Genomic DNA, 252,278 nt, shown 5'->3' with positions numbered 1-252,278 from the left:
ATCCAGAGAGGGCCTAAAGAACATGTAGGATTTGGATGCCAGAAAGGAACAGGAATGTTCTAGGAAGAAGAAATTTACATGTGCGGCAAGAGAGTGAAAGAAATAATAGTCCATTTGAAGAAAGGAAGCATTTTCCTTGGCCTGAGTGATGGTTTATGAAAAGGAGGGGGTGGCGAGAGATGAGACAGGACGTACGCAGGGACTCTTATGCTTTCTCAAATATGAAAATACTTGAAGGCCTAGGAGAGTTTGATGAGGTACTGGGATCCCTCCACACTTCCTACTTTCCACAGCTCTCTGCCTCTTTGTGCCCATAGCACATGGTATGGCTATTGTACAGAGCAGGCTATTGTAATTTCCTTTCCTTGGCCATAAGTGAGAATCAGATTTCAGAGTCTAGAAATATAGCGGATAGAGTTAATGCAGATAACTTTCCTTTTAGATACAGTTATCTGTGTTGGATCAAATATTTAAAACAAAATTATAATACTGTAGAAAGCCAGCCTTAGGAAAAAAGGAAACCCTCAAGTGGGATTTCAAAATCAAAGCAGTGAGTGTCTCCGCCAATGCCAAGGGATACCTAACCCAGATAAAAGCTCTAAAGACAAACAAATGAAATTTTAATGCCCTCACAGGAAATACCGAGCCAGGATTGTCTGTTTCCTAGGGTGTCATGACAAAGCGCCACAAACTAGGTATCTTAAAACAATAGCAATTTATTCTGCCACAGTGCTGGAGGCCAAAAGTCTGAAACCAAAGTGTTGGTAGGGTTTGTTCCTTCTACAGGCCCCGAGGGAGACTCTGTCCTGTGCCTCTCTCCTGGCTTCTGGTGGTGGCTGGCAATCCTTGGTGATCCTTGTCTTGGAGCGGCATCACTCCAATTCCTACCTCCATTGTCACATGGCCTTCTTCACTGTCTCTCTCTCTCCCTCTGTTTTAACAGCTCCCTTCCCTTGTCTTATAAAGACACCAGTCACTGGGTTTAGGGCTCACCCTAATCCAATATGACCTTATCTTAACTTGATTACATCTGCAAAGACTCTGTTTCCAAATAAGGTCACATCCATTAGCTCTAGGGGTTATGAATTGAACACATCATTTTAGAGGACACAATTTAACCCACAACAAGGAGGTGAATATGAAATTTGGTCCCAGAGTAGTAAAATGCCTAAAGTACCACATAAAAGCAAATATAAAACCTCTCACTAGAAAAATCTCCAGCAACCAAGTCACATGGGACTCCAATTAAAACATACACAGAAACACACACACCCTCCTGAAGAGAAGCTCACAATAAAAAAAATACAAAGTGTACTGGAAAATGACCTATCTTGAAAAGGAAGAGCAAGTACAGCAATAAAGAACAAACATTTGAAATAATAAAAAATATCCCAAGGGTTTGCAATGATAAAAATAGCTCTGTAAAATAGTAATCGAAGTGTTTAAGACGTATAAGAAGAAACAGAAAATAAAATTAAAGATGCGGCCACAGTAATGTGGACTTGGAAAAGAGAAAGTAGATATTCTGGAAATAAAAAACATACTTATTAAAATTAACACACTTAATAAATTGGTTAAGCAATAGATTAGACATAGCTAAAGGGAAAAATCAGTATGTTGGAAGATGAATCTGGTCTAAGTGCCCAAAAAAGCAGCACAAATAAAGAGAATAAAAAACATATTAAAGACAGTATAAGTGGCATGGAAGACTATGGAGAAAAATTCAATATACATCCAAAATAATTGCAGAGAACAAGAAGAGAATTAGTGTAGATGAGACAATATTTTTAAAAATAATGCCTGATAATTTTCTAGAATTAAGAAAGGTCATAATCCTCAGATTGGTTCTTGAGTATCCCAGATGCATTATAAGGAGATTGCAGAACACCAAAGACAAAAAATGAATCTTAAAAAACAACAACTTGAGCAAAGGAACAGATTGCCTGTAAATGAATAGCAATTAGACTTGCAGCAAAGTTTCTCATAAGTGAAAGTAAAGGCCAGAAGGCAAGGGTACTTTAAAATGTTATGGTAGTCCTAGAGAAGATAATACCAACTAAAAGTCTACATAGGTGATCCAGTATTGAAGAATGGGGGTAAAAAAAGACAAAAGGCAAGAGAATGGGTCACTAGCAATAGAAAAGCCATAATTTAAGAAGTAAAAGGAAACTCAGAAAAAAAAGTAAGCATGCAAAACAATAAAAATTATAGTAAAGAAAACTCATTAACAATCTCACATGATGAACATAGATATAAAAACAATGCATTAAACATTAGTGCATCAAATCTATCAATGTACCTTGAAAACACATATGACAAAGGGGATTTATTTTGGAACTACAAGGTGACTTAATATTAGAAAAGGTAGTAATTTAACACATTTGCAAACTAAAAGGGAAAGACAAAACACTGTACTTGAATACATCAGCTGGTATAGATAGAAAAAATGTTGGATTAAATTCAACATCTAGAGGTGATTAAACACCTCCTCCTACACACACATTTATCCAACAATGAATAAGACAGAAACTCCTTAAATGGCTGAAGAATACCTACCTAAGACCAAGAGCAAACAACATATGCTATGAGTGAAATGTTGAAGTCCCAACTAACACAACGATGTCAATTTACAAACATGTTTTTTAACTTTTTATGTTGAACTAATTTTAAACTTATAGAAAAGTTGAAAAATAGTATGGAGAGTTTCTTTATATTCCTTACCTAGCTTCCCCAAATGTTAACCTCTTATATGATCAGAGTATGATTATTAAAATCTGGACATTAGCATTGGTACGATACTATCAGCTAAAGATCTTAGAGCTTCACAAGTTTTCTCCTAATGTCCTTTTCCTGTTCTAGTTTCCTATAGAAGATTTTACGTGACATTTCATTGTTAGACATAACTGTCTCCCAAAGTTTGGAGTCATTCCCCAGTGTTACCTTGCTTTCCACGATCATGACACTTTTGCCAGGGTTGATCAGTTATTCTGTTGAATCTTCCTCAGTTTGGACTTTTTCTGATGTTTTCTTATGAGTGGATTGAAGTTATGCATTTTTGTTAAGACTAACAGAAATAAGGTTGTATTTTTCTCAGTGCTTCATACCACAGCATTCAGTATGTCAATATGTACAAGCTGTATTATTAAGATTTTTAATGAACGTTAAATACATAAGGAGATACACTACATCCATGGATTCAAAGAATAAATGGTTAAAATATGACAATTCTCTTTAAAGTGATCTATAAATTCGTGTAATTCCAATCAAATTCTCAGTGTACTTTTTCATGGAATTAGACAAGCTGATTCTAAGAAACTTGAGAAAAATAAGTCATCAAGATAAGCCTATGCAATTCTATAGGAGATTTTTAAAATAAAGCTTTAGTAAATAACACTGTGATGCTTATGCAGGGATAAGCCCTGCAACTGAAAAAAAAAAAAAAAAAAAAAAAGGAATTCCAAGAAACAAACTGACATATTTTGAGTGCTTGATACAGGACAATAATGGTATTAAAACTCTAATGTGGATGGAGATGATGGTGGACAGGAGGTGGAACTAGATTGCAGCTCTGACTCTGACAACATGCAGCATGTGGAGGCTTGCCTCATGAACTTTTGCTCCAGAACGACTGTAGGAATATATTAGGAAAACTGAGGGAACCACAGATCCTCTGAAGGAAGTGGATTGCTCCTGTAGGACCCTGAAGACACCCCAAATACTATGAGTACCCAAACTGCAGAAGTGGGAAAGGGAGATCATCTGCCCGGAACACACACCCCCACTGGGGAACCTGCAGGTCTAGATTAAGGGAGAAGATTCTGACCTTACCTGGAGCTCAGTCAATTTAGAGAGCAGAGTGAAATACAGGGTAGAGAAGGCAGCAGGAAAAGACCTGTTGGCTCTCAGGGTCCCTTAGCAAGCCATTTCTGCCTTGCCTCACAGGAATCCCTGGGGACGGTGGATAGAGGCACTGGGAAAAGGCCAGAGGGAGAAGGCAACCTCCAGCTGAACTTTGTAATAACTTAAACCGAAGTCTCCTGGCCAGAACTCGGGAGAGGATGTGAATCCAGTGTGCAAACTCTACAGGTGGGGGGAAGAATAAAAGCCCTACTTGGTTTTGCAGCTGAAAGTCAGGTAGCCTGTGGCACATTCTCAGCCCTGCTCACCCACTGCTTGGAAACAGTCTTGGTGCTGTTGGTCGGGGCATGGTGGGAGTGAGACCAGCTTTTTAGATTGTGTGGGAACTGGGCTGTGACGGCTGGCTTTCCCCCACTTCCCTGACTACCTGCATTACATGGTAGAGGCAGCCATAATCCTTCTAGGAACATAACTGTTGACCTGGGAACCTCACCCCCATCCCCCACAGCAGCCACAACAAGACCCGTCCAAGGAGAGTCTGAGCTCAGACATGCCTATCCCTGCCCCCACCCAGTGGTCCTTCCCTACCTACCCTGGTAACTGAAGACAAATGACATATACTCTTGGGAGTTCCAGGGCCCCCACACCCACTGTTCCTCCCTATACTACCAGAGCTGATGCTGTCTGGGAAGTGTCGGCAGGAGGCCAACCGGCACAAAAATAGTGCATTAAACCACCTAAGCTAGGGTCAATCAGAGAGTCCATTTCATCCTGCTTCCACTTTCGCCAGAGCAGGTGCTGGTATCCATGGCTGCAGGACCCACAGACGGTTCATATCACAGGACTCTGTGCAGACAGTCCCCAGTACCAGCCCAGAGCCTGTTAGACTTGCTGGGTGGCTAGATCCAGAAGAGAGATAACAATCACTACAGCCCAGCTCTCCAGAATCCACATCCATAGGAAAAAGGGGAGAGTACTAAATCAAGGGAAGACTCCATAGACAAAAGAATCTGATCAACAGCCTTCAGCCCTAGACATTCCCTTTGACGGAAGCTACCCAAATGAGAAGGAACCAGGAAATCAACTCTGCTAATATGACAAAACAAGGTTCTTTAACACCCCCCAAAAATTACACTAGCTCACCAGCAATGGCTCCAAACCAAGAAGAAATTTCTAATTTACCTGAAAAAGAATTCAGGAGGCTAGTTATTATGCTAATCAGGGAGGTACCAGAGAAAGGTGAAGCCCAATTTAAGGAAATCAAAAAATAATAATAATACAATAAGTGAAGGGAGAAATATTCAATGAAATAGATAGCATAAATTTAAAAAAAAATCAAAACTTCAGGAAACAATGGACACATTTATAGAAATGCAAAATGCTCCAGAAAGTCTCAGCAATAGAATTGAATAAGCAGAAGAAAGAACTTCAGAGCTCAAAGACAAGGTCTTTGAATTAACCCAATCCAACAAAGACAAAGAAAAAAGAATAAGAAAATATGAACAAAGGCCAGGCATGGTGGCTCACCCCTGTAATCCCAGCACTTTGGGAGGCCAAGACTGGTGGATCATGAGGTCAGGAGTCCAAGACCAGCCTGGCCAATATGGTGAAAACCCTGTCTCTATTAAAAATACAAAAATTAGCTGGGCATGGTGGTGCATGGCTGTAGTCCCAGCTACTCAGGAGGCTGAGGCAGAAGAATCACTTGAACCCAGAAGGCGGAGGTTGCAGTGAGCCAAGATCACACCCTGCACTCCAGCCTGGGTGACAGAGCGAGACTCTGTCTCAAAAAAAAAAAAAAGAAAAGAAAATATGAACAAAGCCTCCAAGAAGTCTGGGATTATGCTTAATGACCAAACCTAAGAATAATTGTTGTTCCTGAGGAAGAAGAGAAATCTAAAAATTTGGAAAACGTTTGGGGAAACAATCAAGGAAAACTTCCCCGGCCTTGCTAGACATCTAGACATTCAAATATAAGAAGCTCAAAGAACACTTGGGAAATGCATCACAAAAAGATCATCCCCTATGCACATTGTCATCAGGTTATCTAAAGTTAAGACGAAAGAAAGAATCTTAAGAGCTGTGAGGCAAAAGCACCAGGTAACCTATAAAGGAAAACCTATAGGATTAGCAGCAGATTTCTCAGTGGAAACACTACAAGCTAGAAAGGATTGGGCCCTATCTCCAGCATCATCAAACAAAACAATTATCAACCAAGGATTTTGTATCCAGTGAAACTAAGCTTCATATATGAAGGAAAGTTACAGTCTTTTTCAGACAAACAAACACTGAGAGAATTCACCACTACCAAGCCACCACTACAAGATCGGCTAAGAGGAGCTCTAAATCTTGAAACAAATCCTGGAAACACATTAAAACAGAACCCCTTTAAAGCATAACTCTCACAGGACCTATAAAACAAAAATACATTAAAACAAAAACAAAAAACCAAGGTATGCAGGCAACAAATAGCACGGTGAATGGAATGGTACCCCACATCTCAATGCTAATATTGAATGTAAATGGCCTAAATGCACCACTTAAAAGATACAGAATTGCAGAATGGATAAGAATTCACCAACCAACTATCTGCTGCCTTCAAGAGACTCACCTAAAACATAAGGACTCACTTAAGGTAAAGGGGTGGAAAAAGACAATTCATGCAAATGGACACCAAAAGTGAGCAGGAGTCACTATTCTTATATCAGACAAAACAAACTTTAAAGAAATAGCAATTTAAAAAGACAAAGAGGGACACTATACAATGATAAAAGTCCTTCTCCAACAGGAAAATATTACAATCCTAAACATATGTGCACCTAACACTGGAGCTCCCACATTTATAAAAGGATTACTAATAGATCTAAAAAATAAGATAGCAACACAATAATAGTGGAGGACTTGAATACTCCACTAACAGCACTAGACAAGTCATTAAGACAGAAAGTCAACAAAAAACCAATGGATTTAAACTATACCCTGGAACAAATGGACTTAACAGATATACGCAGAACATTCCACCCAACAACCACAGAATATACATTCTATCCAACAGTGCATGAAACTTTCTCCAAGATAGACCATATGATAGGCCACAAAACAAGTCTCAATAAATTTAAGAAAATTGAAATTATATCAAGCACTCTCTCAGACCACAGTGGAATAAAACTGGAAATTAACTCCAAAAGGAACTTTGAAACCATGCAAACACATGGAAATTGAATAACCTACTCCTGAATGATCATTGGGTCAAAAATGAAATCAAGATGGAAATTAAAAAATTCTTCTAACTGAATGACAATAGTAACACAACCTATCAAAACCTCTGTGATACAGCAAAGGCAGTGCTAAGAGGAAAGTTCATAGCCCTAAATACCTACATTAAAAAGTCTGAAAGAGCACAGACAATATAAGGTCACACCTCAAGGAAGTAAAAAAACAAGAACAAACCAAACCCAAACCCAGCAGAAGAAAGGAAACAACCAAGATCTGAGCAGAATTAAATGAAATTGAAACAAAAAAATACAAAAGGTAAATGAAACAAGAAGCTGGTTCTTTGGAAAGATATATAAAATTGATAAACCATTAGCAAGATTAACCAGGAAAAGATGAGAGAAAATCCAAATATGCTCAATTAGAAATGAAACAGGAGATATTACAACTGACACCACAGAAATACAAAAGATCATTCAAGGATACTATGAACACCTTTATGTGCATAAACTAGAAAACCTAGAGGAGCTGGATAAATTCCTGGAAAGATACAACTCTCCAGCTTAAATCAAGAAGAATTAGGTACCCTGAACAGACCAACAACAAGCGACAAGATTGAAATGATAATTTAAAAATTACCAACAAAAAGAAGTCCAGACAGATGGATTCACAGTAGAATTCTACCAGACATACAAAGAAGAATTGGTAGTAATCCTATTGACACTATTCCACAAGATAGAGAAAGAGGGAACCCTCCCTAAATCATTCTTTGAAGCCAGTATCATCCTAATACCAAAACCAGGAAAGGACATGCTAAAAAAGAAAACTACAGACCAATATCCCTGATGAATATAGATGCTAAAATCCTTAACAAAATACTAGCTAACCAAATTCAACAACATATCAAAAAGATAATCCACCATGATGAAATGGGTTTCATAAAAGGGATGCAGGGATGGTTTAACATATGCAACTCAATAAATGTGATATGCCACATGAACAGAACTAAAAACAAAAAAACAAAAATAAGCCAACATGAACAGAAATCTAAAAATACAATGATCCAGTACTCAATAGAATGTAGAAAAAATCATTCCAACAACCAAAAATCCAGCATCCCTTTATAATTAAAACTCTCAGCAAAATTGGCATACAAGGGACATACCTCAATGTAATAAAAGCCATTTATGACAAACCCACAGACAACATAATACTGAATGAGGAAAAGTTGAAAGCACTCCTTCTGAGGACTGGAACAAGACAAGGATGCCCCCTCTTACCACTCCTCTTCAACATAGTACTGGAAGTTCTAGCCAGAGCAATCAGACACGAGAAAGAAATAAAAGGCATCCAAATCGGCAAAGAGAAAGTCAAACTGTTGTTGTTTGCTGATGATATGATTGTTTGTCTAGAAAACCCTAAAGACTCCTCCAGAAAACTCTTAGAACTGATAAAAGAATTCAGCAAAGTTTCCGGGTACAAAATTAATGTACACAAATCAGTGGCTCGTCTATATACCAACAGTGACCAAGTTGAGAATCAAATCAAGAACTCAACACGTTTTACAATAGCTGCAAAAACAAAACAAACAAACAAAATACCCCCAAAAAACAAAACTTCAGAATATACCCAACCAAGGAGGTGAAAGACCTCAACAAGGAAAACTACAAAACACTGCTGAAAGAAATCATAGACAACACAAACAAGTGGAAACACATCCCATGCTCTTGGATGAGTAGAATCAATATTGTGAAAAAGACCATATTGCCAAAAGCAATCTACAAATTCAGTGCTATTCTCATCAAAATACCAGCATAATTCATCACAGAATTAGTAAAAACAATCCTAAAATTCGTATGGAACCAAAAAAGAGCCCACATAGCCAAAACAAGACTAAGCAAAAAGAACAAATCTAGAGGCATCACATTACTTGATTTCAAACTGTATTATAAGGCCATAGTCACCAAAACAGCATGGTACTGGTATAAAAATAGGCACATAGACCAATGGAATAGAATAGAGAACCCAGAAATAAACCCAAATACTTAATACTTAATAGCTAACTGATCTTCAACAAAGCAAACAAAAACATAAAGTGAGGAAAGGATATCCTATTCAACAAATGGTGCTGGGATAATTGGCAAGCCACATGTAGGAGAATGAAACTGGATTCTCATCACTCATCTTATACAAAAATCAACTCAAGATGGATTAAGGACTTAAATTTAAGACCTGAAACTATAAAAATTCTAGAAGATAACATTGGAAAAACCCTTATAGACATTGGCTTAGGCAAGGATTTCATGATCAACAACCCAAAAGCAAATGCAATAAAAACAAAGATAAATAGCTGGGACTTAATTAAACTAAAGAGATTTTGCAGAACAAAAGGAATAGTCAGCAGGGTAAACAGACAACCCACAGAGTGGGAGAAAATCTTCACAATCTATACATCTAACATAGGACTAATATCTAGAATCTATAATGAACTCAAACATATTAGCAAGAAAAAAACAAACAATCCCATCAAAAAGTGGGCCAAATACATGCATAGACAATTCTCAAAAGAAGATATACACAGGGCCAACAAACAAATTAAAAAATGCTCAATATCACTAATGATCAGGGAAATGCAAATCAAAACCACAATGCAATACTACCTCACTCCTGCAAGAATGGCCATAATCAAAAAATCAAAAAATAGTAGATATTGTCATGGATACGGTGAACAGGGAACACTTCTACACTGCTGGTGGGCATGTAAACTAGTACAACCACTATGAAAAACAGCATGGAGATTCTTTAAAGAACTAAGAGTAGAAGTACCATTTGATTTAGCAATCTCACTACCAGGTATCTACCCACAGGAAAAGAAGCCATTATAGGAAAAAGACACTTGCACATGCATGTTTATAGCAGCATGATTCACAATTGCAAAAATGTGAAACCAACCCGAATGTCCATCAGTCAACGAGTGGATAAAGAAACTGTGATATATATATATATATATATACATATATATATATATACACATATATATATACACACACACATACATACATATATATATATATGTATTATATATGATGGAATACTACTCAGCCATAAAAAGGAATGAATTTATGGCATTCACAGCAACCTTGATGAGATTGGAGACTATTATTCTAAGTGAAGTAACTCAGGAATGGAAAACCAAACATTGTATGTTCTCCCTCATAAGTGGGAGCTAAGCTATGAGGATGCAAGAGCATAAGAATGACACGATGGACTTTGGGGACTCAGGGGGAAAGAATGGGAAGTGCATGAGGGATAAAAGACTACAAATTGGGTGCAGTGTATACTCCTCGTGTGATGATGGGTGTACCAAAAATCTCACAAATCACCACTAAATAACTTACTCATGTAACCAAACACCACTGATTCCCCAATAACCTATGGAAATAAAAAATTTTAAAACAAACAAAGAACTCCAATGTGGAAAGAATGGGTCACTCAAAAAAAATTTGGATACTTGAGGGTATCCATTAATACCTATCTCACACAATAACAAAATACCAACCCCAGATAGATTAAGTCTGCGGCCAAAAGTCAAAACTGCAGAATTTTCAGAAAGAGATGTAGGAGACTATCTTTATGACATCAAGTAGGAATATCTTAAAGGCTAAATTAGCTATATGAAACATCTTTACACATTTGACTACTCCAAAATTAAAAACATCCACATGATAAAATATACATAAAGAAAGTTAAAGGACAAATTTTAAAAATGGAAATTCATACAATGAATGAAAAATTTGTATCCAGAATATTGCATAACTTAGATTATAAAATGCACATATTTTATATTTTAATATCTCTAAAATGTGTACATCATGCTATGAAGAGAGCAGCTTGGCAATATACAATGAAGTTGAAATGCTCATACTCTTAGACACAGCAATTCTGCTCCTGGATATATACATTAAGTTAGTGTTTTTCGAACCCTGGATCCTGACTCATTGTTCAGTTGTGGAATCAACTCAGTATGTCAGTCCCTGAATTTAACAAGGAGTAGAAGAGAGTAGAATATAACAAGAAATAGCATACAGAATAGAACAGAAAAGGAACAGAATAGAATAATATGAGAATATATCTTGGGTTTTTTTCAGTTAAATGACTATGTATGTGTTTATACGTGTTTGCATGTGGACTTGTGATGATGATATAAAATGTCGTCTACATGTGGATCCTTGTCAAAATAAAGTTGCAAAACATTGTCCTAGAGAAATTCTCACACACATAAGCAAGGGAACACATACATGAATGCTCACTGCAGAACTATAATAACAAAAACCCTGAAATTAGTGTGCATAATCATCGAAATAAAAAAAGATAAATTATGATAAACTCACAAAACAAAATAACATTCAACTGATAGAATACATTGAATTGGTTCTACATGTATTGACTTGGATAAATGTCAAAAACATTATTTTGAATGGAAAATGTAACATCCAAGAGGACATATAAAGTATGATACCATTTTAGTGTATTTTTTTTTAAATAAAAATCCTACTTTTTATGAATACATGGCCACTAGGTAACTAGGCTAGTAATTACCTTTGGGGAAAAAAATGGAGGGAGGAAAGAAGGAAGAAAGGAAAGAGGGAGACAGGGAAATTTAGAGGTTGGCAAGAGACGTCCTCAACTCTGTTGATAACATTTTCTTTTTTACCAATGTAAAGTCTTCAAAACCTTGACAAATGTTGATGTTTATATCTCCTTAGTGTTATAATTGCTGTGCTTTTTGACTATTTGAATTATTTTATAATAAAAAATTTAAAAATGAGCTTCTTGAGAGCAAAAGAAAGTAACCCAAGTATCAAATCTGTTCCATATTCTCAGTATCTAGGACATGTTTGGGTATACTAGTTGCTTAATTAATTGGTTAGTCAACCAAGGACTTTGGGACATTGATGCCATTAGAGAACAGGCTGGAATCAGATCTCATGCACGACATGACCTGGCAGAGAGTTCAGGCTTGGGAGTAAGGGGGTAGCGGGGAGGTGAACAGGGTTAGCATGTGACAGTCTTACTGCCAGTGGCTTGCTTCATTCCAAGGCACCCTACAAGAAAGCAATAAGAGGGCTCAGACATCCTGGACAATGTATTCCCAGCAGAGATGACAGGTATGGAGAAAAATAATGCCACTCTTCCTTCTTCAAGAATGAGAGGTCAGAACTAGAAAGGGATGTTCAGTTGTTGGATGTTTTTTGTCATTGTCAAGAATTCCCAAAAAGATATCTTTGACCCCAAGAGTCTGGGGAAAAAGAAAACGCTTAGAGTAGCAGAGGCACCACCCAATGTGCCTCAGACTGCTGTGGAGCTGAAGAATCAGAGAAACAGGGTTGTGGGGTGAAAAGAGGGAGACAAAAAGGGTCTCCTGGGCTCAAGGGAATGACTAAATCTCTGCCCTGACCAAGTGTAGCTCTATAAATTCCTCTGCTTTTCTCCTGGTGCTAGCAGGGAAGGCAGCTGTTTGTACTCAGGACACTTCCCCTTCTAGGCTGCAGCTGTGATGGATTCTGTTGCTCTTGGGGATAGGACAGAAATAGGTTCATGAAGGCATACAATTCCCTGATTTAGAGTGAAATGGAGATGACAGGGAGAAGAAAGATTGTTCACTCCCATTCTTCCCTGTCTGAGCTGCTGGAAGAGGGAATATGCAGTTCCAAGCAGTTCGAGGTTGACTAGAAGTGAAAATCCCTGTAGCAGCTGATAGCAGCTATGGAATCAATCCGCTCCAAATTTTTTAGTGCCTGTTGCGGACTGGCCATTGTGACCCATTAGGAGAAGTAGGGGATAGAAGGCAGTTTACTAGATATAATTTAATAATCTTCCTGAGTTGTCATCTTGTAAGAGAGACATCTAATTTCATTTGACAAGGAAGAAGAAAAATTTTCTGTTCTCTTTTCCCTAGCAATGGATTTGTGGGGTGGTGGGTGGAGAAAGGGGCTATTCTCCTTGGAGGAGTGAATGCACTGGCGGATCAGAATAAAATGCAGGCTGGACGGAGCAAGTCCAGGGCTGAAAGAGGGGTACTGGAGGAGAAGACAGTTAAAGACAAGGGATAGAAAAACACAGTAATGCTTAGGGTTTACTTTAGATCAATCACTCTTTGTAGCATCTTGTATACATTAGTTTAACTCTAACAATCCTAAGAGCTAAGTGCCAAAGAATGATTACAAATGAAGAAAGTGAGGTACAGGAGGTTAATTTGCCTGTGATATGCTCGCTATGACTACACTCCCCCTCCTGAGCACAAGGTAAGGCAGCATGTCCCTGCTTCCTGCAATTAGGTATTGCCATTTGGACGGAAGTTTTAGGAAACAGAAGCTTCCTCTTTGTTCCCTTCCCCTTGCAATGTCTGGCAAACCAGAGACATTCCAGATGACGGAGTTGCAATCAGCCTGGGTCCTCATGTGAAGAGACATGGGGCACTTCTGCATTGATCAGGAAGCCCGGCTTAGAATCTACCACTTCAGCCCTAACAATTTTATAAGCAGCTCAATCTCTGTGAATTCAATCCTTCTTGCTTAAAACACCTGCAGTGTTTTCTGTTTCCTTTTCCAACTGATACACTAAAGTAAGGACTCATGCAAAATCTGACAGTGAACCACTCCCTCCTTCTTGGCCCTCCCCCATTGTCTTTGATGGCACTCTTCTTTTCTGAGATTTATTACTCCTTCCCAGTGCCATTTACAGGTTCAGCACTCCCTGGCCATCACTAAAATATTAGTGCGGTTCAGATTTGATCTTTAGGAGTCTTTTCATATTGCACATTTTACCTGTAAAGTTATATCCACAAATTTCATTCATTTAGTGTCTATATTGATTCCTACCCATATATTAATGGTTATCTTCACATTGAACTCCTCTTTGAGCTCCAGATCTATATTTCCAGTTATCCGCCAGACATCTCCATCTAAGCATTACACGGGTACTTAAAACTCAAAACAGAACCCATCCTCCTCACCACCACCTCATCCACCTCACTGTCCAAACCTGCTCCTCTCTGATGTTTCATGTCTCAGTTAATGGCATCACAATTCACTTTATCGCTTCTACTAGAAACCAGTCTTTTAACTTCTTCCTCTAACTAATCCTGACCATTTACCTCCCAAATGCCAACTCTACTTCTTAATTTGTCCTCCTCTCAGTCATATTTCCATTCATTCAGAAAATATTTATTAAACACCTAAATGTGTCAGGCACATCATGCCAGATCATGGTTAAAAAGATATGGTTCTTGCTCTCAAAGAGTTTGGCTTAAGTTTACACTGTCATTATTTCTCATCCAGCCTGTTGTAATTGCCTCCTAACTGACGCTTTTCTCTAACCTACCATGTTGTTGACAAACTGATCCTTCGGGATTCAATATTGAGTTTAGAATATGTCTTCTGTACTCAGAGAGATTCGGTTTTGAATGTGTATTCTACTATTTATTAGTTATAAAACCTGGGCAAATAATTTTTTTTTTTTTTTTTTTGAGATGGAGTCTCGCTCTGTCGCCCAGACTAGAGTGCAGTGGTGTGGTCTCGGCTCACTGCAAGCTCCGCCTCCTACGTTCACACCATTCTCCTGCCTCAGCCTCCAGAGTAGCTGGGACTACAGGCACCCGCCACCACCCCTGGCTAACCTTTTTTGTATTTTTTTTAGTAGAGACGAGGATTCACCGTGTTAGCCAGGATGGTCTCCATCTCCTGACCTCGTGATCCTGTCGCCTCGTCTTCCCAAAGTGCTGGGATTACAGGCATGAGCCACTGCACCTAGTCAAATTTTTTTAAAGTGTGTATTAATGACAGAGGGTAGCACAACAAATATTAGTAAGCATTATTATAATGAAAATTTGACCAGTTATTATCCAGCTTATATTTATTTATTTTATTTTAAGTTCTGCGATACATGTGCAGGATGTGTAGGTTTGTTGCATAGGCAAACACGTGCCATGGTGGTTTGTTGCACCTATCAACCCATCACCTAGGTATTAAGCCCAGCATGCATTAGCTATTTATCCTGAAGCTCTCCTTCCCCCTGCACACTGGCCCCACCGGCGTCAGGCCCCAGTGTGTGTTGTAGCCCTCCTTGCATCCATGTGTTCTCATTGTTCAACTCTCACTTATAAGTGAGAACATGTGATGTTTGGTTTTCTGTTCCTGCATTGGTTTGTCCAGCTTATATTTGTTCTGTGAATCCTTATTGTGAGTAAGATACAGTCTAATTTTTCTGACATATGGTATAAGACTCTTAACAACTTAGGACTAAATTTTGCTATATTTTCCTTTATCCTTGCACACACACACCCTGTGCTCCTACTATACTAAATGACTTAGGAATGTGCCTGTTACATTCTTTCTAGACTCCATGTTCTTGCACATTCTGTTCCTTATACCTGGAGCACTCTTCTCTTGGCTCCTACTATATTCTTGCTCATCTTTTAGGATTCAAGCAATATTTATCATTCATTTATTATTTTCCAGACATTATTTTAGGCACTGAGGATTCAGTATTTTAAGATATTGTGTCTGTTCAGGAGATCTTTATAGTTGAAGGAGGGGAGCAGCCAGTAAGCTGGCCATCACAATAGAAAGTAGTAAGAGCCATGATGCATAGAATATAGGAGTTAGAGTAAGACAAAAGAAGATGGCCAATCTTAGACTCTCAGAGTCCTAGAGGATTTCTGGGTTAGGGTGATGCCTGAGTTGACTTTTAAAAGATGACACGAGGAGACAAATTATAGAGTATAGTCAATAATTTTAAGAAATTATACTGTGAGGTGGAACAGAAAAATATAAGCTCTTGGAGGAATTGAGTCAAGAGAAAGTGTCTCTTTTAAGATGGGAAGTACAAAAACTATGTTTATATGCCAATGTATATGACCCAATAGAGAAGTAGTCATGATGGTGAAGTAAGAAGGGAGAGGTACTAAAGTGGTGGTTTTGAGCAGACAAGAGTAGACAGGACCCAGTGTCAAAGTAGAGGGCTCAGCCAGAGAGTGGAGCATGGGGTTGGGGGTGCTCATCTAACAGTAATCTCATGTCTCCCTTCCCCTTTGGTATATTCCTTTTCATCTTTCTAGAAGACTTTACTACCATTTACTCAGCAGAGACAGCACTAGATAGAATGCTCTCAAAAATATATGTGTGGAATGAGTAGTCAATGATGAATGACCTAGACTGTATAACCATGTGCAAACCTAAAACACAAAACACATTGTCCAAAGAAGAGAAAAAATATAAATTACCTATAAAAAAATTATAAATTATAAAAAACACATTTTGTTTATAAGTTGAAAACCACTTTTATGTTCAAGATTTCTTTGGATATTTAGTGTCTTTTGTGATTCCATATGAAATTTTGTATTGTTTTTCTATATCTGTGAAAAAATGTTATTGAAATTTTGATAGGGATTCACTTAATTTGCAGAATGCTTGGGCAGTTGGACATTTTGACATTAATTCTTCCAATCCATGAACATGATCTACCTTTCCATTTATTCATGTTTTCTTCCATTTCTTTCATCAGTGTCCTAGTTTTTGGTGTATAGCTCTTTCACTTCCTTGGATAAATGTATTTTCAAGTGTTGTATTTTATTTTATTTTTTGTAGCTAACAAAGCTGGAGACATCACAATAGATTATTTCAAAATATATTACAAAGCTATAGTAATCAAAACAGCATAGTACTAGCATAAGAGCAGATACATAGACCAGTGAAACAGATAGACTGCCAAGAAATAAATCCATGCATTTATGGTCAATTAATTTTTGACAAAAAGGCCAAGAGCACATGGGAGAAGGACACTCTTTTCAGAAAATCATGCTGAAAAAACTGTACATCCACATGCAGAATAAAATTAGACCTTTATCTCACACCATACACAAAAATCAAAATGGATTAAGAAATCAAAATGGATTAAAAACTTAAATGTAAGACTTGAAAGTGTAAATCTACTAGGCGAAAACATGGGGGAAAGCTCCATGGCATTGCTTTGGGCAATGATTTTTTGGAAATGACTCCAACAGCACAGGCAATAAAAGCAAAAATAGACAAGCTGGATTACAAACTAAAAAGTTTCTGCACAGCAAACAATTAACAGAGTGAAGAGACAACCTACAAAATGAGAGAAAATGCTTGCAAACCAAGTATCTAATAAGGGATTGTAATCTAAAATATTTAATGAACTCAAACAACTCAATAGCAAGAAAACAAATAACCCAATTAAAAAATGGACAGAGGACTTGAGCAGATATTTCTCAAAATAAGACATTCAAATGGCTAACAGGTATATGAAAAAAATCATCAACATCACTAATCATCATGGAAATGCAAATTAAAACCACAATGAAATATCACCTCACACTGTTTAGAATGGCTATGATAAAAAAAAAAAGATAACAAGTATTGGAGAGAATATTTAAAAAGTGAACTCTTGTACACTTTTGATGGGAATGTAAATTATTAAAGCCATTATAAAAAACAACATTGAGCTTCCTCAAAAATAAAAAATAGAGCTACCATATAATCTAGCAATCCTATGACTGGGGACATATCCAAAGGAAACAAAATCAGTTTGTTGAAGAGATATCTACATTCTCATGTTTATTGCAGCACTAGTCACAATAGCCAAGATATGAAATCAACTTAAGTGCCCATCATTAAGGAAATATGATATATATACATACAGCATTTACAGTCTCTCCACTTCAGTGTCCACTTCAAACAAATAATTTCATGTTATATAAAGTAGCCCTGAAATTTTGTTTTGAATATTTGCTATAAACAATTCCACTAAAAATATTTTTTAAACAGAAAGATTAAATTATTTTATTCTTCATCATAGCACTGTTAATAATGAACTGAAAACAAAGTAACCTGCAAGAAGAAATTAGAGGGAGGCTGGCCAAGATGGCTGAGTAGAAGCAGCTAATGTGCGCCACTTTCATGGAATTAGAAAGGGGTGAATAAATACAGCACCTTCAACTGAAACATCCAGGTACATGTATTAGGATTCATCAAGGAAACAACTTGACCCAGGGAGAATGGAGAAAAGCAAGGTAGGACAACCACCCACTCAGGAGCAACACTGAGCCAGGGAGCCTCCTGCAACCAGGGAAGTGGTCTGGGTCCTCACTTCTCCTCACTGGGCAGGCGGTCAGACCTTGGACTCCAGCACAATCATCCTGCCTCCACCACTTCAATCAGAGGCAGCTCAGTATTTATCTCAAGAGGAAATCCCAGAGTCAGCCCATAACCCCTCTGCTACTGCAGTCGCAGTGGTATGCCCTAATAGCCCTCAGGCTGGGAAAGGAACAAAGGGCCTAGTCAGGATGCTGGCACCTCTAGCACACTGCAGCCACATAGGAGGAGTCCAGCCTCTCTTCCCTTGGAATCCTCACCCCCTACTCCTCACCAGGCAGGCCCCCCAGCTCATGACCACAGAACAGTTAACCCCACCCACAGCTGAGCATACCCTTGGTAGTAGCCTGGAGTCTCCCTGGGGAGAGGCTCCCAGAGACATCTGACAGCCCCATTGCCACTGTCACAGCAGTGGTTCTATTCCTGCTGCCCTCAGATGGGGAAGAAACAAAGAACCTGAGGGCTACCCCCGAGCTTACAGGATGCCACAGTCAACATATGAAGAGAACAGTCTCTCCTCCCATTGAGCCTGCAACCTCCTGCTTCCCTACAAGCAGAGTTCAAAGCTCACATCAGCAGTGCAGCTACCCTATCCCACTGGCTGAACACTCCCAGTAACAGTGGCTCCACATTTCTCAGAAATGGAGGCCCCAGGAGCAACTGAAAGCCAATCTGGCACTGCCTCTGCAGTGGTACTATCTGCTACCCTCAGACTAATGAAGAAGCAAAGACTCTAAGGGCCTTATCCACCCTCCAACAACCTGCAGCAGACCCAAGGAGAGGAGGCCAGTCTGTCTTACATGAGTCTCACCCACTCCTCTGCTCATCACCAGACAAGGAACCCTTGGCTTGGGCCTAGAGCACAGACCCCACATCCTGGGATGATCACACTGAGCAATTGCTGACCTGCATCTCTCTGGGGTAGAGCTCCAGTAAAAGATGCTTGGCCACAATGACTGCTAAGGTTCCTTCCTCCGCTACCTCCAAAGTAAGAAGGAAATATAAACCCTGAGATTGCTCCAGAGTGCAGTGGGCAGCCCAAGAATGCCAAGCCATGATCTACAGCCAACACTCAAGAAGGAGAGAAGGCCACACTTTCAGAGGATTGAGAGGCACCCTGGCTGCAAATGTGAGGAAATACAGGGAGGCCACATGACCAAGAAAGAGCTGATCAACTGAACAGTACACCTAAGTGCCACCTACTGGATCACACCCCAAAGCTTCAACACCAAAAATACCTCACTAACATACTGCCCTGTGAAACAGAAGACAAGAATTCAGCTACAAATAAAGACTATGAACAAAGCTTCACCCCTGTGAAAACATCCAGAAAAGAAGTCTACTGACTATACTCAATCTATACTGCAGTTAAAGGAACACACCCACATTCTGAGATGAGAAAGCACCAATACAAGAACTCAGGCAACTCAAATGGCCAGAGTCTATGTCCTCCAGACAAACACACTAGTTCTCCAACCAGGATTCTTAACCAGGCTGAGCTGGCTGAAATGGCAAAAATACAATTCAGACTACGGATAGGAATGAAGATCACTGAGATTCAGTAGAATGGCAAAACCCATTCTAAGGAAACTAATAATCACAATAAAATGATACAGGCACTGACAGACAAAATAGCCAGTATAAAACAGAACCTAACTGACATGACAGAGCTGAAAAACACACTACAATAATTTCACAACGCAATTGCAAGTATTAACAGCAGAATAGACCAAGCTGAGGAAAGAATCTTGGCACTTGAAGACTGGTTCTCTGAAACGAAACAGTCGGACAAAAATAAAGAAAAAAAATAAAAAGGAATGAATAAAGCCTCTGAAAAATATGGGATTATGTAAAGAGGCCAAATCTTCAAATCACTGGCATCCCTGAAAGAAAGAGAGAGAAAGCAAACAACTTGGAAAACATATTTCAGGATATCATCCATGAAAATTTCCCAACATCTTGCTAGATGAGACCAACAGTCAAATTCAGGAAATACAGGGAACCCCTGCAAGATTCTACACTAGAAGATCACCCCAAGACACATGATAGTCAGATTCTCCAAGGTCAAAATGAAAGAAAAAAATGTTCAGCCAGGTTATTATTTTAGGTAAGTAATGAAATTAAGGCAGAAATCAAGTTCTTTGAAACTAATGAAAACAAAAATACAATGTACCAGAATCTCTAGGACACAGATAAGGCAGTGTTAATTTATAACACTAAATGCCACATGAGAAAGTTAAGAAGATCTCAATTTACCAACCTAACATTACAACTAAAAGAACTAGAGAAACCAAGAGCAAACCAATTCCAAAGCTGGCAGAAGACAAAAAATATCCCAAATCAGAGCTGAACTGAAGGTGACTGAGACAAAAAAAAAAAAACACTCAAAAGATCAACAAATCCAGGAGTTGGTTTTTTGAAAAAAAAAAAAAAAAAAAAAAAAAAAAATATATATATATATATATATATATATATATATAGACTGCTATCAAATGGGATCTAATAAAAAAAGAAGGCCATGTGCGGTGGCTCAAGTCTGTAATCCCAGCACTTTGGGAGGCCGACACGGGCGGATCACAAGGTCAGGAGATTGAGACCATCCTGGCTAATACGGTGAAACCCCGTCTCTACTAAAAATGCAAAAAATTAGCCAGGCGTGGTGGCTGACGCCTGTAGTCCCAGCTACTCTGGAGGCTGAGGCAGGAGAATGGCATGAACCCAGGAGGCGGAGCTTGCAGTGAGCAGAGATCATGCCACTGCACTGCAGCATGGGCGACAGAGCAAGACTTCATCTCAAAAAAATAAAAAAATAAATAAATAAAGTAAAATAAAAAAAGAAAAAAGAGAAGATCTAAATAAACACAGTTATAAATGACAAAAAGAATATTACCACTGAGCCCACAGAAATACAAATAACCATCAGGGAATATTATGAACAACTCTGTGTACACAAACTGGAAAATCTAGAAGAAATGGATAAATTCCTGGACACATATACAATCCCAAGACTGAACCAGGAAGAAAGGGTATCCCTGAACAGACCAATAAGGAGCTCCAAAATTGAATCACTAATCAATAGCCTACCAACCAAAAAAAGCCCATGACCAGATAGATTCACAGCTGAATTCCACCAGATATACAAAAAGAGTGGGTTCCATTCCTACTGAAACTATTCCAAAAAATTAAAAAGGAGAGATTCTTTCCTGACTCATTCTGTGGCCAGCATCATCCTGCTACTGAAACCTGGCGGAGACACAAAAAAGAAAACTTCAGGACAATATCTTTGCTGAACATCAATGCAAAAATCCTCAACAAAATACTGACAAACTGAATACAGCAGCACATCATAAAGCTTATCCACCACAATCAAGTAGAGATGCAAGGTCAGTCTAACATATACAAATCAATACATGTGATTTGTCACATAAAAAGAACAAGAGAAAAAAACATGATTATCTCAATAGATGCAGAAAATGCTTTCAATAAAATTCAATACCTCTTGCATTAAAAACTCTCAATAAACTAAGTATTAAAGAAACATACCTCAAAATAGTAAGAACTACCTATGACAAACCCGCAGCCAGCATTGTACAGAGTGGGCAAAATCTGGAAGCATTCCTCTTGAAAACGAGCACAAGACAAGGATGCCCTCTGTCACCACTCCTATTCAACATACGTATTATTGAAAGTCCTGGCCAGAGCAATCAGACAAGAGAAAGAAATAAATAGCATCCAAATAGGAAGAGAAGAAGTCAAACTATCCCTGTTTGCAGATGGCATAATCCTACATCTAGAAAACTCCATAGTCTTAGCCCAAAAGCTCCTGAAGCTGATAACTAACTTCGGCAGCATCTCAGCATACAAAATCAATGTGCAAAAATCATTAGCATTTCTATACACCAACAACAGTCAAGCTGACAGCCACCTCAGGAACGCAATCCCATTCACAATTGCCACAAAAAGAGTAAAATACCTAGGAATACTGCTAACCAGAGAGGTGAAGAAGTGTGAAATGAGAACTATAATCAGAACTATGAAACATTGCTCAAAGAAATCAGAGATGACACAAACAAATGGAAAAATATTCCATGCTCATGGATAGGGAGAATAAATATCATTAAAATATCCATACTCCCAAAGCAATGTACAGGCTCAATGCTATTCCTATCGAACTACCAATGACATTCTTCACCTAACTAGAAAAAATGATTTTAAAACTCGTATGAAACCAAAAAAGAGCCCAAATTAGCCAAAGCAATCCTAATCAAAAAGAACAAACCTGAAGGCATCTTGCTATGTGACTTCAAACTATACTTCAGAGCTACACGAACCAACACAGCAAGGTACTGGTACAAAAACAGATGCATAAACCAATGGAACAGAATAGCGAGCTCAGAAATAAGGCTGCATGTTTACAAACATCTGATCTTCAACAAAGCTGACAAAAGCCAACAATGAGGAAAGAACTCCCTATTCAACAAATGGTGCTGGGATAACTGACTAGCCATATGCAGAAGATTGAAACTGGACCCCTTCCTTACACCATATACAAAAATCAACTCAAGATGGATGAAAGACTTAAATGTAAAACCCAAAACTATAAAAACCCTGGAAGATAACCTAGGCAATACCATTCTGGACATAGAAACTGGCAAAGATTTCATGATGAAAACATTCAAAAGCAATTGCAACAAAAGCAAAAATTGACAAGTGGGATCTAGTTAAAGAGCTTATGTACAGCAAAAGAAACTATCAACAGAGTAAACAGATAACCTACAGAATAGGAGAAAATTTTTGCAAACTATGCATCTGTCAAATGTCTAATATCCAGCATCTCTAAGGAACTTATATTTACCAAACAAAACAAAACAAAACAACAAGCTCCATTAGAAAGTGGGCAAAAGACATGAACAGACACTTTTCAAAAAAAGACATACATGCAGTCAACAAGCATATGAAAAAAAAAGCTCAACATCACTGATTATTAGTGAAATGCCAATCAAAATCACAGTGAGATACCATCTCACACCAGTCAGAATAGCTACTATCAAAAAGTCAAAAAATAACAGATGCTGGAGAGGTTGTGAAGAAAAGGGAATGCTTATACTCTGTTAATGGTTGGTGGGGGTGTAAATGGGTTCAACCATTGTGGAAAGCAGTGTGGCAGTTCCTCAAAGAACTGAAAACAGAACTACCATTCAACACACCAATTTCATTAGTGGGTATATACCCAAAGGAATATAAATGGTTCTATCATAAAGACACATACACATGTATGTTCATTGCAGCACTATTCACAATAGCAAAGACACGCAATCAACCTAAATGCCCATCAGTGGTAGATTGGATAAGAAACTGTGGTACATATACACCATGGAATACTATGCAGCCATAAAAAAGAACAAGATCATGTCCTTTGCACGAAGATGGATGGAGGTAGAGGCCATAATTCTTAGCAAACTAATGCAGAAACAGAAAACCCAGTACTGCATGTTCTTACTTATAAATGGGAGCTAAGTGATGAGAACACATTGACACATAGAAGGGAACAACAAACATGGGGGCCTACACAAGGGTGGAGGGTGAGAGGAAAGAGAACAGTAGAAAACATAGCTATTGGGTACTAGGCTTAGTACTGGGGTGATGAAATAATCTGTATAACAAACTCCCATGACACAAGTTTACCTATATAACAAACCTGCACATGTACCCTGATCTTAAAATTTTTAAAAAGAAGAAATTATATTAAAATATTTATTAAATACTATACATACATTGAAATTAATGAATAAAATAATATGCATATTTAATTATGTGATGTATACTCATGATACACATTTACATTAAAATACTGTTTACCAATCATATGTTTAGTATTTATTTGGGGAAAAATATAGATTTGTGCATAGAAAAATTTCCTGGAAGGTTATATATCAAAGTGTCGTGTAATTTCCTCTATGTGTTGGAATTGTAGGTGGATTTAGGTCTTATTTTTTTCTTTTCTTTTTTCACTTGTCTAAATTTTCTAGCTTTCTGCAATGAAAATATATCACTTTTGATTTCAGAAATGTTATTATTAACTGAGGAAAAGGACCTACTGCATATTTCAAAAACTCTTACCATCACCATTGTACCTGCATGGCCCATAGTTCTCCATCAATAAAGTCCTGAACAGAAAACACTCGCTTCCACCTCTCACAGACAAAAAACAGTCAACCTCAGTGTTAAATCTGTTCCGAAGTAAAGTGCTGTTCATACAGTGTTAGCATTCATCTGGAAGAAGTGTAATGGTGTGGCAAACATTTTTTATTTTCCAGTCCAGACCAGGAAATTTACAGGTGGTCTGGGTATGTCAGGAGTAAATATGCATGATCAATGGATGTTCCGCCTCTCCTGAAAAATGCTCTGGCTGCGGTGTGGCTTGTTTCTTCAGGTGGTAAATTGTTGTTCATTTATCATCTCAGGATATTTCATTTTCTCCAAAGCAAGCATGATATTTAGAAAGTAGACTTCAGTTTTCCAAATGAGGGAAGGGAATGTTTAAACTGGTGAATGCCTTGTGTCTTTAATATAGAATCTATGGGATCTTCAAAAGGCCATTGAAAGAGTGTGCCATAGCTGGTGTTAGTGTTTCCTGGTGTGTCTGTTGATAGGTGAAAGTAACATTTTACATTTTATGTCCTTAATGCCCTCCATCTTAGTTATCCTTAAATTCCACTGTAATCTTCTCCAAAATTAGCCTCCAATAGAACGCAAGCTTCCTCTCCAAATATAGACTTCACCAGCACTAAAATAGCAAGCTTTTCTTCCCCTCTATTTTTTCTTGGTCACAGCCAGAGAGGAGAGAATTCAGTAAAATTCTTCCCTGTGTGATGCATGTTAAGCATAATTTGAATCCCTTTGGGAAAATAACAACTCATTCTAGCCGTGTGGTTGCCAGGGGTTTGAATTATTAAGAGGTTATGTGGCCAGTGTTCCTTCAGCCCTAGAATGGATTTTGCTTAAGCTGTGTGGACTCCTCTCTAGGCCAGGTGATGGGAAGGAGGCTGTCAATGTGTTTCATGCTGTATGTTTTCATCAGTATTAGTGCTGAGGAGAATGCCAATATTTGTGAAATAAAGATATGCAATCAGGAAAGAATCAGCAGAAAAAATGAGTTTTAAAAATAGAACAAGAGAAAGACAAGTAGCTGCACATTCATGGGGGAACACAGAATTATAAATATTTGGGATATGTGTCAGAGAGAAAAAGATAGAGTAGAACAATATTACTAGATTAACTCAGGTGTTAGATGCCCAGGTAATTCAGAAATGTCAGCCCTAGTCATAGGGAAGTAGGTGCAAACAAAAGATTTACTGAGCTGCTTCAACATAGCAAGTTGAGAGCACAGGAGAGCTATGAGACTTCATATGTAATAAATGTAATAAATGTTCAGATATGGCATCTTTTACCACCTTTTAAAGGGAGGAATTTAGATGGAAGGTAGCAGAGAACATATGAATGAGGAAATGTAGTTTAATGGAAGGAACAAGGCTTTGGAGGAAGAACGATTTGAGAGTTGCTTCCTAACTGCTATGTGGGGCAAGAAACCTACCATCCTTTATCCTGGATCTTTGCTTTCTTTTATTTAAAATGGGCATTGTTAACCCCTGTCTCTTTGGAGTCTAATTATGTCTGAAACTAGATAGTACAATGCCTGACATATGATTGATGCTCAACAAATGATACTTATAATTATTTCCAAAAATATTTGAACTTTACATAGAAATTCCCTTGAAATGCTCAAGTACTGTGGCACTGCGGTACAACATAATGTCTCTCCATGATTAACTAGTTTAGCCAAAATTCTTCACTGTTTATATGAATAAACCAAGGTAATGCATAGCTTAATTAATAAATAATATATTCTCTTAACAAGCATTATGGTCTATTGTTAAATCTTTTAAATATGTAAATATATTGTAAATGTATTTTGCTTTTGTTATATAAATGTAGGAACTTAACAGAGACCAGAATGGAGAACTAGACAAGAATCCACAATGGAGGGCGGATGGAATACAGTTAATATCTTACTCTCTTGGGTCAAACAGATCTGGTCTGAAAGATTGGCTCCTTCTATTTAAAGTTGTGTGACTCTGAGCAACTTGTTTAAATTCTACAAGCATCAGTTTCCTCAACTATATAAATGAACATAGTAAATATTAACTAGTTGTTTGTAATTAAGGCCTAAAACAATGAGTGATGTGGAAGGTAGTGGGTTCAAGTCCTTGCCTTAGGTGGTACAGAGTCGTGGCCCTATGATAAGAACTTGGAGGGTCAAAAATGAGAACTAAAAGCAGGTACTATATTTGTAGGTATGAATTGCCTCTCTTTGAGTCTTGAGAAGGTGTTTAGAGCTCATTTAATATTACATAGCTATCTTTGAGACTTGTCTTAAGGTACTATTCAGCAGAGATGATGAATGAAGCCATATGTTGCCTCTGTAAAGCATGGATCATCACAGAGTTCTCTTCAGGGATGTGTGTATATTGATACCAGTGGGAAAGTGATATGTACTATAGGAGAGTTATACATAAAGTGTCATGAGAGTTTAAAAGAAGATTGTTTCCATTTGGAGGGAATAGAAATGTGACTTTAAAAACAATTCCCTTATTCAGTTTTTTAAAACTTAATAACTACATCTTTAGCTGAGGCCTCTAAGCCACAAACAAGCTCTTGTGTTCCAGTTCTATCAGGGTACTTTTGGATACACATTGGAACTGTGTCATGGTGTCACGCACAGTGGCATAAACCAAATCTGGTTTCTTTATAATGTTTGGTGAAAGATTAGTTAGTACCTTTGAGCGGAAGTTTCAATATGTAATTAAATGCACTGATAGAATGGATCATTCAGAAATTTTGGTTCTAATTGAGTTATCTCTTGTATGATTGGTCTTAGAGAAGAATGAGATAACTGAATTAGAACATCCACAACTGTGACAAGGGCTGTCAACTAAAGATTAAGCCATATTAACAATTATTGCAGATAACTGTTCATTGGGCATCACTCTTGTCTATACTCATCTACCTGGAGAGCAAGTTGTCCTCAAAGACTCAAAAACCACTTTCCTGCATCATATGGCATATAGTCTGTAGAAAAAAGAAGTATAACCTTAACTGCAAATGGATTCACTACTCTCAGAGAAAATATTCTTTATTTTGAGTGAGGATCCAAATAGCAAATTTTCCTCTCCTTAGCAAAACTGAACAATGAAAGTAAGTATTTTTCATAGATTCTATATTGTCTATGACTAATGGATTCTCCAATGCAACCGGCCGTATTAACATATCTGTCATCTCTGTGACATATTAGCTTTTCATAGAATACATAAAATTTTAGTTTGACCATTTGAAGTCTCCATTTTTTAGATTGCTTGTTTTTAAACTTTAGTAATAAAAAGACTCAGCTTATTACAGTTTCCCTGTCTCCTTTTCTAGATATTCTGCTTCAGTGAGCCTTGGGTGGGACCCAGGAGTCAGTTTACGTTATAATCTCCCTAAGTCATTCTGATGCAAGTGGTCCACAGATCACACTTGAGAAATCCTGATCTAGATTTACTAAGTTTGATATAATGTCCTCCTTTAATCAAAGGTCTAGGAAGCATTTTCTTCCTTCAGTTTCTAGAACACACTTTGCTCCCATTTTCATCCTTTCTTAAAAGTGCCACTCATTTCTGGAACAAATCTAGGCCATGCTGTGAACAGGAGAAAAATATTCTTTTTGTGAATACCTTGCGAAATGCTCACAACTAGTCATTTTTTATGCAGGTGTGTGCACCCTAAGAATTACACAAGGTGATCCAGTAAGGTATGGAAAAAGTATTAGGTTTTCTATTTATACTTATTTTTACCTACAAGGAAAAATTAATCTTTACTGATTTTAATGTATCTAGACAATAATATATATGCATTGTTTCCAAGGAAATAAATACACATATAGAGGCATGCATACTCAAACACTTTTTACAAGTAGAAATGAGTAATGAAGAGGTTGGAAGCCAACTGGTCTAATCAATAAAGTCCTCATTTTCCTCAACACTGCACTATGTATTATTGCCTTGTACCATTGCTTGCATGTAAAGTATTTATGTCTTCTATCAGCAATTAGAATACAGACCAGAAGACAAGAACTGTTTAGGCAAGACCTTCTCCCCATGCCCAGCACTTAGCCCAGAGTTATTCAACTAGTAGGTATTAATCTTTGTTCGGAGATTTACTGACTTGTCTCTTGTCTATCAGCCTATTAATTCTCGGTATTTAACATGATTGGTAGAACTACTGACTTTCCTTTCTCACCTCTTTGTCTTCCCAAGTTCTGTCAGTCAGAACTACTCGTCACTCACATTTTCTTCTAATGAGTATATGAACCTTCTCTGTGCCTCAGCTTCAACATTACCTGTTCTATGGTGGTGCTTTTCTGCTTTCCCAGCCTCATTCAGTCCCATCTGTTTGCTAGCTTTCCAGAGTAACTTGTATATGGTTCTATTGTGGCATTTCCCATGCTATGAAAAAACTTTCTTCTGGAATCTGAGCTTAACAAGGGCAAGATGTATGTCTTATGTCTACAACATGCAAGACATTTAAATTGGTTGAATGATTGAATAAGTAGCAAAGGAACAACAAGAAAGTGCCATCATCCTTATTTCTGTCTATAGAGGTATAAAAAAACCTTAGAAATATGTTGACAATCCTAAAGAGCATTTAGCATCATCTAATCACCTTTTAAAGAGATTTTTTACGGCATCTTTCATTTCAATGTGAGAATATGAAATTGCTGTGCTAGGAGCTTAAAAATGTTAAGCAATGCTTTAGCTCAGTTTCCCTTCAAAGGTAGCAATTTGTAAACCAGGACAACTGAGAAATGCTTTGAAGAATCCACAGGTACCCTAGGCATCTTACCTGATGGTTCAAACATAAGATGCCTATATCTAAATCAGTACGCTTCAGTTACAATGTCCATCCTCACTTCATATTTGAAATTAAAACGAGAACATAGTGCAAAAGAAGGAGAAATATGAAGTCACAACTATTTTTTTCTCCAACTTAGATGTTAGAAATTCAAATGTTAATAAGACAGAAAGTTATCTATCCCCGAGGAGTTTCTTATCTGGAGAGATAGTAAATCAAGAAGTAAACAGATGAATAAACATGATCATTTCAAACATGAAAAATGCCATGAAAGAAATCGGGTGATTTGAGAGACAGCAACTGTTGGGCATTGGAGTGGGGAAAGAGCAGGAGAAAACAGGAACAGGAGAAAAATATTCTTTCTGTGAATATCTTTCTAAATGCTCGAAGCTAGTCATCTTACAAAATTGGCCTGGCCAACATGGTGAAATCTCGTCTCTACTAAAAATACAAAAATTAGTCGGGCATGATGGCAAAAGCCTGTAATTCCAGCTACTCGGGAGGCTGAGGCATGACAATCACTTGAACCCGGGAGGCAGAGGTTGCAGTGAGCCAAGATCGAGCCACTGCTCTCTGGCCTGGGTGACAGTGAGACCCTGTCAAAACAACAACAATATAGTATTCTATCTATACGAATTTCAACAATAAGCAAAACTAACCTGTATTGACAGGAAGCAGAATAGTATTTTCTTCCAATGGGAGTGGGGCTGGAAAGTTTTCATTGGGAAGGAACACAAGGATGTTTTCTGAGATTATGCAAATGTTCTGTACATTGATCTAGTATATAAAAATGTAAATATCTTTTAGCTTGTTTAATACTTAAACATCTTATTATATGCAAGTTATGTCTCAATTTAAAAGAGAGGAAGGAGGGAGGGAGAGAGAACAAGAGCGAGAGAGAGAGATGCTGTTTAACTTTCCCATGGTAAAAACAAAAAACTAGTAAGTGATGGAATTGGTTTTCAAACACTCTTTGCCTGACACTAAAGCATGCGCTTGTCACCAATCTAGTGTTGGTATGCTTTGGCTGTGCCACACAAATCTCATCTTGAATTGTAGTTCCCATAATCCCCACGTATAGTGGGAGGGACCTTGTGGGAGGTAATTGAATCATGGGGGTGGTTATTTCCATGCTGTTCTCGTGAGAGTGAGTGAGTTCTTAGGAGATCTGATGGTTTTATAAGGAGATTTTCCCAGTTTTGCTTGGTACTTCTCCTTGCTGCCGCCATGTGAAGAAGGACATGTTTGCTTCCCCTTCCACCATGATTGTAAATTTCCCAAGGCTTCCCCAGCCATGCTGAACTGTGAGTCAGTTAAACCTCTTTCCTTTATAAATTACCCAGTCTTGGGTATGTCTTTATTAGCAGCGTGAGAACAGACTAATACAAGTGTACTGGTTTCCACAAATGCCAACCAATGTGCATGACAAATAGTAGGTACTCATAGTAGGTGCTCAATAAGTATTTCTAGAATTGAATAGAATTGCAGTTTGTAGTAAGAAGAGGGGATAGTTGCATTCCAGTACTTTTGTGTGTGAATAACATGATCTTGAATGTTGCTTCCTTAGAAAAGAACAATGCAGCCTGATTTTTCTGCAGTTCCCTGAATAATTTCTCACTGTATTTGATTGTGCATCCTCCCATTACCAAAAAGCTAGATGCTCTTTCTTTGATTTATGTTTGTCAAATAGTTGTATTGTGCATGTTATTAATTAGTCAATTGAAACTCATATTATTAATATTTATTCCTTCATGACCCAAATGATACTAATTCTGCTGGGGGGGACAGAGAGCAGTTGTTGATATATTTTGGCCTGAAGGCATTATTCTGTAAAACATCAGCCTGTGTTTACATTTGCCCTATAAAAACATTAGAAGTCCAAATCCTTATCTCTTTTCCTCATTTGCTTTGCATTCCACCAATCTACCCCTATTCCAGAGAAACCATAAAAAAATTTCAGAGAGTGAGTAAACATTTTCATATTTTACATATATCTTTGTGCATGATAAATGTGTGTGTGTGTGTGTGCAATTTGTGCTTGTTATAAAAGTGTTCTTTAGTGAATATAAAGGTGTATTAATTTTTAAAAGACCCAATTCTCAAAAATATTTTTGAAGGAAAGATGCAACATATAGTGAGTGCCTATTTTTTGAGGTCCTAGATTAGAGTTTTTAAAATATAACATAAAAAATTTGTAATTATGCTGAACTGGGAATAAGGGGTGACATGTTCTGGTAACATTTATTCAAACTTTCAGGAATGTAAGTCCCATTGGATGTTTCATTTTTGTTTTCTTTTTTCTTTTTAACTTTTATTTTAAGTTCAGGGGTACATACGCAGGTTTGTTGTACAGGTAAACTCATGTCACAAGGGCTTTCTGTACAGATTATTTCATCACCCAGGTAATAAGCCTAGTACCCAATAGTTATGTTTTCTGCTTTTCTCTCTCCTTCCACCCTCCTCCCTCAGGGAGGCCCCAGTGTCTGTTGTTCCCCTCCTTGTGTCCATATGTTCTCATCATTTAGTTCTCACTTATAAATAAGAACATGGTATTTGGTTTTCTGTTCCTGCATTAGTTTGCTGAGGATAATGGCCTCCAGTTCCATCCATGTTCCTGCAAAGGACATTATCTCATTCTTTTTATGGCTGCATAGTATTCCATGGTGTACATGTACCACATTTTCTTATCCAGTCTATCACTGGTGGGCATTTAGGTTGATTCCATGTCTTCATTGTTGTGAATAGTGCTGGAATGAACATAGGCATGCATGTGTCTTTATGATAGAATAATTCTTTTTTTTTTTTTTTTTTTTTTGAGACAGAGTCTCGCCCTTTCACCCAGGCTGGAGTGCAGTGGCATGATCTCGGCTCTCTGAAGCCTTCGCCTTCCAGATTCAGGTGATTCTTATGCCTCAGCCTCCAAAGTAGCTGGGACTACAGGTACATGCCACTAGGCCTGGCCAATTTTTTTGTATTTTTAGTAGAAATGGGGTTTTGGCATGTTGGCCATGCTGGTCTCAAACTCCTGACCTCAAGCGATCCATCTGCCTTGGCCTCCCAAAGTGCTGGGATGACAGGCCTGAGACACCGAGCCCAGTTAATTTATATTCTTTTGGGGATATACCTAGTAATGGGATTGCTGGATGAAATGAACATTCTGTTTTCAGCTCTTTGTAGAATCACCATACTGCTTTCCATAATGGTTGAACTAATGTACACTCCCAGCAACAGCATGTAAGCATTCCCTTTTCTCCACAACCTTGCCAACATCTGTTTTTGTTTGTTTTTTACTTTTTGATAGTAGCCACTCTGACTGGTATGAGATGGTATTACATAGTGGTTTTGATTTGCATTTCTCTAATAGTGATGTTGAGCTTTCTTTTTTTTCATATGCATCTCGGCCTTGGCCACATGTATGTCTTCTTCTGAAAGATGTTCATGTCCTTTGTCTGCTTTCTAATAGAATTTTTTTTTCTTGTAAATTTGTTTAAGTTCCTTATAGATGCTGGATATTAGATATTTGTCAGATACATAGTTTGCAAAAATTTTCTCTCATTCTATAGGTTGTCTGTTCACCCTGTTGATAGTTTCTTTTGCTGTGCAGAAGCTCTTTAGTTTAATTAAATCCCACTTGTCAATTTTGGCTTTTGTTGCAATTGCTTTTGGTATCTTCATCATAAAATCCTTGTCAGTTCCTATGTTCAGAACGGCATTGCTTAGGTTATCTTCCAGGGTTTTTATAGTTTTGAGTTTTACATTTAAGTCTTTAATCCATCTTGGGTTGATTTTTGTATATGGTGTAAGGAAGGAGTCCAGTTTCAATCTTCTGCATATGGCTAGCTGGTTATCCCAGCAACCTTTATTGACTAGAGATTCCTTTTCCCATTGCTTCTTTTTGACAACTTTATTGAAGATCAGAGGGTTGTAGGTGTGTGACCTTATTTCTGAGCTCTCCATTCTGTGCTATTGGTCTATGTGTCAGCTTTTGTACCAGTACCATGCTGTCTTGGTTAGTGTAGCCCTGCAGTACAATACTTTGAAGTCAGATAACATGTTGCCTCCAGGTTTGTTCTTTTTGCTTAGAATTGCCTTGGCTATTTGGGCTCTTTTTGGTTCCAGATGAATTTTTACATAGTTTTTTTTCTTTCTTTTATTTTCTTTCTCATTTTATTTTATTCTAATTATTATTATTATTATTATTATTTAAGATAAAGTCTCATTCTTTTGCCCAGGCTGGAGTGCAGTGGCATGATCTTGGCTCACTGCAACCTCCGCCCCCGGGTTCAAGTGATTCTCCCACTTCAGCCTCCTGAGTAGCTAGGACTACAGATGAGCATCACCATGCCTGGCTAATTTGTGTGTGTGTGTATTTTTTGGTAGAGACAGGGTTTCACCATGTTGGCCAGGCTGGTCTTGAACTCCTGACCTCAAGTGATCTTGGCCTCCCAAACTGCTGGGATTATAGGCATTGGTCACTGTGCCCAGCCTAAGATAGTTTTTTTATCTGATTCTATGAAGAATATTATTGGTAGTTTGATAGGAATAGCATTGAATTTATAAATTGCTCTGAGCAGTATGAGCATTATGGCCATTTTAATGGTATTGATTCTTCCTATCCATGAGCATGGAATATTTTTCCATTTGTTTGTGCAATCTCTGATTTCTTTGAGCAGTGTTTTACGTAGTATGAGGAATGGTGATACACTAAAGAGAAAAGAAAGGGCCAGGCATGGTGGCTCATGCCTGGAATCCCAGTGCTTCGGGAGGCTGAGGTGAGTGGGCTGAGGCAGGAGAATCACTTGAACCCAGGAAGTGGAGGTTGCAGTGAGTTGAGATTGCACCAGTGCACTCCAGACAGAGGGAGACTCCATTTCATAAATAAATAAATAAATAAATAAATAAATAAATGGAAAGGAAGGGAAGTGAAGGGGAAGGGAAGAAAGAGAGAGGGAGAGAAAGAAAGCAAAAGAAAGAAAAGAGAAAGAGACAGTCAAGAAATAACATCTTGAGAGAAAGAAGAAAGAAAGGAAGAAAGAAATGAAAGAAAGTCAAGAAATAACATCTTGAAAGAAAGAAAGAAAGAAGAAAGAAAGAAAAAAGGAAGAAAGAAATGAAAGAGAGAAAGAAAGAAAGAGAGGGAAAGAAGAAAGAAGAAAGAAAAAGAAAGAGAAAGAAAGGAATAGAAAGAAAGGAAGGAAGAAAGAAAGGAAGGAAGGGAGGGAGAGAGAGAAAGGAAGAAAGGAAGGAAGGAAATAAAAAGAGAAATACTATAAAGGGAGAGTGGTGGAGGAAGGAAAGAAAAAAGGAAGGAGGAAATAAATTTTACAGTTGTCTTTAGGTGGTAAACATTCATGAATGAGATGCCAGCAACACCACTTGGATCCTCACCTAGATTTCTCATGTCAACTACAGAGTTCTCTCAATGTTTAAGAATTAAACGCTTTGAAGGAGCAACTAAGGGTCCACAGATGTCTTTGCTGCTTGGAAAGAATTTCTCCACTGATAGTTCTGTGTCTGTCTTATCAGGGTCCCATTGGAAAGGGGGAAAATATATTTTTTTCCTATTCAGGTCATTTAAATGAGCAATCACCTTTTGAATTAAACTTCCTGACCTATAATGCTTCTTTAGGCACTCAAAAAATGTACTGATTAGAATAGCTTTCAATTTTGAATTGACAGAAATTGGTGTGAGCAGGCTGCCCTAGGGTCTGGCAAAGTCACATTGCCCAATGGAAATATTGAGAGAGGCCCTGATACCTTGAGCAAGAGATTCTTTTTTTTTCTCTAAATTGCTCATTTATTGAATTTTGAAACTACAAAGGTGTGTTCATTATTCCAGCTTTTCTTCTGTCTCCAAGAGAAGAGATGATATTTTCATCATTGTAGAATATGATTTAACAATCTCTTAGATTCAGGTAACTTTTTCTTATTGGCCTTTTCAAACTTAGATGAAATGTTTCTCTAGTGATTGATTTAGTAACCTGACCCAGTTACTCGGGCTGAAGTACAACAGCTTGTCAAGGCCCGGAGAGGGATGTGCATGAAGTGGTTTGCATTCAGTCACTGAAGGCAGACGGAGTTGGATTTGGTTTTTATCTCTGCCACGTACTTGCTTGTGCACACTGGACAGCTATGTCATTCTTCCAGGCACATTTCCTAATCAGTAAAATTGGTATAGTTACAGGAAATAGTCCATATTTATTTTTCCTTAAGAATATATGATATAATAACTGAAAGTACCTAGCAAATGGTACACTCACTGTAAGTGTTAGCTATTATTACTTGTGGTGGTTAATACTGAGTGTCAACTTGATTGGATTGAAGGATGAAAGTATTGACCCCAGGTGTGTCTGTGAGGGTGTTGCCAAAGGAGTTTAGTATTTGAGTCAGTGGGCTGGAGAAGGCAGATCCACCCTTAATCTGGGTGGGCACCATCTAATCAGCTGCCAGGGAATATAAAGCAGGAAGAAAAATCGTGAAAAGGCTAGACTTGCTTAGCCTCCCAGGCCACATCTTTCCCCTGTGCTGGATGCTTCCTGCCCTTGAACATCAGACTCCAAGTTCTTCAGCCTTGGGACTTGGACTGGCTTCCTTGCTCCTCAGCTTGCAGATGGCCTATTGTGGGACCTTGTGATCATGTAAGTTAATACTATTTAATAAACTCATAAATATATCCTATTAGTTCTGTCCCTCTAGAGAACCCTGACTAATATGTTACTGCTACTCACGTTGAAAGAATTGATAAGGTTCCCAGCCAGTCTTCTAAGTCTTCTAATGGAAAAATCATTCAACTGTAAAGGGTCATAACATGTCTTGACAAATGAAATTGGAAATGGATTGAATGAAGGTAAAAGAAAGGTCAAAGAAATAACTGGAAGGGATTTGAGGCTAAACTGGTCAAACCAGGAGATGGATATATGAACTGGTCAGGTTATCCATAGCAAGTACCAGAAAAGACTCTGACTGGTGTAGCCCATGGAGTTGACGGAGATTCAGGCTTGAGAATAGGCAGAGACACAAGGATTCTAAGTTGGAGGGTCTAAAATCATGGCCTAGAATTCACCTGGTGATGCCACTGAGCACTGGCACCAGACACACAACCTGGGAACCCCTGCCTTTGCCAACTCTAGAAAGTGTCTGATGGTGTTGCTGCTGTTCCAGGATTGGATAAATTCTCATTCTGCCTGCTTTGTTGCATCATTGTTTCCAAATTCAGGAGTCTGGATAGGTGGGTCTGATTGGTAAAAGGGCCCAGCAGTGCAAGCACAATTCTTCACTTTCTAAATGGAAGTCAGTTTCACCTACCATAATGCAATGGGTGGAAGATCACTAAGTACAGGAAGGATAAGGAGATTCTGACCAGAGAAAAGTTTTGATTAGTGTGTGCCCCCTATAAGAGAATAGAATCAATGTTAGATATATGAGGTACCAAAGGCAGCAGTATGGGTCATTCTGCTATATAATCCATGTTCAGAACATAGATTGGGATGGTCAATCATTAGACCCAATGAGTAATCTAGGGCTTGGAGCCCCTTATAGGTCGTTTTGCTCTGGAAGGCTCCTGGCCTCTCCCCTGGAAGTCCCTTAGCTAGTTCTGTGTGCTCTCAGAACTGAAATTTCATCTGTTTGAGAATTAAAGCCCTTTCCCTGATCTTGACATTCTCTAAAATGTTTCCCAGGCTTGAACAGGAGAAGACAATATAGAGTTTTTGATTTGGGAAAAAAAAAGGGTCACTTATAAGAGTAAGAGTAAGTATTGTTTCCTCTGTGCTTTTACCTCCAGTCACAGCCAAGACTTGAGTTTTCATGTTTGAGGGAAGTATTTGAATCTCTTCCTTAAACATGAAACAGTGTACACAGACTTAGATCAAATATAAAACATAAAAATACTTCTGCCAATTAATGATGATTTAACGAATAATCGTGATTTTATATAGAGTTAATATAATTTTATAAAGGAGAATTTTGAAAAACAGAGAAATGGAAAAAAAATTAATAATCCCACCATTCTAACAAAACCACTTCGGGCCTTTTGACCTGCTTTCTGTCATGGATACTTTGTTGTTTCAAAATAATCTGGTTACTCTCCCAGAAACTTCCCTATAAGACAGAATTTGAGGATCAAGTCCAGGTGTATGTGTGTATCTATGGGGGCTGGGAAAAGTGCAGATAGCATGAGTCTTGGATGTTGGTGATAAGGATGTAAATTCCAACTCTAAGTCCAAAGTGTTGTGACCTGAGCCACCGAGTGACCTCTGTGAACCTCCTCTGTCAACTGATAACAATATGGCCATGCATGGTTGATAAGAAGATTAATAAAGAGCTGTAAAGCAACTGTCAAAATGGTGGATACATAAAAATACACACATGCACACACATGTGTACACACAGATAAGGAAGAGGAATAATAAAGAACCTCACTTATTTCCATTATCCTCCATGGCACAGGCAACTTATGAGACATAGCCGCCCTCTAATGGGGTTATGTGTATTACAGTGCATGGCTTTTGCCTACCCAATATTTAAATATAGAACATTTATATGCTAGATACTGTTCTCAATGTTTTACAAATGTCAACGCATCCATCCTCTTAACAACACATTGGGCAGGATAATTTCAAAGATGAGGACTTCTTGATTACAGAGAGTTTGTATCTCACATACATACCTCAGATTGCACAGCTGGTAAGTGGCAGGGCTGGGACTATTGTATTTTATTTTATTTTATATTTTATTTTTTAAAGGGAGTCTTGCTCTGTTGCCCAGGCTGGAGTGCAATGGCGTGATCTCGGCTCACTGCAAACCTCCGCCTCCCATGTAGCTGGGATTACAGGTACCTGCCACCATGCCCAGCTAATTTTTGTATTTTTAGTGCAGACGGGGTCTCGCTGTGTTGGCCAAGCTGGTCTCGAACTCTTGATCTTGTGATCCATCTGTCTCAGCCTCCCAAAGTGCTGGGATTACAAGCATAAGCCATCATGCCCAGCCAGGGCTGGGATTTAAATATAGCAGCCTGGCCCCAGGATCCATACTTTAAACCTTCCTGCTATGCTACCATTTGGAGTGCAGTGGCTTGATCTTGGCTCACTGCATACTCTGCCTCCCAGGTTCAAGCGATTCATCTGCCTCAGCCACCTGAGTAGCTGGGATTACACCATGCCCGGCTAATTTTTGTAATTTTAGCAGAGACGGGGTTTCACCACGTTGACCAGGCTGGTCTCGAACTCCTGACATCAAGTGATCCACCCTCCTTGGCCTCTCAAAGTGCTGGGATTACAGGTGTGAGCCACCGTGCCCAGCCATTCGCTAAGTTTTTGAATACTGGAAACATAAAACAATTGTCCTTTTCTCCAGTGCTCTTTGTAGTTGGCATAGTCATTCTTCTTAGGAGGCAGTGTGGGCTATTGTTTTGCTGAAACTACCTAAAAACCAATTCTAAACTTGGCATCTTTCCTAAGGGCAAACAGCGGCAGGTGTCACAGTGCTTCTTCGAGCTCTGAGGGCTGTGCAGGGCAGACTAGAAGGAAGAAGTATCTAGCCTGAAGCATAGAGTGTCCTCAAGATTGTTCCCTCCCTATAGCCATTTCCTAGACCCCAGTTAAAAATAAATATGCAATGAAGTAATCTAAACATTTCCCAATAAGGAAGATGAAATAAATGAGTCAAGTTTCAACAGCCAAAGCAAAATTCCAACAGCACCAAACCACAAGTTGCCTTGAATACAATTGTAAAACATCTAAAAGCAAAGAGATAATGTTGAGTTGAATCAGGCTCAATGCATGAGGTGCCTCTTATGAGGAGGTTGCAGGTGAGGGCTTCTGGAACATACAGTTCTCAGTTGGAATCTCTCTGTGTGTGATGGTTAATTTTAGAGGTCAACTTGACTGGGCTAAGGGATGCCCAGATAGCTGGTAAAACATTATTTCTGGGTGTGTTTGTAAGGGTTTCCAGAAGAGATGAGAAATTGAATTGGTAGACTGAGTAAAAAAGACTGCCTTTACCAATTCATGTGGGCATTATCCAATCAGTAGAGGATCTGAATAGAACAAAATCCAAAGGAAAGGTGAATTTATTCTTTCTGCTTGAGCTGGGACTTTCTTCTCTTGCCTTTGGAGATCAGCACTTCTGGTTTTGGGGCTTTCAGACTGAGATGAGGATTTGCATTATTGGCTTCTCTGGTTCTCAGTCTTTGGGGTTTGGACTGGAACTACACCACTGGCTTTCCTTGGCCTTCAGCTTATAGATGGCAAGTCATGGGACTCCTCAGCTGCCAAAATTGTATGAGCCACTCCATCATAATACATCTCTGTCTATATATCTATTGTATTAGTCCATTTTCATACTGCTATGAAGAAATACCCAAGAGCGGGTACTTTATAAAGAAAAAGAGGTTTAATAAACTCACAGTTCCACATAGCTAGGGAGGCCTCACAATCATGGCTGAAGGCAAAGGAGAAGCAAAGTCACATCTTAACATGGCAGCGGACAAGAGAGCATGAGCAGGGGAACTGCCCTTCATAAAACCATCAGCTCTTGTGAGACTTATTCACTAGCATGAGAGCAGCACCGGAAAAACCCATGATTCAATTAACTCCTACCTGGTCCCTCCTGCAACACACAGGAATTATGGGAGCTACAATTCAAAATGAGATTTGGGTGGGGACACAGCCAAACCATGTCATCTTATATAGATGTCATCTTATATCCTATTGGTTCTTTTTCTCTGCAGAGCCCTGACTAATACACTGTAGCAGAAATGTCAACCTGAGAAATATGTGCCTTCAGGTGAAATGTGCACAGTTTCCACTGGGAGTGGGGAGAGGAGAGGAGTGCTGACCATTTAGCCCATAGAACCAACATCCTCTTTTCCTCAAGCCAGGAATGGCTGCTTCCCAAAACTCATCCTTAGACAATACCCTCAATTTGTAGCTAAGGAAATTGATAACTTAAGGGTTTATGTCTAAATTTTCACTGGAAACACACCTCATGTCTCCAAAATCTTAATAGGCTATTCCATAAATGCTTTTCCTTCCTTCCATCCTTCCTTCCTTCCTTTTTCTTTTGCTTTCATGTATTCATTCATTCATTCATTGTATTTTGTTATTTCTTTCTCTTTCTGTCTTCCTTTCTTTCTTCCTTATTTTTATCTCTCAACATTCCTTCTCTTTTAGTCAGTTGGAGAATTTTTAAATTTTTCTTTTCAGAATTGTCAAAGGGTAAGCCACATTTTCATGTAATCATAGTTATAATAACTACTCTTGCAAGCACTTCGTTGGTACAAGATACTTTACGTGCACTGTTTCTAATATTAATACAAATAGTCCAACAAGTATTTGGTATTAGTCCCATTTCACAGATAATGAGAGTGAGAATCTCAGAGATGGGGAACTTGATCAGGATCAAACACTGACCTTGTATTAGAGCTGGGATTGGAAGCGAGGTGCACAAGGAGGCAAAAACATGTTCCTTCCTCTCCACCATGTAGCCTGACCTGGAGACTCAGAAGTCATTCAGGCTTGGTATAGATTTGGTGTTTAAAACAGAGTGCGTGTAGATAGGGCTACTTAACTCAAGATAAAATGGTTATTTCCCCTAAAGCATTTGGCTTAACAACCTAAGGAGGTATTGCATGCCTATTTATTTGTCTTTCTGAGCTATCATGGGAAGAATAATCTTTATATGTCTACAATGTATTTGCTCCTGAAGCCATGGCCCCAAATGGCCAAAGAACGAATTAGTAAAATGCAGTTTGAAGGGAAGTAGAAACAGAAAGCAGCATGACCCCACGATGTAATGCCCACCCCACACTCTCTCTATAAACATATTCAGAACAGGTGTCTTACACGATGGCAAGCCTTGGAAAGCTCAGCACTTAATGAGTCCAGACGTTTCGCAGCCATGCATCATGAAGATCCCTTTACACCAGAGTACTGTACTTTGAGTTATTACCCCCACTAAGTAATTAAATTGTGTGACATTCCCTCTCCCACATTTACTCCCACCCTCACACATGGTTTTGTTAATGGGAACATGAGGCACTGTAATGTGCTTAGCAGCACCAGGTGTGGGGCGTAAATCTATCTACAGGAGTTGGAGACAAGGCATGGAGGAAGAAACCTCTTTATGTGCATTTGAGTAACTCTTTCAGGAAAAGAGAAGTGAAATAGCTAATAGATAAAGGGCTGTATTTTAGCTTGTCATTGATGCCATTTAATAGAGAAAATGTTCCCAGAAAAGGAAATTGTAAACTTTGTGGTATTTGGTACTCTTCCAGATTTTAACACTGGTCAGGTATCCACTAATTAAATAGCATAATCATTACAGAAGCTTGCACAAATTTGTCTGTCACTTGTCCAGCATTGTGCCAGTATTAATTCTGCACACATGCTTCACTGTATTGTGCTCCAGGTGGCAGTGGCATCATTCTGTCTTGGTGTGTTGGTCTTACCACTTCATGCCTTTGGAGGTGAGGTTCTGTCTTTGTGGTGGTATGAACAGAACTAGGGTTTAGCCACCAGGCAAGATCCAATGATCCCCAAGTTAGCAAGCCTGGAGTATTGAACAGCTGTATTCCCTTAGAGACAGCCACGTCATGATTGACTTTGAAGTAACAGTTTGTAAGCATCAGCTGATATTATGCAACCTCAAGAACTTCCCCATTCAGGTGCATTCAATGGCTCACAGACAGCCATGAACTCTATTAGGGTTCATCTCTCTCTCTCTCAACTCCATTAGGGTTCATCTCTCTCTCTCTCTTCTTTTTCCCCTTTCCTTCTTTCTTTTCTGAAACTGTAGAAAAGAAGAAAGCCAGGAATTCAATAATAAAAATATTAAGCTCTCATTATAAAAGCTTAGAAAGATGACAAAGTTTAAAGAAGAAAATGAATAACACCGGAAAATATGCAGCTTATAGATAAACACGGTTAACATGTTCCTACAGAGACTTGCAGCTCTTTTTTACGATGTGTATATGGGTGTGGGGTACAAAACTATTATGCGTTTCTATGAATTTACTGTGCTTTATCCTGCAAAGGTAAATATAATTTGCCACGAAATAATATTGATGCGTGAGCACTGAATCATAATACTTTCCATTGTCCACTCTCAAACCTATGTTCTACATATTATAGCATGATATTTTACAACAATTTTAGTCTTGTAGACAAGTTGCAAAAATAGTATAAAGTCTTTTTGTATACTTTCAACCCAAATTCAGAACTATCAACATCTTACCACATTTGTTTTATCATTTAATCTGTCTTACTTTCTTCTGTATAGATAATAGCTTGGTAGATAAAAATAGAGATTAAAAAGGAAAACTTGTTTTCCTGCATATGCACAACACCTCTGACACCAAATGTGTGAATTTTCTACAATCAGCACTTCTTCAGTTCTCTATGGACACCAGCTGAGTAGTGACTTACAGGTCATTTCAACTCTGATACTATCCAACTGGAATTAGTTTAAGATCCTGCAAGTTAAAGAGCTCAGTCCCACAAGACCACTCCCACTTTGGATGCCAATCACAAGTCCTGGGTTTCCACCTGTACTTCTGACTGGCTGGTTATAAACTAGGGGTTTCCATGACCCCCTTCTTAGGTTTAATAATTTGCTACAATGACTTACAGAACCCAGGGAAACACTTCATTTACTTTGATTGGTTTATTATAAAGGATACAAATGAACAGCCAGATGAAGAGGTATGGAGGGCAAGATATGGGGGAAGGAGCATGAAGCTTTCCTGCCCTCTCTGGGCGGGCCACCCTCCCAGCACCTCTGTATATTCACTGTCTCAGAAGCTCTCCAAACCACTTCATTTAGGACTTTTCTGCAGACTCCATCATGCAGGCATGATTAATTAAGTCACTGGCCATTGGTGATTGAACTCAATCTCCAGGCTCCCTCTCCTCCCCAGAGGTTGTGGGTGGGAATGGGGCTGAAAGTGCCAATTCTCTAATCACATGGTTGGTTCCTCTGGCAACAGCTTTCATTGTGGAGATATCTAGGGGCTTTCGGCAACCAGTCATCTCATCAACATACATACAAAAAGATACTCTTGGCTGGGCGTGGTGGCTCGCACCTGTAATCCCAGCACTTTGGGAGTCTGAGGTTGGAGGATTACCTGAGGTCAAGAGTTCGAGACCAGCCTGGCCAACATGGCGAAACCCTGTCTCTACTAAAAATACAAAAAAATTTGTTGGATGTAGTGGCAGGCACCTGTACTCCCAGTTACTTGGGAGGCTGAAGCACGAGAATTGTTTGAACCTGGGAGGTGGAGGTTGCAGTGAGCCAACATTGCGCCACTGCAATCCAGCATGGGCAACAGAGCGAGACTCTGTCTAGAAAAAATAAAATAAAATAAAAGATACTCTTATCGCTCCAGAGGTTCCAAAGTCTTAGAAGCTCTTCTGTCAGGAACCAAGGAGGAACTAAGATAGACTATTACAACAAATGATGCTCCTAGCAGTCCTATTATTCAGGAAGATACAAGAGTGTTAGAAGTTTTGTGCCAGTAATCTGGGGTGAAGACCAAATATACATTTCTTATTATATCACAAAGATAGACAATTTTTTTAAAACTATTTGAGAATAAGTTGTAAATTGCAGACATTATGAACAATTATGCATAAATACTTTAGTCTACTTCAGTTAATTTCCTAAACACAAGGGCATTATTTTATATAACCACAATATGGCATCAAAATCAAATTAACTCTGGTACAGAAATAGTATGTAATCCATAGACCTTATTCAAACATGGCCAACTGTCCCAATAATACCATTTATAACAAAAATTATAAGCAGGTATGTGTATATGAGTATGTTGGTATGCACATATGTATGTATTTCATGTTTCTGGCCTGGAATCTAATCCAGGATTACACTTTGTATTTAATTGCCATGCTTCTTTAGTCTCCTTTAATGTAGAAACTTCCTCAGACTTACTTTTTTGGCCATAACACATTTGAAGAGTACAGACCATTTATTTTGTAAAATGTCCTTCAACTTAGGTTAGTCTAATATTTCCTCATAATTAGACTCAGGCTTTGCATTTCTGGCAGGAATATCACAAAATATTGCATCTTTCTCAGTGCATCATGTTAGGAGGCACATAATGGAATTCTATCCCATTACTGGTGATATTAACTATAATTGCTTGATTAAGGTGTTGTCTTTCAGATTTCTTCACTGTGAAGATACTATTTTAACTGTTGTAACTAATAAACTTTGTAAAGATGTATATGTATACACACACACACACACACAAACAAAATATATATAATTCCACAAAAAAAATTATAGGCACCAGTGATAGATATATATATATATATCTCCACAAAAAAACTTATAGGCACCAGTGAGATACATACATATATATATATAAAGTTTTTCTCTGTGTGATACACACAAAAATATATATATACACACACCAAAAAAACTTAATTTCAAAGTTTATTAGTAAATCCCAACAAAATTGAATGTGTGTGTATATATATATATATAAATTTTATATATATATAAAATTTATATATGTAGTTTTGGTTTTGATATTTAACATTATATTATGATCGTTGTCTCAATAAATATTCTTCATTGAAGTATTTTAATATTTGCATAATATTTCTTTATATGGTTGGATCTCAATTTATTAAAAATACTTTTCTACTGTTCGTTATCTAGTTTGTCTCCATTATTTCATAATAGTGTGGTGTGTTGTTCAGCATGTAAATTAGTTTGGTCACTAAGAAAAACAGTATGGAGTTTCCTAAAAACATTAAAAATCAAGCTACCATGTGATCTGGCAAACCCACCACTGGGTATATCCAAAGGAAATGAAATCAATATATGGAACAGATATGTGTGCTACCATATTCACTGGAGCATTATTCACAATAAATTAAGCTAAGTGCCCATCAACAAATGAATGGATAAAGAAAATGTGGTATATATACACAATGAAAGATAATTCAGCCTCAAAAAAATAACAACATTCTGTCACTTCAGACAATATGGATGAACCTGGAGATCCTAACCTGGAGATCTTTAGATAAGTGAAATAAGCCAGGCACAGAGAGACAAATACTACATGATCTCACTTACACGTGGAATCTAAAAAACTTGAACTCATAGAAGTAGAGTTACCAGGGGCTAAGGATGAGAGTGAGGAGATATTGTTCATAAGATACAACATTTCAGTTAGACAAGAGAAATAAGTTAAAGAGAGCTATTGTATAACATGGTGGCTATCATTAATAACAATGTATTGTACTCTCAAAAATTGCTAATAGATATCAATTATTCTCACCACAAAAAAGGTAACTATGTGAGATAATGTTTATATTAGCTTGATTTAGCCATTTCACAATGTATATATATTCCAAAACAACATGCTATAAGATATACAATTTTTGCCAGTTAAAATAAATAAATAGACAATATTGTACTGAATATCCTTCTATAAGAATATTTGTCAGCACCTCTGATTAGATCACTTGAAGTAGAAATATTAGGTCAAAACGATCAGACTGTAAGACCCTTTCTACGTATTTTCAAAATCCTTCTTAGACTGGTTATACAAATTTACTACCCAACTGTCTCAGTTCATTTGAGCTGCTATGAAAAAACACCATAGCCTGGGTGGCTTATAAACAACAGAAATTTAATCGTCCCAGTTCTGGAGGCTGCAAGTGCAAGACCAAGACATTAGCAGATTTGGTGTGTGTGGTGAGGGCCTGCTTCCTGTTTTATAAATCACATCTTTTTGCTGTGTCATCACATGGCAGGAGGGAGGAGGGAGCCCTCTGCGGCCTCTTTCATAAAAGCACCAATGCCATCCATTAGGGCTCTACCCTGATGATCTAATCTCCTCCCAAAGGCCCCACATCCAAATATCATCACCCTGGGAATTAAGTTTTAACATATGAATTTGGTTGGGGCGGCAGCGGGGTGGGGGTGGGGAACATTCAGTCTATAGCACCGTCAATTTACAATGCCATGCTGCTTTTTTAACCTTACTGGCATAAATTATGTTTTCGTCTCTGCCCATTTGAAAGAGGGCAAATTTTAGAATGTGGGCTCTGGCATTCTGCTTTTGTTTAGAAAGCTGCACAAGACTGTCACTCTACTTATGAGAAAATGCAGATAATCTATAAAGCTCTACCTTTTCTTGATCCTATGAGAGAGCTGAGATTGTAAGCCAAATAAACAAACTGATTCCAAAGGGTGACAAGGATCTTTGAGGAGAGATGAGGTCCAAGGACTATTTCAGTTTTGACAGAACATGAGAGAAAGGCAGCTGCCATTAAATAAACTAAGAGAAAGTCAGCTAAAAATTAGAAAACATACTAAAAGCCAAGTGTGACCTAGCAAATCAACTTAGAATAACCATAAGCTCATGCAAGGTGAGCTAACACTTATGTGCAGGACTAGTTTCCACAGGCCTGCACGAGATGCTCACAAGACACAAGGCAACAGAAATATCCAGTCAAGGATTTTGAAGACTGTGGTGTACAGGTTATAAAAGCAACATAAAATACCAAACTCCATATAACTATTGACTACATTGACACAGCCCGCCATACTATTGTACAGACAGAAATGTGGTAACCATTGTTACCACAGTAACAACCAGTAATGGTAACTGGTGCCTATTACTACATGTAAATACTATTTACCTCAGTTTTCATCATTCTGCTACACATAATATTAGACATTCAGTAAAAAAATACAAGATATACAAAGTTAAAAATAGGGGAAAATGACCCATTTTCAATAGCTGAATCAACTATAGAACAAGACTTAGAGATGCTTCAGATATTGGAACTATTGAACAGAATTTTTAAAATAACTAGAATTGGCTTCTGGGTATAATGGAAAAAAGATTCCACAGGATGACTTACTCTGAAGAAAACAACTATAAAACTTAAACAATTTAAAAAGCAACTACCTGAAGGTACTGGAGAATAAACAGAAATGAAGAGATGCTGATGGGAGTGCATGCTTACTTGATAGATCAGAGGTTGATAAACTTTTTCTATAAAGGGCCAGATAAAAGGCTTTGCAACTATTCAACTAGGCCACTGTGACACCAGAACAGTCATGGTTAATACGTAAATGAATAAGCATGGCTGTTTTCCAATAAAACTTTATATATAAAAACAACATGGTGGGCCAGTTTGGCCTACAGGTCAAACATTTCCAACCCCTATGCTAAAGAATAAGGTGTACTTTATTGTTGATACTTCAGACAGGGTGGTCAGAGAAGATCTGTCTGAGGAGAAATATTTTAGCTGAGACTTTAGGAAATGGCAGTGTGTTCTGGGAAAGGGAAAAAGGTACACACAAGAGTTCTAAAGACTGGAAAAGGTTTGGGCTATTCCAGGAACTGTCAGAAGGCCAATGCAGCTGGAATATGGTCATCGAGTGCCAATTAAAGTCAGAGAGTGGACAAGGAAGATCATGCAGTGCCTGTAGGTCAGTGTGAGGAATGTGAATTTTCTTGGAAGTGCAAGAGAGAGTCATTGAAAGGTTTAAAAGTGCAGCGATGAGATCTGACATATCTTTTAAAGGCCATTCAGTCTGTTGTGTGGAGGATGGATTGAAAGGTGGAGGACCGATGAGGAACCCAGCCTGGAGGTATTTGCAGGAATCCTGTGAAAGAAAACAGAAACTTTTACTTGGTGTTCATACACTGCTATTATTTGCCCTATGAGGTCTTCTCATTCCTAGGAAGTGTTATTATCCAAAATTAAAATTTAGAAACCAAAGTAACTTGTCAAAAGTGTTGGGGCTCGGTTGTAAACCCAGGAAGACTAATTCTAAGGCCCATCTTAGACACCCTCCCATAGTCCTTTGACCTTAAGTTGCCCTTCTCATCACTGCTGATGACCATGTGGTTGAAGGGTTTCTAGAGCTCTTTGGCCCAATACACCATGGTGCAGCATAAGCCATACCACCTCTGGCTTTTGGCACTTACTACAGCCAAAAGTCTGTTGCCTAAATGCAGGGGAGCCACAGCGTTCTTCACAGGCAAACTTCTCATGTGCCAGAGGATGTTCACAGCGGAAACCTGGCTGAGCGTGTTTAAGAGCCCTGTAAAGCATGAAGATAATGTCATTATTCAGAGGCATCATGTTGAAAAATATTGAAAATGCTTTAAACGTCAGTTTCTCTTTGTTCTTAACAACTGACTATACCAGTTTGTCATTATCTTCAGGATTTAGTATTTTTTGGTTGTTGTTGCTTTTGTTTTTTACTAAACAGCAATCACTTTTGAGGGTATTGCTATCTCACAATTAATTCAATGAACTTGAGGGATAATGAAAATTGAGAGCTGAAAGGTGTTTACAAGATCACCCAGTCTGATAGTTTACAAACTGTGCTCTGAGGAAGCTAAGATTCTGGGGGAGAAAGGAAGAAACTCAAGAGGAAAACATCTCTTTCAACTGTAGCATTTTCCTTTATTATTTTAGGTTTTGAACATCTGAATAAGAGTCTTAAAAAGGAAAAAACATCCCCTTGGTAAAAATGCTTGAACTTACCTAGTCCAATGCCTTACTTTTTACATAAAAGTAATTAAATAATCTGCTTAAGATCCCACAAAGGGTCAGTGATGGGGCAAGGACTGGAATTCTTAATCCCTGAATTTGTCATTTCGAGAATCAGTATGGTACCATGGATAGAGAAAATGTTGGTCAACAGACTTGGAGCTAATCATTACCAGTGTGTTTGGGCAAGTCATTTTGCCTTTTTAAAGTATCCTCATTTATAAGAGAATTTTGCTGTATTTTGTTTTCCTTCCTTCCTTTTGCTATAATATTTTCTCTCAGAAATGTGACTTTCAATGAATGAGGAGCAGTGAGATGAAATTTTAAAAGACAAGACTGGGACAATTCTCTCTTTTCAATTGTGCTTGCAAGTTTGGTTTAGCACCCTCTATCAGAGCAGCTTTTGTCTCTTTTATTAACTAATGCAACCCAGAAGAACCTTGCACTTAGTAGCAGATCCATTAACATTTGTTTAATATCTAGGTCTACCAAGCTCCAAAAAATTGAATAAGCCATTTTGTTCTAAGGGATGCGCCACTGTTATTAATGGTGTACTGCCATCTTCTGGTCATATGAATAATTACAGTTGCATCCGTGAAAATGAAATCCTTGAGGAACTTGTTCCTTTTTTGTTTTTATATTGCAGTAATAGCATTCAGAGAAAAAAAAATTGTGGGAATATGTTATTGTTGTTATAAGCAAATTTTAAAGATGATCTTTTTAGAGTAGGAAACGTTTACATTTTCTGTGCAAAATGACAAAAGAAATATGTACCCTCACCTGAGAAAGCCAAGCAAGCCAGGGAGAAGAAAGGCTGGAAGCTGCGGAACAGAGGCACCCGGAGGTAAAAAGAACCAAACCCCGGCGCGGGGCGCCGCCCTGCGGACACTCAGGTCATCAGCTAGAGGGAAGCGGAGACGGCTGGGCCTATGGCGAGGTGGAAATCCTTTCTCAGAGAACTTAAGAACTGTGAGCTTGTGAGAGTCCAGAAACCCTGGGAAAATGCCAGGTCCACTAGCTATCAGGCCTGGTTCTTCAAAAGCAAGATTTCCCTCGGCATGCGTACATTTCCCTCACCATATTTTAAAATAAACCTTTGTGGGCCTTTTTTTTTTTCCTTAGAAACCAAGATACGTTGCTATAAAGTGAGATTTTCCTCTGGGCTACAATTGTGTCCTATAAAATAAGGATTGTTCTAGAGAAACTCTAAGGCAATAACTTCGAAAACCATTACATCTGATAAGTACTTCTGCTTTCCTGTTCAAAAAGTGTCCTCCCAGCTGGGCGTGGTGGCTCACGCTTGTAATCCCAGCACTTTGGGAGGCCGAGGCGGGCAGATCACGAGGTCAAGAGATCGAGACCATCCTGGCCAACACGGTGAAACCCCGTCTCTACTAAAAATACAAAAATTAGCCGGGCGTGGTGGCACACGCCTGTAGTCCCAGCTACTCGGGAAGCTGAGACAGGAGAATCGCTTGAACCCGGGAGGCAGAGGTTGCAGCGAGCCGAGATTGCACCACTGCACTCCAGCCTGGCGACAAAACGAGACTCCGTCTCAAAAAAAATAAAAAGTGTCCTCCCAACACCCCCCATCTAAGATAAAGTACCTGTGAAGAGGAGACCTTATATAACACATCAGCAGATGTGATTAATTAAAGACTTTGAGATGGGGGATCATCCTGGATGTGATTTAGGAGAGACCCATGTAATCGCAAGGATCCTTAGAAGAAGGGGCAGGCAGACCAAAATCAGAGACCTGCAATGTGACACTTGCAGTGGAAACAGACTGGAGTGATGTGGTCACCAGTCAAGGAATCTCGGCCACAGCCTCCAGGAGCTGGAAGTGGCCAAGGATGGATTCACACCTGGAGTCTCTAGAAGGACCAGCCATGTGGATGTCTTGATTTTAGACCTATGAGACTTCTTTCAAACTTCCAACTTTGACAACTTTAGGAGAATAAATTTGTGCTGTTCTAAGTCGACAGTTTTGTGGTAATTTGTTACGGTGGCAATAGAAAATGAATTGAGTCTTTAATCAATAAGAGTTGTTTTAACATAATCACCATGCTATTATCACACATCACAAAATTAATAATTTCTTAATACCATCAAATATCATATTCAAAGCTCCTTGATATTGTGGTTCTAATCACCTTGTATTGTCATTACCTGCTTTCACCACTAGACCATAACCTTATTAAGGTGTGGGGTTGATTCTATTCCGCAGTGGATCCCCTGCAGTGCCCAGATCATTGCATATAGTAGATGCTTAAAAAAACAGGGTAAATTGAAATGAATCACATCAATGTGAAGTTTCTGAAAATTCAACTTCACTGTTATGACTATATATGTTAAGTCAATATAATGACAAAGTCATGAAGCTTTTCCTTTATGTTTTCTTCTAGGAGTTTTAAAAATTCGTGTCTTATGTTTTAAGTCTTTAATCTATTTTTAGTTAATTTTTATGTATGGTTTAAGATAAGGTTTTAATTTCAGTTGACTGAATGTGGATATCCAGTTTTCCAGTTTCCATTTGTTGAAGAGACTATCCTTCTCCAGTTGTATGTTCTTGGCATGCTTGTGAAGATCAGCTGACCATGGTGTGTGGGTTTATTTCTGGGTTCTCTATTCTGTTTTGTTCATCTGTATGTCTGTCTTTATGTCAGTACCATAATGTTTTGATTACTCTAGGTTTGTATTTTGAAATCAGGAATGTGATGCCTCCAGTTTTGTCCTTTCTCATTGATTTGGCTATTCATGGTCTTTTGTGGCTCTATATGAATTTTAAAATTGTATTTTCTATTGCTATAAAAAAATGCTGTTTAGATTTTGATAGGGATTACACTGAGTTGGTAGATTGCTTTGGGTAGTATGGACATTTTAACAATATTAGTAGCTCTTCTAATGCAGGCTGTCTTTCCATTTGTTTGTGTCTTAGCTTCTTTCATTCATGTTTTATAGTTTTCAGTATACATCCATTTCACCTGCTCAATTAAGTTTATTCCTAGATATTTATTCTTTTTGGTGGTAATGAAAATAGATTGTTTTTCTAATTTCCTTTTCAGATAGTTCATTGTTAATGTACAGAAAAGCAACTGATTTTTTTTCTTCTACCGTAAGCTATTTCTTACTGGAAGGATAATTTTTTAATTTTTTTAAAATTTTTATTTATGTTTTTAGAGACAGGGTCTCACCCTGTTGCCAAGGCTTCAGTGCAGTGGCACAATCAAAGCTCACTACAGCCTCAAACTCCTAAGCTCCATCAATCCTCCTGCCTCAGCCTCCTGAGTAGCTGGGACTACAGGCCTGTGTCACCATGCCTGGCTAATTTTTTTATTTTTATTTTGTAGAGAAAGGGTTTTGCTTTGTTGCTCAGGCAGGTCTTGAACTCCTGGCCTCAAGGGATCCTCCCGCCTCAGCCTCCCAAATTGCTGGGATTACAGGCATGAGCTGCTGCACATGGTCGGATATTTGTATGTTGATTTTGTATACTGCAACTAATTGAATTCATTTATTAAACAGTTTTTTATGGAGTCCTCAAGGTTTTCTCTCTATAAGATCATGTCATTTGCAAACCAGGACACTTTTACTTCTTTGTTGCTGATGTTGATGCCTTTTTACTTTTTTCTTGCCTAATTGCTCTGGCTAAGACTTTCATCTTGGCAATGATTTCACGGATATGACAACAAAACCACGTGCAACAAAAGCAAAAATTAACAAGTGGAACTACGTTAAACTAAAAAGCTCCTACCCAGCAAAGGAAGCAATCAACAGAGTAAAAAGGCAACTTACAAAATGGGATAAAATATTTGTAAACCATTTATCTGATAAGGGATTAATCTCCAAAATATATAAGAAACTTCTATAACTCAAGAGTGAAAAAACTAATAACCCAATTAAAAATGAGCTAAAGACTTGAATAGATATTTCGCCAAAAAAGACATAAATATGGCCAACAGTTATATGGAAAAAAAATGCTCACCATCTCTAATCATCAGGGAAATGCTAATCAAAACTACAATGAGGTATCAGCTCAGACCTGTGAAGATGGCTATCACAGCAACCTAAAAATCAAAAGACAGTAAGTGTTGGTAAGGATGTGGAGAAATTGAAACCCTTGCATACTGTTGGTAGGAATATAAAACGGTGCAGTCACCATGAGAAATGGTATGGAGGTTCCTCAAAGAATTAAAAATAGAAGTGCCATTTGATCTAGCAATTCCACTCCTGGGTATCTATCCAAAAGAATTGAAATCAGGATATTGAGGAGATGTTTGCACTTCCATATTCATTGCAACATTATTCACAATAGCAAAAATGTGGAAACAATGTAAATATTCATTAGCAGATGAATGTATAAAGAAAATGCATGTTCATACAATGCAATACTATTCAGCCTTTAAAAAAAGGAAATTCTGCAATATTAGACAACATAGAGGAATCTTGAGGACATTATGCTAAGTAAAATAAGCCAGTCACAGAAAGACAAATAGTGCATGATTCTACTTATCTGAATTATCTAAAATAGTAGAATTCATAGAATCAAATGATGTTTGCTGGGAGATGGGGAAGAGGGAAATGGGGAGTTAGTAAAGCTTCAGTCAGCAAGATGCATAAGCTCTAAAGATCTGCTGTACAACACAGTACCTATGGTCAACAATTATTGATTGCATACCTAAAATTGATTGTATACCTAAATCAATGTATATTGATTGTATACCTAAAAATTTGTCGAGGGTAGATCTCTTGTTAAGTATTCTTATTGCAATTAAATATATAGTATATATTTATATAAAACAAATATACACACACATATAGTCACTATTTATTGATTTGCCACTCTGTCTTATTTTATCAAATATTTGGTCAAACTTAAATGTCAAACTGAAGTGTAGAGAAACTTAAACTTCACCCAACAGGTGATTAGCAGAGATAAGATTCAAACCCTGGAAACATCTACTGTGAACCACCCAACATCCTTTAGGAATAGCTGCTGCTTGGAGAATTGAAGTTTGTCACAAAATATAGAATGAGGAAAAGATAATAAATGCATAGGCAAGATAACTGCTTGCTAGAATTCACATGCAGAACTGCAGGTGTCAGGAATAATAGACTGGAAGAAATGCAACCTGAGAGCCAGGCAAATTCAATTGTGATTATCAATATTTAATGTAAAATATAACTTAGTCCCTGGGTTGACATGGAATAAGAATGAATGTCATTTGCACACAAAAAATCAGTTGCAATAAAAGCAAAATACAACCCTTAAAATGCCATGGTATGATATGGTTCTTGGATATTGACTGGATTCTTCACTCTCTGACTTGCTCATTGTAATAGGCTAAATTATGCCTTCCCCCAAATTTCCAGGTCCTAATCACTGGAATCTATAAATATTACCTTACGGGGCAAAATGGACTTTGCAGATGTGATGTAATTAAGGATCTTGAGATGGGGAGGTTATTCTGGCTCATCTTTGTGGGTCCTAAGCATGATTACAAATGTCCTTAGAAGAGGGAGGGAGAGGGAGATAACCACACATAGGAGAGGGCAATGATACCAAGGTGGAGAGAGATTTGAAGACAGTACATTGTTGGCTTTGGAGATAAAGTAAGGGTTCATGAGCCAAGGAATGCAAGGACTGAGGCTCTAGAAGCTGAAAAAGGCAAGGAAATTGTTTGTTCTCTAGAGCCTCCATAGGACGCACCTGAAATAAAAATCCCAACAGGGGTGTGTGTGTGTGTGTGTGTGTGTGTGTGTGTGTGTGTGTGTATCAAGAAGCTCCTAATACAAGCAACACTGTGAATGGCTTTCAAAAACATGTTGAGCAAAGTAAGTATGTAGTAAATATGTAATAAGTACTGTATGATTACATTTGCATAAACTTTCAGACTAGAGAAAACTAATCTATAGTGATAGGAATGTGGTTTTCCTGTGGTTGGTGGGAGTGACTGATTGCAAAGAGCATGAGTCACCTTTTAGGATGATGGCAATGTTCTGCATCTTGATTGTGATGGCAGTTACATAGGTTTGTACTTTTGTCAAGTCTCATTGAACATTGAACCTAAAATGGGCACAGTCAATACCAGCTGATTCAGGAAAAACAAATTGATATAAAGAGCACAGGCATATGGATCCAAAATTGGAAATGTAGTTATGAAGAGTGCTAGTTCCTCATCACAGGAGTTTTCCCACTATTATTGCAGCTTTCCTGAGGCTTTATAATAGGGTTTTGATCATGTTCTTGGGATTCTGCAATCACTAACTGGAATGTTTTCCATCAGAGCTGGGTTTCAGAAGGATTCTCTTGGAATATGTCTCTTGAATTCTCTTGGGTGCTATGGTCTCAATGTTTATGTGCCCCCCAAAGTCATGTATTGAAATCCTAACTCCCAAGGTGAAAATATCAGGAGGTGGGGCCTTTGGGGAGGTGATTCAGTCATGAGGGTGGAGCCCTCATGAATAGGATTAGTGCCCTTAAAACATATGCCCCAAGGGAGCTCATTGTCCCCTTTTACCATGTGAGGTTACAGTGAGAAGGTACCACCTACGAACCAGGAAGAGGGGTTTCGCTAGACACTGAATCTGCTGGCAAGCCTTGATGTTGGACTTCCAGCCTTCAGAACTGTGAGAAATAAATGCTGTTTATAAGCCACCTTGTTCATGGTATGTTGTTATACTTGCCTGAATGGATTAAGACAACGGATCTCCTTAGAAGTCAGCCAGCACTGGAGTTTTGATTAATGGAGCCTAACCCTGCTGCTGTCTTCCTGCAGACAAAAAGGCATATCTTCATTTCAAAACAAGCTCAGGTGAACCAGGCTTCCCCGACTCCATCCATTCTAGCAGCATGTAGCAAACCACATAACATTAAAATACAAAAACAAGCAGCTGCGTCTCCTGAGACCCAGCAGGTTCTTTGGAAAATAACAACCATCGTCTCCAGATTTTCTCTTGGAGTATTCCAGGATAGCATTCTAAATACAAGGCATTGAGTTATAACCTGCATTACTCAAGGCTAAAGAGGTGGTGGGATGAGTTCATTCTTTCTTAATTTGGGGAGGAAATCACCTAATACTATGAGAGTCAGATAAAATTTATAAACTCCCTCTCCCGACAAATGACCACGTGAAAACAACTGGAAACAGATTTTGGGAATTATCAGCCCCCTTACAGGCCACACATGGAACACATTTTTTAAACAGTGTCCTACAGAGTCCTGTCTACCCAGTGGGAGAGTCTGTGATTATGGGATAACAGACTGTTTTCTTTGCTTACACCACCATTTTTCAAACCTTTATGTAAGCCAGTAGCTTTTAGAACCAGTCTATAACAGGACAAAAAAAGGAGACCAAAAATACATGATTTACCTTTCCATGGGAAATGTTCATTACTGGTGATATGAGTTCCAAGGTCGTATAAAGTGAGTCCTTACTACTGTATCATATATTATATACCTCTCTTTAGTACAATTGTATTGTAATAGTTTTTTTCATGATAAGAATTACTTTCATAAGAGATGTTGGCAAATATGGGTCAGGAAGTTGCCCTGATTGCATTCAGACAAGTGGAATAGTATTATTTTTTTTCTTAAACATGTGGACTTTCATTTTCTGCATAACAGAAAACACAATGGAAACTGTCACAAATTATCCTGGATGGCGGATAATTGTCCAAACAGGACCAGTTTCCAATATTTACTTAAATTTTAATTTGAATTGCTTGTGGCAATTTTTCAAATTCTGCTTAGCCAAATAGAAAGATATCTCTTGGAGGAAGAATTAAAGGCTATTTCTTCTTTTGACTGCTCATGACATTTTAAAGGAAGTAGACTCTATAAGTTAAATGTAGTCTGGCCATCTTACTGTTTTGTGCCAAGAAACTTAACTATATGTTTAGTCTCCATAATCCTCAGCTTTGAGTTATTTATTTTTAAAATGGTTTTCTAGTAGAGTGCTCTTAGATACTCACTTTTAGATGTATTTCTCTGCTATGGTTTCAATTGCTTTTGCCAGTTTTGGTCTGGAAGGGTTGACATTTGAAATGTCTGTCCAGCCTGCATGAATTCATCTTTCTGAATATATCTAGCAGTGTGCAGGTTGAGACTGCCACCCACCTTATCATCACACTTTTCTCAACACTGCCACTAATTTCTTAAGGTTTCTCTTATGATTTAAATCTTCAGCATAAATATCATGATCATACTCACTACAAGTATAGAGATGTCATCAAAACTGCAATTGATATTGTATGCCATTCATTTTCTTTTCTGTCTCTTCCCCTCTTTAAAGGACTTATTTATGGAAAAAGACAATAAAAGAAAACATTTTTGAAGCCTGCTTTGTGTCAAGCCCTGCACTGGGCACTGAGGATACATGATTGCCAAGACACAGTTCCTGTCCTCAGCAAACACACAGTCAAAAGCAAATGTGAGGCTATAAAATCAAGAGCAACATTAAAACGGATATGATTAGCATGCATCCTGCATTTGTTTTGACCAGGGGTTGTTTCTACCCTTGTTTGGTCTGTTGGTCAGGAAATGCTTTTAGGAAAAGTATAGCAAATCTTATAGGATCTATGAAATATGACATAGTGAGTGCATATAGGTAAGTGAAAAATCATAGTAATTTTAGGCACTGTGTACATGTCAGTGTGGAGAAAGTAAAGCCTACAATGGAAGACACCACAGGAAATGATAGAAATACAGGCAGAAATGAGTTGAACGGACTGATCAGCACAGCAGTGTGACTTGATCAGGTTTATGTTTTAGAAAAATAAATCATTCCAGAATTACACAAGATAGATTGCAAGCAGGACAGTGAGAGTGATAAATCAGTTAGAAAGCTAATTTAGAAATCCAGGGTAAAAATAGTGAAGTCCACTATGGCATTGGAAAATTGACCACAGAGGCCTGAACTTCATATTGCCTAGTTTCATGTTTTCATTTATCCTTTTCATAAGAAAAAGCAATATTGATAACTTTCATGACTTTTTTTTCCATTTACGTTTTGCCAGTGATCAGTAGATGCATTTTTTTTTTTTGTAAAATAGTTACTCATTTGCTTAAAATTGCAAGTTCTTCTACATGAACTGTTGCTGTTGTTTAGGGACCCTGCTGATTTACTCTGCTGATTCCGAATATATTCGGAAGGATTCGTTCTTTTATTTGAGGATTAGACAAGTGCCTGGACAAGGGCCTTTACTCAGCAAAGAATTACAGAAACTTGGGTACATTTCATCTGCCTTCATAGACCCAGGAAAAAGTAGAACGGGGTAGGGAGGACTGGGGTGGGGCTTCCTTCGGCTGCTGCAGCACATTCAATGAAGCAGTAGATACCCGTTTTGTCATTTGCCTCCAACAGGAGCAGGTAACACCAGCTCAGGTTGTAGGATTTAAGTGGACATTGGTTTTTTCCCAGCTTTGGGAGGCAGACTGAGAGCAATGCAAGTAACATCTAAGAATAGTTTGCTCTTTGTATTTCATAGGAATTAAAAGGTGCATGGAATCTAACCATATTTTGACTCTCGTGTTTGTACTTTCTCATTTGTTAAAATGATTCAAGGGACAATATGGTCTGGCACAAAAATGGAAGATACTAAAACTGGTTTTTTTTTTCACATCCAGATTTTAATGAATCCATTTATCATATAAAAATTTTGGCTTATTGATTTTACATTTTCTCCATTAGATCATGCTGTAATCTTTGAATATCTATTTTGTTGGTTTTGAGGATTAGTAACTAAATGTGTTAAGAGCTTTCTGACATATTTGAAATCGGGAGAATAAGCAACTCTGAATATATGAATATGTTTAACTTTGTTTTTATATTAGCATATATTATAAGAGAAAGATTGCAAGGAACCATATTAGTATTGTCCCAAAGTAAGAAACAATTTAGTGGAGTACCTCTGGAAGAAGAATTGTGGGTGGGTGTGAAAAAGAAAATGTGAAATATCTTCATTTATTTAGAGCAAATGTCCTCGACCTACCTACATAGGCGGGAGATCTTACCTCTCTTTAGAAAGCATCATTAAGGAAATTCTACATACGAAAGCAAAGGGAGGCGAATTGGGCCATGCATGAATATATGGGTGGTTATTGTAAGATAATTTGTCAACCAAATCCTCATAATAGTATGAAGTATTATAAAATATAGACTTATAATCTGTTATAAGAAATAGAAGATGAAAACAATTTATAAACAACAACCAGAACAGTTGTCCTCAGACTCAGAACATGTGCCTCTCCCAGAAAACTCTAGAGAATTTTAATGCTGAAAGAGCCCTGACTCCTTCTGTCCGTTGAGTTAGAGGCAAGTATTTCTTAGGAGGAATGCAAAGTGAGAGAGAGGAAGTGCAACCCTCTGCTCTTCTAGGGTATCTTTGGAATCTGAATGTAAAGATGTTACATTGTTTGGTATCTATTAATAAAATTCCTACAGAAACCTAGTTGTAGATTGGTTGAAGATGGTACAGAGAGATTTTTTTTTAGACTACTCAAAAAAATGGTGAAACTAAACTATCATTATAAAAGTCCTAGACTAGTAAAAATTAATGAATAAATGTAATACACATTAATTGAACACAAACTATGGGTAAGGCATTGTGTTCGTTGCTGCTTGGGATATAGAGATAAGCAATAGTAATGATGCTCAGGGCCTTAGAACTTGCACCGTAATTGGCTCTTTCATTTAGTTAAATGTTATTCTCTTGCACCCCATAAACCAGCCATCCCAAATTCATGGAAGGCCCTCAACAATCTCGCAGTTTAATTTCTTTATGTCCTTGCTTGTGAACATCTCTCTGCTTGATAAACTTAGTAGCTGAAGGTAACATTTTAAGATCACTTCAGTGAATTAAGTCCTACCCAAGACCTTTGCTATGACTTGGCTGTGGACCCACTTAAATGTTATCTTGAACTGTAGATCCTGTAATCCCCATGTGTTGAGGGAGGGACCCAGTGGGAGGCAACTGAATCACGGGGGCAGTTTCCCCCAGGTTATTCTTGTGATAGTGAGTTCTCATGAGATCTGATGGTTTTATAAGGGGCTCCCTGCTTCGCTCGGCTCTCATTCTTCTCTCTCATGATGCCATGTGAAGAAGGACGTGTTTACCTCCCCTTACACATGATTATGTTTCCCGAGGCTTCTCCAGCCCTGCAGAACTGTGAGTCAATTAAACCTCTTTCCTTTATAAATTACCTAGTATCAGGTATGTCCTTATAGCAGCATGAGAACAGACTAATACAGTAAAATGGTATCAGGTGTGGGGTGCTAGTATAAAGATACTGAAAACGTGGAAGTGACATTGGAACTGGGTCATAGGCAGAGGCTGGAGCAGTTTGGAGGGCTCAGAAGAAGACAGAAAAAATGAGGGAAAGTTTGGAACTTCCTAGAGACCTAGAGGGCTCAGGAGACAGGAAGATGTGGGAAAGTTTGGAACTTCCTAGAGACTTGTTGAATGGCTTTGACCAAAATGCTGATAGTCATATGGACAAGGAAGTCCAGGCTGAGATGGTCTCAGATGTTGATGAGGAACTTCTTGGGAACTGGAGTAGAGGTCACTCGTGCTATGCAAAGAGATTGGCTGCATTTTTTCCCAGCCCTAGACATCTGTGGAACTTTGAACTTGAGAGAGATGATTTAGGGTATATGGCGGAAGAAATTTCTAAGCAGCAAAGCATTCAAGAGGAAGCAGAGCATGAAAGTTTGGAAAATTTGCGGCCTGATGATGCAATAGAAAAGAAAAGTCCTGGCTGGGCACAGTGGCTCATGCCTGTAATCCCCAGCACATTGGGAGACCAAGGCAGGCAGATCATGAGGTCAGGAGATCGAGACCATCCTGGCTAACATGGTGAAACCATGCCTCTACTAAAAATACAAAAAATTAGCCGGGTGTGGTGGTGGGTATCTGTAGTCCCACCTACTTGGGACGCTGAGGCAGGAGAATGGCATAACCTGGGAGATAGAGCTTGCAGTGAGCTGAGATCACGCCACTGCACTCCAGCCTGGGCAACAGAGCAAGACTCCATCTTAAAAAAAAAAAGAAAAGAAAAGTCCATTTTCTGGGAAGAAATTCAAGCTGGCTGCAGAAATTTGCATAGGTAACAAGAAGCCAAATGTTAATAGCCAAGACAATGGGGAAAATGTCTCCATGGCATGTCACACACCTTCACAGCAGCCCCTCCCATCACAGGCCTAGAGCCTTAGGAGGAAAAAATGGTTTTGTGGCCCAGGCCTGGGGGCACCCCTGCTCTATGCCACTCAGGCACATGGTGCCCTGCTTCCCAGCTGCTTCAGCTCCAGCAGTGGCTAAAAGGGGCTAATGTACAGCTCAGGCCATTGCTTCAGAGGGTTCAAGCCCCAAGCCTTGGTGGCTTACATGTTGTGTTGAACTTGTGGGTATACAGAAGTCAAGAATTGAGGTTTGGGAATCTCCACCTATATTTCAGAGGATGTATGGAAACACCTGGATGTCCAGGCAGGAGTTCGCTGCAGGGACAGAGCCCTCATGGACAGCCTCTGCTAGGGCAGTGCAGAATGGAAATGTGGGGTCAGAGCTCCCACACAGAATCCCTTTTGGGGCACTGTCTGGTGGAGCTGTGAGAAGAGGGCCACTGTCCTCCAGATCCCAGTATGGTAGATCCACTGACAGCTTACACCGTTTGCCCAGAAAAGCTGTAGACACTCAATACCAGCCCATGAAAGCAGCCAGGAGGAGGGCTATACCCTGCAAAGCCACAGGGGCAGAGCTTTCCAAGGCTGTGGGAGCCAAACTCTTGCATCAGTGTGCCCTGGATGTGAGATGTGGAGTCAAAGGAGATCATTTTGGACCTTTAAGGTTTAATGACCCTCCTATTGGATTTTGGACTAACATAGGGCCTGTGGCCCTTTGTTTTGGCCAAGTTCTCCTATTGGGTATGTTTACCCAATTCCTCTACCCCCATAGTATCAACAAATAACTTGCTTTTGATCTTACAGGCTCATAGGTGGAAGGGACTTGCCTTGTCTCAGATGAGATCTTGGACTTGGCCTTCTCGGTAAATGCTTGAATGAATTGAGACTTTGGAGGACTATTGGAAAGGCATAATTGCGTTTTGAAATGTGAGGACATGAGATTTGGGAGGGGCCAGAAGTGGAATGATATGGTTTGGCTGTGTCTGTACCCGAATCTCATCTTGAAGTGTAGTTCCCATAATCCCCATGTATTGTGGGAGTAACCCAGTGGCAGTTAATTGAATCATAGGGGCAGTTTCCCCTATGTTATTCTTGTGATAGAGAGTAACTTCTCATGAAACCTGATGGCTTTATAAGGGGCTTCCACCTTCACTTGGCTCTCATTCTTCTATCTCCTACTGCCATGTGAAGAAGGACATGTTTGCTTCCCCTTCTGCCACGATTTCTCAGGTCTGTCTTTATTAGCAGCACGAGAATGGACTAATACATCCATCCCGACCATTCCCCAACCTAGAAATGACCTGTCTCTTTACAGCTCCCACTGTTGCTTTCATGCAGTGGATTTGTATCATAGAATCACTTTGCTTATAATTAATCTGTTACTTAGTGCCACATTGAACTTGCATTATTTCCCTCTATCCCTACCAGAAAAAACAATCTACTCATATATATTGAGGTTACAGAGGCTTTTTACTAAAATGGAATTGTGTTAACCCTGAGAATACAAGGACTCAAAGGAATTTAAAAAATATTTCTGGGTTCCCTGCTGTCATCCTCTAAGAAATACTATATGCTTCTGAAATGTGCCTGAATGAGCGATATGGTTGAGACAGGGCTCCTGCTTTATAGAAGCTTACAGTTTTCACAGAGTAGATTAGGAAAGCTCAAAGATGACTATGGTACAGGGGGAATAAAAACAGGCTATGGATCTATTATAAATGGAGAAATGACATTTATTTGGTGACAGGACAGACTTCATGGAAAAGGAGGCATTTCAAATGGGCACCATTGGAAAGAAGATACCAAGAGAGAGAACATTCCAAGACAGAGAAAATGGCAGGACATATGTGGGAAAACATCTCAGTTGGATCATGGTATCGTTGCATTGTGGAGGCCCTTGAATTCTAGGAAAGGAATCTGACTTAATTCAATAGGCAATGGTGGGGCTTTGGGGTGATACAGCCAGAGCTTAGATTTAGGAAAACTCATCAAGTTGTTCTGTGTATGATGATTTGAGGCACATACAATATGGTATTCTCAATAAAAGTTGGTTGAATGAATTGTTGAAGATATGACTTCACAAATTCAGAAGTACAAAAAGAAAAGAAAAAAAAGAATGCAAAATAGTTTTCCATTCAGGTTGATAAAACAGTAACATTAAGTTTCACAAATTCTTAGTATTTGTTATTCTATGTGGTATTTATGCTTGCTACAGAGCCTAGTGGGGATGTGGGTGATTTTACAAACTAATAGAAATATATGTGAAGGATAAACAGAAAGCTTTTCTGCTATTATTTTGATTATTTTAGTAATCTAGTTGATCAATATTTTGAAAAGAGATCAGGATAGAGTACAGTAATGAATCTTATCAAAGTATGAAATTGCAGTTGATAGCAGTAAAATTGAAATGTTCTTAAAGACTAGTAGTGGGTGAAAGGAAATCCCCATAGAGATGGAGAGCTTCAGCTGAGCTAGAAACAATATCCTTAAAGGAAAAAACTCCACCAACTTTGGAGACATTGCATAGTTAGGATTTTTCCTACTAACACTTTGCAACACCTAAAGAACACTGCTAAGATTTTAGGTTTACTTTAGTATTTGAGGACATGGGCTTTAAGGGCACAAGATTGTTGCTTGCGTCACAGATAGTTCTTTTTGTCAAAAGCAACAAAGCCTATTATTATACAATTATTATAAAATATTATTATAAAACTATAAAACTACCCATTTCTGTTTTTAGTTCCTCTAGATAAGACAGAAGGTACATTTAATAATGTTCTGAGTGTTCCAATGAATGCAAAGAAGAATGGCTGTACTGGAGGAGAAAAGCACTTGCCTGAAGTTGACAATATGAAGCTCAGCATATTCCAGGTAGGGCTACAGATCCACCAGGATGGAATCCCCTCTACCAAGATGAAGGTCAAATTCCTATATAATAAGTTAGTAATCTCCTGTAGATATGAAAGTTGCCTGTTTTTTAGTAGTCACAATTTTCACACCCATGCTAAGAAAACTGGGCCCTTGAGTGGGGCCCAAGGTTCTATAACTGAACTTCATAGAAAGTGAGAATAACAACCAAGGCCACGATGCTTTATCATTTTTCAAATACTGCCACATATTTATCTCATTTGTTTTTACAGTCAAGTGAGGTAGCTATGGACATTACCAACATTATTCCCATTCTACAACTGAGAAAACTGAGGTTTGGAAAGATTAAGATACTTCCTAGTAAGTGACAGTTGCCAGTCCAGACATATTTCTTAAAAGAAAATCCTTTGCTGTTTCCACATCATACTATCATCCATTGATGTAAGGAAATTGCACTAGGAGACAGAAAGAACCATCAATATTAGTAATGTATTCATTTAAAATTAATGATATTTTGGCATAATTTTCCTATAAGTTTGGAGAGTATCTTGTAGCTAAAATAATGGAAAGGTACTAGAAAGAAAATAGCCCAGAGAAGCTGGGAGCTGAGTTGATGACAAAGCCATGTGATCTCCTTCTGTTTCCATTATGCTAGCTACAAGATACTCTCCAAACTTCTAGCCTTTTTAGAGACAGTTTCTAAAGATATGAGTCAGCACTACCCCTTTTAAACTACAGAAGGTACTAAAGTATTTGCTTTCTGAAGTATTCTCTCTTTATGTAGGGCCAAGAATGGGAAGGGATAGATTAAGTGGTTAATGTCACTCCATCTCGCAAAAAGTGTCTTGCACATAGTGCCTATTAATGTTATATAATTGTGATAGTGAATGTTATATGTCAACTTGGCTGAGCCATAGTGGCCAGATATTCAGTCATTATTCTGGATGTCTGTGTGAAGGAGCTTTTTGGATGAGATTAACATATACACCTGTGGCCTCTGAGTAAAGCAGATTACCCTCCATAATGTGGGTGGGCTTCATCCAATCGCCAATGGCCTAAACAGAAAAGACGGCCCTCCCCAAGCAAGATGGAATTATGCCAGCAGACTGCCTTTAGAATTGAAATGCAACTCTCCCCGGGTGTCCAGTCTGCTGGCCTACTCCATACATTTTGGACTTGCCAAGCCTATGCAATCACATAAGACAATTCCCTAAAATAAATCTATGTGTACAGCCTGCTGGTTCTGTTTCTCTGGAAAACCCTAATACAATAATGTTAGGTAATATAAGTAGTAAGTGTGTGTGTGTGTGTGTGTGTGTGTGTGTGTGTGTATATATGTAATGTTATATAAATGTAATAGTTACAAGTAATGTTTTATATATGCAATATGTCTTCACGACATCATAGATATGTAATGTTATATATATGTAATACTTATAAGTAATGATATATATATGTGTGTGTGTATATATATATATATATATATATATATATATATGTAGTAAGTCTTCACTTAACATCATGGATAGGTTTCTGGGAACTGCAACTTTAAGCAAAATGACATATAACAAAACCAATTTTACCATAGGCTAAGTGATACAACCAAGAGTTAAGTTCCTATGGCAATATTTATGGTCACAAAACATTCCCAATCTTCTAAATAAAGACAAAATACTTCTAATATTAAACATTGAACTAAGTGTGAGCTATATATATATTTAAGAAAGATTAATGAACACAAGATAATTATTTACTCAATTTTTGGTGAATCAGTGATGGCAGTTGTAATGGCAGTGAGTTAAATCAAGAAATAAAGGTTTGCAAAGCAAAAATTGTAAAGAGCACCTCCTCCCCTCATACAGTTCACAATCCCACAAATATGGCAGCTCACTGAGTGCTACTGTACTGCATCATTTATTACTGTGCATTTGGATGATTATCCTAGACTTGACAGATGTTTACAATCATTTGTCTTCATTCATTCATTCATTCATTCTTTTCTCAATCTGCTTATTCCAGTTCAGAGTCATGGGTGGCTAGAGCTTATCTGGGTGGGAACTCACCTGGTACAGGATGCCATCCCATGACAGGGCACACTCACACCCACACCCACTCCCACACTCACTCGTAGTGGGACCATGTGAACCTCACACAGATGAACCTCACAGGCACAGCTTTAGAATGTGGGAGGAAAGCAGAGGTGCCAGAGAGAAACAGCATGGACAATGGGGAGAGCATGAAGACTCCATACAGGCAGGGGCCCCAGCCTGGAATCAATGTTTTTTCTCACCAATGTTATAACTAAACAACTTTGAATGAAACAGCTTTATTCAAAGACCTGCTGTATACACACACATATAGACACACGCACACACCTATTCAATGCAGCAATGGAAACAAGAGCCTTTCTGCTTTCATATGAAATTAAAACTAGCCTGTTAAGAAGTGAACAAATAGTCCTTTCCAGAAGATGCCAACTGCATCCTGGCTGTCTTTAAATTGAAGTTCAGGGTTCAAGAAAGAAAGCAATAATCTCAGTTGGACTCTAGAGTTGCCTTCATCTCTGTGTCAGAAACAAATAGGGACTAAGTTTGTCTTCTAGGTGTTTTAGGAGACCCTTTTCATTTGCTTAAACATATGGTGCAATTTTAAAGTGAAGGAATGTTTCACGAAAACTAACAGCTCATTTTGAAGCATTTTAGAAAATAACATAACACCATTATCACTCAAGAAACATTAAATTCTGGGTCCTGCCCACACCCACCCTGAACTGATAGAGGTTTCTGCAAAAAGAATTTTGAAGGATGGAGGGCTTAGGGAACAGTGGATTTGTTTTGCCATTTTGTTGTGACTATGAAGAAAGCAAGGCTTTGCATGATTATAATTATTTCAGGAAGAACCCAGAGGGCGCTGGGGTTCAATCTCATACTGATTGGATTGGCGAACATAAATGAGGAAGTGAAAACAAGGAGAGGCTATGAAGTACCTATTTTCCAGTTTGAGTCCTGGCCACTTTCATCCCAATACATGCCAAGGGAGATATGGGAAAAATCTAACTCAAGGATTAGAGGAGAGAATGCTTTTTTAAACTTCAAATGCTTTTATTGAGTAAACACTGACTATATAAAATAGCAAAGCAAATGATAGGAAAAAGATCTTTTGGAATAAAAAAATTTCTGAGTGAATTTGGAATTATTTGGAAGAATGAAAGCCACAACTATGTTAGCAATTCCTTATAGCTTTTGTGGATAAGGAAAACAGAAAGCCCAACACTCATAACTATAAACTGATATTTCTGTTACTGTGGAAAAGGCCTAGTAAAACATTTTCTAATTTTTATGTTTGGAGTACTTGTCTGGAATAATTCCTGAGAAGAAAATATCCTCTTTACAATTCTGAGCATTTTATATAAAAAGTCAGATAGTGAGATATATATATAGTTATCTACCAAAAACTTTGAAGAAATTAGTCTTTATTATTTTCAGTTAAAATGTTAACTATTAAATAGAAATGGATTAATCAAGATAGTGACAATTTATTTTTACAATATGTTAGTTTTTAAAAATGTGTGGTTACTAATCTAGCAGCTGTACTGATTTCTGTCATTCAAACATTGCTGCTCCTGTTTCACTCCCCATATTTTCATTGCCATCGGTGAGTTCCCATTGTCATGATGTCTGTAAACTCGTGTTTGATGTAACTTACAAGGAGATTCTCAGGGCCCGAGAAAGGCAATCACATGAAGTATAATCTCTTTAAAGCACTTCTTGGATCTCTGGCAATGGATCCTATGGTAAGAATTGCCCCCCCTACACACACACCCCACCATAGTTTATATCCACACAGCTTCCTCTAATTTGAATGCAAACGTGCTCTAGGCATCCATGAGTAAAGGTACAGACAGGGTTCTGTGCAGTGGAGCACATCCATGTGCGTTTACTAAACAGAGCCTATTGGTTTTGCTTTTCTCATTTGCCCAGCAAGAGATCCTGGATTGCACATCTGAGGCCACTTCTTGGCAATTGTCAAATCTGCTTTGCTTGCTGTCTACGTATTTCCTGCTGATCTGTTTTCTTCTTTTCCTCAGTGGACTTTGCACAGTGTGGTAACACACAGCTGGGGAAGAGAAATGGGATTTTGGTACCCGTGTTGGGGGGATCATTAATTTGACAAAGTTGCTAAAAGATAGGGTTTTATCTCTGCTTTTCACAATGATATTGCCTTACTGCTGGGTCATCTTCTCTTTTGTATTTGAGAGTGAATGTTCCTACTAATTTTATCCCTAGAAGACTTAATAAGTCTTGAAAATACTAAATTGTATGTATAGGAAAGTAATTTACTTTGGAAATTAAAAGATATATTTAAGTTGGTGCAGAAGTATTTTAATGGCAAAAGCCACGAATACTTCTGCAGCAAACTAAAGAATACATGTATTCCCTTGAAAAATTTAGATTGAACAACATCAACATCTAGGTTGATATTTAGCTTTTAGATCTTTGGACTTTGTGTTTATATGGAAATTACTAGCATTTTTATATTTAAAGAAGTTAAAGGAAATCATAGCATTCAAGTGCTGAATATGTTTTAGCTATTTATTTTAAATATATTTTAGCTATAATAATCAGCCTCCTTTATTTTACAGAAAAGTAAACTAAGGCCTAGAGCTGGTAAGTGACATAATAAAGTCATATGGCACAGAATATTACTGGCAGAATGAGTATTTCCTAAAAATTAGGCCTGTGACCCTTTGTCAGCATTACATAAGTTTTAAGAGTGAAGGAACTGTTGGCTTTAGCAAAATGTGATCAATCTACCTTTTGAAACCTTAACAATAGTAATTCTATATGACTGCTTTTTCTTTTTTTTTTTTTTAATGCCCTTCCTGTTATTTTTTTAAAATTTTAAGTTCTGGGATACATGTGCAGAATGTGCAGGTTTGTTACATAGGTATACATGTGCCATGGTGGTTTGCTGCACCTATCAACCCATCATCTAAGTTTTAAGCCCCGCATGCATTAGATATTTGTCCTAATGTTCCGCCTCCCCTTTCCCCCTACCCCCGACAGGCCCTGGTATGTGATGTCCCCTCCCTGTGTCCATGTATTCTCATTGTTCAACTTCCACTTATGAGTGAGAACACGTAGTGTTTGGTTTTCTGTCCCTGTGTTAGTTGGCTGAAAATGATGGCTTCCAGCTTCATCCATGTCCTGCAAAGGACATGAACTCTTTTTTTTATGGTTGCATATTATTCCTTGGCACATATGTGCCATATTTTCTTTATCTAGTCTATCACTCATGGGGATTTGGGTTGGTTCCAAGTCTTTGCTATTGTAAATAGTGCTGCAATAAACATACATGTGCATGTGTCTTTATAGAATAGTTTATAATCCTTGGTGTACATACCCAGTAATGGGATTGCTGGGTCAAATGATATTTCTGGTTCTAGATTCTTGAGGCATCGCCACACTGTCTTTCACAATGGTTGAACTAATTTACCCTCCCACCAACAGTGTAAAAGCATTTCTATTTCTCCACATCCTCTCCAGCATCTATTGTTTCCTGACTTTTTAATGATCACCATTCTAACTAGCATGAGATGGTATCTCACTATAGTTTTCATTTGCATTTCTCTAATGACCAGTGATTATGAGGTTTTTTTTCATGTTTCTTGGCCACATGCCTTCTTTTGAGAAGTGTTTGTTTATATCCTGCATCCACTTTTTGATGGGATTGTTTTTTTTTTCTTGTAAATTTGTTTAATTTCCTTGTGGATTCTGGATATTAGACCTTTGTCTGATGGGTAGATTGTGAAAATTTTCTCCCATTCTGTAGGCTGCCTGTTCACTCTGATGATAGTTTCTTTCGCTGTGCAGAAGCTCTTTAGTTTAATTAGATCCCATTTGTCAATTTTGGCTTTTGTTGCAATTGCTTTAGATGTTTTAGTCATGTAGTCTTTGCCCATGCCTATGTCCTGAAGTCTTCTTCTAGGGTTTTTATGGTTTGGGGTTTTACATTTAAGTCTTTAATCCATCTTGAGTCAATTTTTGTATAAGGCGTAAGGAAGGGGTTCAGTTTCTGTTTTCTGCATATGACTAGCCAGTTTTCCCAGCACCATTTATTAAATAGGCAGTCCTTTCCCCATTGTTTGTTTTTGTCAGGTTTGTCGAAGATCAGATGGTTGTAGATATGTGGTGGTATTTTTAAGGTCTCTGTTAGTTCTTCTTTTCCTTACTAGTTAACAGTATCACAGCTTAACAACCTTACTTATAGCATGATGTAACATGGTTTTCTCATGTCAGAAACTGCTAGACAGTAATAGAACCCAGGCTAATAGCTGATTGGGACTTCAGACTTTTCTTCAATTGCAACAAATTAACCAGAAACACACACACACACACACACAAACAGATTTAACAGAAGTTCACACAGAGCGGTTCTAATAAATATTGGATTTTTGTTAGCCAAATTACAATTATTCTCTAAACAATCTAACAACCATTTGAGGAAACTGATTAATTTATCAAATGAGGATGAAAAATAATTTTTAAATGCCTTCTTCAAGGTCATGTTAATTGCTCAATTCAGCATAGTTTCTAAACCATCTCTTGATTTTACATAGTAAAATTGATACAGGAAAATATGGTAATTAAAATTCACAGTTAATCTCTAAACTTCAATTTTTATTCTTAAAACTCATTTTCTTTGTAAATCGCTGGCTGAAGATATTACTCACTAGAATTCTGTTTTCCATGCCTGTATCCAGAAGCACTTGGTAGCCAATCCACCAGGGTGATCAAAGCCATCCAGTAGGTTAATCTTAGCATTGCTCCTGGTTACACAGCCTTCAAAGCCAGGCTCTAGCCATCCTGGATTTTTCTGAATATAGGGGTGGCCACAGGGGTATCCCACTTGGATCTTTCAGAGAACTTGCTGTAATGAGTGGAGTCGGGCTACAGCTTCCAGATACAGTGCTTTTGAGGTCTGCTGGAGGCTTAGAGCTGGGAACATCCTATTCCCACGCGGCCTCCAGTCAATAACCGGAGGTCATTTCCAACCAGAATGACACTCCTCAATGAGAAATCTTTGTGCTGGATCTCCTTTATGGGCTGGCCAGGACTTCTTCAGAATTATACTGCAGTCTGAGGCTATTTCTACCCTGTCTTCCTCCTTCCTACTCTCCTTTTATAGGCTTTCCTTGCCTACTCCTGCTCCCTTTTCTGTTATCTTTCACAGGCACTATCCCCAATAAACAGCTGGAATTCCTAAGTCCACCTTGGCATCCACTTCCTGGGTGACCTAAGCTAACACAGTGAGTTAACCGACACTCTTTAATAACTTTTTGCATCATTTATCATAATTGAACACAGTCTAAACGTCCTGCCTGAATTAGCAACTTTGCCCCTTCCCTCCTCCACAGCTTCTTTTGAATGGGTGGGTCTCAGCAGCCATATTCATAACAAATGTCCTTGGACCAAGTGTAGACATTTGATTAAACCTGAGTTAATCATAGATCTTTCTCAAGAATTTAAATTAAGAAATACTGAAACAATGGTTATTTGGTATTGAGAACCAGAGCTATACGTTTACGTTTAGGACTGAGGCCAGAATTCGTACCATGGTAACGTCAAACCCCATATAATATGTAACTGAAGAAACAGAAACTAAAGATCAGTGGTTGCCTGGGGGCTGGAGGAGAGAGCGATGAATAGGCAGGGCACAGAGTTTTTAGGGCAGCGAAAATACTCCGTATGATACTGTAGAAAGGAAGCTAGTCTGCTGCAGATATGGAAAAAAGAGCAAAGATGAAAATGATAGCACTACCACTTTGGAAGGCGGTTTGGCAGGTTATTACCAAACGAGACATACTCATCATACAAGCCAGCAATCATGCTCTTTGATATTTATCCAAAGGAACTGAAAACTTACATCTATACAAACACCTTCACATCCATGTTTATGACGGCTTTATTCATAATTGCCAAAACTTGAAGCAACCAATACATCCTTCAGTAGGTGAGTGGAAACTAAACTGTGGTACATCCAGACAACAGATTATTCAGCACTAAAAGGAAATGAGCTATTAGGTCATGAAAAGGCATGGTGGAAATGTAAATGCATATTACTAAGTGAAAGAAGCCAATCTGAAAATTCTACCTACCATATGAATCCAATTATGAGACATTCTGGAAAAGGTAAAACTATAAAGATAATAAAAAGATCAGTGGTTGCTGAGGAAGGGGTAGTGGGAGGGAGGAACGAATATGTAGCACAGAAGTTTTTGGGCTGTGAAAATTTTCTGCATGACACTTTAATGGTAGATACATGTCATTATATATTCACCCAAACCCATAGAATGTACAGCACCAAGAGTGAACCCTAATGTAAACTACGGACTCTGGGTCATAATGAAGTGTCAATGCAGGTTCATCAATTGTAACAAATGTTCTACTCTGGTGGGGGATGTTGATAATGAAGAGTATGCATGAGTTGTGGAAGGGGATATATGGGAAATCTCTGTGCTGCTTTCCCAATTTTGCTGTGAACCAAAATGGCACTAAAACATCCTTTAAAACAACAACAGCAACACAAAGAAAATGGCTGCTTGATGACCAAAGCCATCATCCCTTGGTCCTAGATCCCCCAAAGTCTGGCTGCACCCCAGATGCTGGGCTCTATGAGGTCCCTCTGTGCTCTTACATTAAATTTCTAATATTAAAGCTAGCTTGAGCCATAAAACAGTTCCCAAGACAACTGCTCAAAAGCAGGATTTTCTGCATATTCATCTCAGACTTGAGTCCAGCCAGCTCCTTTCCTGATACTGAGAGGTGACGCCAGCTGAGCTTCTGGGTCCGGTGGGGACTTGGAGAACTTTTGTGTCTAGCTAAAAGATTGTAAATGCACAAATAAGTGCTCTGTGTCTAACTAAAGGATTGTAAACGCACCAATCAGCACTCTGTAAAAACGCACCCATCAGAACTCTGTAAAATGGACCAATCAGCACTCAGTAAAATGGACCAATCAGCAGGATGTGGGCAGGGCCAAATAAGGGAATAAAAGCTGGCCACCGGAGCCAGCAGTGGCAACCTGCTCAGGTCCCCTTCCATGCTGTGGAAGCTTTGTTCTTTTGCTGTTAACAATAAATCTTGCTGCTGCTCACTCTTTGGGTCCACACTACCTTTATGAGCTGTAACACTCACCGGGAGGGTCTGTGGCTTCACTCCTGAAGTCAGCAAGACCACAAACCCACCAGGAGGAGGGAAGAACAAACAACTCCAGATGTGCCACCTTTAAGAGCTGTAATACTCACTGCGAAAGTCTGTGGCTTCACTCCTGAAGTGAGCAAGACCACGAACCCACCAGAAGGAAGAAACTCTGGACGTATCTGAACATCTGAAGGAACAAACTCTGGACACACCATCTTTTAAGAGCTGTAACACTCACCGTGAGGGTCTGCAGCTTCATTCTTGAAGTCAGCGAGACCAAGAGCCCACTGGAAGGAATAAATTCTGGACACAATACCATTAAAAAATACTGACAGTTACTATAAAACTGCTGTCGTTTTGTTCTTAACCATTTGCTTGCATCATATAGGGTGACATACAGCAACTGGGATAAAGGGGCTTGAAGAGCATAAGGCTAATACTTTTTTTCTTTGCATTTTATTTCTAGTCCATGTTCTTGCAAACCACTAAAATCCAAGGTACTTTGACATCTACTTTTCTAAAATATACCATGCAAGTGGACCAGGTCAACTACATATTTCAATTTAATTCAATAAACATTAACCAAGCACTTGTTACGTGGCTAAGCAGTATGGTACTCCTTATCAAAATGATGACTATAAACATAACCCAATGCACAGAAGTTTAATAATATCATCCAGTAGAAAAGTCACATGCCCATGAAATTTAAAAACACACACACAATACATATAAGGTGTCAAATTTAAGGCAATATTGAATGCAGTTAAGTGCCATGGCAGACAATGCATTTGCTCTAGTTGGGTATCACTGATTACATTTCAGATCTTTATAAATAAACTAATTATTCTTTGAGTTTAAATAGTTTTGAATGTGTAAGAACTGTCATCTCTCTTGGCCAGTGAACTCTTCCTAGGAAGGTTCTGTGCTTTATTTTGCAACCCCTGAGAACCAAAAAAGGGCTGAAGTTAGTATACATGATTGATTGAGGCTTAGGACAATGAAACAGAAAAAAGTTCCAGTGTTCTACAGGTCTTTCTTTTGCTCCTAGGGTATTTAAACTCTTGATTTTGTTATTTTCACATGCAGTGTGAACCAGATACTACAAGTATCAACATTAAAATGTATTTATGAGTATATCAGGCCCAGTGAGGTGGCTCACACCTGCAATCTCAGAAATTTGGGGGGCTGAGGTGGGAGGAATGCCTGTACCCAGGAGTTCGAGACCAACCTAGGCAACACTGTAGACCTCTCTACACAAAATATTCCACTACAGGTGCCACATGCCTGTAGTCCCAGGTACTCAGCAGGCTGAGGCGGGAGGATTACATGAGTTTAGGAGGTCAAGGCTACAGTGAGCCATATTGTGCCACTTGACTAACCTGGGTGACAGAGTGAGACTGTGTCTCAAAAAACAAAAGAAAAGCAAAAAAAGAGAGAATATCAAATATTTTATTCTAATTGACGTCTGAATTTATAAAAATCATTTTCAGTCATTCAGAATGAAAAAAAGTCAAGTCAAACAGAATATGTAAGTTAAAAGATTCAAAAGATTTACAGTGTATCTGAAATTATTCATTGTCCATTTATTTACAAGTGATTAAAATACATCCTTGACCAATAAGGTTTGAGACTTTAGAATATTAAGTGTTTAGTTATGACCTTGAAACGAATTGGTTTTTCAAAACACAGCAAATAAAAATATTTTAATAAAATGATTTGGCTACTATCCTTTTAAAAGCCACCTTAAGGGCAAACATTATTTGTTTATTTAATCTAATTTTGCCAGGGATTTGCATTCCCTGGGAGGTTGTTCCAAATCCTTTAACTTTTACTCAGGGTCCCCATCCTAATACCTTCTATCTTGCAATACCCAGCAGGTGAAATGAGCCTCTAATTATTTTACTGACAAAAATCAGGAAACTCAACAAGCATTCTCCAATATCTGCACCTTTGTCTTATCTAATAGCCTGTTTTTCAATCTCAGAAGAAGATAGGCCTCTTCTGTTTCTCATCCATTCTCCTCTCACCTCTAGGAGCCTGCTGTACCAACCATTCACTCTCTTCTGATGCCTTTCATTTTGCCTTTGAATATTGTATTCCATAAAACAAGTGAACAAATTAAACTTCATAAGACACTTTCCTTTAATACTCTTTTAAACAACTTACCTTCTCTTCTCTACCTTCCCACATTTTTTGACATAAGCAGCTTGTCTCTTGAAGGCTTGCTTCTTTCGAGGCCCTTCTAACCCCGTGCCAACTGGATACAACCAAGGTGTTCCCTGCAGTTCTGAATATGGCAAGGTAGCTGTACCAATGCATGGGCTGGCTGCTACTTTGAAAGCCTTCTGACAGCGTTGCCACTTCTGAGACCTGTGACCCCCAGACACCACTCCTCAAATTGCCTTGTTGCTCTGCTGACTCTTCCAAAGGGCTCCTCACTGTTCTCTCCAAGTTCAGCCCCCTTCATTCTGATGATCGCAGCACAGTCATGGCCCTTAAGCCCAACTAGGATTGTGTTCCTTCATTGCCTAGAAGCCTTTATGCCTCTCTTGTGCCTGCTGCTAAGCTAAAACCTCTCTAGCCAGCCACTCGGGTTATTCACACAATGGCTGTCATCCCTCTGCAACCCCTTTCAACACCCTGCAATCAAGTCAGCCTCAACTCTTTTCCACCCATTTCTTTGGACTTTCCAATCTCCTTGTCTAGAATCTTTCCTTACCTTCAGGAGACGCCAATCAGAATCTACCAGAACTTGAAAGACCAAATCATCGCTACTGGTTTGCTAGCCCAGAGTTTTTGTGTGAAGCTCCAGAAGCTTCTGACAAATGGATATCAGGGCATTTATCCTGGCCTTGGATTCTCTTCCTTCACCAGGCTGTAGGTTCTTTGAAGGAGGTGGCTAGGGAAGCTGATGTAGAAGAATGAACAGAGTCAGAAGGTCTTAGATTCGAATCCCGCTCTTACCGTCTCTGTGGCCACAGGCAGGTTACTTACTGTTTTTAATCATCTGTTTCCCCAAATGGAAGAGTGAACTAACAACATGTCATAGAACTGTGTTGAAAATTCCATGATATAGGAAATAAACATCTGGCATCCAAACATATTTATACATTTTTTTTTTTTTGAGATGGCATCTCGCTTTGTCACCCAGGTTGGAGTGCAGTGGCCTGATCTTAGCTTTTACTGCAAACTCCGCCTCCCAGGTTCAAACAATTTGACTGTCTCAGCCTGCTGAGTAGCTAGGACTACAGGCATGCACCAACATGCCTGGCTAGTGTTTGAATTTTTAGTAGAGATGGGGTTTCACCATGTTGCCCAGGCTGGTCTCGAACTCCTGACCTCCACCTGCCTTGGCCAAAGTGCTGGGATTACAGTCGTTAGCCACTGTGCCTGCCCATGTTGGTTTTTTTTTTTTATATATAGTTCAGATTACTCAATTTAGGTTGGAGCTGCATATGGTAACAAAGCATCCTTTTTTCTGTTTTTACTTTTTTTCTTTTGCAGAACAGGCTATATAGAATATAAATGCAAACACTTGAAAATTTCACGTTTATTCTTATTTCTCTCTAGGGAAGCAAAAAAAGAACGGTTAATGCTAATTATTCTTCCTTAAAATGAAGATGGAAGGAGGGAAGGAAAAAGGGAGAGAGAACAGAAGAAAGGGGAGAAGGATTTTGGTGGGGAGGAGGGAGAGAGCTATTTAATGTTTTTATATGAGAGAAATGGAATGTTATTCAACTGGAAACAGAGAAGTGCTTCCAAAACACTGAATTTATAAAGACCAATTCCTCCAGATTTCAAAAATATTACCAACACAGGTCAGCCTGCAAATCAAATACGTGTTTTTCATTTGTTCCCCAATTCTACCCCTCCAGCTTTCTGAAGTAACCTGCACGTAAATGACTGTAGATGAGCCTTAAGCAACTGCTTGTCTATTTTCTTAACATGGCTTGGCCAGGAGTTGTGAACATTGGCTTGGAAGACCTGGTTTAGCAGTGACCGTCAAAACACCTCACAACTTTGCACTGGGCATACACTTTGCTGAGTAGGGCAGTAAGCAAACTTGGGCTTTGGCTCCCTGCAGAAAAAAAGTTATCCTACATGTCCACAGTAAAAGGAAGTGGGGAGGTTCTGTTCTCATCAAGTAAGTGAATTTCGCTAAAATGTATCATTTGCTAAGCCTCTCACATTGAAAATAGCAACTATAAATGTGAGAAAAATATCTCAGGTCCTATCTTCTACAGGTTATTGAATCAGTTCCCTTTTGAGGATACTGAAGACATTCCCCAAAAGAAACCTGTATTACTTTTAATCTGCTGTAGAACTTGGCTTTGCATCAGTCATCCCAACAAATTCTAAGAACTTCAAAATGCATTAATCCTTAGTGAACTGGATCTGTGTAACATACTCATTCCGAGTGTTTTGGCAAACTAGCCCTATGTCACTAGCTTAATTGGTGGCAGGTTATTTTCCAGCTGTCAAATAATCTTTTCCTATTTAGGAGTCAGAAGTAAAAACATTCACTCATAAAGGAATTGAATAACTTGGAACATGAACAACATAAGTATTTATTTGAAAAACATTTTCCATTTAAGTAAAATGGCAAATTAGCTAGAGTAGCTTCTTACTGCTAATTCTATTTGCACTCACAGTCACTTTTATTCATCATATTCAAAGATATTGCTACCAAAAATGATTTCACAAAGTATTTAGAAAAAAATATATACAGTCTCTCTAATAGAAAGTTAATTAAAACAACAAAGCTAGGCAATATCAAGCTAAGATAGGAAACCAATTGACATGTATAAACACAAATAAATAAATATGTACAAAAGAATCTATGCCAACAATAGACAAAGAAAATCTTTACAATGCAAGTGAATGGTGACAAGAATGGAAAATATCTCAGGATCCTAGACTACGACTCTGACACAATGTAGTTTAAAAAGAGGGAAAGAGAAAAGAAAACATAATGAAAAGAGAGTCTGAATTGATGCTATTCTCAAAGGTAGGCTGAACTAAATTTACGCTACCGAGCTAAATTCCTGACCCTCTGTTCTGATGGGGGCCTAAATGGAGGTGAGAACTGCATATTTAGAACTGACGATAGAATTTGGCTCGATCTTTCAAATCCATTTACAAATGTTTCTCTTGAGCAATTTCTTAATTTTTTTCTCATCTGGTTATTGAAAATTTCTAAAACGGATCTGACATTGTCTAATATGAAAAAAATATTTTTCTGGAGCCATATGAATATGAGTAGAAATCAAAAGCAAAGCCATTTTTGAAGCTATATCTAAATTACTATTGACTAAGCACTTTGGGCAGAAATCTGACTAGTTAGAAAGCTAATTAAAATCTACTATGAATGTCTAAGGTTTTGGGGGAAATGTATATGAATATTCAGTGACTAAGATTCATTTTCATCCATATGTAACCTCTGCCAAAATAAGCAGCCTGTTAATATATGCCTACTGAAAAGGATTTGGCTCAGTGACCTTAGATTTACTATTTTACTTAGAATCTCAGTGACCTTAGATTTACTATTATTTTTTACTGAATACAACCCTCCCCTGTGAAAGCCAAGCTGGGTAATGCTCTTGTCTCCCAGGATGGTGTTGCAGGATGTTGCAAAATGGAACAGTAATAAAAAACCCACTACCTCATTATCTCATCATCTGCTGGAGCCAGGCAAATAGCTTCCTGATTGAAGCTCAGCAAAAGGTGAGAGGTCCCTTGGGTTGCTGTGTAGCCTAAAAGCTCTCCCATGTCTCAGACTGCAAACTACCTGTTTTTCATGCAGAGAGAAAGGCCTCTAGGTTCCAGGTTCTGGACTTTGCCTTTAAGTAGATTGGCTTTGCCAGAATGTCTCCTTTCCTTATCACTTAATGCTGTTGCCTCCCAGAACCTGATACTTCCCACATAACCCAGAGCAAATGTGAAAAAGCACAGCGTGCACTGAGACCGATTTCTAAGAAACTGCATGGACTCCATCATCTAAGAACAATTACAGTGTGGTCTCCTATACATTCATTAGCAAGGAAGCATTTCTCAGAATAGTCTGAGAGTTAGGTAAGCTGTATAACAGTATGCAAGGTTTGTATGCAGCAGCCTGATCCATAAATAATACACCATCTATCTTGCCAGACCTCCTCAGGCTCTTATATACTATAACCAGAGGACTGACACACAAGTAGTTTTTCGACTAGCTATTGCAGACCCAGCTGTTCATAAATTATTTTGATTATTATGACTCACCCATATGTCTCACTTCATATTCCTTGGAACAAAACTCTCAATGGAGAAATACGAGGCTTTCATTTGTGCATTAGGAAATGTCTTAAAGTCTCCAAAGCAAGGACAGAACCAGAGAGTCTCAATTGTGTGTCTCCTAAAAGGAAAATTCCACTGCATACAGCTTGCCTAATGGAAATTCTCCTTCCTCCCACAAGCCTATGGGCTTAATATACAATACAGGGGCAAAAGTAGAGATGTAAGAGATTCATTCTTAAACAACTCCTGGGAGTCCACAATGATGGAACATCATCAACACTAAACTTAACTCAAATGTATGGGATTAAATTATACTTACTGCTTTGGCCCTATGCCTTGAATAGAATAAGTAAAATATTAGAAATTTATATAGCCTCATTAACTAGGTCAACATTTTGGGAAAATTTTCTTAAGCATGTTACGGTTCTGAAGGTGTAATATTTAAAATAATAAAAAAATCCTTTTTAATCTTTGGGTCAAGGAGTAAACAGTCTTTTCTGCCTGTGGTTGAAATGTCATTGAAAATGAGAACATGGTACTGCATTCACAGGCAGTAACACTGGAATGGGATTTGTGGGTATTCAAAATAGTTACATTTTTTATTGTTGAGAAAGAAGACGCAGAAAATGGGTATATCCAGATATAACGATTAGGTGGAGTAAAATGAGCTCTGTCTAGGGTCTTCCTCAGCATTGCTTCTCCCTTGTCTCTAATTTGAATGTCTCCCCTGCATTATGATTACTCTGATTCAATTATATATTTTAAAAATCATAGCTTCTGTGGCTACTGAGTCATGTTGCTCTTAGTACTGAAGTTTTAGTGATGATGACAACTCTTCCACGGAAGAAATATATTAAAAAGAAAAATTCTGAATTTCACAAAAGCCTTCTTAACAAAATACATTCCTTATATATATGCAGTTACCTAGGTAATAGCACATTTACATCACTAGTTGCAGTTTTCACTGCTTGCAAATCTTCACATTTCTGCAGATTGATTTCTTTATCTTAAAGACATTAAAACTTTGTGCTGTGGCTGAAGGTGTCTGACATGATAATATTTTTATAGAAGTTGTCTGAATGAGCATTGCAATAACCCTTGACTTTATCAATGACCTGATGGACAGGGATGATTGATGTTTGATCTCCATCAGCATGGGCCAGTTTTGACAAGGACTTGTCCATGGAAGCATTGTCTGCAAGAAATGATACAAGAAATTAGGTTCAAGATGAGCTGGTGGCATGCCTACAGGCCACCATACCGTATACTCCGTTTTGCACATTAAAGAACAAAAGAAAATAAAGCTCCGATTCTTTCTTAGATTAGGTAATAGGCAACACTAAACTTCCATGTTTTTCTTCTTCTAAGTAGACTCCTGATAGTCACTGAGTGTCAACTTGCCTTCTAGTAATTTGTACTGTAGCTTACCATAAGAAATATTCTTGAATGTAGCAGAGCCAATGAAAAAATAATTGGAAAACCACTTCAAAAAAACATGCACTATGGCTTGAAAGATGTACAAAATTATAAGGAATTAGAATGTGCTGAAATATTTGTGGAAGAAATTACATCTAAGATATGTTTTCAAATAATATAGGAAGGGAAAAATGGGTAGGGGTGTATAACTGGCTATAAATTGATGGTTACAAGGGGATTTATAATAGTATCCCTTCTACTTTTTATATATGTTTGACACTTTTCGTAATAAAACTTTTATAAAATCAAATTTAAAGGATTTTGGAGAATAAAAGCAAATGAAAATATGAAAGCCTACTTTGAATGTATTTTCCCAAGGTTTTTAGTTGGATAAACGATTGGAATATAGCCAAAAGGGTATTTCTTATGAATTTTTTTTAATTATAGCAATCAAAGTTATTACCAGAAATATTTTAACAGAAAATGATTTATTTATATTAGTTACCTTGTAGTTTCAGAATGATGTTATTGCTAACAGCACTAATATTATAGCAACTGATAGTAATAAAGGACTGCTAAATAATTTTTTCTGAAATTTTCAGTATCATATATTTAAATGTTATTTCCCTATATACAAAAGCTTTCTAAAATTGGCTCAGATAGTGCTCTGAAACCCACTTATGCTCTATTATCTATAAACACGTATGGTTTCCTTCATGTATCCTACAAATATCTTTTAGGTACCTCCCTCTCCAAATACACTTTAGGGAAAAATTCTACCCTCAAATTAACCAAATTATAGAAATCTTACACTGATAAAGAAGGTACGAACTTTTATAAAGTATTCAGTTTCCTATGTACTTCTCTATACATTGTGGAAGAGGCAAAAACTCTATCCTGAAAAACTTTTAGAAATCATGCCTCCAAAATTGGAATCTTCACTCCAATGCTTTTTACATTTTGAGTATGCTGGACTCAGTATGTGACAAAACATTTAAAATCCATCAATAATTGGTAAAAGCCATCATCATCATGATGTCTGTTGTCTTTGGAAACTACTCAAATTGCTCAACTATCATCTTGTGTTGAAGCCGACACTAAATACAATGAGGGCTAAAAAGGGAAATGGGATACTCAACCCACACTAAAGGATGCCAGAGAGAAGAATAGATGGTTCATGGAGAGAACGAGCAAACTGAAGCATGGTGGAACAACTGAAGCATTTTCCAATGTTGGCAAGGAAAAGGCTCAAGGAGTCATGACAAAAGGCCCCTCCCCATTAGGCTTTCAGCAAGCTGATTGATTCTGAGCTTCCTTTCAGTTCATATATTCACTAGCCATTGGTTTTCTGGTGGGGATTTTCCTATTGACTTATATATCAATAATGAATAATTAGTGCTTGGTGTTTTTAGAAAACCACATGTCCTCAGAGAGATATCAAGGATATAGTCACTCTGCTTCCTCTGTAACTTCCAGTGGCATGTACTTTTAGAGATTTTGAACAGCTTCATTTCAACAATATGATCCAATTTAGTGGGTCTTCGCAGTTTAACAAAGCAAAATTCTGAATGAGGGCTGTATTTTTATATATGCTATTCACAGTCTTCTATTTAGATATTACATTATGGGTAATAAAGACTTTGATTATAGTTGCAAGTCTGAAAACCAGGGGCTAGGGATATGAACTATTATTTGACCTATGCTGAAATTTCAAGCAGATAACAATTCTCACAAAGCAGGCTTGGAATTCACAATTTCACTTATATGACTTCTATGAATGCACCATGACATATCCAGAAATCCATATGAGCAGTGGAAAAATAAAGCATTTCATGTCCTTCTACAACAAATCTTTTCTCAAGTACTGCTTTCTGTCATTATTTTACATAATATGTGATCCACTCACTCCAGACCATGGTACATTTCCTAGAAGGAGCAGCTTGCAGATACCCCATGCAGAGAAGAGCCAGCACAGCACACACTATCATTCAAAATTTCAGAAATTCCAGCTCAATGCAGGAATGTCATTGTGCTAGCTGAAAAGAACAAGCCATTTTGCTGATGCAGCAAGAATCTTAGCTTAATCCATGCACATATTCTCTTACTACCTTGCAAAAAATTCATGCATTCAAAAAAGTAACGAAAGTTTACCTGAGTGATCCACTTTTGTTGAAGGAATGCTCATAGGAGACATTATCTATACCATAAACATATGAATATCTAGATCAATTCCAAGAAATGAACCAACTAGATATCCATGATGACATGCAATGACGTTTTGCATACCCTGAGTGATCCCCAGGATGCTAACTGTCCCACTGAGAACTGCCTGGGTAGCCAAAGCCTATGTGAAGTCAGTTGACTGTAAACCAGGATTTATTATACCATTGAAGTAATGCCATATAACTGACTATATTCCCATCCTAGTTGACAAGAACGCATTTAGCCCCAAGGGTTTTTTAATAAGGGAAACAAGAACATTAATGCGCTCTTTAAAAAACAAAACAAAAGGCTAAGTGTGGTGGCTCACGTCTGTAATCCCAGGACTCTGGGAGGCTGAAGCAGGAAAATTCCTTGAGCCCAGGAGTTTGAGACTAGCCTGGGCAAGATGATGAAGGCTCATCTCTACAAAAATACAAAAATTAGACTGGTGTGGCGGTGCACACCTGTAGTCCCAGCTACTCGGGAGGCTAAGGTAGGAGGATTGCTTGAACCCAGGAGGTAGAGGCTGCAGTAAGCCTCTACCATGAGTGTGCCCTTGCACTCCAGCCTGGTAAAAAGAGCGAGACTCTGTGTCAAAATAAATAAATAAATAAAATATAATAAAATAATAGATGAAATAAAACAAAATGAAGAACACACAATATTTTAAAACAGTAAAGTCTGCCTTTGGACCTCTATCTCTGCATTTCCTCTTTTATCTTCTAGTCTGTTTTCCCCTGAATCCTATAGCCCTTTCTATCCTTAATATGTCCAAAATGCCTCATGTTCCAAATTGACTGCCTTGTTATCTTCTTTCCTCTTTTAAGAGTGGCATTTCTTCAGGCCAGCTATTTTCAGCTGTTTAAGAGGAAAGCAATTCAATTGGTTTAATTCCTATTCATTAATAACTGATAAGGCATTAAGTGTTTGTATTTTAGAAGGGGAGGCAAAATGAGTATCAAATTTTAAGTTTGGTTAAATAAAGTGAAAAAAATAATTCATTATAAGCAAAAATATTTTGTGCCAAGGAACCACCAAATAAGTAGAATAATCTATCTTAGGCTATACACCTGTCATCAATTTCTTTACACAGGTATTCTTAAGCAGAGGTGCACAGACTTCTTTAATTTTATGCAAAATTGTGAAGATGATTCAAAGTCTGTACCTTTTTTTCCAGAAGAGAATCAAGAGCCTTCATTCAATTCCCCCCAAAATGTCCTAGACTTCAAGAAGCTTTAAGAACTGCTGTTCTAAGCTGCTCCAAGTTCTTGGATTTTTAATTAATTTTGGAATTAAAAAACTCTCTAAACACTCAAAACTTTTTCCATAGCACTATAATGAATCCCAGGCAGTGGCCACTCCAGTGGCAAGACATAGAAGACGGTGCAAACAGGGACATGTATAAGGATTCAAATGTACACCAGGGTTATCTGTAATTCAAGTATTCGCAATATGAATAATTACAGACACATCACACACCTTACTCGCTATTTGCAAAAAGCCAAGTATTAATCTTCTTTGTGCCATTCACCTCTGCTCATGTTTAATAGCTAAACAAATTAAAAATTAAAAAGTTATTTCCATTATCCTTTTAGAATCATCTTTAATTAGGAAAGTGCTTTGTTTTAAATGTTGGCAGCTGTCTGCCGGGGTTTAATTTAAAAGTAGCAATTCTATTATTTCCCTTTGCAAATATGAAAAGGTTACATATTTTCACATCATTCACTATCAAGTGCTGCAAAATATTACTATTTTTTTGAGATGGGGTCTTGCTATGTTGCCCAGGCTGTGGTACAGTGGCTCAATCATATCTCACTGCAGCCTGAACTCCAGGGCACAAGCAATCCCGCCATCTCAGCCTCCAGAGCAGCTGGGACTCCAGGCATGTGTCATCGCACCTGGCTTAAAATATTCTTTATTTTCATGGCGTCGTCAGGATTTTTCACATACATGTTCAGTGTCAGAATGTGCAGCAATTGTAAATATCGTGAAAAAACAGGATATTATGAAAGACAGTGTTTCTTATAGCCCTATATCACTTTCTAAATATTATGTTCTTTCATATGTAATCAGTGATTTAAAGGGCAATCATCAATAACATTTGCAATGGTTAAAGAATTAAGTCTTAAATAAAATATACATCCTAGATATTGTTTCTTCCTGTTCCCATGACAACTTGTCCGGTAATTATCATACTATGCTGAAATAATCTGTAGTTCAACTTTTAATTTTAAAAATATATAACTTTTTAAACAAAATATCATAATTGTTAAAGATAATCAAGTTTTTGAATCAAATGATGAAGTTACAATAATATACAGAGTGAATTATTATGGTTATATAGCTAGAGTTTGCGTTACAAAATGTTTAAAAGGACAAAATATTCAAAATATTCATAAAGGTGTTGGATAACGTCTTCGAACGGATTTTTATTTTCATAAATCTAAAAGATGCACCCTCTTAGGCACTGTGATTTATCAATCTTTATGATATGCCAATGTTTGCAATGAAAATGTGATGAGAACTAAACTTGAGGACATCTTTAGACTCACCTGTGTGGCTATTCCTTTTGAAATAGGTGGTAGAGCTGGATTTAGATTTGGATGTAAGATAGGTTGAGCTGGAACCAATGGAGCTTGAAGACAAAGATTTTCCTAGATTATCAGAACTTTTCTTGATGATATTGGTAGCTGTCTTACTCCAATCTGAAAAAAAAATGACATCACCCTATCAATCTGCTTTACAGGAAATATGAACTGCTCTGAAAAAATCATCACTGCATTATTTATCTGGAGCATCTGATTTTCTGATATGCTGGCAATGGCTCAGAGAAGAGACTGACATGTAAACAATAAGAGGAAATTGATAATTTCTTACTTTGACCTTGTATATGTACTATTTAAAATCTCACTTTCAGTATCCCAAGGATGAGAAGTAACCACCGATGGTAAAAAGTAAAACAAAGAAAGATAAAGAAAAGAAAACAGACAAAGTAGGTTTTTTTCAGTTTTTCTTTTTTTTTTTTTTAATACTGAGAAAAATCTCTTTGCCTAATAATGTAATTGGGGATCTAGAAAATGTGGAAAGGTGAGTCTGGTATAGTGGAACCTCTGGGTATATGGGTTGTTACATTAGACATCAAACTTTGGGCAACTCATTTAACTTGTATGGAATTCATGCTTCTCCTCTGCAGAATAGAAGGGTTGAGCCCAAAGTTCTCTGATCTCTCCCAGCCCTGATATTCTACAATTCCAACTAGGCATCTTCACATGCTCCACTTCAATAGCTTGCTACCACTGAGACTGGGTGGCTCTGACAATGAAAGACTGAATGACAAACTTTCCCATCTATTCGTAGATGTAAAATTTAATCAACAACTCTTTACCTGAGTTATCTGCTAACCGAAATCTACCACAGCAGAGATGCCGCCGCCACTGTTTCTGAACATTCTCCTTCATAGCACAGTGGAAGATGAATATAAATAAGCCTGTGACAAAAGAAAATATAAATATTTAAGCCAACTGACACATCTTTAAAGAGAAATCTTCTAAAATACATGGATTCATTTTAATTTTAAATTTTTTACATCAAAGTCACTAAGAAACAAAGATCTTAAGGAAATGAATCTTGCAGTATGTAGCAGACACTTTAATCCTTTAGAAGGGAACACAAAGGCTCTGACAAAACTAGAATAACCACAGGGATCTGATTCTGTCTTTGCCTGTTCTGTTCAGCATTCATTATGACTTAACCTAAAAGCCAAGCTGAAATAAGCAACATTCAATTCTAGAAGTATTTAGTATTTCCCATATATTTGTCCTAAAATTATGCTAAAACTTTCCATACATATTTTAACAAAAGAGAAAATGGAAAACACACATAAGCTCATCATCTGTTTCAATTTGTGTATTCTGAGCTATTTTACATATGTATATTATAGTTATATTCATAGTATATTAGTTTGGGCCATAGAAAAGTAGTCTTTTTGCAGGTGAAACATGGCACCAAATCAGCAAAATCATGTGGCTCCACCTGGCCTACTTTAGCTTTTCAAGATTTTAACACAGAAATATTTCCATAATGAGAAATAGTCTTCATATTTATAGTCACTCCTTGTGCTTATCAAAATCTGTGTCATTTGTATCTTAGAAGCCAATCCCTTTTAACTTTTCAGGGCATTTGCTTCTGCGTTTTAACCCTCTCCTTGAGGCGTCATCAATCTTTCTCTTGATTCCTCTATACTTGGTTATGGCCATTAACTTACAAGCATACTGTTAAAACACTTTTTTTAAGAACAAACAAAAAATTCCTCCCTTAACCTCCGATTTTCTTCCAGCTTCAATCTCTTTATTCCTTTTCCCAATAAAGCTTCTTGTAATGGTTAACTTTTGCTGCCTCCACTTTTTCTGACACCTTATCTTCTCCGCCCAGTCCAAACAGATTGCTATCCACATCCATGACCCTACTATGACCACTCTTGTAAGAATGATGGCGACTCCAATATTGCTAAGTTTCCCATGACCACTTTACTAGACTTCTCGGCAGCACTCAACACAATCAAACGGCCCTTCGCTCTTGAGGTCATTTTCTCCCAGTTTTCTTCCTAATTTGCTGGGGATTCCTTCTTGGTCTCTTTAGTAGATTCTTCTGCTTTACTCTAAAAAGGTTTACATGTCCATGACTTGGTCCCAGGTTTCCATCTCTTCTATGGTTACACTGCCACTTTGGGTACTAACACTTCTAAAATATAAGCACCACATACTGATTTTTATATTTGGTTCTGCCCCTTTCTCTCCCCTACCCCCCACCAGGATTCCAACACATATTGCTCATAGGACATCTTCACTGGGCTGTATCTCCCCGTGGCAGCATCTCACATCCCAGATGTTCTGAACAGAAGTCCTTGCAATCATGACCCTCAAACACACACACATCCCTTTAATTCTCAATGTGTCCAGCTCATTCCAGCCCAATACCATGCTGAACGCTCTTCTCCCATATCTTTCCATAACACATTCCTACCTGTCATTCTGGTCTCAGACCAACTGTTAACTCCTCAGAGAGGCCCTCAGCAACCGTTATTATTATTATTTTTTTATTTTAACCTTTAGTCACTCCCTCTCACATACCTTTTTTTCACAGCACTCCTCAGTATCTGACATTCTTGTATTCCTCATTTATTCATTTATTCCTTTGCTTGATTGTCTCTTACTAGCAGATAATAAGCTCCAAGAGAACAGGGATATTTGTGTATTCAATGCTATGCTGGCTGTTTCAAGAATTATGCAGGAACTTGATGAATATTTATTGATGGAATGAATGGTAACCAGGATCAATCAGTCGTGTAGTCTACATGAGTTAATTGAATGCTTACATATATACTCTAATGTGTTAAATGCGTTTGGAGATGCGGAGGTTAAAAATAGGAGTGAGCGGTCAAATTAAGAGGTAGTAGTAACGAAATGGAAACACATTTAAGGAAAAAGTTTCTGAAAAGCACGCAAATAAGTTGCTGAGGTTGTGTCCCAGTAAAATATTAAGCAGTATATCTACATAAGGGAGGGCTTTTTAGGGGATCTAGGGCTTGAACTGAACCTTAAGTTCAGTAGGGAAGTGAGGGAAGTTTCCAGGAAGGGTAATTGATTCAGTGACAATTTATTAATCACTGCTAACTAAGCAGGAGGCACTGTGTTTTAGGAGTTGGAGATTCAACGGTGAACAAGGTAGACAATCCTTGTATTCATGGAACAAAGGGTCTAGTATGGAATGGCATAGATGTAAAACTTATGACAGTCCTTTTAAGGGATCATTAAAACTTATATGTTCCTTTTGAATATGGAGTATTCATCAAGAAAACTACATTGCAGCTTGTACAATGGAAAAAGTGCAAAAAAGTCTTAACAGTACTCTCCTTAGATGTGCATAAATTTGCAAAATATGTCTAAGGTTATGCTTACATGTTTTATTTTTTAATACGAAGATTCAAAGTGGCCCTTAGTTTTCAGAATAAATTACATTATTAGCAAATGTTATTATAGAAAAGGGGCTTAATTTCTACATGATGGGTCCTGATCACAGTAAAATGACTAGGCTGATTCTCCTCTAGGTTTAGCTTGTTGTTTGGTGATTAGCAACTGAGCACAAGCCCTGATACTTAATAGGTGCTGTCTGTAAAATCCTATATAAATTACTGAAGAATAATTACATATTTTGACTTGCAGAAAAATGCCACTATGAAAGTACCAACTATATTTGGTCATTGATTTCAAGTAGATGACCAGCCCATAAAAAAATTCTTCGGGGCCTGATGCGGTGGCTCACACCTGCAATCCCAACACTTTGGGAGGCTGAGGCAGGTGGATCACGAGGTCAGGAGCTGACCAGCCTGGCCAACATAGTGAAACCCCGTCTCTACTAAAAACACAAAAAATTAGCCAGGTGTGGTGGTTGGCACCTGTAATCCCAGCTACTCAGTAGGCTGCGGCAGGAGAATTGCTTGAACTCAGGAGGCGGAGGTTGCAGTGAGCCAAGATTGCGCCATTCCACTCCAGCCTGGGTGACAGTGCGAGACTCCATCTCAAAAAAGAAAAAAAATTTCTAGGAAATTCAAATACGTTGATCTCTGAGAGGTATGAATAAGGCATGCAATGACCTAAGTAATAGTGCATTGTATTTATTATTACTATTATGTCATTTGATATTAATATATGGTTAGATATATTTATATAAATAAAATATGATTTTATTATATAATTTATTACTAATACTTTATTGGTAATGAAGTAATTTGTAAAGGATATAAATCCTAATGATCTATTTCTTTGAAATGTTATATCAGATAGGGTAGAGAAGTTTTTTTTTTTTAAGAGACAGATTCTTGCTCTGTTGCCCAGGCTAGATGGAGTACAGTGGTGCAACTGTAGCTCACTGCGGCCTTGAACTCCTGGGCTCAAGCAATCCTCCTGCCTCAGCTTCTTATGTAGCTAGGACATCAGGCATGTGCCACCACATCTAACTAATGTTTTGTAGAGATGGGGGTCTCACTATGTTGCCCAAGCTGATCTAGAACTCCTGGCCTCAAACGATTCTCCTGCCTCAGCCTCCCAAAGCACTGGGATTACAGGCATGAGCCATTGTGACTGGCTGGGAAGTTCTAATTTAACAAAAGAAAAGCGCTAATAAATATCAATCAATTTCAATTATTTAGAAAGCAAACAAGCACCTTGTGAAGGTCCCTGTTCTCCAGGTTGGGGAGGAAGAGTTGGAGAGGGCACTGGCTGCACACTGTCCTGGCCTGTGCTAGGGCATTACAAATCTCAGAGTAAGGAAAGATTTTCTTCTATACTCAGAATCCCTCAGAGCAGGCTTTGCAGGCTGATCCTCCTTCCCAAGAAGTAGGGAATAGATATCATTCGGTCAGGATTTCATCATCACACTCTACATGACTAAATCTCATTGCTTTTCAAAGCCTTTCTATACCTACCACATTCCCTAATCAGGTTGCCAATAGAGTCAATCCTTTCAATAAGCAAACACACTTTGTACTACCAGCACTTTGAATAAGCAAAAGTGTATAAATAATTTGAATTGGTTACTAGATTCTTTTAAGTTTTGAAGAGAGGGTGGCAGTTACAGAGCAGAGTGGACTGAAGGAAGCCTGAGGTAAGGTAAATAGAGGCTATAGATGACGGAGGCTGCAGCTCTAGAGAAGGAAGTCCACATTGTCTCAGCTTACTCTATTTTCCTTTAACGGGGTCAGAATTTCCAGAATTTGTTCTTGGAGGTATTTTTGTCACACAGCTAGAAATACTGTGTATTCTTAAACAATTGTTTAACAGAGTCACATTTTGAGCTGGAGGGGAATATAAACTTCAATGAAGGTCTTTTGTTCCTAGGCATTAATCCAGGTATTATTCATTAGAGGGCCTCACATTTAGCAAATGATTTTTAGTTCTGGGTAGAAGGAAAAATTCCTGAATGTTGCTTCCCTTAATACTCTATTATTCTTTTGTAACACTTAGTAGTTTTTCTGTATGCTATATATCCTGGAAAAAACAGTCAGAGGTTGTGTCTGATGTTTTGAGGACATCAGAAAAGAACCAGGTCACAGATTCAGTTTCTTAGCCTTGTAGGGGTAGTAAAAGGTGAATTGAGAATCAAATGCTAATCACAGTCAGACAGGATAAAGTTAAAGATATGACTGACTTAATAAAACAATTTTTTAGATTGTATAGTGCTGCCCTATATCATAATTATATAACATTAAATGACATTGTCTATTTTTAAGTAACCATTGTGGTCTGTAAATATACAGGCACTCAATAATTTTTGGAAACATTGGAGAGGAGAAGTCATTTAAATGTTCTACCTTCCACTATGAATTGTGATGCTATGGAACAAAATTACATAATAAGTGTAACAAATTAGAATTCTTAGGAATGAATATATTTTAAATTTTAAGGTATTGTATTTATAATATATATGGTGAAACCTATAATCTTGAGATACATTTCTATTTTAAATAAGAATAGGATTCTCATAATAGGTTATTTTACTATTTGTTGTAACTAGCCCTTTTCCCATGAATTTAAGTTAGTCTGGCAATAAACATTATACCAAAATTCCTCCAGGACAAAATATCCCTTTCAGAGTTCAGTAATGGGCAGTGTGGCAGGCATCTGGATCTGTAACAGTGCACACAAGCAATATGGAAAGAAATTCTGAACACTTCAGGAAGGAGTAGTAGAAAATGAAGCCAGAGAGGCAAGAGCACCTGGAGGCTAATGTGAGAAAACATGGCTATTCCCTCTTAAATTCTGAGGTTGAGGGTTTTTTTATTTTGTTTTTGTTTTTCCTCCATCTACTTACAGATCTCAGTGTCAGAAGCAGGACTAAAATCACAAACTTTAATAGAGTTCTATGTTGACAACCAAGAAAATCTGTTTGATTTCTCATTCCAATCTCTGCTTCTTTCTTTTGTTTCGAGATGGAATCTGGCTCTGTCGCTCAGGCTGGAGTGCAATGGTGCGATCTCGGCTCACTGCAACCTCTGCCTCCTGGGTTCAAGCAATTCTCCTACCTCAATCTCCTGAGTAGCTGGGATTACAGGCACATGCCACCACCCCTGGCTAATTTTTGTATTTTTAGTAGAGGCGGGGCTTCACCATGTTTGCCAGGCTGGTCTCAAACTCCTGAGCTCGTGATCTGCTCACCTCAGCCTCCCAAAGTGCTGAGATTACATGCATGAGCCACCGCATCTGGCCTCTTTCTATCATTTTTTTCCCTTTGCTAATCTTCATACCGCCTAGGAAGAATATGCTCTTTCAGCTTTCTGGAAAGAGCATTAAGATGTGACCGGGACCAGGATAATCAGGTTTTACTCTTCATAGTACTTGAAGCTTTATTTAACATTGCCCATAAAAGGTAGAAATAAAATGGCCCAAAAGATTGAATGCAGAGTTAAAGCTTTTACATCATCCTGAAAAGCTAGTGCCAGTTTCAAGAAACTTTCATATATCACAAAAGGGAGCTCATGATAGACCTTTTTTGGTGCATTTTAGCCTGGAAAACTACCACTCTGGAGAATCCAAGCCAAAATTCCTTAGAATTAAGTTTCTTCAGCTTGATAACTGCCTTGATTCTTTGAGAATCCATTCCATGCTAGCACAATAAGGAAAAAAACCTTCACGCTTTTTAAATGAGCAGATTCCTAATCAGCTCCCTAAACTTTCATCCCATCCTTAGTCCTGCCTTCATTTCACTTCCATCTTTCACTAACCAGAGGTATATGCTTAACTTTAAAAAAAAACTGTAATTATGATTTGAAAATGTTTTAATTCTCAGTAAAATTTGCAATTTCCTCATTTAAAATAAATCACATTTTAATTGTAATGGAGAAAGGGTGTTGCAAGTAACACACAAGTGCTGAAAGTGGGCCTATGGGGTTTGTTAGGACAGAAAATGTATCAAATGCCAACTTGTCTAATACTCCTAGAGAAAGACTCTTATGGGCCAAGGCTGGTTCAGCAAATATAGTGAAGGAAGATGGTGAATAAGCAGCCAAGAAGGTTTTCAAAACTTGGAGAAACATTCTGAAAAATCTCAAGTAGTGAATTTAACTTTCGATATCTAATCCTTTCATCTACCAGAGAACACAATCAAGCAGCATGTTTGAAAAATAATAATACACCTATTTCTAAGTATTGGCATTATATTTACTGTAGACTGTATGGGGTTGTGTTTAACATTGGTCTTGTTAGAGCTATTTAACTATTCAGGGGGAAATAGACTAGAAATTTGGCTCCCACATAGAACTCATTTCTTTTGCTTGTTTCAGGTAATGATCCATGGCTTTCTGGGGGCAAATGTAAAATCAGTAGCCAAAGGGATGTTCTCATATCTTTCTGGTTATCAAAAGTTAAAGAATTTCTAGAAAGAGTTTCCTTGGATACTACTATACAGTAAAATTCGAGGCAATGCATATTGCCATTTACTTGGTGCTCTAAAAAGTCCCTTTGAAGCATCTAGGTAGAGAGGGGGGAAACAGACAACCTTGGGTCCTCATCTCTTAGAGTTCTTCAACAACTAAAGGCCACTGACACTTTCAGCAGAATTATCATCAATAAACTGGATAAATATTCTAAGTTGACTTTTTCTTCCCTTGGATAATAAATATCCAGAAATACAATTAAAGGGACAACTGCAGATATAGATAACTTCAGGGATGTGAGATGGCATTAGAGTGGGTAGTAATGACTGGTGTTTTAATCAGGTCATGAGCATAACATACTCTGGCAGGTTTTTTGTTTTCGATTTTCTTTTTTTTCCCCTGAGACAAGGTCTCACTCTCTCACCCAGGCTGGAGTATAGTAACATGATTATAAATCACTGTAACCTTGAACTTCTGGGCTCAAGCAATCGTTTTTCTTCAGCCTCCTGAGTAGCTAGGAATACAGGCACACCACCATACCTAATTTTTCTATTTTTATTTTTGTAAAGATGGGGTATCACCATGTTGCCCAGGATGGTCTTGAACTCCTGGTCTCAAGAAACCCTCCTGCCTTGGCCTACCAAAGCACTGGTATTATAGGCATGAGCCACTACACCTGATCAGTTCTGGAGTTTTGGTGGGAAAAATTGGTCAAGAACTAATTATAGCAGATATTTGAGAAGAAGTGGCCACACACTCTAGGTACCACTGATTATTGACCAAATTAGTCTAGATGACCTCTGAGCATCCTTAGTAGCCTGTGTCCAAATCTTTAAACAGCTCCTGTTTTCAGTTGTCACACAGACACAGTCAGCTGGCTATGGGGCTGGGGATCTTCAAGGGTTTATGGCTCTCTCTGGAAACTTCTTAAATCCTCCTTTCATACCACCGAGGTATCCTTTAGAAAATTATTTCTCTGTGGCACAAAATGCCCTGCCAAAGAGTGAGTAATTTATTTCCTTGCAGCGTGTAATGTCTCAGCCAACCTGATGTTTCACTTGTGAGGGACTGAATTGGTGGGTCATCTCTTTACCTTGGCACCAATTCAATATGTGTATTATACATGTGATTATGTAACAGCTCAACTTTCATGAGGCTCCTAACCTCAGCCTCCAGTGGCAAGACACACTTCATTGACATTTAGCATATTTCACCTCATACTTTGACTTAATTTTCTTAGTTTACCAATACTATAACAATAATATGCATTTCTCTAAATTACTTGTGCTGAATAAGGGTAAGAGATTAAACTATCCTCTACTCATTTAATGTATAGTTAGTAACAGCTCTTTTTTGAATGGAAGTAGAATATTCTCTGCTGCATAGCAATTTGTATACCACAAAATTTTCTGTTTGTATTCTTTAGAAAAAATTAAAAATTTCAATACAGTGACATGCCTGTTTTATCCTGGAAAACAGCAAAAATAGCAAAAGCAGATAGATGTGTAATTCAACTATGTTAAGAGAAGGTACATTTATCTTTTAATTTTTGCAGGAAAAAATCAACAAAATGTTTACTCTGTAACAATCAAATTAAGTAGGTGATATGGTTTGGCTCTGTGTCCCCACCCAAATCTCATCTTGAATTGTAATCCCCATAATCCCCAAATGTCAATGGAGGGACCTGATGGGAGGTGACTGGATCATGGGGATGGTTCCCCCACATTGTTCTTGTGATAGTGAGTGAGTTCTCATGAGATTTAATGGTTTTATAAGTGTTTGGCAGTTCCTCCTTCACATGCTCTCTCTTGCCTGCCGCCATGTAAGATGTGCCTGCTCCCCCTTCCGCCATGATTGTAAGTTTCCTGAGGCCTCCCCAGCCATGTGGAACTGTGCGTCAATTAAACCTCTTTCCTTTATAAATTACCCAGTCTCAAGGAAGTTCTTTCTAGCAGTGTGAAAACTAATACTGTTGGTAAAATTAAAAGATCAAAGCATTATCCTGTGGATAATTAGAAAATAATAAATTTGGTTTCAGCCTTGATTCAATTCATGATGTCATTTGCTTATTTAAGTAGGTAAAATTTTTATAATCAAACAGATAGTAACAATTTTCTGATACCCATTTAACATAATTTTTGGCAATTAAATTATACAATTATAAGTGTATATAAAAATAAAAATACATGCTATAAATAAAAATATAAAACATACAAATAAAAAATAAAAATAAAGCATATATAAAATTTTATATATAGACTCTTCAAATTTATTTGAGTACCCATATAATTACACATGTATATGTGTTTATAAACACATACCCCTTCATATATTTCCAAAAATCCTGAAAGATTAAATGGAGTTTTTAACATGCTTGAGCCAAAGTTTTCAAGAAATAAACAAATGTGACAAGAAATCTATCAAAAGTCATTCCTTTGACGTATATGGCCTGATATGGTTTGGCTGTGTCCCCACCCAAATCTCATCTTGAACTGTAACTCCCACAATTCTCACACATCATGGGAGGAACCCAGTAGGAGGTGACTGAATTATAGGCGCAGGTTTTCCCTGGGCTGTTCTCGTGGTAGTGAATGAGTCTCACAAGACCTGATGATTTTAAAAATGGGAGTTTTTCTTTACAAGCTCTCTCGTTGCCTGCTGCCATCCACATAAGATGTCACTTGTTCCTTCTTGCCCTCTGCCCTGATTGTGAGGCTTCCCAGTCACATGGAACTCTAAGTGCAATTAAACCTCTTTCTTTTATAAATGGCCCACTTTTGGGTATGTGTTTATCAACAGTGTGAAAACCGACTAATACAGTAAATTGGTACCAGAGGTATGGTGCTGCTGAAAAGATACCCAAAAATGTGGAAGCAACTTTGGAACCGGGTAACAGGCAGAGGTTGGAACAGTTTGGAGGGCTCAGAAGAAGACAGGAAAATGTGGGAAAGTTTGAAACTTCCTAGAGACTTACTTAATGGCTTTGACAAAATGTTGATAGTGATATGGACAATAAGGTCGAGGCTGAGGTGGTCTCAGATGGAGATGAGGAACTTGTTGAGAACTGGGGCAAAGGTGACTCTTGTTGTGTTTTAGCAAAGAGTCTGGTGGCATTTTGCTCCCGCCCTAGAGATTTCTGGAACTTTGAACTTGAGAGAGATGATTTAGGGTATCTGGCAGAAGAAATTTCTAAGCAGCAAAACATTCAACAGGTGACCTGAGTGCTGTTAAAACCATTCAGTTTCAAAAGGGAAACAGAGCATAAAAGTTTGGAAAATTTGCAGCCTGACAATGCTATAGAAAATATAATGCCATTTTCTGAGGTGAAATTCAAGCCAGCTGCAGAAATTTGCATAAGTAATGAGTAGTCAAATGTTAAACATCAAGACAATGGTGAAAATGTCTCCAGATCATGTCAGAGATCTTTGCAGCAGCCCTTCCCATCACAGGCCTGGAGGCCTAGGAGGAAAAAGTGGTTTTGTGGGCCAGGCTCAGGCTCCCCATGCTGTGTACAGTCTAGGGACTTGGTGACCTGTGTCCCAGCTGATCCAGCCGCCACTAAAAGAGTCCAAGGTACAGCTCAGGCTGTTGCTTCAGAGGGTGGAAGCCCCAAGCCTTGGCAGCTTCCATGTGGTGTTGAGCCTGTGGGTGCACAGAAGTCAAGAATTGAGGTTTGGGAACCTCTGCCTATATTTCAGAGGATGAAACACTTGGATACCCAGGCAAAAGTTTGCTGCAGAGGTGAGGCCCTCATGGAGAACCTCTGCTAGGGCAGTACAGAGGGAAATGTGGGGTCTGGGCCCCACACAGAGTCCCTACTAGGGTGCCACCTAGTGGAGCTGTGAGAAGAGGGCCACCATCTTCCAGATCCCAGAATGGTAGATCCACCAACAGCTTGCACTGTGTGCCTGGAAAAGTCACAGACACTCAATGTCAGCCTGTGAAAGCAGCTGTGAGGGAGGCTATACCCTGCAAAGCCACAAGGATGGAGCTGCCCAAGACCATGGAAACCCACCTCTTGCATCAGTGTGACCCAGATGTGAGATATGGAGTCGAAGGAGATGATTTTGGAACCTTAAGATTTGACTGCCCTGCTGGATTTCGGACTTGCATTGGGCCTGTAGCCCCTTTATTTTGGCCAATTTCTGCCATTGGAACAGCAGTATTTACTCAATGCCTGTACCCCCCATTGTATCTAGGAAGTAATTAACTTGCTTTTGATTTTTCAGGCTCATAGGTGGAAAGGACTTGCCTTGTCTCAGACAAGATGTAGGACTGTGGACTTTGAGTTAATGCTGAAATGAGTTAAGACTTTGGGGGACTGTTGGGAAGGCATGACTGGTTTTGAAATGTGAGGACATGAGATCTGGGAGGGGCCAGGGGTGGAATAATATGGTTTGGCTGTGTTCCCACCCAAATCTCATCTTGAATTGTAACTCCCACAATTCCCATGCATCATGGGAGGAACCCAGTGGGAGGTGATTGAATTATGGGGGCAAGTCTTTCCTGGGCTGTTCTCGTGATAGTAAATGAATCTCACAAGATCTAATGCGTTTAAAAATTGGAGTTTTTCTGCACAAACTCTCTCTTTGCCTACCACCATCTACATAGGATGTGATTTGCTCCTCCTTGCTTCCTGCCATGATTGTGAGGCTTCCCCAGCCACATGGAACTGTAAGTCCAATTAAAGCTCTTTGTTTTGAAAATTGCCCAGTCTCAGGTATATGTTTATCAGCAGTGTGAAAACGAACTGATACATGCCCTGACACCACAGCAGACCCAGCTCAAACACATGCTCCCACACATCCCGCCTCCATAACATTACATGGTGACCCTGATGATTTTAAGGTGTTCCCCTGCAAGCTGAATCTAAGATGGACTAAAATATGTTTAGCATAGTTTTAGCTTTTAGGATGTTGCTCGCATTCTAAAGCTTTAGCCATTGTTAAATATTATAATGATAGGCATCCATTAACTATAATATTGTATTAACAAGAAGACTCCTTACTCTAATCATTCTAGAAAAGTAAGAGTTTAATGAGCAAATCAATGATGAGTATTTTGTAGCAGCATGCTTCTTAAATTTCCCTTGGTTCTGTGTGCATCTCTCTAGCTCTCCCATCCCCACCACAGTCTAAAATACTGGACCAGCTTTTCCCCAAACGCTGTGAGAGTCTCCTCCTACCTGCTCTCCCTACAGACACTACTGGGCAGCTCTAATCCATTCACCACATCATGTCCAGCTTTATCTTTACAAAGTGCACATCCAATCATGTCACTCCACATGTCACTCTAGCTTTCAAAGACTTCCTATTGTGTTTATAAAGATTGAAATACAGAGCCTTCTGGTCTAGTCCTTGCCTCTCTGTTGTGCCTCTCTGCTTTGTCACTATCCTGCACTTTTGTTATTCTCAGGATATATGAGTTTTCTTTTAATACCTTGAATACGCACTGTAATAATCAACTATAGCAAATTTTTTGCACATGAAATGCCCACTATCTCAAATACTATTCTTCCTACTCTTACTCCCATCTTTCACCTAGTTAATTCCTATTGATCCTCCTGATTTCAGCTTAGATATCATGTTTTTTTGTAACACATTCTCAACGTCACAAGGTAATTTTTATAGAGCAATATATTTAATTAACCTGTCTCCCCTACTAGAATATAAATTCCATGAGGCAGAGGGACCACATAATGATTTTTGCTGGAATGACAAATATCAAAAAGAGAAAAAATTAGATATAATGTAGTTTGCCTCCTTACTACCTGAGTTCATTTTGCATTCACTGAATCATTTCTTTAAGCTGTCTAAATTCTACATGCTTCTTTTAACAAAGCATAGACTGCTAACAACAAAGCCTCTCTTGGAAGGTTCTGAAAATGACTCAACAATAAAAACCATTAAGTATATTTCCATAGCATCCTAAGTTTTGGCACAAGCCTGGGCAGCAAGCAATTGTTGGTAGACTCATGTGCTCTGTATCACTGCCTTTTAATTTAAATTTTCTTTTTGGGAGGTGTTTTAATATAATTAAATGTGCTGAAATCTGTTCTGAATTTATATGATTTAAAATTAGTTTTAAAAGTCAGTGATTTATGAAGAACACTGAGTTGATGATGGTTTACAACATTTTTCCCTCCTGACAGGGGACCCATGCTGGGAAAAATAAAACATCCCAATTCTCATTAATGGAAACAGAGCTGAACAGACAACTGTAGCTGTTGAAGGTTACTGAAACTGCCAGGAAATTCTAAAAGCAAAACCAAGGCTGGGCTGGCAGATCAATGTGCCTTTTATGTATAATCCTGAAATATAAAACCATGGAATTTCTAATGTTAGTGGATACTTTTGTCAATATTTATTTAGGCACTTTTATGTTTTATATTATAGAAGAGATTAAATAGAGGAATACTCACTTTATAAAGCTAGATCCCAATAAAGATGTATTTATATGCTACATACTCATTTTCCAATTTTTTGGAGTTGCACTTGAGGCTTATTATTCTATGAACTAAAGACAAAGAGCCTACATATTTCCTTTGTTACAAGACAATGAACCTGAATAAAATTTGCTGAACTAGTTAATACATATTTATGCCAGAGGCATCTCAGATTGGATTAGGCCATCCCCAAAGCCTCTTTCTCCATCTAACAATCCATTAGTTTACCAATCATTAAGCACGTACCATGCGATAATTTTTTTTTGCACTTCACAAGCTAGTGGAAGAGCATGGAAGATAAGCAGTAACCAACTCTCCCCTGCAGATAAGTACAGGCTTTCTTAAAACACACCTGCAGGGAGTACCCACCTTGGCACCTCATTTGGTGAGTAATACAAATCTGCTTTCCACCCCAGCTCAGATATATTCAGCAATTTCTTCCCCAGACATCTACAACTGCAAGACCAATAGCTTCAGTTAAGCCATTTGCACTGCTCTACTCAGAAACATTCCAAGCATTCTAATTTCTTTTGAAGTGTTGGCCTCATGGTGCTTCTGCACATTAAGGTGTTTCATCAACAGTACAGGGTATATTCAAAATCTTAAAGAATGCCATTTAATGATCTAAAAAGACAATTTATATTCACTTAAGCTTAAAAGTTAAATTTATTATAGAGTATACTATGGTATGTATTATAGATTAAGATGTATGACTGCAAGCTCTTTGAAGGAAGCCTGGTATTTTTATGCAAAGCAGACCACTGACAAATGTTCGTTCAATTGTTGAACTAACTGTGAAAAGTTCAATATATCTCATAAAAAGATAAAAGTTTCTGAACTAGAGTGTTGGTATTTATTCTGAAATCAAAGGAGCCAAAAAATCAAGGCGAACTGCTACTGTTCTTACACAGACTCTAAAAATTCTTCTGGCATCAATGGTAAAACTACAGGGGACAGGATCTATGAAGAGCACCAACATTCAGCAAAACTGTGAAGAAGGTAACTTGTCTTTGCATCCCTTTAAACTCCCCATTCGGTTCTCAGCTAGATACTTCCCTTGTTCCATATTCACTCATGAAATAATAAGCATTTATGGAGTACCTACTATCTGCCAGGTACAGTGTTCTAGGTGCTTGGGATATATCACTGATAAAAAGGCAAAACTAACATTCTATCTCATTTATCTATTCAAGACCCTTTTAACAAGTGACCACACTGCACATGGAACTATATTCAGCACTTGAAATAGCGACACAGAAACTTAACACGGCATCTGTCCAAAAGTGAAGCTGCTTGCAAAAAGCCAAAATTAGAAAGCAGAGACTATTCATGTACAATTTATCTTACCTTGTAATGAATTGAAGATGGAGAAGAGGTACATGAAGGGGATATTTAAGGGTCCCCAGGCAAAGAATGCAAAACCCCATGTCATGCCCAACAGAAAGGTCAAGCTAACCACACTGCGCAGGTTCCTTAACACTTCTTCTCTCAGGGTCCGGTTGCTTCTCTTGCCATTCCTCCCACAGATCTGCACCATTACCACAATGAACATGGCAATGTTCAGAAAAAACATGACTCCAAAATACCCAGCACAGGTCACATAAAATATGACTGGATCTTGAATCCAACAGCTTAAAAAAGAAGAAATGAGAAAGAAAAAAAGATGTATTACCATGTTCTGTTTACCTAAGACTTTTCTCAGCTTAGTTTGGGCTACTGCAGATTTTCCTCTCAAATGTCTTTAGAAAGCCACTTTACTTCCTTGGACCTCAGTTTCTTCTTCAATCTCGTCATAGGTCTTTTGTTCATTTGTTTTTGGATGGCCATCGTCTTAATATCTAGGTAAGCCAATATTACAAAGAAGACAAGGTTGCTTCCTGAATTCTGAGTTGATATGAAAACACTCTTGGTTGACTCGCTCCAAGCCATGTCTAACCTCCTTTTCTTTCGGGTGCCTGTACACTGAGAATGGGAAATTTAAAAACTAATTTTGGTCTCCTTTGTATTTAAGGAGTGGCTGTATGACATCGTTTTATAAAGTGATATGGAAGTAGAAGTCTGCCGAAGGATTTTTGGGAGAGCTATTACTGGTAGACTCAACTGGCAAGGCCCTTATTCCTTCTTCCTGCTTCAAACGTGCAAGTGACCTGTGGAGCTGCAGCCAGCATCTTCTGTCCAATGACAGAGAGGTCAAGCCTGCTGCAGAATTGTTGGCCCTGACATTTTTAGCCACGAAATCAATGCCAGTGATTGCCACTACCATGTTTCTTGTCATGTGCAAAGACTAAACTCCTACTCACTTAAGTCACAACTAGTTGTGAGTTTGTTACTGTGGTAAAATAATTACTACTAATATCATTGCTGTAGATGAGGCAAGACCTTATTATAATTGATTAATATACAGATGCTTGTCATGCACAATTACGTAGCTTACAATGATTACAAAATATCCCAGTGAGATGGAGAAGATACTTGATACTTAGAATATACAGATTGGATAGTAGATGAAAAAAATTTTTAAACTGTACTATATGCAAAGTTGTCAAATAATATAATTTGTAGATGTCCTCGTGCCTAATCAATGCTATGGAAATTCTTAAGACACCTCAAAAATTGAATAAATGATTTAAAGCAATTAAATTCATCTTGAAATTCTAGCACAAACTGTTATTATTCTGGGCCATATCTTCCATGTTGGAACATAACCTCCACAAAGGCAAAAGCTGTCCTGCGCATCTTTGAATTCTAGAAACTAGCGTGATTCTGGCATACAGTAAATTATCAATAAATGAAATTTCCTTATGGTATAGCAGTTTACTAAATGGTACTTTAAAGTTCTGTATGAGTTGATGAACACATTTCTAAAATTCTCTTATTTAGAAATTATTTATTGATTTCTACTTTTAATGTATGTTGTTATAAATGTCCCTGGAATAATATTGCTTGTCCCTAGAACTAACATTTCTTTTACACATAGAAGTTCTTCTAAAATTCTGGAATTCCTGACCTAGCCCCATTATTTTTCCCTAGTTCTTGTGGGGTCTTTTGAGTGCCACTTTACCAATATAAGAGAAGGGAAGACTGTGAAGAAATGGGACAGAGATTGGATAAGCGATTGGATGTAAGTGGGTTTTTTTTTTTTTTTTTTTTTTAGATGGAGTCTCACTCTGTTGCCCAGGCTGGAGTGTATGGCGCGATCTTGGCTCACTGCAACTTCTGCCTCCCGGATTCAAATGATTCTCCTGCCTCAGCCTCCCGAGTAGTAGCTGGGATTATACTTGCACACCACCATGCCCAGCTAATTTTTGTATTTTTAATACAGATAGAGTTTCGCCATGTTGGCCAGGCTGGTCTCAAACTTCTGACCTCAGGTGATATACCCAGCTCGGCCTCCTAAAGCCCTGGGATTATAGGTGTAAGCCACTGAGCCCAGCCAATGTAAATGTTATCCATCCATGAGATATGCATAGATATGTGGCATCATGGGTCCCATTTCAGAAATAGCCTCTTTATTCATTCAGTAATTTTTTCAATCAACATATATTTATTGAGTACCCATGGTGGATTAATAAAATATGAGATCAGTAACTGCCCAAACTGAACAACATAAAACCCTTAATCTCAATGATCTCACAATCTGAAGAGAACTTTCGAAATTGTTTAAGAACTTGCTGATTTCTCCATTCTCTAAATTTCTACATAACACTCCCATTGGCAATGAATCATTCACTCTCTGTCTGATACTGCTATTTAACTCTCTTGAAGATGTGGGTGGGTTTGAGGAGGTGAGAGTGTTATGAAATCTTCTGAAATAGAATGGGTCTTCTGAGGCTAAAAAACTGTCTTAGGCATTTTCTCAATTCCTCCATATGACAGAGTACAATATTAATATGAAAAAGTGTCTCAAACATTTCAGGGCATTCAACTGAATCTGTGGTGTAGCAGAGACTTTGGCAGTCATGCGAATAAACATCAACCTTTTAAAATGAAAGCCTTGCTATTGGCATGGAAATTAATGCTAAACTTCAGGAAACAAAGGATATCTACTCATCACAAAAAGTTATTACTTACAATTCATCACCTTTTTCTTTCCCATAACTTTCTTTTCCATAGACTTCATTTTTGTTTCTGCTCGCTAGAACAATTGACACCACTAAGGCAGGCAAACCTGTTACAAAAACACCATGACACGAACTCTTTTGAAGCATCTGAAACTGCTTCATAAGACTGCTAATGAAATGTAAAGAAAAGAAATGAAAAGAAGAGAAATGCAAGCAAGCCAACATTCCATATCCCGGATTCAAACTTCTTAGAAATGGCAACTTGGTTAACAACAAAATCCCCTCCTTGGGGTTCAATGTCCAACTCTAACTGGCAACAATCCAAACCTACTCTTAAATGATAGATATTTAAATAAAATTCTGTTTGCTTAGTGGGACTCATTGGAAAACTAAACCTGATTTGTATCAAATCTAGCACTAGTGAATGTGGTTTCATTAATGAAGCCTTGTTAGACTGGCAGAGTTTAGGCAGACAAGGTCATTACAGCCTATATTGCCTCCTTTTATATAAAGAAAACTCTTTAGAAAAAGTAAGGAAAAGCAAGGGGGCTATAAAGTCTTTGTAGCCTTCTCTCTCCAGAGATTGAATAAAGTATTTCCATGTATATTTCAGTGGGGAAATGCTATGGCAGGCATCCCAGGTCTCTGAAGAGTGTGCTTATTGCCTCCTGAAGTGGTTTTGAAGGTCTTGAAAATATCTCTCACTTTTATATTTCCATCTGAAACAGATCTGTGAGAAAGCTCTAAAATGCCTGGCTCAATATGAAACCTGAAAAACAAGGGAGCACAACAGAAGATCTCAAACAAGTTAATACAACCACCTATGTCTGACTGAGGACTCATGTTATTACAAAAAGTTCAAGGCAATAATCCTATAAGTATTCTGGTTGCGCACACAAGAATAACATTCTTTCTCTGGTTTCCAAGACATAGGCATGTGTCTGGGGATGAGTGTAACTAGCCGTCTGAGCTGGCCTTTGTATTTTAAAGCATCATGGAAAAGACACCACTGTCTGCCAGCTGCTTCTTCAGACTTGGGTGGGCTGGCTCTGGGCTCAGGAAATAAGTTTGTGGTGACTCAGGGAGTGAGGGCTTTTCCTTTACTCCTGTATATAGTGAGTGCTGTTGATGAGTTTTAAAAAATAAAGTTGTGAAGATGTCCCTTTCTTAGGCTATGTATATCTAATCCATGCCATTCACAATTTTGAGGTTCCTCTTAATGGTACTATTTTTTTTTAAATAAGATTTTTTCCTATGAGAATCTGGCAATTTTCATGAGGGAAAAACAAAACCAAAAAAATTTTAAGAGGCTTACCCCAGCCAATGATGCAGAATTTTAGAATGTATCGGCGAATGTAAGTGTTAAATACTTTAACTAGAGCAATGTACATGTGAATTGCTTCTAGCCCCATCCAGGTAAAGGTTGCCAGAAGGAAGAAATGCAACAGGACTGCAACAGCAATGCAAAATCCATCCACATTGAAGGAGGTGATCCAGCCATCTAGGAGGAAGAGGAGATTCAGGAACAGCAGGGCTGTGCTCAGGTTCATCAAGATTTTGGAGGGATAATCCCTTCGCAATTTCCTAAAAGATGAAAAAAGGAATCTATGAGAGAACTAATACTGTATATCAATCTTTTAAGTACAGGCCTGTATAAATTCATATCTTCTACAACCCTGCAATAAGATAGGTAGCACCACCTTTCTGATGTGGTTCTGCTAAAAGGAGGGGCTAAGGATATTTATGAGTATTTGGCAAGTTATAAAGACTTTAAAAATATTAATTTACTTCAAAATTATTTCCAATTGTTTATACAATTCCCAGTTGGGTTTCAACAGAATTTTTTTTAATACAGGAAAAATTCTAGAGTTGTAAGAATGACATTTTTCTTAAAAAATAATTTCCCTAAATTATTTGAACCTTTTTGATTTTTAATGAGTTAGGGATCTTAAAAAAATTGTTTCAGGACTAATTTTATAAGATTATAAAACAAACATTTTCATGTTTTACAATACAGAAAGCACCTTATATAATTTTTACTTACTTAAATGTTAACCATTTCTAACAGATTTGAATGCATTTTATAAATAGAAATACAGCAATTATAAATTAAAATTCTATAGCTGGAAAATTCATGTTGCATAATATATTTTATGAGAAACATGAACATTAACGTTGAACCACCCTACAGTGTATAAATGTTTTTCAAAGCCGAGGCAATTTTCTTATTCACATTTGGAACAGTTAGCAATGGGTTTGGCAGATTAAAAATATACTTACTCAAAAGCAACATATGTCAGGAGAGTTGCTGCTGAAAAAATAGCAGATATTCCACACCCAATATAGCTGATGAAAGTGAGGACTTTAGTGTTTCTTGCATCTAACTGTGAGGCACTTCTTGGAAGGTCCTACATAAAACATGGGAAGCAGCTGTAAGAATCTCTCTTCTCATGAGAATCGTTCTGTTTCACTAGAAAGTTCACTGTTAACATTAGAGCAGCTTACTCTCAGGGGCTAAAACCAACAGCGTAAATCAATATTAAAATTTCCATTTATTATATTATTTTCAATCAATAAATAAAAGAAAAAAATGCAGCATTACTTCTGAAAGTCGTTACACATTGTTTTTCATCATTACCTTCTTTCCCAAGCTTTCTGCACTCCAGTATAACCTGAAGATCAAAACCACCAGGACCCTCAACAGAAACTGGAGAGGAGATGGTTGCCTTGCATAATAAACCATCAGGCCCATTCCTAACAGTTGCAGGGCTGGGGGCACCAGTTCAAATGGAGACCACAGTAGTCTATATGGCCAAACCCTCAAGCCTTTAGGTTCCTTGCCAGGTAGCAAGGAGTTCAGCCAGAGGCTGGTGCTGGTGCTGTGACTGCCAAGCTCTAAGGGTGGTGTGGAGGCTCCTAACCCTGGTCATTTCAATGCTTGGTATGTATGAGGTGGGACAGTCTTTATTTTCATAATTGAGATGCCACTAAGACTTTTGGGGGTCATAGACTTTTTTATTCCTATAGTACCGAAAGGATACAATTAATTATTCAGGGCTGTTGTGGAGTGGAAAGAAGTAAATACTTTCCAGTGTATTAATATAAAGTGTTAATTTCAATGTGCTAAGGGAGACTTACAAAGTCTGGACTTGGTAGAAAAATCTTTCTTTTCCTCCTTAAATGGGGGATTGGGATAGGAATAAATCTTGAGGTAAGACCAATCACTCAATCCTGGTTGGAGGAGAAAGTTACCTCCATTATGTAGATGTTCAAAAATGAAGTGTTCTTCGAGAAGGGATGTATTAAATATCTAGTGTAAACTTTTAGGTTTTAAATTATGGAGAAAATGTTTATGATTTTTCCTTGTATATGTAAATTGTCTTTAATTGTCACCAAAATGCCAATAAAATCTGCTACTCACACACAGGTCTTGAGTAAGTTGTGCGTGTGTGTGTGTGTGTGATAAAGAAATGTGGGTTAGTTTCAGGTTTCACTGATGCAGTAAAGAACAGGTACAGTATCTCTGCAACATCAAGAAATGCACAAAGTGATGGAATTCAGCAGAAGCAGAGGCTCAGAGTCTGAGGGGGCTTCCCCTATCTTCTTACCCCGGGAATCCCTTAAAACACTGGGAGAACACGGGGCACCCAGGGTACATGAGATGGGGTTTGAGTTGGTGCCACTTGACTCACAGATAGGCTACCTCAACCAATGATTCATCAGCCCAGAGAGATGAATCACGGTTTTGAGAGTGATGTGTCACAAATTCTTGAAAAACCTATGACTTGCAAATCACAATTAAATCCAGAATTTCAAATAGAAACTAAATAAGGCTGTTTACTGATTTGTTTACAGATTTATACACAATTTTGTGTTGTTTTGTTCTTTAGAGAATGAAAATATGAAAACTTTTATGATATAGCCAATATGAAAGTGTGCTAATCTTCACGAAAGCCAGTTTTAGTACAAAGAAATGTAGCAGAAGACATTAAATTCTTAAAATATTTGTAGACCAGAAGATATAATTATAGGTATGAGGTGCATTGCTTTAGCATCTCATATGGTGAATTGGTGAATGTGTCATGGGACGATGCAGACTCTGGGAATATCTTATACCAGTGAATAAAGAGTTTCTAAGTCAAGAAAAACTCTTAACAAAATCTTGGTGGTCTGGAAAGACTGAAAAGATAAGAGAACATCACCAAAAAGGATACACTCTGAAAAGATTTTCTACCAGCAACTTTTAATATTACAAAAACAGACAAGGTAGAAAATGGAAAGATAGCATGAATGATGCTTATCTTTACATATATACATACACATAAAATACCATTCAATCAGATAGCAGCAGAAAAAAAAATACATAATTACAAACTGATAATAAAATTTAGACAATATATGAAGGAACTGGCCATATGAAGTCGTGGGCAGGCAAACTCTGGCTGCATATAAATCATCTCTGAAGAGTAAATTTTGTTACTGTTATCTATTTATTTAATATTAGACTTACAACATGCACATAGTTGAAATATTTAAATGAATTAAGCTAAAGCTTACATACCTGAATGAGTAATCATGAAAAATAAGTGTTCTTTGAAAGAATGCCTGCTATCACTTTTGCAAAAAAGAGAACATGGAAGGAAACTGCATTTTCTTTTATAATTACTTAAGGAAAACATGCAAGAGTTAATTGTTCATTTTCACGCTTTGGCAGCAAAAGCAAAATATTTGTATTTTAGATAGTTAAAAAGGTGTCTTCTATGATTTATCACCTTTTTAAATGACTTGTTCTTACTCCACAGAGCATTTATGTACTTGATTGTCAGGAAAATTACAACTTGCAGGGTTGCCATATGACAATGGCCATTTACATAGGCTGAGTAGATTCGTGAGCCAAATACTACATCCCACAGATCCTCACGGCTTCCTCCCAGTCCCCACAGGAAGAAGGGTGCAAGATCTAAAGGCGGGAATAAACAAAACCTGACGTCTGTGATTCTAATTTGAAAAGCTTTATTGCCTCAGCTCACATTACTCCTAACTTCTATTAAAAAACAAATGTGGTTTGGTCCCTTTATGAAAACCAAACAGAAACAAAGGCTGTGCTACAACCCAGAGCGTACCTTGGAGACCAGAAAAGTGTTTGCAAAATCACAGGTATACTGGATAAAAGGGAAAGGTTTAAATCTATGGATGAGTTCAAAGTCGCTGGATGTGTGGTGCGTCTTAAAATTTGGTGGGATAAGAAAAACACACTGATGCAATCTAATTTTGTTTAAAACTGTTTGGCAAGCTGGCTAATAAGATAAAACAGGGGCATGGAAGAAGGAAGGAAAGAATGATATAGAGGCCTAAGAGTGACAGAAACATCATAACCATCATCTCTCTTGCAGCTCTGAAGTCTCCATTCTAACCCTAGTCACCAGTCTGTCCTAACAAACGGCAACCTCTAGGAGGGAGATCACTCGGTGCAGTACCAGGTACAAAGTAACGTTCAAATATATTGAGTGAGTGACAACGTAAGGAAAAATTTTTTGATCACACTATTCACAATTCCCTTCCATGTTAGTAACACCCAACATTTCTTCTTTAACTTTCTCTCCCTCCACCCACTTGTCTCCCTGTCCATCTCTTTGACTCTGTTTCTCTCTTAATTAAAAAGTTTCATGAGGATTTTCTTGTTTCTGGGATTATTTATCATCACTATTAATGCTACAGGGAAAAAAAGGGAGAAAGTTCTTTTCCATAATTACTTTTACATATTTTTAATATGTGATCTTTGCTAATTAGATTCTTTATTAAGAATTAAGATTCATGGTACAGATGAAAACTATCAGGAAATAATTCCCAAAATACATAATCTAAAAATACATACAAAAAAGGAGTATGCCATCCAAAGTTATAGCATGTCAAAATGAGCTTAGAAATTCCCCCCTTACCATCAGAACTCCAAAGTGTGTGAAGTGGTTACACAGGCAGATTGTCTCACTTGCATCTGAATCTCTGTGTGCAACACATCCTGACGTGTTCCATCCTCCAAAACTTTCTGTTGAAGGAATCAACAAACAGTGTGAAAACAGCAGGTCAGTGTCTTCTCTGTAATGGATGAGACCTTCTACAGAGAAATTTGCCTCAGTCTCTTCTGCCATACAGAGTTTATCTGTAAAATGGATACCATTATGAAAGCTTTCAATCCTTAGAATAATTTGGATTCCTAGAATCATCAAATGTTAGCTCTGGGTGGGCAGTTAGAGGTGATCTAATCAGTGGGTTCAAACTCATGAGTTCCACAAATGTTTGATTCAAGTTTAATTTTTAACATATTTTAAAATGAACTTCCATAAAAAGAACACTCCTTTTCAAATACATTACATATTAATGAACCAATGATTTTTTTCTGAGGGTTAATCTACATTTTCATGAAGACATAAGAACAAAGAAGGTTTGCTTTCTTATAATGTGCCATTTACGTATACAAAAATCATGAATGGTGATAACTGATTGTAAATGGCTTGAACCCACCTTATTTGACTTTCATGGTATAAAATGGAATACGAACAATGCATATTGTCAGTGTATTCAATCCATTTATTTAAATAATATTTTAATATATAAAGTGATAATTTTAACTATGTAAATGAGTAAAGATCTTCTCAAAATTATCCAACTAAACGCCTCCACCAAAAACACCTGTCTTGCTGTGACAAGGACTATCAAAAAAAGAAGTTTTTGCCCTTTTCAGGCTATTTTCATCAGCAAAGCAGCCTGCATTGATACTAGAATGAATCTGGCCACAATAATCCTCACAAGGGGACAAACAGAAGAAGCTTCTTTATTTGTACTTCCTTTCAAAGAGATTTAACACCTTATGCCTATTGATTGATTCATCCCTTAATTTTGCCTTCCTTTCTTGATTGTCAAATCTAATTCTGCAGGCTGTTCATCTCTTTCAAGTAATACACGTCCATTATAACAATTTCTATATTTACAGTCCTTCAGTCGGCTTCTCACCTCCCTCATAACTGGAGGTCTGGAAGCTGGATTTTAAATTGTCTGCCTTACACATATCAAATAATCTCCTCAAATGTGTCTTAGAAGAATGAGATTAAGTGCAAGTCTACTTTCATCAAAAGTAGCAATAAAATTGTATGCTGTATTTTACAAATAACTGATGTCAAAGAGGTTGTTCAACTGAAAAAATGAAAGAAAACACAGTGAAGTCTGCCTATTTCTTCTTGCAATGACTAAAAAGTTACAGAAATTAGAACTGACTTCCCAAGCTACCTAAACTAACTTTGCAGCTCATTTGCCATTTACACTTACATTGTGACTCACTCTGGTTTGGGGTGGAATTAAAGGAAATGGGGGTGTCTAACAATGTTTAAAATTCAGTTGTTATCTATATTAAGACAACCAATATTTTAAAACTTACTGTTTTTGTTCAGATCCCAGAAGGCACAGATGGGATGATGCACTTCCTATATTAACATAAGAATAAACATGTGAAATTGTGTTTAAAATGCCATGATCTAAATATGGCAAAAGAATAAAAACACAAAGGGTTTCACAAAGAAATAGATTAGTATTAACATGCCAATTCAACCTGAAAATGTCAGGCAATTTAGGGGGATCTTCTTCTCTCCCATTGAGACTTCAAGTGAAAATCAACTCTAACCTCACAAGGAATCATACTACCTACTCATTTATCTGTAGGTTACTACAAATGTCCCATCATTAAGTATATTGATTCTACTCTCATTCTTAGCATTTAGAAAAGCTCTTGACACTACAATTTCACATCATCTTCAAAATTCTCCTTTAGGTCTGGGTATTTACATAGACAAATTGAAAACAAGGACTTGATGAGATATCTGTAGACTCATGCTCACAGTAGCATTATTCACAAGAGCCAAAAAGTGGAAGCAACCCAAGCGTCTATTGACGGAGGAATAGACAAACAAAATCTGGTATATACATACAATGAAATACTCTTCAGCCTTAAAAAGGAAGTCAATTCTGACAGATGCTACAACACGGATAAACCTTGAAGACACTGTGCTATGAAACAAGCCAGTCACAAAGGACAAATACTGTATGTTTCCACTTATATGAGGTACTTAGAGTACTGAAATTAATAGACAGAAAGTAGGACGGTGGTTGCCAGGTGCTATTGAAAGGAGAGAACAGGGAATGGGTATTTAATGGGAGGAGAGTTTCAACTGGGGAGATGGATAGTGGTGATGGCTGCATAATAATGTGAACACACTTAATGCGATTGAACTGTACACTTAAAAATGATTAAGATGATACATTTATATTATGTATGTTCCACAATTTTTAAAAATCTTCCTTTATGAATGAAGGGCCTGAAACAAAGGAGGCCAAAGTGTTGAACACAGAAGTCTAAGATGGTTCGTGGCAAATGAGGCTAGATCTTAGGTGACTTGGCTTTCAATCCTCAGCACACTCGTTTCCAGCCTGCCTTCCTGCCTATCTAATAAATGGCAGAATCATGATGAGTGCCCTTTAGAAAAGTGAGAAAAGCCTGTTCTTGGGCCATCTGGGACAATAAGAACTTCCATCTAATTTTATCAAACAAACAGATGACATGGGTAATGAAGCAACAAGAAAAGCAACATTTGCAAAGACTAAACCACGCTAACCTCTCAAAAAATAAGTCCACCCTCCCCTGTTTCTTTGTTGGCTTTCCCAGTTGCAGTTATCTTTGCAAATATACACAGAAAAATAAAGAAACAACCAAAACCTCTATTGGCAGAATTGTGCAACTACATCTGCATCTAATTTATTTGAGGCAATATATGTTGTATCTGAAAAATAGAAGCCCTTCTCTTCACTTCCCTTCTCTTTCTGATTATTGAGTCCTAGATAAGACTAACCTCTCTAGCTGCTTCAATTTACTGTGACTTTAAAGCACTACCTGACCAGTTGTTCTCTTTTTACGGAAAACTGGGCCCTACTCCATAAAAAAGGGTCAGTTACTTTTTAGCATGTAGAAAAAAAGACCCCATTAGTATCTTAAATAGTCCACCTCTGTCCAAATGCTATTGGGAGCGTTTTCTTACCTGAGTTCTTGTATGTTTGATTTTTATTTGAACAGGATCCTTCAGATTCTGGATAGTAATGTTTCCAATACTGCACGCCATCACATAACTCACTAAGGTTTTTCTTTGGGGTCCTACATCCTTTTAAAGAAAAAAAAAATCGCGTGTATCAGTCAGAAGTACACACTTTTATTTTACTTTGGTGCTCCAAAATAAGCAAACTGTCAGCAATTTTTACACTTAAGATCTTCAGTTCTAGAACATCCTGTTTATCACATCAAGTTGCTGGCTTTCCTGAAGGCGGTTTGCTACTTCCCTTATTATAATAAATACATTGAGGGAATGTTGGGAGCCAATATTGTAAGACTGAGTTCATAAAACTACATTCTTGATTGTGGTGAGTGATGTCAGCCAGTTAACATCTGAAACAATGCAGACTCATAAATAATATAAACTCATAAAAAGCTGTGAAACAATTAGATCATTTCCCTACTCTAGAAAATAGATGTTGTTTTCTTTCAGAGAAGTATGAAGAAAATATGGTGTGAAAAATAAAAAGCAAGGCATCTTTCACATCCATGCCAACAGCCTGACATGTTTACTAACTTATACCTAAAAGTAATACTGGATTCAAGTCCCATCCAGGACTTCTACCTTCTTCTCTGATTGTATACTTGCCAGCATCTGTGGATTTCACTTAAACAATAAGGCTGTCAGGAAATCAAATCTGTCCCATAAAATGGTTTGGACCAATAAGCATTCTATTCTGCAAGTTCATCTCTATTTTTTTCTTTCCCTTATATTTCTTGTCAAATCTCCTGAATTTCTCTTTTTATCATAGCTTACAAATCAGTTGTTTTGGAATAATCACAGGATAAATTCCAAATAAAACTCAGCATCCAGAATATAGCTTGTTGTTAATTTTGTGTGGTGGTCATCATTAAACTCAGCTATTAGCTGGTGATACCCAGCCTTTCAGTAAAACACAAAAAAACACCATTACCATTGTACCTTGCCCTCTATGATAGGGGAGCACCACAGAACCTTTAAAGTTTTTTCATCGTCCTGTAAATTAACTTTAGAAACTGAACATATGCTTCCTTTTTTTTTTTTTTTAAAGAGAAAGGTCTCACTATGTTGGCTTGATTGGTCTTGAACTCTTGGTCTCAAGCAATCCTCCCTCCTCAGCCTCCCAAAGTGCTAGGATTACAGGCACGAGCCACTGTGCCTGGCCAGATATGCTTCCTAATAACAACTTTGGTAGAGAAATACCAAAGGAGAAGGAAACAATGATGTGGAGAAGACTCAAAACAATGACAGATGCTTGCAAATCTAAGAGTGCAGGGCTAAACCTTCCCCCTGCACTGGACCCCCTTTCTGTACCATTCACATTTTGTGGCACCTACATACATACATGTTTTGCTGCATTTTTATATTGGTTTTAAGGTAACATTGTCATACACTTCAAATTACCATAATTTTTAAAACTGCAGTTGTACATGTTTATAGCTATTAAATCTTTCAGGATAAATTACACGTTTTATACAAAATACATAAATTGCATTCATATAAATCACCAAATTTGTATAGAGCTGGTTCCTAAAACATTTGTTGATAAAATTTTTAAATTTTGGAATTAACTACTGTCAAGGATTCCACGGTATTATTTTTCCTTGACTATATCTCTACTTGGCTGTTCCTTTACACATGACATATAAAGGCAGATCTATTAGAAACAATTCTCTGACCTTGAAACTTGCTATTTTCTCTTATATAAGTCACATTGTTCAATATGCAATGATATCTTGAATTTAATAGATAAGTTTTATTTTTTAAAAAGGGCCCAGCAAACCTGCTCTCAATTAGGTTGTACTTGTAAAGGCAAACAGAGGTCACCAGTGTTTGCTGGCAGTGGGCCTTCTAGAATCTAGAAATGATGCCAATAAAAATGATAATATGTGCTTAGCACAATGCCATCCTACTCTGCGGATGTGTAAAGACCAAAGGTCACTTGAAATACTAATGGGAAAACTGATTAAAGCCAAGAATGCTGCTCATTATGTAAACAGTGCTTACTGCTAAATTAAAGGAAAAAAAAAAACCCTTTCCTTTGGTGCGCAATTTCTTTAACTCTAAAGGCCTAAATGATTGGAGAGCATAAAATATTTAATAAAAGTAATAATAAACGGTCATTTCTTCACTAATTCAATTTCTAATTTTTTAATGCAAGCCTTAGCCTAATACTTGAATTATTTTAAAAATTGAAGTGCACACAACTTGTTAATTAGCATATTATCTGAAATGAAATAAACAATTATATTAAAAATTTTCATTTTTGAAAATGCAGTGAATTTTTCTAAACTTTCTGATATATTTCAAAGGAATCTAAAGTTTTGTTTTTTTCCTCTGAGCAAAGAAACTTCATTTGCAATTAAAAAATAATAATTTAATGAATGTACTTACCTGGAAAAGTCCAGTTTTGTTGAAGAAAGTAAACTGTGCTCTTCTAACTAATACAGAATCTTCTTGACTTAAATTCTCAAGTAAGTTTGGAGGCAAAATTACAGACGCCAGTGGATCCACTTGTCCACTCTCAAAATCCATCTGTCACACACACACAGATATATTGGTCGAGTAATCATAATTAAATGGTAATAACTTTATTCCACATGCATAGTTAGGCGAGTGAACAATTGCAAGTTTAAATTATCCAGTACCAGGACTTCCCTTTGTATCTACAGTAGTCACTGCAACTCCTGGATAAACCCCTACAGACAGAGCTGTAGATCTCATTTGGGTTTTACATGTGTGTCAAAGGAGAAAATGCATTGATTTTAATTAAGACATAGGAAGAAATCTATAAATCAGTCAACATTTTCAAGTATAAAAATTAGATTTACCAGCAGCAGATTTTGAGATTTTCTCAAAACACGTAGTGAAAGATAATAACTATGGGAGGAAGGGGCAAGGGGGAGAGAAAGAGAAAGAGACTGAAGTTAACTTGTTGATTTCAGACTGCATTAAAATTTTATGAACACTCTCAGATAGCATTTTTCCTGAAACCATAGCTCAAGGCTAAAGAATGCTTTCTTGCAAATTGTCTTGGAATGAGACTGAGGTTGACTGAGTTTTACTCTTAAAATGTGAAAGAGAATTACCCAAAAGAGCCCCTAGTCTAATGGAGAAAAAAGGTCTTGCCTGTATCCTGATTTCAGGCTTTTTATATTTTCAGTTTGTTCTATCTCCACAGTTAAAAGATATATTGTGCTTCACATACTATACTCTCCCAGGTCAAGGGCAATGCTTCATTCATTTTGTTTGCTCTGGTGGCTAATAGTGCCTGGCATGTAGTAGGAACTTGAAAACTCTTTGCTTATGTGTCGCTTGAACATGCTGAAAAGGTTCTCCATTAATCCAGCCCCAGCTTATGTGTCCAGCCGTACTGTCACCTGCTATCCCAGACTTCTACATCACGGGTTCTCAAAGTATGATCCTTAGACCAGCAATGTCTAAGGAACTTGCTAAAAGTGCAAATTTGGTGGGCCTACCCAGGATCTACTAAATCAGAAACTCCTGGAGTAGGTCCCAGAAATCTGTTTTAACAAGTCCTCCAGTCCTCCAGAAGATTATTATTTTTTTCCTTTTTCTATTGAGACAGAGTCTTGCTCTGTCACCCAGGCTGGAGGGAAGTGGCATTATTCCGGCTCACTGCAACCTCTGCCTCCCAGGTTCAAGCAATTCTCGTGCCTCAGCCTCCCGAATAGCTGGGATTATAGGCCTGCACCACCATGCCTGGCTAACTTTTTTTTTGTATTTTTAGTAGAAACAGGGTTTACCATGTTGGCCAGCCTGGTCTCGAACTCCTGACCTCAAGTGATCCACCCACCTCGGCCTCCCAAAGTGCTGGGATTACAGGCTTGAGAGACCACGCCCAGCCTCCTCCAGAAAATTCTAATGTTCAGTTTGAGAACCACTGGCAAAGAGAATGCACCATGCTTCTTTTCACCTTGGGGCCCTTAAAACTCTTTCCTCTAACTGAACTGATGCTCACCCCAAAGTATGGTGGCCCCTACTCATGCTTAGCTCCAGTAACCCCTCTTGTAGAAGGTAAGCTGACCACCCCTGTCACCCAGATTATGAAAGTATACCCACTCTGAGCTCCCACAATACTTTATGGCTACTGCTCTAGTTAAACTTAGCCAACATTCAGACTTTGCCACTTCATAGACCAAGACCTCTTGGAAGCAGCAACTGCTAAGTGATCAGCAAGTTTTCATATGTCTAAGTAATTAATTAAAATGAAAGAAACCACTGGCTCATTACCTGGAAATACGATTCATTATTGCTTGGAAGACCAATGCTAAAATTTGAAATTCCATTTGTCCCTGGTAACAGGGATGATACGCCGAGAGCCAAGTTCCGAGTTGCAATATTCACATGTGATGTGCTATTTAGGTCTATCTTGAAGGCCAATTCATCAATTGTTTTTAAAGCTCTAAAGTAATGACAAAAAATACCACTATTAAGTAATACGATATTTTAGATTCTGAAACATACATGTTTTGCTGCATGGCAAAATACAAACAAAATAAAATTGTGTTTAGATTTTCTGATCTTAACATGAACACCCATAAAATTACCCCAATCCACAGTGATATCTGTTAAAACACGGAATCACAGGGATGGATAAATCCTCAAGAGAAATTTCTGCTTTAAAGAAAATTAACAATTAAATCATCCTGAACAAATACTGTTTTTCATTTATTTTAGCCTCTCTTTTCTCACATGAAAAAGCATCCTCCCTACCTTACGGCTTATCAAGAATCAAAGGAAATAATGCGATAAAAGTGTTTTGTGAACTGCAAGACGCTATAAAAATGTTTATATTGTTATTATATAGATTGTTAGAAAATACATTTTTAACAAATATAAAGTTTTCTTCAGAGAAATGTAGAAGGGAAGGAAATAGAAAAACATTAAATATTTTAATATTAATACATTAAATGAAGCAATTAAATACAAATTGAATCATATAAATACAGGTACATTTTCATCTGCCCCAGTATGTTCATTTCAGAAGTCCAACAATCATGTGGCTGTGGCTGTCAGTGGCATAGTTTACAGTATAGTGGACTTACAATGATCAGTTATGCATAACTCTACTGGTCAACTAAATTAAGAATTTTAGAATTTTTAAACTAAATTTAGAATTTTCAAATAAAAAATGAAAGACTGCTTATGCTTTCTAGGGCTATGTATATTGTAAATTGTATTTCTCAAAAAAAAAAAAAACCACACAGAACTTTTAAGTTCACGTTGTGAATGACCTTGCTTCACTATTAACGACTATCAATACATCTTGCAGAGATCTGAATTCTGAAATCTGGGCACAAAGTATTCAGATAGGTGAGAAATCATGTAACATCATTATCCAATAAAATTTACTCTCCAGGAAAAAAAAAATACTTACTCAGAAGAAGACTCAAGCAAGTCACTGTCTGAACTGCTTAAGATATTAGAAAATATATTCATTAGAGTTGAGCCAAGTGTTATATCAATGTTTTCTTCTTTATTCACAATTCTTTTGACCTGTTCCACAATGTTGGTAATATTGGCTGAGGTTAAGTTCTGCCCATCAGCAGTTAAATTTAAAATCTGGTTAGCAACTTCATTTGCTTCTTCTAAAACAAAGGCAGAAGAAAACAACACTAAGTTTTACCTACATATTTTGAGCATTTCCAGGAATCCAAAGTAGAGTGTAATATTTTACTTTACATTTGAAGCAAGAAAGTGAGATTTTCCTGTGTATACCTCATCCCCATATTCACAAGGCAATAATACTTCTTTCTATGCAGAGACTAACTTCTCTCTTTAGTAAGGTACAAATAACTTGGAGGGATGAATGAACACACAAAGTTCTAAGAGAAACATTTCCAGAATCCCTGAATAAGTGTATATTTGCTATTTAAAATTAATGCAAACTACAAAACATTGATACAAATATCAATTTATATATTAGTTTTGTCTTCTCTAGATTTTCCTTACTATTTTTAATCTCCTACAGAACAGAAAGTTAAAATGAGAGTAAAAAGTATTTTGTGTCTTAAGTGAAACATTTGCCTTTTAATATGAAAACAGTATCACATAGCGGAAGAATATTCCCAAAGACAATGAAAATCATGAAGCATGAAGTCATGTCATTTTGTCCTTGAGAAATAAAGGAAAATTGCTCACTTACTTGAACAGTTGGAGATATCAACAGGTCCCCAGTAGGTTACCAATGGGTTGGTAGCATTGTAAGAACTGTGAAACAAAATAGATATTTTAAATATTTGATATAACTGATACTATTTTGTACTGCTTAAAGGGATTTTTACATGATGTATACATTTATTACAATATGATCAATGGACAAGCTTCCCTTTAAGACACTGAGCTTCTTACTCTTTCCATTTTAATTCTGTTTATCTCTGTACCTGTTTATATGTCTATGTTCTATCTCTCTAGCCTATTTCTGTTTATCACCCCATCTATACAATGTTCCCAAATTCTCTCCATTTCTCCACCTCATTCTTCTCACCCTTCCTTATTCTCTCCTCTCTCACCCCAATTTGTTTCTCCATTTGCACTATTTCCTTCTACAAGTTTTCTTTTCCTGTTTTTCTATAAATGATATTAGAACTGAAAAAATTAGTTAATAACTTTTGGGATTTGCCTTGATTTCTAGGTAAGTTTCCTTTGAAAATAAAACTGTAATGCATTGAAATAAATTTCATGCTAAAAATTCTTATGGGAAAAAAACCAGTAGCATGCATCTTGGAAACAAAATACCAGCAGTATCCTAACCTAGGATACATTGGCCAAGTACTGCTTTAGAACTTTACAGGTAAAATCTGATTTTGAGTTCACATAACTCTGCAAAGCAGATTATAATCCACATCTTATAGGAGACTAAATGGAATTTGATAAATCAATGAATTTTCCAAGTTCTCACAGCCAGGAAGAGATGGAGCCACATTCCAAACTCAAGTCCATACATCTCTACAGTCCCCTTCTTTGCTCCCTACAAAGTGTCAAACCCAGCAGTATTTACAGTATGCAAAGTATTTATGCTTAGGCAGTTTCCACTTCGGAATTTCCCCCAAGAAAACTCTAATTGGGAGCGAGGTGGGTAGAGAAATGGATTTGACTTGCTAGTCCATGAATCCCTGCAATTATCTTGTCTCTGAGGTTTCTGTTAAACATTTAGAGAAAATCTACACCCTGACAGTTTCCATCAGCAGACTATCCCAATCTGGATCTTGTCTTCATTTCCTCTTTGCCTCCTCTCCCCATTCCAACAATAATCAGTCAAAATAGTTAAAAAGTTTCGGAATTCCAGATGCATGTTCCAAGGCTAGGCTAGGTTTATCTACATACAAGGTACTTTGCTCTGGTGCTACCCGCTGGCTGCTAAATTCTTCAGTTTTTCTGTGAGAGGACTTGATTAGCATGTGGCTGGGAGGAAAACACTGCCTTTCTGAGTCATCCACTTATGTTATCTTTATTCCCCAGGAGTGAATGATACAGGCATACACAGAGATTCCTGCCCTTCTTTGCAATCAATATAATGTCTGAGAACTACCGTGCTGCACGTATAACCCTGGGAAGGCTGATAACGTGGAGCTTTGCTGGCAAGAGTCAGTGAAAATATTACCATATCCGTGAAGCAGAAAAGCCAGGCTTGTCTGGACAAGGAAGAACGTATTCAGAAGGTTGGATAGATGGCCAGTAGTAGCCTTTGGGTTCCTCCACGGCAAGACAATGACCTACATGAACATAAGAACCAGCATGAGAAATATTCACCTATTTTTTAAAGTTAGAGATTAGAGATGCAGGATGAAAGCAAAATGACAGTGCTGGTAATTAGGTATTTCTTTAATGTAATACCAAAATATGAGTGTTTATCTTCAGAATTTGTAAAAAAAAAAAAATTAGAAGTTAGAAAAAACATTAACATTTAATACAGTTCAAATCCAAAAATCATTACATTGGACAAAACCATTAAGTAAAAAACACAGTTATGTAAGTATAAACATGAAACATAATTATCATTCTAATCATTAGCAGACACTAGTTTTATTCAAAGAAATAAACCCTACAGAGAAGGAAAACAATCCTGAAAAATTCAAAATGTAATTTGATTTTTTTCAAAGGAGAAAGCCTAGAAATGATGCCTTGATAGTGTCATCTTTGAGTTGTGTGGCTATTTTACAGAAAACGTTCCAGCTGCTCTGATAGCCTCTCCTGCCTGGAAGCTAACTAAGGGGGCCACAGGAAGTCACCTGCAAACCAACAAACTCTCAGACTTATTTATCCTCAAATCATCTGACTTTTTGTTTGACAACTCTCTAAGTAAGCCTCATGACATCAATGATTCAGATTCTATATTTTAAAGGATATCAAAGTAACAGCAATACATCAACAACAACAATAAACTCTTGTATTTCAGTAGTGAGCATTAGCGAGTTATATCAGTTTTCTGGGAACAAGTACTGTTATTACCAACTGAAAATTCAAATAACTTTCCCATGTATACTGTGAACTTTAAAACTTTAGGTTTTAGCCTTTTATTTTTCCATTGGTAGAAGTGCTTATCCACAGATTCACTTGCAGAAAAACAATAAAATGGATAATTTAAATTAAATGGTATAAATTAAATGTCTAGGTATATGGAAAGAGTGGTGCTGGGCTTTCCCAGCCTATGAGGACAGAGCCAGTGCTGGTCCTCCTAGAGTTCTCCAGTCATAGATAAACTACCATTTGTCAGACTCCTTCTTTGTGAAGACTCCTATACGTGAAAGGGTAGCAGCTTGCATTCTCCCTCCCTCCAAAAATCCCTAGTTGTTAAGAAGTATTTTCCCATAGAGACTCAGAACTGGTTTATTACCATGATTAGTATGATTATTTGCATTCATCCATCTCTATGAGTTCTTTGTAACTGTGTACATCCACCCAATAGAGATGGGTGGCTCCTCACAGAAGTGGAGATGCCTGCCTCTTTACTACACTGTGATTCTGGCCTTGGTCGCAATCGCCCTCTTCAAAGCTGAGGAACACTTGCCTCCCTCAATTCAACCTCCTGAGTGTAGAGAAGGCAAAGGGTCAAAGTTTTCTTTTCTTTTGATCTCTACTAATGTACCTAATCACAGTATAACTGTAACATAGAATAACATTAAAAACAATTGTTTTTTGTTATCCATATTTGTGAACATTTGATTTCCTAAAATATTCTCATGCAGACTCATTCATTCGTCTATTCAACAAGTGTTCCAGTTCCAGGGAATGTGCTGGGTTCTGGGAATATGTGGGAAGTTAAGAGTTAAAGAAAAAAGAAAATATGATCTTAAGTCAGAGATTATTGTTTACAGAATACACACACACACACACACACACATATATATATGAACATAAATATATCTAGTCTTCTAAGTACTATGGTATTCTGATGCATATGATGCTCTAGGCATCTGGACAGCATGAAGTAGATGCTCAAAGGCAGTGACGTCTATACTTGATTTCAGAAAAGCTTCCAAAGAAGAGATGACTTAGGAGCTGTCTTTAAAAATACATAGGTGATAATGAGGTTGATGGTGGGAGTGGAGAAGAACAGTGTGCAAAGATATAGAAAGGGCATTAAAGGAAAGAGCACAGCCTCTTTGTGGAAGTACAAGCCATGCCATATGTGTGGCTAGAGCTTAGGATGTGAACGATCTCCAGGAGAGACTTGATTTTAGGTCCAACAGAACCCCTACATTCATGACCTAGTCCTGTGAAGACAGTGGTATCACTAATAGAGACAGGGAACATGAGAGAAGGAGACGTTTTCTGTTTGTTTTTTTGAGATAGGGTCTCATTCTGTTGCCCAGGCTGGAGTGCAGTGGCATGAACATGGCTCACTGCAGCCTTGACCTCCCAAGCTCAAGTAATCCTCCTACCTCAGCCCCGCCTAGTAGCTGAGATTACAGGTGCGCAGCACAACACCCAACTAATTTCTTCATCTTTTGTAGAGACAGTCTCCCTATGTAGCCCAGGCTAGTCTCAAATTCCTGGGCTCAAGTTATTCTCCCACCTTGGCCTCCCAAAGTGCTGGGATTACAGGCATGAGCCACCATGCCCAGCAGGAGATGTTTTAAAACAGGAAATCTCCTTCTATAAGATTTATCTCATTAGAGTTCCCACATCCACATCTACACACTCTTTTTATTCCTAAAGTTGACAACAATGATGATCAAGATTATTCTGGCATTTTGTTCACATTGTTAGTATTTTCAAAATATGTTCCTAAAGTAAAATATAAACTTTCATCTACCTCCTTCATTCCCATGGATTCACAGATACTGAGCTGATTTTTTTTTCTGCTATGTCACTCATTTGTTACTGAACTTCATCATCAGAAAAAAAACTTACATAAACAAATAGCACATAAAGAAAATTTCTGTTGTTGTTTCAAGTAAACCTGAATATACAGTTGTATAAAATGCATATTATGAAAAAATCAGTCACTTACTCAGTTGTCTCACATTCACTGTATGTAGCCTCAAGCCTTCATCCAAGGACTCATTATTTTTTAGGAGCTTCTGCTGAATGATTTTTCCTTCTAAATTAGTATTGTTGGTAGCATTGTAAACTAGAAGGGCCCAAAGCACCAACCTAGGGAAACATTTTGGATAGAACTTTTGTTGTTGTTCATTGGTTGGTTGTCATTTGGTAGGAGAAACAGAATATTTGGATGTAGAGGGATGACCATCACCTGTTGAGACTGAAGAGATTAGCCAAAGGTGCTCACAGACTTTCTCTGCTGCTGTGTAAATTATAATGTTAAAAATATTCCAATATTAATAGATTCTATAGGCTATTACATGTATAATTCTGTCAAATAACTCCATTTGTTTTCAGAAATATTTTAATATTTAATATTTATAATAATATATAGTCATATTTAAAGCATAAACACAAGAAAACAGCATTCCTGTGGTTAATTCTACATTTTTTCTTTGTGGCCCCAAATTAATGTTTTTTTTAAAAAAACTATGATTTCAACTGACCATTTGTCTTTTGAAATTACTATTTCTAACTATTAGAAATTAACTATTTATAATTACTAACACTATAAAAATGTTACTATTCATGAATGTGGTATAATTTCTTCAGAATAGCAACAAATGATTTTCTATCTCCATGAAGCATTTGCAAGTACTTTGTATTGTAAAAAGTTTCACAAAATAAATACTCAAAACCGACTCTGTGATTGGTCAGCATATTACTTAAGAAGGTTATAGAATGGTTGACCTTGAAGGCCTTTAAAAAGGAAATACCTCTATGGGGAGCAAAGAAATGTATCCCCAAAGCCCTGTTAAAAATTTTTGGTTCTACAATTTAAAGTAATATAATTTTCTGTTCCACTACAATCACAGCTATAGTCAAAAGCAGAAATCAAAACTATTAATTTAACACTGAGGTAAAAGTAAGCAACATTATTTTGTCAGGTAGAGGAGAATTTCTTTTGCTTATATGTGAAAGCTCTGGATTCACAAAAAAATTGTTTCTTCTTCATATTCAGAGGAGAAATGAATAATATAAGACACATTATTGAGATCAGTTACTGTCTTCATGCCAAAGACAAAGTGGTAGTATTGTTTTTAAACTAGTTATGGAATGTCCAGTGGAGAGGCAGTGACATATTTTATTTATGAAACTATGAATATTAGTAAGTATTAGTTATAGTAGTAATTTATTTGTGGTGTCAAAAAATAAGAAGGAATATGTGAAATATTTGCTATTCAAGGCTAGGTGAAATTAAAGAATAGCTCAAGTTTTCTTTCCTAAATGTCTGTGCTAATTTCAAGGAAAAGGTGCTCTATCTTCTCATAATTAACTCTGAAAAGCTCTCTCTAAAATGATCTACTGCTTACCATTCACATACAAGCCATATTTCAGGATGAGGCAAACATAATGAATATAATGATAGCTGTGAACATAAATGTGACTATGATAGCTTAACAATTTTTAAAATGGCCTATGAAAAAGTATCCTTGGATTAAGTCATCGTTTAAAGACAAGCTTCGCCACTCCAGTTGGTGAGAACTTACAGCTAGGAATGTGACCTTTTACTTGTCTTGAATACTGAGAACATAATTAGCCCGAGGTATTGTGGGTGATATTGAATACCCAAACCCAACAAGTCAGGAATAGCCATACATTTTCACAGGTCTTATCTGTGTGTTTTCCTCTCTCATCCTGAAAACTGAAACTATTTTACGGTTCTACAAAGTCACATTCTATCTGTTGTTACCATCAGCCATTCTTTATTTGAAAAAAAAACTCTCTGTGGCTTTGGTTTCCTGTCTGTCTAGGCAATAGAGTATGACAGCATTATCTGAAGCTATGGTCTGTGTTAAGTGATACAATCAAATTGAAAGGAAAAGTTTTTTTAAAAAAACAATGTATGTAAAAGTAGTAGACTGTGGTTTTGACAGAAACTGAGACTATAAAGCCTCACCAATGAGGGTAAGAGCCATAGAGAATACAAAAAAGAGAGGCAAGAAAGGCTATAAACATAAATATTAAATAATGGCAAGAGTTCATACCAAAAAACCCCTAAATATGTGGATTTTGCTATATACACTGTCTCAGTTCATTCTCCCTATAATTTTCTGTAAAATTACTCATTGCTTTGAAGACCAGGAAACTGAAATCCCATGAATTTAAATGTCCTTCAAGAAGAGTTTCTGAGGTGCTGACATGTACTAACGATGGCTGATTTTAGTATCAACAGGTAGTAGAAGAACCACAGTAAGTATACTAAAAAGCGGATGCTGATTGCCTGAAGAAGGTATACCATTGGCTATATCTACCAAACCCAGGGCTGTCCCAATCGCTACACAAAGTGTCCAGCAAAGGGATCCTGATTGCTGCTGGATCCAATACTGAAGATGCAATATGACCTAACAGAAAGGATTGAAAAAAATTATTTGGTTAAACAGTGGAGAAGAGTTCTGTCACCTTCAAGAATACAGTACTGAAATATACTACTGTGTTTTCATATCATAAAGAAAAAATTATAATACCAGAAAATAAAAACAAGTTTCCCTAATCAGATGGCTCAACCCAGTCCATTTAATATGTATACAAAAATGACATCTTTCAATATAACTTTCAAAACATTTGTTTTTCTAGTGTTAAATTGAAAAGAAAAAAAAAGCTCTCTGGTCAATTCTCATATGAAATTTTACCTTCTCATAATAAGAAGATATCACCTGAAAAGAAGCAAGCTCCATCATCAGGGCTGTATATCCATAAGATTTAATTCAGTCTATTGAGATCCAGCAAGACTTATAGAAACTTTTGCTTCACAACAAATTTTTAAAAAATTCTATGGAGGCCAGATATGACATCTCATGCCTGTACATGTAATCCCAGCACTCTGGGGGGCTGAGACAGGAGGATTACTTGAGGCCAGGAGTTTGAGATGAGCCTGAGCAACATAGCGAGACCCAGTCTCTACAAAAATAGTATTTTAAAAATTAGCCAGGCATGCTAGAACATGTGTGTAGTCCCAGCTACCCAGAAGGCTAAGGCAGGAGGATCATTTGAGCCCAGGAGTTCAAGGCTGCAGTGAGTGATGGTCACACCACTGCACTCCAGCCTGGGTGACAAAGTGAGACTCTGTCTCAAAAAAAAAAAAATCTACAGAGATGCAATACATGACCTGAATAACCTAAATACAACTAAATTTATTCCATTTGGAAGTTTAGGGTGTTTTTTGTTTTGTTTTACAGTACTCTAAACATTTGGTCCTTACATGCCAACTGGTCATATATGCTGGACATATCCATTAAATTACCTGCATGATTAAGGCATGATCCTGATATAAATTTTAAAAGGGAGACTTCAGAAAATTAGCTAATAGCTTTAAATGCTGAAAACATTTAGGCATCTATTATCCATATTATTAGATGTTATCATATATAAACACTTTATTTAAAGCTGTTTTCTTTGAAGGTACCTTTGCAATTTCAAGTAAGAGGCAACGGGTTATCATAAATAAACTGGAAATACTAAAAATAATAATCCTTCCATTTTAAATGCCCTATTTCTCAATTATTTTTCAATGGATATACATTACTACCCAGTCTGTTATATTACAGTTTTAACTACAAGAAAAAAGTAGTGTACAGTAGTGCTAAAGAAATAACTGTGCTATGTGATTAAGTTTTTCTTTCCTATCTAATTGTTTTCATTTCTCTACCAGATAAAGTGGTGAGCAAGAGAAAGAATGTTACACTCTTTATAAGACTTTGTCCTGTTACCTTGGCTCATTCTCAATGCTTCTCTTGACTTTAATCTTGTCCTCTCCAGCACTCAGGTGAAAACTAAAAACACAAATACATATATTCATTAATCCACCTCACCAACTGCATCATCAACAATAAAATTTGGGGACCTGAAATAAAGAGACAGAATGGGAATTCTAAGCCAATATTTCCAAGTGTGTGTCCTGAGGTTCTAGCTTCTTTCATAAAGCTAGGCAACTGTGTGCTTTTGCTGTTTTGAAGATTCACAATTCATATTATTACACTAAAGAAATTGAGACGTTCTGAAAAAAAAATCTGCTTCAGTTTGTACAATAACATACTTCCTGAACTTATATGACAATTTGACTCCTTTTCTGTGTTACTAAATCTCTTATCTTCACAGAATATATGTTTAGGGGTCATGACATACACTTTAGAAAACTAGTTCAGGTATAGAACTATGAAAACAAGGTACAGAGGAGGATATGTGGACAATACGAATTGCTGAAGATTAGTGGAGGATTTAAATATAAATACAGTGAAGGATAATTTCGAAAAGTTAGGTTGCAATCAGGCTGTCGATGTACGACATTAGATCTGGAAAAATAAGTGGTCTTGAAATGGGTACACACAACTAGGGGGTGCTCTAGGTGATCCACCAGGGTATAAGAAGAAACTAACAACTTCTGTTTATATTTAATTATCCAATTTTAATTTTTGACACATTATAACATGATTTAAAACAAATACGAATTAACTGGAATACATGATCAAAACAGTTTAAAACCATCGCTGCAGCATGGAGGTTTTTTGTGCAATGAACTAATACACAGTTGTTTTAGAAAGATTATCTATATGGTAGCTATGTGTGTGTATTTGTATGTATATTTTGGTACAATCAGAGAGACAAATAGTAGCATTAAATTAGACACTACTTTTAATTTATCGAATAATTTATTCTGTCTTACCTGATATTAACGACATAAACCGTGTAGTTCCAATTTTGGAAGGTTGAATTGAGCTGGAAAACACAATGGAAAAGGCTGAGTTTTGCTAATACCTTTAAAAAATATCTAATTCAAGTTTCTACCTAAAACATAAGTTGTTACTGAGATAAGACCCTGGGAAAATCCTAAAGAGTTGGAGGAATGAACAGTTAATGTATCATTGTAACAATTAATGGATCACTGTATACCAATAATTTGATAAATGTTATTCCTTTCAATCCTCACAACAACCAATGAAATAGGTATTATTCCCACATACCCCATCGTCTTATATATAAAGAAACTGAGCTTTCACAGATAAGAAATGATTTGCCCAAGATCACCCAAGTAAGCAGTAGCAGATGCTAGATTAGAACCCAAGTCTGACTGTTTGGAAAACTATCACTTCCTCTCTAGCCCTTGTATTAAAGATTTGCGATAAATACCTTCTCTATTCTTTATTTAACAAACACTGAGGTACACTAAAACATTTTTCTAGTAATTACCATCTCACAATATTAGTAATAAGAAAAATTATAAACAATATAAATTAAAAAAATAAAATAAGTTCAATACTATTGGAACTATGTATTTATTATGTGGATATTTAGCAGTCTTTATGGTCTCAGCATAAGTGTTTTTAATGAAACAATGGATTCCTCCAATATAAAGAAGCTTCTATGATGCAGTTTCCCACACAATCGCAAAACGAGATTCCCTCACTGACATGAGAGCCTCCTATTTACATACCATCTCCGAAGAGTGATTTAGGCCTTGTTTCATATACACATTTAGCCTTTCTTTTAAGCATTTCTAAAACTGAATGTAAGTTTTAGGGAATCCTGGCAAAAAAAAGTGTTAAATTATTTTAAAATTGTAAATAATAATTTGAAACAGGTACACCATTTATATTTTCTCTGTTATCAAGTATCTGCTTTGGTATCTTGCATTTTAAACAAAAATGTCTAGTAAAGTTTAGCTGCAGATGAGAATAAAGCTATGTCGAAAACCATGCATGAAGTAAATATAAATGTAAGCTTATACCTTATCTAGCACAAACTTTCTAGTGAATGCTAATTTTAGATTAATAACATTACCCATTATTTGCACAAATACGCTAACAGTAGCTTATTTGAGAATGAAAATAAAGAATTTTATCTTCTGAAATCATTCTGACTTTAAACAAAAAGAACAATGCTGGAAAGAAAATGGGATACACAGAAAGAATATACTCTTTCTGCAGCCTGCTCTCTCCATTGAGAGGTTAAACATCTCCTAGTGTTTGAATGAGTTACTAATCTCAATGTGGCATTCCCAAAAATCAACAGTAGTATTTTTCTTTTATTTCAACAGAGGATTTCACCTTTCTCACCAATTTTGTAACAGAGTTAATTACCTACTATTGTTACCTATGGTCAACTTTTTTTTAAAGAGTACTGCCTTTAAAATGAAGACTGTTTTCTTTTTTTTTTTCCTTTTTTTAATTTTTTTATTATTTCTTTTTTATTATACTTTAGGTTTTAGGGTACATGTGCACAATGTGCAGGTTTGTTACATATGTATGCATGTGCCATGTTGATTTCCTGCACCCATTAACTCGTCATTTAGCATTAGGTATATCTCCTAATGCTGTCCCTCCCCCCTCCCCCCACCCCACAACAGTCCCTGGTGTGTGATGTTCCCCTTCCTGTGTCCATGAGTTCTCATTGTTCAATTCCCACCTATGAGTGAGAACATGCGGTGTTTGGTTTTTTGTCCTTGCGATAGTTTACTGAGAATGATGTTTTCCAGTTTCATCCATGTCCCTGCAAAGGACATGAACTCATCATTTTTTATGGCTGCATAGTATTCCATGGTGTATATGTGCCACATTTTCTTAATCCAGTCTATCGTTGTTGGACATTTGGGTTGGTTCCAAGTCTTTGCTATTGTGAATAGTGCCGCAATAAACATACGTGTGCATGTGTCTTTATAGCAGCATGATTTACAGTCCTTTGGGTATATACCCAGTAATGAGATGGCTGGGTCAAATGGTATTTCTAGTTCTAGATCCCAGACTGTTTTCTATCAGTTATTTTTCAAATATATATAGATGTGTGTGTGTGTGTGTGTGTGTGTGTGTGTGTGTAGCTACCACTTCCTCTCAATGTGTAAACTTTCTTTTGCTACCAAAGACACGTTTATCAAACACCAAATATATATGAAAACCCATTTTTCTTATTTCAGAATGTATAGTGACTCAATTAAAAAAAATTGTTTGAATTCTAACAGCATTATATATAAAAAGAAGTACAAAGTCTCACAGTATGCTGTAGGTAGGAAATGAAATAACAGAAAAAATAGAAACCTATGGAAAATAAAATTGAGACTGTTATTGTGAAGAAGAAAATGAAAAAATCCATGTGTTGTATTTGTAAGAAAAAGAAGAAAATAAAATGTTAAATTTTTTAAATTGAAAACTACAAAATGTTTATCAATAGGATACTGGTTAAATAAATTACAGCCTAACTGTCCATCAACAGAAGATCTGCTAAATAAATGACTGAACAGCCACATAATGAAATACTATGCATTGCTTTTTCAAAACAAAAAAAACATGAAGTTATCTAATGTTGCAAATCTGGCAACAATAAAAATAAGTACAGTATAGAATGGTATGTAAAGCATACTACTTTTAATGTAAAAAAGAAAGAAAATAAGAATCTATAGTTTAATTTTCTTTCATGTGCACAAAGAAATCTGGAAAAAAGTGGAGAAAACGAACAGTGATTTCCTATTTGCTGTTGGTTATTTGGTTGGTTCCACGCAGATGAGCCACAAGGATGGGTGAAAGACTTTCATAATGCGTCTTTTCATACTTGTTGGTTTTGATCAAACATTCAAACAATTTTTTAAAATAATCTATTTAAAAATATAGCAGAAAATATACGGATCTAATAGGAAATATAGACACCTGTTGCCTCCAAAATCTATTTCCATTTGTGCGATACTTTTCTTATTTAAGACACTGATAGTCTATTAGGCTCAGTTCTTATCCTTTATTCAAATGTACTTCTCTTCCTATGCATAAGGACAACACCTCGATTACATATCTACTCATATATTTCTAATGAATACCATCTGTGTTTCAGTATGATCTGTGGATTCAGTTAACCAGTCTTTTCCAGATTCCCAGAAGTTAAAGAATTTTTTAAAAAAAGAAAAGTTACAAGCTCACTTACCCATTCTGCCACCTTGGTCTGTACTTTTACCTCAGGGTGACGAAGGATGTTCTGAATCACTACGGATATTCTATAGATAATTCCATCTGCCCATTGGAAATAGGATTAGTCCATTAATTATGTGTTTATAGTTATATAATTACAAAACAATTTAAAGTTATGATCATGTAAGTCTTACATAATCATATAGTTTTATTCATAATCACATAATTTACAATATAAGTTAAAAGAAACACCTTCTACATAGGCAAAAAAAATTCTGAAATATTTTGATGTTAAGCTTATTGACCTTCCGGCATTGTCATAGACTGAATGTTTATGTCCTAAACCCCACTGTGATAGTATTTGGAGGTGAGACTTTTGGGGGGTAAGACTTTTAGGGGGTGGAATTCGTTTCCTTATAAAAGAGGCCCCAGAGAGCTCCCTCATCTTTTCTTCTGGATGAGGTTACAGGGAGAAGACAGCAATCTGTGGAAAAAAAAAGGTGGATTCTTACCAGACACCACATATGCTGGCATTAATCTTAGACTTTTCCAGCCTCCAAAACTGTGAGAAATAATTTTCTATTGTTCATAAGCCATCTATCAGTTTATAGTATTTTGTTACAACAGTCCAAATGGATAAGACAGCCATTTACCCTTTAGAACTACATAGTAACCACAAGAAATTATACAATGTTAAATCTCTTGTTTTGTGAGATGCCCCACCCTCTTTGCTTTTCAGAGTGAATTTTGTCTCTTGTTAGCTACCTATCAGGGAGTAAAAGAAGTGGGCAAAATTTAATGTCACATATATTTGGGAGTAATATTGTAGTTCAAAATTCTGATTATATTCTATGCAATTGAGAAAATAAAGGTTTTTCCTATTTTCAAAAAAAAAAAAAGCTTATTGACCTTCCAACTTCTTAGAAATAGGTATCAATTAGCTTACTCTTATTACTAGCATATGTTTCTTCATATTTTTAATTCTATAGATTTCTTATATCTACTGTCTGTAATGTGTTAACTGTTTTCATGTATAATTTGACTTCTTATAACAAGGCATTATGCTTTCTGTGCATTATAAAGAATGATAAAGAGTTTGGGATGTGAAAACTTGAATAAGATCATGTGGAAGAATTAACTTGAAAAAGTAGAACAGGCATACAGATACTTACTGCCCTAATTCCTCTCCTTTTCCTCTCTTTCCCCTGCTTAATAAAACACTTCTATTAAACTATTAGGCTGCATTTCACCAGACTTTTCATCAAAATTTCTTAAATATGCTCATTTATACCAAAGTAGAGGAAAAAAATAAACAATATTTGCAGGTAGAATTTTCATTGGACTAAATCACTTTAAAAAGAAAATCTTATTGTAAAGAAGATTCTGCTTTTTGGGTGGGGGGAAATCTTTAAAGTAAACTGATTTTTTAAAATAAAAATCAAACTCACCAGCAAGCATTTGCTAAATAGCTGTAAATGGGTGCTTTAGTCAAAGTAGCTAGTGAGAAAAATACCCTTTTAAATTATGGTAGGTTATAGAGAGAAGAAAATTTTTTGAGTCTCCTTTGTTGATCATCTTTCTTCATGCTTATGTTTAGGTAAGTCTTAAGTAAAATAGGCACACAACATATAGAAATACAGAATTATAGCAATGTTGAAGAAAACAGTAAACATTGTGGGGAGGCAGTAGAAAAAAAAATGTAAAAGTTTGCCTCCGGGAATTTCCAAATCCACCAAAATGCAAATTCCAGTCCCACTACCAAAGGAATGTCTTTCCATTAAGAATCAGAGTCTTGTGCTAAATAATATAAATTGCTGTCCCTGGATGTAGTAATATAAATATATAAAACTGGCACAAGTCCAAGCACAGGTGAGTTTAATTTATGCAGACTATTTCAACTTCTAAAATTCTTTGGGTATTTTAATGATCTTGACTTTTATATTCCTTTAAAAAAATGTTCTGAATGAAAAATATTTGGAGGAACATATAAAACAAATAATAATTCATATAAAGATAACTTTTACACTGTAGATCTCATCATATAAAATCACAGATGTTCTGAATTATTGGGAGGAAATTCAAAATTGCAACAGTCAAAGAGTTATTTCAGGATCCTGATAATATTCTGTGACTATACAGAAGGTTCCCTACTTATAGTTCAAGATCATTCAACTTTATGATGATGGGAAAACAACAGGCATTCAGTAGAAACTGTACTTCTAGTACCCATATGACCATTTCACTTTTCACTTTAAGTTCAGCATTCAATAAAGTACATGAGATATTCAACATTTTATTATAAAATAGACTCTGTGTTAGATGATTTTGCCCAGCTGTAGGCTAAGGTAAGTGTTCTGAACGTGTTTAAGGTGGGTTCAGCAAGCTATGATGTTCAGCAAGTTGGGTGTATTAAATGTATTTTTGACTTTTGATGTTTTCCAGCATTTTCAACTTAACAATGGGTTTATAGGAATGCAAACCCCATCATAAGTGGAGGAGCATCTGTATTATCAACGCTAGCAGAGTATCTGAAAAGCCACCACTAGATGGAAACCTAAAGCATGCTTTTGTTATAAGAGTAGTATTTGTTCCCTTTAAGGAAAATATTGCAAAATTCTAAAAATCATTGACATTTCTGAATTTTTAAGAAAGCATCCAAATATTTAAGATGTTTTCTTTAAACGTTGTTTCCTGCCCCAGTCCACTTGTTATACTTATTTAAAATTTTTGAATAGTGCAGTCAACAAGTAACCATGAGAAAAGTCCAAGTGTGAACTGTCAAAGCAACATAAAAAAATATGCCCACTGAAGGGCTGATGAGAAGGGTTTTGGACTGCAGCAAAATAATTGGCTTCAACATTGCCATTGGAGAAAATTCATAATTAGGACACACTTATGCAGGATTTTCCATGTTACCATAGCAGTAAAGTTGTCTTCTCTTACAAATGTTAACAACACTCACGGTGTTTTAAAAGCTATTCACAAATCTTCATGTGTTCCAGAGACTTCAAAATACGTATATACTATCCTAATAATGACATCCAGGCCCAAAGAATTCATTATAGACATTAATTGGGGAAAAATGATTTAAGAATATATCCATTTTCCATTTAGATACTTCTTTCAGCATGTAAAACTTCAAGCAGAAATCACTGCCTGCCATTACCAATGTGGTACCAATAAAAACAATATTATTTTTTGTAGGTCTCTCTCCAATTAATCTTTCCCTTTTTTATCTTCTTACACTTTTTTCAGAGTTTCTTGGAGAATACAGAAATGACACTGCTCTATCTATGCTATATTCAAGGACGTAAAATACAGGTTTGAAATGATAGGCCTAAATACATATTTGAAAAAATAGATGTTAAAATATAAACCAAACGCTAATCTAGACACCTGGTTATTTCTTTGAACTAGTGATGAGGCAACTCTATTATGACAGTGGCATTTACAATAGGACTGGCATCCTGCAGCTCCTACACACACAATTTCTTTAAGATATATGTCATAAAAAGCTAGAGTAATGGATCCATTCAAATGATCTTTGAAGGAATTTGTTATTTAAATAGCTAAATGTATGTGAGAAACTGGAAGCAGTGTTACAATCTGTACTTACTTGTAAACTAGGTTTTTAGAACAATACAGACTAATGGAGTTAATTCCTTACTTGGGTTGCTTGTGACAACCTCACAAAAGCTTACTATTCAGTAGCACTAGTGATGTTTGAAGCAGAGAAGATATGATTTGGAATGGAATAATAATTAGTCCAAGAGCTTTTCTTGGGAATGTAATGGAAAACATAAAAAAGGTCATTATTTGTGGGAATCCCCAGATTATCCATATCTTGAAATATCTGTTTGTGAAAAGTAGCTTTAAAGACTTTCTTAGTGTACACAACAGGTCCTCAAGTAACATCATTTCATTCAACAGAGCTTCATTACAAAGTTGATGAGAAGAGTCAAGGCCTGGCCAGGTCCCCTGTCTGCATAGGGTCTGCATGTTCTCCCCTTGTCTGCATGGGGTTTCTCCAGGTCTTCCAGTGTCTTCCCACATCCCAAAGCTGTGTACCTTGGATTCACTGGCCTGTCTACATGGTCCCAGTGTGAGTGGGTGTGGGTGTGTGTGTGTGTGTGAGTGTGCCCTGCCATGGGATGGAGTCCTGGGCAGGACTAGTTCCTGCCTGCCGCCCTGAGTTGCCCGGATGGCTCTAGCCACCCGCTACCCTGAACTGGATGGAATAAGCAGGTTGGAAAGTCAATGAATGAATGGCTACAAATTAGTGTAAAACAAAACCTCATGAAGTATAAGATAATCATATAAATGCACGACAATAAATGATACAGTATGAAAGCACTCGGCGAACCCCCATATTGGTGACTGTTTTGGAACTGCTTGGTGGCAGGAGGTGCTCCTCACAATTTTCACTGTGCAAACATTTGTTTCTTGATTTAACCCATCACCGCCACTAAGACTGCAGTCACTCACTGGCTCACCCAAAACTGGGCAATCAATTATCTTACTTGTTTTCACTAATGTTTCTTAAATGTATGTACAGCTCATATTAACTACAATGTTTAATATTAGAAAATATTAGAAGTGTTTCAGTCTTTATTTGGAAGTTTGATGATGTTTCTGTGACCAGAAATAATGCTGTAGGAACTTAACTCTTGTTTATATCAATCAGCCTATGGTAAGATTGGTTTCATTACATGTTACTTTACTCAAAGTCACAATTTCCAAGAACCTATCAATGACATTAATGAGGACTTAGTGTAATTTGAGGTATCAGATAAAAGTCCTATTGCAAACAACAAAAATAACTTTACACAGAAAAACAGGAACATTTCACAAAAGCCAGGAAAACAAATTCTATTGATATACTATGATAAATATATCTGATTATCAAGCAAACTCAATCCCTCTCCTCTCCCCACAATGCAATATTGTTATTGATTAACTCAGTAAAATTCTGATAGCCAAGAGTTAAAAGGACTGGACAAATTAGATGATAGATTTGACAGTTGTGCCAATCTTTCTTATAGTAAATAAAATAGGATTCTCTAATATATCAGAATGTAAGCCTGAGAATGTTTACTCTCTGTTTCCCAAAGAATAAGAAATTGTTAATATTATATCAATGCTGATAATCCAGGACATGACATTAAATAGCATTTATTCATAAGGTGAAAAAGTAATTCTCTTTTCAATTATTTCAAATTTGATTACATCAAAGAAAAAAATCTTAATATAGTCTGTCTCTAATACTTTGTTAGTCTTCCTTTTTAAAAAGATAATGAAGGCTTCAGGCCCTAGGACGTGAGAAGGCAATAGGATACAGGGAGAATTTTAAAACATTGTTTACATTATATTTATATTCACTTTTTACATCTGTGTTATAACAAGTAGGACTGGTTTCACTTTACAATCGTGAAATAGATTTACCGAAGTAAACACAAATGTTTACGTTAAAAAGTGAGTCAATTTAGGAAAAAAATCATATTAAATAGTATAGGTGGTTCAGAGACATGGTAAAAATTGTTAAGATGGTACACAAATTTGAGTACACAATTTTGAGAATATTTCTGTCATATAATGACCTGAATATTTTTAAACACTAAGATGACATTTTGATTAAGAATTATCTGAATTAGATTTTTTTCATTAATGTGGCCAAGACAGACCATTTTAACTGATTCTAACATCTGCTTGCTTTGTTAAAACTCTAATGAAGGTTATGACGCAGAGAGAGATGGCCTAAACAAGGCTTTCTTCAAGAATGTCAGAAATGACATGACTGAGTGAATACAGCTCCACTACACCAAGTCAAGGACTCTGAAGCACCGTATAAATGTTCTTGGGCAGTAGAGGATGTGTCAATCCTGGAGGGAGAATACCACAGAGGCTCTTTGTATGTTCATACAAAGAGTGAAATACTTAGTTAGAATTATAATATTTCCATCTACTGGCTAGCGTCCATGTGAAATATGCACTGGAAATTTCAGCTGCTGTTGCTTTCTTGGGGGTTGCTGGAATTTTTGCTCCGTCATAAATCTCCTTGGTGTAACTACCAGAATAACCATAAACACTCCCTGAATCAATGTCTTTATAACCCTAATGAAATTTATACCTACATTTCATGTAAAATATTCCATAGTTCCAATTTACATATCCTACAGAGGAAATTGATGTAACCTCTGAAGCCAAGAAAAAAATGAACTATGTGGGTTTCTTTTCTCAGGGTTTTGGGTCCCTGGTGATATATTACAGATGTCTTGGCCTCATAAGCTAAATGATTGGAGTTTAGAAAATTCCTTTGTTTCTAATGCTTCATATTTGAGAATATTACTGTATTCAAAGCAATGGTGTGGTCACCTGATTGAAATTTCTCTTTTATTAGAAGAAACTGAAATTGCTCACTGTGGATTACCAAAAGGCCATGTATGTCGTTCATCTGGAACAGGTTAAAGAATTCTACTCACCTGACTTTTCCTCTGTTTATTTCTTACCGTACACTGCTGTATTTGCAAATTATAAATAATAGAAAAGTATATTTGGAGAAAAAAAGCAAGAAGTATTTGAAGTGACTTTAACTGTCATTCAAAAATTGATTTGTTTTAGTTGATATATAATCACATTCTATTATTCTTCAGCAAATAAAAACAGAAAGCAAAGTATTACTATGGAAATTGATTTAAATGTCACAAATATATGAACATAAAGTTCACTTAAGTGAGAAATTAAATTATTAAAATTACTTAGTTTTTTGAAATTTATAAAATCCTTTAAAACTTGTTTCCTGCAGAAAATAATCTGATAAAATACTATCGAAATGCATTTTTCTCTGATCTCTATATGATGCACATTAATGCCTTCTAATTAAATGCCTTTCCCCTAAAACTTCCTTTGAAAAAAATTTTGGCTAAAAGCGCAAAAGAGGAGTACTGGAAACGTACTCATTCCACTGGTCATAAGAATGAGGAGCTCAACAGAGTTAAGTGACCTTTATTAATTTTACTAGTCTTGTAAACCTACAAATGTATCAATTGATTCCAATTAACAGAAACTTTGTTGGAATAATACATATTTTTTATGTTAGACATACTAAAAATATAAAAGGTAATGATTTCTTACCATTCCTTTGTTTATCGATTCTGTTAGTAACAGGCATGTTAGTGGTGACAGTGGGTGGTGTAGTACTAGGAGAGTTTACAGTAGCTGGTAATAAAGATGAGAAAGATGTAATTTTGAAAAGAGCACATGACAGTTAATTTGGATAAGCAATCTATAATTAATGCATTAAAATATATAGGGGAAGAATGGAAACCATTTTGAAATACAAAAGACTCCAAGGTTGCAATGTATAAAATGAAGCAATGCTTTCTATGGCACATTAAGAATCAGTACACACGGCCTTTGATGCTATAATACACAAGGGTCTGGAGCAAGCACAAAGTGATGAGAGAAAGGACATTTTGATTCTAGATTCTAGACCTAGATCTCCATTAACAAGCTGGCAATCACACAGTAAAACACTAAACCCTTCTAGAACTTGGTTTCCTGAGTCTGTCAAAAGAAAAAGTTATAGAAAGCAGCCTGTACGAATCTGCAGCTGGAAAGTTATCTAAACTAAGTTTGCCTAATACACTGAGACTAGAGAAAATCTCAGAAGAAAAATGTACTTCTTCTTAAGATGAATGTAAAGAAAAAGACAAATGAAATGCATAGACTAAGTTAATCATTTAAAGATTCCAACAAGTTTACTAAACATTGATAGATAAAAAGTATTTCACAGGGCAAGCTTTATAAGGGAGACATTTTCAAAGTATTATGTCAGATGTCCCAGGTGAGAAGACTTTTAAAAATAAAAATAACTTTTTTTTAAACTTCAGATGAACTAAACAGAATTACAGATTTTTTTATTTCATATAACAATTTGAAAACTACATGGAGATCATGGAAAAAAAAACTACTTGATGACTTAATTTCCATAGGGTGTTGATTAATAATAACATCAAAGAAATAATGTCTCCAAAAGGAAAACAAAGATAATAATGAGTTACCCCACCCCACCTCCTGCCTGCCCTACTCTCACACTGGAACCATAGACCAGAGCTTAGGTTTTTATTTCTTCAATCTCACTTCTAACCCCGGTCACTTTTGTGCTATGATCTTCTTAATAAGAGATCCAGCTTTTACAAAAAGCATGGCTGTGATTCTTAATGTGGTACATAGAACATGCTACTTCATTACAGAAGTATTTAATAGAATAAATAGATGAAAAGGGTCACGGATAATTAGGAAGAGCAATGATAAAATAAAGCAAAATATTTTTATTATTTTAAAACTTGTATAACTTTAATTATGTATTATTTAGCATGCAGCTATTTAGTACATAACATATAACTAAAATACTGACCATGATATATTAAGCATCATAATAATTAACACAGTTACATTAACATTAGTTCACTATAACCATTTTAATCTTAAGATTTAAGTTATCTTGTCATCATAAATTGCCTTATGGCCTTATCTTAAAGTTAACTGAATAGTCAAATTAATTTCCCTCTTTATTTTATAGATATGAATACTTCTTCAAAGTATTGTACCACTGTATTTATGCTGGACTTTTTGAAAGTCCAGTATATTCTTGAGAAGACATGGGGGAAAAATGAAACCAATCCATATTTAATAGGATATAAATTCACATTTTTAAAATTCAGAGCTTTGTGGAATTGTGGTTACCCATGGTGTGAATGCATTCTTTCTCCACGCCGTACGTACTGTGCACCCACACAACTAAAACACATGCAGAAATTCTTCTGTTTTGCTGTTTTCTGGCTTTCCAAGTGAAAATTCAGATACAAATCAAAACAATGACAACTACATTATCCAAAATTGCAAGTAGAAAGCAAAGAGATTCCAGAGCACGGTGTGGGCTCCCTACCTTGACAGAGGGTCCCCAGGTCTGCACAGCTGGCCAGTTCTGCTGCCGGGAGCGGGATCAGGTAGGAACCTTGATCAACACAAAGAGAATATGTAAGTTTGACTTATGATTTAGTGATATTATCCAGAAAAATCATACGGTTGATGTAATAGAAGCAGCCCTAGAAGAGTCCACCAGTAATTCTTTGATATCAAGAAAGTCTCTTTAGGTCACTGTGACTTAATTTTCTCAAATGTAAAACCAAAGTATTGAAATTGTCATCAAAATCTTTAACTCAACTTATCAGTCATCACACATGAAAAGAAAAGCAGTGCCACTGCCCCTTAAAGTTTGTGCAAAAAGTTCAGGGCTTTTTTGTATAATAAATTTTAAGAGTTTGGGTGGGAATTCATACAAATAAATAATACAAACAACAAGAATAAGTTTCAAAAGTGAAGTTAGATATTATGAATTACCCATAAAATGCAGTTTTGGTTCATACATCCTAGAATATGCTATTTGTAATTCCAGAAATATGTTTCTGTGACTTCAATTCAGTCTCTGTGTCTTTTTATTTCAAGCTTTTACTAACTCATCCTCAGCAGGAAACGAGTTTTGAGCTGATTTTTTAGTAGAAGTAGATTTTCATTGTTGCACTAAATCTCCCTCTGACAATTAACAGACTTTTTCCAACAGCTTGAGTCTGAGAAAAATTGGCTAAGCTTATAACAAAGCATATTGTATCACAAACATACAAAAATACAAATATATATGTATATGTGTGTATACACATACATATATATACACACATATATCATATGCACGATATATTTAATTTTAAGGGACATTTATATAATAGTGATTTTATTCTAATAAACATTTCAAAACTTTCCTGTGGGAATGTGAGGGCACAGCTCGTGCATGAGCTAACAAAAGATACGTAACTAGGTAAACAGTATGCATAAGCAGAAAATAACCTAACAGTTTAACAGTCTCTCCAGAGGCATGGTTTCTTCATCCTTGATACCTCAGGGCACTTGGCCCAAGGAAGGAATCATGATACTTCAGAAAGGCCTGATCTTACAGGCTGGCTATGCCATGACACTGACTGGCAAGAAGCTCGTCACAGACCTTTACACATTCATTCAACAAACATTTACTTATTGCCTACATTATGTGAGGTACAGAGGCCAGAATGATGCTTTAAGCTAAGTCGCTGCTCTCAGGGAGGCATGAAAGGGAGATGGCGTCACAGTTCTAAGTGCTATTAGGGAAGTGCTCCAAAGGTGGCAGTGGCCCAAAGGAGGATGTGACAACAGCTTGGTAAGAAAAGTGAACAGAAAATCCATTTCAAAGAAGAAGGCCCATGAGGCACAGGAGGCTCTGAGAGAGCCAGGTGTAAGAGAGTAGAGATGGGTATTTTACTGGCAGACAGAATTTCTAAAACAAATACCAAGGAGGCACTGAAATGGTCTGTGCACCCAAGTCACTGGGCATTGCTAAAGTAAAAACTGATAAGGATGATCAGATACACAAACAATGGATAGCTGCTGTAAGGCTTTGGAAAATATCAACACCATGAGCACTAGAACCCTCTGTCTTTTTTCCAGTGGTTAATCCCACACACTGGAACCTTGAGTGGTGAGCACTAAAGGTTGTAAACCAAAAATGAACTTCTAGGGCCCCCCACAACCATCTAAATGGACTCCTCCTCTTGGCCAAGGTCCCTCCAGAGTTAACCTGAAAATCGAGTTGCCATGATGGAAGAGAGGGTTGGACATGCCTCATTACACCCCTTCAGCATTAACATCAACACAGACCCTAAGTCTGATATGAAACATTTACAATCTATCCTCTGTGAAGCCTGTTACCTGAAGGCTTCATCTGCATGACAAAATCTTGGTATCCACAATCCTTTATTTAACCCAGACATTCCTTTCTACTGATAATAACTCAATCGTCAATCAGAAAAATTTTAAATCTACCTATGACCTGGAAGCCCTCTCCCTACTACTTCGAGTTGTCCCACCCTTCTCCAGATTGAGCCAATGTAAATCTTACATGTATTGGTTGATGTATTGTGTCCCTAAAACATATAAAAGCAAGCTGCACCCTGACCATCTTGGGCACATGTCATCAGGACCCCCTGAGGCTGTGTCACAGGTGTGTCCTTAACTTCGGAAAAATAAACTTTCTAAACTAATTGAAACCTGTCTGAGATATTTTGGGTTCACGAGGTGAACTAACATTGTGAACTCTTTTTTTTTTTTGAGATGGAGTCTCACTCTGTTGCCCGGGCTGGAGTGCAGTGGTGCGATCTCGGCTCACTGCAAACTCTGCCTCCCGGGTTCCCGCCATTCTCCTGCCTCAGCCTCCCGAGTAGCTGGGACTACAAGCGCCCGCCACCACGCCTGGCTGATTTTTTGTATTTTTAGTAGAGACAGGGTTTCACCGTGTTAGCCAGGATGGTCTCGATCTCCGGACTTCGTGATCCGCCTGCCTCAGCCTCCCAAAGTGCCGGGATTACAGGCGTGAGCCACCGCGCCTGGCCTGCGAACTCTTTCTTAAAGGCAGTGAGGGAAAATAAGGAGGAGGTAGGCAAGTAAACTATATTTCATTTGAAAACAATCATTTAGATTCTACAACCAACAGAAGGGAAACAGAAGCAGGACTACTACTAATAATTCAGCCTTGATATCATAAGTAATAAGGATCGACAGAAAGAGATAGATACAGATACAAGAAATTTAAAGACAGAATGCGTAACATTTAGCAACTAATTAAAGACAGAGGAAAAAAGGAAGAATAGAGGACGTTTTGCTAATTTCCAACTTGAAAAACTGGTACATATAAAAGGAGATGGGAAATAATAGAAGAAGAGCAGGCTTAGGTGGGGTAGGGTAAACACTAAGTCCAGTAACAGAAACTGAGGTGCTTGTGTGACACCTAGACGCAAAAGTGTTTTTGTAAGAGGTGTAGCCAGGAAATCAGAAGCTATACAGTGTTTGGGATCACTGGAGATAGACTGTGGATTTCAGAAGGAAACAGGATGGAACCACAGATATTTCTATATTTAAGCATCAGATATAAGAAAAAGAGCTACAGACTTACAAAGGTAAAAACAGCTTTTACAGAGGTGGTTTTACATAATTTAAGATACGAAAGTTTAATGCAGGGTATGGCAATATCAAGAATACCAGAAAGGCCAAGAATGATAAAGAATGAGAAGACCTTTAACTTTGACTTGGGATTTTGGTAGTACCTCTATAGAAAATAGTTTGAGTTGTGTGGGAATGATGAAATCTAGACTGCCAAGGTCTGACGAGTGAATGCAAGAAGAGGAAGCTTGGCTGTGAAAGGAAGCAGAGAGAGGAAGGGGGAGTTTTAAAGATTGAAAACTTAAGCAAATGCACGATGAAAAAAGAACATTCGAGGAGGCAGAAGTTAAGGCAGGACTGAGGTGCAATTTTGTCTTGAATGCTTTTTGCCCATTATTCCCTTGCATCACATTTACTGTATGCCCACTTTTTGTAGGACCTCCCTTTTGTAGGTACTTATATTTTGTAAGGGACTTCCGCAAACTAAAAAGCCTTTAAAGTTCAGAGACTAATGAAATCTCAGCCTCTGTAGCATGCAACAGAGGAGACCCTGGAGGGAGTTCCTGTGGTTCTCATATTACACACAATGTTGGCAGTCAAGGGCTTCTTAGGCCACTTCTGGCACTGATACAGTATCTCTGGAAGACAAAGGGAGATAAGGGCTCAGTGTTGTGGGAAAGCAGTTTTTAGGCAAACTACATTCCCACTAGTATGTTAAAGAGCTTAGAGGTAAAAATAAGAAAAGAAAATCAGAAGAGCTATGATTTAGAGCAAGATATTTAACAATTTTCTTGAACATTTCATCAGTTTCATCGCACAGTAACAAGTGTAAATTTCAATATGTAGCATTCTTTTATGGGAAACTGCAACATTTACTTCTCAGTAATTTAGTTAGCTGTTCCTTCTGGGGAACTTCTGGTTTAGCAAATTGACATTGCTTTAAATACTCAATAAACACTATTTTAATATGACCCAATATAACAATAAAAAACAAACTGGAATATTTTTAAGTAAAAATGATATAAATACAAGTGACTAATTTAATTAAAAGGAAATTAAATTGATAAATGAAAACTTGCATTACAACACACCAAAATAAACAAATACATGAAATATCAAAAGTGTATACAAACTTTATTTCTACCCAGTTCCATTTTCAGCATATCTGCATAAAAAGTCAATATCACAATCAGTTTTCTTTGGCTGATGGATTTACACATCAGGAGGTTGTTAAGGAAGAACAAACAATCCACTCTCCTGGATAATGATATGTTTTATCATCAACCAATTGGTTTTAGAATATGATATGTATGTGTTCACTCATTTTCGAGGCTACCAGAAAGGTGTTTTCAGGTGTTTACTTAATATTAATGAGAAAGCCAAATGTCTAGGCAGATAAAAAGGGGCCCCCGGAGAATCTCCCACCCACCTCACAAGTGTTTACATCAGATGCTTTTGTGCAGATGAGGAAACCTCCCCAGGCCTTGCCTGAGCCTGCCCACAGCGGACTGGAGCCTGACTTGCGCACTGTGGGAGGTGGGTGGAGCTCCGGGGAATTCATGCCTTATGCAGGGGAGGAGCCTGCTCTCTCCAGCTCCTGTGGGGACCTGGGAATCAATCAGTGAGGTGGAGGGCCTGTTAGCAGGCCTCCATCTCACTTTGCTGAGCTTTTTGTTGTTGTTTTTGTTTTGTTTTTCCTTTTTGCCCAATAAAGTCCTGCTCTACTCACCCCTCAATGTGTCCGCGTGCCTAAATTCCTAGTTGTGTGACAAGAACCTGGGTTCTAGCTGAACTAAGAAGCAAAGTTCTACAACATTAACAGCAAAATTTAGAGCCAAGTTTTCTTGAAAAAAATGTAATCACTGGTAACAGGCAGTTGAGGAAAAGCTCTAAAGCTGTTAATCCTTCTCCTCTGTTGTTCTTTCCAAATTATGCTACCAAAAGGAGTCACTATATATTAATATTTACACAAATTGTGGTAAAAAAGGCTGATGTGTAGCCCACTGCTCCTCTCATGCCTACTTAATACTCCAAATAACTGAGGAGCAAATCCTCACAATAAGTTGCAATAATAGAAAAATAAAAACAGTAATTCATTTCATTTTTTTCTTTGCAGTTGTTACTAAGATGAATTTTTCAACTTTTCATAAATAAATATATTTAAAGTGAAATTTAGTCATCTATGTTCATAAAGAGTTTGGGCATCCTCAAAGTATAAAGTCCTTTGTAAAGATAAAGTGATTTTATCTTAATTTTATTATTTAAAAATGATTTAGTAATCTAAAAATATTACATTCAATCATTTGTTAGAAGTGCAAGGGAGGAGCCAATAATGAATTTAAGTTTTATAGCTATGAAGAACAGAACTGTAATGATTATGAAATGGTAAAAATTCAAGAGTTGATGAAACCTTAGCAAACTCTGTAAAAAATCCTAGAGAGGGAAACAAAAGTAAGTACAAATCCAGAAATTTCAGAAAAGAATAACAATAAAGTATTTATGAAGTGTGTCTTATCTCTACATCCACAGTAGCTAACCAATGGAAGTGCCTAATAAATGCTTGTTAAAATAGATGTAATTTGTTTGAACTTAGACTATTCATTGCATTATACTGTACCACTCCCTCAGGAAAGAGTAGTAATCAGTAAAATAAATAAAACTTGTAGAGAAGGCACTGTCTGTTCTTTGTGAAAATTGACGGACATTAGCCAGTATCTAAACTTGAATCATTACACAGGCAAATAAATACTTGCACCTATAATCAAAGAGTCCACTAAAAATTTATCTATCCATAAGGGTCATAAAACTGAATGTGTTTAATAAAATTGCTCTAAGAAAAATGAAGATGCTATAAAACGAAGAAGATTTACTGCTAAATAAAGTATTTCGTTTTTAAAAGGATTGACAGGTTTAACCATGTTTTTAAAAATCTGCTGAAAATTTCCTAATTAAGGTACATTTCCCAAATATTTTTTAGAATATTTAGAATATAGGAAAACAAAGTCATATTCTAAAATTGTTAGAGTATTTATTAATAATATATCAATTTTATTAAGGCTAGGATGTTTAATATGTGAAAAAAATGACAGGACATTTGAATGTTGAATTGAGTCAGTTCAATTCTACTATGTTACTTTCATATTAAAATTTATTTACCAATATATCTTTGCAAAATCTATTTATTTTTCCATCACAAATTAATCCTGAAATAAAAGCTCATACTTAGCAGACATTGTCCATTCAATGGAATGTTAGAAATAAATTTCTATTCTCCCATTGGTTACTGTACTGATTAGTTTGTTGGAAATTATAACCATAAACAGCAAGATGCTTTCATTTTCTGGAAAAAAAAATGAAAGGTTAAAATGTTAACAGGGTACACTTATCAAAGATTTGCTTAGCTAACAAGCCTTGATATAATCTCTGTTTACAGGTATTTCCTGTCAGTTAATGAGTGACTTGGGCTCTTCAACTCCCAAAGCTGATGATTAAGCAGCAGGAAATTCCCTCTCCCATCATTTCTCCTGAAACACAGTCCAGGACATCTGAATGTCTGGAATGTGAGTGTTTAACGTCATCTTGGAATGGCAAGAAGATCACTATAAAAGTTAAAAAGACTCAAATATATTGACTCCGTAAGTTCACGCTACCCCTTTGACAAAATTACTTTGAAAACTTATAGATGACTAAGGTACATGAGTATGTACTTGATGCACTCCGATAATCTTAAGGCTTGGGAAAGGTGTCTCAGGGACAGAGTTTAAGAAATTATGAGAACTGCATGATCTTACTTAAATGTGGAAACTAAAAAGGTTGAACTCATAAAAGCAAAGAATAGAAGAGTGGTTTTCAAGGGCGCGGGTGGACGGGACACAGGAGTTGAGAATGTATGGGTCAAAGGATGGAAAATTTCAGTTAGACTGGAGAAATACATTCAAGAAATCTATTGTACAACATGATGACTATTGTTAATAACAATGATTGTATACTTGAAAATTGCTGAGAGATTTTAAATGTTCTGTCTACAAATAAAATAAGTACATGAGATAACAATGAAAGTTAATTAGCTCAAATTAGCCATTCCACAATGTATACCTATATTAAAACATGTTGTATACCATAGACACACATCGTTTTTATCAATCAATTAAAATAATTTAAAATAATTTTTTAAATGAGTATTCCCAGACCTAAATACTAGACAATGAGACAGGAGACACGTGTTGGAGCCCACCAACTGCCTCCGCCACTTTTTTTGTCTAAGCTTCAGTTTCCTGGCCTGTATAAAAGGAGTGGCATAAATCAGCATTCCCATTTAAAAGCCTATCAGGGCCAGATGGCAATCTAAAGACAAAAAGGGGGCCGGAGTGGGAAGAATAAGGGGTTGCTAAGGACTGAAGTAAACTGGGAAGCCCCTTTGAAAGCAGCAGCCACCATTTAGCTCCAGCTGTGTCGGCCATGCAACTATAGTAGCCTAGTGTATTCTGTTTACCAGAAAAATCCAAAACTTCATTTTTATGTGAAATCTAATAGTTTAATATCAGAAATAATTCATCAGTTAAAAGCACTGTGTGAAACAAATGTAAATGAACAGGAACAAACAAATGCTACCACCACCACCCATGTCTTAGGGCTAAACTAGCCTGTGGGTGATTGGTTTGTTTTCCCTGGCTGAGGAGCTCTGACAGGTCTTTTCTAGTGCTGTTCAAAGTATGTGGTTCAGCAAAGTGGACTCTTATAGTTCTTTAGACTAGTTTCAGGGGTTGGCAAATGTTCTCCTAAAGGGCTAGATTGTAAACATTTTAGGATGGCGGACTATACTGTATTGATCACAATCAATTAACACAGCCATTGTAGCACAGAGGCAGAGAAAGACAATATATAAACTAATGGGCATGGCTGTGTTTCAATGAAACTTTATTTATAAGAACAAGGGAGCTTAGTCCCAGCTACTCAGAAGGCTGAGATCAGAAGATTGCTTTAGCCCAGGAGTTTAAGGCCAGTCTGGGCAACATAGTAAGACCCCAAACAAAAAAAAAAAAAAAAAAAGAAAAACAAGTATTAAAAAAACATGTGTGCTGGGTACAATCCCTCATGACTGTAATCCCACCACTTTGGGAGGCTGAGGAGGGAGGATCACATGGGGCCAGGAGTTCAAGACCAGCCTTGACAACACGGTGAGACCTCATCTCTACAATAAATTTTTTAAAAAATTAGCTGGGCATGGTGGTGCACACCTGATGTCCTACCTACTCAGGAGAGCTGAAGTAGGAGGATGACTTGAGCCCAGAAGTTCAAGGTTATAGTGATCTCTGATGGCATCACTAGAGTCCACCCTGGGGGACAGAGTGAAACCCTGTCTCTAAACAAACAAGTTAACAAAAATGCATGGCCTGTTACAGGCCCTCCTAATTTGTCAACTCTGGTCTAGAGAAATTCTTAGAGAAGCTTAGGAATACCTGTAAAACTGAATCATACTTTTTCACAGTTAGGTATCCAGGAAGTATTGTGGGAAACAAATATTGTTTGTTTGAAACAAATATGTTAACACACTACAAACCTAGTGTTTTCTCACAGAATGCACTGCTGGCCAGAGAGATGGCTCTTGGACCTTCATACTTCTCCCCTGGGCAAGAATGAGCTTGCCTATCCTGGTACTAAATCTCATATCTAATCCTGTTTATGATGAATGACAGTCTAATTTACACTGGTTAGAAGAGCACAGCTCTAATACCAAACTTTCCAAGTTCCAATCCTGGCTTGGCCACTTACTAATTAAGTGACCCTGGAAAAGTTAGTTAATCTCCATGTGCCTCAGCTTCCTTATTTGCAAAATAGGGTCAATTACAGAACCCGTAACATGGGATCTATGGTGTAGGTAATCAATCAATATGTGTTAAGTGCTTAAAATGACATTTAGTACAAAATGTGTGTTCAATTTAAATATAATTTAAGTATTAGCAATTATTAACATAGCCATATTTGTTTTGGTTGCTGACATCTTCAAAATATTGTCCCATAAAAAGGCAAATATTAGAATGGTCTATATTATGACTTTTTAATAATGTCCCAGTATATGGTGAAAAGAGACCCCTGAATTAAAGACAGTCACCCAGAATGTAGGAAGCACACCATTCCCTCTCCTTATTCTTCACTGTCCCATAGCAAACATACACACCTGACTTTCTCAATTTCTTCTCTGATAAAAGACTTCTCAAGGAGTTCCTGAAGGTCCTTTCTAGCTATCCTAACACTGAGAGAAGATCTTAGGGAACACCACCAGCTCTTATAAAGCTCTGCAGTTCCCTTGTGGAACAGGGTTGTGTTTATCTACTTTCCAACATCCTGCAAGGAAATATCTTTCAAATGACATCACTTCATAGCCTTTCCACCACCTGTAGGAGTGCCATGGACCACACGAACAGGTGGGTAACAGGAGTTCTCAGGCCAGAAGGGCAGGCATGGGTCTAAGAAATTGGGGGGTGGCCTTGAGTCATCAAAAGGGTGCTACTTTGCTCAAAGTGTGGGAACAAATTCCCAGTAAACTTCCTTCCAAAGTCATATACAAATTACTTTTGAATACTAGGCTCCTTCTTCTTCTTTTTGAGAGTTATGTCTGTGACTAAAATGTATATATTATCACTGCCTTAGATTTAGTCATAATGAAACTTCTACTTTTTGTGTTTGAATCAGTCCTATAATAAAATAAAGGCTTCCAGAATTAACTTTTGTAAATGGAGAATATTAGGTGGAGATCCATTTTAATACAATTTTTATCACACAGAATTATTTCTCAAAATATTCTGCATTTAGCTACTTCCAATAATAGCACATTTACAGTCTCACAAAGAACCAGAGAGAGCACAGTACTTGAAACAAACTATAAATCCTCATTTTTAAAAAAATGGAGAAAAATGTTCAAAGAAAAAATGGATAATTCCTGATTAAGATTTTCTATAAAATGGACAGTTTTGATATTTAATACTGGCTGAGTAAATACTATTCTCTTAGGTGATGGTTGTTTATTTAAGTCATTCAATTGAAATTTAATTCCAGGATGATAAAGATCAGTTTATAACTGTATCACCTTTGTGATTAAAAACAGTAACTGGGTTGGGCATGGTGGCTCACGCCTGTAATCCTAAAATTTTGGGAGGCCGAGGTGGGCCGATCACGAGGTCAGGAGATCAAGACCATCCTGGCTAACACAGTGAAACCCCGTCTCTACTAAAAATACAAAAAATTAGCCGGGCGTGGTGGTGGGCACCTGTAGTCCCAGCTTCTTGAGAGGCTGAGGCAGGAGAATGGCGTGAACCTGGGAGGCAGAGTTTGCAGTGAGCTGAGATCTCACGCCACTGCACTCCAGCCTGGGCAGCAGAGCAAGACTCTGTCTCAAAAAAAAAAAAAAAAACAGTAACTGGCCAGGCAGGGTGGCTCACGCCTGTAATCCCAACACTTTGGGAGGCTGAGGTGGGTGGACCACTTGAGATCAGGAGTTCGAGACCAGCCTAGCCAACATGATGAAACCCCATCTCTATTTTAAAAAAATACAAAAATTAGCCAGGTATGGTGGTGCACGCCTGTGGTCCCAGATACTTGGGAGGCTGAGGCATGAGAATTTCTTGAACCCAGGAGGTAGAGTTTGCAGTGAGCCAAGATCGCCCCACTGCACTCCAGCCTGGGCAACACAGTGAGACTCCGTCTCAAAAAAAAATAACAATAACTTACTTATTAATTTCTTTTGTTTCAAGCCTAGTGTTAACATTTCTATTTGAGACTCCACAATTATAACTGTTGTTATATTAGTGATAAACTCTGTGATATTTTATGACATAGGGAAAACTTAAGAATGGTAAAACCAAATGTCTTGATGGAGCATGCATGGCTTATAATCAAATGTGTGCTATAAGAGCTGAACAGACGACATTTTAAAAATTAAAAGAGCTTTTTAGTGACAACATATATATATATGTCTATAGGTGTGAATATACATACACATACATTTGTGTGTATGTATAATTCCTTGTTGACAATCATATTCATAGAATAATGCAAAAAAAAAAAAAAGCAATACGCTACAAACTCACCACAGCTTAGGTTGCCTTCAGCTTTCAGAGCTAGGTTTGGGATATTCCAGAAGTCATTTTGCCAGTCGACTACATTCCCTTTCACATTACAGCTGAGGTTGGAGAGGATTTTGGCATTCATGGTAAAATTCCAAAGTCGAAAGTTATAAATGTCCCCTTTTAGAGAGACAATTTCATTTTGACTGGAGCCCAACAACAATTTCCCATTCCCAGGAATAACTTTACTAATGGTAGAATCACATGGAACTGTTTCATAGTTTCTTTTGAAATTTACACCAATAGACCCCAAAGAATTATTCCAAACAAGGCAAAGCTGCTCAAAGCTTTCTGCAAAAATGTCTTCTTTTTCCTTGACAGGTAATGCATTGTTCAGCAAACATTTTGAATCAGAAATGGATAGAAAGTAGCCATTCTTGGCCTTTCCAAAACTAAGCAATTGTGTGAAGGATGCATTTGAGTAGGAGAAAGCTGTCCAATCATTGTCTTCATGGCCAACTTTGGTTGCTTCAAAGCAGAGTGTGAAAGCACTGAGCTCTGGAATGGAGACGCTTTTTGCAACAGATACCTGGTAAGCATCTGATGTCTGGGGTAAAATGACTTTTTGATTCCTTAAGGACACGGCAACTAGGACAAAACATAACAAGAAAGATAAACCTGTTAACTTCAGAACACAGACTAATGTGATGCAAAACATCAAGCCCTCCATCGCTTTCTACTAGTTAACGTTTTACCTACCATTTGCCCCATCCCTCCCCTCTTACTCATCCATCCTCTGTCATCAGCCCATTACCAATTGTCTGATATCAGTAATAATAATAAATTCTACTCATTTCATCTCTAGTTATGATTGGATCTTACACCTAAACTTTTGAGTTACAGCCAGCGAAGTTGATAAGTATTTTTTAATCCTGAAACTAAGAAATTAACAATTTAAAAACCCCAACTACCTAATTAAGGAAATAACTGGTTTCAGGAAGGCTTTGTTTATACATTAAGATTTTCGAAAATGCTACTTTTCAAATGATTTCTAAACATAAATAATAGTTCTTATTTTCATTAATGATTACTTTTCACTCTTTCCAAACATTCCTGTACTGCCATCTCCCTTTCAGATACTCTATATCCTCCTATTTTTTCTGCCATCATCAGGCTGTTTTAGGAACAAATATAAAAATAATTCTATTAAGGGGAGGGAGTCTAGTGAAAAGTCAAACAAAATGGATATTTAAGGTATCCAGGCATATAAGCTAGTTTTTGAGTAGTAGAAGGCAGACCATGGAGTTTCCTACTCCAGCTCTTCTGGGTAGTGGCCATGTGACCCTGGGTATGTTACTTCATCTCTCTCTACCTTTGTCTTATCTGTAAAATGGGCAACAATGGCACCTATTGCATATACGGTTAATAAGAATTAAATAAGTTAATATGTCCAAAGCACAGAGCAGTGCCAGTACCACAGCAATAAATAGCAAGTACTATTATTGTAATAGATGTGCAATAAATTCAAAATAAAAATGTATTCACCTAATCCATGATACATGCAAAATTATTACATAATACAATAGATTTAGCCCTATGCTAATATAATAGCCATTGTGAAACTAATTTGAGAAAGAAGTATTTCTCCTCAAAAATACTTTTTAATACTGGTTTCATATGAAAAACTGTTTGAATATATTTTAATATTCAGTACATCAAGAATAGTTCTATAATAAAACATCATTTTAGTATAACTATTCTAGTAAAAATCTATGATAGAATTTAAAGGAATCATGGACTTTAGTTTACTTTTTAAATATAAAGCAGTTTATAGGTTCAATTATGCAAAGAGACACAAACAATATGAACCAGTATTCTACATGCATTGTTAAAATTAAAAGCCTAGAAATAAATATCTCCACCAACATTTTATTAGTGATTATGGCTGGGTGGCATTTGTATAGGTAATTCTAATTTGCTTTTTTTGTTTTCCAACGTCCTATATTTTATCATTTTTAAAATATTATTTTGAAAAATTTAAGCCTGTGTGTTTTAACCATGGCAAACACAAATAAATAACTCCACAATCAAAAAACACAATTTATAATAGTGAGAGTCAGTCATTTTCATAGTTGTACCTTTCTGTTTTTACTTAGAAAGTTCAGAAGAAAAAAAAAGTATAACTAAATCATAATAGTCATTTTTATAGTTGTACCTTTCTGTTTGTTTTTACTTAGAAAGCACAGAAGAAAAAAAAACAGTATAACCAAGTCTCATCATATTGAAGCTTGAGTTTCTTTAGGGAAACACAGGTTTTAGAGAGAAAGATTATTTAAATGTTATGTTGTGCCAGAATATAGAAAACATATTTAATAAAAATATGCCTTATTTCATTCAGTTAGCCATTTTCAGGGGGCTTTCCTCAAGCTGTGTTATTAGCTTAAACTGTTAATAGCTTGTTAAAAATTTACTGTTCATTTTCTGTATTTGTTCCCTACCATAGTTCCTTAAAAGGACAACATCATAAAACCCAAAATAAAATGATTTCTAAATAGGGATGTTTTAAATTTTCAGTGGAGAGATGTTAGAATTACAGATTTTAATTATTAGCCGTGGAATATCTACCGTGTCTTCCAAGCAGCCTTTAAATGTTCCGCATATAAACAATATAAAAGAATCCAACTCTACTGTAACCAGATTTTGGATCTGGTAATTATATTTTGCTAACAAGAATGCTCAGAGAATATTAACAGATTCTTGCCCTTAAATCCCAATCCTAATCATTCACATTCACATAAAAGAGCATAACTCTGTCTTCTGGTCCTTGTGTTTACTGCAGAACATGTTAAATAAAAGCAGAAGGTTGGCATTGCCTTTGGTTTACATACCTCTGATGTAGCTGGCATTGAAACCTTTCTTCTGGATGCTAAAGTCACTTGAAAAGGACACATGCATCTCATTCGCACTTGAGTTAAATGATAGGCCTTTGGCAGTTGCTCCACAAAATTTAGTCTGGCTCTCTCCATTATCAAGGGATAATGAGTCATAAATGCAATTGGGAGCTTCTTCAATGTCAAAGTCATTAAATGTTATCTGAATGATATAACCGGTGGGGGCTCGGAGCGTCCACATGCAAGCCTGGCTGTTTGGGTAGTCGTTAGGGTAGCATGGAGAAGCAAAGGTCCCAGAAGGGTTGGACAAAACCACTCGGCAGTTGGCACATCCCCATACTGCTGGCCAGACAAAAGAGAGACAGAGAGAAAGGCTGGGTTCAGATGCATGCAATAAACTGAGAATACCACACACTGGGGACAATCAAGCAGTAAATATTTAAAAATACCAACATACAATCATAAAAAATAAACAGAAAATGAAACCTTGAAGAGAAAAAGAATTATCAATAGAGCAAGAAAAAGTAAAAGAGAAATAAAAAATTTTAATGCAATGATTCTTAAACTTGGGAGGTTATACAGTCTGAGAATCTGTTATGCGAACCCTCTCCAGTAAAATGAGCAGGGGCCACACACGTTACACACAATTTCAAGGAGTACAATGAGGCCTCAGGAGGCAACAGTGAATTTCACAAAGGTTCACTGACCCAGGCTAAGAATCTCTACTCTAGAGAGTAACGGAACTGGGGTGGCAGGGGTTACAGAACCATAAAGATAGTGCTCAATATTACAAATCATGGATATAAAGGAAGAGAAACTCTTAGAAAATAAATAATTCAATAGAAAGCTACCAATACAAAAAAATAATAAGCTATCTTCTGGCAGACTGTATTTTTTTTTCTGAAATTCAAATAAATAGCATCACCTTGCAAACATGGCTTATTTATAGTTTTGAAAATATGTTCACTTATCCCATTTGTTTGTCACAGTTGGTAATTATATGCTTGTGGGCTCATCTCATTTACTCATTCATTTAGTAAATATTTATTGTGAGTCTATTATGTGCCAAGCACTATTCTAAATAATATATATCAATATCAATGAGCAGGAAAGACAAAATCTCTGTATAAAGGAATATTTTTTGATAATAAATTAATTTTACCAAAATTAAAAATGTCTGCTCTTCAAAAGACATTGTTAAGAGAATGAAAAGACAAGCAGATTGAATGAAAATACCTACAAATCACAATTCTGACAAAGAACTGATATCCCAAATATACAAAGAACTCTCCAAATTCGGCAATAAGAAAAATGGGCAAATGATGTGCACAAACGTATCATCAAAGAAGATATATGAATGATAAACAGGTATATTAAAAGAAGCTTATCATCATTAGTCATTGGGGAAATAAAAGTTAAAACCACAATGAAATACCACTTCACACTTATTATAATAACTACAATTTTTTAAAAGCAACAATATCAAATGTTGACTAAGATGTACAACAATTGGAGCTCTCATACATTGCTAGTGGGAATGTAAAATGATAAAAACACTTTGGAAAACTGTTAGTGTCTTATAGAGTTAAACCTACACTTACCAGCAATCCCACTTATAAGTATTTGCCTGATAAATGAAAACATATATTCATATGAAAACCTGTACATGAATTTTATAGCAACCTTATTCATAATTGTGCAAAACAAGGAATAACATATATGTCAGGGAATACTCAGCAATAAAACAAAATGAAATATTGATACCTGCAACAACATGGATTTTTTTTTACATTATTATGATGACTTTTATTATTATTTCATAGACACTTTTTTTATTTTATTATTATTATACTTTAAGTTTTAGGGTACATGTGCACAACGTGCAGGTTTGTTACATATGTATACATGTGCCATGTTGGTGTGCTGCACCCATTAACTCGTCATTTAGGATTAGGTATATCTCCTAGTGCTATCCCTCCCCTCTCCCCCCACCCCACAACAGTCCCCGGTGTGTGATGTTCCCCTTCCTGTGTCCATGTGTTCTCATTGCTCAATTCCCACCTATGAGTGAGAACATGCGGTGTTTGGTTTTTTGTCCTTGCAATAGTTTGCTGAGAATGATGGTTTCCAGTTTCATCCATGTCCCTACAAAGGACATGAACTCATCGTTTTTTATGGCTGCATAGTATTCCATGGTGTATATGTGCCACATTTTCTTAATCCAATCTATCGCTATTGGACATTTAGGTTTGCTCCAAGTCTTTGCTATTGTGAATAGTGCTGCTATAAACATATATGTGCATGTGTCTTTATAGCAGCATTTTTTTTTTGAGACAGTCTCGCTCTGTTGCCCAGGCTGGAGGGAAGTGGCATAATTCTGGCTCACTGCAACCTCTGCCTCCCAGGTTCAAGCAATTCTAGTGCCTCAGCCTCCTGAGTAGCTAGGATTACAGGTGTGCACCACCACGCCTGGCTGGTTAAAGGATTCTTATACTTCAGTGTTGGACCTAAAGGTAACCACAAGTATAATGACAGATAAAGGTGGGGAAGAAAATAAAGCAAAGGATAAAGAGAGACTGAAATGAATGTTAGAGATGGTGGTTCTCCAAAGAGATGACATTTGAGGAGAGATCCAACTGAATGATATGAGGGAGCGTGCCATGAGCACACTAGAGAACAGCACCGCAGGTCACAGGAATGGAAAAATTAAGACCCATTGTAAATGAACATTGGTTTTTCCCATGGAATGTAAGTCCTATGAGATCTAAGATCATGTCTCCTTTGCTAATCACTATTTGTTCTCGGTATAAGGTTCACAATAAATATTAATTGAATGAATTATGTAAAGAAAAACCCTTCTGAGGTAGACAGGGGAAATGCTATTATCCCATTTTCACTAATGAGAACAGTTAGGTTCTTCTCAATTATTATTTATCCACCAGTTGGAATCAGAAACCAATGTCTAATATCTTCCTCTCCAGAGATGCTTTTGCAACTAATATTCGCATTGCTTTTACATATTTATGTAAATGAAGGCAGTAATCTCATTTATTCAAAATACTGGATAAATTGCCATTAAATGGACACATAAACTTTCAAACAATAAAATACTTTAAACATATTAATGAAAATAACTAAATTATATCCCTCCCTCTTTTACTGAGTTGACTAGAACGCATATGCAATAACATTTCTTGAAAAATGGTAGTTACTACAAATACTACTATTCTTTATGATATGGTGATATATTCAAGGACTAATTCAATGTTTTATACAGCTCAAATGAGGTTTTTCTCTTCTCTGTGGCCACCTTGTATTACTCAATGTTTCACTTTGCCAACTCTGTCCCCATCCATTCTTTTTAACTTGCCCTCCTCCTGCTCTTCCTCCCTAAGTCTATGACATCTTGTACAAGACCGAAGACAGACAATGGAAAATAAATGATGATCATCAAGTGTCTGCCAAATGCTTTCTCTTATCCATCCCTGCAGCACCATGTTCCTCTGCTTTGTAGTGCTATTCAGAGGACTTGTGTTACTTCCATTCGTGAGATGATTTTCTTATTGTAAATCTTCTTCCACTACTTTGTAAACTCAACAAGCAGAGGGTGTGTGACTGTCATATTTGCCATTCTACTCTCCAGCACCGCACAGCACCCCTAGCACATAGGAGATCTTCAATAAAATTTGCTAAATTTATGAACAAATTAGTAGCTTAAATGAAGGGAACCATGCCTAAATTAAAGAAAGACTCCATGCAGTATAACCAAGTCAAACAAATTCTAAGTCTGAAAAGAAGATAGAGTACATGTGCTCTGGAACATCTCTTTGGGTGGGGTGTTGGGCTGTTTCTTCCAATTATATCACTCACAGCACAGGACTGAGATGACTAGGACTTTCTGAGAAGTTCAGCTTTGTGTTACTTTGCCTTGGGCTCAGGAGAGAGAAGTAATCCTAGTAAATTAACAATAATTTATCCAGTTATAGGCATTGGAGATTAAAAATAAAAATATAAAGGAAAATAAGCAACAACCTCTGTCATCTCAACATGCAGACAGGCAGCATCATTTTTCCAAGAAGAGATGCCATCCTTTACATCCAAGACCCAAGTTATGTACATGACTTCCTTTATCCTATATATTATCTTTGCCAAATTCTTCCCTAAGAGCTGAAGAAAGGGTTTAGGAAAATTTATTATCATTACTAATTTTTAGAGACACTACGGGTATCTCTCTGTCACCCAGGCTGGAGTGTAGTGGCCCTCGCTGCAGCCTCAAACTACTGGGCTCAAGCAATCCTCCCACCTTGGCTTCCGGAAATAATGCAATTACTGGCCTGAGCCACGATGCCTGGCCAAGGGTATAAGAAAGTTAAATTTGACTGTAACCTTTAACAAGTTAATTTATCTGTGCCTCAGTTTCTCCACCTTTACACCGGTGATAATAACAGCAACCACTTCCTAGAGTTATTGGGAGGATAACATGGATTAATATCGGAAAGTCCTGGAAATTGTACCTGGGACATAGTTAGCACTAGTTAAGTGTTGGCTATTATTAATAATTACTATAACACAAAATCAGTGCCTTAAAAATTTAAGAGAGGTAAAACAGCACACCACTTTAGTAGCATCTCTTTTTTCCTTAGGCACTCAGAGGGATAGAAAAAAGATAAAGATGACACTCATAACATGAATTCAGAAGAACATTTGATACATTCTTCCACATGATTCTTACCTTCAGTGGCTAGACAGCATTTAGAGATAGTGCTACTAAATAATAATTATCTTAAATAGATGAAATGTCAATTAAACTAGACACAGTATCATCCTCTTCATTATACTTATAGAGCAATTCACAATAACAAGCTTTCACATATATCTCATTTAACATTATAATAACTCTGAGAATTATTACCATCTCTATCTTTAGAGGAAACAAATGAGGCTAATATAGATTGGATAATTCGTACAAAGTCACACATCTAATTGATAGTAGCACCAAAATTCAAACCAGCCCTTCTGAATGTAAGCCTAGTATCTTTCTAGGAAAAAAAAAAAGTTGCCACAATTAAACAAAAAACACAGAACAAAATGGTGAGCTCAAGTACTTCTTTAAAAGACATTTTTAAAATGGACAATTTCTTAAAAATAGTTTCATAGCCCTAAAATAAACATATTTTAAGAAACTCATTCGGAAACATTTTAATAAAGAATATTAGGAAGTATGAAATATAGTGCTTTGAATTTTCCAATTTGGAGTAGTCAAATATCACTGCTAATTGATTCCTATACTATGAGCTAGCCTAGTAAGTAATTACTTTGTTCTCTCTTAAGAGTCAGGGCTACCTAATTAGATGGTTACTGAAGTAGCCACTGAATGAGGTATTGGTAAAATCAGGATTAACACATATTCTAAAAGCTACTCAACTCAAAGCATCTGGCTCAATATATTCTCAAAGACAGATATGGTAACATATTCTTACATATAATTTAAAAAAGCAAGGTTTTCAGGTAATCCAAACAAACAACAAACCAAATTCCACCCTCGGTTCTTGCCTATGCTTACAAATATTTAGCAGTAATTTACTTGTGCGTATTTTTACAAGTTCATTTTTCAATGAAACTCTAATCTATAATGAAAAGTCTTCCAGTCATGCCAAAGCCTAATTCAATTGATAAATAACATTTTGATATAGATTTAATAATCATTACCTTGTGAGGTTTTTTTTTAATCTCAGATTTGGATTCTTACTCTACCTTTGCCACAAGTACTTCTTTATAAAATCCAAATGCCTATTCTTTAAAATCTCTTTAAAACAAGAATTTTAGATCCCAAGAGATAAACCAAAATGGAGATCAATTTTAGCTTCTTTCAACACAGATTTGTGGATGATATTGAATAATTGCTTCTTCTAGACTGTGTTAAATGGTGAACAAAATGAATTCATTTAAGTAAATCTTGATCTTTATTTGAACATATATAAAACTGCAGCTAATGAGCTTGTAGAAAAACCTGGTCAGTGAAAATTATCTCCAGAAAATTTAGTTTAAGTTGCCTGCTGAGTCTGCATTTATTCAGTCATTATTTGAATTATCCATGAGGATATATTAAGTTCTAACACATGAAAAGCTCATTTGTTGCTTAAAAATATTTAAAATATTTAGTAGTCTTGGTGTCTTCTAAAAATTAAACCTAAGGGCCAGCAACTAAGAATTCTAGAATCAGTTCTAATACCTAAGTCAGTAAAGAACCAGGATAGCCACATACCATTTATCCAGATCTAAGTAAATTGCTGTCAGATGTAACATCATTGAAATGTAAAATATCAATAACATTTTAGATGCTGGCATGTATTAAATGATTGATAATATGCAGAAATGGACGACTTCATCAAAGTAAGTTATTTTAAGTGATTTCAGACCACTATCCAGATTTTTCAAGATGGCATGGAATCCAACGCAATCTGGCTGTGACATCTGTGATTCTGTTAATGTGACAGACTTGGCAAGCATCCCCACCACCCTCACCACTCCTCCTCAAGCTCTGCACTCAAAAATAGCATTTCTGCACTTGAGGAGGGTCTTTCTTAAAGCACGGTTACATTGGTCTTTCCAGTCCCCTACCAGAACTTCTGACAGACATGCCAGGATACCAGTTCATTCACACACTCCTCCTAAAACAATGGTTTCCTGAATCAACCGGATAATTGTTTCATTTCCCTCTGTAATGGGTCAACCCCAAAATGTTCTTTGGAAACACCCTGAATAAGGAACTACTTCAACAACTTAAGCATGAGTTCAAAAGGGTACCGGCTTACTTGAATCAGTTCAATCAAGTTTGACATTGCTAGAAAATGAACAAGATGTTGAACTGAAGTTTCCTTGATGAGGCACCATTAAGACTGACAATTTTTTGAATTTCCAAAGATACCCACATGCACCACACCCTCAAACACATCTCTTTCTTCTGTAATACTGTTAATGTTTAAACTTTGAGTTCTGTCTTTCCATAATCACGTTGACAAGAGAACATTCCATGTCTGACTGCAAAAGATAATACTTTCTGAAGATCCAAACAAATGAACTGTTGTAAATCATTCCAGAGTCAGCCTGTTATGTAGATACACATCACTTGCAAGAGGCTTAGACACACAAGCACATGGGTATGCATATGTACACATACCCACACATATTTTCATGGGAAACTATTCTCTCTTAAGCAATGGTTGAGGCTTTTCCAGCTTTAAAAAAAAAAAAAATCTAAAGGCAATGAATAATTTGAAACAACATAAACTGCATGGTCTATCACCAAATCTACCTCCTGGTTAACATATTCATTCAAGTTCCTTATTCTCTTCCTGCAAACCCCCAACTCTGGATTAATCCAGCTGTGGACCTTCTTGCTCACGAATCCATAGGCCTCTGAACTCAGCTGATAAGAACTTACAAAATTTCACACAGTGTTTATATTAAAGCAGCTTCCATTTTTATTTCGCTCACCCTCTCCAGCATTGGATGCCTCTGAGCACACACTGCTTCTGGACGGTCTCTTACCCACAAATTCTCCATCCTCTTCATTTCCTTCCTGCCCTCTCAGCCCTCTCCAAGCACCGCCTCTGCTACTCTTGCCTTTACAATCCTTTCTGTTTGGCCAGAGGACCTTAGACAAGCAGCACAGGCGTCACCCAAGAGCTTGGTGACACACAGAATCACCCAGACCTACTAAACAAAATTTGCATTTAAACAAAATTCTCGGATGATTAATAAGCAAGTTAAACTCTGAGAAGTACTGCTTTAAATAACAGTTTACTACAGAAGCTACTCAATCTTCATAGGTACAACTTCTCTCAAGAGGATCTGCTCCTCTCACAGCTCTTGCTGTCATCTTTATACTACTTGGTCCAAGGGGTAAACGCCTGACCTGAAGGGAACCAAACTATAGGCTTTGCTAATCAGCCAAATGCTATCTTTCTCTGAGAATTTCAAGTCAGAGACACACACAACCAGAGAATGACAAAAAGAATGATGACGACATTATAGAAATTCAAAGGCAGCAGCTGCCTTGGCCACTTGGAAATACAGGAAGCTGAGGGGCTAGAGACCAAATGTAGAGGCTGGGCGCGGTGGCTCACACCTGTAATCCCAACACTTTGGGAGGCTGAGGTGAATCACAAGGTCAGGAATCCAAGACCAGCCTGGCCAACATGGTGAAACCCCGTCTCTACTAAAAATACAAAAATTAGCCAGGCCTGTAATCCTGTAATGGCACATCCTGTAATGGCACATGCCTGTAATCCCAGCTACTTAGGAGGCTGAGGCAGGAAAATCGCTTGAACCCAGGAGGTGGAGTTTCAGTGAGCTGAGATCACACCACTACACTCCAGCCTGGGTGACAGAGCGAAACTGTGTCTCAATAAAAATTAAATAAATAAATAAATAAATAAATAAATGAAAGAAGAGAAAATGTAGAGCACAAACATGAGAGAAAACCAGACTTTTGAGAAACAGAGGGGCTTTAATTCCTGCCATTCCACATCCAGTAATGAAGGGTAGGAGCTGTTCCTTGTGGCCTGTCCTTGAATTATATGACAATAATTCTTATTATACCTACTGCTCTACTACTTTACTTGGTTTTAGTCGATTTCTGTTTGTTGCAACCAAGTGTGCCTCAAGCCAGTACTCTAATAGAGCTCTCCTCTATGTTCAGCTTTTCTTTATATATACTCATTCTCTCTGGCTAATCTCATCTGAACAAAAACCTTCATTATACCTAAATGTTCATCACATACATGTGCTACTGAGCACCATATCCGAGCTTTGCAAATACCTACTCAATATCTTCACTTGGATATCCCATAGAGCCATCAGTCCAAACATCATTCCTCAAATAATTTGTTTTTATCCCCCTTATAATTGTTAGCAGCATGAACGTCATCCAAATTAGGACTCTGAACATCCCTTCTCTCTTCTTTCTCCCACATCATCTCAAATAATTTGCCAAAGGCCATGTCATTTCTTTTATTCATAGTTGTTAAATCTGCTCCTCATCCCATTCCCATAGTTTAAGGCCCTGTAGTTTAAGGTTCTCATCCTTTCTCTTTTGCATGCAAGTTTGGTCTCCTTTTCAATACTCCTTTCACCTGCAACTAACTCATCCTCCACATCACTACCAGAAAGATCTATCAATATCCAAGTATGAAGGTAAGTTTTCTCTAACTCCAAATCTTCTCTGGGATCCAACAAGACAAGTCCCTTGACTGACATACACAGCACTCCTTGTTAGTCCTGTTCACACTTCCTGTCTCTTCTCATCTCCCCACATCCCCGCACTTAATAAATACTTACTAAACATTTATGTGCCTGGCACTATGCCAGGTTCTGGGAATACAGTCATGCACAAGATATAATCTCTGACTTTATGGATATTGGAAATGCAGATAAATAAGTAGATTGTGATCATACAATGTGATAATTGCTCTGATAGAACAGGTGCTCTGATAGAACAGATAAGTGCTATACTATAGCCTGGGTTTAGACTTCATAGAAACAGTACCATTTCTAACCAAATCAAGAAACTGAGATGTAAATATGCAGCTTGGGAGTGAGCCAAGTAAATGAGGAAGGCAGAGACAAAACAGAAAAGACTGTTCCAGGCAGTGAGGTCAGCAGGTACAAGACAGCATAGACTGTTCAAGTAACTTAAGATTTAGTGCAGCTGGAGCATCGTATGTAAAGTGGGGAGAAATAAGAGATAAAGATGACAAAGTAGGCAGAGATAAGATTTTGCAGGATTTTGCAAGCCATGCTAGAGAAAATGAAAAATTATACTAACAGCAGTAGGGAAACTAAAAAGGTTTTAATTTGGGGAAGGTAAAATAACTGGATTTTTGTTTAGCTTTTTTTTTTTTTTACTATATATAGGGTCTTGCTCTGTCTCCCATCTGGAGTGCACTGGTGCAATCATGGCTCACTGAAGCCTCAACCTCCTGGGCTCAAGCAGTCCTCCCGCCTCAGTCTCCTGAGTAGCTGAGACCACATATATGCACCACCATGCCCAGCTATTTTTTTTTTTTAATTGTAGAGGGGATCTCATAATGTTGCCCAGGCTGCTCTCAAACTCCTGAACTCAGGTGATCCTCCCACCTCAGCCTCCCAAAGTGCTGAGATTATAGGTATGCAGGCATGAGCCACTGCACCAGGCCAGCATAGATACTTTTTTTTGAGACAGAGTCCCACTTGGTCGCCCAGGCTTGCATGATCTCGGCTCACTGCTGCAACCTCTGCCTTCTGGGTTCAAACGATTCTCCTGCCTCAGCCTCCAGAGTAGTTAGGACTACAGGCAGGTGCCACCATGCCCGGCTAATTTTTGTATTTTTAGTAGAGACGGGATTTCACCATGTTGGTCAGGCTGGTCTCAAACTCCCGACCTCATGATCCACCCTCCTCGGCCTCCCAAAGTGCTGGGATTACAGGCGTGAGCCACCGGGCCCAGCCACAGATATTTTTTAAAGCCTTGCTCCTTTTTACATAAACAATATAAAACTACCAGTGAACAAAGATCCTTGTAAGAATCACTGTAGCCCAATTCTAAGGACCTGACAAATGACAAGAAGAAAGACAAAAGCTAGCAAGCTGCACTGACAGTTTGTGGAAAGAACTTAGCAGTCACAGTGGCATGGCAGATTTATTCTACAAGGACTGAATTCACTGAAGTGAGCCTAACTGCTGATGATAAGACAGAAAAGCAGCAAAGTGACTACTCTAATGTTCATCAAAACTTTGTCTCATTTTGATCTTATCTGTTTTATTACACCTAAAGAAAGACTCAGGAAACTTAAAAGACACACACTCACCTAATGTTCATCTCACATGAGAATGTCACAGAAAATCTTTCCATATGGATTACCTAGGCAGCATTGCAGGGTGGAACAGGTTTATGTTGGCATTAACCAGAAAAATATTGCTAAACACTACCAACATAAGTAGAGAATGTCTTAGCCTCATAAAAGCTAATTGTAGTTCTAATACCCATGAAGGCAATGATGTCATTACTGGCTAAACAGCACATAACTAACTTCTTGAGCACATGAAAGTAGCCAATGAGATATCTATATAAAATACTGGGAGCATACATGACTCACAGTAAGATGCTCAAATAATATTAGTTTTCAGTGTTGTGACTGTGGTTGTTATTAAATAGCAAAGCATGTTAGCCATATTTTAGTTTGTTCATTAATTAATCTAACTTACTGAGACCCTACTTCCTTTCATGTTCAGTTTTCTTTTAGATGTCTTTACATATGGTCACCAGAGGGTTATTGCTTCCTATTTATTCCATGTTATGTGGTGCAGGTGAAGGACCTGAAATTAGTAGCTAGAGGAAATTTTGGGTTTACAAACTTGCCTTCCCAATAAGTTGGGAGAATATATTGAGAAAAAGATGGTAGTGGCAGGATAAGTGTGCTTGTTAGCTCAAGTTTTCCAAACGGGCCTTTAATTTGAGGGCATAAAAAAAACTCATTCAGGTTTGTGCACATAAATGGAAGCAGTTTAAATAGCCAAGGTTTGGAGCAAAGCAAATTATAGGTGCAACCAGCATAATTTTCCCCTTTATGGAACACTTTTTATGTAAACATCTTAGTAATAAGAGCTGATGTAAAAATTCCATAATACAGATTTTTTTAAATAATTCTTTTCAAGAAAACTTTCCATTTTTACATGAACAGCTTGCTTATATATGCTATCCATCTAATGCTTTAAATTAATTCATCACTAGAATTAGTTTTCAAAGTATTTATAAAATGTTAACTTTTCATATAGATCTCAAGTATATCAGGGGAGTATGTATGCATGAATGAGAGAGAGAGGGAAAGAGAAACAGATTTTCAGCAAACTCTGAAAATGAACTTTAAAAAGTTTTCTTCTATTTAAACTATCTTCTATCTAAAATCACAAGATCTAGCTAAAAAAGATTTTTTATTATTGTGGAAAAAATCATTGTGGGAAGGACAATATTATCATGAATAAACTAGAAGCTCTCTCGAGATCTTCCCCAGACCTAAACTTACACAAGATCTTTTCTTTAAAATTTGAATACAAGCCATATGAATCCTTAAAACATATTGTTGTGAAACACAATAACATCTGGAGAGGGAGGGAAATAAAAATAATAACTAACATCTAGTAAGTGATTACTTTGTGCCAGATAAGAGAAGACAGACTAAATCACCTTCCTCTTGAAGTAATTCATGCTTATGTGGTTATTTGGCTATGTTAGAGATGAGATCACAGTGGCTACTGATCTTGGCTCCTCCATTAACAAACCATGTGACCTTGAGGTAGTCACTAGGCCCCGAGGTTCTGATTTCCACATCTGAAGAAAAAAAAAAATCCCTTTTGGCTCTAAAGCTCTACTATGGGTGGCAGATTCAGGTTCTGACACATAATAGAGCCTCAATTTTTCCCTTTACTACAAAAAAGTTTCCAAGGAAGTTATGAAGACATATGATGCTTCACTAAGGAAAGGAGTGCCCTGTATAGTTCACAGGGTTATGAAGCAAGAAGCTCTTTTTGAGTGTTCATGAGACTTTGTGTTCATTTGTCCACTTTGGAGCCATAAGCCTGAGTCCCTAAGGGACAGCCAATACAGGTTGCATACAAGTAGAGCTAATGGTCAGCAAACATCCTGACTTCTGGGGTACATTCCTACTGCTCAAGAAAATTTCCACATCTTGCTAACAGTACTTATTGTGCTATTTTGAATATTGCTGGCTTAGAATTACAGAGCAAGCTTTGACAGATTGTGAAGATTTAGAGTGTGGTTACATCAGGAAAAAAATCATCTCCTTTCTACTTAATATAGCTGCTTTAGTGTGCTCTTGATGCCTAACAGCTTAGTTTACAAAAAATAGCTTATTACTTTTATAAAGTTAATAGAACTATTGAAAAGCAAGGTTGAATTTTGGTTTGCCACATCACTGCCAAAATGTTTATCTAATTTCAAATTGCACTGGGCTGGGGGTGAGGCAATGTATGCATTAACCTCATAGAGCCTCTGGCAGGTTATGTACAAGAGACAGCTCACTCAACTTCCTATCTTTCAACTGCTTTACCTATGCCCCAGGGGGCCTCCACATCAATCACAAGTTTGCGGCAAAAACATGCTTGAAAAAGTTCACGAAGTTCACCAAACTTTATAATTATAACTTTCCACGACAGTATAAAAATCGACTTGCTTACTGTCTTCTTTTAGCCAGTCATATTTTTAAACTTCAGAAAAACGGCAGAGTAGCTTGTTCTCAGTGGGTGAGTAAAGTCACACCCGCAGGCAAGCCTTACAGAAGGCCAAACCACAAAAAGTGGGTGGGCTGGGTGGTCTACAGGGCACACAGTGCAGCATGTTTCCAATAGGAGGCACAGACCTAAACACAGAAGCTTGTTAGTGCCCCCAGAGGTTTGAATGGTGGCAAACCTCACTCCCTGTCGCTGGAGAGCAGAGGTGTGCTCAGCTGCATTTGTCTATTCCTCTCACTATCAGGGGGGCAGTTGAATGATCATTCAAAATCTCTGCAAAACTGCTTCTATGCTCTTGATTATCATTTAGCTTTGTAGTGGTATTTGAGAGAAAGAGAAATATTATTTTAATACTTAGATTCCTTCCATGATCCCATTTAGAATATCAAGTAGGGATGTTCTATGGAAAGTCATTTTGAAATAATAATAGGTATATTATTATTATAAACCTAAAATATAACACAGTATAGTCTCCCCACTCTCCATGAAAACACTGATAGCTGGGAAGACTGAGCCCCAGTGATTACTGAAATTATACAGGGAGGTCCATCTTACAGAAAAATTGAAAGGGAGATTTCAAAAAAAATTCCCAATTTAGAATTTCAATATAAATACAAAGTTTTAGATACAAATATATTGCTCCTCCAGAGAAGAGTATCTAATGGGAAGACTATGTGCCATTTTGCCATCAAACCTCAACCAGGAAAAGATGAGAAACCCCAGGTTTTTGGTTAATAGTGAATTAAAGTAAATAGGAGATGTTTGGATAATAGATCATTCTACAAGTTATTTGCTAAGATAATCCGAGTTGAATCTCTATTCAAAGAAATCAAAATGATTGTCTTTCAGTTTTCAGGATGAACAAGGCATCAGGCATTTTACCGAAGGGCCATCCAGCCAATGTTGTACAGCTTCTAAGTATATGAACTGTTAGTTCCATTATGCAAACTGAGCCAAAAAAATTTTTAATAAAACTTGATTTGCTTGTGAATTAATGTTAATAGTTTACATATAGGCAATTTTGTCTGAAAGGCATAGCTTTTAAATTGTCAAAAACATTTTTTCTGTAATATGTCCCTTTTAGGGATATCATTTTACAATGTTTTACAGATTTCTTTTCTATAAAACTAAGTCATAATTCAAAAGCAAACAATGCAGATGAACTCCCTTGATAACTATTTGTCTTATACAAATAATCAATAAGAAATATAGGTATCACACTGAATTTAAAATTCAGGCTAAACTGGCCAAAACACAAAAGAGAATGTATGAAATGATTTCATAGATGACTTAATAATGTATAACTGACAAATTGAGGATTATATTTGGCCATTAACAACTCAGACAAAGTTTTTTGGTTTTCTTTGTTTGTTTGTTTTTGAGACAGAGACTCGCTCTGTCACCCAAGCTAGAGCACAATGGCACGATCTCGGCTCACTGCAACCTCCGCCTCCCAAGTTCATTTAAGTGATTCTCTTGCCTCAGCCTCCTGAGTAGCCGGGATTACAGGCCCACGCCACCACACCCAGCTAATTTTGTATTTTTAGTAGAGATGGGGTTTCACCAAGGTTTTTTTAATGGGAGAAAATGAGAAGAGCAAAATCTAAAAATCATTTGTTTATTATATTTAAATATCTGCTTGGAGGAGGGCTGAACATTAAACATCTATAATTCATATAAAGCTATTTTGGACACAAGTCTAAGTTTCTATTTGAACTGGTTTCTAAGTTGCTCCTATCCCAACATCTTTACAGCTGCTCTCTGCATGTAAAGTCTCCATATACTTGACTAGAAATAGCACATTGCCTGGGTGGAACTTTCTGTAATGTTTCAGTTTGAAAGAGACTACTGTCCTCTAAAGCACATTATTCAACAATTAGATTTGGGCTGCTGAAGCAAAAGACAAAGACAGCACTATATCCTATCTAGTTCTACCCATTTGCTTCATGACATCATTTTTAGGTACAGCCTTTCAATTCAAAGTTTGATGTTTTTATACAGCTTTTAGTGATGTAAAAGCTATGTAAGAAGATGTGTAAATCCTCCTCTTGGGGCATACTCTTTTCAGAAATATAAAAAAGAAACATGAAATCTCATTAAGTTAGATCAACTTTTTAAACAAAACCATTAATCGATGCAAATTTTAATGTTAATGAAATTTTAATTTAAAAAATACATCAAATTCTAACCTACTTGATACAACATCCAAGTAATATTAATATAGTAATCCTTTTGCTGTCTTTGTTGGATTTTTTTAAAAAAAGAAAGTTTTTAAAAAAGAAAAGATAATGTCAAGTCTCAATTGATTTGATGCAAGATTTTAGGGAAATGCTGGGAGGGAGACATCCTACACTAAGAATGTTTATATAAATATAAATCATGATTAAACCATTGCAAGATGATTGGCATCTTGTTAAACATCATTAGAATAACATCATGGGAGATTAAACGGTCACCTTTTCCTCTAGACCTCCTGTAGCAATTGGTGATAAAGAATGCGAAGAAGTAAAGTAAAATTTATTTTATTTTAAATAAAATAAATAGTTGGGTGGGAGCCTTTAGCTCGGGTGGGAGCCCATAGCTTGGGTGGGAGCCTTTAGCTATCTGTTTCCTCTTTGATTCTCTGGGGATTATCCAATAAAAATGGAAGTAGAGAGAAAAGAAAAAACAGCAAGTGTGTATCTCCAAGATGACCCACTTAATTTGAGTTCATACTGTGACACTGTGTAATGCCAATACACAAAGTTATAGATTTCCTTCATCTCACATAGGGAAAGGCTTGGGTTTGTTTTTGGTGGAGAGAGAGAAAGGAGAGAGAGGAGATCTGAATACCTTGTGGCATGCCCTCTGAAATTTAGGATTGCTTTCCTTGGCACTCTTCATCTAATTTTATTTGCTTGCTTTCCTTGTCAGATATTTTTTTCTTAAGCACTACAAATTCATAAGAGGAGACAAGTTTCTTAAAAAGCAAAAAAAAGGGGAGAACTATTACATGCATATACATAATGTATGTGCTTTTTCGATGCACATATATGTTCATACAATTTTCCTGTGGTCAGGCAGCATGTCTACTTGACATGTGTATTTCAAAATACATATAATATCCAACATATATACTTATACAAATATATATGTTAACGTTACAAGATAATTTTTTCTACTTTTATTTTAGGTTCAGAGGGTACACGTGGTTTGTTACAGTGAAAAATTGTGTGCTGCTGAGGCTTGGGGTACAAATCTTCACCAAAATACAGAGCATAGTATCCAAGAGGCAGCCTTTGGACCCACGCCCTCCTTCCATCCTCCCTACTCAAGCAGTTCCTAGTGTCTACTGTTCCTGTCTTTATGTCCATGTGTATTCAATTCAAGCTCCCACTTATAAGTGAGAACATGTGTTATTTTTGGTTTTCTGTACCTACATTAGTTCACTTAGGATAATGGTCTCCAGCTACATCCATGTTGCTGCAAAGGAAATGATTTCATTCTATTTATGGCTGCATAGTATTCCATGGTGTACATGGACCACATTTTCTTTATCTAATCCACCATTGATGGGCATCGTGGTTGACTCCATGTCTCTGCTATTGTGAATAGTGTTGCAATGAACATACATGTGCAGGTGTCTTTTTGGTAGAATGATTTATTTTCCTTTGGGTATATACCCAATAGTGGGACTGGTGGGTCGAATGGTAGTTTAAGTTCACTAAAAAATCTCCACACTGTTTTCCACAGTGGCTAACCTAATTTACATTTCTGACAGCAGTGTATAAGTGTTCACCTTTCTCTGTAAACTCACTAGCATCTGTTGTTTTTTGACTTTTTAATAATGACCATTATGACTGGTGTGAGATGGTATTTCACTGTAGTTTTGATTTGCATTTCTCTAATGATTAGTGAGGAGTATTAATGGGGTTTTTTTTTGCTTGCCAATCCGTTCAAGTTCCTTATAGATCCTGGATATTTGACCTTTGTTGGATGCATATTGGATGTTTTCTCCCTTCTGTAGGCTGTCTGTTTATTCTGATAATAGTTTCATTTGCTGTGCAGAAGCTTATTAATCAGGTCCCACTTGCGAATTTTTGTTTTCACTACAGTTGTTATTGGGACTTGGTCATAAAGTCTCTGCAAAGGCCAATGACCAGAATGGAATTTCCTAGATTGTCTTCCCAGGTTTTTATAATTTTGGGTTTTACATTTAATCTTTAATCTATCTTATGTTGATTTTTGTATATGGTGTAAGGAAGAGGTTCAGTTTCAATCTTCTGCATATGGCCAGCCAGTTATCCCAGCACCATTTATTGAATGGGGAGTCCTTTCTCCATTGCTTGTTATTGTCAACTTTGTTGAAGATCAGGTGGTTGTAGGTGTGTGGCTTTATTTCAGAGTTCTCTGTCCTGTTCTATTAGTCTGTGTCTGTTTTAGGGCAGTACCATGCTGTTTTGATTACTGTAGCCTTGTAGTATAGTTTGAAGTCTGGTAGTATGATGCCCCCACTTTGTTCTTTTGTTTGTTTGTTTTGTTTTGTTTTGTTTTTTTGAGATGGAGTCTCGCTCTGTTGCCCAGGCTGGAGTGCTGTGGCGCGATCTCGGCTCACTGCAAGCTCTGCCTCCTGAGTTCTCCTGCCTCAGCCTCTGAAGTAGCTGGGACTACAGGTGCCCACCACCACACCTGGCTAATTTTTTGTATTTTTTTTTTTTTTAGTAGAGATGGGGTTTCACCGTGTTAGCCAGGATGGTCTCAATCTCCTGACCTCGTGATCCACTCGCCTCAGCCTCCCAAAGTGCTGGGATTACAGGTGTGAGCCACCATGCCCAGCCTATTTTGTTCTTTTTGCTTAGTATTGCTTTAGTGATTCAGGCTCTTATTTGGTTCTGTATGGATTTTAGAATAGGTTTTTCTAATTTTGTGAAAAAATGATGTTGGTAGTTTCACTGGAATAGCTTTGAATCTATAAATTGCTTTTGTCAGTATGACCATAAGAGATAATTGTTTTTTAATAATCAAGATTTTTCTATGGTAGAAGAATTGATCAATTTGCTTGCTCCCTCCTCCCACTGATCATGATAAAAGTTAAACTGAATTCCACTTGAGGATGAGATTATATTTGATTTCATATAATATCTTTGTCTCACTCTAGTCACTTTATATTTATTCAGCACATACTTTGCATAAGGCACACATTATAAATGTCAAAGAGGAAATGGATTTCTTTAGGAAAGACAGGAAGCCATAGCAGAGTACGATAAACTTCCTCACACAGGTGCATCATGTACCAGTTGCTGAGTTTATGAGTTGTTTCATCTTGAACCACCTGGATCTCTATTGCCAACAGCATTTAGTAGAATATTACTGCTGGTATAAACCTTATAATTCATCCACCTTGTGTGCTTCATTTTTAAAATGTAAAAGCCAAGGGCCAGAGATACCAATTGACTTGCCCAAGAGGACACCGCTAATTAAAATCAAAATGAAAAGTATTTTTTCCCAACTATAATAAATGCAAATATTCTCTAATGTCTCTATGCTTGTAGTGAATACAAACATAGAAAGTAAATTTTCAAGGGCCTAAGATGTCTCAAACCATGTGCTATTATCGTTCCACATATAAATTCCTATAACCACCTTACAAAGTGGGCGGTGTTATGTTATCGATGAAAAAAAACTCAGATTTCTGTGTATCATTTTTAAAAATCACCTTGCTTATGCAATCTAGTCGGTAAGCTTCTCAAAGTCAGGGATCCTAACTAACTTGGTTTAATCATCATTCAATGGTAAATCTATCCCTAGTGCTGGTAGTACTGGTGGTAACAGTATTATGAATACAATGTTTAAATTTTCTCTACAATCAAAGGATTTTGAGGAACCACAGAAGTTAATCCACCCTCCACCATTTATGCTACCTAAAGAGCAGCTTTATGAAAAAAACATGAGCTTTTTAGTCAGACAAACTTGCCATTTTTATGTAATCTTGGACAAGTTATTCAACTTCTCTAAATCATGATTTATTCTTAGAAAAGGGAAGACATCAGCACCTTTTTTTTGTAGTTACTCTATGGATTAGTGAAACCCTACATAGAGTGACTTATGCAATAGCCAACATCATGTAGTCATTCAATAATGGTGTTGTAGTAGATGCTGTGGAGCTCTGGCCGGGTCCCTCTTCGAGACTGTACTCATTCTCTCAGCTGCTGAGACTGACAGCCAGTGACAGTACCCTGTTGAGTTTCCCTCAGACTACGGGAAGACTGAAGAGAGACACCTCACCTAGTTATGACTCCTTCCCAGGTAGCTTCCATCCAGTGATTGCTCAAAGTGGGGGGTAAGGTCCAGTCCCCTTGTGCCAGTCTAAGCAACTATGCGGGGCATTCCAGCTACATGGGAGCCTGCAGTATCTGCTGAGGCCGCTGTTGGGACTGTGCCACAGGCCAACTTCTTCCTCTGCCCCATTCTTCCTTCACTTTCCACAGAGGTGTTGGTCCAAGGTTAGTCCCTGATCAACCCCCTGCATTCTAATCTCTATCTCAGAGTCTGGTGTTTCAGGAACTTTATCTGCAACATCTGGTTATTTCATTGTCTTATGTTTGATTGAAACAAGAGGCGTTGAGGATGCTCATAAAGAAATGTCTATTCAAACTGCAGTGATACAGTGAAAACAGTACTGAAGTGAGAAAAAGATGTAAGTTCTGGTTCCATTCACCACCTAACTAGATTGGATCACTTACTTAATATCTCAGCATTAATGCTTTAAAATGTGATGGCATTGTAACTTTGAAACAAAGTTTAGCTTCCCTCATTTTAGAACCCTCTTTAGGCCCAACTGTGCTAGTATTCCCATAAGACCAAGAAAAAAAAGTTTGTATTGAAAGAAATTAATAATTACATTTTTGTCAAATCCCAATCAATTCAAAAAATCAAAGATGACTAATTTAAAGATCACCATGTTTTCTTAACATATTTGGAATGCAGAACTTTCCAGATAAGCCTAAACAAGTAGAAATTCATTAATTCACTGTAGAATACAAATCAAAGTAGATTGCTGATAAATGAAATTTCCTACATTCCCATTAAGACTTAACATAAATTTCAGTAAACCAGTTCTTTCTTTTCTATGAAGTCTAAATATCTAAAAAAAAAAAAAAAAAAAAAACCACCCCTCACATTCAAATATTGCTTTGCTCATGATCCATGAATATTTTTGAAGCACATGGAAGAAGTTGGTTACTGAAGTCCACTCTGTATTCACACTGAAGCAGCAGATATTTCTAAATGATGTCAGGAATAAACAGAGGAGGGGTACTTTTTAATAATGTAGGGAATTAGAAAACAACATTTTTCTGTTTTCCTATTTTTACCAATATAAATATACACATTATTCCCTCTGGATAAATGACCTATCTCATGCTTATATCTAAATTTTGCCTCTTCCATCTGATCTTTTAACATTTGATGCTGAGTCTAATTTTAAGAAGGCGAAGTTGATTAAAGTTGGAGTTTCATATTCCCTTTGATGTATTCTCTGGAGGGATTAACAAATACCATTTTAGAAATATACTGTCCTGGAACATAAACCTATCACTCATGTTTGTTTTTTGTTGACTTCTGGTAAGCGGGTGGTATGATGATTCTCAAAACCTTAATTCCACCACCCCATTACCATGCAGCTAATGGGTTCAGAAAAATCCAACCACAAAAACATAATCACAGTAGCTCTCTGTAAAGAGGTACCTGAAACCTCATTGATTACGATACTTAAAATGGTCCCTGTGAAGGTCAAATTCAAAACATATTTATGAAAAATAAACCTTTATGTTTAGATTTTAAATCTGTTGGCCAGAAAAAACATGGTAGTTTGGTCCAGAATATAAAAAATACCTAACATAGAAATCCAAAGAATATTTAGCTCTTTATTCAAATAGAAACTCTTGTTAGTCCTTGGGAGCTATGATGAATTATTTCTTAAGAACTCAGAAATCAGATTGTTCTTCAAAGTGTTAAATGTTAACTCTTTTGCATTGAGACAAAAAGACGTAGTCATCTTAGACAAACAGAATCTGAGAAGAGTAAGACTTGACTGATATCAGACTGAATGTAGAGACATACACCTAGTAAAAGGAAAGTCTAAGAAGAGCTCAATAGTAATATCTACCCAAGTACTGTACTGGGCCAACTAGAAAACTCCAAGCAAATGACTCAGAATCCTTGTGCCACTGAGAAGATCAAGACTCTCATCAGATGGATACATAAACCTCATTTGGTCTGATAAGATTAAACACTGGATTCATCTCAGTCTTCTAATTCACACGCAGGTCATTGTTTGGTTTTCTACATAGGTGAACTATCTACTCTTCCGGTCCCTCTGAAATATTACTCATTATATATCAACAAATTGACATTAAAATTTGGTTTCCCAAGTAGAGAGATAGTCCCAATACAGTGATATAAAAACTATGGTAATATTTAGGGCTCTGATCAATCAGAATGGATGCTGATGTGGATGGCAGACAAAAACAACTGAATATCAGCTCTGACTGTAAGCAAACTTTCACTTGTTCAACATCTCTGTTCCCTCTTGGACAGTGACAATGACTTATTTACTACTGTATCTTAAAAGCCTAGTATAGTGCCTGTCCCTAGCCCTAAGAATTCATAAATACATCCATACATAAACAAATAAACAAATATGTTATATTAATTTAGATGAATTTTTTTTTACTTGACTAAAAAATGGCTTTTTTAAAAAAAACATACTTTAAGTTCTGGGATACATGTGCAGAAGGTACACGTTTGTTACATAGGTATACATGTGCCATGGTTGTTTGCTGCACCCATCAACCCATCCCCTACATTAGGTATTTCTCCTAATAGTATACACTAGGTATTTCTCCTAATAGTATCCCTCCCCTAGCCCCCCACCCCACAACAGGCCCCAGTGTGTGATGTTCCCCTCCCTATGTCCATGTGTTCTCATTGTTCAAGTCCCACTTATGAGTGAAACCATGCAGGGTTTGGTTTTCTGTTCCTGTGTTAGTTTGCTGAGAATGTTGGTTTCCAGCTTCATTCATGTCCCTGCAAAGGACATGAATGCATTCTTTTTTATGACTGCATAGTATTCCATGGTGTATATATGCCATGTTTCCTTTATCCATTCTATCATTGATGGACATTTGGTTCCAAGTCTTTGCTATTGTGAATAGTACTGCAATAAACATACACATGTGCATGTGTCTTTAGAGTAGAATGATTTATAATCCTTTGGGTATATACCTAGAGAAAAAAATTACAAGAAAAAAATAACTCCATCAAAAAGTGGGCAAAGGATATGAACAGATACTTCTCAAAAGAAGACATTTATGTTGCCAAAAAACATATGAAAAAAAGCTCATCATGACTGGTCATTAGAAAATGCAAATCAAAACCACAATGAGATACCATCTCACACAAGTTAGAATGGCAATCATTAAAAAGTTAGGAAACAACATATGCTGGAGAGGATGTGGAGAAATAGGAATGCTTTTACATTGTTGGTGGGAGTGTAAATTAGTTCAACCATTATGGATGAATCTATTTTTAAGAGATGGATCTACTCTTACAGTGGGTTCAAAGTCAAGCTTCTGAGCCTCCAAGACTGATGCTTACACCAATTCATGAGGTGAGGAATACCTTCAGTAAGGTGTCTCAGGAAGGTTTTATTAGCCTTCCTAAAGGCAGCCCACTATCCTAACCCATCCCTGAAGACACAGTAGGGATTTCCCTTCACAGGAACTAAAGTGAGACTACTAAAGTGAACATAAGGAAGAGACCTCAAACAACCCTTAAAAATGCAAACTCTTAAAGTCATCTACTAATGTTTTTTCCTTAAAATAACTTTACATTCTTTGTGTTAACACAAATCTAAAGTATAACAACAAGCTAATTTAATGGATTACTAGCAACCAATTTTGCCACAAATTAAAGTCTAGCTAGTGGTTAAAAGTTTGAATACTGAAATAGTCAAATTTAACCATGTAATAAAGGAAACAAAACTTTCCTTTTCAACTGGTTATACTTTTGCCTCAGACAAATAGCCATGCTGTCACTGGAAAAATATATTTTTAGTTGACTGAATTATTTGATCATAAATTTACATGAATCATAAAAACATCTTGCAGGGTATATTCATTACATGCTGTTAGGGGGAGGAGGAACCTAATATTTATGAATCTGTTCCTTTCCCTTTTGCATGTCAGAAACACCCACTAAAAATTCATGTATTTCACTGACATGTAAACCAGAAAGACTATTTTGAATTCAAACACAGTTGATCATGATGTGAAAAGAACTTCTAAACAAAAAAAGTAAGAGGTTTAATATAGTGTTTAATTTTATATTTACAAACTTTGGGTTAGTATTTTCATCATGTAGACAATGTTTATAGTGATCAGCCAACAAGTATAAGCAGAACAGCCTTGACTATGACTGCCAAAGATATTACGATATTTTTCAAGTTACTTATACTTTACCCCTAGGCTATTTCCTAATTGAAAACTAAAGAAAGATAAGAGATAATTACATGTTTGTATCAAAAAACATTATTAATTCATCAGTGAATCTGTAGCACATATTTCTTTACTCTTTTATCACTCTGTAGAAAATGTTTTGGTCATGTAAAACTTGAAAATACAAAATAAATATTCTCACATTTCTCTTGACTTTCACAGGCAACAATATTTTACAATCTAATTTTTGAATGACCCACAATTCTGACCTTTATTGGGCTGGCTGGAATCTTAATTCTCCTTATGTCCCATTCCTCTCATCCTATGTTGTAGCCTCAGTATTTGGAAGTACTCTGTATTTGAAGTGGCAGTAGACTCAGTTTATTTCCTAATATTCCCAACATCTGAGGAGATTTTTCAAATATCCCTGTAGTCATCTACTTTATCACAAAACAACTTGATAGCCACAATTGTAGACTCATACTGAATATCAGTATGTTAGAAATGTTAAAAGCTGTGTCTGTGTATCTCCTCTGCATATCCTTTCCATAAACTCTTACCTACCAATTATTGCCTCAAATAGAATAGAAGCAGAAGCTTTTTTCTTACTGTTTTAAGGAAGCCAGCTATTTTATGAAAAATTTTTGGAGGAAGAAGTACATATTATTATATCACCTGATATTAGATTTCTTAAGAAAAAACATCATTTAATGAAATAATTATAAAAGTTATATTGCCTGGTCTTAGAAATTTCCCCCCCTTAATTCCTAGAAATCAGAAGCCTTTAAATGTTCATCCACACTGTTTTCTTTAAAATATGTTTGTAAGGAAATGCCAAGTTAAGTTGCACACTCTTTAAGGCTAGATATTTTCTTACAGACATTTACAACAAAGTAGACATGATCTAGAACAGTTCTGTGTGATGTGCTACAACTCACGTCAAATACTCAGATTGTATTAATAAAGCATTTCAAAAATCTTTTTACTACAGAATTATAGCATAAAGAAAAGCTTGTTTATATTGAACATCACATTGTTAGACATTGTTTTCTCAAGTATGTATTTGTTTTACAATTTTGAGCTCACGTAATATTTTTCTTATCGCTAATACTTTGGAAACAAAACTATCAGTGACACCATCTTAGGGAAGGATTTTTTTTCACATTTCACAGAGTAATAAATCAAGAATAATAAATTAGCATGTGAACTGGATCTTTCTGACTTCTCTCTGAGCACTCTTTCAGTCTTCCAACCAAAAGAAAATCCAGTAGGAACTGTAACTATTGTTCAACAGAAAGATATTTCATACATTTCATTTAGCATTTAGATAAGCTTAAGAAACAGGAATTCAGTGTTGTGAACTTCAAGCACTAGTGAAGTATACCAAATTAGATACTATGGAGTATTCTAAGTCTTAATGTTTCAATCTAGGAGAATATAAATTGAGGAATGCCCACTTTTGAATTTTTTTCTTTTGCCAGATAATTCACGCACTTAACTTTTTTGTACCATGTTGAAATAAGTGATTGAACTGCACAATTGGCTTTGGATTTGGTTAATCTAAAATTATGGATGATTTAATGTTATTATTCTTGGAAATTAAATCTATTGTTTAATTTGACTACTTGCTCTTTTTTGCAATGGTAACTAAAATATTACTATTACCTATATATTGTTCTAATGTTAAAATGTGTAATTTAAAATGTATAATTGTAAAAGCTATATTTTATCTCAAGAAAAACCTGAATGTAGATTTAATAAAAGATGTATCACTAAATACTGTTTATCTTTTTGTTTCTTAGAACAATTTCACTAAATGAGATCATGAGGAAAAATACATGTTTTTTTAAAAAAGTAAAGGTTTTTAGTGATATCCCTGCTCATTATTATTAAAAATATATGTAATTTTTTTCTGCATGTTATTGTAAAAAGTAGAATTTATTATTTATTTGCTTACTGATGCTTTGTCACAATCTTTGGTTATTGAATTTTTTTAAGATATGTTATTTTCTTATTTCCAAGTACTCTCTTTGTCCTAACCAAGTAAATACCATTTAAGTTTGTCATGAATATGAAAAATGCATAGGCGCTTACTTAAGTAACATGAAAATTATTAAACAAAAAAAGAGGAAAAGCAGGAAATGTATTTTATATATTTGTCAAAAGCACATACCTGATTTTGCAGAGAATGCAGAGAATACATTTTTATAAGCTTATATTTATATACCCTATATAAGTAGTTTTATAAAACTTTTATAAAACATTTTTACCCTATATAAAAGTTTTATAAAACTTTTACCCAGTTTTATATTAAGAATCCATTCATGTATATCTGCAAGTCATGTTGAAATATATACAAAAGTAATAGTAACATGAGTAAGTCAGAGGTCAAAATTTCATCTATATTCTTAGCATTTTACTTATTAAAATATATTTAAAAATAAATAAAATATTTTCCATCAGTTTTCCTCCTGTAAGTAGCTAAACACATATCTACCTACAGAAGTAATGATTTATGCCAGATGATTACAAATGAAATGGATTTCTGTCATTTTTCAACTATGTGATTGGCTTTGTTATGTACTTTTGGTAATTTTTTAAATCTCTTATAAGGTTAGCAAAGTTGTAAAAAGCTCACAAGAGAGCATTGGAACACTACTGTCAGCCTCGTGGCTTACAAATTTTGATCTGGGTAAAATACAACTGAAACAACCAGTTAACTATGAAAACTTCTAACGCTTTACTTAGATGGTGAAGTATCAATAAGAATGCTCAGGAAATTAGGGGTTTCATAATCTTTTCTTTAAGTTAATGGCAGGAATCTTATCTCCTAAAATTCATTTTCAAAGAATATACTGTATTCCATGGAACAATAAAAATCATTTAACTTTTGTTTGATTCTTCAGGATATTACAATTTTCTCATTTTTAATAATCATTGGAATAAATCCCTGAGAGAAAGTTTCCTGTTTTCCTATGTTTCAACAATTTTCTCCACTCTCTCTGGAGAATTTTTTTTTCCACTCAGTTACACTTGCCTCTTTCCATTTGCTGTATCTCTCCAATAATCCCGCTCCCTTGCTTGCTGTCCACTCAATTTTATTCCCTCTGTGCACACAGATCCTTGCAGCAGCAGGCTCTTCTAACCAGTTCAGTTGCTAATGCTGAAACGATGGGCATCTTAAGAGCTAAACTTCACCAAAAAACTGTTTTCTAGGCTAACCCTAAGTGGCAAGCCTTCTAGGCATGAGACTGACTCAAGGGTCTGCTTTTTACATTCAGAAAATAAAACAGTTTGGGAGGCATTTCAATTACTCAAGTTTCAGAATGATCCAAGTTTTTTAAAAAATTTGGTATACATTGGTAAAATACTCATAGAATTATGGAATTTTTAATTGGTACAGAATTAGACAGCATATAGTGACTGTCTAATTTTACAATTTAGAAGGAGAGGTAAAAATGGGGTGCAACCTGTCCAAGTCTGCATAGTTACTCAGTGGCACAACTATTATTAGAATCTTGCTCTCCAATGAGGTCTCCATATATATATATTCTTACAATATGGTAGGAATCCCAGTGAGGCAGAAGTTACTAATAAGCCAAGTGAACAGTTAATAAAGCCAAAGCTTAAAGAGAATTAAGTAACTGCCAAAAGTCACAAAGCTTGGAGGTGGCAGAACAGGATTCAAACTCAAGAAGTCCAGCTCCAGAACCTCTTCTCTTAACGACTTCATTTACTGCTCCCCATCACACCCTAGAGACATCATTTATTACTCTGAAATTCAGAAGTTAACTCTAGGCTATGTAATTTTCCATTTTGAAGACCACTTTCATTCATAATATCCACTAACAAGATGCTTACTCTCATATGACAATCCTTTTAATTAAAAAAAAATTAAGACATCTTCCCACATGGCTTCCTGAACCAATTCCTACACCTGCATTTTGAGACTATTATTTTCTATACATGTTAAAAGTGCCACAACCTAAGAAATCCTGCAACTTGAAGTCCAAGACAACCATAGAAAATGATGTAACCGGGCAGTACTCTACACATTTAACTATGAGAGTATCCTCAAACACCTTAACATCAGAAACATACACTATACAGACTTCAAATACATGTTCTAAGCTTGTAAAATCTGTCCCCTTACTGAGGCTCAGCAACTTCACTGATTAGGAGTTAAAGGTTCCTCTGCTTCTACTTGGAATGATGTGGGGGGACAAGAATGTCTTTCTCAGAAAAATGTACTATTCAAAGGACTTCAGAAAAGGCAGAGAATGGAAATCTCTTTATCTCTTCATTTTATTCTTAAAGTATAAGGATATATTCCTTTGAATTTTTTCTTAGCACAGCCAAGTTTTTGCTACATGGATTTACACAATGTACATGTACATACTTATGATTACATACACTGTAACCTTATATAGCTATGTGTACATATGAGCACTTCTAAATTCTTACAAGTAAACTTATTACCATTACAACCTTACATAGTGAGCTAAATTCACACACTGGGAATTGAATAAGTTTATTCATGACCACAAATAACCTTGAATAATAAGTCTTGAATAATAAGGTTATTCAAGACTTGTACATATTAGATAACTGATAAATATTTGGTAATGCAAAAATTGCTATAAACGGACATTTATTCTTGAGAATACATGTGCATTCCACCTTGTCTTTCTTGCAAAATAACTTGCAGCAGTTGTTGGTGTCGGCATAGCAACACTTGTTAAACTAACTCCCACTTCTAATGTTCCCCTTTCCACAGATGTAGAATTACTCTCAGGAGAAAGAGCCTGGTTTCACTGCACATATAAGCTACTGTTAATATGCAACACTTGTCAGTAATATGACAAAAGAGAAGTTAACTTTATTAAACAGGGGGTGCCTTAGCACTATCTAATTTCTGCATCTAATATTCAAAAGCTTTTTTGCCTATCAGCAGCCAAAATTTCCAGTGCCAACCACACCTGCAATACACATGTATGACAATGGAACACAGAAAAAAAATACTTATCCTATTATATTAAAGAGCAAAACACTAGAATAAAAGAAAAAAATTCTGATTTTTGAAGTTTCCATGATGTAAGGCAATCCAAAACCAATTATTTGCCATTAAGTATAAAGAGTTGCAATTAAAAGGCTAAGAAGGTCATTTCAGAGTCCTTTGTATTCTGTACTTCTAGTAAAGCATATAATAATCCTTGAGGTCAAAATGTCCTATGAGCATGGCTAGTCTTAAATAAGTCCTGCTCATCATTGCCAAGTGTAACAGTGCACTGCATGAACCTAGCTCTGACACCACAAAAGGATCATGCTTTTTAAAATATGACAATGTTAGTAACAACATACAATGTCAAATCCAGATACTCAAGCAAAGCAGAAGTAATGAAAAAGAAATGGCCAAAGTTTGCATCAGTACTCATTCTTGACATCTGGGAGGGGAAGGAGGGTTCAAATTTTAGTGTAGTTTCCAGAAAGCTCTGATATTAGCCCTGATGGAAGCATGTTTGATAGTTCCTAAATCAAATCTTTAATATCAGTGCTTCATGCCAATTTCTACTATTTGCTGGTCTCCAGCTTTTCTGGAAGCATTCATATTTTTGTTATGCCCCAGTGGATATTTGACAGTAGAGAAGGGATTCTCCACCTGGCTTGTTCTTGCAACTGCTCTAAGCAGTTTATTGACCCGTGATAAGTGACTATGAATTCTTGTGCATAGCTAACATTAGAATCTCTGTAGGATCCCTGACTCAAAAACGTAAAGATGACTATAATGTATATAAATATTTAACACCTGAGATTTGTACAACTACTGTGAAAGACAGGTTAAAAATTAATAACTATCCTGGATGTGAAGTTTTAAGAGTATAATGATTAAAGAATTCTTACATTAATTTAGAGAATTAATACAGCATAATCACATCCAGTAAAATGTGGAGTGTGTTTGTGTAGGTAAGGAAATTTGATAATTTTTTGGAATAATGAGTTAGCTATTGAAAGAAAAGTCAATTTACATTTTGGTTGTTTCCAAGTATGTGTGTGGGGCAGATGAGGGGCTTGATGGTGGTAAATGAATGACTAGAAGACATATTGGCATTACTATTTTTAATTAAAATGTTTCAGTTACATATCAGATGAAATTCAGAATTATACTTCTTTTAGATTAGAGGATTATAAAAATTATAAATCAAATGATGTTAACTATAACTATTTATGAAATAGCAATTACCTTAGTACAATTTGTGCTGAGAATACTGTGTTAAAATGATATCAAAGAAAATAAATTTGGACATATTAAGAGTTCTATATCTAAAATGAATTTAATAATATATTGATTAACTACTATTAAGCACAAAATATTTGATCTATATTGCTGAAATTTAAAGAATAAATTATATGTAATAAATATAATTAAATATGCAATATTTAATATAATAAAACTCTTATTTAGAGCCTTCAATAAAAAAGAAATCATTGAACTATAGCCAAAGAAAATTAGATATTCAAAACATAGTTTAAGAAACAACTGTAATATCATTAAATTCAAAGATTTAGTCTCCTTAATTTCAATATACTATCAAAGATACAAGGCATAAAAAGGATTTAGTGTCAGAACATTTGTTTATTTTCAACAAAAGAAGTATATTTAAATTCAGTGTCAGATGTATATAAAATGATCAGATATAATTATTCACTGATAATATCTATTTCATATATATCTATGAGTCCCCCGTGGTAGCCCACTCTTCCCTATCATGATCAGTATAGACTGAGAAATAAAATCTAAAAGTAAATATAAAGGTTAAAATACTATTGTTATTCCAAATAGAGCTGGACTTAGCAACTGAATCCGAGAACCAGGCTTACTGACATAGGTTGACTGCAACCAACATTTACAGACCCATGAACCCACTTTGGGGAACAAACCTGTGGAAATGCACTAGAATGCATAATGCCTCCTCCCTCAGGTAGGCAGCTGCCCCACAAAAGAGGGGGGAATCAGGTTGAGAATTCCCAATTTTGCTTTCCACAAATAACCAATCACTTAAGTCCCTCCAAGAGTAAAGCGAGCCGTGAGCTCTCTTCACAAGGAGGAACTACTGGAAAAAGATAGGGCACCCCCCAACATGCATGCCATTGCCATTTTTCTGGTTTGTTTTGGTTTCATTGCTTGAGTCTCAGTGCAGCACTCATTAAAACAGTTCATATATGATTAAAACTGAACCACATTCTATTTTGTTTCCATTACAACTTCCAAAAGACAGTACAAAATTATCCTTTAACTGTGAGGCTATTTGACTGCTTCCAATAGGTGGAAACTCTTTGTTCACCCTTAGTGGCAGACTTTATCTGGTAATCCACAGTTCTAAACTTACAAAGAATACCAGATTACATGAAATGCTTGAAGACACAGAATAGTATAATAAAATGCCAGCATATTATTTTAAAGGATGCTAATGGCAAGAAGTTTTAAAGGTAAAAATTAGATGGAGTACCTGTGAAATCTATTCCAAAAGAGAAAAAAACTGCGCCTGTTGAAGCACCCAGTGGTGGAAGGGACACTGCCCTGGTAGATGCAGACCTGGTGCCAGTCTGCCCAGCTGATGCAAAACCATCCACACTTTAGCTCTCCCACTTGCACACCTCAATATCAAAGTCCTTTGGCAGTAACAACACCTCCATATCCTAGGTAGTACAGCATGATGCAGAGATAAAGAATATCAGGTTCGTAAACAGATTGCCCCAGGGCCATTTCTCAGTTCAGTTCTTATATCCATCTGAGATTGAGTACTTACAAGATCTCTCACAAACTCATTTTGCTCATCTGTATAGTGACAATAATACCACCCCTCTTAGGAGGGTGTCATAAAAGGTAATAAATATGCATGTGTGTGTTACCTATGTACAAATGTATGTGTGTACATATAAATACATATAATGCTAACATAGTACACAGTTCCTTAGAATATGCCTCAATATACATACCGTGGATGTTACATTTATTTTAGTAGAATTGCTATATTTGATTATCAGTAGCATGTGTTCTAGCTGCTACCATGTAACAGATAAGCTATTTGAACCAAGGGCTGTGCTTATTTATTTTCAACCCCAGACATAACCCCAGAGAGCAAACCACAAACAAGCAAACCTTTAAGTACTCCAAGATTATGGTGTTATCTGTATGTATGATGAAACTAATTGTGACCAGGGAATTTGCCCTTTCTGAATTACTAAACAAAAATCAGTCTTAGAACAAGGTTACTGCACACATAACAGTATTTCAGAAAGAACTGAAAGTTCCATGTTAGTATGCCCTGATTGTCTACTTCTCCCCAAGGAAGAAAAATAGCAACAATTACTGTCTTCCACTGGAGCTTGGTCCAAAATTACAAATTTATCCCACATAAAGTCTTTATCCTTGAGAGAAGTTTGAGCTGCCTGCTATGCGGAAGACCTGCACACATACCTGCATACAGAGAGGCACTGATATCATGCAGAAGGGGAAAAAAGAGATAATAAAAAGTTGCTTTGAGTAACAAGCAAAACTTTGACTAATGTCATTTTACTGTTTGTTCTTTCACATTTACAAAATTATATGGCCACCCCAGTTCCAAACCTCTTGAAGGGGTGGTTCACATCCCCCATGGAAACTTCCATCTCACATTTTTTTCTTACTTCTTACCTACAGGGGCTCCCAGAGGATCCCTGATTACATTCTCTTGAAATTTTCTTTTCTCAGATTCCAAGAAATATTCTCTTGGTTTTTCTTCTTATATCATTAAGTAGTCTATAACACCTTCTTCTCTGATTAAGTTTTTCTTCTTTTTCCCTAAATTTTGCTGCTGTCTATAGTTCAGCTCAGAGATCTCTTTTCTCTCCCACCCTACCTGCTATGGTTTTCCTATTGGAATTTCATCAGACTTTATGATTGCAGATCCATCCTCTGTGTAAATAACTCCCAAATCGGGATCTCAACTCCTGACCTCTGTTCCATGCACCACTTCTGCAGTGTGGGCCACCAGTGGATAAGACAACCTCCTTTCCCACTGATGCCCTCCAAAGCTTTTCTCTCCATGTATTTCCATTGCAATGAAAGGTGGCTCTGTCCTCCCAGGAACTGAATCCTCACTACTTCTAACTGCAAAAGGCTTTCTTGTGCTCCCCTGTTCTCCAGTTTCATTCTCTATTTATATTCTGGCCTTCGATTTTCTCACTTAACTTTTTCTACTTCCCTTCCAATCCTCCTTTTTAAAAACTCCTTCCCCACCACTACCAAATTAGTAGTTGTGTAATAAAAAGTTCACATCATGTCCATCTGTATTTCAAAAACAACAAAACCATCAAAAGAAATCAGGTGTCCACCAAAAACCAAACATCTAAACCTGAAATTCAAGCTTCCCGATGACTTAACACTATTTCTGATCTCTTAGTTCTCAATACTATCCTCCAATCACCTGTAATAAACAAGAATATTTTCCTGTAGCTCTTTAAACACGTCTTTTGCTTTCTTACTACTGCACTCTGTGTAAGCTCTTTCCTCTGTCAGAATGCTGCTAAATGCAACAATTTCTTGAAACAAACTCTTTCTAGACATGCTTGTGTCCAATGCAAATCACCTTTATTCATTCTATTAAGATTTATAATCACTCCCACAGGTTTTAAACAATATGGTTTTCAAAAAGTCTTATATTTTGTTTATTTCCCTCTAACATATTATTTTGAACTTCATTTGATTACTGTTTTAAAAGGATTGTCACAGTTCATCTTATTTCATAAGCCTAAGTACTGCCCTCTGTTTATTAAAAGATACTTATGAAACACAGTAAAACTGAGTATGAAAGAGAAAAAAGGTGTAACCAAAACAGTCATAGAATCACAAAATCTTGGTAAGGGACCTTCAGGTTCACCTGACTCAAACTCTGACCTCATGCTAGAGTCCCTTGATTGCAACCCTGCCAATCTTCTAGCAGTTACCTGACTCTCCAGTGACAGGAAGCTCATTACTTTGGGGAATAAGCCATTCCACTGTTGGCACATCTTATTGTCAGAAAGTTCTTCCTTATTCTGGGCCAAGACATACTTCCTGTAGCTTTTCCTCATAACTCCCAGCTCTAACTCTACAGGCGCTTGGGCTTCTGCTATGATTCCCTAGAGTTAACAAGTGTAATATATCTGGCAATGTGGAGTAGTTTTGTTTTTCCTTCTCTTCTCTTTACCACCTTTTTCCTTTAGCCAAACACTGTTTTTGATTCCCTGCTTTTTATGTGAAATGTTATTTTTTTTAGCTTCCTTCCTGAATTATTTCTTCCATCTTTTGTCTAAGAACTTTGTATTTCCATTAATGATCATATTTCTAGAATTTCAAGTTGAACATTCATATCTTGGGGTAAACCTTGGAAACATCTTGAAACTATCATAGAACAGATGCCATATCCATTCATTTGTTGGAAAACCCACTTTCTTCCTTCAGACAAAAATCTGATATCATTTATTAGTGGTAATTTACAACACATACCATCCCTGGTAAGAGATTTTATTCACCAAAATATATTTGAATTAAGAGCAATGACAGTGTGGACAAGCCATAAGATTAGAGACAGAAGGCCGGAATTAAAGTCCTTCCCTGCCACTTAGTGCTAATGTGATGATGGACAAATCCATTAACTTCTCTGTGACTCAATTTCCTCATCTCTCAATAATAATAAATTACAATGTACCAGGGACATGAATATCTACTGTATTGTTTCAGCCTCACCAGAGTGTGAAGTAGGCATTATTGATCCCATCTTGAAAAGATAAGAACCCTAAGTAATATTTCCAGATTCTCAGACGTTGAAGCTCAAAAGTGATGAAGGTGGCCGGGCATGATGACTCATGCCTGTAATCCCAGCATTTTTGGTGGCCAAGGCAGGAGGATTGCTTGAGCCCAGTAGTTGGAGCCTAGCGTGGGCAACACAGTGAGACCTCATATCTACCAAAAAAGTTTTTTAAGTGATGAAGGTGAGATTACATCTCCAGTCTGCCTGACTGCAACATTCAGTCTTCACTACACCACACACTAATATCAATAAGAAAAACAAGCTGATAGTCCAGGTCTGCCATACCTTGTGATCCTAATGTTATGTATAAACTCTTAGGGAAATAGTACAATGGGTCAGAGGGGATATAACCCTGAAAAACCAACAAATATGCTTGGTGATGAGTTAAAACAAAGGAGTCATCATACAGAGAGTGGTCTTTTTCTAACCATCTGGGTCTCCCATTCTGTCCCCTAGAGGAGTTTGATTGACAAATCAAACTGAGTCGCTGACTGACAAATTCAAGCAAGAAAATAATTTAATACTGTCTCAGTCAAGACTTGCATCATATATTCTGTTTGCTCTGAAATGTAAGGCACATGACAAGATTATACTTTTCCACGCTTATCACCATTTGAATAATGGAAACCTGTGACCATCTCCACTCTAGCTTTTGCAACAGTTCAAATAATTCTCAGTCAGTAACTACCAAGCTATTTTTATGCTCAGTATATTTCCTAGTGTATTTAGGCTAGGATGATAACCAAACTGCACACCAGCACTTCCATGTGCTTAACTTTCCAGGCATCTGACAGAAGCCCTTACCTGGAAGATTCAAGAACTCCTATTGGCTTGTTCTTACTGCCACGATCCTTCAGCCCATATTATGGTCCTTTACTTGTTGCTTGGGAGGATGAAGGCTGAAGGGTATTCTCACTAACTTAAAATCCCAAAGATAAACAATAGATGTCTAAAAGATAAAAACAATCTACTATATTGTGTCTCTCTTGCAAAAGCTATCATTTTTGGCATGGTAAGTAATAATGTTTTATGTCTACATGACATCCAAGCCCCATGGCAAGATTTATAAGAAAAGGAAATCATTTCCTAGAGAAACTGCCTTGGAATGAGGTGGCTCATTATCTAAGCCAGCAGAACGTCAACTCTGCTTAACCCAGACTTCCTTCAGAAAAAAAAAAAAAAAAAGCAAAAAACATGCTAGTTAAAAAATTTGAATTTAGTGGAGAACACAGAGCCAACTGAGGTCTCAAGCCAGAAATTTACAAAATTTACTTTAATAATTAAAAATAAAAAACTTTCAATGTCTATGTAAAGATACCTAATACCTAAATATGCTTAAGTTTGTTTGTGAATTAAATTAGAAGAGGTATCACTAATATGCTAGGACTTTCTACCTACTCATCACTATGTGGTAAGTCAGCCTCTCTGCTGCAAACATTCAGTATCCAAATCTTTCACAACTAAGAGAACCAATAATATACTACATATGTATAGTTATTTTACAGTAATCAACAAGGGGTGGCCACCCATATGTGATCTTAAATCCCATTCCATCTACTTTAAGAAGAATTGTGAGCCATTTCTATATTTATATATGGTTTCTCTTTTTCTGAAGTATCAATGATATGTATTTTAGATTTAACAGCATATTACTCTAAAAACCTAATGATCTTTATTTAATTGTCCCATTATAAAAATGTTATTACTGCAAAATACCAATATGGTACCGAATTAATAAAAATACAGTTAACTTTTCTGAGATAACATTAATTTGCATCTCACCAAAAGATGGCCTAACGACTAGACAAAAAAGTTAACATGAAAACATGCCAAATTCCACAAGCTGTGAATGAAAATGATTAGTTAATGAGGGGAGTGAGGGGGTGCTGGCAAGCAGTGACACATATTTTCCTACTTAGTCACAAATACACTAAAAAAAAGAGCATTTACAAAAAAAAACCAGAAGGCAATAGTTTTCATTAACTATTCTATTCCATTAACACTGCCAATAGTAATCAATATTTTTGCTTTAAAAAAAGTAACAATCTAGATCTATATTCTGTAAATAACACTGCATTTCAGGACTATTTTCACCAAGGAAAGCAAAATGAGATCAAGTTAACAACATTTCTAAAAAGTTTTTTAAAGTATCCTTTTCAGAGGGTCATGTCATTGCTGGATTCCCACTGCATTTTCGTCATACAGCATGATGATTATACCGACAGACACAGAACAGAAGAATCTCTTTTCATTTCTGACTCTGCAAGATGAGATCACAGAAAGCCTCACACAAAGCCCATGGGCTGCAGGATATGTCTCACTAGGCCTAAAAAGACACAGCTCTTTTCACTGTGGCTTTTCTTTGAACTACACACTTTAAAGGAGCCATAAGATTCAGGGGGGAGGGGCGGTGAAAAAAAAGAGGCAGTATATCTTCTCAGAACTAAAAGCATACAGATGGCAAAGGTTAGATCTTAGTGGGGAAACACTAAAAAGTCCAGGACAACTGAAAAACACTAGTTTGATAGTTTTTTTTTTTTTTTAACTCTTTTCTACCCTTCTGTATTCTATAGAATGTCCATGTCACATACAGCCATGTCTGACCTCAACTCCAAAGAAGCTTTGGCTTCCCTGGGCCCCAGTCGGTGACTTCAGGCAAAGGCAAGTTTTGCTTCTGAGTTCCCACAGAAAAACTGTTCATCAAGTCCAGTTATATAAATGAAGCTTAAAATGCTTTTTTTTTAAAGAAAGAATTCTGAATTTTTTTACATGGGAAAGAATTATACACTCTAAAAATATTGGCTATAGTTCCTCTGATGTATAATAAATTGAAAATCGATTTTTCAAGGTCGAAAGAGCTGTTTTCATACTCTGGTTTTGAAAATGGAAAGAGTAAGTTGTAAATTCCTCCTCCTCAAAACCCCAAATTAATGACAATCAGGGGAAAAGGCATATAAAGTATTTTGCAACTTTCAGCCCACTAAATGCATTCCACACTATAAGGTTATAGTAAATCAAACCCATCTTCTTCTCAAGCATATTTTATTCCTTTTCCTGAAGGGAAAGGCAAAACTATAATACATCATCTGTTTCTTGATTCTGAACAGAGAACAGAAATCTCTGAATCTAAAAATGGATCTGGTGACCTAGTATATTACATTGAGGGGTAGGGGAAGCCCTTTCCTTAGTATGGTTTTCATGATTAATGAATGGCATTGCCATATTGACTCTCACATCTTTCCAGCTTGCATAAGCTTGTTTGACTGAGAATAACATCAAGAAAAAAATGTTTTCGCCACCTAAATTTTTTTTTCCCCATTTTACTTTTTTTTTAACTTTTAAGTTCAGAAGTACATGTGCAGGTTTGTTACACAGGTAAATTTGGGTCACGGGGGTTTGTTGTACAGATTATTTCATCACCCAGGTATTAAGCCCATTAGTTATTTTTCCTGATCCAATGCAGCCATTAAAAAGAACGAGATCATGTCCTTTGGAGGGACATGGATGGAGCTGGAGGCCATTACCCTTAGGAAACTAACACAGGAACAGAAAACCAAATACCACCTAATTCTTAACCTCCCTCTTTAAAAAAAAATTGCAGTGGCGAACGAAAAATTTCTTCCAGCAGAACATGTTGTTTTCCTTGCCAGAGCCTAGCAGAGACTAAAATCAAGAGGCACACAGCTGCAGGCTATATATGGGCTGAAGTGGAGAGTGAAGTTCATCAGTGCTCACATATCTCACCTTTACACAGCTGTCTTCCCAGCCTCCTCCTTTTCTACTCCCTTCCTATGATAAGTGGCAGGTATGTGACTGTTGTCATTGCACTGCAATTAGAAAAACTTAGAGAAGAATAAGATATCTTAGGAGTAACCAAGAATGCATTAGCTACTGAAGTATTTGTACACCAATGTTTAAATGAAAAAGAAACCCTCAGGGCAGGAATACCTATTCACCACTCTAAGGTCCTTTCATTTACCCTTTGTGTTGATCACAAACATGACTGATGATGGGAGCTTTTTCTACAAACAATGATTATTCACTAAGAGAAGCAGGAAATGCTAGTTTATATTAAATTCACATTATGACAATTTTTGTTTTAGTAAGGACTGTGATGATCTCGTAAGGTAACAAAGTAAACGCAAAAGGCTGCAGAAGATGGCTGATGCTTATACAATTATTTTCTTCCCTTTCAAAAGTGAAAATATTAGAGAAAAATGAAGAAAATAACCTTCAAATATTTTGGCATAAATGTCTTCTGTATAGCTACTTTTAGTTATTAATAAATTATTAAAATGAAATTGCGAACAACACTCAGAAAGGAAAAAAATATGGCTAATGAGCCATGAAGATTATATATTACCCCAGAAACTCTTCCAAATTGGTTGTCTCCCCAAAAGTTCATTTTTAAAGTCCTTGGTTGAAACTTAAAATATTATTTTCCAAAACAATACTTCATGATTCATTGTGCAAATAACTGTACTGAAACAATAACAACTACAGCTAACATTTTACTTATTTAGTTATTACAAAGACCTCAGAAGTTAGGAAGTACCATGACTGCATTTCACAGAGAAGTAACTTTTCCAGGGCCTATATGAAGTGTAATAACACCAGTATTCCAACTTACAGTTCATCTTCAAAGCCCACACACTGAACCATTATACTCTACTACTATCTCAGGGAGCCAATGTGGGGATGTGGATATAAGTAAGAAAAATACTATAAATGCTGGACAGGCTTTTTAGGTAGCTCAGGACAAAATTAAACTACAATTTACCTCAATGTCAATTTCATCGATTAAGAGTTTAAAACAGTGGTTCTCCCATGTTAGCTAACATCGAAATCACCTGGAAGGCTTGGGCAAACACAAGCCAATGAGCGCTATCCCAGACTTTCTGACTCAGTAGGTCTGTAATGACGCCCAACATTTTGCATTTCTATGGCATTCCCTGGTGATACTCCACTGTTGGTCCCAAGACCAGACTTCACTTGAAAAACCACTGGTATAAAACTCTCTGGCAATACTTATAATTGAAACATAATAGAAGAAATTTTGTTGAGTACAATTACTGAGCTGTAATTAGATTTAAAAAACACAACCTGACTCTTGGCTATCAAGATGAAAGAAATGTAATCAGAAAAGGATAAGCAGGTCAGCCCAGAGGCTCACACCTGTAATTCCAGCACTTTGGGAGGCCAAGGTGGGAAGATCACTTGAGCTCATGAGATTGAGACCAGCCTGGGCAAAATGGTGAAACACCATCTCTACAAAATACACAAAAATTAGCCAGGCATGGAGATGTGTGCCTATAGTCCCAGCTACTCAGGAGGCTGAGGTGGGAGGAGTGCTTGAGCCTAGGGGGCAGAGGTTGCAGCGAGCTGAAATCATGCCACTGCACTTCAGCCTGGACAACACAGCAAGACTTTGTCTCAAAAAAACAAAACAAAACAAAACAAAAGGATAAGCATATAAGGAGGTGTAAACCTCCATAGCCTTTGCTTGATATTGGTTGGCCCTTTGGAGGCTTACCTCCAACATAATGGAAAAAACAATGACTAAGGACTAAGAGTCTGAAGAACTGCGTTCTGTTTTGTTTCTGTTTTCCCATAGGGCTGGCACCTAAGTATTCCTAACTTTGGTCTCCTTATCTGTAACATAGGAAAAATAATTCTTTTGCCTTTGTGGAAGGAGGGAGAAATTGTAAGAATCTGATGAAGTAACTGAAAAAAAAATTACACACCAAGAAACAATATGCAAAATAAAGTAACATTATTGAGATTTTGATCAAATTTGATTTAATCTCAAAATGTAGGATTTTTGTTTTCTTTCAAGAAAATTAAATGTTAACACTAGTTTATGATTACCGATCATTACAATGAGTCATGGAGGCATATTTTAACTCAAAAGATTTGTAAAAAAAGTGGAGGAGTAAATGGAAGGGAATTCAGTGAAAAAACTGATAAAGAGCTTACCCTTTATAGAAATAACTGACTTCCCAAATAGGATGAATAAAGATTGGTTACATAATACTCTTGCAGAGAAAGGGAAATGGAATGATGACGGGTAAGAAGCTATCAGGTGCAGGTAGAAGAGTTCTGGTGCTACACAATTATAGAAATGATAATACACACTTCCTATAAATATCTAGTAGCTTATCTTCCAACTGAATTGAATAACAATGTTCAGCCTCAGAGGTTTACTCTATGTCTGTATTAACTAAAATCTGTTTCTTGGTACAGCTGATTTTCACACTGTGTTCCGAAACATTTCCTAATATAAACGGTGAACTCCATGTGTTAAGTTTGAATGAGAAGATTTTCCAGTTTACACAGAAAGTTGCTGTTATGGTACTTCCAGTTCCTCCTAGTCCCCAAAGACTTTTTTTTTTTTAATGAATTCCTCTTTTTATCTTTTTGCCTATGATTAAGTTAAATCTATGGTTCATTTCCCTCATTATTTTATGAGGCTTTAAAAATTAAAACATTTTTAGAAAAGTCATATTACCCCATTGACAACTGCATTACATCTAAAAACAACTTAATTAATAAAGCATACATACCCAAACAAAGTACTGGAGCAAGATGGGATACTAGTCTTTCATAATCAGACCAAGATGAGAAATTATCTTGGGTACTTTCACAATACCCATGATTTGGTACTAAATCATTAAATCATGTACTAAACTTTTTCTGGATGCCATCAGTTTCTGAAAGAATGATCTGCATCAATTAATCTAAAAAGGATTCTTAAAGTAAAAAGACATTCAAATAAAAAGCAAATGTATGCAAATATAAATCCCACAAGTCTACAAAAAGAGTTCAGAGCAAGCTAATCACTCACGCTCCTCCACACACTTACACACACCCTTAACCCTCACTTAACATGACTGCATGACTCTTTCCACAGATGCTTCTGTGATCACTTCAGCCATGATTTATCTGTCTCCACCTAATAACGGAGTTTTGATAACAGATGATCTCAGTCTCATAGAATGAGTTTGTTCTCACACCATTAATTTAAAAGAACAGTGAATAGTCAAGGGGTACATAAGAACAAAACTCTGTTCTGTACAAGGAGTTGGTATTCAGTGTGACGTTCGTCTTGAACCATATTCAAGACCAAAGACACCAAAAAAAAAAAGGCAAGAGTCTGAAAACTCATGATCACCATTGTATATTGTAAATAATTAGGTCCAGTGAGATATGCCAATTATCTTTCTAAAATTCTAGTTAATTTTTCATTACCATTTCTTTTTGTATGGGAGTTTGAAAATGCACAATTTTGCACAAAGGAAAGGGAAACACAACTAGAAATCACTTATTAAGAAAAATATTTTTTTTTTTGCTGGGAGGACATGAAGAGAAACAATAAAGTTTTGAATTTGTTTTGTTGTATCCCACTTTAAATCTGTGTACATGAATTGTTCCAGAAACAACCTGTTTAAAGTCAAGTAAAATTATTTTGAAGACATATTTGGAAAAAATAAAACTATTATTAACTCTTTTATCCCTATGTTAATATTTGCATACTATCTACTAGTTTTTTACATGCATGCATATTTTGCAAACATAGTATTTAGTATTAATATTTTATTCTACTAAACCTATCTGTATTTCTACATTATAATTATAGTCATTTTGCCATAAGTCATACAATTAATCTGTATTATTGAGATTTTAGATGGGTTTTTTTTTTCTACCTTACATAGCTTTAAATGAGTATCTTCATGTGTGAAGCATTTGCTACTAAATTATATTCTTAGGTAATCCTCTTAGTAATTAATCAAAAGTACATTATTTTCCTGGATGATTACAGCAGTGACTATTTTTAAAAATCAAACGCCTACATTTAATTTTAGTATAATAAATCCACTAATTATAACTCCTTTTTTTAAAAAATCTACAAATATTCACTTAAATGAGAAGCATATCAGGTAAATTAGTAAAAGTTTGAAACTATATCATGTTTTTAAAAAATTCATTGAATACAGCTATGGTTACAGGTATTTTGATTCTAAAGAACAGGGCACAGACACAATAAATGTAGAAATATTTGGTCTTTAAAATGTCAAAAATCCAAAACATACAAATCATTACGTTGCAAAAAATAAACTCCAAATTGGTTGTTTGGATTTTAGAATTCTTTTTCCCATGGAAATAACATTATAAAATTCAGTTAAAATCCCAGGCCAACTCATAACATAGGTAAAACAAAATTAATCCTAAATCCAGTTAACACCATGGAGCCTCAGCCCAAGGTTCTGCTAAGCTACAAGCCTCGTGGGAGATGTAAAGAATAGGAAGGTGGAGCTTGGTGGAAGCTCTAGCACTTCTCTCCTATAGGAACCGGGAGGAAGGTGATTACAGTGGAGGGCTATGCTGGAGCACAAACCTACCACAGGGATTGTTGGGTCAAGAAAAGACAGGAAGAAGTAAACTTCATGGCCTTTTAGACATATTGTCTGTAAGTCCAAAGTTCTCATGTTACCAACTGCTTGGGAAGGTTTTCTTAAATCCTATGTGTTTTTTAGGTACAGCAAGAGACAAAATGACTGAAATGCAGAATGAGCTACGAGGATTTGTAGCATTCTAAATAATCCAAGTAAATATGCTCCCAATGTAACTAAAATGCATGGTTGTGCCTCGTTCTATTTGTTTACAACATAGTTTCTCTGCCCTTCACATCAAACTGAAGAGTGGATGCGTTGCCTTAATTACAAATGTCTCCCTTCTAATAATGGGCTTTACTTCATTCCTATTGCAGTAGCTATACTTTCTTAGTTTTGGGCAGAATATAAAAATAAAGAAGATATACTCCTTACCTGTAGGCACTAATAATAAGGGAAAAATAGAAACATATTAATAATCATAAAACACAATATGGCAACAAGACATAGAATAAGTATGAATTGTTACAGAATTCCAAATGACAGATGGAGGAAAATTGCAGATTTACAAAATACTTTGCTGCTCAATTTCCACCATTAAAATGCTACCCAACAGGTGGTCACCTGGGTACACGCATACATGATAACTAAGACCAAAAAACTACCTATCTTTCTATCCTTATTTTAAATGCTGCCTACATGAAGAGGCATTTGAGACAGATCATGAGATGGCAAAGCACTTTATTAGGTAGCAATGACAGAGAATGGAGTTTTAGGCTGAATAAATGGTGTGGAGGTAGGGAAGTTTGTGGAATGTCAGAGGAAAAAATGTTTTCAGCTTATTTCTTAGATTATGTGTAAGGAAGTAGTGTAAATAGGTAAGAAAACATTGGTTGAGGATACATGGTGAAGGAACATTAATGCCAATCAATAAAGGCCATGCTAACATCAGCAACTGAAAGCTCTCCTAAGTTCCTGTGCAAATTACACTTAAAGAAATGTTTATAGGAAAGTGCTTTATTGCTAGATTGCAGAGAAAGACAGAAGGCAACAAAATCAGTTTTTCTGTGTTACAGAAGCTGAGGCAAGAGGCAATAAGGTCTGCATTAGAATAAAGGACATTCAAAAAAATAGTTAGACAAGACATGCTCTCATATTTAGCAATGAATTAGATCTCAAAGAAGTCCGGAGGGAAGAGAAGTAGTAGTATTAACACACTGAAGGCAGGAAAAAGCAGCTTAGGTTGAAGAAGAGCTTAGATTGCTACATAGAGGTCTATGAGAAGCTCTCATAATCAGCCAGCAATAAAAATACAGTGATATAAAGGATAAAATATAGTACACCTGTATAGGGCAGCTCTATTATATAGCCATGCACCCCATAACAACGTTTCACTCAATGAAAGACCAAATATATGATGATGGGCCCATATTATAATTCTGCATTTTTATTGTACCTTTCCCACATTCAGATAGGCAAATAATTACCATTATGTTACAATTCCCTACAGTATTCAGTACCTGTTAAACAGGTTTATAGCCTAGAAGCAATAGGCTATACCATCTGCGTAGGAGGCTATACCATTTAGGTTTGTGTAAATACACTCTATGATGTTTGCACAGTGATGAAATCACCTAATGATGCATTTCTTAGAACATACCTTTGTCATTAAGCAATGCATGACTAATGTTATGAGACCACTGTCATATATGTGGACTGTCAATGACCTAAATGTTGTTTTGTGGCACTTGGCTGTGTAACTGTTAACACAGGTCCTATATAGCAAAATATCTGCTAAATCAGCTTTAATTTAAATGTATAAAACTAAGGAATGAGATCAGATTTTAAGATGTAAAGATTGAGCCTCACCACTTTGTAATGCGTACTGAAGTTCAAAATTATACTTTTCACCCTTTGGATTTACTGAATTAGATATCGTACTTCTTCAAATTATCCATCCAATAAGGATACATTCTCACTTTCATGAGATGTTTTTGTATAACCCACAAGCCATCTGGGATCTTAATATTAACAGCTGATGATTATGGGTCCTACTAGTTTGCTTCAATCAATAGCCCCATTCTCATTACAGTCTTCATAGGCAAAAAAAAATAAGTGACATTTATACAAGGGTACAGACATAGCAGGTGCTTCTTCAGAAATGAGACTGTCTTGACTGATGCTTTCAACTCACTACTCACTCATGTAACCTCTCAAGTCAGTAACCAGGGCAGAACAAATAACACCCTCAAAGGCCATTCACCAGGTGCTGAGCTCCTCTAGGTCAGTATTTTCAAGTGTTTGATTGAAATGTACTTTCTGGTTCATGCTTTATATTTGCTGGGACATGAAATTTATAAAGATTTGTGGAGTTTTTCACCAAGAGCAGGCATTTGTGAAATGAGGACAAATCACTTTATAGTAAATAGATGATAAACCACTCTGTTACATTAAAACAAGTAAACAGACAAGTAAGCATACAATAAAAAATGAAGTGAGTTTGCCTGAGTCACCCATGTTTTATCTCTACTTTTTATTATGGTGACAAGCCAAAAATATCAGTAAGTCTTGCACAAGGTCCTAGTTAAAAAGCAAAATCCAATATATTATGAAAAAGGATGTGCTGGTTTTTGCATTAGTTTTTAATCAAATGGGGGAAAGAAGCTCTCAAGGAAAAGAGCCTTCAGGCAAAGGTAAAATAACCCAAACTTTTGAATGTATGTAGAGGCTAAAGAAAGGTGAGGTGGAATCTTACACTTGACCTAAGCGAAGTTTATATCTTTGCAGAAATGGGTTCTCTTCCTCCGACACAAGTAATTTTTTTTTTTATTTTGAGATGGGGTCTCATTCTGTCATCCAGGCTGGAGTGCAGTAGTGCCATCATGGCTCACCACAGCCTCAACTGTCCCAGCTCAAGGAATTCTCCCACCTCAGACTCCCAAGAAACTGGGATCACAGGCATGTGCTACCATGCGTGGCTAATATATTTATTATTTGTGGAGACAAGGTCTCACTATGTTGCCTGGGCTGGTCTAGGACTACTGGGCTCCACTGATTCTCTCACATCAGCCTTTCAAAGTGTTGGGATTACTGACATGAGTCTGTGCCCAGCCCCCCAAAATTCTTAACTACTGAAAATATCTCTGAATACTGAATAAACATAACTAATACAAATACAGTAAAACTGAATATTCTTTTCCTGCTGGGAAGAAATATTTTCCAGCCAAAATACTCCAACAAATAAAGAAGTTGTGTTTTAGAAAGCTAGCACTTAATTCTCGATATAGATAGTAAAATCCTGATAGTTTTGGGGGCAGTGAAATTATGTTAATTGTGTCCTGAAACTATTACTTGTATATTTTAACTGGATTAGACTGTTCTAATAGAGGTATAATTTACATAGAAAAAAATGCACAGATTTAACTAAGCTGTTCAATGAGTTTTGATAAATGTATACCTCTATGTAATTATATTCAAATCAAAATTTGAAACATTTCCATCAACACAGAGAATCTTACCATATCTCCTTCCAGTCCGTTGCTCCCTAGAAGCCACCAGTGTTCTGGTTTTTATCATTATAGCTTAGTTGTGCCTATTCCATAATTCCATATAAACAAAATCATAGAGTATGTACTCTATGTCCCTCTCTTTGTTCAACATGTTTTAGAGATCCCTATTCTCATTTTTGCATACATCGGTAGTTCATTCCTTTTTTGCTGAGTAATATTCTATATTATGAATATACCAAAATCTGTTTATGTATTTACATGTTGATAGACATTTGGATTTTTCTTTTCCACTTTGCAGCTATTATAAATAATGGTGTTATAAAATTCTTGTATAAGTCTTTTTGTGGATATTTTCATTTCTTTTGGATAAATACCCAATAATATGATTATTAAATCATAGTATATATATATGTGTGTGTGTGTGTGTGTGTGTGTGTGTATGCATGCTTATTTTTGGAAACATAAGGATATAATGAAAAAGGAAATATGTGAATCTTAAAAGCATGCAGATTGTTATCTTGCCATTTTAATTTAATTCAGACTATTGTTTAAAAAACTACTCAGTTTTATGCCTTGCTTTTCTCAGTTACATTTTTATCTTTATCCCATTTCACTAAACATTTCAAAAATTAAGTTATGATTATGTATACCTTTCATAATGTAAATATTCTGTAATTATCAAATTCTTTCTTGGTGGATATTTGTCTTTAATGTTTAATTATTATAACTATTTTTGTGATGAAAATCTATATGTGTTGTTACACATAGGCACCTATTGGTCAAAGGGTTTAAAAAGTGTGATAGATATAGAATTTATCAGCCTTTGAAAATGTCTTACTGCTCTAATATATATTTATAGAAAGCGATGACTACAAAATAAGAAATTAATTCACAGGATCCTTTTTCAACTTAATGGTGTATTTCAAATAAAGCTGTACCACATTTATGCACTGAATATGCAAGTACTGAGGCTAATTTTTGATCAAGTTATATCTGGGCTATGAAACCAGAAAAATGGAAATCAACCATCCAATTTAATGTCTGCTAACCATCCTCTGCCTGATTTTGCTATTAATAGAAACACAAGCTAAAAGTTCAGGCACGCAGTTTTCACCATGTGTACTAACTGTATCTTCCTACTACAGCTCACAAGGAACAAAGCCTCAGTACATATTGAAAAGGTATCTCTGACTGTAAAGGAACATTTTTGCAAAATTTCATTTCAGAGTCAGCATTTTAATTCATGCTACTAAGTTACTCAGAGTCAAGTTAGCAGTGCTATTGATATCAAAAGCAACTATTTTCACTCCCATTATTAGTTTAGTTGCATCGAAAAGTGCTTTAATGCTTGGTGTGTGCTGTTCAAGTTTAAATCAAATCCAACACAGATTTAAGTTTTTAATATATTTTATCAAAGGCACATTTTTATCTCAAATAAAACTTTATTTTTAACCTGAAATAGCCCACAATATATTTTCTGGTTTTATTTCTAAGATTACTAAAAATTAAAATACTTCTAAGGTACCATGTGTAAAGTACTACTAATGCTTCTAAGGCATAGAGTTTTAAAAAGTAAGACTGTAGTCTTACTTTTAAAATATGAAAAGCTCTCCTTTAAATATGGGGAAAACAAAATTACATATGTTCATTTTTATTATTAGATTTCAAATCTAATTTTTTTACCTCCACATGAACAAACTGGTTTATGTATTCGGCCCTAAAAGCTAAAATATACTTTTAACCTACTTTAACAAAGCCTAATGAACTACATCTTTTTCTGACCAAAAAAATAAGTTGTTAGCTTACAGCACTAAATATTTATATTTTATACAAAATCTCTACTTCCCACAGATGGGAGTTTTAAACTTAAATTAGCCCAAAGTTCCCAATTCAAGATGCTTTCAAACATAATTATGATAAAGATGAAGGCTGTGGTAAAGTAATGTCAGGCACACATAATGGACAGAGAATAAAGATAAGTCTTTCTCTCTGTGTTTCACTTGAACCAACTGCTTTAAAGTAAATATCTTAATAACTGTCTTACGGAAAAATTTAAGTTATGATGGGAAAATTGAAATGTATTCAAAAGGAATAAATACGAATGGGAAATGAACTAGGCAAACCAGGTGGTAAATCTGATTTAAATGAGAAATAAAAAAAGTCGTATTAGTTGCTCAGAAGTCAGAGGCACCTAAAGGAACAATTTGAAGAATACGAAAAACTTTATGTAAAAAAGATGTGCTCTCAAAAGCTGAATGTCAATAGAGTAAATTTTAAATCATTAGTCGTCTCATTCTGTCACACAATTTCACCCTTAAGCCAGACTTCCTATAAAAAAGGAGATTTTTGTCCGATTTACTTTGGATCCAGGGAGTTTACTTTGGAGCTCTTACAATATACCCAGTGAAGATGAAAGCCTCAAAGGCAATAGTTATAAAGACAAAGAAGGTATTTCTGATCTAGATTCACCAACCCTCGGTCACAACTAAATATGCATTTGAGCAAGAAGCAAAAGGCATCCAGGGCACCTGAAGTGCTATTACTATCTCCAGGTTTTCAATATGTGTGTCAGGGCTGTTCACCAATGAGGAAACTAAGGCTGCCATTTCTAAGGCACAACAGTATGACAGAGAAAAATCATAAAACTGCAGATTCAACAAACAAAAAACAATTTTTTCATTAAGTGCCCTAACTACCACCCTAGGGAAGCTCTCAACCTCTGTGCCCTTCAGCATTCATCTTTATCTGCAATTGCACAAATCATACTTACAGAACTGTAGCTAGTGGGGTCATATCTATCTCCACTGCTGGGCTAGAAGTCCTCATTCAGCTTTGTCAGCATCGGCCCTCACTTAACATCCTCCAGTCTGGTCTCCCACTTTGCCATCTAGCCTCATTCCCTACCTTCTTCTGCAGAGACCCTTTATTCTAGTAATGAGAAATATGCGTGCTTCTACAAAGTCATTTATAATGCTTCTGTGCATTTGTCCTTGTCCCTGCTCTTTTCTCTGCCTAGATCCCCCTTCTCCATTTCCAGACCCATTCTCCATCTTCTCCCTTTCTGTTGTCATCAGAAGACACAGTTTTAACATTATCTATCCATGAGAATTTTTCTGAGATCTCTTCTGTTATCTCTTGATATCGTGCCTATAATTCTACTAAATCGCACATCACACTGCATCCTATTTTTTTCTCACGTTAGTCTCCCCAATAACACTAAAATTCCTTAACATTAAAGGCAGTGATTTAGCTTTGCAAAACTAGAACTTTGAAATCAGCCTGATATATATAATATATATAATATATAAATAGATATAATATAGATATAATATAAACATATATGTATTTACTGAATGAGCAGTAAGATGCTCATTTCAAAGTCCTATATATATATTCACCCAAATTCACACACACCGCTCATTTATAATATTACAATGACATAGCCTTTAGCATTTAAATGAGTCTAAGAACAGCAATATTAACTCTATGTTCTCTGTAACTTATTTAAGTACTATAACGCTCTCACAAATGTTAAACACACTTTAATAATGGTGGGGAAATGAGGAGACTCTGATTAAAAATACCTAACTCTTTGATAAGCTAGACACACCCTGCTAAGGGAAATCCAAGCTCTGGCAAGAGAGCTTGGAAAGCAATTCAATTGATTTGCTACACACTTACTGAATCCGTCTTCCATGGTGTCACAATCAGTAGTATCATTTGCAAATGGACACTACCTTAAATATCAGAAATGGCTTAAAATTCAAAGGGAACTTTCTTCTGAAAGGTCAATAAAAGAAGCAAACATCTCTGACTCATGTGTGTGGGACATGGAAGCCAGTCAGATGATGAGAAGTAATAAGAGTCCTAACCAAATGCCAACTAAAGCATCAAGGATGCTTACCAAACTGGAAGGAAAACGTCCTGTATCAACTCAGCAAAGGCTCTAGAGAAAAACCACAAACCCTATTGTTTGGTGAAACATTAGGTTATCAGCAGTATTGAAACAAAAATGTTTGTGGTCTTGAGCTGCCTACAAGTAATAGATTTTCAGGTTATCACTCTAAAGAGAGATGAGATTAGCAGTCCAAATAAAATATTAATATTGACCTCTGATGAGCCAACCAGGAGACAACTGGTGTACACAATCTGATTAGGAGAATTCTGGAAAAGGTGAAAGGCTACATTTCCACAATCTCAGTGTATACTTGGAGCTCATTTTCTCTAAAATTAAAAAAAAAAAACACTAAGGTAAATTATCTCTACAAGTCTAGCTTTTCCTCCTCATAGCACTGCTACTGCAGCCACTGAAATCACTGTGATTAGAAACTCTGCCTTAAAACTCTATTCAGTAAGGCCAGTGATACAGCTAAACTATTCTTTATACTCATAGGGGCCAGTATCAATTGTACATAATGTCATATTTCTGGATATATTTAAGGCATAAAACAAATAAATGAAGGACATAAGGAACTGTGAATGTGTATAAAAACAGTGATTAATATTGCCAGAGTATTTTTTTCCTCCAGATCTGTATTTTACTTCAATAATACTCTTTAATCAAATTTTGGCCAGGTAAGGAATCTTCTAAAAAGATCCTCTGTTTGCAAAAATTATGAGCATTTTCTCATTCTTGTAGTTTTGCCCAAACCAATAACAGTGACTAGCGTAATTTTGTAGTTATTAGAAGAAAGATCCTGATTTTTAAATGGTTGGCACAATCCATCTTCTGAGCTCTAGTAAAAACACTTTTTCTCTTTTATCTAAACTAGCAGCACCAAACTTGGAGGAGAATGTAGTAGAGGAAGGGATCTTTTTTGACTCATAATAATTTATTGCAGAAAATTATGTAATTTTTTTATAAAAGCATATCATTTCTAAACCACAAGTTTAAGATGAAGTTAGTTTAGGAATGACTAAAAACCAAGATATGTTGACATGAAATACCTAATAATTCAAACCATTTTCCTGAGAAAAATCTCATTCAAAAGATTACAAATATTTTTAATGATTTTAAGAAATCATGATAATTAGTCTTAACCATAGAAATATGGTGGCCACATATTCCCCACTGGGATACTTTATTCCTCTCTGAGAGATTTTTCGTAGGAGATGGTTAAGAAGGTTAACCTGAACTGGTGATAGCCACCATCCATGTGCTGCCAAAGAACCTTGCTTGCTTGCTTTACTTACTTACTTATTTATTTACTTATTTATTTATTTATTTATTTATTTTTTGAGATGTAGTTGCCCAGGCTGGAGTGCAATGGCACCATCTCGGCTCACTGCAACCTCCACCTCCCAGATTCAAGTGATTCTCCTGCCTCAGCCTCCCGAGTAGCTGGGATTACAGGCATGCACCACCACACCAGGCTAATTTTTGCATTTTTAGTAGAGTCGGGGTTTCAACATGTTGGCCAGGCTGGTCTCGAACTTCTGACCTCGTGATCCACCCGCCACCTTGGCCTCCCAAAGGAACCTTGCTTTCTTTTCAGGTGTTTAATCATCTTAGTTCAATGGAGGGGAAAGGATGTTTGTGTGACTTGATCCTCATTGTGGGATTAATACATTTTTCTCATCTAACCTCAAAACCTTCCTCCCTATGCTACCCACCCTATAAAGTATACTTGCTCATTATATCTGGAATATATTGGGGTTTGTCTTTGGTTCTCCTCCATTCTGTTTTTTTTTTTCCATCTTCTTTACTTACTGAATACTATGATATTGCAAGTACAAACAATGCCAAAGAAGAAAGAACAGTAAGAACAGTGCCAAAGAGCACATATTCTACTTGCTGAAAATAAAAAGAAAACTCCTTAAAGAATTAAAAAGAATTTAAAAGTGGTAGACAATTTTGTGTCTGTGAAAGTCTCAGAGTTAGTATGTCCCCATTAAAGTCTAGAGCTCCCCAGGTTTATCTTGTCCAAGACAGTTACCCACCCAACCTCTAGGTCTAGTTCATTATTAAAAGTACCTGCTAAAATTGGAAGCACACAGAAGAAACTTTACAGGTAAAACAGTTAAAACTATGTGCACAAAACAAAACAGACTGTATAACACACACACACACACATACACACACACACACACACACACACACACACACTCCATGATTGGAGGTCTTCGAGGTTTCTGGTACAAATTCCTCAATACTGAGATTCCTTCATGTCCCGATTACTAGTGATAGGGGAATTTGAAGGACAGCTAGGTTTATCTTTGGACAATTAATTACTAAGAGAGTCATTTGGTTCTTACAGCATTAACACACTGGTCCTAGTTCTGCTCTTTGAGATACTTAGAAGAAGTCTGTTATCACTTCCAGATGACCACTCTCCAGATATCTAAAGGCTAGTATCTTATTCCTACTGACTTTATTACTTTAAAGTAAATGTGCCATTTCTCTACATCCATTTTTAATGCAACAATGCAACAAAATTTGTAATTAAAAAACAAATTGATACACAAAAGCAAGAATGTTGTGGCTGACACAAAGGGAGTTCACAGTCGCAGCCCACCTCTAAAGAGGTTTCACTCACTCAGTATTGACAGGGACTGCTCCAAAAATTCCTCAGATAGCTTGAGACTCATCAGTATGCTGGTGTGCCTCGTCTAAATATTCTCTGTTCACCAACCCTCTCTACATTATGACAATCATGCCTGGAGACAAGCATGATCTGACCAATAAAAAGTAGGACTCCTGACGTCTCCCTCTTCCTAATATCATTTAAGTGGTGTCAGTTTCATTAGTGGTCCCATCACACTGCTGGGTCACTTGAGATTGTCACTGTGGTGACAAGGCAGGTCATTCCCATTCTACGTTTATGTAATTGGCTTTATGACCACTCAATGTATGATTTCATATTGAACAACATCGAATGCAGGCCATCCAAAGGTGTATGAAGAAAATTATCTAGAAAGTTGCCTCAAGGAAATATCTATATAAAACTTTCTAAACTTTATTTATTCACTCACATTGACTCTAATCTGAGGTCTGAAATGGAAAAACAGCCTTTTAGCTGACAGCTTCAGACAGTAATTTGGAGCACTTTGATTCTGAGTGAAACACACATACACACGTTTATCATTATAAGCAAAATGGTCTGTACAATTAGAATGTTATTTTTGACCTTTAAGATACACTTAGTAATTTTCAATACACAATACTAAATTTTTTTTTAAAAGTGTACATTCATAAAAGGATTATTTTTCTAGACATTTGAAAGTCCTTTGACCAAACTTTAACTCTTATAGACTGCAATGTAATTGATAATAATTGTTCATTTTATGATAAGAAAAATTAACACATACTACTAAATAATAACTGTTCATTTTAGGATAAGAAAAATTAACATATAAGCAAACAAAAAAGCACAAGATTATTTTTACACAATCACCTGCCTTCCAGAACTATGCCCTGGGCTAGAAAGTACACAATTCAGGCCAGATTTTACTTTCAGAAACATTTCCCCTTGCAGCTGTTGATGTCTTATAGATATCAGAATAACACTGTGCTTTGAAACGATCTGCTGATATCATTGATTTTCAGGAAAAGGGAGGCTCCTCCCGCACTGCTCGTGACTAAGACGATCTGTGTGGAAACAGGCTCTTGGTTGCTTAGAAATGTATTGGATCTTGGCTGTTTCCCACTCTACTTGAATCCATAACCCTCTGTCTGCTTGACATATCATCATTCATCTTCAGAGTCATGGAGTGTTAGGCCACAAAAAAGAAGTTATTATCTGAAACTCCTTTTATAGATTCCTATTAAGTGAAGAAAGAGCCAGAGTAACAGTTAAGTAACTAACAAAATTTAAATATTTATACACTTATACGCCTCTCTGGTCATTTTTTATGGCTTTTTTTAAGAAAAGAAATTCATCAGTTTTTTTTCAGATGACTAAAGTAACACCTGATCATTGTAAAAAGGCAAAAAAATTCAGAGGTGTATAAAGTTCCATCGTCATCCCTCCTGTTTCTCCAAACTGTGCCTCCAAGATAACCCATTTTAGAAGCCTGATGAGTATCATTCCATGTTTTGTTAACATGTTTACAAAGTCTTATATAAACATAGATACATAACGCATCCAGGTTTGTAATGTAAGCTATTACAAATCTAAGATAATTTTATCTTGTTCTACAATACAAACTTCTGGGCTCAAGCTATCCTCCCACTTCTGCCTCCTTAAGTGCTAGGATTACAGGTGTGAGCCAAAGTGCCTGATTATAATTTGCTTTTTAATTCAACATTATTATCATGAATAGCATTCCAAACCAACAGGCAGTTTGACCACATTGTTTTGAGACACTGCACAGTATTCCACGGAATAAATGTAATATAATGCACATAACCATCCCCCTTTCAGTGAACAATGCCTTTTCCAGTTTGCTATTGCAATGCTAGTTAACATAGTGATACAGATTTCTCTACATATTTATGTTTTTTATTTTATAGAGTATATGCCTACATGTGACAGTGGTACACACATATGTACAATGTACACATTCTTAATTTTTTTATGTTACCTAATTACTCTCCCAAAAGAGTCAACAGTGTCAGTGTATGCTCTTTTCCCAACAATTTTGATTGTATTGGATGTTGTCAACTTTTCTAAATGGTTTCGAGATAGTAGGTGAAAATAAATCGCATTTTATTGTTTTAAGGCATACTTCTATGGCATGAGTGTAAATATTCTAAATTGTTATTTTATTTTAGCTCTTATTAAAGGTTATAATCATCACTTGTCAAGACACAGTGAGCTATTTTTCCACACTACTTTTGAAAATACAGAAGGTCAGAAAACTCACATATTTCTTTTTCAAGTGTCCCATGAAATACAAATGTTAACTTACCTACTAGCAAACTTAATACTGCAATTCTGTTATAAGAATTAAACTACGGATGTTGTTGGAATCAAACCATAAGATTCTAATTTTAATCATCTGAACTACGTGTCAATTGTAACAACCAAAAGAGATCTGCCAATCTCCTAACCTAGCTATCACAGTCAAATTAACAAAACATTAACAAACAAGACAACAACCAAAATCTATGCAGATTATCACTAAGAATATGATATGATCCAGTGGAGCTCCTTCGACTTGAGGGATAGGGAAGGATTATGTGAGGTGGTAATAATTAAACTGAGATCTGAGTGTCAAAAAGAACCAGGTGAGGGAGAAGAGGAGCCTAGGAAGGCATAGACAAGGAATAGAAAGGCCAATGTGTCTACAAAATAGTGAGAGTGGGAGAGAATAGGAGGATAGAAGGAGGAATTTTAAAGATTAAAAGAGAAGTAGATTTGAGGATAGGAGATAGGAACTAGGAGTCCTGTTTGCACATTCGAAGTTTAAGGCCTATTATAAATCCAAGGGTAGATGAGGATCAGCAACTCAAAGAGATGGCTCTAGGGGCCAGGAAGGGGCCAGGATGGACAATACAGATTTAGCGGACACTGGCATCAAGATGCCATTTAAAGCAACTTGAGATCATCTAGGGGTTATCCAGAGAAGCAAAAATTAGTCAACGAATGTGTAAACAGGGATATAACATCAGTTAAGCACTAAATAGTCTTCAAAAACGTAGCAGTATTACACTTTGATTTATGCAAAAAAATATTTTAAATATCAGATATATCCAAAGTTGTACTATGCACTATTTTAAATGGCTTGGGAGTTCATTATAAGGAACGCCATGCTGAGTCATCTTATGAGGCAAAAAATTTACATTAAAATACCAATAATATCCTCTAAAGAGTGTTTATGAATTCAGATATTTACCTGTGAGGTGGTGGCATTTTAAGTGAGTCATTATTAGAGTGATATAGGTATTAATACAAAATGTTCTGGCCTCAAAAGTGAACACAGAAAACTATCTGTCACAAAACCTTATCTGACACACACAAAAAAGTTTAATAATGCAGGAAATAACAAATAAATAAGAAAATCTTGTGTGAGAAAGTAACTTAACAAGTGTAAGTGCTTTGATTCTGGTGACCTTGAGAATGAGTGCCTCCTTAAATTTTGTACCCCAGGTGATTCTCTTCCCTCAGCCTGGTCCCAGACAAGTTGGTTCCTTTTCTTTAGCCTAAAAACACGAGCTTTATTTATTCAAATGATTAAAATTCAAGAATGTGCATATATTAATTAAAATGTTGACATCTAAAAGTCCAAATTGGAGGTGCTGTGGTTTCAAGAAGCCTTAAAAATATACAAATACGTGACCTAACAAAAATGAAAGTAAACAGACTTCAACTAATAATGTTAATCTCATAATTTATCTCATATCATGTCATTGATTCTTAGAGAGTCACTTTTGAAAGTAGTTCAACACCATACATCATAAAATCTATCTTTAATTTTTCAATCTGTTTACAAGTGTGTTTCCTTGAATAATGACAGTAATAATGAAAATGGCTTTACAATAAAATTCTAACAAATACAAACACAAAATTCACTGAAAGATCTGTTCTGTTTTGAAGCCATTAAATAAGTGCCAGGGATTTTCCAAGTAAGTAATTGAAACTCTTAAAACACTTGGAGGCTTGGAAAAAAAAGTTTTCACATCTCAATACAAGTTTAATTTCTTGACGCGTGAATAAGCAATTTTAGCAGAATAATCTATTTCCATGATGTTTAAATTGTATTATTTATGATAATATAGATACATTATAAATTGAAATTAATAAATCTTGATTAAATTCCAAGTAATAAATACATAAGACTTCAAGAATTATGATTTTCTTAATTGGCATTTTAGCTTTATTCTAAAGGAAAACATAATAAGCCTAATACATACACCATGAGAAAACAAAGAGTAAAACAGAATGGACTTAAATAAATTTGCTCAGTTCAGTGACAAAACCAGAAAATGAAGAAACAGTTTACTTTTAAACATCATTCACATTCCTCAGCCTCTAACTGGCTTATTCATATAATTTGCTGTTTACAGAAAATTTAGTTTTTTTAACAGCCACCAAGATCTTATTTCAAAGTTCAAAAAAATGTAATTAGAAAAAATAGATACTTTAATTCCAAAAATGCTATAATTAAAATTAACTTTTTCATATCAAGTAAATTACACTGCATAGTCTAAAACTTAATTTCCAATTCCTAATTCATATTGCAACATGCTAATAAAATGAGGATGAATGAAACTAGCAAAGCCTGTACTTTCCATAAATAACTATATGAAAACTTGAAAAGAGAAGTACTGTATATTTATTCAACAGTAGAAGAAACAGCTAGGACTTTTTAAATGCGATTTATGTAGTTATCTCATCACTCAATATGGGCTAAGTAAATAAATAAAAGACAACAAAGATTAAAGAAATAAACTCATTAGAAAATAAAACAATGATCAAAGAAATAGTATTCACACAAAATTCAAAGAGGACAGACAAATCATAAACAGAAAAAAAAACACCCTATAAGGATAGAAACAGGAAAAAAAAAAGGCAGTAAGTAAAAGTAAGGCAACGTAAATAAGTAGCATGCTTACACTGCAGACAATGTCATCATGATTAAATTTGAGACGTGAAAGAGAAAGAGTCTTACCTGAGTGAGGAATACATATGATATATAAAGCAAATAAGAACAGAAGAGGACTGGGCTTCCATTTCCAATGGCAGCTCCACATTCGATCTGAGCGAAACATCCTGCAAAGAAAGAAAATGGCAATTAGGACATTCAACATTCAGTAAAGCATTATGACAAATAAAGTAAAACTATAGGTTTCCAGTAGGGACTGGAACATAAACCTTTTTCATCCTTGCTTCCAAATAGAGGAGGAACTTAAAAGATGATGACGACCTGATCACTTCCTTCAAGCTAATTAGCAAAAGAAAATAAATCTATGCATTTTATTTGCCACATGGTAGCACTTTCCTTATCAAAATATATATAATAGGTGATTTCTGCATGAAGATGGGTAGTCAGACAATTCAAAAAAATTATTTATTAAAAAATAAAGCAATGTTAGCTTCAGCCTCACCAGACTCATGTTCATCTGGGTAGAAGAAGGATGTTTCTATCAACCTTCCTTATAATCTCCCAGAAATTTAGACTGTAAGGAAATGTTTTCCTTAATGTCTGTTGCTTTACAAATGGAAATATTTAAAATAAAACCAAATTGCCCAAACTCTGTTCTATCCCCTAAAGTGATACACTGAAGCATTAACATTCCAAAAAAGGTAAAGTCTTTATATATAAAATAGCTATCAATGTTTTTAAATGGCTATTAAACACCAGGTATTACAGAAAGTAGTAAATGACATTAGATGGAGAGGTGGTGCTTTGAAAACTCAACAATCCTTCTGCACAACGTACTCATTTAATTCTGAAAATTATATTTAATAATGATTTACAAAGGAACATTCATTCATATTATATTGTCTCAAAACAATGGTATAATACAGTTCATTGAATCAGCACCATCAAAAAAAGGCAAACCAGCAAAGAAGGAAGAAATTACAAAAGTCAGTCATCAAAAGGGACCATAAGTGGACTGATGAGCAGAAGAGTTGTGAGGCAGGAAGGTAAGTAAGCAATAGTCAGAAATCTCCAGGAGACCTGAAAATCCCCTAAGAAAGAGTTACTTTGCCTATAAGTAGTAACTGAGACTCATTTTATCAAGGAGCAACTAATAAGATACTTTAGGGTTACAGTAATATCTACCCTAAAGCCTGAAGTTTGCTTACCTGAGTAAAATGTGTAATACTAAACAGAAAAGCAGAAAGAGAAATACTCAAATGAGCAAAATTAGACATTAAAGGACTTCTGCACTTGCCTCAAGCCTGCATTTTTAATCTTTAAGAGACCATCTCCATCTCATAGCCAAGAGAACAAGCTTAGAGTGAGACATTACTTATGAACTATGCTGCAAACCTTGGGAAATTGCTTGATCGCCTTGTGCCTCCTATTTCTTACCTGTAAAACAAGGAACAGCAATGAACCTAGTCCACAGTGTTGCTGAGATGATTACATAAGACGACGCCTTTCAAGGACAGTTCCTGACACTCAGCAAGTGCTCAATAAATATTAGCTATTATTATTATTACTATCATTCCAGGCATTCTCATTTAAGTGGTGTTATTCTGCCACCATGAAATCAAAGGAAAAGACTCAAGCAAGAGTAAACAAGATTAATCTCACATGCCAACACCAATCAATTGACTTTATGGTCATTTCTGGGATCACCTGGGCCAGAAATGAAATTGGTTATTCATGTTTGCTATGAATAAAGAAATGTTAAGTGTCTGAAACTCAAGCCATGTTTTAGTATTCACCAAACTAGAAGTTCTAGAATCATGCAGCTCTCCTGATGAAATTCTAAACTAGGAAAATTCAAAACTAGGAAAAGGTTAAGATTTGAAGAGTATCTGTTGTTTGCAAGCTATGTTTTCAAATCCATCCATCCAAAATATTTGAGATTAAAAGAAGTACTGCTAATGAGAAGTATGTTTTAGTAGGTAAGAAATTAGTAATTATAATAATGGATGTGGACTCTCGAACAGCACCAACTTACCTCCTGGTGCCTCTATAAATTGTGTGGTTTGCAGGGCAAGTACTTAAACCCTTAGTCTTTTCTTCTGTAAATAGGATATTACCTGCCAAAAAGAACTTGAAATAACAGTACAGGGTAATCTGTAGGGGCTTTTAAAACGGTAGGTGACAAACTTCCGTCCCATAGAAAGTTCACTTATTTGAAAGAATAGGCCTGTTTCCTACTGATGCTGGATGAATGAGTATGCTTTTAAAACAAAAGCACAATTATATATTCAAAGAAATTTAGAGCTAGAAGAACCAATGCTGAAGTCTAATCTAACCTTTTCATTTCACAAAAAAAGGAAACTTAGGTCTAGAAAAATAGACAGACCAATCAAACCTGGCTGTCACCCTTACAGATATTAACAGAAGGATGTATCAGCTCAATAGAATTCCCAGCTTCTTACACTTTTTGACATATGACAATTATCTTTCGTCAGCATGTGAATAATGGCTCTCTCTTAGATTCATGTAATCTCTAAATAATACTCATAGATTCCTGCTCATTAGTTTGGCCACAAAACACTGTTTATGTGCTCAGGCAACTTCTTTGCTACAAAAGGTTTCAGCATTTAGGGATTCCATATTCAATTCTGAAGCAGTCTTATCAAAGCTGCCTGCAATCCTATCAGTTGCAAATGATGACCATGGCTTAAGGCATTCCATGTCTCCAGACTCTATCACTTCAGACAGAAAAGAAACCCAACAAGGCAAGCACTTGTAACTAAACAAACCATAGGACAGGCCAACTTTCATCCACTTTACTGTTTACTGAAGAAGATAAACAAATAAATTAAGAATAGAACAGAGGAAGGAAAGTACTATGTGTTTTCTCAGGGGATCACTTAGCAAAGATACATCCCTGAGATTTAAATAACTATCTCCCAAGAATGGAAAATCCTGAACAGGGTTACTAAGGTTCTAAATAGGAACTAGGAGGAAAAAAAACACACACAAAAGTACACTCTTACACCATTTTGATTGTGGCCTTAAAGTTTTATTGAAGACAGCAGGAACATTTTTTAAGTAAAAGACAGTCATAGACTCCTATATTTGGAAGGAATCTAAAGATTATGCAGAAAAACCTATCATCTTACAGGTGAAAAACGAAGATACTAAACTACTCGCCCAAGATCATAAGATCAGTGGTGTCAGAGGCAAAAGATCCTTTTTGTCACTTGGCTTCCAACCTAGTGTCCTTTTTGAGAACCACACTACCTCTGTTGCAAACTTGTTCCCTTTTTCAATCTACATAGGCTACAAAATACAATTTGCTTGAGTCCTGTTTCCGGAAGCTTTAGAATGTAACCCTTCTATAGAATTGCTTTAAATGTGGATATGATTCCTTGTAGGCATTATTTTATCCAAATGGATCACCGAAATAATCTTAAAAACCTACCACTTTCCACCTCTCTACTCCTACTGGTTTCCCCAAAAGTCACAATTTAAAGAGAAATTAGTGAAGAAATTTTGATATTAGTGGAGAAATTGAAATGATACTAATGCAATCAATACCAGCAACTGTCAGAAACAACTGCTCTCGCCATATCCCAACTCTGTTTCTATGGCAAATCTTTTCATAAAAGGGACTGGGGAATGGCAGAGAAAATACCTTAATTCTTCCAGAGTGAAAAGAACAGTAATTTGGTTTATTCAAGTCTGCTCATAATCGTTTTTCTTTTTTTTTTTTTTTTGGTTAAAGATCATGTTCCTGAGCCAAAGCAATGTATTAAAAAAAAAAAAAAGTGCTATTCTATTAACTCAATTTAAGTATCTTTATTAAGTTGGGTGTACCTCCACTTCAAAAAGGCTGATTTATTCCTCAACCCTGCACAAATCTTAAACTTTATTTGAACAGTAACCTGCATAACTGGCTTATACTAGAGGTGAGAGTAAAACTCAGCCTTAAGAATTACATACATAGGTACACAAGAATGAGTACACGTGAAACTTGGGAAATCTGAAAAGGAGAAGTAAATTGTGTCAATATACTGGTTTTAATATTGCACTATAGGTTTTCCAAATGCTACCATTGGGGGAACTGGGTGAAAGGTATACGGGATCTCTATTTTTTGGCAACTATATTTGAAGTTAGAAATATATTTAAAATTTCAATTGAAAAATTAAACTCTTAAGCCCTTATGTATACAACTTGTTCTCACATGGTTCAGAAAAATATTGTGTGTGTGTGTGTGTGTGTACAGGAGGGGCTGGTTGAGGGGGCAGGAAAAGAGGAACGGGAATGATTGAACAAATGGGGCCAATAATTAGAATAGGTGATTCTGGGTAAAAGGTATAGAGATGTGTTCTTTACATTACTTTTATCTTGAAAACTTCCTGTAGATTTAAAATGATTTCTAAAAGAGTTAAAAAATTCACATTTACATTGAAACGTATCATTGTTTTCATGTCACGGCCCTCTCCTCACTATTGAGTATTATTGCTTTAATCACTGTCACTTTGATAAAAGAAGTTGCATCTCATTTGAATTTCCATTATTCGGATTGTCATGTTCAAGTCATTTGTATGGTTTTCTATTACAAATATAAATATTTTCTTCATTGATTTGTGATTTCTTAACGACTTATTTTAAATATGTTAAACTTTTGTCATATTTGCTCTGTTTTAAATAAATAAATCTTGAAGCTTTTTTTTAAGGCATTCCAGATAATTCCATTTCTAGTAATGCTTATAAAGGAAAGTAAGATGACACTCAGGTAGCCACATTTTTTGATCAATATACCTTTATATGGCACCACCCCAGTCAACTAGTATGCATCTTAACATCATCCAATGTAGATAATAATCTCATCCAATTAGAAATGAAAATTGAAAGATACAGTTTCTGCCCATGCATACCACAAACATTGAACAAAGTCTTTTCTATTTAGTCTAAATTCTAAATAGACTGTAGAAACTTTTAATCATCCCATCAGAAACGTAAACTCTGTAAGATATTTAGGCCGTTAGAAAAATGGTCAGGTTTTAAAAAGCGGTCATTAGTTTATTTTTAATATGTAAACTAATTCTCTTTCAAATCATTATTTCCAGACATCAGAGTCATGTGTCCAGTTAGGCTACAAAACTACAGGCTTCTAATATTTCCCATAAGCCAAGAGACAATAGCCTTATTCACCATTCATATTGAAAAAGCACAGTGTCATGTAATTTATATAAGCCATAAATGGAACAGTAGCTTCATGCAGCTTGAGACAAATTAATGCAAGTCTCACTACATCTACTAAATTTCTTAGGGTATGAAAAATATGCAGTCACTACAACCCCCAAATATATTCGTAAAGTCAATAATTAAAGAACTTGAGTATAACAATATACAAATACACTTTCTCCACAAGGAGGAGGCAGAAAATACACTTGAGTAGTTTCTGAACTTGAATCTATTAAAATTTAAAGGATAATATAGCTTATGTTACCCATTTTAACATTTTTCAACAAGATAGTAAGAATATTTATCTTGGAAAGGTTGGTAATTCTTTCCATATATTCTAACAAACCAGTATCTAAAAAGAATCAGACCATCCTAAACCACTCCATATGAATCGTAAACAGCAAAATGGAAAAAAATATACTTACCATCTGGTAAAAAATGAAAACTTTCAGTCAAAATAGCTCAATAAAGAATCTCAAATCCAGGTATCAAGCCCTATTTTCTATGTGATTTATATTCACGCTTTTACCCTATAATGACATGATTTTTTAATCACGAAGAATTCAAATGGACTATATAACTTAATTTCAAGATCAGGAAATTTTTACATTACCTGCTGATAAGTTTAACATCTTTTAAAAACAGGTATTTATACTTTTATGTGTAATATGCTTTTTTTCTCATAAGATCTAAATGCTTAGGAAAGCTGAAAAAAACTAGGCAAATATCTGCTGTTAAAATCCCTAGTATATTTTCAAGAAAAACTGAAGTTGAAAACAAGCTCATATTACTTCAAAATGTGTAGCCTGTATATGAGAACAAGTCTTATATGAAAATGCTGGCTGTATCCCAAAATAAATTTTTTCAAGTTATACCTTGCCGATTCCACTGGCATAAAGGAAACTTTAAAACTCCCAGGTGTGGAATTATTTCACATGCTGTTTCAGTAAAAATAAGTGGCTCATTTCTGATTACATCTCACAGTACCTGGAACAGAGTTAGAGAGTGCTAGGCTTGTGGGCACTATCCTTTCTTTCTCCTGTTTTAAAAATGTGTGTTGGGGAGTGGGGAAGTAGGGAATGGAAAGTGCAGGAAAGTCTGGAAAAAACAGGTCCAAGGGGGCAGGTCTTTCCCCATGTACTGAACTGAAAGAGTAAATTCATGTAGGATCCAGGAGTTGGGGGAAGGAGGGTTAAGTACCAAGTTCTAGAAATTGTTGTACATGAGTTAGTGGAAGGGGATAAAATGTCTGTCACGGTGTCCGCTCAAGATTAAGTAAAACACCAGAAGGAAAATTACCTATTACAGGAAAAAAGAAACTTCTTCGTTGGCCACAAAAATAAGCTTGGCCCTTTCGAGTACAATCTTTCTTTTCCCACTCTGGAAGGCCAGACGGTGCTTGGCGACCCTTTCTGGGGGTCGCTGTGCGCCACCTCACCATTAGGATGACAATTCTATGGAGGCAAAACCTTTTAGGTTTCTCTGTTTCAATGCCCCAATTCCCCCCGCCCCCCATAAGTCTATGGAAGTCCCCTCAGATCCTATCACGTAACGTGGCATAACCCCTAATTACTTCTTAATCTACAAAGCACACTGAAAACATTTTCTGCGCACCTTAAAAAAAATTCAAACACCCCAAAGATCCAAGAATAACTTCTACAGTCAATGGTGACAATGTGTAAAGTCAACATTTTCTCGGCATACCAGTACCTTCCAAGCCCCCAGGTGTTGATCCGGGAGAGCGCCTTCTTGGCAGGGCCAGGCCCCTGGACTGAGGAGCCGTGCCTGTTACTCCTTGTTTAATTTGAATTGAAGACAGGTTTTCCCCATTCTTGAAGCCCTGCCCTTCTTATTAGGCTTTACACCGCCCAAATGTGAGGTTTACCTCGCTGGGGGGAAAAAAAAAACAGCCACACACACATGTCACAACTCCACTTGGTAATAGTCCTACTCCTCAGTGCCTCGCGGGGCAAACTGAAGACAAACCGGTTATTCCCTCCGTGCAGTTGAAGTCCTTACAAAATCATTTCTCTTGAGGATGGGGTGGTCGGGGAGGGGGCGGCAGAAGGTGGACACAGATAAAAGAGTGAAGGAATTCCGAGCTGAAAGGTGAGACTTACATGTTGACATTACTGCGCCGAGGTCCCCTTTGGCCGCAAGATCATCCTCCACTACTTTCCCGCTCTGCTGCGGCTGCTCCACCCAGGGGGAACCCAGGCGCCCCAGCCGTGCACCGCGGCGGGACCCTCCTTTACGCCGTTTCTGGAGAGTTCATGGGCTTTCCCGACGGCGCAAGGTGAACCCTGGTCGCGGCAGCGTTCAGCGCAGGGCCTGCGGACGAGGAAGCAGGCTGGCGGCAGGTTCCTCCTCGCAGGGAAGTTGGCAGGGTGAGGACGAGAGGCTGAGGAAGTCGGGTGTGCGTGGGGCTGGTGCTGAGGAGACCGGGCCGGGCAGGGGTGCGCGTCGCAGGTCCTCGCCCCCGCTGGCGGGAGGCGGGACTTGGCCACCACTCTGGGGACTTGGGTCCCCCTCGCGGGCGCAGGCGGCTCTCCCCGGACCCGTGCGCTCCGCCCGCGCTTCCGGCGCCACGGCGTGACTGGAGCAGAGCTCAGGTGCGGCGGCCCCGGCGGCATGCGGCGTATGACCCGACTCCGGCTGCCCTGGTCTGGGCGCTCCGCGGCTGGGGCTGTCCCGAAGGCGCAGCTGCCCCACCCAGGATCTTCAACCTCAGGGCCGAAAGGGAGAAGTCGCCCTGCGGGGCGGGACAGGCGCTCTTGGAGTGAGCAGCGAAGGGAGAGTGGCGGGGGTCGGCGTGGGGTGGGCGTTGGGCGCAGAGCCGGGCTCAGCTCCCCGGCTGGGAGGGGACAGGGCGGACCCGGAGGTCGCCGAAACGCCGGGAGCGCTGAACCCGAGAGACCCTCGGCGAGAGAAAGGAGAAGCTGGGAAGGCAGGCGCTCCTGTGGCATCTCCCCAGCGTTTGCAGCCCACCCGAGTCCCCGCGCGGGTCCCCCCGCCACGCTCCTGGGCTGTGGCTTTGCTTCACTTTTCTGCCACTTTCTTTACTTAACTTTTCTGTCTTCTCTGACTAGTTCGCTTGCTCGAAAAAATGAAGGGTTGTTAACAGGGGGCTGGGAAGATGGTCACATAACATTTTATTGAGAGGGATTGATTTGCCAACATAAATCCAGCTGCTCGTTGGGGAAAGTTAGCTGCCTGCTCTCCAATGCTCCTGTAAAGTAGCTGCCTGGCAAAGGGATCTGGACACACCTCCTTGGGAATGAGAAGAGAGAAGGGCTCACACTTGGAAAGAGGTTTTCTTCCCATTGTGTACTGCCGGAGTTAGTCCACAAAATGCTAGAGGCAAACCTTCCGGTGCCAGGGCTGTATGCACATCCAGAACCTCAACAGCTCAGCTTGCACGGTGTACATACTGGCACATGCACAGGCCACACACAGAAGTGCCCTAACAATTATTTCACGCTGATTAGCTTATGATAGAGAACTGTTGGTGGGCGCGGGGGTGAGGAAGAGGTAAAGCAGGACTTACAGGCAGAAAGGAAGCTGGAACGCTGCCACCAATTCCAGAAACCTGAACATCTAGGGTGTGTTCTACTTGTCATTTTTATCAGTATTCATTTTGATGAGTAAACAGTATGATTAATAGAGACATTGAGTTGTAGCATTTAAGGGAAGCTAAAGTTCTTCTGACCAACTCTCTCACATTAACAGGTAGGGAAATGAGACTGACAAGATCTGAGGTCTGTGCACACTAGCTAGAGGTGACCAGGAGCTAAGATTAGGTTTCCAGACTCCCCTTTTGAGTCAGTCACTATTACACGATATAGTCCCAAAGAAATTTAAGGGCCACTCTTGGAATTTTTTAAAAGCAACATGTATTTCACAGTTTTGTGGGTCAAGAACCTGGATGTACCTTAGCTCAATGTCTCTCAGGAGGCCACAATTGGAGTGGTGACTAAGGCTGTGGTCTGATCTGAAGGCTTGACAGGGGAAAGATCTATGTCCAAGTTCACATATGTATTTGTTCCAGTCATAGAATTTTAAAGTTAGAAGAAACCTGGAAACATAAGAGCAAATAAATATAAATAACTGCCAGGCATGGTGGCTCATGCCTGTAATCCCAGCACTTTGGGAAGCTGAGGCAACTCAGTTGAGGTCAGGAGTTCGAGACCAGTTTGGCCAACATGGTGAGACCTCATCTCTACTGAAAAAAAAAAAAAATTGGCCATGGTGGTACACACCTGTGATCCCAGCTACTTTTGGTGAGGCAGGAGAATCACTTGGAGGTTGCAGTGAGCTGAGGTTGCACCACTGAACTCCAGCCTGGGCAAAAGAGCTAGACTGTGCCTCAAAAAAAGAAAAGACAAGACATATAAATAACTGCATTATTCAGTGTTCTCCAGAAAAACAGAGCCAGCTAGATGTGTGTATGTACATAGATATATATATTTTAGTTTTAAGGTATTGTGGAGGTACAAGTGCAAAATTTACAGTCAGGCAGCCTGGAGATTCAGGGAAGAGTTATAGTCCAACTCCAAATGCAGTCTGGCAGAATTCCTTCTTGCTTAGGGTAGATCAGTCTTTGTTCTGTTAAGGCCTTCAACTGACTGGATGAAGCCTACCTGCAGAATGGAGGATAATCTTCTTTGTACATTGTCCACTGATTTTTTAATAGTTTTTATTCTGATTTTCTTTTTGACATTTATTTTTATCTTTAATTGACATAATTATATATATTTATGGGATACAATGTGATATTTTTATATTTTTATCATTCCATGTGGAATGATTATATCAAGCTAATTAACATGTCTATCATTTTTGTGATAAGAACATTTAATATTTAGCAATTTTGAAATATGCAAGGCATTATTATCTATATTCACAGTGCTGTGAAATAGATTTCAAAAACTTATTCCTTCTAACTGAAACTTTGTATCCTTTGACCAACATTTCACCATTCCACCCCACCTCACCCTCTAGCCTCTGGTAACCACCATTGTACTCTCTACAATTATGAGTTTGTTTCAGATTCCACATATAAGTGAGATCATTTGCTATTTCTTTTTCTGTCCATCAATGGATGAATGGGTAAAGAAAACGTGGAATATATACACATCAGAATGCCGTTCAACCTTTAAGATAGAAATTCTGTCATTTGTGACACATGGATGGACCTAGAGGACATTATGCAAGGCCCACTGATTCAAATGTTAATCTCATCCAAGAAACACCATCACAGACACATACAGAATAATGTTTGGCCAAATCTGGACACCAAGAAGACATTATGCAAGGCCCACTGATTCAAATGTTAGTCTCATCCAAGACACACCATCACAGACACATACAGAATAACGTTTGGCCAAATCTGGACATCAAGAAGACAGTAGTTTTCACACGTGCTATTATTATATGTTAAAATGTTCATAATTTTATGCATTGAAATTTATGATCAGAATCATAGCTAAAATATTAAAATGAATCGGTGCCTTTCATTGGTCAGTTTGTTAATAAAATCTGTATATTTTGACAGTTTTGTCCTCAAACTAAGAATTTGTTCTTTTCTTTTGAAAAAGCATGTTAGGAAAATGGAGTGTATGGTGGAAAGTACATAGTCTTTTAATGCAATAGACCTGGATTCTAAACTTGACCCTACGATTTTTCAGCATTGTGAACTCTAGCAGTTTACTATGTAAACTAAGCTTGATTTGTAAAATAAGAATAATAATACTTACAGTGTTTAACTCATAGAACTGTTAGGCAGATTCAGTGAGACATTCTGATGTCATTAGACATTCTAATGACATGAAGCACTCAGCATATTTCCCGAAATTTGCTAATATTAGTTGTCTCTGCCCGCCCTATTATCATTATCCTAAACTGAAAAGTGCCAAGACCACATTCCTCTACATACAGGAATCCTCTGACAACGTTCCAGACAAAATGAATATTGAACATCTGTTTGAATCCCTTAACATTGATGCACACTCAACTGTGAGAAGCTTCCTCTTTCTGTGGATTGAATCAAACATTCATGCTTTCAACTCCCATTCAGAACAAGCACATTCTGTCATCCACAATAAGCCTTTCAAATATCTGAAGACAGCTATCATCTCTCTGTTCAGCATTCCTTCATTCAGTTTTGACAGCCCTAGTTATTTTAACCATTCAGTGTCTGGTTCCTCACCACACATGTGACTTGCCCTTTCCTTATCTGCATGTGAGTCAACGTCAGCCCTCTTTGCAATGTATTCAAAGTGGATTTCAAACCTCAGCCCTGAGGACAGTGAGATCCTTACCATTCCTGAACTGGATATTACTCTTGTGTAAATAAAAATTAGTGTTGACTTTTTGAGCAGCAAAAAATTGTTTCAGCAACACAAATTCTGTCATTTTTGACAACATGGATGAACCTAGAGGGCATTATGCAAAGTCCAGTGATTCAAATGTTAATCTCATCCAAGAAACACCTTCACAGACATAATGTTTGACGAAATATCTGAACACCATGGCCAAGCCAAGTTGACACATACAATTAAGCATCAGATTAACCAAAAAGAGATGGACATACACATAAAACAAAATATAGCAGGAATAGTAACTGTAATGAATTGACCTTCTGTGTGCCAGGGAGTATATATAAATTTTATTCTACAAATCAAGTAGATTAATAAATATATATTTGTAAATAATTCAACCCAATTGGAAATTTCTATGTTTATGTTTCATTCTGCCTTAATCAATACAAGTCCTCCTGTTTCATCAAGTTTTTTGCTTTCTTCAGCAGAGAGGGTAGAAGAAAGTGGTCTTTGACTTACTTGTGTCAGTAGCTATCAACCTTTTTGGTCTGGCCGTTGGTCCACATAGGATGTCAGTCTGGTAAGTGAGGCTCTTTCAGGCTCTTTATTGATTTTCTTGATGGCCTATCACAGTCTTCATAAGCCTGGCCCCCTCCAAGCAGCCCTTCTCTCTTTGTGGCCTTGCCTCCTTCCTGGGCCTCTATCTGAGGGACAGGGTACACAGCTTCTCTTGGAAACGACTCAACTCCCTGATCTCACAAACTGCCCCTCCCCCACCCAACCTCTTTCCTAATGTGAGAAAATAGATAGCTTCTCATTTTTCTCTTTCTAAGAGAATGCAGTAGGCCAAGTTATGTACCTTGTGAGCAATAGAACAGGCTTTGTAAGATAAACTAGTGAAGGGGATCAAGATATGCCACCCCATGATATGCTACATTGGCATAATGATTGTTTTGAGCTGAAGGCAATTAGGAAGCAGCAAACACAGAAAGAGTTCTTTGTCCTCCCCTGATTTGCCTAAAAGCAGGACATGAATGTCCCTTTGTGAAGGTGTTCCTCCTTCCTTATCCCATACCACAAAGAGGGAAACAACCATTATTACTGAAGTTGGAATGTCAGCACCAACATCGTTCTGCACAAACAAACCTTACTAAAATAATCCTTATCTTCCATTAGTTTCCCTTTATATATTTACTTTCCCACAATTTACTGTTCCTGAAAGCCTAAACTCCTTTTGTTTTGTCAGTTCTCCACAAACTTATCTTTCTTTGTTAAGATGGTATGTAAGTTACAAATTCTAATCACACGTTTGAGTTACCCATCATTGCATTCTTCTATGTATGTACATTGCATGCATAAATAAATTCTGGGGTCCTTTTTTCCTGTTGATCTGTCTTTTTGAAGTGTAATTCACAGGCCCAAGCCACTGAACCTAAGAAGGTAAAAAAAAGGTTTTAATCTCTCTCCCTACAGAAGTCACTGGAAGTTTCTGAATAGACAAGAACATGATCTGACATATGTGGAAGATAGACACTAGGGAGTTTAAAAGTAAGAACAAGGAGACTATTTAGCTGGCTGCTGCATATTCCAGGTAAGAGATAATAATGTATCATATGAACTACGATGGTCAAAAAGGAAGTGATGAGAAGTAACTGGATGTGGGATATTTTGAAGGTGATTTGTTTATAATTAGATATTGAGTATAAGAGAAAGCAGAGACAAAGAATACTCTGAAATATTTCTCTTACACAACTGAGTGAATGGAGTTTTTAATCACTGAGTTGGAGAAGACTGAGGGGGAAACGGTTTTGGGGAGAAAACTCAAGAGTTCAGTTTTGGACATGGTAAGTCTGAGATATTCTAACACATGCAGCTAACTCACTGCCTGGAACTTATTAAGTATTTGATAAAAGTTGTTAATTAAGAAAGCATTACATTCTAAGATTTTGTCTGAAGTCAATGTCAAACTTCCTAGGTGATTGCAGAATGAACTTTCATGGTAAGATGGAATTCTAATTAATTCTGAAGAATAGGTTGGACTTACACTGACAGTTTGAACCAGTGGAACTATTTTAGCAACAGTGTAGGAAAAGATGAAAAATTTTTAAAAAATTGTGGGAATGTGAACAAATAGCCTGGCTACAGTGGTAGATTCTAGAAGCCAATGAGGAGAGAATGGCTGATTGATGGTAAATTGTGAGAGGTTTGGAGAGTCAGGCTAAGGCTTTTGACTTGATCCTACAGGACATGCAGAAACAGTTAAGCTTATTTTTTGCTGTTTGTCTTTTGTTTTTGTTTATCTTGTTGGCAAGGAAGCCACAGAATTAAAGCAATGTTGTAGAAAAGTAATCAGAATGGACCTATAATAAAGAAGACTTCTACAAGGAGAGAAGTTAGGAAGTCATTGCAGTAGCACTGGGTGAGATAATGAATACTGCAGCACCAATAAAAATATTAATTCAAGGAGAATGGAAATATGATTAGGTGGAAATATGAAGTTGAAGAGACCTAATTCTTATCTAGTCCAATCTTTCATAACATATCTAAACTGTTTGATGACTGACATTATGCAAAGTACGATTGGCTGGATTCTTGTTAATTTATACAATTGTACATGTTTTTTTTTTTTTTTTTTTTTTTTGCTATTTCTACATGATATTGTCTACTGTTTTCATTTGGAATGAATGACTCAAGCCCTGAGGTTAGAGATAAGAGGTTAGAGATGACCTATAAAGATAGCATGGAAGATAGAGTCCCTCCCATGTCACAGTAGCAATCCTATGTACTTACATGCACCTGAGACACAAAATACAGTACAGAACTATCCCAGGATGATCTGGCTCTTCACAAAGATTTCTTATTGACGATTCATTAAAAGAACTTCCAGTCAGGTTAGGCTTTCTCAGTTTCTCATTGTATTGAGCACCAAATGGGAATTCCACCAAGCATTCCTTGGCTTTGCAATGCATGTAAAAAGTACTATTGGGCCAAGTGTGGCGGCTCATGCCTGTAATCCCAGCACTTTAGGAGGCCAAGGTGGGCGGATCACTTAAGGTCAGGAGTTTGAGACCATCCTGGCCAACATGGAGAAATGCTGTCACTACTAAATTACAAAAATTAGCCAGGCATGGTGGCGGGTGCCTGTAGTCCCAGCTACTCAGGAGGCTGAGCCAGGAGAATCACTTGAATCCAGGAGGCGGAGGCTGCAGTGAGCCAAGATTGCGTCACTGCACTCCAACCTGGGCAACAGAGCGAGACTCCATCTTAAAAAAAAAAAAAAAAAAAGGCATTATTGCCTCACTATACTTTTTCTCTTAAAGTTTTTAGGAATCCTAGACTTGGGCTTTTAGGAATTGCGGGTGGAGAGAATGGCCTTGAGTATTCACCACTGTAGTAAAAATGTTTTGGTATTCTGTTGGTTTTCATCACCTTGCCCACCACTGGTCCTGGAGCCTGAAATCCAGAGCCTCTTTGATTTAGTTTCTCCAGAGAGTATCTTCCATGTCCTACCTGGTGGAGAAGGGTGGTTACCTAACTTGTGTGAGTTGAGAGTGGGACTTTGGGCCAAGTTGTTCTTTTATAGAGATCCTCTAGCAGTTATCCTGACTCTGCCATACAATTCTAACAATAAAATTAGCTCCTCTGAGACCGGTTTTAAAACCTTCACCCCGACATAAGAGGAATTCCATGCCTCCAATTTCTGAGCCTTTCTAGGTTGATGTGGGCAGCTGTGCTTGCTTGCCATTGCACTCCTTCTGGGTAAACATTTAGATTTGACTTCTCTCTGCTAGGTCAGTCTCCTTTCCTCCATTAACATTCCAGGTTCATATGTAGATCTCAGCATTACAGGTATCTCCAGGCAACACTGAAGAGAGAATTTCTTTGAAGATGAACAAATAGACATGATTATAAAAAGTGTTAAATGGTGTATTAAATGATAAAAATGATCCTTTAAGAACTGAAGATTACTTTATAAAAATGAGCATATTTATCATTAATCAATTGTTAGAAATATCGGAGCTTAGTACATTTGTTCTCGTTTTTCAAAGACGAAGATTAAAAACTAAGCTACAGTTTAAGTTTCAAAGTATATGAAATCCTTGTTATTTTTAGCTAATTTTATATATTCTGAGATAAATAATATTTTACCATGTCATACATTTTAATTAAGTGTAAGTCCTAACATAGGTGAAATAAATCTCACATATTTTAGTTAGCATAGCTGTATACTATTACCTTGTCTTAGTTCATACATAAATATATGTGATGTCAGTTGTGATGGTAGCCAGAATTTCTGATGCTAGTATTTAGGGCATAACCATGACATGTTACTAAATCTTACTGCAATGATACTAAATCATCCTGAAATAACCAAGTCTTATGCCGGAAAATGTAAAACAAACAAAAGAAAAAAACTAAGAAATTGCTCATATTTCTAGAAACAGCAACAAATCACACATTCACAAAATATTTGATCCATCAAACACGTATACAGTTTACAAAATTCTATCAGCATTTAGAGAAAAAACCCAGTAGAGATATGAATCTGTGTATGCAGTCAACTTTGTTGAATGTAGGGAGGAAAAAGTTGACTTAAGGTTTTAAAATCTCTGCCGGTCTCAGAGGAGCTAATTTTATTGTTAGAATTGTATGGCAGAGTCAGGATAATTGGGAACAAAGGAAAGCACATTCCCAGGCCAGGAAATATGATTGAAAAGAAGATATGCCTACTAGACCAGAGATGAGAGTCATTAGGAAAAAACAATGAGAAATCAAATTTGTTTGAACCGGTGCACAGAGCATAGCTACTCAAGGAACTTAAACTAGAAGTAGAGATCTCGGAAAATAAGAAATCTAGAGTTTCTAGGCCTTGGATCTAGCAGAATGAGCAGTGAACTTGGGGCTGCCAAACTCAGGGCACGATGGAAAAACACACAGCTTGAGACCCACAGAAGCAGGGAAACACAGGCTGCACTGCTCACTCCTTAGGTAACCTTAGGCAAAGATAGGCCTCTCTGAGTCTGATCTAATCTCATATCTAGAAATTAAAAATAAATAATGCCCAGTTTTGCTAATTGCTATTAGTAAAATTACAAATATTAAGGATAGTATTTATAAGATGTCTGGCAAAGTTGGAGCTTAAAAATGACCAGGTGCAGTGGTTGGCCAGGTGCAGTGGGCTCTCTCCTGTAATCCCAGCATTTTAGGAGGCTGAGGCAGGTGGATGGCTTGAGGTCAGGAGCTTGAGACCCACCTGGCCAACATGATGAAACCCTGTCTCTACTAAAAATGCAAAAATTGGCTGGGCGTGGTGGCGGATGTCTGTAATCTCAGCTATTTGGGAGGCTGAGGCAGGAGAATTGTTTGAAGCCGGGAGGCAGAGGTCTCAGTGATCACAGATCGTGCCACTGCTCTCCAGCCTGGGTTCCAGAGTGAGACTGTATCAAAAAAAAAAAAAAAAAAAAAAAAAAGGAGCTAATATTACTAATAATAATTTCAAATCAGAATTGAGTTTTTCTAAGAAAAAATAGATGCCTCAGCAAAGAAGTCAAGATTCATTAACAAAATAAATAGCCAGAATTACTCGTTAATTCATATTAGGTTGGATTCTGTGACTCTGTTTAGTGTCTGTATATTCCCATCCTGGAAATTTCTTATAGTCAGCATTCCTTGGAATTGTGGTATAGATTTTACCATCTCAAATTTTCATGGTTTGGCTGGCCCATAGTGGAGTAAAGACACAGATCTTGCTCTGTGGAGGTGTAGGGTAATCACTAAAGAGAGATCAACCAGGCGCAGTGGCTCATGCCTGTAATCCCAACACTTTGGGAAGCTGAGGTGGGAGCATCGCTTGAGCCCAGGAGTTCGAGGCTGTAGTGAGCTACAATTGCATCACTGCACTCCAGCTTGGGTGGCAGAGCCAAACACTGTCTCAAAAACATAAAAAATAAAATAAAAAGTAAAGAGCAGATCAGCTTTGGATAGCTTGCTATTTCCATATTTACAGTGCAAACATACAGGCCATGTAAACTGGATATTCAGCACACCTGAACTGAAACTCTTGAAGTACAAAAATGTAGTGAGTGATACCACCATCAGGAACTACCCTTTTTGAGGCTAGAGGTGGTGGCTCACAACTGTAATCTCAGCACTTTGGGAGGGAGGCTGAGGCGGGTGGATCACTTGTGGTCAGGAGTTCCAGACCAGCCTGGCCAAAGTGGCAAAACCTCGTCTCTACTAAAAATACAAAAATTAGCCGGGTGTGGTGGTGCGCGCCTGTAATCCCAGCTACTCAGGAGGCTGAGGCAGCAGAATCACTTGAACCTGGGAAGCAGAGGTTGCAGTGAGCCGAGAGAGCGCCACTGCACTGCACTGCACTGCAGCCTGGGCAACAAAGTGAGACTCTGTCTCAAAAATTAAAAAAAAGTAACTACTTTTTTTGAGTTCTGTGTAAACCAACCCTGTTTTTTATTAACAAGAAACTATGAGAGTCTTCTTATGACTTATCTAAAGTGCCATTTGTATATTTGCCATCTGTGTTACATATAAATTTTTGGAGTCATTTCTCATTTTACTGAAACATTCCAAAATGCCTTTCCAAATCACATTTTAAATGGTTTATAGAAGGTTTATTAACTTTTTTTATTGTAGTAACGTTTTTAGGTCTAGTAAAATGTAGATAACATGAATTTACTGGCTTAACCATGTTTAGTTCAGTGGCATTATGTAGATTCACATTGTTATGAACCATCACCTCTTATCCATCTCCCTAACTTTTTCATCATCCCTAACTGATACTCTATACCCATTAAAAATAACTCCTCACTTCTCCCTCCCGCAGTCCCTGGTAACCTCTATTCTACTTGCTGGTTCTATGAATTCATCCATTCTAGGTACTTCATATAAGTTAAATCATACAATATTTGTCCTTTTTTGTCTGGTTTATTTCACTTGTCATTATGTTCTCAAGATTCATACATGTTGTAACATGTTATCAGAGCTTTATTCCTTTTTAAGGTTGTGTTACATATATTTTTCAAGTTTAATTTGGCCGGGCATGGTGGCTCACACCTGTAATCCCAGCAGTTTGGGAGGCCAAGTGGGGTGGATCACCTGAGGTCAGGAGTTCAAGACCAGCCTGGCCAACATGGTGAAACCTCCTCTCTACAAAAATACAAAAATTAGTCAGGCATGATGGTGGGTGCCTGTAATCCCAGCTACTCAGGAGGCTGAGGCCGGAGAATCGTTTGAACTCGAGAGGCGGAGGTTGCAGAGAGCCAAGATCACGCCATTGCACTCCAGCCTAGGTGACTCTGTCTCAAAATAAACAAACAAACAAAAAGTTTAATTCTCATAATTTGGAGGGTGTCCCACTGGAAGAATCACACACAAGATGAAAAAGTGGCCAGTAAGCCCAAGGCTTTTGACGTGAAGTGAAAGGGAGCAATCAGGAAGAGGACAAGCTGGTGGAAGCCATGCTTATTTCCAGTGTAGGCTTATGACTGTTCTGCTGCCTAGTTACAACTCTGGTAACAAGTCAGGGAATTATGGACGTGGATAATAATTTTACTACTTCCTAACTTAATTTATATCATTGAAATGTTGCTACATCTTTTTTTGAGAACCTAAAAAATACAATCTGAAGAAAAATAAGAACAAATTCAACCTCCCCATCCCACCCTTTTTCTTATTTCCATTAGCCAGCATTAAATATTTGAGCAAAAAAATGATTGGAATGATTATAATGCTTACCTGGTAAATGAAAGAGAAAATAGTTAAATTCTGCAGAGTTAACAGCAAGCAAAATCTTGTTCTTAACAAAAAAAAATTTTGTAGACGATTTTAATATGCCACAGCATGAATAATTATGTTCAAAATGTGGCAATAAAATAAAAAGAGACAAGAAGGAGGTGCCTGCCATGAAAGCCAGAATCGAATACTTCTTTTGAAGTTATAAAATATCATTAATCTTTGAGCGAAGTAAAAACAATCCTCCCTCTATTCTCACACAGACAGCTGCTAATAGTTAGGTAGTTTCAGGAAAAAAAATATTTTGACACGGAAAATGCTAGTGCTTTGGGCATGGGCAACTATGCCTAGAATCCAACTATGCCTAGAATCCAACCAATGAAATATTTTAAAAAACAAATATCATTTAAAAGATTTTTTTAATCAGTATTTTAAAGTTATCTGTAATATTTTTTCTTAATTATTTCTGTACTATATTAATACATTTTATAATCAGTTTCTCATTACCCATTATAGAAATAATGGTCGATATCAAAGAAATCATCTGTCATGCCACCAATTGATTTTTGTTTTACTTTATCACGATCTACATGAGTATGTTAAGTTTAATATTGCTTAATGTTTAAATGCCAAATGTCATTATGTAGTTGTACTCTTAGCTTACATATTTCTATTTTTATATATGATCATTGATTTAAATGAAAATCTCTGCCAAAATTAACAAGACTCCTGTCCGTGGGCACATGATCATTTTTATGGTTTCCCCAGAATCACATATCTTACTTTTCCAGATTAGCTAGTCGCAATAAACTTTTCCTCTTGTTTTCAAGGCCTAGGCCATCACTTTGCATGAGAACTGATTTCAGTGCAGCTTAAGAGAACTATTATTCTATTCTTGCTGGACACCTGTCTTCAGGGTTCTTCATCATGCTAACACAGTTAACATAATACAAAGTTATATTCTATAAAGAGTAGATTTATTCATGAAACACACTTGAAATGGCTACTGCCTCTTAAAAGAGACATTTCCCTTTCAGCAAATCATTGTAAAAATTGGAAGAAAATAGAAAATTATTTACTGCACTTCTTTGTTTTAAATGCTCAGAGCTAGATTAATAAAGAAATCTAGAATTTCTTTAATTATTAGCAGTTCAAACTTTATTGAGTTCTAATATAGAGAGAGCTCAATTAGAGGTATTATCTAATATTTCATAGAAAGTAAAATGATAATCCCTGAATGAAAATCCAGTTTTTGTTGTGTGTGCTCATATTTAAAGACAATATTCAATGTATTAAGCAGTTTTTTAATAATGTAGTAAAGTTTCTTTTTTAGATTTAGCGGTAAAGGGCACTATACATAAAACACCTACCATTATGCAGCCTGGCAAAAATAGGAATAAAATAAATTATAGTAATTATTAATATTAACAAAAGTATTACAGCTAATTTTTGTCATATTCTTTTGTCTTCAAAACAGTTATTAGTGCCTGTAACTAAAATAAAGATTAGACTATGATTTTTCCATAAATTTCTTACTCTTTAATGTGTCTACATTTCTTCCTAATAAGGTAAGCTCGTTTCCTAAAAAACAGACTTAACCCTGAATTTCTGCCTAACCTTATAGACAATGTATTAATATAGTCACAGAATTTTTTTCTTGTTTGGCCCTATATTATGAAGTTCAAATTATTTACACTATATATTTTCCTTGTTGTTAATATGCCAAATAATGATGTGCTAAAATTAATATTTTTGCTTAAATTGGTGAACTATACACTATATAAATATAAATGTGAGTTATGAGCATTTAATTATATGTAACTATCTGATTTGAATTTAATCTAAAATTAAAGTATAAACATTATTTTCATGATTGGACTTTCAGATGCAATTGTTAAATACATTTCTAAAACTAACATTTTTGACATAATCCCTAGTAGTCCTACAATAGTATAGCTATGGAAGCATAGTATAAGTGAAAGAAACATTGGTTTTGAAGTCAAAGTGAATAGGGACCCTTGCCATAGTTCCAAAGAATCTAAGCTAAGTGGAGTATGACATGGGCCCTGGGGACATAAAAGCAGAATTGTCGTATGCATCCTGTGAATAAACATTATAACTACTAAGAGACTTTGAACATTTAGCTTAATTTTTGTAAAATTACAATTATAGACACCTATTCTACTTATTGTGTGGATCACATTAGATAATAGAAGGGCAATGCCTTAAAAATTGCAAAGTGTTGGGCGAATATTGGTCATTATTTGAACCTCTTTCATGTAATTTAAATTGTTTTCAGATTTCTGGGTTTTTTTTTTTAAGTCACCTATCTTTGATGACGGTAGGAAACACAATGTTGATATGTTAAGCCATAATTTTAAAAGGGCCCCCAAGTACAGTAAAATCCTGGCAACTATAAGAGAGAAGACAGAGAGAAAGTCTCAGGCAGAGTTGGCAGGACACAGAGTTCTTAAAAGTAAATAGAAACTTCCAAAGTCAAAATCAATAACCTATTGCTTAAATCAAATAGAATGGATAGGCTGGGTGGTATCTGAAGCTCCTGAGCTTCCATTTCATCATGTTTTAGAAGGGGAGGCAAGACTGAATGAGGAAATGTAACAATGTGGCATCTTTTCCAGAAATAATCCATTGGCCTGTCAGTGTGGTGGAGGAACTCTCAGTTTATACTGGTTCTACAACTGTCCATTTTCATCCATCAAAATAAAGATATATGTGCACATGCACACGTGCGCGCGCACATACACACACCCCTTTTGTCATATTGATTTTTTTTTCTCATGAGCTATGGAGACTTCCAAGATGCCAGTTGAAATAAAATACCAGCTACTAAAAGCCAAAACACTGAGCAGAGATATTAGTTACCATGTACTACGTGGAGATAGGTATCACAGTTTGAGTTCAGGCAAGTTACAGACTATTAGCAAAAACTCAACAATTCTCAGAAGAGGAAAACACATTACAGTATGGTTACAGTGTCTAATGTTCAACTAAAGTTTATTAGTCATACAAAAAAATTTACAAGAAAAGAGATTAAATCTGTCAATAGAAATTCATTTGAAGTGGGACTGGGAGTTAAATATAACAGTTATAAAATTCAAAATAGTACTACAAATATTTTCAAAAAATTAAAACTTGTTCAAATAATTAAAGAATAAACATCATATTAATGAGTAAATATATAGTGATATCAATAAATAAATAAATGAAAATAAACTGAAAATTCTATATCTAAAAATTATAACTAAAAGAAAAACCTGATGATAAACTCAACTGCAGATTTTAAATGGCACATGAAAAATTAGTGTGCTTGCAAATAGGTCTATAAAAATTATTCCCTCTGATACATAGAAAGGAAGCAAATATAGAATAAAATAAAAACGTTTTGCAACAATATCAAGTGGTATAGCACATACGTAATTAGAGTCCGAGAAGGAGAGGACTGAAATAAATGAGAGAAAAAAAATTTAGAACTTTCTAAATTTGTTGATAAACATCAACTTACAAATGCAAGAATCTTTGTGAAACTCAGGTAGAAGGAAAACAGAGAAAATCGTACTCAGGCACATCAAATGCAAACTAATGAAAACCAAAAATGATCAGAAAATTAGAAAGCAGCAGAAGAAAAATGACATATTACATAGAGAGTAATAACAATACGATTAGCATCTGACTTTCATCAGAAACAATGCAAGATAGAAGATAGTGGAATGATATATTAAAATGCTGAAAGAAAAAAAGCCTGTAATTCAAGATACCTATAGTCAGAGAAATTATTCTAAAGCTAAAATACTTAATTAAAGCTAAAATTATTTTTGATTAAAATAATTGCTATTAAATAGTGTAGAATTGCACTATGTAAAATGCTACAGAAAGTCCTTCCAACTAAGGAAAACTGCATCATATGGTAATCCAGATATATAGGAAATAATAAAGAGCAACAGAAAGGATATGTATGATACATGAGTTATTTTATATATACAGACACATACTTTTTATTGACTTCTTACAAAATATATACATATTTAAAGTGAAATTTATACTATTATACTCTTGGGACTATATTGTATATAGATGAAACATTCCAAAGAACAGAGGGAGAAACAAAACTAGACTGTTGAAAATTTTCCATATTGAACTGGAAGCAATTAAATACTAATTATGGCAATTTTGGTAAGTTAAAGTTGCATGTTTAATACCTACAGCAACCACTAGTGAAATAAAAAGACATATTAGAATGTCAATACAAGATTTATAATGGTATACTGCAAAATATTTGGTTAGCACAAAAGAAAGCAGGAAAGAAGGGGAAGAAGAACAAAACAGAAATGAAACAAATTTAAAAACACAGCAAAATGACAGACTTGAAGCCCACACTATAAATAATTTTATTAAATGTGAATTGACTAAACACACAAAATAAAAGTCAAAGAATGCCAAACTGGATTTAAAAGCAGAACTCTACCGCTGTCTAAAAGAGACACACAGGAAATACAGAAACACTAGCAAGTTGAAAGAAAAAGGATAGAAAACAGTGTAAATTTAGAAGTAAGCATAAGAAAGCTAGAGTTTTTGTGTTAACAAAAGACTAAAATTTTTAGCAAAGGAATTTTTTTTTTATTATACTTTAAGTTCTAGGGTACATGTGCACAACGTGCAGGTTTGTTACATAGGTATACATGTGCCATGTTGGTTTGCTGCACCCATCATCTTGTCATTTACATTAGGTATTTCTCCTAATGCTATCCCTCCCCCAGCCCACCACCCCCGACAGGCCCCAGTGTGTGATGTTCCCCACGCTGTGTCCATGTGTTCTCGTTGTTCAACTCCCACCTATAAGTGAGAACATGTGGTGTTTAGTTTTCTGTCCTAGTAATAGTTTCCTTAGAATGATGGTTTCCAGCTTCATCCGTGTCCCTGCAAAGGACATGAACTCACCCTTTTTTATGGCTACATAGTATTCCATGGTGTATATGTGCCACCTTTTCTTTTTTTTTCTTTCTTTTTTCTTTCCTTTTTTTTTATTATTGTACTTTAAGTTTTAGGGTACATGTGCACAATGTGCAGGTTTGTTACATACGTATCCATGTGCCATGTTGGTGTGCTGCACCCATTAACTCGTCATTTAGCATTAGGTGTATCTCCTAATGCTATCCCTCCCCCCTCCCCCCACTCCACAACAGTCCCTGGTGTGTGATGTTCTCCTTCCTGTGTCCATGTGTTCTCATTGTTCAATTCCCACCCATGAGTGAGAACATGCTGTGTTTGGTTTTTTCACCTTGCGATAGTTTACTGAGAATGATGATTTCCAGCTTCATCCATGTCCCTACAAAGGACATGAACTCATCATTTTTTATGGCTGCATAGTATTCCATGGTGTATATGTGCCACATTTTCTTAATCCAGTCTATCGTTGGTGCACATTTGGGTTGGTTCCAAGTCTTTGCTATTGTGAATAGTGCCGCAGTAAACATATGTGTGCATGTGTCTTTATAGAAGCATGATTTATACTCCTTTGGGTATATACCCAGTAATGGGATGGCTGGGTCAAATGGTATTTCTAGTTCTAGATCCTTGAGGAATCACCACACTGACTTCCACAATGGTTGAACTAGTTTACAGTCCCACCAACAGTGTAAAAGTGTTCCTATTTCTCCACATCCTCTCCAGCACCTGTTGTTTCCTGACTTTTTAATGATGGCCATTCTAACTGGTGTGAGATGGTATCTCATTGTGGTTTTGATTTGCATTTCTCTGATGGCCAGTGATGATGAGCATTTTTGCATGTGTTTTTTGGCTGCATAAATGTCTTCTTTTGAGAAGTGTCTGTTCATGTCCTTCACCCACTTTTTGATGGGGTTGTTTGTTTTTTTCTTGTAAATTTGTTGGAGTTCATTGTAGATTCTGGATATTAGCCCTTTGTCAGGTTGTGAAAATTTTCTCCCATTTTGTAGGTTGCCTGTTCACTCTGGTGTTAGTTTCTTTTGCTGTGCAGAAGCTCTTTAGTTTAATTAGATCCCATTCATCAATTTGGGCTTTTGTTGCCATTGCTTTTGGTGTTTTAGACATGAAGTCCTTGCCCATAGCTATGTCCTGAATGGTAATGCCTAGGTTTTCTTCTAGGGTTTTTATGGTTTTAGGTCTAACATTTAAGTCTTTAATCCATCTTGAATTAATTTTTGTATAAGGTGTAAGGAAGGGATCCAGTTTCAGCTTTCTACATATGGCTAGCTAGTTTTCCCAGCACCATTTATTAAATAGGGAATCCTTTCCCCATTGCTTGTATTTGTCAGGTTTGTCAAAGATCAGATAGTTGTAGATATGTGGTGTTATTTCTGAGGGCTATGTTCTGTTCCATTGATCTATATCTCTGTTTTGGTACCAGTACCATGCTGTTTTCGTTACTGTAGCCTTGTAGTATAGTTTGAAGTCAGGTAGCGTGATGCCTCCAGCTTTGTTCTTTTGGGTTAGGATTGACTTGGCGATGCGGGCTCTTTTTTGGTTCCATATGAACTTTAAAGTAGTTTTTTCCAACTCTGTGAAGAAAGTCATTGGTAGCTTGATGGGGATGGCATTGAATCTATAAATTACCTTGGGCAGTATGGCCATTTTTACGATATTGATTCTCCCAACATGAACATGGAATGTTCTTCCATTTGCTTGTATCCTCTTTTATTTCATTCAGCAGTGGTTTGTAGTTCTCCTTGAAGAGGTCCTTCACGTCCCTTGTAAGTTGGATTCCTAGGTATTTTATTCTCTTTGAAGCAATCATGAATGGGAGTTCACTCATGATTTGGCTCTCTGTTTGTCTGTTTGTCTGTTATTGCTGTATAAGAATGCTTGTGATTTTTGTACGTTGATTTTGTATCCTGAGACTTTGCTGAAGTTGCTTATCAGCTTAAGGAGATTTTGGGCTGAGACGATGGGGTTTTCTAGATATATAATCATGTCATCTGCAAACAGGAACAATTTGACTTCCTCTTTTCCTAATTGAATACCCTTTATTTCCTTCTCCTGCCTAATTGCCCTGGCCAGAACTTCCAACACTATGTTGAATAGCAGTGGTGAGAGAAGGCATCCCTGTCTTGTGCCAGTTTTCAAAGGGAATGCTTCCAGTTTTTGCCCATTCAGTATGATATTGGCTGTGGGTTTGTCATAGATAGCTCTTATTATTTTGAGATACATCCCATCAATACCTAATTTATTGAGAGTTTTTAGCATGAAGGGTTGTTGAATTTTGTCAAAGGCCTTTTCTGCATCTATTGAGATAATCATGTGGTTTTTGTCTTTGGTTCTGTTTATATGCTGGATTACATTTATTGATTTGCATATGTTGAACCAGCCTTGCATACCAGGGATGAAGCCCACTTGATCATGGTGGATAAGCTTTTTGATGTGCTGCTGGATTCAGTTTGCCAATATTTTATTGAGGATTTTTGCATCAATGTTCATCAAGGATATTGGTCTAAAATTCTCTTTTTTGATTGTGTCTCTGCCCGGCTTTGGTATCAGGATGATGCTGGCCTCATAAAATGAGTTAGGGAGGATTCCCTCTTTTTCTATTGATTGGAATAATTTCAGAAGGAATGGTACCAGTTTCTCCTTGTACCTGTGGTAGAATTCGGCTGTGAATCCATCTGGTCCTGGAGTCTTTTTGGTTGGTAAGCTATTGATTATTGCCACAATTTCAGAGCCTGTTATTGGTCTATTCTGAGATTCAACTTCCTCCTGGTTTAGTCTTGGGAGGTTGTATGTGTCGAGGAATTTATCCATTTCTTCTAGATTTTCTAGTTTATTTGTGTAGAGGTGTTTGTAGTATTCTCTGATGGTAGTTTGTATTTCTGTGGGATCGGTGGTGATATCCCCTTTATCATTTTTTATTGCATCTATTTGATTCTTCTCTCTTTTTTTCTTTATTAGTCTTGCTAGCAGTCTATCAATTTTGTTGATCATTTCAAAAAACCAGCTCCTGGATTCATTAATTTTTTGAAGGGTTTTTTGTGTCTCTATCTCCTTCAGTTCTGCTCTGATTTTAGTTATTTCTTGCCTTCTGCTAGCTTTTGAATGTGTTTGCTCTTGCTTTTCTAGTTCTTTTAATTGTGATGTTAGGGTGTCAATTCTGGATCTTTCCTGCTTTCTCTTGTGGGCATTGAGTGCTATAAATTTCCCTCTACACACTGCTTTGAATGTGTCCCAGAGATTCTGGTATGTTGTGTCTTTGTTCTCATTGATTTCAAAGAACATCTTTATTTCCGCCTTCATTTCGTTATGTACCCAGTAGTCATTCAGGAGCAGGTTGTTCAGTTTCCATGTAGTTGAGTGGTTTTGAGTAAGTTTCTTAATCCTGAGTTCTAGTTTGATTACACTGTGGTCTGAGAGACAGTTTGTTATAATTTCTGTTCTTTTACACTTGCTGAGGAGAGCTTTACTTCCAACTATGTGGTCAATTTTGGAATAGGTGTGGTGTGGTGCTGAAAAAAATGTATATTCTGTTGATTTGGGGTGGAGAGTTCTGTAGATGTCTATTAGGTCCACTTGGTGCAGAGCTGAGTTCAATTCCTGGTTATCCTCGTTAACTTTCTGTCTCCTTGATCTGTCTAATGTTGACAGTGGGGTGTTAAAGTCTCCCATTATTATTGTGTGAGAGTCTAAGTCTCTTTGTAGGTCACTCAGGACTTGCTTTATAAATCTGCGTGCTCCTGTATTGGGTGCATATATATTTAGGATAGTTAGCTCTTCTTGTTGAATTGATCCCTTTACCATTATGTAATGGTCTTCTTTGTCTCTTTTGATCTTTGTTGGTTTAAAGTCTGTTTTATCAGAGACTAGGATTGCAACCCCTGCCTTTTTTTGTTTTCCATTTGCTTGGTAGATCTTCCTCCATCCTTTTATTTTGAGCCTATGTGTGTCTCTGTACATGAGATTGGTTTCCTGAATACAGCACACTGATGGGTCTTGACTCTTTATCCAATTTGCCAGTCTGTGTCTTTTAATTGGAGTGTTTAGTCCATTTACATTTAAAGTTAATATTGTTATGTGTGAATTTGATCCTGTCATTATGATATTAGCTGGTTATTTTGCTCATTAGTTGATGCAGTTTCTTCCTAGCCTCGATGGTCTTTACAATTTGGCATGATTTTGCAGTGGCTGGTACTGGTTGTTCCTTTTCATGTTTAGTGCTTCCTTCAGGAGCTCTTTTAGGGCAGGCCTGGTGGCAACAAAATCTCTCAGCATTTGCTTGTCTGTAAAGTATTTTATTTCTCCTTCACTTATGAAGCTTAGTTTGGCTGGATATGAAATTCTGGGTTGAAAATTCTTTTCTTTAAAAATGTTGAATATTGGCCCCCACTCTCTTCTGGCTTGCAGAATTTCTGCCGAGAGATCCGCTGTTAGTCTGATGGGCTTCCCTTTGTGGGTAACCCGACCTTTCTCTCTGGCTGTGCCTAACATTTTTTCCTTCATTTCAACTTTGGTGAATCTGACAATTATGTGTCTTGGAGTTCCTCTTCTCGAGGAGCATCTTTGTGGCATTCTCTGTATTTCCTGAACATGAATGTTGGCCTGCCTTGCTAGATTGGGGAAGTTCTCCTGGATAATATCCTGCAGAGTATTTTCCAACTTGATTCCATTCTCCCCGTCACTTTCAGGTACACCAATCAGATGTAGATTTGGTCTTTTCACATAGTCCCATATTTCTTGGAGGCTTTGTTCGTTTCTTTTTATTCTTTTTTCTCTAGATGTCCCTTCTCGCTTCATTTCATTCATTTCATCTTCCATCGCTGATACCCTTTCTTCCAGTTGATCGCATCGGCTCCTGAGGCTTCTGTATTCTTCATGTAGTTCTCGAGCCTTGGCTTTCAGCTCCATCAGCTCCTTTAAGCACTTCTCTGTATTGGTTATTCTAGTTATACATTCATCTAATTCTTTTTCAAAGTTTTTAACTTCTTTGCCTTTGGCTTGAATTTCCTCCTGTAGCTCGGAGTAGTTTGATCGTCTGAAGCCTTCTTCTCTCAACTCATCAAAGTCATTCTCCGTCCAGCTTTGTTCTGTTGCTGGTGAGGAACTGCGTTCCTTTGGAGGAGGAGAGGCGCTCTGCTTTTTAGAGTTTCCAGTTTTTCTGCTCTGTTTTTTCCCCATCTTTGTGGTTTTATCTACTTTTGGTCTTTGATGATGGTAATGTACAGATGGGTTTTTGGTGTGGATGTCCTTTCGGTTTGTTAGTTTTTCTTCTAACAGACAGGACCCTCAGTTACACATCTGTTGGAGTTTGCTAGAGGTCCACTCCAGACCCTGTTTGCCTGGGTGTCAGCAGCAGTGGCTGCAGAAGAGCGGATTTTTCATGAACCGCGAATGCTGCTGCCTGATCATTCCTCTGGAAGTTTTGTCTCAGAGGAGTACCCGGCCATGTGAGGTGTCATTCTGCCCCTACTGGGGGGTGCCTCCCAGTTAGGCTGCTCGGGGGTCAGGGACCCACTTTAGGAGGCAGTCTCTCTGTTCTCAGATCTCCAGCTGCATGCTGGGAGAACCATTACTCTCTTCAAAGCTGTCAGACAGGGACATTTGAGTCTGCAGAGGTTACTGCTGTCTTTTTGTTTGTCTGTGCCCTGCCCCCAGAGGTGGAGCCTACAGAGGCAGGCAGGCCTCCTTGAGCTGTGGTGGGCTCCACCCAGTTTGAGCTTCCTGGCTGCTTTGTTTACCTAATCAAGCCTGGGCAATGGCGGGCGCCCCTCCCCCAGCCTTGCTGCTGCCTTGCAGTTTAATCTCAGACTGCTGTGCTAGCAATCAGCGAGACTCCATGGGCGTAGGACCCTCTGAGCCAGATGTGGGATATAATCTCCTGGTGTGCCATTTTTTAAGCCCGTCGGAAAAGCGCAGTATTAGGGTGGGAGTGACCCGATTTTCCAGGTGCCGTCTGTCACCCCTTTCTTTGACTAGGAAAGGGAACTCCCTGACCCCTTGCACTTCCCGAGTGAGGCAATGCCTCGCCCTGCTTCGGCTCGCACACAGTGCGCTGCACCCACTGTCCTGCGCCCACTGTCTGGCACTCCCTAGTGAGATGAACCTGGTACCTCAGATGGAACTACAGAAATCACCCATCTTCTGTGTCGCTCACGCTGGGAGCTGTAGACCAGAGCTGTTCCTATTCAGCCATCTTGGCTCCACCCCCGATCTATGTGCCACATTTTCTTAATACAGTCTATCATTGATGGACATTTGGGTTGGTTGCAAGTCTTTGCTATTGTGAATAGTGCCACAATAAACATACGTGTGCAAGTGTCTTTATAGTAGCATGATTTATAATCCTTTGGGTGTATACCCAGTAATGGGATTGCTGGGTCAAATGGTATCTCTAGTTCTAGATCCTTGAGGAATTGCCACACTGTCTTCCACAATGGTTGAACTAATTTACACTCCCACCAACAGCGTAAAAGTGTTCCTATTTCTCCACATCCTCTCCAGCATCTGTTGTTTCTTGACTTTTTAATGATTGCCATTCTAACTAGCATGAGATGCTATCTCATTGTGGTTTCGATTTGCATTTCTCTGATGACCAGTGATGATGAGCATTCTTTCATATGACCATTGGCTGCATAAATGTTCTCTACTGAGAAGTGTCTGTTCATATCCTTTGCCCACTTTTTGACGGGGTTGTTAGTTTTTTTCTTGCAAGTTTAAGTTCTTTGTCGATTCTAGATATTAGCCCTTTGTCAGATGGGTAGATTACAAAGATTTTCTCCAATCTTGTAGGTTGTCGGTTCACTCTGGTGATAGTTTCTTTTGCTGTGCAGAAGCTCTTTAGTTTAATTAGATCCCATTTGTCTATTTTGGCTTTTGTTGCCATTGCTTTTGGTGTTTTAGTCATGAAGTGTTTGCCCATGCCTATGTCCTGAATGCTATTGCCTAAGTTTTCTTCTAGGATTTTTATGGTGTTAGGTCTTACATTTAAGTCTTTAATCCACCTTGAGTTAATTTTTGTATACAGTGTAAGGAAGGGATCCAGTTTCAGCTTTCTACATATGGCCAGCCAGTTTTCCCAGCACCATTTATCAAATAGGGAATCCTTTCCCCATTACTTGTTTTTGTCAGGTTTGTCAAAGATCAGATGGTTGTAGATGTGTGGTATTATTTCTGAGGCCTCTGTTCTGTTCCATTGGTCTATATATCTGTTTTGGTACCAGTACCATGCTGTTTTGGTTACTGTAGCCTTGTAGTATAGTTTGAAGTCAGGTAGCATGATGCCTCCAACTTTGTTCTTTTTGCTTAGAATTGTCTTGGCTATGTGGGCTCTTTTTTGGTTCCATATGAACTTTAAAGTAGTTTTTTCCAATTCTGTGAAGAAAGTCCATGGTAGCTTGATGGGGATAGCATTGAATGTATAAGTCACCTTGGGCAGTATGGCAATTTTCACGATATTGATTCTTCCTATCCATAAGCATGGAATGTTCCTCCATTTGTTTGAGTCGTCTTTTATTTCATTGAGCAGTGATTTGTAGTTCTCCTTGAAGAGTTCCTTCACATCCCTTGTTAAGTTGTATTCCTAGGTATTTTATTCTCTTTGTAGTAATTGTGAATGGGAGTTCACTCATGATTTGGCTCTCTCTTTGTCTATTATTGGTGTATAGGAATGCTTGTGATTTTTGCACATTGATTTTGTATCCTGAGACTTTGCTGAAATTGCTTATCAGCTTAAGGAGATTTTGGGCTGAGACAATGGGGTTTTCTAAATATACAATCATGTCATCTGCAAACAGAGACAATTTGACTTCCTCTTTTCCTAATTGAATACCCTTTATTTCTTTCTCTTGCCTGATTGCCCTGGCCAGAACTTCCAACACTATGTTGAATAGGAGTGGTGAGAGAGGGCATCCAGCAAAGGAATATTTCTACAGGATACATCAAACATATCATAAAGTTAAAAGGGTCAATACAACAAGAAGATACAACACTTATAAATGTATATGCACCTAATAGCAAACCTCCCAAAACTGACAGAACTGAAAGGAGAAATAATTCTGACATCGCAAAAATGGTTGGATATTTAAAATATTTGTGTGTAGAAAGGAAAACTGGAATTAAGGTATTTTCAGTGAAAATGAATGTTTTTAACATTGCCCAGTAGAATTGAGGGTACTTGGATTCTGGGGATGAAGGAGGCTATTAAGTGGTTCTGGGGTTTGTATCTGAATGAACAGAAGGATAATAATTCCAAAATGAGATTTGGAACAAAGTGTAGGCGTTCTTTTCTAGAAAAGGATCAGTAAGGCATTTATGATCCTAAAGTGTAGTGATCCAACTCTTCCTTTCTGGATATAGTATTCTCAGCACCCACTGGGACTTTCTGTTCTTTTTCTTTCTTTTGTTGTTTTTTTGTTTTTGAAATGGAGTCTCACACTGTCACCCAAGCTGGAGTGCAAGGCACAATCTTGGATTACTGCAATCTCCGCTTTTCAGGTTCAAGAGATTCTCCTGCCTCAGCCTCCTGAGTAGCTGGGATTACAGGTGCCCGACACCATGCCTGGCTCATTTTTTGTATTTTTAGTAGAGACTAGGTTTCACTGTATTGACCAGGCTGGTCTCGAATGCCTGACCTCGTATCCGCCCATTTCGGTCTCCCGCAGTGGACTTTCTGTTCTTTAGGGAAATCATTTAACTTCTGTTAGCTTTAGATGGCATTTCTATTTGAGACATAAAAAGTGTGTGTGTATGTATGTGTGTGTGTGTGTGTGTGTGACATTAACCAAACACCTGACATCGTAACATTGTCACAATAGTTGCTATATTGCAGTAAGGATAAAGACCTCACCTATGCAAATATAAATAGCACTGTTATTATTCAAATAACACATACGACTCTATCCACATAGAATATTTGCTTAAGCTATACTGCTATCTTTTTTTAGAGCATGTTTTTCCTATAACCAAAGGCAGGCTCTATGTGTCTAAAGGTGCTCTGAGGTCATAGTTCAGGAGAGCATCATTTGTCCCAGGAAGGAAGTCAGTCCTAGTCAGTCCTGTTTTCCTTCCTCACCTTTTACTCCAGATTTAGCTGCTGTATAAAATGACTTGCTTCAGGTTTAGGCAAACCAGCTTAAGAGTAAGTAGGGGAAAAAAGATTAGAAAAGTTTATAAAATATGTTTTTACACAAAACAGGAGATTAAGCATTTGTAAAAACTACCACAATGCAAGGTAGTATATGAGGATATCCTGATATTAGTGCTGAATCTTACCACGGTTGATAGGAACGAGGAAACACATTCTTGCTTTCTACTGGAGCACACAGGGAAGACTTTAGTGTTAAATTGACATTAAGTTGGCTCTTAAACATGTTACCCTTCATGCTTAACCTCCCTTAAAAGCCCCCTCCTTTTTTTCTCTCCTTTCCTTTACGGCACCTCATGGGCTTTCTGTTCCCTCAGGTACGGGCTCCCTCGGGCTTTCTGTTCTCTCTCTAACCCTCATCAAAATGGGCTGCCAACTAAAAAGTTGAGAAAGTTGTAAATAATCATTAGAAGTAGAGCTATGATAGTTACCTTCTTTCCTGGATATTTTTAGTTTAACATGTAGGGAACACAATTAATACATACCCAGGGGTAGAATTTCAGGAATTTACAATAGTAGTAAAGGTAATTTCCAGGATAAGACCCCTGTCAGCAGCTGGGAAATCAGCTCTGTCTATCGATTGTAAATGACCCATAATCTATAGCTACATTCCAAAAGTATGAATCCGGAAAGTAACAGAATGGCAACTGAAACATGACCCTTTTTTTGTTCATCTTTAAACAGATCAGAAGAGAGCAGCAATTTATTGTTGTGCAACATGCCAATGTCAGGGCAGAATCCAAAGAATTTTTAAGAGGATGTGAAAAAAATGACTAGAGAGAGCTTTCCTTGGATTGTGTCTTGAGCGAATGCTAGTCAAAGAAAAATATCACTTACATACCTTAGAGGTGTATAGAAATGTGAGTCAGGAACACTTGATATTTGGACTGTTGAGAAACCTGAATATTAAATTGGAAGCCTTGCAGTACACATGTCATTGCCAAATCATTACTCAATTTTTCCTTGAAATACCCTCTTGCTTTAGTGAGGGGAATGTTTTGATAAGTGCCCAGAATTTCTCTAGAAATTTTTGTACTGTTTCTCTGCCTGAGGCTGAAAAGATATGCTCTCTGGAATCTCCCTAAATAGGATTTCTCTTGGGATAGGGTTTTGTTTCACTTCATTTTGTTTATAGGAAACTTTATTCTTTGAACACTTGGACTTCATTGCAGCACTTGTTTCTCTGCATGCATGTAAATGCCTAATGGTCAATTAATAAATCAAAAAGAATACCCAAATTCCTCCTGTTGAGGTAGGAGTTTCTACCAGAAGTATTGGCTGAAACATTTGGTTTTAAATTTTATTATGCATGAAAAACAAGGCATTCTTGGGTGGTCAGTACAATGTAGTAGTCACAATGGAAACCAGAACAACTTGAAAAGATCCTTGTGGAAAAAACTTTGTGTATGTTTAAAGGAAAAAATATGTAAAGACTCCTTTGGGGCAGTGAGCTTCTACATCGAAAATAAGTAAACTTAATGTAGTCTCAGAACGAGTTTTTAGTGCTTTGGCTTGAAATGTAAGCAACAGCAACAAAAATTGGTAGAAGAAAGCATAAATTGTCATTGAGCTAAATTTGTAAATCAGGAGAGGAAGTAGAATAACATACCTGTTTTTAAAAACAAGAACAATGATGTGGGTAAAGATAATCATCCAAGCATAATTCTACCCAAATACAAAGACATGAAATCCACAGTCTGCTGTTGACATGGTTGTTTCTCTGGGATTGAGTCTCTTGTGTTCACTGCTGAGTTAAAGAAGTCTCAACTCTGATTCCCCTTACCTCTGAAGTTCCTGAGAGAAATCAAAGTTGTGAATTACCCCAGAGCTACTGAAGATACAACCTCTGATATGGTTTGGCTGGATCCCCACCCAAATCTCATCTTGAATTGTAGCTCCCATAATTCCCACGTATCGTGGGAGAGACCAGATGGGAGGTAATTCAATCGTGGTGGGTGGGGGGTCCCATTCTGTTCTCTTGATAGTGAATAAGTCTCATGGGATCTGATGGTTGTATAAAGGGGAGTTTCCCTGCACACGCTCTCTTGCCTGCCACCATGTAAGTTGTCCCTTTACCCTTCCTTCATCTTCTGCCATGATTGTGAGATCTCCCCAGCCATGTGGAACTGTGAGTGAATCCATTAAACCTCTTGCCTTTATAAATTACCCAGTCTCAGGTATGTCTTCATTAACAGCATGAGAACATGAGAATGGACTAATACAGCCTTTCAGCAGAGCTGTTGATAGCATATTGGCAAGTTATATGGACTAGCTCAGGGAGGTCCCCAGGTTTCTGAAGCAGGACATAAATTATAAGTAATGACCATCTGCATGGTCACTCTCATCTCTGTTCCATGAATACTCTGGCTAAAACAGTTGGAGACAAATTCAAGCTTGATTTGCTTTCCAAAAAAAAAGGCTCAGAACAATACTGAGTTTTCAGACTCCTTAAGCATAGTTCTTTCTCAATTTCCTTCTTTCTGTGAAATTTAATTCCTAGTTATTAAAGTTCCACCAATGTACTTAGCATTGTACTAGAAAGAGATGAATGATATGGTTCTCATGTGTGCTTTCTTCCTTCTGGCTGGAAAGGCCTTTCTGCTTGCCTGGTCCTTACCCAGCCTTCACCATTATTTCTTGATGAGGAAGATGATTCTCAAATCCTAATTTCTCCACTGGATGAATGAATGTTTGTGTCCTGTCCCCAAATTCATAAGTTGAAATATTAACCCCCAATGTGATGGTATTATGAGGTGGGGCCTTTGGGAGATAATTAGTTCATAAGCATGCAGAGCTGGTGAATGAGATTGGTGCCCTTATAAAACAGACCCCAGAGAGCTCTGTCACCCTCTTTCTGCCATGTGAGGATACAACCAGAAGACAGTCATCTGCAACCTGGAAGAGGATCCTCACCAGAACCCAACCATGCAGGCACCCTCATTTTGGATTGCAGTCTCCAGAACTCTGAGAAATGAATTCTGTTTTTTATAAGCCACCGTCTATGGCACTTTGTCAGAGCAGCCCAAACTGATTCAGACATTCAAAAGCCTTCTTTTCTTTCTACTGTGCTCATCCTCATTTTCCTACCTGACTACAAATTTCTTGAGGTCTGGACCCATGTTACTCATCCCTGAAATCTCTGAAGTATGTGTCACTGGGCATATATTAGGTACCAAATATTGGTTGAATTTTACAGCCAAGTCCCAGATGCATAAAGCAACAAGTAACAATAACATTTCAAAATAATGGATAAGTAGGTGACAAAATGAGTGATCTATGCAAAGATAATGCAGGAATTCTTAGAAAAGAGAAACCCTTATGCAGGGCTGAGAAAAGCATCATGGAGAAGAAGGGGAATGAGATGGGCATTAATGGAAGACAGGAATTGAATACATATAAAAAAGGGGGAAGGAAATATAAATTTACAGGCAAAAGTGCTATCATTAAGAAAGGTTTTTTTTAGCAGAAATAATTAGGAATCATGAGAAAATTTCCTGGCTCAAGTGGCAAATTCAACCTAAGAAGAATATGAAATAATGGTAACACCTGATTTTTATGGAGCATTTTAAAACAGGTAAATTATTCATCTGGTCTAAGAAGTCTTTTTGAGTCCCTTAGAAAGTAAAAACTTCTATTTTACATATGTCCTGTGACCTGCATAGCAAATCTATTCAATCACAACAACACCTCAATTAACATTCTCTGTGTTCCAGGTACTGTTCTAAGTTGTTTTCCATTCATTGGACACTCGTTACAGATTATTTCCACTTTATAGTTTAGGAATTTGAGAGACAGAGAAGTCAAAGTGTTTGTCTAAAATTGTACATATGAAGTACATATGAAGTACATAATGAAGATACAAATCTGGTCTCCCTGACACTATCAACAGCTCTTTCCAACTTTGCCTTCCTCTAGACAGCTATAATTGTTTCCTGGAGTTTCAAAGGATGTGTCAGAGGTTACTTATAGCCAAAGAATAAACATGCTATATATTCCTGGAACATCTATTTTATCTCCCAAAATAATCTTTAAAAAATCACAGATATGTTTTTAAAATATTAATTTTAATTAATAGAAATTAACCCAAACTCAGCCTTTAAGAAGACTTCAAGGATAATTAATTGCTCTTTAAGAAAAATTTAGGCTTTTTGACAATAGCTAGCTATAATGGATGTTTTTGGTGTTGACTATTCAGCATCCATGCTGTCTTTCCTTTGGAGCATCTAATTTACATTTCCCAGTTTCCTACCGCCTCCCCTTGTGTGCAGTCTTAGAGTACCAAAAAACAAGGAGTCTTCCCTCAACTGGTCAAAAGGTAAGCATAAAGCCAAAGCTAAGCGAATCAGATTTTTTCTCTTCCAGGATTTTGAATATTGAGCCTAAAGTCAGAAAAGATGGTTGGAATGGCATGCCTTCTACTTCTGATGGCTCATTGACTGACAAAAGCAACAGAGTTCTGTTGCCACTGAAACCCCTGGAGCTAGCTGCTTCCTGAACTTTCTTATGCTGGTTCTAGTGCTTTCCTTTTACTCTGTGATCTCACCCAGCAACTCTCAACAAACTCCCTTTTCACTATTAAAATAATAGCAAATAGGGGTTCAGATCAGGGAGAAGTTGTCAGTCTGGTCTGGCAGGTCTTTTGCCTTTTTTTCCAGTGCTTTAGACAGTAAAATTAATAAATATACCCAGGCATCTTACCTTTCTTGGACCTGTTTGATAATTAACTCATTTTGTTGCATAGTCACATATCCATCCTGGATGCATATCTAGTTTCCTCCAAAGAAAGTAATCCCCTGTCCTTAGGATCCATGACTCACTCCTCATTCACTCCTCCATACCAGCGGGCATAGTGCAGAGCACTTAGTGGTTCCTGAAGGCGGTTTTGTTGCCTTGTCTTCAAAATTCATATAACCTCCACTTAAAATCATAGAAACATATTTCTGAAAGAGACTTCAAGTTGATTTAATCTAGGCTTTATCAACAAAGAAATTAAAAGTTAGATTTAATAGTGATTGAATAGAAGACCTACAAAATTAGAGACAAACTGGGACTAAAAGTCCAGGTAACTGACTTCAAATCCAAGTGAATGAATTTCCCATTCATTTCTCATGGCCACACTTCATCATCCAAGAGTCGAAATGCATTTGGCTTTATAGTAAGTGCTACCAACTTTTTGTTCTTGAAGGATAATTCTTACAAGCCCAGCATAAGGATAGGTCATTCTAATTCAATTCAACTGGAGTATAAATTCCAAAGGCAGAGTTTATGCCTTTCTCTTATCTTTCTTCCTCGCCTCTAGCTCACCTAGCAATCTACCAGGAACATGTGGGACACAAATAAAACATCTGTTCAGCATACACATTATGGACTTAGATCTGCCACTTACAGGCGTGAGGAAGGACATACTCTTTAGAATATAACATATAAGGCTCAGAAGCTTCTTAAATGAGATGTCCTGGCTCTTTAGAGCAAAATAATTGCAGGCAGTCTTTTGACCTATTTGCCTCCCACATCATCTGAACATCTGGCAGCCACCTTCTCCCTTCCCCAAATCTCCATGTATGACTGGGAATACTGATGTCTGGGTATCAGTTCCCCCCACAAGAAAGGCATTTTTGGGGCTGAACTTTGAAATTTCTAATTGAAAATCTCTGGATTAGGTGAAATTACATACAAATCCATTCAGGATTACCAAATTATTTAGAAAAGAATAATTTGGCCAATCAAAAGTATCACCCAAATCACGTTCCTAATTAAAAAATTGAGTTCTTTCCATGCCTTGCTTTCAGGATGGAGCCATGCTTTTTAGAGAAATATATTTTAAAGATGTCTGACACATATTTGATTAACACCTATAGCTAAGAGCCTTTATGTTTTTGGTTGTCTGGCTGAAGAAAAGGGTCATACAATTTCACCATGGAAAATTAAGATGGAGAGTTATCATCACTGTCTACAAATATGCCCTTTCCCTACAGCTAAAATTAGAAAGGAACCAAGTTATTGCAGGACTGTTATTCATGAGGAAATTATCTTTTCCAGAAGAGAAAGAGTCATCCAAGGGAAATTATGACATTATAAACAGAGAGAGGAGCAAAAACGAGCTTTTTAAAAAAAGTCAGAATGAATGCCCTTGGCAGTGAAGGTTAAATGCTGTTATATGCTCTTCCAAGTAGACTCACTCAGCTATCGTGCTTACTACATAACACACTGGGCCATGTTTTTAGGGACATTATTTAATTAATCCTCAGAGTTACTCCATGAGTAGATATTGCTCTTATCCCCATTGTACAGATGAGCAGGCTAAAATCCTGCTAATGGAAAGTGATGAAACTAGCTTTTAAACCTAGATCTTGTCTGACTCATAAGGGAGTATTTTAATTCATATGCTTTGCTACCACACCCAACAGAAATAACAGCAGGCTCTAGAAATGATATACAGTGCAAAATATATAGTCTGACATTGGGTGGATTTTGATCTGGATTCTGTTTTTACTACTTATT

The 252,278-nt window shown here is 36.9% G+C and overlaps 1 protein-coding gene across 4 annotated transcripts; it reads right to left on the bottom strand.

Moving 5' to 3' along the window:
• Positions 1-77,524: 77,524 nt before the first annotated feature.
• On the bottom strand, positions 77,525-220,190 carry ADGRG6 (adhesion G protein-coupled receptor G6). Of its 4 annotated transcripts, XM_030809766.1 has the most exons (26): positions 219,710-220,122; positions 212,432-212,532; positions 154,380-154,721; positions 151,516-152,139; positions 140,352-140,420; positions 138,536-138,619; positions 131,421-131,506; positions 128,182-128,234; positions 127,229-127,291; positions 123,427-123,569; positions 120,574-120,685; positions 119,116-119,180; positions 118,348-118,558; positions 117,201-117,372; positions 115,341-115,481; positions 112,899-113,018; positions 111,248-111,293; positions 109,755-109,861; positions 106,096-106,223; positions 105,131-105,399; positions 103,826-103,922; positions 101,102-101,385; positions 86,266-86,367; positions 85,433-85,585; positions 82,830-82,875; positions 77,525-80,457 (listed from the first exon to the last, which is right to left on the bottom strand). In XM_030809766.1, coding segments are annotated over exons 1-26 (3,666 nt in total). In that variant the 5' UTR covers positions 219,712-220,122; the 3' UTR covers positions 77,525-80,411. The 4 variants fall into 4 exon arrangements, with proteins under 4 accessions (XP_030665626.1, XP_030665627.1, XP_030665624.1 ...); XM_030809767.1 differs by lacking the exon at positions 138,536-138,619; XM_030809764.1 differs by lacking the exon at positions 82,830-82,875 and having other exon boundaries at positions 219,710-220,112.
• Positions 220,191-252,278: the final 32,088 nt, after the last annotated feature.

The sequence above is a fragment of the Nomascus leucogenys genome, chromosome 3 (genome assembly GCF_006542625.1).
Source record: "Nomascus leucogenys isolate Asia chromosome 3, Asia_NLE_v1, whole genome shotgun sequence".
Taxonomy (NCBI): Eukaryota; Metazoa; Chordata; class Mammalia; order Primates; family Hylobatidae; genus Nomascus; species Nomascus leucogenys.
The sequence above is the reverse complement of the archived record's forward strand: the minus strand, read 5'-3'. Positions and strand labels throughout refer to the sequence as shown.

Bases quoted from the DNA above. Each gene is read 5' to 3' on its own strand.
- ADGRG6 (XM_030809764.1), bottom strand. The intron at 118,559-119,115 runs GTAAGTGAGCAA...CCTTTGTTTTAG, and splicing joins TGATATCTCCAACTGTTCAA to AAGAAGCAAATGAAGTTGCT. The intron at 113,019-115,340 runs GTAAGTACATTC...TTTCTTTAAAAG, and splicing joins ACAAAACTGGACTTTTCCAG to GATGTAGGACCCCAAAGAAA.